Source organism: Telopea speciosissima, chromosome 2 (assembly GCF_018873765.1).
Source record: "Telopea speciosissima isolate NSW1024214 ecotype Mountain lineage chromosome 2, Tspe_v1, whole genome shotgun sequence".
Lineage (NCBI taxonomy): Eukaryota > Viridiplantae > Streptophyta > Magnoliopsida > Proteales > Proteaceae > Telopea > Telopea speciosissima.
In genome coordinates, this window is record NC_057917.1 from 76,637,610 (window position 1) to 76,925,967 (window position 288,358).

Below are 288,358 nucleotides of genomic sequence, written 5' to 3' on the forward strand. Positions count from 1 at the left end.
TACCGTGACCCCTGCCTGCTCTGATACCATGTTGGAACCGCTTCCTCTAAAAGGCCGACCTTATAGGAAAGGAAGGAAACAATATGTATATCAAACAGGAGCTTTAGCGCGGCGGACTATCCAAAGGGGGACACGGGTGGATAAATAGTTTCAACACCATCCAATTGCCGAACCCGGATCCAGAACCTGCCTCTCCACCTGGTAATGTTCCTTCTTCTGAATTACCTATTGCTCTTCGCAAAGGTGTCAGAACTTGCACTCAGCATCCCATATCTCATGTTGTTTCTTATGATTCCCTTTCCCCATCCTTTTGTGCATTTATTTCCTCTCTTTCTTCTGTTCGTATTCCTAACAATTGGCAGGAAGCTCTATCAGATGGAAAGTGGAAGGCAGCCATGATGGAAGAAATGGAAGCCTTAAAAGAAAAATAACACATGGGAGCTTGTGGTTCTTCCACCTGGGAAGAAAACCGTTGGATGTAAATGGGTGTTTGTGGTGAAACAGAAAGTGGATGACACTGTGGATAGGTATAAGGCACGACTCGTGGCCAAGGGGTTCACTCAGACATATGGCATTGATTACCAGGAAACTTTTGCACCTGTTGCAAAGTTAAATACTGTTCGTGTGTTAGTATCTTGTGCAGTCAACCTTGGATGGGATTTGCAGCAGCTAGATGTAAAAAATGCCTTTCTAAATGGAGCACTGGATGAGGAGGTGTGTATGGACATTCCACCAGGGTTCTCTTGTGACAGAAACCAAGGAAAAGTGTGTGGGCTGAAGCTTACACTTTATGGGCTGAAGCAATCACCTCGAGCATGGTTTGGCCGGTTCCACAAGGCCATGATTTCTGTGGGCTATAAGTAGAGTAATGTTGATCACACACTCTTTATAAAGAGGGCTGGTGAAAAACTCACTGTTCTTATAGTCTACGTTGATGATATAGTGGTTACTGGCAATGATGGTGATGAGATAAGACGGTTGAAGACCTTCCTTGGACAAGAATTTGAGATTAAAGATCTAGGGAAACTACGATACTTTCTTGGGATTGAAGTGGCCAGATCTTCTAAAGGCATTTTTCTCTCCCAGAGGAAGTATGTCCTAGACTTATTGGCTGAAACCAGGTTGCTAGGTTGCCATCCTTCAGATACTCCTATGGACCCTACTGTTCGCTTCAAGGAGAAAAAGGGTGAGCCTGTTGATAAAGGCCGGTACCAAAGACTTGTAGGGAAGCTGATTTATCTCTCACACACTCGTCCTGACATTGCTGTCGCCGTGAGTACTGTGAGCCAGTTATGCATGATCCCTACTCTTCTCATATGGAGGCTGTTCTTCGTATCTTGCACTATTTGAAGTCAGCTCCTGGAAAAGGAATTCTTCTGTCTATGCATGGTCATCTACGGATAGAAGCATACACTGATGCTGATTGGGCTGGTTCTGCAGATTGTAAGTCTATTTCTGGGTATCGCTCCTTTGGAGGTGGAAATCTTGTCACATGGTGTAGCAAGAAGCAAAATGTAGTTGCTCGTTCTAGTGCCGAAGCTGAGTTTCGAGCTATGGCATAAGGTATTTGTGAGTTACTCTGGCTTAAAGGTTTGCTACAAGATCTTGGTGTTCCTATTCATCTTCCTATGATGTTGTACTGCGACAAGAAGGCTGCCATCAGCATAGCACACAACCCAGTACAACATGATCGTACCAAGCATGTTGAGGTGGATAGGCATTTCATCAAAGAGAAGTTAGGAGATGGGCTGATTTGTATTCCCTTTGTGACATATGCTGATCAACTTGCTGATATCTTCACCAAGGGATTGTCCAGGAAATTGTTTCATCCCAATCTAGTCAAGTTGGGCATGATCGACATCTTTGCTCCAACTTGAGGGGGAGTGTTGAGATGGGCTACTTTACCCGATAGGGGTAACTTAGTCCTTATTGTTTTAGTTATTTTATTAGTTGTTTTATGCTTTATTTCTATTTCTGTTCTTTCCCCTCTATCCGATCTCTATTTTGGGATTCCTAGTTGTAGTAGGAATTCCTAATAGGAATAGGACTGGGGGGGGGGGGGGGGCACTCCTACTTTGATTATGATTTGAGATTAATATAAATAAGGGGCTTCATGCACTCAATTCCTAAGGCTGTTAGCAATATGTATCGGTTGTATCATATCGTATCGACCTGTATCGGCCGATACAATCCGAGACAGTCCATTTTTTAAAAAAAGACATATCGGTGCCGACCGATACCGATGCGTATCGGCCGATAAGATATGATACACCCGATATTTTAAACCTTGGCTGGCAGTACCTTTCAAACCAAGAAGAAGCAGCAAAAAAATGAGTTTGCAAACCTTGGGCTTTCCTCCTTTGCAAACCAAGGTTTAGGGCGACTCCAATGGGCCAGGTCCACCAAGCCAAGATGAGGGAGACCAAGGGCTGTTTCAGAATACAATAACAATCTGGGTTTACTGTTCACGGAACAGTAATTTCTTGGGTTACTGTTTACGGAACAGTAATCTGGGCTGTCCTTTGGTTTGAGGCTTTGAGCTTCAAATATCTGAGTCTTTATATGAAAACCTTTGTTGGTGCTTCTAGAGTCTTCATCAAGAACTTACACCATGAGATCTTCAGAGTTTTCACATGACAGCCTCTTCCTTGGAGAACCCCTTTGTAACCTAGGGTTCCAAAGTGAGGAAATGAAAGCGGAGAACTTGCAGCACGACTCAAACCAAAACTGTGGTCTCTGATACCAACTTGAAATCTAGTGGTTGCAAGAGAACAGGTGGAAAAGAGAGGAGATGAGAGTAGAAGATTGAAGGAGAAGAAGAAGAGAGGAAGGAGAAAGAGAGAAGTGGTGGTAGAAAATTGTGGGAGAGAAAGGTTCTTCTCTCCCCTATTGATTCACTTAACATAAAAGGAAATTATATCTTACCTCGCATGCTAATATATGATAGCCAAGGGAGGTAAAAGGTAAAAAAGGAAAAACATATTACAACATAATAGCCTAGTACCCAAAGTACCCTTGTTACATGAAATTACATAACTCTAACAAGAAAGGTGTTATGGCTATGGTTGAATGATTTGCTTCATGGCCTGTGATGACATTAAACCCAAAGGTTGTAATTTTATGGTGGCTGATTCCTTTTGCAATCTGTTGGGAACTCTGTGGAAAGAGAGAAATGGAATGGTTTTTTGATGACAATAAAATGCAAACTTTTGAATCTCTTCCAGTATGGGCTCATACCTCTGATTAAAATCCTCTCCAATTCCTGACATGTGCAGTGCGGTGCAGTTCGGGGTTAGGATGTCGCCACCTGGCAGACGTGACATCCAAAGGTCCGAGCTCAATTCAGCCAGTTTTCTTTTTTCCTTTCTTCTCGAGCTCGGACCGTTGGATGTCGCGTCTGCCAGATGGCAACATCCCAGCCCCGAACTGCACCACACTGCACTTTTAGGGAATTAGAGAGGAATTTTTTCCTGGACGGTACTCTAATTAAGTATTTTGGATTGACAACTTCATTGGGCAGTGATTGGTGGTCGTTGCTGAATACTGAAATCATTTTATCATCGGAGGTGAATATATCTTTGTGCAACTCATACATATATGATGATTGGTCTTTACAAAATATGCATGTCTTTGTATAGGGATGAAAGAAATACTTCTCTTTTGCTGATAAGAAGGGAGAAGGGAAAAAGTACTTTCTATTCTTTCATGATTTTTAAGTTGATTTCTTTTTGTTGAATTCTGATATATATCTTCTATTCGTTATTTGCTAATGTGATCATGTTCTTGAAGAGGTCTCTTAGTAGTTTACTTCTGTTGTAATGCATAACCAGATAATATGATTGTGAGGCCTACCTCTAAATTAAATTTGAGCTCATTGTCATAGTCATTCTGTTGGCAACTTGGCATGGCCATGGCACATGGGTTGGCACGTGTGGGCGTGCATAGTGGCTTGAGGATGGCTTGTCGTGGGGCACATAGTAGGCATGGCAATGCATGTAGGGGAAGTCACGTGCCTAGTGACGTTCTATAATACATCAGTACGACAAAATGAGGGGTTCCATGTTTCCTTCTGGAATACTATGAAAAGCATAAGAGCTATGCTGAGGAAGGGTGGTATGCCTCACCCTCCTTGGTCCCATGGCTCCTAGCATGGCATCGTAATAGGCCACAAGCAAGGCTTGGCGGGCATCATGGTTGTCACAGGCAAGGCATTTTGTGCGAGGTTGGCTTGGCTGCGCATGCACAACAAAACAAGCATTCCATGGGCGGATACCGTGGACGGGCATTCATCAGCTGAAGCGGGCTGTGGGTGTCTCCCCTATAGGTTTGGTTATTGACGAGGACCATGTATAATGGAAGACGTTTGCATGGTGTACCACTGGCAGGTGAAGGTTTGGGATCATGATGCTAGTAGCACCAACTATCTTTGCATACACCGGTGGCATATGATCTTGAGCGAGTTAGCTCTCTGGTGCCTTGTGTGATGGTGTGCCTGTCTTGGGTTGCGCTTAGGTTCGGTATGCCTAGGACGAGTCTGTGTTGGTGTCGGTTACTAGCACACACTGTGTGATAGTGATGACTGACAAGGCGAGTGTACTGTAGGATTGGTAAACCTTTGGTTGCATCGTGCCATTCGAGTAGGGTTGTTACTACACCTTGGGCATAGTCATGATGGTTGGTTTGGTGTTGCCTTGAGTTGGAGTGACACTATTGATGGGCTACAAGACAAGGCACAGTTAGGTGAGCAGTGAAGTATCAATGTGGGTTAGGTTGAGCGAGCCTCGACAAGTATTGTTCCATCAATTGTTGTGAATTCAGGTTGGGTGAATGTTAAAATGGCTTTCTCTTCTCAAGATTTTTCCGTGACAGTTGGTATCAGAGTAGGTAGTCAATGCCTGGAGCTTAATAGAAGATCTCTCTGATAGTTTGATTCAGAGCTGCATAATGCCATGATAGTTGATATCAGTTGCAAGACTGTGCTTGGTGGGTGGTATGTCATCATGGTTGGATTCATTATTGTGCTCGGTGTGTTACATCAGGAGCTTTATGATTGTATCAGTTTTGTTGTGTGCTTAATGACTGTGGCTTGAGTAGGGTATCGGACTACTAAGGTCACAGATGGCATGGAGTGGCAATCTGTGTCTACAATGGATCAATGTCTTCGACAAATGTGTGTTACTACTGTGGTTTGATGTAGAGTGTGATACTACAAGATTACAAAGGTAGGGAGTGGCAGACCTTGTCAGCTTGGTGTATGGTCGTCAACACATGTATTTGAGTCTTTAGTGCAACAGACCATGATAAAGCAACTCGGATGGCGCTAGGGCGCAAAAAAGAGACCTCTTTGAAGGCAAGGAATAATTGAGCATTATGGATGTATTGAGTGGAGGTGATACAAGTTCGGGTGAACTGCAACTCAATACATTCTATGAGCTCTGCTTAGGGCATAACAGTTTTGTCCTAGAAGTAGTTGGATCATCGGATCCATGCCAACAACTAGCCAAGAAGAGGAGTGGTTATTCATTTGTTGGCACTACGCGATCTGAACCGAAAGGGGTTGAAGTAGTTCATTTCGCATAGCTAAGAGTAGTTGGTGGGCCCTCCTACAGTGTGATGCCTCCTACGGGGATGCTTCCTACGGGAGATGCCTCAATAAGGGAAGAGCCCTCAATGAGTGAGGTGCTAGGGAGTCCTCAACTGCGAGCGTGGGAGACTTGCCGCCGATATAGTCACCAATTGCGTGTATGGTTGACTAGCATTTTAAGTCATCGAAGAAGTGAGGCACCTTAAGCCGAGTAGACAAAACTTGTGCTCTTGAATAAGGCTTAGACTGAGAAAGTTGGATCAGTTGTGGATCCGTGCCACAATTGATGGTCGTTCACTTGAGGGGCGTTTCACATCAAGATCTAAGTGAGCTCAATAGTGGATGGAGAAAGATCTCCTGAGGGGGGGGGGGGGCACAAAAGGCACAACAGAGACGCAATAAAAGACCTCAAGTGTGAGGCGTTGTGACAGACAGGTCACCGGAGATGGGCTCATAAGGCAACTAGATTTGGGATGTGAATGCAAGTAATGGTATGGGATGTCATGGGAAGCTTGTGTCTTGAAGATGGTGTGGTCAACTGAGTATGGGCATGCAACAGAAGCATGTCTCAAGTTTTAGGCACCATACGTGGGGCATTGGAGGAATAGAACTCAGGGCCCAGCTGGATTTGTGTGCGGTTGAAGTGTGGTGGTATGAGACATCATGTCAAGCTTGGGGCATAGATTTAGTGTTGGCCGGTTTCAGTATGGGTATAGAAACTTAGAGAGAATGGTGTTTTGAGTGCCACAGAAGCATGGTGGTATGGGATGTCACGTCCGATATGTGTTTCAGATACGGTGTTGTCGGTCTAGGGGTGGAAACACTAGGAAAGGTATGGCTCACATTGGCACCCAAACTGGTGTGGGAATTACATTGAAGGGGGATCTTTCCTAGATAGCAACTTCTATGTAATATGGCGCTGATGACTGCTGGAAGAGGCACTGTGGTGTGAAGCAGACTATATTCAGGCAGGTTGGTGACTTGGTGCTGCTTTGCTTGAAGCTACAGAGTTCTTGAGGGCAGTTGACAGTGTTACTTGGGTGAACCAAATTTGAAGACTGGTGGAAAAAGGCATTGTGGTGTTGGAGTTCGACTGAGGTGCTGGTTGGGCTGTTATTTAGGCAAGGTGGTGCATCTAGTTGGAAAGCAAGAGTTCTTTGTGGACTAGTTGGAAATGTTGGGGAACTGAGTCATGTCATTTAAAGGGATCATTGCTTGATGTGGGTACAGAATTGAAGGTGGAAGGTTTGGGAGCTGAGCGATGAAGTGTTGACGAGGGTGTCAACATTGTTGAGTGGGGGAGAATGTCACGACCATTCTGTTGGCATGGCCGTGGCACATGGGTTGGGACTTGGCACGTGTGGACGTGCATAGTGGCTTAAGGATGGCTTGTCATGGGGCACGAAGTAGGCATGGCAATGCATGTAGGGGAAGTCACTTGCCTAGTGACATTCTACAATACATCAGTACGACAAAATGAGGGTTCCATGTTCCTTCGTGAAAACTCCGAAAAGCAGAAGAGCTATGTTGAGGAAGGGTGGTGTGCCTCACCCCCCTTGGTCCATGGCTCATAGCATGGCATCGTAATAGGCCACAAGCAAGGCTTGATGGGCATCATGGTTGTCACAGGCAAGGCATTGTGTGCGGGGTTGGCTTGGCTGCACATGCACAACAATTCAAGCATTCCATGGGAGGATACCATGGACGGGCATTCATCAGCTGAAGCGGGCTGTGGGTGTCTCCCCTGTAGGTTTGGTTATTGACGGGGTCCATGTATAATGGAAGACGTTTGCACCGTACCACCGACAGGTAGAGTTTTGGGATTATGATGCTAATAGCACCAACTATCCGTGCATGAGATAGTGGCACATGATCTTGAGCGAGTGGGCTCTCCCGTGCCTTGTGTGTGGGTGGCCTATCTTGGGTTGCGCTTAGGTTAGGTGTTTCCTAGGATGAGTCTGTGTTGGTGTCAGTTACTAGCACACCCTATGCGACAATGACGATCGACATGGGCAAGTGTGCCATAGGCTTGGCAAATCTTCGGTTGCCTTGTACCATTTGAGTGGGGCTGTTACTACACCTTGGGCATAATCATGACGGTTGGCTTGGTATTGCCTTGAGTTGGAGTGGCATTATTGACTGGCTACACGACGAGGGACAATTAGGTGAGTAGTGAAGTATCAATGTAGGTGGAGCAAGCCTCGGCAAGCATTGTTCTGTCGATTGTTGTGAAATCAGGTTGGGTGAATCTCAAGATTGCTTGAATGGCCTTATGCTTGCCTTGGTCAAGGGCTAAGGCGCCGCACGGGGAGGCTCACTCCGCTAAAGATTTGTCCGTGACAGTATGGCCAGTCGTACTTTCTTTATTCTCTTTTTCCTTCCAATATCCCTTACCTTCGTGACTTCATTCCATTAGCCTACTTCAGCGTGGTTGCAAGTTCCAGAAGTTTACATAATGATGCACGACATCATCCATGGCAGCCACACATGTGGCATCACGTAACTGTGGGACAGGCATTTTCTCTTTGAAGGACCATTGGAAGCTTGATGATAAATGACTGATGCTAACAGAGGGTAGCAAATTCAAGCTATAGGTGAGGTGCGTAGGATTAGCTTCTCATTTAATACTGTCTTATACGAAGAATAGGTCATGGGATGTTTTTAGTAAGAGTAGTAGTAAATGCCTTCAGTGGCTGTAGGAAAGTCTTTTTTTCATTTTTTTCAAATCCTAGCCCTAGTCGGTTTAGTATTAAGGCCTATGGAAGGAATTCGGATGTGGTTTTGTTTGATTATTTCCTATCTGGAATGGATGTTGACGATAAACAAAACTTTCCCTTTTGGAAATTCTTCTCTTGCTGCTGGTTGCGTTTGCCACCATCTGCTACTGCATTTATTTTGTTGCTGTTTTTTAATTTTTGGGTTTACTTGAATTTTATTGGATTGGTTAATTTTTTATGTTCTTGAACTGAATTTATTTGCTATAAAATCTTTGACTGCTTGCATTTTGGATGATTTTCTGGAGTTATTTGTTGATCAGATCACTTTCTTGGTGGCACTTGCTCCATTCCATTATTAGATTATATCTGTATCTGATTATTATATATACCAAGAAACTTAACTTGGTTAAAAAACTCAAGGAGAACTTGCTAGCTATAGCTGAGCCCTTGTAACGATAGCGGAAACTTATTTCTCCTCAAGTCTTCTTGACTAAGCCATTGCATATCATTCCTTTCAATTTTTTTAGTATCTAGTATCCTCTTGCAGTGTTTTTAAGGCATCTACATGATGAGTAGTAATCTAGGTGTCGCTTGTGTGATGAAAATTTATAATATTTATTGGGTACATATTTCAGTATCTGACTCCGTAGATTTATCTCCAATTTACATATGGAAAATCACTAGGACAATGTAAATCACAAAATAAAGTAGTTTTTCAATGTCAAGATAGTGCAACTTAAAAACCCTAATTTAGGTCGTTATGGGCCACCAAAGGGGAAAAAAAAAACTGAAATAAAAGGTGGTGGTGATTTTGTAATTATCTAGAATATTCAGAACCCTTTAGAGGGCGGGCCTTGGCGGCTGGCGCAACGGTAAGGTTGCTCCATTGTGACCAAGTGGTCGCAGGTTCGAGCCGGGAAACAGCCTCTCTGTGAAAGCAAGGGCAAGGCTGCGTACATTATGACCCTCCAGACCCTACAGTGGTGGGAGCCTCGTGCACTTGGTACACCCTTTATTCAGAACCCTTTTGAATAAAGCAAACAGGAACAGGGACTAGTTGGTAAATAAATTTGGAATAGAGGGACTGATGCGATTACTGGTCCTAAAACCCTGATTATGAGTCACTACGGGGCATGGGCCCATCCCGAATGATAACACTCAATTAATCAAGAATAATGGCAATTTTGTAATTTCACAGCACTATGAGATCCTATTTGGTTAGCAATGGGAGCTGGGACTAAATAGTAATTAACCCAGAAAGATGGACAGATAAATCATTCATTGCATCACCATGATTTTTGTTTCATTATATTTTTTCTATTCTTGGCATCCAAACATAGCCTTGGGTTGAATGTGTGTCTGCTTTATGCATTCAAAATTTGTTGCTCAAATCATCTGTATTGAGCTTCTTGGCTGACAGAGCTCCTCAACTTGAATGAACATTTGAATTAATTTTTCATTTTTCACCAAATGCAAAAGAATAATTTTACATCGTGCCTATGGTGCTCTAATCACATCTGCAACTGCTCAAGGAAGGACTCAAATCTTGATTTTGAAAATATGATTTTATATCAAAGACTTGCTAATAAAGATTTCGGATAATGTTCTCTGTCCAGGAGCGTAGAATACTCCCTGTATGTGTGTACGTGTGTGTGTTTCCGTGTCCTCCCCCCTATGAAATGACATATCTGCCCTCTGTTGTGGGAGGAGAAGGTAGACCCAGGGAGCGTTAGCGTACGCTATGCTCCCAGATGGAGAACTCAATCCCGAAAGATTTATGGGGAACTATTAGAGCTCTTCCTAAATTTCCAAATTTATGTATTAGCGTTTGATGTTTGGATACTATGGAAAAAGCCAGGTTCAGACTATCATCAAAATAGATACACTACTTTTTCTTTCTTAATCCGTTAAGATATTCGTTGATATAATTGGTTGTGAGGGAAACCCGTGTAAGAGATGCTGGTTGACTGGGTCTAACCCTTGTGCCACAGATGGTGTTGAGTTTAAATTGTTGGTTTATGCAGAATGGCTGTGTAGAGAGTTCTCCAATGGGTGGGAGTAGTATGTTCTCATGTGCCCAGTAGCTGTGATATGGTTCGAGGATAGCTTTCCCTAGAACTGTATGTTGGATGGTTTTCAGGATAAGAGTTTAGTTCTACTAGAATCTTTAAAGTGTTTGGTCCTTTGGTTTATACATACTGCGTCAATACTAGTATGCTATTGATCATTTACACAATTTACTTTTATTATGATTCCCCACAATCTCCATTGTTTTTCATACATATTTTGTACTCCAAGTGGTTGTGGCTTTTGCACCTGACATTTTCATGCGGTTCCAAAGTGAACTTGATTTTCTCCAACATACTCTAATTCAAAAGATATCAGCCATATCTGCTTGGGCCTTCTAACTCATGCCTTGCCCAACACAGCCTGATCCATTGCCTCAAAACAATATTGTTTGAAGCACCGACAAAACCGGAGCACCCCTTGTTTCAAAGAGAGGACAGGTTATTCACATTTTTTTTTGATGGTCAGAGGTGAATCAGCCAATCTGCTTGGGCCTTCTAACTCATGCCTTACCCAACACAGCCTGATCCCTTGCCTTCCTTATTTTAGATGTTCGATCACACTCTTATGTTGGGTTCCTACCTCTGTCAGGTCATAGGTGAGCCATCTCTTTGCTAGGATTGAAATGCTAACCATTGTGTGTTTTTGCCATGAAAGCTAACCATTGTGGTTGCCTGTAAGCCATTCCTGCAAATATCATGAAGCATGTCTCTTTGTCAGCCTAACAAACCTTCAAGCTTATCTCAGGGAGCACATATCATGTAGCTATGGGAAGGTGCTGGCATTGAAATGGATCCCACTGAGTAGCAAAACGGGGGACATTTGGGACACCATTCTGTTGCTAGGTGGATTAGTTCAACCAAAGATGGATCTTTGAGAGTGCCTTCTTGTTGGGTGCAATGATTGTGGAGGCCATGAATTATTTCAAAGAAGAATTTCCCCAGACGCTGGGCAGACAGAAAAACTGATAACAGGGGAGACTTCTTTTGCGGTTCCACTCTAGATGATCATCCCATCCCAGTAATTTATCCTGGGCCTACTTTCCACGTGGCAGGAGATGGGTTCTCCTATTTGATTTGTTTTCTACCGTCATCCTCTATTATTTTTAGTCCTTTCTTTTTCTAGATAAAGCCATTGTTTCAGGCCATTGCTTCAGATATGTTAACCAATGCCTCAATTCATATATTAAGAGAAGTCTCATCTTTGGTCAGGTGGCATCCTTAGATGGGTCCCGTTTCCTCTGGGAGTATTTTGATGAAGTAAAGAGGAGAGAGAATTTGCCCGAACTAAATATCTTTTCTCCAAATCCTTCTGTTATCCAATCAGTCATTCTAAGTTGTTCCAATCCTAAATCCCATGATTTGAAACAAAGTCTCATTAATTGTTTACTTTTGTGTATTCTACCAATTATAGAGACTCCATCTGACCCAATAACTTGCTGGTGTTCTAGAATTGGTTTGATTAATCTCTTTAAATAATTAAATTCATTGTAGACTGGATTGTTCTATTCCAACCCAATCTAGAATGAATGGGAGTAACTGCTCTCTCTAATCTCTCCATTGTGTCATTCCAGTATATTGGCTTGGTCTGTTTCTAACCCAATCTAAATCTGACAAATGCGATTAAACTCTGTTCTCTTGAGGTTTGGCACTTGTGGCCCAGACCATACCTAGGTTTTTAAAATGAAATAATAATCTTTAGAGAGGCAAACATAGATGGCATACGCAGGAGTAGTCAAGTAATTTTCCATTTAAATGGCCTTGTGAGTTGTGATATATTAACTCATTCCTCAGATGTGAATGTGGGAGCTCCATTCACTTAGCAAGTAGTGGTATTCAGAGTCGTTAGATTCATACCTAGGTTTTTAAAATGAAATAATAATCTTTAGAGAGGCAAACATAGATGGCATACGCAAGAGTAGTCAAGTAATTTTCCATTTAAATGGCCTTGTGAGTTGTGATATATTAACTCATTCCTCAGATGTGAATGTGGGAGCTCCATTCACTTAGCAAGTAGTGGTATTCAGAGTCGTTAGATTTGGTGGTTGGGCTTTTTTCTTTGGTGGGGGTTAGTTACATTATTGTCATTGGTGGGCAGTGTTACTGATAACCCATTGGAGCACACGCAGTAATGGCAATATGCATCTTATCTGTTGTCAATGGCCACTTGACAATGCCTTTTACATAGCCTGTTCTGTTATGGAAGGATTAGGCCCTCCGCAGTCTACGGCCATGAGGGCTTTCATGTTGCCATTTGATGACAATTTTGACAGATACCTTTTCATGGTCTGTCCTGTTTAAGGATGGCTGGGCCCCTCATACTCGTTCAGTCTCCAGCCACTAGGAAAGATGCGGCATAAGGCATGATTGGAAAGTCCTATCTGAATTCTTGGTTGCAAGAGAAGGGCCCTCCCTAATTGTTCTTTTATTGAGGTGATGCCTGGCCTACTGAAACCCAACTCCTCTTCTGATCTCTATATGAGAACATGGTTCTCAATCAGGTTTACCTTTCAAAAATGGAATTTGCATGTGAAGGAAAAGATGCTGCCTTTTCAACTTTTTGTTTTTCTCACCTCAATTTTGTTAATATATGTTGACAAATTAAAATGGAATTTTGATGTGGGAGTGATAATAATCTCATACCACTAGGAGCTGACTTTAAGTTTTACCCTCTCCTTTCTCCTCTTCCTTTATTTCTTTGTGGATTAAACACCACGACTTTTATCCCCCTCCTGTAGTTTATTTTCTTTTGGGATTAACCTATGACTTCAAGCCTTTTTAATTGTGAGCACTCTCTTAATTGAGATTTGGCTCAAAATCCCACTAGAGAAGCTGACTTTTGTCTCTGTGAGTGAAAAGAACGACACTTTCATGTGGATTTATACTACTTTGCTGTCCCCATCGCCCTTTGTCGGCCTTTCTCCAGGGGGGGAGAATGGCCAATTGTATTGCTTCCTAGAGATGTAGTGATCTTGTAGATTATAGAGTAGACGAATAGATCAACTAAGCCAGAGTTCCCATTTTGTGTATGAAACAGTGAATACAGCCGCTCCTGAGTGTGGCAAAAGTGCACATTTCTAGTTGACTTGGTTTTAGGACATATGAATATTTTGCTGCAATCTAGCTTGGAATATTTTCTTTTGTCTTTCTTATGGATCTGCAAAGCGACTTGAATCACAGAGGGAAAAAGGCTTAGCAAACAGAGTGGACAGAGATGGCAGGATTTGGTTAGTGCTTCCACCAAACAACTCGAATGGAAACCCACCTGAGAAAACAGTAAATACTAGAACAACTCTTGAGGAACACATTGGGGTGCCAACTTGATTTGTGGTGTTTGGTGTCAACCTCAAACTAAACCTTACCTAACCTTGAGAGAGTGGGATTACCTAACCTGTCAAAGAGAGTGGAGATTACCTAACCTTTAACAGAGAGAGTAGTTTTTCCAAGTCTTTTCCTTTTAAGATACAAGTATTGATAGCGTAAATGACTTGTTAATCCATCCTTTTAGGATTTGGTTGTAGCAAACATGGACTGCTCCATTTCCAAATGTTCTAACTAATCTCTTAGAAAAAGGCCTCTATAGTCGCCATTCAATGCATTTGCTTACACTTTACCATTGGATACGCATGAATGGATCCATAATTGTGAGGTATATGGGGAGGAAATGCGATAAACTGCCCTTCCAGGGGCTGATGTTGGTACTATACTGCATCTGTGGTTAATCCAGTGTTCACACCATAAGATGCTCGATCAACCTGACAGCTAAGTCAACCGAGGAATGTGAACCTATGAAAGTTCAAATGAAATAAACCTACATGAGAATCATCATTTTTCCTTCGGATCGGTATCGGAATACCGATGCCTAAATCCATGCCGAGATGTGTCAATGTTTAAATTCTTATCCAATTATGAATGGATATAATTAGGAAAAAACAGAATTTAATTTTGGATCAAACTAGTTCGGCAAAATTTGAATTTGGGTTCCTGCTCTGCTGTGTCACTATTTTAACCCTTCATGTGGGAGAAAACATCGTATTCCTTCCTAGTTCCAGAGCCTCTGACCACATGGATCCCTTTTCCAAGTACTATAAACATTTTTACGAGTTGATTAAGTGATGAGGTAGTTTATCTCTTATTTAAGGGTTGTTTCTAGTTGAATGTGCTATTATCTCAATCATGAGTTTATCTGTTTTTAGTTTCTGCTTTCCCATTACTAACTATACCCCAAAGATCATATTTAGGGGTTAATGCATTTATGTTTATACTCATAGGTCCAAACTCATGTCATCGAATCTAAAGGCATATACAGTAGGATGAGAATTCTTAGAAGAGAGAGAAGGTTTTCTTTAAGAAGGAGAAGTTATTCGCAGAAATAACTGACTATATAAAGCTACACTTGCAGGCAATTCTAACTTGATCTAGCATATTTTCATATAGAAATGGAAAGATCACAAGGAAACTCCTAGAATACAAAATGATAGGTCTTAAAGACATCTCACAGTCTTGACAAATGATCAGCAGTTCAGTACCTCTATTAACTTGAATATAATCGATATCGAAGGAGTTGTCCGTTATCGTATGAGTTATTTCCTAAAGACCCTGGTAACCATTCAAGCTTTGGAATGCATTTCTATTGTTAATTCCACAGCCCATGTTGAACAAGGAATTTGTGTGAGGTGAATGACCATTGACCACGGGGAGAACTTAATTTGTTCTCTTGACCAAGAAATTTTTGTTGCATGACATCCTGAATTTTTGTTAACAACTTGTGTCACTTCCTTTTCTAGTTTTTCTTTCTACAAGTCAAGGCTTCATGCCTGGTTCCTAAACAATTCTGTTTTAACATGAGGGCTCTCATTGTAAAAAGGTCAATATTTCTGAGGGAATGAAGTGAACTAAGTTCATCATCTTATTTTTGATCTGATAAAACATCAAAAAATTTCTCAACTTGTTCCTCCTTGAGGCACAAAATTCTCCCTTAATAATGAAACTCCATCAATTCTAATGTTCATCATCTGATTTTTGATCTGATAAAACATCAAAATTTTTTTTTCAACTTGTTCCTCCTTGAGGCACAAAACTCTCCCTTGATAATGAAACTCCATCAAGTCCAATCATTAGTGGAGCATTATGAGACTCCATCTAGAGGTTGGAGTTACATGTTTGTTCCCTTTCTTTCATTCTTCTTTAACTTTCACATATTTTCAAAAAAGATCCAATTACAAATCCATTTAGGTTGTGTTTGGTATGCATTCTTGGAATGTATTCCAGGTCGATTTCGCATTCTCAGATGATAAAAACAACCGTTGAATTCTGATAAGTGAGTCTTTCTCATGGATAAGTGATTGATATTAGAATTGTCAATCTCCAAATTGAACTCCGAAGGTGTTAGCTATTGCAACTGGTAAGGACTTCCTTCGGAAGGTTGCGACCAGGTTTTGGGATTGAATTCATCCTGTGCAACATAAAGAAACTTAGCATATTGAAGTTGGAAAAGCAGGATGCTGACATGTTTGCATCACCTATTTGATTGCTGGAGACCATTTAACTGTGGTAGGGTGTTACTAGTGAATATTTCCAAGTATTCTGGACAAGCTGAACATGTTTTATTTAAATGCACCACCTTATTAAAGGTAGAGTTGGGAATATGAGGCATATTGAACCTTAGAATTCGGTCCAGCTGATTTCGAACCGGTTTAACTGAAATCGGTGATTTGATTCCGATTCCTATAACCATGATTGTATGTGCCACAAGTAATCTTTGGTATGTTTATAGATAAGGGTTCCCCACAATGTTAGTGTGGGGAGGAATTTAAATGTCTAAAAAATGACGGTGCAGAGAATGATGTCAACCACATGGAGCCCACATGAGTCACAACAGGAGAGAGAATTCCAATGTGAGTTCCACATCTTATTATGTGAGAGATTATTATGTGAGAGGGTGCACACTGGAATAATCATTTGTTAACACCAACTTAATTTAAGCAGCATATGACACATGCCCTCTACCAAGAAGGTTTGTTGAAGATGATATTACGTGGCGTAAATATCAAAAGCTCACTTAAACAATAAGTATTCGTTCAAATCTAAAATTATTAGATTTAACATTTTGCAGAGTAATCCATGAAAGGTCCACTTCATGTGTCAATTCAATTTAAAATGCCAATTCTATATGTTTAATTTAGATTTTTAGCATATTAAGAGGACCTTAAGCACACTAACAGACTCAAAGGTGCACATTTTGGTTGGTGCCTTTGTACACAATAAAATATGTCTAACTAAGAGATTTATTAATGAACCAAAATAATAATTTTTGATAAACTTGAAAATATCTCATTGTCATCCTTCAAAAGCAATAGGGAATAGAAATACTCCCCCGGTCCCATGGCTTCTGCACCCAAACACATGAGCATGCAAAAAAGAAGAGATAACGTAAGGAGATGGAAATGAGAAGCCATAGGACCGGGGAGTATTCCTATTTCCTATTCCCTATTGCTTGTAGAGTTGTATGTTTCACCCTTATGGAATTTATATATTATAAATATACTTTCTATCCTTTTCCTTAACCAATATTATGTCCAACCAATTATATATTTGCATTTTAGTTGGAGCTAAAATTGTGTGACATGTTGTCTTTGTCGTCATCTATTCATTTACTAAGTTTCGATACAGTCTATATTTTGTGATATCAAAATAAATATTTATTGGATACTAAACAATTGCAAAAATAAAAATATAAATTATATCAAAGACAACCTTAATTAATATTTTATATAGAACATGATGGACAACGACTGTTGTTATAAAAAAAAAAAAAATTTTAGCCATCCATGTGGTAGAAATAGCCGCCCATGAACTCTTGTGTGTGTTTTTTTTGCAAGTGAAAGGGGCTTTAATTATAATTTGAAAACTTTGAATGAGACCCACAGAAAATTTTCCATCCCTATTGGACTTATGCATCAACTGTCCTATTTAGCAGTCACACACTCACACCCCCTTCCAATGTTAGACTTGATCAATGACTATGGGGTATCTTATGATCTGTTATTATATAGGATACTTTGAAGCAATCACTGTAAAAGTACCATTCTATCTCTCATGAAATAAAAAATTATATATATATTGATGCCGCTGTGACTGGTGCTGATGCATGTACTACACAATCACCAGTTTTTTTTGCCAAAAAAAAATTGAATTTATTTGGGTTTAGGGTTCGTTTCTTTGATCCTCCCACCTTGATCAAAAGGCCTCTCTTTCGAGGAAACTCCAAAACCTAACTAAAGGGATTGTGCGGTCGGTGGAAGGAGAAGAACAAGAGACATATTGAACAGATCGTGGGACCCTCACTGAAAAAAGAAAATTCCGTGTCTATACGTGGCAGTATCTTGGTGGTTGGTGACGCTTGGAACGCGTTCTCAGGTAGGTTAGTCAGGGATTTCCATACAATAGCAGAATCTTAACGTGCACGTGGCGTTTTGTTACCGGTTTAGCCCTCAAATAACAGTTTATAGCCGTTGGGCTCTCCCGTTTTAAAATTCCATTGGCCACCTTATTGTCCCCCCCCCCTCTCTCTCTCTCTCTCTCTTCCAACACACACAACACAAATGAGATAGGATTGTGACAACCATTATAAACTGTTACATAAGGGTTGTTAAGATTTGTATAATATTAAGTCATCAATTTAAATTTGATTCACATGTTTATAATAAGCTTCTTAATAACACTCGGAAATCTTTTCTTGCATTGGGGTTCATTGATCCATACAACTTCTTCTAGATATGAAAGTATTTAATTTTTTTAATACTCTAATCAAGAAAAGGATGTGGGATTTTAAAAGGAAAGTGTTTTAAAAAATTGATTGTGCGTGTTTTACACCAAGTTACTTTAACATATTGGACGAATGAACATAAAAGAATCCAAGCAAAGCCAATTAGCCTTATCTCACCTACTTAGGGTTGAATATACACTGGAAGATTTAATTTAAAATATTTTTTTTTTGTTTCTTGTGGGGATAAGGATATGTTTCTACTAAGAAATAATTTGACCATAGATGTATGTGAAAAGGAAAAATAATAGGTAAGCATACTTTTATGGATTCATTAACATTAGGTGATAGAGTTTGAAAATCTTGACCAATTGAACCAGAAATTAACAAGTTAATTCATTGGATGAATGTAATTTTCAGGTTTGGTAATGTGTCAAAATGAGGCGAAACTAATTGTACAGAATGTTGTGTGTTTTATCCATTACTTAGACATGACACATTGTTTAATTCTTAACATCAAAATGGGCCATTCATGATCGTACCTAGTCTTTTTTTTTGGGGGGGGGGGGTAGAAGATGATCATACCTAGTCACCGTCACGGAATTAGTCGATTCGCTAGATTGATTGGTTCGAAGCAATTTTGACTCAATTCTCTCATTTTAATGTATGTCCTTTTCTATCATGGTCCTTTTCAATTTCTGATTTAGGGTTCTTCACGAACCCATAATCAATGGCTCGGATTTATCGGCTTTTTTTTTAAATGAATGAAAATTATATTCAACGAAGCAAAAGAATCTTTCCTCCAAAATAAATAAAAGGAGAAAGAACAAAAATTCAAAGAAAGAGCTCCACAACAAAACAATAGACTACTACCCTACAGCCAAATCAAGTCAAAGCAGGGACAAAATAAAATCAACCCCAAACTACCAATCACTTGAATATAAAATTGACCTTTTTTCCATTAGGATTCACTAACTTCTTATTATTTTAATATATATAAATGAATAATACAAACATCATAAACTGGGTTGATTAGAGAAGCTTCAAATTGATGCATTTGTTTGAAGATATGATCACTAGCAAATTAATTAACTCTCCCATGCCTTGTGACCAATGTGAATGGAGCTCTTCAAAGACCCATTTAGTCAAATTTTCAACTTATTTTTAACATAATCTTCCTCCCTCTTATCATATTCTACTAAATTCTAATGTTTCTTCTAGTTAATTCTTTTTACATGTCAACAAGCACACAGATTTGCAATGATAGTAGTGGTTTTGCTTCCCCAAAATCTCCTTAATACGCGTTTAATCTTTCTCTATTAAGTAATAGCTAGGATGACATAATTATGTAGATAATTAATGTTAACCCATGTCATCATGCCATGTGTTATATCCAACTATCGTTATCCACTATAGTCTACAATGAAAAATGTAGTTCATGCTATAAAGGTGCATGAGAACGTATATAAGAAAGATTCAATTAATCTATCCTTCTAATAATAATTGTCTATCATTCTATGTACATGAAAGTTGAAGTAGCAAGTGCCACGTCTCCTAATCTTTTCTTGATTAAAGATGACATCAACACTACAATATCATATAACGCGGTAAGAGTATTTCAAGAACCTATCTTAGAAATTAGGGGTAAGGGTAGGGTAAGGGGTGGGGTAGGAGACAGTGTCCCTAATTAGAAATTAGGTTTCCCTAAAAAAATCTTCATTTTTTTAATTACTTCTAGTGTCAATAATTAAGTTGGATTTCAACATGAGACAATATCTTGGTTGCAATGTAATAATGTTAGCAATCTAACCAACATGATAGAGCCCAAATATATTGTTAATGTAGAAACTGAAATCTATCAATGATGCAGTATTAAATAACCACAATACAAAGATATCCGTGGTTCGAAAAGGTGTTTATGTCCATAGTTAGACGAGAACAGTTTCACTAACGATGAAGAATAGAATTACAAGCTCTCTTCCTTATGCCTCTCTGATTACAAAGAGTTCCCTCTTAATCTTAATGCCCCCTTATCACTACCGATTTAAATGAAAAAATATCATAAAGATACAATTTTCGAAAGTACCCCCATGTAAACCCTCCTACTTAATGGCCCTTTAGAGGCAACCCACAACTTTTTTTTTGGGGGTGGGGGGGAGGGGGGACAGACGGATTACACTCTTGTAAAATAGGGTTCGGAATTAGGCCAAACAGTGAAGTAAATTTAACTCTTAATTGTGAAAATAGCCAACTGTGAAGTAAATTTACCTGTTCCAATCAACACACCATTGAAAAGTCACTTTATTTCCCTTCTCCCACCCCCTTTTACATTTAACTTCAATTTACCAATGAATATTTTGTTTTATTTACTTTACTTCACTTGTAACCAAATGGGGCCTTAACTTGCCAAATCTATGGGCTAAAATTTCTATAAAAAAAAAAGAGATTAAGAAAAGCTTAAGGATAAGTAATCGAGATTGTCACGAAATGGTTGAATATATAATTTGGCTTCTAAAAGAACAAAAAGCACCTGAGAAATCAGTTTACTAGTCATGATTCGTTGTCATATTTTGACCCAGTAAAACAAAAGATTATACCCATAAAGGAGATGGGTAGGCCAAAAAGTGATGAGAGGAGCTTATTAAAAAGTAAAAAAAAATTTAATTAGGTCACTAATGAACCTGGGAAAGAATAATTAATAAGCCAGAAATAGAACCTTATCGTGTCTAATGATGGTTAGTCTTTCATTAGAAAAGAAGACAATCCAGTGTTGAGAGAATACATTGAACTAGAGATATATGGGTTTTCCCTTAAAGAAAATTTTAAGTGGGTTTAGAAGCTTAATTAGTCAAAAAACATGAAAGGGATACTTGTCGAATTGGGGTTGAGTTGTGCCTTCTTCTTCTCAACTCACACACTCACTGAGTGAGTGACCCTCTTCTTAAAAGAGTTCAAATTACGTGCAAGTCCACGCACCATCAGTGTCACTTATAAGTCAGTCCCACTCACACTTCAGTATCACTTCAGTCTCACTCAACTTAACCGACCTGAGTGGGTCCCCGGACAAAAATCCGACAAGGACTCATTGTTGAAGTCAATTTGGCCGGAAAAAATTGCAGAAATTCCCATAGCTTTCTTTTTTCTTTTAATTAATTAAGGATGAATGTTTTTTGTGTTGCAGTGCAGGCTGCACCCATACACATGGGCCTGCCACTTAGGGGGCAGAGTGGTCATTGTGCCCACCCCCATGTGCCTGAAAACAGCCTGAGTTGTAGTACAGAGAACAGACATTGGGCTCCTTTATAGTGCGACACAATGTGTAGCGCACATCCAATGGCCCTGTGTGCTCGGGCACATAGCCCAACACCCTGCCTGTGTGTTGGGTTGCGTGCCTAAGCGTACAGGGCCATCGGATGGTGCACTACACATTGTGTTGCGCTACAAAGGACCCAAATCCAGAGAATAGCGCCCCCTTAATTAATTACTTTCTCTTATTGAATTTGATTTTATGATTTGATGTGTAGTTGCAGCTTTCCCTTCTAATTGGCTTGTTTAAATTTTGTTAGAGATTTAATCACATTTCATCATCAATAATTTAATCCCATATTGACTTATGTTAGGATTTAGAGTTTAAGCACAAGGTTGTTTAAAGCAATACATCCTGCATATCAAGTTTGGAATAAACAAATTGTTGCCTCTAATAATTATTTATAAGAAAGACTAGGGTTTTAGGTTAATTGACTTTGTCTAGTGGAATCATCACAGTCTGATTCTTTATTCAAATAAACTTATATTAGAACATTTTTTAGGATTATAGAATATATTCAATAGCGTATCCATCCAATCCTCTCTCTTTCTCTCTCTCATGTCAGTTCTTGAAGGTGAAGACCTGTTGGAGATTGAGAGTTGAGAAGAAAGACTGAAAGAGCCATACTTAAAAGGGGTCATTTTCTGTCAGAATGTCTATATAGAAAGTAAAGTTAGTTTAGTTAACATTCACTATCTAGGCCTCACTTACGAGGAAATCAAATGTGAAAAGAGAAATAATATCTCAAGTGGAGAGAGTGGAGACAAGACTTGGTTTCAACGACTATTATTAATGGTATAGGACCAGGTGGCATTTCATGACTGGTGAGATCCAAAACACATTGCCAGCTAAGCCATTGTACGTGGAACAATGAGATGAGTGCGATTTGAATGCTTTTCCCTAACTTGTGTAATATAGAGACAAGTGGGCAGCATCTGTTAGTGTATATAGCAATCATTTTGCAACTCCATGATCATTTTCTTTGTGATCATCAAGGGTTTGGTCTAGGGCCACAGAGTTCACGTGTGGAGGTGTCACCAATTAAACAAAAGTTTTTGGGTTTGGTAGGAGAGCTAGAAGATTCGGTCAATTGAAAGAAATAATGACTACAGATAGGAGAAAGGAAGAGAGAAAAGTGTTTGAAATGATAGAATGCATTCATCAATTAATGGGTCTAAATACCTCGATAATATATAAAGTGAGGGTAAAGACCAATCTTCCAAGGAAACAAAATTTCTTTTTCAATTAAAAGATGTTAGAATCAAATCCACACATATGCAATATATTTATACCAATTAAGGTGTGTCAAACAAAATCCAGTATTCTAATATGCGATCACTTTCCACTATTGAACTTAACTGACTTACTGTTTCGACAATCAATGCTTCACTAACCTGATTTTAGAAAACGAAACAGCGTAGTAATCTACTAAATAAGAGATTTCATTGATTAATTCTGATATATATTCTAGTACTAACCAGATCAAGAATCTGAAAGGAAATTTCAATACGGGGTCGATTAAGTGTATTAATAGTCTCATCTGATAGTTAGGTATGGGATTGGATTGGACATATATAGCTTGATACTTAAGGAAGAATCATATATGGGATCACTTATATAGAGAGGTATATAAGAATCCCAGTAGGTTGGAACTCTTACTTAAAAGGAACTCAGGAAGAGAAAGTAACCAATAGTGCTATTGGGGAATTACTAATTAGCTTTTCTTCCTTAGAGCATTTGGTTGAAAAGTAGAGTATCTTAAGAATTAATAACGTGCAAAACTCTTGTTTAGAATGCGTGATTCTCTTAGATATATACATACCTACAGCACTAAAATTAGTGGATTTATGGGCTTTAATATTCTAAACTCAAAGACTAATGGTTATAGACTCATTTCTAATGGTTCTTTCTTCCTTTGACAAATAATATATATATGTATCTTTGATTCAAACTTACCCAAAAAGAAATGTTTAATTGTATGCCCAACCACTTCCCATTCTTTCCCTAACCTTTGCCTTCCATGTGCCCACCCAATAGGCCAATACACAAAAATTAAAGCTTTGAAATTAATGGGGCCATCCATAGAAGCTAGCTGGCCCTTCCTTGACTTCATTTATTTGGATTTGGATTAGGTGCCTACCTCTTTGTCTTCAAGTTCAAAGCATACTCTCATCTTTTGACTAAAAGGACTAACACATCAGTACTTATCATTGTCTTTTCAACTATGGATTGATGGAAACCCTTTAGACCCGATTCATGGCTTTTCTGGCGTGCCCTTAATATCTCTGGAACCTGTACTGTAAACCCTCTTTGGTACTTCAGGGTGCATGCATGAACATTGGGAATCCCCAAAGTCACAGAGATTTAGGGTCTTCAAGACCCATTTTTCTGTTAATAATTAAGCTTGTGAATCCCCAAAGTCACAGAGATTTAGGGTCTTGAGGTTTAGGGGTTCTTGGCAGTTGGTAGTTTTTTCTGGTGAGGTTGGTCTGCTAGGGTTTCTAATTCCTTTTATTATAATTAGGTTATTATATGTATATACACATGATGGGTGTCTACCTTTACCATATACTATCCATGAAGGAAATAGAGAAAGAAATAGTTATGTGAGGAGAACCATATGATTTGTATCCCTTTTTTCTTGCATTATTCTCCAAATGAGTGTTTGATATTGACCATAAAACATGGGTTGGGGGGCATTGCCTTAAAAACCTGAAATTATAGAAGAAGACCCTTTCTTTTTAACTTATAAAAGGATTAAACTAGAGGATTTAGCCAAGTACAGAGATTAAATATTAGCATTGAGGGAGTATTTAAAAGCCTTTACATTAAATGATATTGATCCATGATCAATCTTGGGATAATAATAATATTACTTAAGGAAATGTGGACTGTGGAAGGCAATGCTTCATGCATGTGCCAACATGTGCATAAGCATGGACAAAGAGCCAACAATTGAAGAAATTAAATAAGAATAGGGCATATCCATTATCCATTTTTTTTTAAAAAATTTATCTAGTTTAATTCCTTGGTTATTCGCTTCGATGTATCGATTACTTGTTTCTCCCTTATATTTGTAACATCGAGGGAAAATACGGATTTTTTCGCATGCTTTGCGTAGAAAAATTAAACATGAATAGGGGTTACTAATAAAACCTTAAACCTACCAATAATGTTTGTTAAATGCCTTTCACATCCAAAGTATGTTAAATAGAAGTATTGCAGCAATTGGTAAGATGTAAATAAGTTTTGTATATATATCTTCTATTAATTTTCTTGATGAACTAATTAATTTCTATAGACCCAAAACCAAAAAAAAAAAAAAAAAAAATACTTAATTTCTAGGTATTTTAAAAAGTGATATTTATAACTTAAGTGCAGGTGCCTGCCTAGGTTCTTACCAAATTTGACAATTAATCAATTAATTAGTTTTAAGCATGTTTATGTCTTTAATTAGTCATCACATATATATAAAATTACTTTTCCATGTTAGAAATTTTCTTTTGATCTCTGTGCTTCATTAATTTGATAGTTAGATTAATTTTGATCATGTTTGTTTATGCTTGGATCACATATTAATCACACGCCAAGGCCGGATATCGATCTTTTTTTTTTGGATCTTTGTGCTTATCATGTGCTAACTGCTAGCAACGACGATAACCGACTTCTTGATCACTGTACAAACTATTATTAATTCCTTAAACCATGATTAGCTACTCCATGTTAGGAAGGGATTAAACAAATCAAATTTAAGTTGAAAAAAAAAATGTCTTCTTTGAGCCTTGTTAACTGTGAGCTTAGTTAACTGTAAACTCCAACCGATTTTCAATAAACCACTTGGTTTGTTTTTAAAAAAAAAATAAGAATCAAAAGCTGGCTTTGGAGCATTCATATAAAGTAATAGAGCATACATGGAGAGTTCTTTTTCTTTCAGATCCATAACCTTTTCCCATTGTAGCTAGAAGTCTTGAAGTTAATTAAAAGGCCAATTAAATTCTCAAAATTTATGCTTGAAGAAGATTCATATTTGATGGTGAACCAATTAGCTAGGGGGTAGCTTGTTTCCAATTGCCTCTCAAGTGTCATTATGTAAAGTGGTATTTTTGTCTCTATGCAATAAAGCCTTTTGGTGAACTGATGTCGTTTACACTATTAGCTGAGCTGCGAGGTCCCTTAAAGGGACAATGTAATGTCAAATCTATTAGCAAGTGGATTCACTGCAGTTGAAATATCCACACCTACTTTGAGACTCAGTCTTTTTCTTCTATAAAAATCTAAAGGTAAGGTAAGAAGAAATTAAGAAAGAAGCTAAATTAATGATTCCTATAATGAACTAACATACTATTTAGAAGGGTACATATTGTAAACATTCAAATTTTTATATTTGTATAAAAAAAAAAGAAAGGATAGAATTTTCCTTCAGTCATAATGAATGAGAATTCATTCATCGGAGGCTTTCAGATGCACACATGACAGTTGTAACCCACGAGGATGAAGGATCCTTAAAGGGTCAATGAACTATGCAAAATGGATAAAGTTTGGGCACGCCGCCAAGGTGCCTAGGTTGTGTATGTTGTCTCTCCCACTCCCTTGGAAAGGATCATCTAGACCCTCCCATGCCAGTCGCCCATTGGTCCAGGTTAGGGAGCGTGCATATCTTACGCTCATGAAAAAAATATATCAAATTTTGAAAGAGGGTTTTCTTCCATCTTTTCTATTGTAGAAATCCTAATAAGGATTCTTGGGGTTTGATCTCAATCTCCACGTCAGCTTCCGCATGGAGGAGGAGATTGTTGGAATATCCACGCATAAGACAAAAAGAATAGTCTCACATTGGATATGAAAGAAAATATAGGTGGGTTAATAGGTACTTGAACACTTTTTCCTTAACGATTAACTTTTGTGAATGAGACTCAAGTTCCTAACAAGAGAAAAAGAAAAAAATAGGCCAAATTTCTTTATGATTGACATTTCACATTTCAAAGGTACCATATCATATCGACTAAGTAAAAACAACATATATATTAGGTACTAAGAGTCATTATATGAGATAGTACATCTGTCACCGTGGGACTCATCCACTTGGTGATCTGATGTTATTAGTTTGTGTGGCTTATGCTCTCATGAGCTGTAACCATCGATAAAAAGGGCCATTAATTGTACTAAAGAATCTAAGAGCAAGTGGGATTGAACAGTACGTACTAGTAATTCTTACCCTTTTGAAACAAAGGCTTTGCAAGTTGTCTCAACTATATCCCATTCCATGATGCTTCGCAAGTTGCATGTCTTCAGCCAGCTAGCTAGCTACCACCAAGTCCCATTTCCATGCCCATTAGTTCTCAAAGCTCATAGAAACCTAATTCCCCCCCCATCACTTTCCCTTAAAAGATTTTCACGACAATGGATGCAAGTAAAATAGGTCTTAACCATTCATGGAAGCCTCTGCCCTAGGCTATCAGGTTCATATATGTGCCTGGTCATTACCAACATACAGATGCATTGTTCACAAATAATTGACCTCATTCTGTTAGGTATTCAGTCACATAGATAGCCCAAAAAGGATATAGATAATGGAAGTCATTAATTTGGGACAATCTCAATTTGTGAAATAGTAATGAAGAGTCTAATGGAATATTTACTACAAGAAAAGTGGCACATTCGCGACAAAAAAGTCCGAGCTTATAGTGGCGATATTTTTTTACCGTCGCTTCTATATAAGCCCTTTTGGCAGTAGTAATACATGACTCAACATAAAAAACCGATACATCCGATACATATCAAGTAATAGTAACCTTAATAAGCTAATGTGTTGATGACCATATTTATAAATTATGTACGAAACTTTTCGTAAAAGTAAAATAATATAATATTTTAATATAAAATAAGTAGTAAATGTGGATATTTAGTGGCGGTAATATATTACACCGCCGCTAAATGTAGCATATAACAGCAGTTTATATAGTACCACTGCTATTTAAAGCGTATTTTGATAATAAAAAAATATATATATAAAGGATATATAGGACATATGGAATACTATAGACATTTAGCGACAGTAAAATATTATCACTGCTAATTGGGAATATTTAATAACGGTAAATTATACTCTTGTTGAGTGTGAATATTTAACAACTATAGGGGTAGTATATGATTGCTTCGAAGAACATCTCGACATTCAAACGATTGCAGATGATATAACTAGTAAATATATTCCTTATCCTCATGTCAACATACTAGATCGATAGTTGCCGATCGAGAATCTGAGAGAATTTCCAATGAAGCTAGGGTTGAAAATGCACTCGTTTATTGATCCGGGGTTGGAGGCATTAACTATATGAGAAAACTTCCATTCCTATCTTTCGAGCTTTTTGGTGACACTTTGAATCCCCAAGTTGGTGAAAGGTTTAGCATAATAATGTGATGTAGTAGGAAGTATGCGGGTTAGATCAAGTTCTAGCGCTTATAAGCCTCGAATCCTCAAGATAAGAAAAACCCAATTCCATTGAAAAGGAAGACAAAACAAAGCAATTTGATTCGACACTATAAGAAGGTTGGATTACAAAAGAAAAAGGAACCTAAATTAATAAGGAACCCATGTGAGGGAGAAATAATTAATACTCTTCTTTTCCCATATTATTTAATTTTTTCCAAATTCCATTCATAGCTTCTTGTGTAATGGTTGGATCTCCAAGTCCTTTCTAGAACTGTGCTGTTATCGTTTGGCAAAACTACATACATACTTGCACCATTAATTTAATAAAAAATAAGAAACAAGAAAACAAAGTTTGACAATAATATTCAACAAAATGGATTAAAGAAAGTGGAATAAAGACGGCGCCACAAGCTTAAATTATTAATAAAATCTTGTCTTATTTTTTAAATAAATATATAATGGATCTGATCTGATACCAAGTGTATCAATAGCCACGTGTAGACATGTGGATAGATTTAAGAATGTCAGATTGGTTTTAATTTTCGATGCAATCAGACAACTGAGGTTGAAAATGGCATCTTTCTTGGATTTTCCTTGGAAATTTTTTCCAATTCCTGTGGTTTAGAGTCATCCATGACATTAGGGAGTCATAGCTCCACATAAATATAAATTATATGGTAATTAATAGTAATTTTTTTTTAAAAAAAAGAAGGATATGTTTGTTAGCTTATGATTGAGAGTTAGAAACCTCTTATATTAAATTAATCTTAGTGATCATAAAGGCTGAGAGGAAGAATCTCTACCTAAAAATAATTAAATAAATTAATAAAATAGAAAGAAAAAAAAAACACTGTTTCTTTAGAGATAAAATCTCTCTATCAAAGATTTGCTAAGAGAAATGACAATGTGAACAGATGGGCAATGCCGTTTATTAGGGTACCTAACCATCAGTTGCCTCCCTATAGGAGTTACTCATTATTCATTTGTGTTTATATTTTAAGTGTATTTTACTAGGTATCAGATCTCACTAACAAGTTGAAGTAAAATGGGAATCTATATATGTGGGATTTCAGATGTCCATGAGAGGGTATTTTGGGAAATATATTAAAATACTATAAAGGTTTATGAGTCCTAAAATGATAAGGTGAACCTTCACCACATGTGAAGGAAAATTTTCTCCAATTTTAAAATCTACTTATCACTAACTTGGATTGTGTGTTGGTGAATCAAACATCAGTTATACCCTCCCTAAATTGTAAATGGTAAACCCTTTTGTTTTACTTCATTATCTGTGATTGTTTATTTCCCTTTAGCTTCCTCTCTTATTGCCTTGAAGGTCATAATTAACCAATAATGGCTGAAAAGTGCACTTGCAGCGCTACTGTGCCATTGTGCGGCGCAGCAGGGCCATGTGTGCACAGTGGGGCCCGCTGTGCACACATGGTCGCTGCTGCGCCGCACGCTGGCACAACAACGCTGCAGTGCACAGCAAAGGATACAAATTCCACATATAACAAGTAGGCCCCACTGTGCACACATGGCCCTGCTGCATCGCACAATGGCACAACAGTGCTACAGTGCATAGCAACGGATAAAAATTCCACATATAACAAGTAGCCAATCCCATAAGAGATCAGTTAATTTTGATATTTAAATAAAATTGAAGGCTCAGATAAAGAGAAAGTGACAACCATCAAGCATCAATGAATCATTGTCAACTAGAGTGCTACATGAATTTAATTCCATTCGTCTGATTTGCTCACAGATAACTAAGATGATATTTAAGATTTGAAATGTTCTTATCAATAACACTATCCAGTTTATTTGCATGTGTTTTTTTTTAATTAGTAAGCTTAAAACCATTTGATGATTAAAAAACAAAGGCATTACATTGCAAAGTGTGTGATATTTAAAATAGCCAAATTAATATATGTGATTTTTCAGTTACATGGAAGGGCAAAAGCCAAATGGGTTCTTTTTAATTAAACCCATTAAGGTTAATATTCAAATAATCACCCCTTTTAAACTAATGCTAAGATGGATGCTTACATGCTTTGCATCTTTAAGGCTATGTAAGGGATATTTAATGGTGTGAAAAGGCATTTAAAATAGTCATCACATAGATGGAGAGAGAGAGAGAGAGAGAGAGAGAGAGAGAGAGAGAGAGAGTAATATGTGTGTATGTGGGTGGTCAAGCGTGTGGGGTACAAATGATGTGACCTAGATTTCAGGTAGAGGAGAAGGGAAGAAGGCCACGTGGTGAGTGACCTTGAAAGGAGGAAAGAACGCGGAGTAAGACAAGAGAAAAGGGACCATATACATTACTCTATACACTCTAATACTCTTAAAAATTTATTTTTGATGAAATCAAATTATATTCTTTCAAATTTAATAGGAGAACTTGGAAATTTGAACAGGACTTGGGTAGTCAATTGGAATTAATTTAATTTAATGCATTTTTCTCCAAAAACCCAAATGTTAATTTAAGCCATATGTAGTCTTCCCCCCCCCCCTATTATTAGGAGTCATAAAGTCAAAATAACCCTTATAATTTGTAAAGTAAAAATTCTCTCTCCCTCTTCCAAAATATGAGAAGAGGAATTGGAAGTTATATGAGTGTGTAAGTGTCGGGGGGAGTGGTCGTGTCACAATTCTAAGCAGCTTTGTCTCTCTCTCCAACCTTTTTAATTCTCTTATGTCAATAAGGCAGTGCCCTTTCCACAAATCCACCACGTGGTCTTCTCTTAGATGTCGAGGTCGACCTCCATCATCTCCACCCTACTCCTCTCTCCCTCCCTCTCTATATATACCTCATTCCCTCCTTCCCTCTCTCCTCAAACTCTAACCTTTTCTCTCTTTCTCTCCTTCACTTTCCACTCCTTCTCACCTCTCTACCATCTTCTGTTCTCCACTACAGCAAAATCGAATACACTCACCATCTGAAAAGCTAGAAAACCAAGATCATGGCAGCTTCTATAGCAACTTCTGCTTCTACTACATGGGCTAAACCTTCTTCTTCCTCAGTCTTTGATCAGGGTTACACTTCCGAGTCCATAAACTTCAAGTGGCCTAACAAGAAAACCCACCTCCGCTGCTCTCTACAAACTCCTTCAGTACTTCGTTTCCCAAAGCAAACACCTTCCATCTACAAACCAACAACCACCACCACTGCATCCCCAACTGTCCCCAAACCCAAGCCCAAGCCCAAACCAAAAGAAGCAGATAGAGCTAGAGGAGACAACGAAAGAAACAGAGATGGAAGAAGACAAAAAGAGTTAGATTCCTCTAACTCTAAAGCTAAGAAGCAGAAGCAACAGCAGCAATGGAATCTCCTCCAAAGGATTGCAGCCATGGCCTTAGATGCAGTGGAAGGAGTCTTGGTTTCCAGTGAGCGCCACAACCCACTTCCCAAAACAGCAGACCCAGCAGTCCAAATTGCCGGCAACTTCGCTCCTGTACCAGAACATCCAGTCCAACACCGCCTCCCCGTCTCCGGCAAAATTCCTGATCGCATTGACGGTGTTTACGTCCGAAACGGCGCAAATCCCCACTTCGAGCCCGTCGCCGGTCACCACTTCTTCGACGGTGATGGTATGATCCACGCAGTCACCTTGAGTGGCGGCGCAGCCAGTTATGCTTGCCGGTTCACCGAAACACAACGCCTCGTTCAAGAACGTGCGCTAGGCCGTCCAGTCTTCCCTAAAGCAATTGGTGAACTCCATGGTCACTCCGGCATCGCTCGCCTTCTTCTCTTCTACACTCGTGGCCTCTTTGGCCTTGTCGACCATCGCCACGGCAGTGGAGTCGCCAACGCTGGTCTCGTTTACTTCAACGATCGACTCCTCGCCATGTCCGAAGATGACTTCCCTTACCACGTGCGAATCACTCCCTCCGGCGACCTTAAAACCGTCGGCCGGTTTGATTTCAATGGTCAGCTCCGGTCCGCCATGATTGCCCACCCAAAACTAGACCCGGTTTCAGGTGAACTCTTCGCTTTGAGCTACGATGTCATTCAAAAGCCATACCTCAAGTATTTCCGCTTCTCCCCAAACGGAATCAAATCTCCCGACGTAGAAATTCCACTTGCAGAGCCTACTATGATGCATGACTTCGCCATTACTGAGAATTTCGTAGTAATTCCCGATCAACAAGTGGTGTTCAAGTTGCAGGAGATGATTGGCGGTGGTTCGCCGGTGGTTTACGATAAAAAGAAAACCGCCCGGTTTGGTATCTTGGATAAGAAGGCGGTCGACTCGTCTGGGATGAGATGGGTTGAAGTACCAGATTGCTTCTGTTTCCATCTCTGGAACGCTTGGGAAGAACCAGAAACTAATGAGGTAGTGGTGATCGGCTCATGTATGACTCCACCAGATTCCATTTTCAACGAATGCGATGAAGGGCTTAGGAGCATTCTCTCCGAAATCCGGCTCAACCTCAAGACCGGGAAATCAACTCGCCGGCCCATCATCCCCGCATCCGAGCAAATAAACCTCGAAGCTGGGATGGTGAACCGGAATCGACTGGGAAGGAAGACCCGATTCGCCTACCTCGCTATCGCTGAGCCCTGGCCTAAAGTCTCCGGTATCGCACAAGTCGATCTGTCGACCGGAGAAGTGAAGAAATTCATATATGGAGATTGTAAGTACGGTGGAGAGCCGTTTTTCGTGCCAAGAGATCCGGATTCGGAGAAAGAAGATGATGGATACATAGTAGCATTCATGCATGATGAGAAGACGTCAAAGTCAGAGGTTGTGATCATAAACGCCACGAATTTGGAGCTTGAAGCTTCAGTTAAGCTACCTTCTAGGGTACCCTACGGTTTCCATGGTACGTTTATCAATTCAAAAGATTTGCAGAAGCAAGCCTAGTCCATCATCATCGATCATCATCTGATGAGGGTTAACGATAGGTTGTGGTTGTGGTGGTAGAGGAGAGATTACCAGAGGGATGTATGCCTTACAGATACTCCCCGGAGTCTCACAGTTTTTTTTTTTTTTTTTTTTTTTTTCCAACTTTTACACAACCGTCCACTGTTAGTTAAGTTAGTTATTTAGTTAGTTAGGTTATTTTTTTCTTTTTTTTTTCTTTGTGTGGGTGGGAGAGGTTTTGAGGAACCAGCTTGTAGCTTAGGGACTGTAGTTCATATTCGAGCTCAGCTGGTTTCTGTGTATTCTTTTCACTCCTCTTCCTCCTGTGTTTGTTGCTCTTCTCTCTCTTGTTTACAGAAACAGATTCCCATGTACTATTTCACTTTTTTTTTTTTTTTTTCAGTGCTTCTGTTCTTGTAAATAGTGAAGATAAATAAAATGATCACTCTTTTCTGATATATTCCCTGAATCTCCATTACAATTTACATCAGTGTCTTTTCAGTATTCTAGTGTTTGGTTCATGGAAAAACTCTCTCTATCTCTGCTTCTTCTACTGTTTGGTCTGCAGAAGCTGCAAAATCCTTGACAATTCAGTAGCCATAATTCATAACTTCATATATAAAGTCCATACATAGAGTTAATACTCTAATTAAGATCATTATCAACTAGCAAAAGGTGGATAATGTAGGTATTTATTTATAAAAATGGCCTAATTTTCCACGTGCCATATCTCAAAGGATCAAGACCCTTTCCATTAATCAACTGGAAAATGAGCATGAAATACCATTTCTTAATATTAATTTTTTGTTTGCAATAAATACAATAATTCTTTAAACATTTTAAGTTATTTCGGTTAGCAGAAAAGGAAGGGAAAGGGGAAGAGGAAAGGGAAGGGGGGGAAGGTCGAGTCAGCAAATGCTGACAAGGAAGAGAGGGAGGAACATGAGTCTGACTCAGCAAGTGCTGAGCTGAGTCGGAGGAAGAAGAGATCATACATAGCATTTTCTTTCCCAATAAAGAAAAGGAAATGGGGAATAAGATGCATCCTTTTGTAGGCTGCCGTAAGTAGCATGTACTACCACTAAATCAAGGAGGCAAACCAGAATTGGGCTCTGGATCGGCCGGGTTCAGTCGATTCCGATCTGATTCTGATTTAGATTGGTTGAAACCGGTCGGATTCCACCCTAACTCTAGTTTTGGAATGTGTATCCGTCGATTATGATTTCGATTCTTGAAACAATGCAGCTTATTCACATTCATCCTCAAGTCCGCAAAGTATTTAAATTTCAGTTTATGTTCATTACTAATAAGGGAAGGGGAAATTTTCTATCAATCCCAGTTATTCAAAATTTCAAATTCCCTTACGAAGAACTTCTTTTCTGATTCCCTCATAACTTTTATATCTTTTCTCCCTTGATACTTTAGAATACCTAGACTATCTCTCTATTGAGCAAGTTATAATAGGTTATTAACCTATGCCACTTTGGCTGGTTCAATTGAACCAATTATTGTTCATTAGAAATATTATGAAAGATATACTACCTAATTACGGAAAATGATCACCTCAATTTACCTGTCCGTCAATTTCCTCAATTTCCTCTAATAGAGGGAGGTGGACCCCATCCGAGCAGTATGTTCGGGCAGGGGATAGGGTGGTCATTTCTGCCCCCTCCCCTATTAGATGGAATTGAGAAAATTGACAGACAGGTAAATTGAGGGGATAAAGATCCCTCAATTACGCACTATGATTACCTAATTGCATATTATTTCCTAGTTCATAATATATTTGGCCCTCTAGCTAGGAAAGTTACTACAACACTAAGTAAATGTCCTACTACCATTCACATAGCATTTTAATTGCCAAGTATGTCGAAGGTTTTTTTTTTCTTCATTTTTATTCAAATAAAGTTATACTCTCTATATGCGTACTTGGATTATCTAATTCTTACCATGAAAGGTATGTACACTCAAGAAGATAAGAATGTAGTTGTGCATGAAATGTAATGATAAGGCTAATTATGTGCGTCTCACTTTATATGAGATATTTAGTCTTCTAGTTAAGATAAGTTCCTATAATACCAAGTAAATATCCTACTACCATCCCATATTGCCTTCTAACTGTCAAATATGTCTGAGTTTTAATATTTTCATCCAAATCTAGCATTATTTAATCACAAATATATGAATGATTTGGACTTTATTACATGATCATATTAGGTAATGGTTACAAAAGTTTTCATTTAATTTTAATTCCCCTTTTATTTCTCATGCAATCATAGTTGGAAAACTACGGGCAAGTCATCCAAGTTGAGATTTAAATAAATTAAAAAAAAACCTTGAAACCTAATCAAGAGTCATGAAGACTCGCCCTGCGACTTAAAAATGATCAAATCAAGTTCGAGTTAGTCCGAGTTTTTATTGATTCGGTGTTTTTGTCCGAAACAAGTGAAACTCACCTAGTCTGATTTTTTTATTGCATCATATATTATTCATAAACTATAAATTTGATCTACAATTAAATAAAACCCTAGAATTTTGTTTGTTGTCTTTAATATTAACCATTTTTTTCTCCTCGTCTGTGAAGCAACCATAACCTTAGTCCTCATCACTTGGAGAAGAAGACGAAGGGTGATATTAAAAAAATAAGAAAAATGACTTGTTCTGATCAGATTTAAGTCATCCGACTCATCAGGTTTTGTAAAGGACGAGTCAGAGTTTTAAAAAAAAAAAAAAAAAAAAAAAAAAAGAAGTTCCTAGTTTTTCAACTATGCATGCAAATAAGTTAAATACACACTTGATTTGATTAAGGAAAATCTGATGGGATCTATAAAGGAAACATGGAAAGGTTGCTGTTATTTGTCGGTTGTTTAGGAACGAACTTTTGAATTGAAGGGCTAAAGGAGCTTATGCCGGAGAGTAGCTGCCGTCCATAGCTTTGGACCAAGTGGGAAGAACAACAAGAAGAAAAAAAAGGTGGCAAACAAGGACAGTTCACAGTTGCATGCTTGGCTCTTGTTTGGAGTCAAGAAAAAAACAGATATTCTCATAGGGAGAGAGAGAGAGAGAGAGAGAGTCCAACTTTACTGTTGTCGTAGCCTCGTAGGTAGCTAGAGGTTCTCAGAAGGGAGAAAGAGAGAGAGAGAGAGAGAGAGAGAGAGAGAGGGAGAGAGAGAGAGAGAAACAAAACACTACTTTCTTCCCACGACCCGTATATGTTTCTATGCTTAGAAGTTCAAAGACAGTCTTTAATTCCAATGGGTTCCACCATGTACCGACCACCAAAAATGTTGTTTGTTCTTTCCTTGAAGCAATCAAACCCTACGTACCTCATCCACCCATATCAGGATCCTTCATGGTAATTCACTCATCAAATGTTCAAATTCAAAGGTCATGGGCCGGGTTTCCAACCCTTAACCCATGCCCATTCTAACTTATTTGAATCTCAACTTTTCATCCTTAGGTGAGATGGCTTTTTCTACTTGTATACGTTATATGTATGGTAAGGTGGTACGCCATCCTCTGTACGTACGTTTACCTGAATGTCTATCGATCTTAGGTGCAAACACTTGTCACATTTCTTACCATATAAAGTGTGGAAAGAATTATATGAAAGCAAAAGAAACAGGTGTTGACATCTGAGATGTACGTTCATGTGAATGTACGTGTAGAGAATACGTTCAGATGAATATACGTGTGGAGGATTCATAGTACTCCAGGTCCATCTCCCTCTTGTCAAGTCTCAATCTCATCATTCAACTTATTTCTAATGGCAACCCATATGCCAAACAAAGGCCACCGACCAAAATTAGTACACACCCCACATCAAATTCATGAACTTCTCATGTGCACTTCTTTCTCTTTCTCTCTCTCTCTCTCTAATAACTTGGTAAGGAAAGTTTGGGGACATGATCGGGGCAGAAGATAGAGCGGTTTTGTCTTTTGGGATGTGAGATTATGGTCCCATTAGAAAAGATTAGGAGAAAAAATGGTAGAAGTGAAAGCAACAAAAGAAATTTGAGTTTTATCAATCAATCAAATAATAGAATGTGGAATCAGACAACCGACCATTAATTAACTTAATTTCTACAATTAAAAAGGAATAAATCAAAGTCTTCCTTCTCACTTAACTGACATTACTCACACTATCTATATCTCATTTAAATTTTAAATTAATAACTGTGTTTGCCTTCATTTATCCTTACATTACCAATCTCACTAGATTAATAAATATCGAAATTAATTAAATAATGTTGATGGCTCATGCAAAGCCGCCCAACATGGTTAGAATTTAGGACCCACAACGTTCATTCAATCTGAGCTGTCTGTATCAGTGGTTTTGGTCACGCCCAGTTCGTTATCGATCAACATCAACAAGACCTATGCTTTAATATTGTATTAAAGCATGGTTAAATGAATAGTTGATGTACAAAACGAAACCTATAACAATACTAAAAAAATAAAAAAAAATTCGTATATAAATAATCATATAATGCACATAAGAATTTACGTGATTTTTTGAAAATATTACTCATTTTTACAATGAAAAGAGAGATTTTTTCCTATGACCTCTCTTATCGACCTTCCGAAATTATCCCACTTATACAAGAGAGAGAGAGAGAGAAAGACAGAAAGAGAGAGAGAGAGAGACTTGATGGCTCAAATTGGTCACCATTCGCCAACTTTGTGGAAGAATGAGGAAGAGAGATACGTTAAGAAACCGCCGAGGAATCAAAGGTTATTCAAAGCAAGTAGAACGTGTATGCGATACTTTCCTTTTAACAAAAAAAATTGAGTCCAAAGCTAGGCCAGCCAATGAAACTCGCCTGCAATCTTGGGACTTGGGTAACAAAAACTGCTCATGTTGTCACAGCTGACGCTATTAGGAAATCGACAATACAACCCTGTTTTTTTGGTCTATCTTAAGCTTAAGGCCCATAGACCAACTTCAAACTACAAAGAAGGCTAAGATACGTAGACAGAACCTACAACTACCGGGAGAGGGGAAAGAGGGAAAGGGGTAATTTTTTAGCGGGTCACTTTGCCTTTGTTGAGAGTTTCGATTTGATATGTATTTTTATCTATTTCGGTTCAGGTTCGAATCGGATGAATTATTAGGGGTAATTTTGTATTTTCTGAGATTAGGGTTTTCTTATATAATGTTGTTATCTCTTTGAGAGACGCATGAGAGGGTTTTGTATTTTGCTTCATAGATTAGTGGATTCGTACTATAGCTCAGCCGTGAACGTAGCCTTTCTTTTTGGGGGTGAATCATGTAAATCTTGTCTTGTGTTTGTGTTTCTCTTTCTCTTTGCATTTTTCTTCTGCAAATCGTTATTCTGGATGTTGTTTTCTTAACAATGGTGCCTTTTAATGACACAAATGTGATTAGGAAAGTCGAACACTTGACCAGCTGGGGGGCATGCACTCATGGTTATAAGTATTAGTATCGGATACGGAAGATCCGTACTGGTTCTGGTTTTACACCTTACTGATCCCAATATTGTGCCAATACTATATTGATGACACTGTACGAATAAGGGGTAAATTGATCAAAAAACTTATTTTTAAAGGAGAATCAGAAACAAATTTATCCTATACGGCTAAACCTTGCCGATACCGTATCAGTTTTCTAGTTGACTGATACCATTCAAATACCGTGCACTAAAACCATGCATGCACTTCAACTGCCTAGCTTGCAACCAATCGAACTAACAACTGTTTATTATTTGTTAGATTTGAGGGTGGACGTTGAGGAGGGCACACCAACCCATAGTATGGAGTTGGACATTGACCCTGTTGACTGTTTCTAGAGCTGGATCTTGATGAAGATTCTAGTGAGAAGCAAAATAAAACAGAGTAGCAAAATTATGCAGGAGAAGAAGAAGAAGAGGGAGAAGAGATCTTAACATTTCTTCTTTGTTTTAACTTCGAGTTTCTTCTTTCTTTTTAACACAGAGGTAGACTTTTATATAAATTTTAGAACCAAGTTTCCTTCAGCAACGGTCATCCATTGATCGTGTGGTGTAGTCAAGGAAAACTTTGTCCAACATGAGCCATACACTTGAACTTTATCTTAAACATAAAAAAGATACTAAAGACAAAAAAAACAGAACACAACTTAAAAAAAAGAAAAAAAGACATTAACTTCATAATTTTTTCCCCTTAATGTAATGTTCTTAAACACCCATGAGTTGTTTAAATGAAATGGTGAAATTTCTCGTCTGGAAATACTTTGGTAAAAATGTCAGCAAGCTGCTCCTCTGCCTTGCAAAGCTCGAGTTGAATTTCATTTTTTTCAATGGCTTCTCTAAAGAAATGATGCTTGATGTCGGTTATGTGACGTGTCCGGATACGATAGACTGGGTACTTTCCCATAGCAATGGCTAATTTGTTGTTTCAATCAATTTGTTTGTGAAATTGTCAATGAAGCTGCAATGTATTCAGACTCAGCTAAAGATTGAGCATTTATTAATTGTTTCATAGATGTCTAACAAAATATGTACGCCAGAGCCAAGAGTAAATGGATACCCAGAGGTGCCCCTAATATCTTCAACACAATCTCCCCTAATCATCTCCAAAGTGGAAGTGAATTGGGTTTTGAAAAAAATCTGGACAATAAACTTGTTTAAAACATAATATCTGGCCTTGTAGCAGCGATGTCAAATAGAATATCAATCAAACTTCTGTACATGGTAGTATGAGAAAAAGATCTCTGTCCGGAAGTGTGGCCTATGCCAGCACTTCCATGAGTCTATCTCTCTCCTCCCTCCTCCCTCCTGTGTGAAAAGACACTTCTACCCCCTTGTTTTAAGGAGGAGAGAGATAGACACATGGGAGTGTTGGCGTAGCCGCACCACACTCCCAGACAGAAAATGGTTTCCCTTTACATCCTTTCCACCATTATCTTTCCTCAAATTTTCACCCATTACAAGAGGTATATACATTCTGAACTTTTTGAGGATAGCTTCAATATACTTCTTTTGAGAAATAAAAACACCATCATCATCTTGATATATTTAAGGATTGATGTTCTCTGTGCCGCAGCGCAGCCTGTGCGCCTAGACACATGGGCCTACCAGTGAGGGGATAGGATGGTCAATTCACCCACCCCCATTTGTTTGGGCGCAGCTTTCACCCTGGCACAGAGAACATTTGGCCCATATTTAAATACCAAGAAAGTGGTGTAGAAGCCCCATAACTCATTTCATATATATATTTTTTATCATATCCCTTTTAAATTCTTAAACCATGCACCTTCTCATTATTTCCCGTAAAAATCAAGTCATCAACATATAAATCAACAATAAGAATGTTAGACACACATTGAATCTTCACATAATTAAAAGGTTGGTTTATTTTTGCTTCTCCCAAATCAATGAAATAGCCATCAATTTGGTTATACCATACCCGACGAGCTTACTTCAACCCATATAAGGCACTTTCTAGGGACAACAAAAAATTCACTCAATCTCCTCAGTTTTTCTAGGAGTTGACTTTGGTGATGAGGAATTTGAACTTGATGAGGAACTTGTAGAGATCCTTTATGTAGCTGTCTATCTAGGACGGTCAATCTACATTTATCCCCAGAGCCCTGGGTCTGTGTCTTGATTGATCTCCTATGTGCAAAATCTGACGGACTAGCATGGAGATTCCCCTCAACATGTAAACATGAGGACCTTTGGATCTACCTATCTATAAAATTTCAACTTCCATCAGACTGACTATGTGGTACAAATAATTGGGTGTCCATAGGTCGTACAATTCCATCCACTTGTTCCCTATTTTTTGGTAATACATTATTTTTCTTAGATATTGAGGGTGGATCTTGGTGCAACAGTTAGGTTGCTCCATTATGACAAATTGACCACGGATTCGAATCTCTGAAAATAGTCTTTCTGCGAAGCAGGGGTAAGGCTTTGTACATTATAACCCTCTCTAAATCTCACAGTGGCAAGAACCTCATGCACTAGGTACGCCCTTTTTTATATTTCTTTACTTGGATAGACCTAATACTTGCATTTAAATAAGTGAACATTTACTTAATCAAGTTTATGATCATCTATAAGATATTGACAGGTATTAATAACCACTAAACATCAAGAATCGACCTTTATTAGCATGGACTCTTTGTGATGTCATGATTCATTTGATTTTTTATGATCAACCACAGTTTATTTCTAACACATGATCACCACAAAAAAATTGCCAAAAACGATCATTTAATTTGAATCATGTATTAAGAGGCACATTTTGTTTTTCACATCTAATTAATTCTTTCATATTCAATTTGAAAAGGTGGGCTTAGGCTTTTCCTCTTCTACCAATTTGCTTCACATGATAACAATACAGCCTTCAATGATGTGCTCAGAGAGGACAAAAATTGTCCAGTAACCATCAACCGCACAATGGTGTAAATGAAAATCGATTTCAATTTTTTTTTTTTAAATTATTTATTCCCTCCCCCTCCAAGCTCATATGGGACTCATAAGGAACTCATCACATGAAGCCCATGTGACACACAAACAAAATGATTTAAGAGTATTTGAAGAAAACCTGAGCACAACTCTTAAGAGGTGAGATCTTTAGAGAGAAAAAAATTAAAAAAAAAACCTCTGAAGGCCAAGGAAGGGGCAAGTAATAACACTAGCAAAGCTGAAAATTGAAGGTGGAAACAGAGAGGTTTGTTCAAGGTTCTTCCTTCCATGAGCATGTTCTTGCATCCCATAGTCTTTGAAAATGACCGTCGGCATTGTTAAGTGTTTAATTTGCTCGCTCCCCCGACGACATGCCTCAATGTCAGGAGCCATGGCTGCCGCCGTGGCCGCGGCGTACACACATCTTATTTTTTGAATAAGATCAATAGAATATATATATATATATAAGTCCTTTACACATTATTGTTTTGTATGAAACACATTAGGTAGGGAGCTTGAGAACATCCACAACCAAATGAGAAAGTTGAAGTCATACATCACCTGATCTGGTCTTTGAAATCTATGGACTATGACGAACTACGTGATGTATTCTTAAGCCATAAAAATATGCAAAAATAATGTTAAACAAGTTTAAGAATCCATTTCCAAAATAACAATCCTTAATTAAGACATAATTTATTTCAATTCCTCCCATTCTTATTCTTAAATACTACCTAAAAAGGCAACCCTATTTGTCATAATCACTGATACCCAACTTCTTTATACTAATAGTCATTATCTCCAAAACTTTATAGCATTCAAAGGGTCTCTCTATATTATATTATTATTATTTTCTTCATTATTAGTAACCCTTGTTATTTTATTTGCTCTTTTGGACTTGTAGCTTGGAAACTTGTTTTACAAGAGAAGAGAGTTGGGAAGTGGCCACTCAATTTCTCCACTTCCATTGGATGACTACCAATCAACTTAATTACTCTTCATTGCATTCACACTTCTATGCTTTTTTTTATGCATTAATATTCCTTATAAACCTCAGTTTCAAAGCTCCACCCTTTTGGTTAGGTGGGCATTGTCAAAACATCCATCGGTCAGAATACCCAAAAGAAATACTTGACTGTGCCCTACCCAAGGTAGGTCAAATACTAGGATATTCACTACAGTAAAAAAGAGCAAATGAGACATTTGTTGGAGATGGTAAACAAAAACCATCTCTAACGATTGTTATTAGAGGTCGTAATGCATAAATATATCCAAAAGGGAATAACTTGTTGTCACAAGTGGTGAATATAAGTTATAACATTTTTTTGATTGTCTCATTGTATTATTCTTAAAAGTTATTTAATGTAATATTTTTTTTAATGATATATTTAATATAATATTTAGTGCAGGGAAAAACAAGGTCTTCAAAAAATTGAAAATTATTTTGATATATCTACCTAACTTAAGCATTGGAGAGTCTCTGTCAGAACAAATCGGTTCTCTTGTGCTTACCCTATTTCTCTGTGCAGACTATATCATCGAAGGATCTCCCTTGACGGTTTCTTGACGCAACATGACAGAATGTACTTTCATTGAAAAATTGTACTAAATGGGTAAAAAATAAAGTTACAGTCTTGATTACAACAAGATTTTTCCTATATAACAATTGCTAATGGTTAAGGGTGCAATGTGTCACCGAAGTGGTGAACCGAGAAGGTAGTAACCTTTTATTAATTTTCCCTTGTTTTATACCCAAAAGTTATTTATTATAGTGATACAATAAAAATTTTTCTAAATGGTGAAAGATATTTAATGCGATATTTATACAAAATGATAAAATTTACCTTCATTAAAAATGCTATCTTTAAAAGACAAAAAAGTAAGATTAGTCTTCCTCTTCAAATCCTAAACCTAAAACTTCAATATGAAATTACTTGAAAGTCAATGAAATGCAATAAACAAAATGAGAAATGGGAATGCAACACAGCCTAAGGTAGATTGCTTAAACACCCTTAAATCGGAAAATTATCTCTTCCAGTTTCCTACCAGGTCCAGTTCCCCAATGCCTCTAATAAGACGGGGGGTGGATCCCACCCAGACAGAGTGTTCGGGCAGGGATAGGGTAGTCATTACGTCGCCCCTTGTTAGAGGCACTGAGGAACTGGGCCGGACTAGGAACCGGAGAGGATAAATTAAGATCCCCCCTAAACCACCCTTAGCAATATCAGATCTTTATCCCCCCAATTCCCTGTCTGGCTTAATTCCCCAGTGCTTCTAACAAGAGGGGACGTAATGACCATCCTACTCCTGCCCAGATGAGATCCACACCTAGAGGCATTGGAGATCTGGACCAAACAGGGAACTAGAGGAGATAATTTTTCTAGCAACATCTATTCATGTGCATTAGAAAATATTTTGTTTACCAGAAAAGATTTCAGAAAAGATTTAGGAAATATTTTATACAGTGTGTCACGTATCTTATTACGTCTAACATTTTTCATACGTCAGAGTCTGCTCTGTGCTCATAGACCAAAAAATAACTGTTAGCACGGCAATGTATGCTTGAAAACCCTAATGACAACTCACATTTTCAAAAGCTGAAATAAAGGTCATGTTGGGTATAGATGCTTTGCATAAGAATCACTCAATTCAAAGGCATCAGTGTTGGCACTATTCACCACCACCCACCACATATGAGACTACTGGTGGTAGATGCCCTTCCCATGTATTCCGGGATACGCCGCTCGCCCGCCCGCCTGCCCGCCTTTCTTTCAGACATTGGAACATGGAGAAATCCCAGCTGGTATTCAACTGCAAGATACACATCTGCAGGCAACAGATGAAGTAAACAATTAGAGCTGTTGAGGTGCTTTTGGCCTACCAAGATTTTAAAAACTGTTCTTTCACTGTTTTTCAGAACATAAAAGAATCTATTTCATTAAATAATTCTAACACACTCACTGACATTCAGAAAGGAAAGGAACAAATTTGCTTTTGCTATTGGGTCTCACTCAGATCAGCCAAACCTTTCCATTTTAAGATTAATATCAAGAAACCCATTCTATACCACTCTCATGCTCCCTATCCTTATTCAAATGGGGAACGAAAACCTCAATTCTCACAGGCTGAAAATTCTGTGTCTTCTCGAACCCTCTTGAAACCACACGGAAGGTATGGTCCCAGTCCCGGCAGGTGTGTGTGTGTGTGTGTCAAGATCTCGATCAATTTTGAAATTCGTTTTGTTTAGTCGAAGAAGTCCGAAAATTTAGGTCCTAACATGTAGAAATCTCCGAAGAACTTAAAACCATAAATTCTGGCTTTCTGTGGTCCATTTCTATGGGTTTTGATGACTTTGATTGAAGCAAGGTGCTAGCAGGATAAATCTTTGGGTAATATTATATTTTCCTTTACAATAATGCTTAAACAAAGTGACAAAGCCAGACTGTGCTGGGTACTAATTGAATGGACCATAAGCAAACAAAGAAAACATTGGGTGAGGGGACCGGAGGGGGGGGTGGTTGGAGTTTCCATAATTGAGCAATTTCCATAACTTACTTTTAATTCTAAAATATGAGAGAGGTTTCCACATGCCAACAGTGTTCGGGAGGGGGAGGGATCTCCCACACCCACGCCACACTAATCACAATGTGTGAAAAATGGTTTCACCAATAGGGGCCCACATGGTCAAGGAAAAAAAAATGTCAATGTAGACACACTGCCAGCCAGCTCTTTCCCAGTACGGTTGCTTCAAACGGTACTACATAGCTGCGTAAAGCCATCTCGACGAGCGGAGATGGCAGTAGCGGGTCAATGAAGGGCTCATTCTGACTGGAGCTTGAAGATGAGAAGAAAGCAAATTGAACTACTGACACCTGGCATCGTGTAGTGCAAGAAGGCGGTAATTGGCGCTCGTAAGTTGGCTGGCATGCCTTCCCCTGCAGGGACGGGAGGCTGATACTGCTTGGGTATCAATGACCTCTGTTAACAAATACACGGTCATGTATGAATACGGTCAACACTTCAGAACACTTCAACCGTTGGATAAGAATACTAGATTCTGGGGCACCTCTCCAACAGCTGAAGTGTTGATTGTCACACTCGGTTGTGTATAAACATGATCACCTAATAATAATAACTAATAATAATAACTATAGTAATAGTAATCAAAATGCAAATTTAAAGAAACTATTTTTTATTAAATCAATCCCAAACAAAAAAAAAAAAAAACAACCATTGGACCCTACTGGATTGATAATAACTTTGCTTAGCATTGAAGTAGGAGGTTTCAATTATTTGGGCTGGTTGGCAAAAGATGAGGGCAACAGCTAAGTGCCCAGGCCTGATCCAACCTGATGCGACCTGCGTTGAAAATCAAACCTAGTCCAGCAAAAGTGGCGGGTATCAAATTTGGGTTGGTGGGCTTACTACTGAACTGCTGGGCTAAATTTGGTTGGGTTGAACACCTAATGGATCTGCTGAGTTCTCATTGCAAATCGGGCTCAGGCTCGGGCTCGGGCTCGATTAACAGGTCAGGTTTGGAATTCCATCCCTATGATATGAAACGCTCATCGGCTCATGCTTCTCTATTTCAGAATTAAGGGACTTAATGGGTTCATGACAACAACGGCAAATCTTTCCTACCCACCTGAGAGATTGGAAAGAAAACCAGGCTCTATAAAGCTTCGTTTGGCCGTCGAATGCCAAAATCAGAAGAAAACAAACATTGCTCTATCAAGTGAAGTGTTCATAAGGTAACAAAGCAACCTTTCTGAGAGTACAACAAAAGTTGAGATTTTGATATTCCACTCACCATACCCAGAAAAATACAGATTTTTATAAAGGTCTACAAGATGAGAGCCATTCAACTTCCTCTAAACCTTCAACATCCCACCACCCCTCATGAACAGTAAAAGGAAAGAACACTCCAAATTGGATAGGCATGATGTTGTATTCTCTCTATATATATGGGGCCACCACGTGTCATGCTGTTGACATGGAAGTGAAAGAATATTGCAACAAACAAATGCTATACAAACATGGCAAAAGGAGATATTTGGTCCCCTAAAACATCTTGACATGGGAGTGTAGATTAAAAAACTGAGGTGTCTTTTTGAGTCCTTATCAAGAAAGATTTTGTGTCAAATGCTCATTGGTCCATCACAAGCCACATCATCATCTGTGATCCAACTCTTTATGGGCTGACCTCACTGAATGCCTCACCCACATGACTCCCAATAGTCACACATTTGATAATCATTTTCTGGTACAACACACACACACACACACACACATCTCTCTCTCAAATTTAATATGGAAAGTTTATGTTGTGGTGCATTAGGGACCCACATGATATCAGAACATGTAATAGTATACAATAACCTCACAAAAAAAAATTAAATGAAAGGTACAAGGTATATGCAGGAAAAGAATACTAAGAAGTGTAGTGATTTCACTAGTCAAAAGGAGAGGAATAACGAACAGATATTCTATAATCGAAACACTTGAAAAAAGATAAATAAAGAAACAGATTTTATATGGTCTGATTGGCAGATCAAGAAATCCAAGAAGTCAGAACAAGAGAAGATGATATAACAAGTCCTGAAGCATCTAGTGCGCCAAGCTAAGCTTGCACAATCCAATTTAGATTCAAAGACTTCCACATGGGCAGATTCGAATGCAGCCGTGGCAAAGAAAAGGTGAACCAACCCATCCAAATCATATTGTAATATTATCTAAAACAAATTGTATTCTTTTTTCACTCAGGGACAAGGATTAACATATATGAAAAAATGCCTGCGACCCAGCAAGCATGCCAGTTGTACATGAGTTAATTCCATCCGCTGTTCTTCAGTTACTACTAGAGGGTTTAGGTGAACCAACCATCCGAATAATACTGTGATCTTGTCTGCAGAAAATTTGTCTTTTCTTCTACTCAGGGACAAGAATTAACATGAATGGAATAGAAATGCCTGCTATCCAGCAAGTATGTCCAGTTGTGCATGGTAATCCATGGGTTAATCCAATTCTCCAGTTGCTGCTAGAGGGACAAGAAGCACCAAACAACTATTTGTTTCTGTGCTTAAACATAAACCAGCATACCCATGTTCCTGTAGGAAGCACTCACATGCACAAAGAGACATAGTATTAGTAGTTGTAACATGACATGTTTACTCAAGTACCAGAAGTTAATGCAGGCCCAAAACTTTTAGTGTGTCAAAAGATAGCAATCAGACAATAAGCTAATGTCTCAGCAGCAGGTGCTTCAATGCTGCGATCACAATTGAACCCTGGACCCAAAATGAATAAATAAATAACCAGCAACCTAGGAACCAATGTCACAATCATCTGCCTTCACCTGTGACATGCCTCCTGCTGCACTTGTTAGGTCTTGAGAATTAAGATAGAGCAAAGGATGCTCATAGAGTTGCTAACTTGAATGCAAGGTTATGATGCTGTGAAGGAAAAGATAATAAGGCCTACTGATAAAATTGGGTTTTCAAGCAAGGGCTATCAGATCCATGTTTCAGGGACAGGATTCCAATATTTCTCTAATGGACACTTCTTTACACATTAAGTAGTGTTCAAATTTCTCAATTTTCGGAGATTGTAAAGCTTATTCAACTAGATATCCTAGATCACGTAATCACTTGATTCCAAGATGAATAGATTAAGGTAGGAACAAACCAGTGTTTTGATACATTAGGATTGAAGAAGACATTTCCCTGGCTTATGGAATCTAAGCCTCACAAGGATGCAATTTTTTTTGTTGTCAAATAAAGAAATAACTATAGAATTTTTTTTAAAAAATGACGATGATGAATAAAAAATATTAGCAAAAACATTAAATGAAAATAAAACTAGAAAATTGCAAAAGGTTATTACCAATTCTTTTTTTAATAGAACGAATAAATGATACTACAGAAACTACATGCTAGAGGCACTTTCATAGAATTAGGCCATCAGAAATTAATGATAGCACTGAGAAAGATAGAAACAGAGGACAACTATAAGACCAGATGGTATCCAAATGAGATTTGAAAATAAATGGGGTTTGACTAGTTCTCTTGATTGGCCATGTATGAGAACAACCGAGATATTCAACGTTGTGCCAATCGTCATTGGATCAAACTTGTGAGGCACAATATGAAACTTTAGCAGAGGGGTTGAAAACAGATTTAACACACACACAAATAATAATAATAATAATAATAATAATAATAATAATAACAATAATAATAATAATAATAATAATAATAATAACAATAATAATAATAAAATTTAGGACTTTGCCACAGGAAAATTGACAACTATAGCTATTTACTTACACGATTGATGGAAAAGTTGAGAGAGGCAACGAAAGAATGACAACTGGTTTTTATCAACATATAATTCACAATGCATGTGATTAAGTAGATACATGACACAACGTTATTCTATTTATGCAGTATATGCAAGGAAATCAAGAATCTTTATAACTACAACAAAGATTTTACATCTAGAAAGGGACTCAAGTTGTACAGCTTCAAGTCAGCCTAGGAACATTACAAATGACAGTAAAAGAAAAGATTTATATTTGTGAAAACAGTGATCTATATGTCATGGAGTTGGATATTTTGTTGCTCAATTCACTAGTACACCCCTAGGTTCACTGAAAATGATGAATTACAAACTAAAGAAAAAGACCACAATGACCAAACCAGAGAACATGCATTATTACCATTATATGACCTTCCAAAATTCTCTTTTGTTGTTTGAAGTATTCCGACCACCTTACTAATTAACATTGAAGATAATTCCAGAATTTTATATGTAAAATTGTAAGTATCACACCCAAGTAAAACTCTTATTTCCAACTACTATGAGAATAGCTGAACAAGAAAATCAGTTAGGAACAAAAATCTTTTACACTCATTTAACTTCTAAAAAAGGGGAAATGCTTAGAGCAGTGGTGGCAAATGCCTGGGTACGAGTCTTGAGGGCTGCCACTTTGTGCAAAAATGCCAAAGGTAACGACCCCTTAACTTGTGAAAGGATTTATACTTAATCAGCAAAGGAAATGTAAGAATGCCACTACTACATCTAAGAAATTGATACAGAAATTGAAGATTAATACTTGAGAAGCAACCCCATCCTAACAAGGTAGGCTAGGTAATCAATACCTACATTCCCTTTACATAGTGTTTGGTTCCTTCTTCACCTGGGAAGCACAACTGCACAAGCAAGAGTGCAATAAATCTGTGTTGGATGCTTAAATCTGGTTAGTGCCAAGCACTAGGTCTATTCACCTGATTCGAACAGTAGAATCAGGGCTTAGATGTAGTATTTCACCGACTGATATTACAACACAAATAGATAAAGTCTACAGTATGAGTAGGATTTCCAAAGAAGCTACACATATGTTGGTCCAAATCAAAGAAATCGATAGCACATTGGAGATTTGATTCAATAGAAGGGTGACAACTCTACAGTAGTGGAGCTGCCTCTGGAGTACGTAGAGGGAATGAAACAACAGAGCATTTGAAGGTATCTGTGAGGCGTTGGCCTGATGATTAAGAGATCTAAGTAGAGGGTTGTGTGATGAGCATTCTTTTGTAACAAATTTCAATGAGTCAGTATTTCCTCTATCTTTAGGGAATGGACTTTGTTCTTTGTATTAAGTATTTTCTCTGTTGCATAGCCCTTTTCTGGCCTTGAAAATATAGGAGGGTCTGATATATTCTAAATTTCTAATCAATGAATTAATTGTTCTGTTGCATTGTTCTTTTTTGTCTTCGAAAATATAGAAGATTACAGAGTATACTTATCATAAAGTTATTTTCACTAACAACAAGAAGTCTCCAGTTCAGTCTGATACAATAAAGGGACCCTCATGCACAGTGCCTAGGCTGGTCACAGATCCTGTACTTAAATTTGCTGCTTTTGTTTCGCTGAATGGACTTAAGCATTCACCTGAAAACTGTACAAGTAAAACTGCTATGACTTGAAACATAAGCACCACTCTGGATCCAATAGGAAGACTACCAAAGCTGCATGTCTAAAACAAAAACCGTAATGAGTTTTTTCTTCATAACAACAAAATATGAAATGTATTAAATAAGGGTCAGTAATTGTTGGTTGTGCTTCTTACGTCCTAGGCCTATCAACTTGCTTTGGTTCAACAGCTGTTTTGTTATTCAATTAAGTCCAATTTTAGCCAAGGTCAACTACCTCATGACCTGCTTGATGCAACCTATTTTTCAAGCCTAGATGCACCATCAGTGATGAGTTCATAAGCCCATTAATTAAAATTCCCCTTAGCTTTATTATCTTAAAAGTCCAGATGCATCCCCTGTTACACCCTATCTCAATTACTTTAAATCCTCTACACCTTTGTTCTATAAATGCTTCCAAAAGACAAGAAACCTGGGGTTGGTGCTTAAATACCTTGATTTTCAAAAGGGAAATTATCAGCGCCACGATATGCCATTTTATTTTAATGCAACCACACTAAGTATGCAAATATCAACCTTAACCCAGATTCTAACAGGTTAAGTCATAGTGCTATTAAGTGGTGATGTCAGCAGGCAAAATTATCCTTAAAGACATTATACCCTTCCAATTAAAACAATGAAACCAAATCCTCCTTCCTCAATCGAACGAAGAAACCCCCTGCAACCGTATTATCACCTCTGTAACCATACAAACCGGCGACCAAAGAATCATGCATACCAGCGACCAAAGAACGCGACGTCGAACGATGAAGGTAGAGAAGACCCCGACGAAGCTCTTCCTCACTCCAGCGAGTACTGAACACGGCCCCTGCTGCACCAGTCAATTGCACCCCCCCCCCCATCACTGCCCTGCTGCACCAGTGACTTGCACACACACACCCCACTGCCCCTGCTGCACCAGTCACTTGCACCACTCATTTGCACAACCCCCCCCCCTCACTGCCCTGCTGCACCAGTGACTTGCACACACACACCCCACTGCCCCTGCTGCACCAGTAACTTGCACAACCCCCCCCCCCCCACTGCCTTGCTGCACTAGTTACTTGCACACACACACACACACACACACTGGCCTGCTGCACCACTCACTTGCACACCCCCATCACTGCCCTGTTGCACCATTGACTTGCAGACCCTCCCCCTCCCCTAACCTTTACCTGCCCCTTGCTACACTATATAGCATACACACATACACACACCCCCCCTTCCCCTTTATATATTCATAAATCACACACAGCCATATATACTTTATGTTGGGATTTTTTTATCATAATATTTGCCTATTTGTTCAATCATTGCAGGATGCATTTGTTCACAATTTATTACTATTATGATGGGAAATTGGGAATGTTTCACATAAGGTACTAAACCGAGATAGGTACGGATACATTGATATGGTGTATGACATCTACAGTACAGTCCTAAGTCAAATTCCAGATGGTAGTGGTGTGAGTTTTAAATGCAAAACTATACTACCTAGTGGGATTAATGATACAGAGGTGTGGATGATCAGTCTGTGATGCAACTGTATGACATCTACAATAAAGACAAGATAATCAGACTCTATGTCTTTAATGTTCAAGAGAGTGAGCCTGACCAAAGGAGCCAGTCTTATAAGATTAATAGATTTGAACGTGAAGTGATTGGTAGGGTCACTCATTCAAAAAGGCAAAGAAATGATTGGCAGGATTCTACTATTCTTAGACAGCAAAGTGGGACTGGGCCTAGTAGTAGTACAATGCCAAAGAAGACTGTCAGAAGGGGTGGTGCTACAGGCCTTGGTGCTTCATGTAGGGCACCTTCAAGTATTGTTGGATCTAATGATTGTGAACCTTTGGAACTGAGTGATGCAACTAATGATGATAAATGGAAACTGAGTGGTGATGAGCTTGATAAAGAAAGTGAAAGAACTGCAGATTCTTCAGATGATGGTGATAAGGAATCTGAAGAATGAGTGTGATTTTTTCTGATGAAGAGAAAGATGAAGTTGATGAGGAAGGAGATGATGGGTCGGATTATGTGCCTAATGAAAACAAAGGGGAAGATGATTTGGAGAGGGATGGTATTTCAGATTATGATTCTGATGAGTACCATTCACACTTTTCCAGAAGAAGTAGGGTTAATGATAAGGGAAAATTGGTGTTGGCTCAGTGGATGGTTTTTTAGATTGTGGACCAATTTAGAACTCACTTGAAAAATTATGCAATTCAAGAGGGTTTTGAATTTCATAGGTTAAAGAATGAGAGGACTAGAGTGACTGCTATATGTGCAAAGAATGGTTGCCCCTGGAGGATACGTGCTTCACCTTCAGCTGATGGCAAAACATTCATTGTCAAATCATATACAGCCAAACATAAATGTGGAAGAAAGTCAAAAAATGCAGCAGCTACATCCAGGTGGATAGCAAGTAAACTTGCTCCCCACCTCAAGGCAGATCCTAGAATGATAATTAAAAGCATAGAGGCAATGATGTGGGTACAGTATCAACTGAAACCAAACAAAGAACAATTGTATAGGACAAGAATGATTGTTAAAGATGAGATTGAAGGCAATCATGCACAAGCATTTGCACAGTTGCCAACATATACTGATTTGGTGGGAATTATAACCCAAACACAGTCATCAAGCTTCAATTTGTGGAAAGACAGGATATGAATGACAATTCTGTGTTTAAAAGGTTATTTGTTTGTTTTAAAGCATTTAGAAAAGAGTTTTTACAAGGGTGCAGGCCATTTATATGATTAGATGGCTGCCACCTGAAAGGAAGATATGAGGGAGTTTTTTTTGCAGCAATTTCATTGGATGGAAATAATGGTTTATTTCCTGTTGCATTTGGGGTGGTAGAGGCTGAGAGGAAGGATAGTTGGTTGTGGTTTTGGATTGTTTATACTCCGCTCTACAATGAGAGACAGATTATATACCCCACTTAATCCAAATGCATTTATTTACTAACCTTTTGTATTTCAGACATAAAGGTTAGGTGGGGATGAAAAGTAGATGAAAACTATAGCTTTGTTCCCAACATTTCCCAGAGTGTTCTCCAAAAATAACTCATGAGCCGAACATCCCTATTAGACACCATGGTCTTGGGCAAACCATGCATTCTAACAACTTCCCTGTGGAAAAGTTTGGCTACATGTGAAGCATCTGATGTTTGAAACATGGTATGAAGTGAACCATCTTAGAGAAACGGTCCACAACAACGAAGATGGAATCATGACCTCTAACTGTCCTAGGGAGTCCCAACATGAAGACCATACTCAAATCTTGATGTTTGCATTCTCTCTCAAATTGCTGCCTACTTATGTGCAAAGGCCTTTTCTTGTTGACTTGAGAAGTGTCCACCTTCCCACCTCTTGCTTTCAACTCTCTAGGTTGGGAGGGATTAAGTTTGATCTTCTTCCCTCTGTAGACAAACACAAGTATTCGATCTATCAAAATGAGTCACGTCAAGATCAAACAACCCAAGGTAGAATGTCACACCAAATAACATCAGGATACTCGAAAAAATTGTAAAGGAATTAAGCAACACTGACTAACAGGTATGGTGGTGTGATCTACCCAAGCAACCTTGTAAGGATGCAGGTGAGGCTCCGGCTTAAAACCTAAGCGAGAAACGGTAGCTTGGGAAACCACATTCATACAACTCTCACTGTCTATGATAACCTTACAATTTTTATCCCCACACTAAGTGTAAGTGTGGAAGATATTGGTTCTTCGCCAATCATCCTCCACCTTTGGTTGAGTGAACATACATCTCACAACATTCATGTGGGTTGTCATCTGTCCAATTTCTGGGCCTCTTCATTACTGGCCCCTTCTTCAGGAACATACACACATTCTTCTTCAACATGTTCCAACTCTTCTTCACTCTCATCGGTTCTACTGCAGAGATTACGGGTTGGGCATTGATAGGCATCCAGCACCATTACCACGATAGCACACAGGTTTGTTACTGCCCTTAGAACCCTCTGTACCAGGTTCTTTCCCTTTGGAATCTTTAGATGTGAAATGCGAGGGATTGCTTCCTCCAGACGTATTAGGGGAAAATGGACAGATTTAGGTACCCACTCACTATCGGTAAATTTCTTTGAAGAGAACTCGGCAGATTGGGAACCATATTTCCTAGTGAAGGGTTGCCTAATGTATTGTACTAATTCCAGGGCCAAGCGGAATGCCTGTTCAATTGAATCGATAGGATGTAGAATCATCTCCTTTCGTAGTTCAGGCTTAAGACGAGTACGAAAGCGAGAAAGAGTCACTTTGGGATCCTCATTCACATCACAATGGACCATTAATTCATCAAACTTACTCATATACTTGGCAACTGACATACTACCTTGCCAAAGAGTAATCATCTGGTCCAACATCCATTCTCTATAGGATATTGGGAGATATTTTTCTTTCAATTTTTCTTTCATTTCACCCCAATATTCTATAGGTTCATGTCCCATTCTTTGAATATGACGCTCCACACTCATCCAATACAACCTGGCTTTCCCAATAAGTTTCATTTTGGCAAATCTTAACCAACGAGCATCAGACATACTATACCACTCGAAAAAGTGGTTCATGTCTACAAGCCAATCCAAGAAGACTTTTGGATCAAGTCTTCCGTGGGAACTTCAATCTTCACTTTTTGGGTTATATCACCAGCCCCATCTTGTCATTGCATGTTAGGCATTCTATCTAGGGTTGTCAACTGGTCGGGCTAGGTTAGCCTCGGTCAAGCTTAATCGGGCTCCACCAATCTCAAGCCCTGCACCGTGACCGCCCGTTTAGCTAATCGGGCCCGGTCTGGACATGCTCCGTTGGTCTCGGACTATAATTGGGCTACTAGAATCGGGCCTTAACTAGGCTATGGCCTGTTTTACTTCTAAACGGTCTTTAAATGGGCCTTAACCGGGCTAATAGGATGATCTTCATTATTTATTCATCTTAATCAATCCATTATCCATTAATTAAAGAATAACTTAATCATCAAGGTTTCCTTCCTAGATGTTTCTTATGGTGTAAAGAAAGAGCTCCACTTAAAATAGCATATGAGGCCCAATCAGGTTTTTTTTTTTTTTAAAAAAAAGAATCAAAAGTAAAATTACCAGAACATCCTATGATGCCTTTTTCTTTTGTCTCGTTGCATAGCAATGATTCGACAATAGAATTTACGTATGGGGCAATCAACCCAAAGCTTAAAAATAATAATCAATTGCTCTAATTTGTCCAAAACATCTTTCTAGTTCTGTCCTCAACTACTCATCCAACTCCTTAATCAGTAGAAAATGTATCTAAGGGTAAAATGGGAATTTCAAGCAATCAACATCCTATGATGCCTTTTTCTTTTGTCTCGTTGCATAGCAATGATTCGACAATAGAATTTACGTATGGGGCAATCAACCCAAAGCTTAAAAATAATAATCAATTGCTCTAATTTGTCCAAAACATCTTTCTAGTTCTGTCCTCAACTACTCATCCAATCTCCTTAATCAGTAGAAAATGTATCTAAGGGTAAAATGGGAATTTCAAGCAATCTTAAATGGGTCGGGCTAGATTGGGCTGTAATCAGGCAGGCTAGTGATGCAGATTCATCATCAAATAGGGCTTGTTTCATTAGGAATAAGTGTAGGGTTGGGATATATATATGTTGGGCCTTTGTTCCCAAGGGTTTTCTATGTATTAGGCCACTTTAGTGGGCCTGAAATAGGGGTATATAGGTTGCATACGGGATTAGCCCAATACTTAGTTTTTATTTTGTGTTTTTAATTGAACCGGTTTAAATTGGTTGCATCCAATTGGTTCAATTGGTCTAATTTAAGTGAAGTGATCCTATTGGCTAAGAGATTCTTATATCCTATTGGCTACTAATAGGTTAGGGATAAGGTTAGGCCATTCCTTTTTAGTGTCTAAGTCTATTTTTGAGTCTTCTATATAAGTTTGTAAGGGAGGCCAGCATGGTACACGAATTTTGATTAATAAAAACTCAGCCTTATGCTTGCTGCCTTTGTTGCTGCCTTTGCTCCATCGTGAGTGTGCCTTGTGAGTAATATCAAGGTTGCCTTGTGAGTAATATCAAGGTGAAGGGATTGGTGGATCTCCAATCGACACCTTGCATTGTGAAGATCGGGAGGGCTGCTACTTATCTCCTTGCATCTTGTAGATCGGGAGACCCCATTGTTCATCTTCAAAGTTGCTACCATTGAAGATCTCTGCAAATCCAGTAAGTTTCAATCTGAGATTTGATTTCAAACCTTCTTCTTCTAATCTGTCCAGCCATTCCCCTTCATTAGACCTAGTCCAAACTCCCCTCCATCCATCAAACCCTAACCTCCATTAAAACCCTAAAATTCAATTCTGCCCAAAATTATAGAATTTCAAAACTCATCCAAATCCTAACCTTTTTATACCATATGGACCCCCTAGACCTGCCCATTAATACCCTATAAACCCCTTTCCCAATATCCAACCCAAACCCTAGGAATTGACCTAAATCCTAGTGCTGTCCATTCGAACCAGCAGCCCCTTTTGTTATTTGATCCTGTTGTTTGGCTCCTAGTAGGTCTCCTACCTATCTAGGACTACATTAGCTAGGTTGGGCCTCGAATCGGTCAGTCCGGTTAGGCGCCCGACGGGCTAGGACCCCACACCGGGACCGCCCGATTGTTATCGGGCGGGCTCGGTCGGGCCTGCCGGGCTGGGCCTGGAATTGACACCCATAATTCTATCAAGCATTTCCCATTCTTCTTAGTCCTCATCATAACGATGACGTGGACCTCTTGGAAGGTGGGGAAACCTATGCTGTCTGTAGGGCCCTCTATGTGCAAATTGACGTGGCTGGTCATTAGGGACTTCACTCCTCTGAGTTTCATCCCATCTTTCATTATCCTCATGCTGAATGTCATTTTCCATAGTTCTTGCAGCCCTAAGAGCTCTCACAGGCATTTCTTGGGTCTCAAATTGGTTTTGGATCTCATCCAATTGGCCATTTATCTAAGTTCATTGTTCCTAGCAAACTCCAAAAGTGTATCCTTAGTGCCTCTTTTGTTGTTAATTGATGAATCTCCATTATGTTTGAGGCTATAATTTAAGGAAAAAGTGGGAAAATTGGGACTGGTGGAAAAGGAAGAGGAAGAGGGTAGTAGCCTAAGAGAGAACAGTTAGGTAAGACAAAGGGGGTTTGGCTTCACACCAACTTGAATTCACTTCAAGGTTTGCAGGGAATCACTCATGCTGCAGAGAATGGGAGAAAATCCCATAAGTCCCAACATCATTCATTCTCTTCCATGTCAAAATACAGTCTTTTAAAACCCCAAAATGAAAAAATGAATGAAATAACCCCTAATAACTACTTCTCCAGCAATAACTCCCTAATAACTCCCTTATGACATTAGTACATAACAATTTCAACAACAAATAAAACAAACTACACATAAGTAAACAGAAACATGCATCCACACAAGTTAATAAGAGACATCTAGCCACAATGAAGTGATATATTGCTATGTATGTAGGTGTCTCCTCTGCTAGGCCCTAAATACTTGGATGATGTCCTCATCAATTACAAGACTCACTAAAGGCAAAAGCTCAAAGACAGAAAATGCAAGTGACTAAACTAATCAAGCACTCATATGATCATGCATACATAATTAAACATACACACCTTGCTTCAATCTTTTGTTACAAGATTCTTTACATAAAAGAACTCTTATATCTCACAGACCAAGACAAACAGTCAATTCCAGAAGATGAGTTTGTTATTACAAAAAAAAAAAGTAAAAGAAGAAAGCAATAGCAGACAACTAGAGAAAGCAGAAAAGTTCAGTGACTTGGTTTTTTCTAATATGGAATTATGGAACAATCTAAAATAATATAAAATAGAAAACGGGGGGAAAAGTTATAAGAAGATAAAATGATACATAATAGATTAAAACATTCATAAAAACAGTAACTAAATGGAAGTTAGTATTGAAACATATCCATTTGTATTTGTATTAAATTAAACAAGGATAATAATAGAATCAATACAAGCCACCCTCTAATGAGCACCACTGGTTGTAGAAAGAGCCACTTTCTGGTGGTTCTCTTTAATTTCATTTTCTTCAAAACAAATTTGATATAGAATATAAAGCTGGAATGAGCGAGGGGAAAAATAATATGTTGAGTATTTCATCAATATTCTTTAGGCTTTCATAAGAAAAGGAAATAAAGTTTGTCGACCAATTTGCATTGCAGGTACCCAACATTTGGGGTCTTTGTACCCAATGGACTTTGTTTCCTAGAATTGCACCCAACATATCCCAACCCATTAGTCAGCTACTCAGATATTTAACCCCAATGGCTGAAATGTCAAAACTACACATTATTAAACATGTGAAACAAACACAGTTAGCTGGTAGCCTGCCAGTAGAGCGCAGGCATCCCAGGTGGTCATGGGTTCAACTCTCCTGTCTTCACAGTGTGCCTAAAGGCTCCCTCCCCCCCCCCCCCCAAGGTTCCCCCTACTTCTCCATCACTCTCTAGTAGCTGTAGTCAAAGTCCCATGGGGCACTGGTCAATAGGTAGACAAAAAAAATGTGAAACAATGCAGAAGCCAAAAGGGACTCCATCTTCTTCTCCTTCATTCTCTAAAGCTAGTGTTTTGGAAACTGAGATTTGTAGAGACTACAACACAGCCGTTTGAATTAATCCGTATACTTTTGTGAGTTTCAAGTTTTCAAGGGGGTAACTCTTCATGCTAAAATTCAATACACGTGATCCAACATATCGTGAGTAACTGGACAGTTAAACATGTGTAAAGTGGGACAAAGCAATCTCAGACTTTAAGATGATGGTCATCAGGTAATGGATGGGTGGCCATTGAAGCACAGTCAATGCAGCTGAATTGCAATATTAGGATGGGAGCCAAGTTGGCTTCAGGTAACAGAGCCAGAAAAGCAGAGGTGAAATGTGATTCCATGAAGGCCATCAGAGTGTTCAAGGCTGAATGGGACATAGATAATACTGTTGAAGACACAGGGGCTTGCAGGGATTCTCTGTTGATATATCTACATCATAGAATATGGTAGTGAATAACTAGCTAAGCATGGAATATATATGCACAGAACTCCCATCCCAAAAAAATTTCTTATCTTGGAGTTCTGAGAGCTCATGTAACAGTGGCTGCTAATATAAACCTTCCTTCAGCATTAAAGAAGAAAATCCGACTCGGAGGCCATCTTGGTTTGCTTATTGAAATGAAAATGTCAGTCGTTTCAGTCTACCTTTTTGATGGTATTTACAATAAAACCTAAGATAGTGTTACCAGATAAAGCAATGCAACTAAAACACGAATGTTTTTGTACATAAAAATTCTGGAATTGAAGATAGAAAACTCTGCTGGTTTATGTTCGGAAGTAAGGACCACTATTTATCTCAGTTGCTGCTGCCTTCAAGGATGTATCAGAATTAGAAACACACAGTCCCATTATGCATAAGCTGCGGTCATGGAAGCCTTCTGCATTGTTTACAGCATTGCTCACACTATCAAGTTAATACGGGACAGAAAAACATACAACACATATAGAGAGAGGATTCCATTCAGTAATATAAAATCAATCATCACTGCTAGTTCTAGCAGACTCAATCATCTCAAAATAGCAGCATTCAACTAAATATCCATAAACCCCTACTTAAATTGCAGAATTGATAATAACTAATGCAATTATTAATCCAAAAAAGATGATTAGTTCTTCTATTTAGGTACATGGCTCAACTCGGAGAAAAAAACAGGGAAAAGAACAAGGATGGTAGAGAGTTGGTTTGAGAGTTTAAGTTGTAAAAAAACAGGTACATGCCTGGATGTAGCCATGTGCCGGGCACTGCAGATATTGGTGGAGAAGTGGGTAGCACCAGCTTTTGTTTACCTCTTCTTCACATCGATATCAAGTCTATTCAGTACAGACTTCACTTCACCACCACAGAAGTTGAGTCGGAAAAAACAATACTTGGAGGTGAAACACCTTCACCCAAGTGCAGGTTGAAAACAGAGGCTTGAGCTTTGTGGAATCTCTTTCTTGAGTAGCAGGATGAGGGCAGAGGTGAAATTAATGAATACACATTGTAGACTGTGGAACGGCTAGGATTGCAATTCTAAGGTTCTTTGATTTCAATTACGATATCTGGGTGTGGTTTCAAATTTTGAGAGTGTTTGGTATTAATTTCGAATCGAAATTTTGGGAAATAGCAACTAATTGAACAAGAAAGTTGTTAAGCTGAGACATTTCAACCTACTTCGCGCTGAGCATTAATGAGTACGAACTTGCAACGGTTCAAAACATGGGGAAACATGTCACTTAACTCTCTAAAAACTTATTGTCTTCTTCTCACCCAACGCACAGAGGAAAAACTTACCGTTGGAAATTTGCAGAGGTGAGGTACACCGTGGTCCTCCATCTCTCTTTTTCCTCTCCTCTCCGGCTCTCATCAATACCTCCCTCTCTATGCCCTCTCCCTAAAGAAGGCGAAGTAACCCTTCCCTTAACTTCATTAGAGCCCAAATACCGAATCACCTTCGGTCCTTCATCTCCTTCTACCGAACCCTCTTCAGTCCTCACCGATGCCCCGACCCTTGCCGTCAATTCTCGTCGCCTATTTCCTTCTTCAGATATCCAGCAAGTGCAACAGTCATGGCTCAATGCTCATCGATCCCAATCACCAGTACAGGGATTTCGGATCGGCCGATACCGATCCGGATCAACCTGTATTAGCCTTGGATCGGATTGGGGGAAAATGTACCTTTGGGGTTCGAACCCTTGATCGGCCAAAGATAGGCTCCTATTGTCCTCGTTCCATGATCACACCATTGGACCAAAACGAATCTAATTGTTCAAAAACTGCTTCTGCTATTGGCCGCCAATTTTACCTCTATCAATATGGGAAAAGTGTCATTTCATGGACCCGCCAAACTTCTTTTGTTTTTTTTTTTTTGGTAAAATCAAACTTCTTTTGATTGATCACAAAATTTTGTTTGAAACAGTTACATCTTTCTTCCATAAAATCCTAAAATTTGAGCGTCCAGTTGAAAATTTTCTTAAATTATGGATAATTGTCTTCTCATTTTTTCTAGCTCAACAATTAAATAAACATGGCTTTTGGTGTTTTATGAAAAACTTAAATTTTTTTCAACCAAATTTTTTTCCAACCAACAAACAGACAGTAAGGTACTTTGATTACCATTGCATTCTACCATAGCCTTAGATTTTTTAAATTCTAAGTTGTCGCTTAACAAACTTCATTTGAGCTGAACCTTGAGATATATGAGTAGGAGAGCTAGGAGCCTACATGTCCATAAAATTTGGGTCTCTCATTCAATATATTACATGGTAGTTTTTGTGCACCAACCAAATAAGCTTATTTGATCAGCCCAACCAAATTTATTTTGTGAAAAAGATATGACACATCTTGAGTATAATTATGATCATTAGTTATATTATGTGGAATTTGTATCCAATTATCATCAAGATACCAAAATGTATCCGAATCCTACCCAATATTCGATTATCTGATATCCGAAATATGTGTCATATTTTTATAATTATACCTAATAATATTGTAAATATATATCCAATTATTATATATAGATACCGACATATCTAATATCAATTATCTAATCAATAAATATCTAAATAGAAAAATACCAAATATAGATTTTCGACCATCCATTTACATCCTTAGTTATGCACTTTACCAAGCCAAACCATAGGTTATATGAAAGGCTACCTCAAAAAGATGCCAAATCAAATTACCAAAATAGGTATATAATGCACACGTGGTCTAAATCTTTTTAGGTGGCTTTTGTGAACTTGCTAAATATGTTCCAACCTCTTTTTACATGACATGATGCAAAATGTCAATCCCTGATTGGCTAGCACATGTCATGTTTGATATCATAAATGCATGAATTCAATAAGTGGACTATTAAGAGTCCCAAAAAATGTGATAAACCATTTTTTGGTTGAAAATTTTGCATGTGTCTAATGACTTGATATGCAAGTTACCCTATTTGACCACCATCCTGTGATGATGTTAATGACAAGCACAAGCACATGCATGTTAGGCACTAGTGCATCACCACATTCGTGAAAATGTAATTGTATTTTTTTTTTTTGGATGAATAAAAAAAATTAATAAATAAATAAAAATAAAAATACAATTACATTTTCACGAATGTGGTAGTGCACTAGTGCCTAACATGCATGTGCTTGTGCTTGTCATTAACATCATCACATGATGGTGGTCAAATAGGTGGGTCAACTTATATATATATATATATTTTTTTTTTTCTTCTCATAAAAAAAACTTATATTTTTTTCGGTTCATGTTATGTAATCAATCTTATGTCGATTAAGTGTGCAATCTTTTCAAGATTATTGGATTTGTCCTATTTTTAGAATCGATGATTTCTTTACTACTACAGTGGTTGAAAATGGATTATATCTATTAATCAGCCTAGCTGTAAGGTATGAAATTTTGAAAAAAGTGATTGAAAATTCATCCTAAATTTAAAATATTCCATGAAAAGTTCTTATTTGTGCTCCTAAAGTTTACTGTAAATACTTTGACTTTGTACTCATGTCATCCCAGCTTGAAATCTTTTAAGTATTTACAAAAATGAAAGAGAACTGATATGCCGCCGTATGTGTGATGGAATCCTCATGCCCAACCAATAGAAATATTAGAGAGAGTGAAACATGATTCCTATACAAGAGTCAGAGTACTGGGAGGAGAGAGTGTGAGAGGATGCTAGCCATCTAGATCATTTCCCTTCATTTTAAAAATAATTTTAAAAAAAATGGTCCCAAATTTTACAAGACCATAGGATTGTTTGGCTTTTACCCAATGGTTGAACCACACATGGTTTGAGTTTGAGGTATCGGTATTGGATTGCCTGTATTGGTATCGCTAGCCACCGATCCTGATATTGTATCGATATCTTATTGGTGAAATAGTATAGACCAGGGGTAAAATAGTTAAAAACTTGATTTTTTTAGAAAAACCAGGACAAACTTGTTCAATACAAGCCAATCCATATCGAACCGTATTAGTATCATATTGATTTTAAAGGTGACTAATACCTTGCACTAAAACCATGGAACCACATGAGCACACTTCTTAGTTAATGCTTGGTTTTAATAAGTTACGGTTAGATACGAGAAATTCTATACGGAGAGAGAGTTGGGGACAACATGATATAATGCAAAATAGTGCTTCAATCACAATTAGGAGAACTTATTTGCAATAATTTCGCGAATAATATAGCCGCATGAATGGCTTATATGCTAGGTTTAGCAAGTATGCCCTTTGAAATATTTTTCCTCATTAAAATATCCTACTAAAAAGGCAGGAAGGTCCTAATTGAAGGTCTCATTTGGAAAATTGAATCAGGTGAATCGGTTTCCATTTGGGAAGATAAATGAATTCCCAATCTTGAAGGTTCTAAGATACAATCTCCTAAACCTGCAAGCTGTACCCTCTCTAAGGTCTCTAACCTCAGTAACCAAAAAGAGAGAACCTGGAATGATGAGCTGTTGCGAGCCCTCTTCCACCCCATGGAGGTGCAAGCTACCAAGGCCATTCAGCTAAGTATTTTTACCAAAGATGATTTCCAATACTGGGGAGCAGTTAAAAGTGGCATTTTCTCTGTCAAGTCAACATATCATATGAGTTCAAGCAAGGTTTCAACCCCCAACTCTGCCCCTTCCTCTTCCACATCGTCCCATTGCAGCCAAGTTAATCACTCAGTTTGGAAGTGCATCTGGAACTGCAAGACTCTCCCAAAAATAAAAAACTTCCTTTGGATGGCGTGCGCTCAAGGAATAGCCTCTGGTGAAGCTCTCCAACAACGTCGCACTCCAGTAGATCCAGCTTGCCACAGGTGTGGAGCCTCTCCAGAAACAGTCGACCACATTATTTTGGGTTGCCCTTTTGCGCGAGCAGTCTGGTTCGCTAGTAATGTTTCATATGTGGTGCCCAATATTGCTGATCCAAAGCTCCATGTCTGGTTAAAGAGTTGGGATTCTCTTAAGACAAATTCCAAAACGAGGTATAGGGAGATCAGAAGCATATGTTCCTTTATTTGCTGGTAGATTTGGCTCGCAAGGAATGACATGCTATTCAAGAGGAAAAACTGGTCTCCTGTTGAAGTTGCTCAACGTGCTCAAAGTGCTTATGAAGAATACACTAAGGTCCTGAGTCTAGCCCCCTCCAATCATATTTCGGGCCCCATTCATCAAGCTCAAAAGTGGAAGCTCCTCCTGTGGGAAGCATCAAATTAAACTGCGATGCTTCTTTCCCACAATCCTCTACTCAGAAGGGTATTGGTTTTATTGCCCGAAACCATAATGGATCTTGTATCTTCGCAGTGTCGGAGCCTAAGGCTTTTGGATCAATTCTGATGGGCGAAGCCATAGCTGTGCGATCGGCCATGCTCCATGCCATCTCTGAATGCTTGGAAGACATCCAAATTGAATCGGATAGCAAGGAGTTGATTAACAGCATCACCTCTCCCTCCTCTCCAACAAAGGTGGAGATCTCCCACATTGTTCGAGATATCAGAGAGCTGATCCCTTATTTCCTCTCAAACTCTTTTCACTATGTACATAGGGAAGGCAATTTGATTGCAGATTCCCTATCCCGAAAGGCCCCATCTTTGTCGTAAATGATGGATTGGCTACACTCCACTCCCTGGCTCCAAGACTTGTGTCTAAAGGATGCCTCGACTTTGTCTTGCGACCCTTCTGAATGAAATTTCTTTTAACCAAAAAAAAATATATATATATATATCCTACTAAGAATGTCCAATGCCACAGAGAGGTGAACCCTTGTGCCAGCCTAGTGACAAAGAAAGTGGACTAACTCATAGTAAAATTTTTGTAACCAGGAAAAAAAAAATCCATAGTAAATTTGGCGACATAAGGTTGTCCCTCACCCTATCATCAAGCATTCTAGAGAAGCCCTCTAAAGTGATGTCACCCATCCTCTTTTCTTTCACTGTAGAGGGCTTCTCTAGAATGCTTGATGATAGGGTTTATCTATCAAACCCTCCAGTTATCTCATCATCTTGCTTTTGTCAATAATTTAATGTTTTTTTTTCAATGCAAATTTGAAATCTGTTACTGAGGTAAGCACATTAACAGAAGCAAGTTGTAGCTCTTCCTTGCTGCTGCTCTACTAAAACCAAAAATATCCTCTTGAACTCCTCCAGATTCATTGAGGGTAGCTCCATTTTAAATACTTGGGCCTTCCCTTATCCTCCACTAGACTATCTTCATCCCTTTGCTCCCTCCCCTCTACTCTCTCATATTTAGGCTCCAATTTTGGAAGGCAAAATTCTTATCTTATGTTGATCAATTTTAACTTGTCAAATCGGTCATGCAAGGATCTGGCTTTCTTGGTACAATCATCAAGAATATTGAATCCATCATAAGTGCCTTGCTTTGGATTCAATACTCTTGATGAAGAAGTATGGGGATAAGAAGGGTTAATGAGGTTTGTATAGCAAGAATTACGAAAGATGAAAAGGCATATAAGATTTTTGAAAGATTGTCAATGGATCAAAAGGCATATGAGTTTTTTGGGTTAAAAGTTGATATCTTAGGGAAGACTACACTTAGACCGTCTCCCCTCTCCAAAAAAATTCTTGGACTTTGAAAAAGATCCTAAAGCATAGACATCTTTTGTCTTCCTCTATTCAGTCCCACATTGATGAGGACTCTTCCACCTTCCTTTGGCTTGATAATTGGCAGCATTATGTTGTCATCGTGAATGTTTATGGGAATAGAATTGTGTATGACTGTGGAAGCACTAGTGTCTTCCATCCTTTGTGATGGAAATTGGGATCATGCATGGTCCGAATACCTCCCCCAGTTTGATTGATGCATGGAATACCTTCCAAGTGATTCCTTGGAGACCTCGTGGCTCTAGTGACATTGTCATTTGGAAGGAATCTTCAAATAAGTTCTTTTCCACCATCTTGGCTTGGAACCTTATTAGCGCTCAAACCCCTAGGGTCCCCTGATTCCCTAATGTATGGTTCAAAGATCACATCCTTAAGCGTAGCTTTATTGTTTGGTGTGCTCTAATTCATTCCCTACCCACCCATGTCCAGCTTAGCCAAAGAAACGTCTTGGTGTCCCCCCCCCCGCCTTTCCTTTGATGTCTTTACGGGAATACCCAAAAAAACCTTCTTCACCTCTTCTTTGAGTGTCCCCTCCCCATGTGGATTTGGTCATATGTTAGCAATCAATGTTGGTCTTCTCCTAAGAGTATTGGATCCTTAGACAATGACTGGAAGTGGATCCTCAACCCGTACTCCAATGGAAAATCATGCATTGACTCACTTCAAAAGTTTACTTTTGATGCCTCTGTTTATCACATATGGAAAGAGATCAATACCAGGCTTTGGACATGTAAATCTAGAATCCAAGATCAAATCTTGCACTCCATCTCTAATGTGCACTCCAAAGTCACTATCATGCTGTACCTCTCATTCGCACAAAATCATCATGTTGCAATAGCTTCGGATTTATCTTTAGATCTCCGTCCGATGCCTAGATCTTCTCTTTGATCTAGATTGTTTCTTTGCATGTTTTCCAATTTTTGTTTTATCTTCATCCACCTACTCACCCATTCTGTTCATCTTCCCTATTTAGGCTGAATGGTCTATGAGCTGATTGAATATATGACAATTCATCCAAAACATAAAATATCATCCAAACCAAGGAAGCCCTCAAATCTATTGAGCTTGCTTTACCAGTGAGTCACAATCAGATAGAAAAACAAAATTCTGAAGGCAAAAAACATCAAGTTAAAAGCACAGCTTCATCACACACACGGGTTCATATGGTCAAGTGAGGTTCATAATTCGGACTCCTTGCATTGGTCACGTTTTAATGAATAGGTTTTTCTTAGCCCACCACCACCCCCCACCACCACCACCACCACCACCACCATAAAAAACAAAAAAACAGAAAGAAAGAGATGTGGTTCATAATCTACAAATCATATTAACTCATTTATCCCAAAATTAAAGTCCCTTTCAATGATGTCCGGATCCGCCATCTTGTGCTTCCTCAGTAGCCGACATAAAAAGAGAATACCGAAGAGCGCGCGCAATTTTTCTTTTTCTTGGTAAACGCTGCGCGCAGTTGAGAGTTGAGACGAACGGCTTTGTCGACTTCATTGCAACTTGCAAGAACGTCGCCATCTTAAGTTTACAGTTTACCAACCCATATGCAGTTGTACACACACGAGATTAATGTACATTGGAACCAATAAAACACGTGATAAAAAAAATATATACCATCACGTGCATTAAAGTTGATAGAAACTATGAGTTGGGTCGGCCAGCCCAGCCGTTTAGTTGGAACTTTATGTTTTGTACTAAATTAATTGAAACTTAAATGGCTCCTAATTGGGTCAAGTGCCCCCATATGGGGATATGTTGCTCGTGATATAAAATAATTGGTAATTAATCTACTCGTAAATCTATTTCAAATTTGGGACCAGAATCGACCCCCTAAAATCTGGACTGAACCGTTTCATAAATAAATTGGACAGCTTTTGGAATCTGAATTTTAAACGAATTAATAAATTAACATGAGGGGTTGATTGTGAGACGGGTTTTCTAATTATCTTAGAACCGAAAAACTAATTAGAAACTGACTGGAATCGAGTCATTAGGATCCGTTCATATATAAGGTATGATATAAGGTATGATATAAGCATGGCTTTAAAACATGGTATTTGATCCGGTATATTGGTCGATTCGTAGTTGTATCGGCCATGCCCAATACGAATATCTATCTGATCTTGTTTCGGTGAAACGATTCTAACCGGGGGTAAATCTATCCAAAAATTAATATATATATATATATTTTTAATCAAAATCAAGGGTAAAACTGTCTGATATTGATACCACTATCATTTTCGAAAAACCGTGGTTATTAGGCTTGTCAAGAGGAAGGGCTTCACGAATTAAGGTTTGACATTTGTGACTTTTGATATATGAATTTTGGAGAGCCACTAACGTTTGGGATGCGATTTGGTGTTGGTTATTTGGAAGTTTGTACTTTTGTAATTACTAGTATTCTTAGCAAAAGATATTTCCTCTTCTAAGTAATTGATTTATATACTTAGGAATGGACAATTGAGTATTTATTTGGAAATTTTTTATTATAATCAATGTTGGTGAAAACAAAATTATAAATTTACGTTTTTTAATCCTTTTATAACATAGTTTTTGTGGGTGGGAAAAGAAATATAATACTTTTATTTTCAAGTAGGGTAAATCCTATTATTTCATACACCTACTCATAAAATGTGCAATTTTTATAAAAAGATCCACAGCCAAAGTATTCCATCATCTGTGGATCATGGAGGAAGGGAATAATTATCACTTCCAATTCACGGGCACCTCCAATTCCTTCAATTCCTCTAATAGGGGGGAGTGGACCCCACTTTGAGCAATGTTTTCGGGCAAGGGGTAGGGTGGTCATTTTTGCCCCCATATGAGGAATTGAAGGAATTGGAAAGGATAACGATTCTGGAGGAAGGTACCCTTCCCTCACAGAAATCGAAACCAATTTAAGACACATTCCAATCGACGAGAACCATTCCAATTTAAAGTTTTAAATCCTCTTTTTTTTTTTTTTTGGATAAATATATGTCTGAGTCTTGTAGTCCAAAACTCTAAGATAGAGCCACATCTAACTTTTCACATTTCTTCAACAATGAAGCCTTGGTAATTCTTGATGATTCTACCAAGAAAGTCGAAGACATCAGATCAATAAATGTAAGATCCTTGCATGGCCGACTTGACAAGTTAAAACTGACTAGCATAAGAGAAAAGTTGAGGGCAATTATGGAAAAGAATCGTACATTATAAAGGGAGGGGGAGGCATTGCTTTGGGAATTTTTGTAACACCCATGTTTGATTTGAGTAAATATGTTGAGGTAGAGATTGGTTGGGTAATTTGATAAACTCCAACAAATTTTGATTAATATTGTAATTTTCCTTAAAATAAGGGTTACATGTTTTAAATACATCCATATAGATAGATAGTAAGTTAGACAATCCCTTAATAAAATAAACAATAAGCTCTATATGGTGGTTGCCTTTAGGGGAGGGAAGTCATTGAAAATGAAAGTATATATGGTTATTTGATTGTATGGAAAATTATAATAGAAAATCGCTTAGAAAAAAGACTTGTTGACTTAGAATATCTTCTCAAATTTGAAGGAATCATTTCTACCTTGTAAGTGTAGTTTACAAAGTTAGACACGTTCATTACCAGAATCCTTTTATAGAATACTTGCTATACCTATCATGAGCTAATTAGGTTTGTGCCCAAATTTGATAAACATGTTGTTCACGTTATCACGTTCCCATGCATTAAATTATTGGTCAATTATATAAAGGGATTAATCATGTTATCTTATAACTATTCCTCAGCGGGTCAAATAATTTATAACTTTTTTTCTAAACATTTTATAGAAAAGAAAAGACTGCAACCTGGGTTGCAAACATGTTCCTACTGCCAGAATCCCCAATTGTAGGCGCAAACTTGGAATAATCTGTTTCCCCCTTAATTTGGGTTCACAAATACACTCTTAAGTTATAGTATTTTTCAAAATACCTTTCTGGATTACAAATCGATGCCTTCAATTGGGGCAGTAGGAACATAATTGCAACTCATGCAGCAATCAATTTTTGTCCATTTTAGAATACCACATGACTTATTCTACTGAGGAAAAATATTGTTCTTTGTAAGTGTATTCGAAAAATATAGAAGACAATGATCATTTTTAATAATAATATAATGATTCCTTCAATGAGTGCACAAAGTTTGTACACGTCACCTATATATATTTCATATTTCATGGTATTGCATTACTTGGTGACCAAGCAAGCAACTATGTATAAAAAAATATAATAATCTTTCCCGGTCGACCGTCTGATACACCTTTTATCATACAAAGAAGAAATCCAACTCCCATGATTCACGCCATAGAGAAAGCACCTCAAAATCCTATAAGCTTTTTCACAGTTGGAATTACTACTAAAAGGAACACACTGGCTCCTCTTACTGACTTAATACTATCTACTATTTAATGTTAAGACTTTGATTTAGTCTTATTATTCTATTATAGTCTAGTCTAGTGAAGTGAAGTTATGTTATTGGTATCTTACTTCTGGCCTACAATTTTAGACTTGAACCGGCCTAGCTTGTCAAACCGGTGAGATATGATAACGATGGCCACGTGCTCCTTTTGCTGAACCACATTTTTTCATGCCAACAGAATAGAATATCCCCTTAATATTCCCACTTAATCACTTAATTAAGATCGATAAATAAGACCTAATCCTACACACAGCTAATTAATGCTGGTAGGTATACTACACTGATAATTCTCCTATAGCAAATATTTTTCTATCTCACACTTTTGTGTTTCTTTAACATATATATATATATTTTTTCCTGAATCTTTTGATTTAATGATTTATATAATATTTATTATATTAAAATAAATCATGAATCTCCTTGACCAGGTTTGATCCATCTGATTCATCAGGTTTTGTTGACTTAGGGTGTTAATCAATTTCAATTATAATTTTTCAATTTTATTTCAATTTGATTTAAGATACAATAAAACTGTCTGCAAGAGCATTTGCTTGAATGAAAATTTGCAGTTCATTAGGGGTTGAGCGGTAATTTTGCACGGTCTTGTGTTTAGGTTAAGGAATCACGCATAAGGTTATCATTTTTTTTTTCCGTAAGTAATTTCACACAGCTCAATAAAGACACATGATTGTAAGGATTAGTATGGTTCAAGTTCATTAATCAATATGGGTTACACTATTTGATTTGGTTTGGTTCAAATCAACGAATTTTATTTAAAATCAAAATAAAATCGAATGACATTTTACTTTTCAAAATCAAAATGAACCAAACATTTTTGTTCGATTTGGTTCAATTTAAAATTGCCGATTTCATTTCTAATTTCCAAATTGACACCCTTGGAATCTAGTCATAAAACCTGATTTTTTAACAAGCCTTTGATTGATAGACTTGAGTTAAATAATTGTTCAACCATTAGATTGCCTACGTCAAACCACATTAGTTAAAACAGGAATATATGGCAAAAAAATAAATGTTGAGTACAATCATGTTTTAAACCATTTAAAACATAAATGAGATAGTAAAAAATTTGATCAAACATTACAAGAACAGAAGGAGAAAAAAAGGATTGTATAAGGTTTAAATTGTTATATTTGACAAAATATGGGACTAAAAAATCGATGCACACATAAATTGAGGAATTATTTGAGAATGATAGAAAATTAGAAATCATCAATCTATGTAGGGGTGTAAATGAATAGTCGAAATCCGTTTTTCGTATCCGTTTAGCATTATCCGAATCTGTCCGAAAGCTAAACGGATGCGGATATGGATAAGCTATAGCTATCCAAAAAACTATATTTACATGTAAACGGATAAAATATTCGATCCGTATCCGCGTCCGTATCCGTTTAGTACTATTCAAATCCATCTGAAAGCTAATCAGATGCGGATGTGGATATAGCACTATCCGAACCGAATCCAATCCGCTTACAGCCCTAAATCTGTGGTATAAAAACCGGTTCATCCGTTCTAAATACGGCTTACCTAACTATCCAACCCTAACATGGACCCGGTTCATATCTACATCCGTGAAGGGGAAAAAAAAACAAGTCGGCAAGTCGGCTCAAATGACAAGCGCCAGCTATGAAGTATGAATCCGTTATAAAACCCAATCGGAATCCACGTGTTAATGCAGTTTCGAATTTCTTAAAACGTCCAAAAGGTGGCCAATGAAATTTCACCGTCATTTGGATTAATTTTAGAAACGAAGACCTTATATAGCTTCTTAATGCACGTGGGTAACTAAAAGCGAGAGAAATAACTGACATTCCAAGAAGAAATTAAATTTAAGCACGTGTTCCACGTTTTTTTAAAGTCTTTGCCGCCTCGAAGCGCTTCTTTTCTTTTTGTCTTGTGGCGTTTCAAGTCCCCATGTGTAAGAAAGAATTTCCTACGACGCACCACTACCAACCTATATATGAAATGTCTTCAAGACTCCTTCAAGTCCTCCTCTCCCTCTGTTTATTTATATTCTTGAAAAGCCAAAAAAGTTTCTCTCAAAGGCTAAAAGAAACTTTTTTCTCTGCTAAGAACTCTTCTTCTATTACGAGAGAGATGACTCTCCCCTTCTCCGGAAGAACAAACTGCAACCTTGATCTCATGCTTCCCACCGCCGGCATGGACTCTCCTCAGACTACAATGGATTCCGGCAACAACTCTAGCAGATCAGCTGAGACCTCGCAGCAACGACTCACCATTTTCTACAACGGCCGAGTTTGTGTATGCGATGTTACCGAACTTCAGGTATGTTTGCGTCGGACTATTTACATCTGATGTGAGATTATTACTTTTACCTTCCACATAAAACCCTAAAAACTAATAATGAAATTTTCTTATTAAAACTAATGTTGTTAAATGCGATCATGCAGGCTAGATCTATCATATGGTTGGCAAGACGAGAAATGGAAGATCGGATGAACTTGGAGCCAATTTCGCCATTACAATCTCAGCTTCGAAACCCAACCAGTCTGTCAATGAAGAGATCGCTGCAACAGTTTCTCCAAAAGCGAAAGAATCGAATACAAGCTGCTGCTTCACCTTATAACAAGAAACAGAAGAATAAGGATGATATCTTCCCCTTCAATGTTATGAGTAAGAGATGAAAAATGAGGCAAGGAAAACTCTTTAATTAGAAACTTTGATGGCAGCACAGGAGATGATGATGCTATATTTAGAAATAGTGTATAGCTAGTAAGAGTCAAGTACGAACTAGGTTTTGAAATGGGGAAGATACTTCAATTCCCTAAACAATTTCACCATTGATTGATTTGTGTTTTACTTTCTTTGAATGACTTGATTAAACCCTATATTTATTGTAGAAACTGAAGCATCAATATATTTACGTGTGTGTGTCAAGTCAAGTATTGTCTTACAATGCCAAGCACCAATACTTACTTTTCCTCAGAAAACTATGAAATGTTAATTGAAAGAAATGTTGGTTGTTTGGATAGAACTATTTTGGATTTTGGCATCTGATCAATCGCCATTGTTTTAAGGCTGATTTCTTTTTTATACTTCTATTCATCGATAGTCGTCAGTTTGCTTTTTTTAAATTACAAACAAAAAAAAATAAAAAAAAAATAAAAAAAATCTGTCCTGGGGTTTTGAGAATTCTTAGGAAAAATTTTTAATTTTACTGGATCTATTTGTTTTCTGAAATAACTTTCAGCGCTTGTTTCCAGCCAGTAAAATATGATGTAAAATATTATCTTACGGTTTTAGGTATTAGTTACGGATTGGCCATATCCGCATCGGTATTAATTGGTTGACACCGATACTGATACCTGACCAATATTGGATCAATGCACAGATGGAAATTGTATGGACAAACGGTATACTTGTCAAAATACACTCAAATATTGGTATCTTTGAGGGTAAAATCATCATAAACGACGGAGACAACACCGATCCCAACCGGACTGTATCCCAACAGCTAATCAATAGGTATTAATATCAACATAGACCGATGCGATACCAATCGGATGATTTAAATCCTCATTGGTCCTTAACAATTGGCAATAAAGGCCTCCAATGGATGTACTCCACATGCAAAGAGTGGGATTGTATTTTTTATGCATAGTATCCCACTTGATCAAACCTGAACGGGAAACTCTAATCACAATCAGATCGATAACTTTTTTAAGATATTCACCATATTCGGTAAGAGGATTCTATGTTAAATCTCTCTCTTCCATTCATAGATAAACATTCTAAATCCTGATATAATGTAGGCATCAACTTTGGTAACACCAATACGCACAACTCTCTTCAAAAAAATCAAATTAACCAGTAAAGAGAGCCTTGTTTCTTAAACAAACGATTGAAGTTCATGCAAGATTTTCCAAATGATATAATTTGATGCACATACAATATGAAACTAACATTTATATTTTAGAATCATATTTTGAAAATATATAATGTGAAAACCCAATGAATATAATGCCTAATTATGTCTTTAGTTGCAAACATTTTAAGGTATAACCTTAAAACAACCAATCAGACATAAAATGATAATGCAAATCAATTTAAGCAAACTTCTCGTAGGTTCTGTTGCATTTACAAACTAGCTTCCTGATAATACTTTTCTGAGAGAGGATTCTTTGAGCAAGCAAGGTAGCCTATGCCTTTTCATAAATAAAAAATTGAGAGAAAATTCTCTGTCCGGGAGTGTGGCCTATGCCAGCACTCTCATGAGTCTATCTCTTTCCTCTCTATATGAAAAGACACGTGTGCCCCCTTGTTTTGAGGAGGAGAGAGATAGACCCATGGAAGTGCTGGCGTAGGCCACACTCTCGGACAGAGAACTACTTCCCAAAAAAATTATATTAATTTATCTTCTCAAAAGAATTTATAAAAAAATGGAAAGAGTTCTCTAAGCAAGCAAGGTAGCCTATGCTTTCTCACCAAAAAAAAAATTCTATTAACTTTTCTCTTTAAAAAAATTAATATATAAAAAAAGAAGAGAGTGTTCTGAACAAGCGGCATAGAGGAACGCATAAATGAGTTGTGATAAAGCGGTATTGTAGATTGGAAGATAGCAAGGTCATTTCATATGAGGAGGAAAGAGATAGACATGGAGGTGTTAGCGTTATCCTATCGAACCCCCTCCCCCCAACGTTGATGCTCCTACATGCTCCCAGCACAGGGGCGACGCAGCCTGGCAGCAATCCCTTGCCCAAAAAATTTAAAAAAAAAATGGGAGAAAGAACGTTATCTTGTCACGTTCGGCGTGCGGCCCCTGAACCCAGACACAGGATCGCGCGAAAGGACCATAAAGCGGAAATTCATGACAACTCATGCGGTCCTGTGTTTAGGCACAAGAACAGTGCATCGCACGTGACCAGGTGCGTTCTCTTTCCTAAAAAAAATATGTAAGTGTACGCTATCCCGCTTGCTTAGAGATTCCCTAGCTAGCTACTTGGGAATTGACAGCATTTTCATTTAATCACCCAATCACTCTGTTTTTTGGAAATCGTAAATGCTTCGGGTTTTCAGCTTTATTTAATTACCCAAAGAAACTCTTATGAGTTGTCATATTCCATGAAAGCAGTGATGGACAGCCACTTAAGACAAGAGAGAAGAAAATCCATCACTAGTGGGAATGCAACTCCTTTTAAAGGTGTAAGGAGTAAGGAGAGTAAATACACATTTTGTACTTAATTAAAGTTTAAAAAGCTCTATCACCTTATATCTATCTTAATGAGTGGAAAAGTGCTAATCGAAAGCATACTCATTGGTTTAGGATGGAAGATAACTAGCAGAGCGTTTAAGAATTAAGACAATTTGACACCTTCCCACCATCCTCCTAAGTCTCTATCTGGGTTTTCTTGCTTTTAGGTCTTCAACAACGTGTACCCTTCTCTGTACCCTTTTCTCTCTCTCTCTCTCTCTCTCTCTCTCTTTATTTAATTATTTTTCTTTTTCTTTTTCTTTGGACAGAAGGATGGAGATGTTGTGACTCTTTTTTCAACACACATGTGTAATTAGTGTACCTAATATGAATTTGGCTTAGATGAGAGTTCCAGACGTTTCATAAGACGTAAAATAGGTTAATTGGTTCTGTGCTTAAAAAAGGAAATAAGGAGAGAAGAGACATTTCTATCACACCCATAAATAAGGCCATAACCAGACCGGCTTTCAGGTTTAGGGAGGTAAATGTTAATTAATAAACTAATAATACGAAACATAATATTAATTAATGTACGTACATCATCAGTTAGGTATTTCTCTATTACATATCTGTTAATGGATTAGATGATGACATACACCTAATCTGATCTGGTTTAATTCAATTAAAATCCATAATTAGAATCCACCACCCTCATGCATGAATTACTTTCTTAATTACAAAATTAGTTTCATTCCTAATTATTAGTGGAGATCGATCTATATATGCTTCCCAACACTGGTGGGTAAATGAATTAATATGGATCCATATATGAGGTTGCCTCATCTTTGATTCGTGGTCAAGGACCCGATGAACTCATTGAATATGGATGCATGGTTATGTCATGTTCGTGGAGGACATGATCTCATCATGTGCCTAACATCAAAATTTGGCTATTTTCCTACACATAGAGTCACATACTCTATTTTTTAATAGGAGAAAAATGGGCCTTCATTTCTTAATTAAATGTAACCTAAATAAAGGAGATTCTACATTCCAGTTCAAGATTTAGTCTACTTAATCGGTAGCCTAAATAAAGGAGAAAATGGGCTTCATTTCCAAATTTGTCCTTAGAATAATATACAATGTGACATATTTTATGATTTCACTTTTTTCTAGTGATGCATGGGTAATCTTTTTTTTTTTTTTTTTTTTGATTAAAGGAAGATTCATTGAAGGATAGTATGTTTACAGTCTAAAGCTCTACAGAATGGAATTTGACCAACTATCATACACATAGGAAAACCTAGTCAAGGCATCTGAAATATCGTTCATATATTTCTACCTGAATATTCGATTACTTAACAAGATAAGTAACAACAACAACAACAACAACTTAGTCTTATCCTAACTAAATGGGGTTAGCTACATGAATCCTTTCCCACTAACCAATTCTATTCGAGGTTATACTTGAATATGCATGTCTTTCCTCACCACTTCTCCTAAGGTCATTTTAGGTCTAGCCCTGACTCTTTTAGTTTTCCATCAATCTGAATCAAATCACTCCTCCATAGTGGAGCATCTAAAGACCAATGTTAAACATGGCCATGCCACCTCAAACGATTTAAGATTGCTAGAAGCCTAGAACAACAGCTCGGCATGGTCAAAGCATAAAAATGATAGGAAGAAAGTTCTCTGAGCAAGTAGGGTACACCACACCTTTTCACATTGTTGTTTTTTAATCATTATTTCTCTCTTCTTAAAACAATCAATATAATAATGAATATAAGGAGGCACAGTGTATGCTTTAGGCTCAGAGATCCTTTCCCCATAATATCACAAAATTGAGGACTTGAGGTCATGAAAAAATTCCCTTACAAGCAGGGTGCATGTCCAAATATCGCCCTAGAATTTATCCATTGAGATACGACTATATGCCTACTGAAACCTTCACCATTACAGAGCAAGTGGAAGGGGGAAGAAAACAGGGTGAGCATTGGGCCAATATGTGGTAAATGCCTAGGTCAACCTGACCAAACCAATTGATATGGCACCCCCTACTTATATTGCTCCTCCATTGTACCTAATGTGGATTTCGTTGTAAATTCGAAGAAATTTTGTTGTTACCTAGGTTGCAGGAACTTTCCTGCCAACTAATTAAGCTCGCAGCCAGTAAAGAAATGGAATAATTCACTTCCCATTTGGGTTCACAAATATCTTCCTAAGTTTTAGTATTTTCCAAAATACCTTTCAAGACTCCATTCTTTGGTTGTAAGCCAGAATAGCAGGAAAGTTCCAGCAACTTGAGTAGCAGTGAAATTTTGACTAGGTTGTTAAAGGACTGCCGCCCAAAGGAAAATAAGGCAACCAAAGCATTAGGGAATTTAGGGTGGGTACATTAGGTTGAGCGCAGAGCCTACCCATAATCATGGGTTTCTTTTCTTGAGATCCAAACATAGAAGGGAGAGCGACAGCTCCCCTGAAACGTTTCTCTTCTCCAGTGAGATTTCTTTTTCAAATAGCATGGGAGACATTCCCCAATAGCAGAAAAAGTTCTTCAAGAGTAGCAGAGACCCCCGGTAAGAGTTTCCATCCGATAATCAATATTCGCTAGTAAGCGAGATTCCAGGTAGATCATTTTCCCAAATGGGTTAATGGGTTTATACAAGTTTGTTGAGATGAACACGGGTGATGTAGTTGTTGGTAAGATAAGCTATGTATAGTTGGTTCCGAATCTTGATGCCACCAGTGACTAAGAACAACCCTGGTTCAGAATAGAGTGAAATGGCTTCTCCTTCCAAATTGACGCCCATCACTCCCCCATTACTCAGCCTACGTGGGAGTCTCACCACTTTTCCCAACATCCACACCGTCTTCCGTAGTTTAGGATATCTCATCATTGCATCCCCGAAGCTCGTCTTTTCCTGCAGTCTCCACAACAAAAACATGAAATTTTATTACTCTAAAAATAAAATTATTAATGGACGAGAGGGATTACGCACCGAGGTTAATGCGATCCAAAAGCAGCCCTCTCCGTCGTAGCGGATGTTATCTGGGAAACCAGGCAAATTATCAATGAAGGTCTCCATGGTTCCTCGCTTCTCACCTTGGATGTGATATTTGCTACATCTTCGCCTGCTCAGTGTTAATTCAATTCGCATGACTTCCCTAGTTAATATACAAATGCCAATAAACAGTTCACTGTTGGTAATCTAACTATAATGATCTATGATCCCTACCAAGCTTCTTCTTAGTTCTTACCCATTTAAATTTTTAGGGTTCCGGCCAATATCGAGACAATTCAAACCTATTCCAATAGTCCCCGTGTTGGCCAGAATCGGTCGAAAACCTTAAAAATTAAAATCGGTAAGAAGAAGCAAAGATTTTTAAAGATATGTGATTTTTTAAAGTTATTCTTATAGAAGAAAATTCTCTATGAAGGAGTGTACCGCTCATGTCCAATGTCCAGAAGGGAGGGCGAAATGACTACCTCATCCTCATGAAAGGTGGAAATCCCACCTTCCAAGATGCCAGCATGCACAATGGCCACGCTTCCCCACAAAAAACACTGATCCTATTTTTATTAATTTAAAAAATGCGGGAGAGAAGGCTGTTTGGTCGCATGGCTCCTACGTCAGCGCACGGGCTAATGGGAAAACATGCCCAGGCATCCAACATAAGAGGTGGGGTGGTCATTTTGACATCCCTTGTGTCTGGGCATAAGGGGCACGATCGAGCAGCATTCTTTTTCCCTTAATAGATTTATAAATATTGATAAAAGAGGTAACTTCCATCGATTTTCTACTATTTTACTGCCTAAACAAAAAGGAAAAACCTCAATTAAGTAACAATTAATGAAGGGTAATTCCAGTTGAATCATTCATTGAATTGAAAGAAAGACTTACACAATTGTTTCGCAGAAGATGAGGAAATCCTGATCGGGTGAGAGGGCAACCCCATTGGCGAAGTAGAGGTGTCGCACCAGCACTCGGGTCTCATTGATGGACGGATCGTAGCTCATCAGCCTACCGTAGGGGCTACCTTCAAGGACTTCCTCATTGTGCTCTTCCATACCGTACTTATAAGATGCGTCCGTGAAGTATATCACTCCATCTCTCCCCACATCAACACCGTCAGTTAGCTTGAATTTCAATCCCTCAACCTCATCTGTTAACAGTTCCACGGCTGCTCCATCTCTACTCACTCTTAAGAGTCCCTGCCACATCAGCAGCTTCTAAATTCAATCCAACTCTTTCAAAGAAGAGACATGCTTAAAGGATATACCACTGCATCTATTGCATATAACGGCGTGTTGTGGTTGATATACATTTTCAGAATAGATTCTTGGTCTAGAATACATTCTGAAACCCAATTCTTTACTTTTTTTTTTTTTTTTTTTTGGAGGATGAGATTTAGAGCTAAATAACTAACTAGAGATGGATTAATTGTCGAAATTACAAAATAATACAGACCTTGTAAGCATCGGCGACGATGAGTTGCTTGTCGGGTCCGAAAGCCAGACCGAGCGGTCGACCACCGGTGAAAGCCCAGTTTTCGACCTCCACCTGGGTTTTCGCCGTCTCCTTCTCCTCAGCCGAGTCTGCCACGTGAAGACGCTTAATCCAACCATCGCTGCAACCAGTGTATATGTGCCCTGTCTCCGAGTCGTATGCAAGGTCTTCGGGCCCTGGTAAGAGCCCCTCCCCGACTCGCTCCGCCGATTCTAGTATTCGGCCATATCGCTTCGATGGCACAACGGGCGGTGATCGATACAATACATGCTCAGGAAGCGACGCCGGGTCAAACTCAGCTAGTCTATACAGAAGAAGTGCCACTGCCACGGGCGCTGCCACCACCAATACCAGCATCGTTGTTTTGGAGTTGGCCATGACTACTGAGGATGAATGAATAATGGGTTTGGGGGGATAAAATTGAAGGAAGAATCAAATAATTGAGATATCTGATCTTTTACTCAGCCGAGTTTATTTGAAATTCTTAATCTAACAAGGAAATTGATATCGCGAACCCAGCAGCTGCCACAGTACTACGACAACTTCCCTGTAGTCAGTCCCTAATGTCAAATGAAACTATATTTTAGGGATCGGAGGACCTTAGTTTTAGGTGGACCGGCGTAAACAGCCATGGACTTTGGTAGTTTTGTCACACGATTTAGAACAGGAGATGAGATGCAATTTACCTCTAGGAGAGAGATGGAGACAGCTGGTGGCTATTCAAAACGGCCCAAATTTTGCTGTTAACCAGTTTGCTGGAATGTTCGTGCTACCTGGTTTACGGTCAAAACGGAATCTAAAAGGATATTTTGGAAAAGGGGTTTTTTCACGTACCCACCCCTGAGATTTGACGTAATTATGAAAAAATCCTTTATTGTTTAAAAATGTTGCGTCCCCTCTGAGGTTCTTAACAGTTAACTTATTCACCCATTCAATTAGTTCAGGACTATTAGGAGGAAAATTAACCAAATTGCCCTCATCTTCCCCAAATTGTTTCCCTTATTTTTTATTCTTGAAGAATCCTAACCTGCAACTAAAACCCTCTTCACTACCTCTTCTCCTTCTTCTAAAACCTAATTGAATTGCTGCTCCACCATGGCCACCAACCATCGAGGTGACCTCAGAACACAGGTTTCAGTATGGATTCATCCTTGCAAGACCAGACAACTAAACCTAAAAAGTCTCACCGTAAGAAGTCCAAGGATTTGAACAATGGACTTTATCCAACTTCACCATTAAAATCCATGGGAATTAAGGAAGAGGACAAGGGGAATCATGGAATTTCTTGAGAAATTATTGATTTCCATGATTTTCTTTATAAAGCAGAAAAATTTTACAGTAATTTTTCAAGATTCATGTTTTCGGTTTATAGCCCACCACAACACGGAACCAGAGATGACTTCCTCAATTGATGCAATCTTATCTTGGAACTAACTACTACAAAATTTGATATAACAGCAACCTGTTATTAATGTTTTGAAAGAGATTCAAGCCTTTCTTGTCGCAAACCCTTCAGCGATTGTCACCATTTTTATCGAAGACTACATAGCCACAGGGGGATTAACTAAAGTCTACAATGCAATCTCCAGCCGTCTCCTCATTCAAGCCCAATGAGTTGCAGAGATATGGGACATTGAACAGAAACGAGGAAGCTTCAACGGTTCACATCCTGCAACACCACTACCATCCTCCAAATTATCCTTTGAATGAATAGAGGGCTCTTGTGCTTTACAAGCCAATAAACAAACCATTAATTGAAATCACTGTGAACTCGGTTTCGGCAGAGATTGGTTTTGAGAGAGGGTCCATGTTTCAGAAATAGAAGATGGATTTGGTTTTGAGATTAGATGGAGAAAATGGGTTGAGGGTTTTAATTAGATTAGGTTTCAGAAATGGAGGGAAAAAGGAAAGTTATGTGCAGGTTTGGAGAAGATGAGTTACAGGTTTTGGGAAAATGATTTGGGGAAGATGAGGGCAATTTGGTCACTTTCCCTTCTAATTTTAATATTATTAGTCCTAGACTAATGGAATGGGGGAATATGTTAACTGTTAAGAACCTCAAGAGAGCATGCAATATTTTTGAAAAATGAGAGATTTTTCCATAATTACATCAAACCTCAGGGGGGTACGTGAAAAAAAAGGGAAAAGAATTATTCAGTTTCTTTGGCTCCAAGCCTAGGTAGCAGGAACATTCCTGCAACCAAGGTAGCAGCAAAAAAAATTTCCATTGATCAAGCACATATCCATTTTGAGAATTATAAAGAAATATATTTTTTTTCGATTTTTTAAGAATCGATTATTAACTTAACCCACGCTAAAGAAAACAGACTTGTAAATATATCTTGATTGATCAAGCAGAAGAATTCTAATAAATCCAAAAATAAGAAGGGGGCTTCTTTTAAACATCTAAAAGTACATAGCACAAACTGCCAGTGGTGAGGGGCCATGGCTGAACTAGTATCAATTCACCACCACTCAGAGGTGTTGGGTAACTACTAACCATTTACTTGTAGGACACCCCTACCCAACTTGAATTTTAGTGGGTTGCTGAAACAGAGGCACTGAGCTTATCATACATTCTGGCCCTCATAGAAGTCCATAACAACACATGATTTCTCGCTACAGGTAGAAGAGAATCATCCGCTCCATCAGCCATGAAGAGAATATTATACCCACTCCATTTATAGAATTTGACATTCATTTAGAAACTAGGCAACATCACACATGTGTGTTAGGTAATCAAGATATCTATAACTCCCAGCGCAATGCATCCAATCATAAACAACTAACAGTTTTACAGCTCACAGAATAGATTATCAAGAATGTTCAATCTTTTTTTTCTTTTCTCTCAAAAACTAATTATAAAAAACTGTTCTAAACTTTAAAAAAAAAATATACCCTATTTCTGTACATCAATCAACTAGCCTGGAGAGGGACTCAAGATGGAAAAGGTAATAACCATTCTGAACAAATGACAAATTGGAAAAGGAAAAAATATATATTCATGGAGATGTCTTTAACAATAAACAAATAAACAGGATATGATGAGATGACACTCTATAGCTGGTCAATCAGCAAAAATATTTATACATGCAGAAGAGATGAGCTCTTACAATAATAACCTGGAAATACATTTCTTGGTACAACATTTGCTAGATGGACTTCTGAAGTGTGAGCCGCCTGTACACTCTTGGTACTCTAGCCTTCAACTCTGAAAAACTCTGGTATGATCATCCAATTATATCTGATATCACTTAGATTCCCGAAAAATACATCTTATGCAGACGCATCATGTAAACGGAAACAGGGGAGCCAGTTTCTGACATCTATAACAGTGGGCCACACCTCTCTGATTCAGAGGAAACTTCACCAATAATCAGCACAGGAGCAGGTTCCATTCTTGAAATGGTGGAACCGGTGCATGTCCCTCACTATGATCTCTCGCCCAGTCACAAGTGAGATGTATTTGGTTGCCTCATGGCAATCACCACAAACACGGAGGTTCTTTCGGATGTGGATGGTGGTACCTGAGTTTGTATTTATGAGTGCAAATGCAATGGCCAACTTTTCACTATGGCTGTTGAGTAACTGTTCCTTTACATCATCTTCAACATCATGTATTGAATTTGTTACAGGTACATAACCTGCAGCTTTGATATCATCTACCAGCGCTTCGAGTGCTGTATATATCCTTTTGGATTGTGGATGGTCTGTGGTGCCAGAGTAGAATGTGTGGACTTCATTTCTCAACTCAACCAAACTGCAACCAGGGGTCTTTTGAAGCCCTTTCTTCTCCATCATTGTCCTCACCTTGGCTACATTATCCCACATTGAAGCATTGGCATATATGTTAGACAAGAGCACATGGTAGCCACCTTCTTCTGGGCCTAGATCAAACAGTCTTTCTGCTGCCTTTTCTCCCAACTCAACATTTTTGTGAATCCTGCAAGCACCCAACATGGCCCCTAACACACTAATTCCTGGTTCAATAGGCATCTTTTGGATGAAGTCCCAAGCTTCATCAAGCTTGCCAGCACGTCCAAGAAGGTCCACCATAGCTCCGTAATGATCCATCACAGGCTCTATGCCATAATCACTCTTCATCATGGTGAAGTATCGACACCCATCTTCCACCAAGCCAGCATGGCTGCAAGCTGAAAGCACACATAGAAAGGTTACATCATTGGGCTTGATAACCCCCCTACACATCACCTCGAACAGTTCAACAGCAGCTTTCCCAAGTCCATGTGTTCCATATCCATCTATCATGGCATTCCAAGTCGTCACATGCCGCTCATGCATCATGTCAAAGAGTTTGCGTGCAGTGGGAATACCGCCACATTTTGCATACATATCCACCAGGGCAGTCATCACAAATACATTCCTTTCCAAGCAATATCTAATGGCAAGTCCATGGATCCACTTTGCCTGCCGTAAGATAGATAAATCTGCAAGAGCAGGAATGATGCTCACCATAGAGAATGAGTCTGGTTTTATCTTCTCCCGTTGCATCTTACAGAAGTAATTGAGAGCCTCATTTACACGTCCATTTTGTGAATAACCCGATATCATGGCATTCCATGAAACTAGAGTCTTTTCCAGCAAATTTTCAAATATTTCGGCAGCAATATCTATTCTCTTACACTTCGAATACATGGAAATCAGAGAGTTCGTGACTGAAACATCAGATCCAAGTCCAATTTTGTTCAGTAATTCATGGATGTAACTTCCCCTTTCAAGATCACCCAAATCAGCGCAGGCATGCAGGGCTGCCATAATTGTAACGTCGGTGGGTTTCAACCCTTCATCCAGCATTTTCTGCAAAACGGCCATGGCTTCCTCAGAATGTCCACTTTGGACATAGCCATCAATCATTGAATTCCATGAAACAAGAGTCCTATTACGCATCCTATCAAAAACCGATCGAGCAGTCTGCACCAATCCACATTTCGAGTACATATCCACAAGAGCAGTCGAAACATTCACCAATGACGCAAACCCAGCCCTGATTACAAAACCGTGAATTGACTTGCCAATCCTAGAAGACCCAACATCTCCACATGAAGGCAAAACGGTGACAATTGTAATGGAATCAGGTCGCTGGCCTTCCTCTTGCATTGTTACAACCAACTCCAATGCTCTCCTCGCCAAACCATTTTGAGAATACCCAGCAATAATCGCATTCCAAGCAACCAAATCTCTCTGAACCATTCTATCAAACATCTTCCTTGCTTCGTTGACTTGACGACACTTCCCATACATATTAACAACCCCCGTCATTGCGAAGACATTAGACCCAAACCCATTACAGACCAACTGAGCATGAATCTCCTTCCCCCTTTTAAGGTCTGAATTATCCCCACAAGTCTTCAACAAATAAGTAAAATTGTAAACAACATGTTGCACTTCATCGTGCTTCATTCTGCTAAAGAACGCTATAGTCTCATCAATAGACGAATGTGTAGCGTGACCCTTGAGAAGGGTGTGATATAAGGCCTCAACTTTGCCTTCAATTGGATCAAAAACGGTGGCCGCAGCCGCTAAATTACCAAACTTGGAGAACAAACTGACTAGCTTAGTTTGGAACAAGTGTTCGTTGTAGAGACCGTTTTTTATTACAAGAGGGAGGATTTGGTTTAGTTCTCTCATGTCTGAGCACATTTCAAGAAGGATAGCAGCCGGGTGACAGTAGACATGAGGAGGAATGTAAGTCCTGTGAGGTTGTAGTTGCAGCAGTCGCTCAGGTTTTAAAGATGGAAAGTTAAGGATATGAGGGGATGAGGTGACTCGTGCTTTGGAGGGGCTTAAAGTGGCAGAGAGGGGCGAGAAGGGCAACAACGTTGAACCCATTTCTCTCCCGATTTTGCTCTTTGGCTTTCTGCAAATGAAGCTGATGAGTGTTAGTTGCCATTCTAGTGTCTCAGGAAAATCTGGATTTTGTTCCACTATGGGCGAAAGCAATTGAGCGGATAAACTGGGTCACCCGCTCAGAGAACTGGACATGGGTGGACCGGTCGACCAACCAAACCTTTAGATTACTGATGTGTAGTTTCTGGGTCCCATCTCAACCATATAACCCATGGACTACAACTCTTACACTTGTAGTTTCATCCGTTTCTAGAATGTAAACCAGGGATTTGGGTTCCAACTAAAAGCTGCTACTTGGCTGCGCTTCAGAATGTTAATTGAGTCGGTTTCAGGTAATTCGATTTGGTTTCGATTCAATTCAAAGAATTAAAAATATATTAAATTAATTTTCCATGACTAACTGGTATTTTTAACCGGTTTACTGTGTCTAATCGGTTCTAATCAATTTTTATCGTTTCAAAACCGAATTAAATGGTTTTACTTGTTAAAACCTAAAACCAAGAGCAAGCCAATTATTAAACAGTTTATTAGTTTCGGTTTAAACAATTCAATTCCAGGGGTCTTTAACACATGTACTCCTTACCTGCCTGCTTATGCATTCATAGCACAAGACTGTACTACTCAAGCTGCGTTATATACTCATCGCAGGATTCATCACGACAGGAGCCTTTGCTCATGGAGCGATATTCTTTATTGGAGATTATAATTCAGAACAGAATCAGGCTAATGTATTGGCAAGAATGTCTTTCGATTTGCAATTGACACCCTTAGCTGCTCTTGCTTTGCTTGCATCATGATTTTAGGTGCATTTTGTAATTCCAGATAGTGCTGGCCCATCTACTACTGGCTATGCCTAAGAGAGTGAATCTTCATAACACTGGGTTCATTTTTAAAGGGCCAATCTGAACCCAGAGGGCATGATCACTGGTTTCGACGGTGATTTTGGGAGTTGAATAGAAGATGCATGTTCCAAGAAATCCGTTGGAAGCATAACTCAGACGATGATTATGGTTCAGGTTAATACTTAAAGATATCAGGGGAAGCACATCTACACTAATGCAGATGAAATTTAGCCTGAAACTGATACTACTGAGTTAGAAAAGAGGCAAAACCAGGTGGTGAAATTGTTAAAACATGCTCGCAGCCAACCCACCAGACCAGAGAACTCGGACTTCCAAGTTATATTTATTTATTGGGCTTCACCGAGTCGTTGAGGGTTAAAGAACAACCAACGGATGCATGTAGATGAGATATAAACAAGAAAGAAATACAATATCAAACAAATTATCCAGAAATAAAGTAACAAAACAGCTCATTTCCTCTCAGAATTAATGAGACAAGCATCTGTTCTTTCCACTACAAAAACTGATAATGGTAGGAAAACTCTTACAAAGAAATTCAAATACTGCAACTGTTGTGACATTCTTGTTTAGAGACTTCCTAATTCGCCCTTGGTGTAGCCCACTCAACTCTGAGGATCAGATTGTCATATCCATAGCCATTCAGCTTGTTGATGGCTCTCTCGGCATCCTCCTTGTTTACAAAGTTCACAAAACCAAATCCTCGGCTCACGCCTGTCTTCTGGTCAACAGCAACATACACACGGCTGACAGGACCAAACGTCCGGAAGAGCTCAAGCAAGTCAGGTTCACGTGTATCCTCTGAAAGATTGGTAACCCTAACCGAATTTTCTTCATTCCTGCGCCTATCAGGAACACTGCCTCTTTCTGCAGCACCACCTCTCATGCCTGGAGGAACGTAGGCTCCCTTGGTTGCACCAGCAGCAGGAGCTGTAGTTTCTGATGCAGGCTTGTCAACAAAACCTTCAGATGGAGGAGCAAGATCCTTGTAGGGGCACCTTGATGTCCAGTGGTCACCCTTCTTTCCACATGTACGGCATACCATGAGAACAGCACCACCTTTCCCAAGCTGTGCCAAGGGGTCTCCAGCAACTTTGGTTTCTTCTGGTTTGCTCCCTGTTGTAACATACTCAAGTTAGGGTATGGATACCACATAATAATGGAAAAGACAACAGCAACAAACAGAAACTACATATCTTAAATTCTTAATAAAACCTTCAGCAAAGGAACAAAGAGTAGTTAGTTAGGATGAAATGAGCTTTTCATTCACCAGTATACACAAGCTTTCAAATATGAACTGGCAAATCAATTCTCTTGAACAAGCTAAGCCGCCAAACCAAAGAAAATAACCAGGCCATGTTAAACTCTAAATGTATACTGTGTATGCACATTGAAAAGACAGGGTTAATAGAACAGGATTCCTATCACATGTTTAACTTGCAAAATACCCAAAGCAACAATTGATGATGGTCCAAGTTTTAACAAATTAAATAATGAGAAGAATTGCCTAGGACATGCTATAAGCCACAAAACAGGATTTAAAGCATTACTCCACCCTAATGGAAAACATGTATCCTGTATTGCGCATAGTTCAAAATTTCGGCTGATTACAGTAATTTCGATATGTCCGAGACAAAACAGACGGTGAAACAAAATCAACACTATTTCACCAAAATTTCGGTGATTTTGTTTACAGTCATTTTGGTCTTAAAGAAAATGCACTTTTTTGTCGAAATTTTGATCATTTCGTTTTGGTATTTCGGCTATTTGCCCACTGAAATGGCCAAGCGAAACTCATAGGAAAAAATACATTGTTTCGACGAAATTTCGGTATTTCGCTCATCTTGGTCTGACCGAAACGGCAAGAAACAAAAAAGAGTTTTTGAACCTTGGTCTTGCGCACTCGGCAACATTAATGTAAAATGATTCCTTAATTACTTGGTACGCATGAAATTCAGAACTCAATGAACCAATAAAAAACAGAAGAAAAAAAATACCCAATTTGGAACTGAACAGCACTCCCATCAATGGCATACCCATTTTTATAATTTCTCAGCAGGGACAATTTTAACAGAGCAAGGCACAGATGTTCTAGAATCAACTGATAATATCTTTGTTGTAAAACCAGTATCCATATTTTATTCTCAACAAACAATAGTTAAGTACTAAAAAAAGAAAGTACTTCAAAAACAGAATTATTGCAGAAATATTATCACATGTGCTTTTTTGTGTGAAAAAAAGAGAAGGCACACTCTCAGAGCATAACAATTAGGTCCTCCATATAAATCTTCATATCATATAAGAGAGAGTACTGCATCACGCTATCAGCTACAGGTATAATTCGGGTAGTGTGGGTCATGATGTCATGTTGGGACCAACTGCCCAAGTGCAGCAATAGGTTTCTAGCCTATGATATCATTTGCACATGCAGTGAACATCAAGGTGCAAGAATTAAGACACCAGCAATTGAGAAAATCAAGCAGTTACACGAGCATCCGCATATCGCAGGTCATTAAAAAAATTTGCAATTCTCACCCCACTACAACCAAAGTCGCTTCCATATTTCATAATTTGACATAAGGATTTCCTTGTAAACATTGCTTCTAACTCTTCTTTTTTCCTTTAAATTTTCTCGTCCTCCGCATCAAACCACACTGCCACACTTCAATTATTGCAATGAGTGGATTATATAAGTGAACTATAACACCACCCCTTGTTGAGGGTTGATGTCTTGAATTCTGTAGACTGCGTTATTGGGCTGCGTCCTAAGGTCCATTAAAAGCCCATTGAGGAATATTTAGGGTTTACATGGGGATAATCTGGGAATTTTGTATCTCTTTGTTTCCCTATAATTTGTTGCAATGGGGGGTTATTAGGGACTTAGGGTTACTGGGAATTCCTTGTAAATACAGAGAGGCGGGAGGAAGAGAGCATGTAACCCCTTGCCAAACCACATAAAATCCTTGCGCTGTTTGATTGTTTCTGCTTTCTGTTTATTGTGTTTTCTGGATCGTGAATAGGTCTCAATTTCTACACACCACCCCCCCCCCCCCACACACACACACACACAAAAGAAAAATTAAATGATTAATTACTACCTGTTTCAATATCAGGCTTGATTTTAGTCGAACAACTACTTCATGTTTGAGTTCCAAAATCATTATCTTCCGGTAAGGAGATTGATTATTTATGAGCCTATGCATCTAGTGCTTAGTTCTCTTCTTCTTACTTCTCATTTAATTGCTCCATTTATCTCCTGCTCTGCCAATGGTGGTCCTACCTCTTGCCCCATCCAGCCTGCAAGTTATGCCAGGTTTAGGGCAGCCAAAACCTGTACTGAAAAGAACCCATTGCTATTCCCATGCATAACACACTTTATTTTCTCGCTGAGCAAACATTGTCGACTGTCGATTGAATAAAGATTGACCACCATGATTATCCATCTACAGCACCAATTGTTTAAAGATTGAATACTATGATTATCCTTCTACAGCACCAATTGTTTTTCTCTTTCTATCACAAGCCAATTCAACAATACACACTAGAAAACCTAAATACAATTAGAAGCACCTCTGTTTCCACTGATCAAGAATCATAGGCTCCTCCGATATAATAGCCAAAGAGTCTCACATCCACATCTTGTAACTAATCCCAAACAACTCAGCAAATAAACCTTATCCAAACCAATTGGGATGATGGGATTAGCTATAGTTACATATCTCACCCAAAAAGCAGAGTCATAAAAAAGGGAGTACCCAGTGCAAAAGGGGCTTCCTCCACTAACGGGTCTGGGGAGGATCATAATGTAGGCAACCTTTCCCACGGTTTGTAGAGAGGCTGTTTCCCGACTTGAACCCGCGACCACTAAGATTACAATGGAACAACCTTACCATCGTGCCGAGGTCCGCCCCTTTGCCTTTGGATGACTGATCTCCTTCAACATACAAACTCCAGCACAACTTGAGCTAAAACAACTGCTAGTACTGTGAAGTACAGCAGATTATGGCAACTTCAACACGTGCAGAGTCGGTTCTCAATTGTGATTGTGCAGTCCATAAATCCTGCTCTTAACTCTATTGTCAAAGCAAAACATTCTCTTAAATATCTCACTGCTTATGCTTGGTTGAACAGTCACATCAGAACTCACCAAGAAACCTTCAACAACAAATTGTGTGATTCTACCACAAACATACATAAATGAGCGATGCTAAGAGGACTGTCCCTTGAAAGCAGCCCCCAAGGAATCAAATCTTTTTTCATAATCAAGACAAACTTCTAGGCAGTGCTAAGGGCTCTTTTGGTTGCCCTTGATTCCAAAACAAGGCATGGTCATTGGCATTTTCAGACAAAATAGTAAAAGATCTAAAAATGCTAGCTCGACAGTCGCCATCAGGAAAATAACCTAATCGAGAAGTTGTAAATAAAGAGCACAGAAGCCTGAATAATGAGCGAATGAGCAATCAGCAAGAAATCATAACTAACGAGCAACTATGCAAACCAATGTTATGTCAAATTTTTTTTGTTATGGGTCATTATATGAGCAAAAAACTCGTCAGCGCACTTGCTCATGCCATGTGGAACATATGAATGTGTAGATGGATCAATGTAATAGAGGACTCAACACCCATCACACTTGTCTAAATTCAGTATGAAATAAGCACTAGAAGTGGTTAACAAATTAGTTTAATTTGCAAAAAATTACACAAATGCCATTTTACTGCAACAGAATCTAGTGGAATTTCTGTAATTTTGTCAATTTGAACTCAAATTTAAGACCCTTCCCTACCTATTTTGGCCTGAAACTTGACCAATGGGATGGGTCTAGTTTCCTCTATCACATAGATTGATGAACCCAATCATTGTTGTTGATGTGGTAAGTGGCAACAGATACAACAGATCAAGAACAGACTGTTCATACAAGGACCTTGTTTTCTTAATTTGACTTCTTTGCCCATGTTTGATGCTACTGCCATCCCATGTGAGACATACATATTGAACCACCAGCCCATTTCCCTTATGGTGATCGTCAAGCTACCAGAACTCAATAAAAAAAATTATGTTAAGGAGGTGACACTCTTTCCCTTTCCTTAACTAAACTTCAACCTAAACCTCTGCAGTTAATATGATCATATACCCTTTTCTCCGAGTCTTAACTCATTTTGAATTTTTGAATTCCTCAAATGAAATAATCACATTAATACACTTTTCTTACGCTACAAAGACCCATCAATGATGCTTTCTCTAACCCTGCTATGCATCCAAGGCTTCTGCAATTGCATATCAAATTTGTACTTTCAACTAAGCTAATCAAGTGTTACCCATGTCATGTGGCATTTAATACGAGGACCCAATGTCTACTATTAATATTTCTGCCTGTGTGGGACTCTCTCACCACTAGAGGACCTCTTACGCAAATAAGCTAAATGGCACACCCAAACTACAAAGCCCACAAATCAACTCTATTCTTTCTTTAGAACAAAAAACATATATATATATATATGGGAGGGGGATAGTGGCCAGGCTGTGATGCCCTGCACCAGCATGGGGGCCACCGAGAGCGCATCCAGAGGCATCCAACAAAGGTGGGATTTTTCATTTCAAGGGGGGCGGTATGGTCATTTAGCCCTTCTTGTGTCTGGCCGCAGATGCCACGCAACCTGGAAGCCTTCTTTTTACATAGATACACAGGGCATGAGGGCATGAGGGCATGATGACTTGACTTCACTCTCACCTTCCTCCGGCTTACCACCGGCTATACATATAGGATGAGGGGAAAAAACAAAGAGACGTCGCAGAGCCCCTTGGGGAGAGAACCGTTGAGAGGGAAAGAGAGAGTCATTGGAGAGTGCCTTGGGAAGTAATGCGTAAAGAAAGAAAATCGATTGGGAGAGGTTCCTAAAAGAGAGCCGTTGAAAAAGGAGATTCATTGGGTAAGATAGAGCTTGGAGAGAGAAAGTGGTTGAGGGGGAGACATGGGTTTGTGGCATTAAATGCCACATGTCATAATGCCTGCATCATGATGTGAGCAATAAATGCAAGTGATGTCATGCTTGGAAATCTTCCTCGCTGCCTTGAAAGTAATCATCCAAAGCAATGGGATTTCATTTTCTCAAGCCAACTTTGACTACAATAGTTCCAAATGCGCAGAAGAATTTGTCAACCCATTAACTAAGTGCAAAAACAAGTGAAACCACAACTGCAACATGCCAATACACGCTATAAGGAAGCTTATGATTCCCAACACCAACATCTTGAATTTAAAGGAGACTTGGGTCATGGGATATTTAAAGGAGAGGTTTTCAAATGGGACATAAAAAAGCTCAAAAATTGGGAAGATGGGACCATATCGTATTCATAAAAATCTTGTCCCTAATGCATACCGTATTAAGCTACCCGATGGAATTGGAAGAAGCCCAATATTTAATGTCGCCAATCACTATCCTTAGGAGATTTCAACAAAACCGCACCCAATATTGGGGGTATAAACCTCCCACCAACCAATCTTCCCAAAATTTTACACGTGCTTGACTCAAGGTCCATTCCCACTAGAAATAGGACAAGAATTGCACAAAACATCTTGTCTGACAGAAGAACAAGCCCAAGTTGGAAGATACTTGGATAGTAAGCACGAATTGAAGAAGCTTGATGAGGACACTTCCAACAGTTCTCTCTTTCCCCCACGACAGTTCTCTCCCCAAGGCACTCTCCGATGTCTTTTTTTCCATCCTCCCATATATATACATATACAGTCTATCATACTCTCTCTCACATGAGTTCTTTTTTTTAATTTGTTCCCTAACTATGTGGGTCCCATGTGGATGAGACCATTTCCGCACTGCCATTAGTGCAGCGTGGGAGATTCCCCCAAATTGGTGGCATGGGGAATGTGTGTGTGTGTTTTTAAACAAGGTCAGAGTTGACTTTGGAGGCATGGGAAGTTGCAGCTCGGGCTTGTCAGTATCCTAATGCACAACAAAGGCACAAAATCCATAAAACTACTAAAATTCTTCTTGCACTCACCCAGCCTTCCCCCCCCCCCCCCAAAAAAAAGCAGGATTCTCAAATTCTACTTCTCCAACTTTAGAAGCAGGAACCAAGACAAACATGCTCCAAGTGAAGATTACAGCATCATGAGCATCAACCTTGTCTTCCTCTTCCAAAAATTCCATAACTAAATTGAGCCATGATAGAGTATCACATCTTCTTTGAGCATTGGGCTACCACCTGAAAATTTTCAGGTATTTTTTATCACTCTAGCAGCCAACCGATTCTTGACAATGCCAACTAGTTTCCTCAATTCAAACAATCTTTTTGAACCCTTCCTCGACTTCAGCTTTTCTCATGGGACAACTCAGCAGTCTATTCTTTCTTGACAAGAGCAACAATCTCCTCTGGAATACTTCTACCAACAACTCAACTACCACTGAAATTCTCATTCAACTTTTCTATTCCTTCTTTTGAAATTCAAGTTTCAAGGACATAGAATTCCTATAAACTCAGGTCAGATTCCCAAACACAAAGATATGAACCTGCGAAGGTGGCTAGGCAATATATTTTGGGCCTCCCAAGATAATCAAATAAGCAATTGACCAGGTAGTAATCAGGTCTTGCCTAGGACACCAAGAAAAATAACTAGTAAATTGAATATGAGTATTACCGAGTTACTATCATATTGTAACATATATGCAAGTGATGAAAAGAAACAATCACCAATAGAGCAAATTAAGTTTAAGATTCAAAGTTAAGAAACCAGTGAACTAAAAGTCTAAAACCCATGCGGGCTCCAAAAAAGCACTAAAGAAGGGTAATCTGGTTTTTCATAAATCTGGAAAGTCCAAAATTACTTACTTCCCAACACTCCCAAAAGAAAAATACATAAGATACATGAAGGATATTAAAGTAAACGTATCTTAGTCTTGTATAATGAGAGACACAAGATATTAATGTAATAATTTGCTAGTATTGCAAGTAAAAAAGTACCCTGTGAAACCGCTTCCTGAAATCTCAGGAGGGTCCCCTGAATCATTATATAACAGGAACTTCCTTGATATAAACAACAGAAATAATCACAATCCATGCAATTTAGGATTCCATGACTAATAAGCGCACCAACAGAAATCATCAAAAAGCGAATTTTAAAGCATAGGAAGATTAGATAGTGTTCCTCTCTACTTAAAACAACCAAATATAAATAAAACAAATTTGATAAAATAGAATCAACGAATAGCCTATAAAACAACCCAATATAAATAAAACAAATTTGATAAAATAGATTCAACGAATAGCCTACAATGATGGGTGGAAAAAAAAAATTAAGGCATAAAAAAAGAAAAGGAAAGCAAACGAACCGGGAGCCCTAGGTCTCTCAAGGAGAATCTCTTCGGTGGAAACCATGGTGAGCCTGCTACCAACCTCCTCATGCACGGCGTCACCAAACTTGGGCCAAGAGCGACGCTCGAGGGCTCGCTTACTGAGTCGGGCCTTGGCAAGTTTCCGAGTCCGAGTTGTACTGGTGATCTTAACCTTGTTGCCATCATCATTGAACTTGTACTCAATTACCTTCTTCACGCCATTCTCGTCTGGCCCAATTACCATGCGAGGTGGGAGAAGGAAATCCAGATCCTCTCCGTCTTCTTCATCGAGTTCACCCCATCGAAGCTTGTTTGATTGCGGTGGGTTATACGAAGCAGAAGCCGGCCGGTCCAATGCCATCGCCATTATAGTCCTTCAGATGCGGAATCAGGGGGGGAGATAAGATAAGAAGATTGGGGAAGAGTTCGACTCGAGAGTATTTGATCGAGCTGGTGAGACAAGAACAGAGGTTCGACGAGAGTTTGGGAATCGGACAAGCAGGCTAGGGTTAATTTAAGGGATTTTATAGATAGGACAAAGAAGTAATTTGGTAGAAACACAAAGGCCAAAGTCGGTTTCACAGGAAAGTCTAAATGCCACTCCTAGTTTAGATAAGGTTAAATACGCATGCCCCCCTAATTCAACCGTATGGTATTCGGTTCCAACTCAGTATTGAAATAAAAGAACCGAGTACGGTTCCGTGTCCAGAATAGGAACCGAATTTAGATACTATTATATTATAGTATAATACTAATGGGACTGTGTTCACTACATTGGGGTGCCGGATGCGCTCCGATACATGGGTGGTGGGCAAAATGACCAGCCTACCCCTTGAATGACTGAGGTCGCCTCATTCTGTCCCATGTGTCTGGGCACAACCTGTGTCCCGGTGCGCTCCCAAGCATAGAATATCGCCTCAATACTAATATATTAATACAATATAATACAAATATATTATAGTATATATTAGAATTTATAATACTACTAAATTATAGGATAATATTATAGTGCATATTATACGGCAAGAGAACGCTACTTGGTAACGTGGCCCCTACACCAGCACGAAGCCAATGGGAGCATGCACACAAGCATCGAAGGTGAGATTTATGCTTTTCCATGGGGGTGGGGCAGTCATTTCATAACCCTACGTTTAGGCACAGGAGCCACGCGACTAGGTAACATTTTTTCTCCTATATTATAGTATATGGACAGGGTATAGGAACTATAACCAAAACGTGTAAGAACCGAATAAGAATCGGAACCGAATCAAACATGTTTGTTTGAATATCGAACTTCATACTAATTCGGTTCTTCATTAGATTCAGGATCACACCAACACTTTATGAAACCAAACTGAATAACTGATTCCAAACCGATTTACACCCTTATATAGTTATATTCATCCCGGCTGTGTGGTATGTAGAGAAACTGCGTCCTTTTTTATTTCCTTAGATGCGTGGTGGACTTGTGTGGAAATAAGTAAATCCTAACTTTGGTCAGCCAAATATCAATGTTTTTCATGGATTTTAAACTGCAAATCAGGGTAAAATTGGTTGGAATTGGTCCCAAAAACTGTAGAATTGTCCCTTAATCTGAAAACTCAGCGATTCCGATCCGCATCGGCTGATCAATCAATCTGATACTGACTTTTTGAAATAATGATTCTATCAGCTTCAATGGCGACATCGGACTTGATTCAGGCCCAAAACTTCAAACAACCTTGCACGTGATTGAAGATCTCATGCCCTATATCACCTATAGTTAAATTCCAGAATGGAAAAGTATTGGAAAATATTCTATCAGCGAAAAAAAAGGGAAAAAGAGAATGCCAACAGGTCGTGTAGCCTCTGTTGTTTGCACCAACGCAGGGCCAGAGAGAGTGCGCAGAAAGACATTGGTTTGGATGAGATTTTCAATTTCACTATAGGCTGAATAGTCTATTGCGTGCTCCTATGTCTGAATGCAAGAACCACGCATTCTTTCCCAAAAAATATATATATTTGAAAATAGCACACCAATCTCAATTTTATTTCCTAGGCTTGTTGTGGTTGCCTTGATAATTAACCTCTGGAGTTTTGGGGCCCTTGAATTACCATGTCAAATTTGGGAAATTTATCCTCCCAGTGGGCTGTGAACTAAACTTGAGAATTTAACTCTCCACTCAACACTGGAAAGGATAAAAGGATGCCATTGCTCGTGTTTTTACAGTTGGATTCTTAATAAATATGATGCACTAGGCCGCACTTGAGAGGATGATAATCCTCAAATTTGGATCTCCTCTTGACTATATGATCCACTATTTTCAATGCGTAAAACCCGTAAAAGTTGTAACTTTGACAACTGAAGAATATCAACTATGGGTTTAGGTTTTCATGGTTGGCCATCCAGAGAATCCTGTCTTAACAGCCCAAATATTTATCACACGGTTGCTTTGTTGGTGCTCAAACTTCTTAGATGTTGTCCAATATTCATGATATTTGGCATACTAAGTTTCAACCTCCTTCTTCTTCAAGCCACGATAGAGCTTGGTTAGGTGTCCAGCGAAAGTGAAGAGCATTTCAGGTCTCCAATTTTTTTTTTTTTTGGATTAAACGAAATTTATTCAGAAGAGCGAGAAAAAGCTGAGGCATCCGAGTTACACAAGGTTCGGAGCCAAGAAGACGAGTTTTGCCAAACTGACTTACTCGCAATAGTCAGGACTTTTCGGACTAAAGTATCCGCTACATGGTTGGAGGTCTCCAACAAATAGGAAGACAGTAATATAGAAGGAAGATTTGTGGGTATTCCTTCAATGCATGTAATAGAAAACTCTCCTTTTAAAAATTGATTGAATAAAAGTTCCATAGTGGGAACTTAATTTGACTTTATTGAATATAAATGCATAAAATGGTCTACATAATGGATATGGCACCTATGTGTGTCAATCGATTGTTTCATCGGGTTTTTTTTGGTTTCTTAGCAGTTTCTATCGAGTTTTATGACCAGTTCGGATTGGAAATTGACACCCCCAATTGGAACCCAAAACTTAACACATGACTAATCCACATATCCAATAGTCAATCTAACTCAAAAAAGGCCTCCTTGTGACTCAAAAGAGGTGGACCATCAACATAAATTTATATCTTGACAAGGCAATGCTGTGGCACTAAAAAGAATGGGAGGAAAAACTTCACTTTAGGATTGGGTCTTTTTGTAGTTGTTGGAAGGTCTAACCCAAAACTTTCAGGCATTAGGTGAAGTAGCTCTTCAAGTATATGAAGGCACCAAAAAAGAAAAACGAATATTTTTTTGATGAAAAAAAAAAACGAATTTAACCAATATGAAAATATATCTTCTGTAAATCTAAATATATCAACAATCTCCCTCATGTTTAGTTTTAGCATACCTAATTTTACATGTGTTTAACCAAAAAAATAAATACATGTAAATAGATAATTTAGGAAGAACAACAAATGGACATGTACTCTAATACCATGTTGGAAGCTCAACCCAAAATCATAAGGCATTAAGTGGAGACAGCTCCTCTAGTATATGAAAGCATTAAAAATCAAACTTAACTGATGTGAAACTATACCTCTAACTCCCAACATCTCAACAATAGTACGAGCTGATCTAAACTAGACCAAGTTACTTGGGATGAAATCAAACTAAGAGTTGAGCCAAGATTCAGCGTAGCGTTGTCCAAAGCTTTATAGTTGTTGGTGGGTATTGGTAATTTCCAACCAACATAGCCTTCAGCCTAGGGTTGACATGGATGAGGACATTGAACAACTTTTTTTTTGTGCAAGTCATCTGTCATATTGAAGAGGTTTTTATGGACTCAGTTTCTCTAAACACAAGGTGAAGAGAGAATCTCTTCATCCATGGGATCTAACCCTCTTATTAATAATAAGGGATGAGAATTAATGATGGCTTTCACCTTTCCTAGAATCCAATCATACCGTCTAATCACTATAGGTGCAGTGAAGAAAAACTAAATCCTTCATTTAGTATAAACTTTTTTTTAACTTTGACCATAACCATCACTCTATATGTTGGGTCAGCTGGAACTAGAGAGAAACTACCTTCATCTTATATCAAAGACTCAATGCCAATTTTAATGAAGCCAACCTCTGTAACAACATGTTTGCCTCTGAGAATTGATTAAAATATAAATTTTAGAATCTGATTATAAGTAGATATTCTGGATTAGAGATTTCAGAATGTAAATAATTTGCAAAGCTAAATTATTTAGAATCATCCTGGATTGAAAGAAAGAATATACAGGAAGGCTAGCATAGCCACTTATAGAAGTTCCATCCATAATCATTACAAAAGCTTAAATTCTTCAGAAGTATTTCCAGACTCATTGAACCCGAAAATGAGCTCTTCCAATGACATGCAAGCTGTTTAACATGTAAAATGGAACCTAACACTTACTGGATAATACGTTGGCTCAGCATTTTATAACCTCGGTGTAGGGAAAGGACGAGGTTGGTCCCACTCGGTGACAATGTGGTCACGAGTGATCTCCTTGAGTGAACGGCATCCGCTTAATGCCATAGTAAGCTCAAACTCATCACGAAGCATTTGGAGTACCTTTCGTACACCAGCCTCACCCTCAGCAGCCAAAGAGAAAACAACTGGCCTTCCAATCTGAGATTGAGAACAGTTTGTAAGGTGAATGGCATTGCTAGGGAAAAGAATAAATACCAAGGTCCATGCCACTACATTCATGTGGAATTCAGTTACTTACAAATATGCCAGAGGCTCCAAGTGCCAATGCTTTGAAGACATCTGTCCCACGCCGGACCCCACCATCCAGGAAAACAGGAATTCGGCCTTGTGCAGCTTTGACAACCTAAAGTTATCTCCACAGATCCATTGTGTCAGAATATTATAAGAAACAATCTCAAATAAAAACAAGTTTACGTAGATGTTTCCTAGCATTGAGAGGAGGAGATGCAAATGTCTCCCAGTAATTAAACTACACCAATGTGTTTAAGAAAGAAAATGCACCTCTTCCAGAGCCATGATAGTGGCAGGGACATAATCAAGTTGGCGAGCACCATGATTGGACACAATGATACCTGCTGCTCCACTTTGTACGGCTAACCTCGCTGCACGATCAGCAGATTAGGATGGTTATCTGGGGAAAATTTGTCAAGGACTCCATGAGTGTGATCAGAATATGGAGAGCATGAGTTAAAAGTTCTGATAACTTACTATCCTCTGCAGTTATTACTCCCTTCACTAGAATTGGTAATGAAGTGATTGTTTGAAGCCACTTCACATCCTGGTGAAATCCAAGAGAGAAGTTTCAGAAGGTGACTTCAAATCAGAAAATTTATGGCCCAGATTGATTACCATGCCATATTTGGTAATACATAATAAGATCACACCACCTCATTGAAACACTTCATCCATCCATTCCCACCAAACTTACCTTCCAGCTTAGAGATCGATCAATTTGACCAGCAACGTATGAGGCAAGTCCAGAATCATTTGACTGCAGGATCCCACAAACAACTCATGTATGACACAATTACATGGAAAGAAAACTATCAATCCAGATGAAACAATCCTGAACTACTTAAAAACTCACCTCATCCATCTTGCCAAGGTCCAATCCTTCAAAGTTCTTCAATGTCAAGAATGGTGGCAAAGTGAACCTGCAGGACAACACATAAGAAGGCACCTAATTCTCGGGAATCTGTAAAGTAACTGGAGTAAAATTTTATCATGCTCATTAGTTTTAAGATCTTGAAACTCCAATCTCATAGGCTCACTTTACTTGCTCAAGTGTCTGCACAGCTCAGTCATATTTGTGCCTATCATGTTTCAGTCGTACCTGTTTTTGATATCAGCCTCTCTGCGACCAAGTCTTGGAGTATCAACAGTGAGGGCAATGGCCTTAAAGCCAGCTCTTTCAGCCCTTCTCACAAGTTGTGCAACCACATTCCTGTCTTTGTACACCTGAAATATAAGCGGAACAGTACTTGATCACAAAAGATAAGCATCCAATAGTCCAATTATCCAACCAACAAGAAAAACAGTCAAAAATAGATCATATAAAAATAAACACTGAAGCTTACATAAAGCTGGAAAAAGCGAATTCCAGGTCCTGTGGAAGCAACCTCTTCAACACTTGAAGTAGCCCACGAAGATAATGTCTGGATGACATAAAAATAAATCAAATGTGAGAGAGTCTCATACAAGTCATACAGCATAATGGAATCACCTTACAAAATGTTCAGGAATTTGCATTCACAAATAAAAAAAACAGAGAATTGAAAACTGGTAGGACAGTATCTAAGGAAAGAAGCACGGAAATATAAGAAATATAGAATATAATTTTTATGGACAACGGTTGGTGTGCAGGATTTTATTATGATACATAGACACAATATGGAACTTAGCACCACCAGTGAGGTATAAATGAACACACCACCATATTGGGGTTAATGAGTAACCACATTAAGAAGTTCAAGATTCCAGTACCATTGATGTCCTCTATTTATGGTATGCAGAAAACGTTTTTTGATTGTGTTGCATCAATACAGAGGAAACAATGTTGGTAGTCGGATCTATGGTATTGAAAGCTGCAAGTCTGTGAACTAGCTTAAATAAGATAATAAATTACAAGAATAAATAGATCAGAAGTCAAACCATGATTGTGCCAGCTGCTGATGCTGCTCTAGCTGTTGCATACTCTCCTGCATGAGAATTTAACATTTAGTTCAGTCACAGAATCGACTACTTGAATACCTCCTTCTGCTATATCAAATCAATTAGATTAAGGCTTCACAAAGTATTGAGCCACCCAACTTAAAGATCCTACAGGAAATATATATTGCACTCTCAAGGTTCAAGATTCAATGTAGCACTCAGAAAATATATCATGAGTGTCCAAAAATTCAACATAAACCAATTTTAGATTCAAATGATACATTTTTACAATTGAATTAGATTCAGAAAATACATTGATGAATCCTCTAACTCAATCAAAATTTATATTACAAGACTTTCAGCATCGCTTAAGAATTGAGTCAGGTTACATTGCATTTGAGTAGGGCTGTAAACGGATCGGATTCGGCTCGGATAGTGTTATATCCGCATTAGCATCCGATTAGCTATCGGACGGATTCGGATAGTGCTAAACGGATATGGATACGGATACGGATATTTTATCCGTTTACATGTAAATATAGCTTTTCGGATAGCTATAGCCTATCCGTATCCGCATCCGTTTAGCTTTCGGACGGATTCGGATAGTGCTAAACGGATATGGACACGGATACGGAAACGGATTTCGGCTATTCATTTACACCCCTACATTTGAGTGACTCAGTTACTTCAACAACCTGGAAGAAAAAATAACACCTTTTCACATTCTCTAAACTTTTAGAAATTCAATCACAGTGAAAATATGATCGAATATGAAAAACACCCTATTTCTTATACTAAAATAAGTTTCAAGTCAACTTAAGCAGAACATTTCTTGAACAACAACTCCTACCTAAAACCAAAACAGGCCCTCAAGATGTATCCCAATCAGGCCAAGACTCAGTTGATCGAACAGTGGATAATTCCAGACACAAACACACAAAAGTAAAATCTTACAATTATATCATATCATCCATGTAATAGGACTAGCCTTGAGCTGAACTGGATACAGGTATTCATCATGTCTCATTTCAAGCTTGACAAGAGCAATATCTTAAGGAAACAGGGGAGTACCTTCAGGATGTGCCATTTTTTGCATGGCAGTCGGAGCAATCATAATGGGCATCGATATCTTGAAGCCCAAGACAGTAGTGGTCATGTCTATCTTGCTCACATCAATAAGAATACGAGGTCGAAACCTATTTTCAATAAACAAACATGTTAAAAAAGAAGTGCATCAACTAAGGAATCATGGTTAGAAACGGCAGATACTAAGGGGGAAAAAAAAGCACATGAATCATCAAAAGAAAAATGGAACGAGAAACTGTCCTCGTCTTTTTTTCGCACAATAGAGCATGAAACAAAATGAACTTTGGGAAACAATAAACATCAAAATATCCAAAAAAATTAAGATAAAACATGACTGTAACCAATAATATCTTGGAAAACCTAAAAGAGAGAATTACAGAATCTTTGAGAAAGCAAATCTGTTCTCCCGAAGAGTCCACTGGTCCTCTGCACCTGATGCATAGTAATCGTAAATCATCTTTGGCAATTTCTCCTTTGCAATGGCCTCATACTCGGAAACATTAGTTATCTCCATCTCTACAGTTGAAAGTGTATGCTCTTCTCACAATCTAAATTCAATAGCAGAAGCACGCAATTCAGATCATATTGTACCCACAAACACAAATATAATAAATCAATAAAAACGAAAACAGGATATCATCTGATGTCAAATTTCTGCCAAAACCTACAGGTTTTTAAATAATCTAAACTCTGATGATTTACAAACACTAAATTACATTAAAATTCTGCAGATTCCCATCAGAAAAATAGGAATGCTGAATCTTGGATAGCAGTCAGATAAAATCTACTTAAGAACAATGGAATAAAGAGTCTGAAATAAATTTCTACTACAAGTCATCATCAAACTCAAAAGAAAAATAACAACCATGTAATTCAAACATCTGCTTTCACTCATAAACCAAAATAGATGAATCAGTGATATTGAGAACAAATTTTTATAAAACCCACGTGCAAGAATCAAATTCAGATAGCATCCACATGTTGAAATAGCAAAGCAAGGTCAGCAATCCATTCCTGTTTAACCCACGACTACAAAGACACAATCTACATTTGAAATCCACTCAAAGCCATGTAGTTGGAGCAGAGACAAGCTCAAGCAAATCTCAGGCCAAGTTTAGATAACATTCACATGGGAAAAAACACGAACAGATAGAGTCTGGTATCAAAAAGACCTACTAAATAAACAGCCTGGAACAGTGGAACTGAAAAACAGAAGCAGAGCAGTAGGGATGAATATACCTTGGCTTCCTTTGCCTAAGCAAGGGAGTGTACGAGAGAAGTTGTAGATAACCAGTGGAGAGCGAGAGTGAATGTCTGAACTCTGAATGAAGAGAAGAAATGGAATAAGTACAAGCAAAATGGGGTGAGGGAAATATTGAGAGATTGAGAGGAAAAAGAGAAATTGGTCAGATGAAGACAAATGGGGTAGGGATTTTTGGGTGGTATTGAGATTTTACTGTATTGTGGATCAGTTTTTCGAGGTGGGAAATCGAAACCGCATCTTGATCATGTCTATACAGTCGCTTCTCATCCACAGACGTCTTCTTATGTTCCACAGCGTTAGTTCATTATCAAACCCAGAAAATAGCAAAATGAAAATTTTTTAAAAATAGAAAAATGTCTCTTTCTCTGTCTCCATCTCTCTCTCTCTCCCTCACAGAGTCACAGACACTGCCTTCGTCCTCGCCAATCCATGCATCATCCAGAGAGAGAGAGTTCTAAATTACACCTAGACAGTCTTTTTGTTTAACCAGAATAGTCATGGAAATCATGGAGATGACGTGGCTAGTCCAGACTTCCCTTAGATGGATGATTCCCTAAGTTGGAATTTGGAAGCATTCAAGAGAAATGGTCCCATGGAGCCATCTCACGTAGGATTGCGGATCTGGCTCTCCTCCAGCCGTGTCGAGCCCAGTAAACACAGGGGTATAAGGTACTAAGGCAGGATCGGAAATGGATCCTGTCCAGCCGCCAGCCCGGTGAAACGATTGAAAAAACAGGGGTGGGATGGTCATTTTACATGTGGGTCCCACCTAGGCCCACTTGTAAAATGACTATTTTTTTTGTCATTTAGTGGGCTGGACAATCAGTTCCCGCCACGACTGGAAGAGAGGCAAATTGTAGGATTGCCATCCTCGGTTCAGAGTCTGAACCATGGTTTTAGTATAAGGTATTGACATAAATATTGGTCACCATAAACAACGATACATATCGGCAGCATCGATCTGATATGGGATAAAGTTCAATTTCTTTCCTAAAATATAGGCAGCTGTTGTTTTGGTACCGAATCAATTACCACTCTTATTTATGAGATTTTTTTCTTTTTCTTTTTTGGGTGGGGCTGGAGAAATCGCAAGAGATCTTTGACATGGCTGGAAAATTATGTTTTAAATTGCTAGAAATTTATTCGTTCCCTTCATAGACCCAATAAAAAGGAAATTATTGTTGTTTGAATATCCACAATTGAGTGTTTAAGTAGTGAATGAAACAATAGTAAATATGTTTTATGGGAAAAAGAACCCTGCATGGTCATGTGGCCCCTTTGCCTAGACACAACCCCCTCTGAAATAATCATCTCGCCGTCCTACAAAATGAAAATCCCCATGGACGATGTCCCTGTGTGTCCCTTCACATTGGCCAGCGTGTTGGTACATTGGCAATGTGACCCGACAGTGTTCTTCTTCCCATGTTTTATTTAGAGATAGAGAGCATATAAGAATTTGGGTGAGCATCCAAGCTTATTTTAAAGGGAATGTCTGAACGACAGCTTTGTGGGTGTATTTAGAACTTGACACCTTTTTTTAATTATCCATTGTCTTATTTCCAAAGGGTTTTAAGATAAGGGTATAAAAATATTTTCAAAAATACTGTAAAAGTGACATTACATTATGTTGTTATTAAAAGATGTCATTGTTATGCACATTTCGAGTATACATATGAAATGATATTATTATCCTCATTAGGGAAAAAATATTGTATATCATACTTAAAGCGCAAAAAAAAAAAAATTACAAATTTGTTGATATCATGAGAAATTTAAATAAGAAAAGGACAAGTTTCCCTCAACTACTCGGTGAATGGATTCCCATCATCTTAGGGTTGACAAAACCTTCCTAGGTTTTAATATTTTCCCAAAATACCCTACAATATGCCTACGTGTATCTGAATCCATCTCGATGAATGAATTATCATACTGTCGCTAAAGGGAAACTCAATCAAAAAGAAAATCCCTATTTTAAAATGAGCAATTTTACTCCTAGGTTGAGAAACTTAATGGGCCAAAGTGCAATTATGCTAAAAAAATTATAATCCGCAAATTCATGTTGGGAGTTGTCAACCAAACATACCTTAAATAGAATAGAAATGAAAAATAATAATAATAATAATAAACTTTGACAGAATTAATTTTTTTTAAAGGAATTAAAACGCTCTGCCAAGCACGTTGCACGCCGAGTATTTTATATCCTAACATATGGTGATATCCCCGTCAATTATCTTTAGGGTAAAGTACATGTACCCCCTAGAATGCACCCAATATTCCTCGTACCCCCTTAAACGGCTCAATATTCCACGTACCACCCCTGCTTTACACCCCAAATGCCATTTAAGTCCACACCAGGTATTAAATGCTATAAAATGACCAAACTACCCTATCTTCTATCTTTTCTAAAATTTGAAAAGACCTAATTGCCCTGACCTATTTGTTAAAATTTGAAAAGACTAAAATGCCCTCATCTTTCCCAAATCATCATCTTCTTTTACATACTCACCACCACCGCCACCGCCACCGCCATCGCCATCGCCACTGCCACCACTATTCTTATATGATCTCTGATCCTCAATAGCAATAATCTTCGCAGCACCTGTAACACAACCCATAAAGTGGCAGGAAAGAACATACAGTGGTTGTAATAATTGCAGTGGGAAAATAAGATTCTTCACCCCTCCAATAAATGAAAACCAAAAATCAATAAGGAAACCCTAAATCGGAAATGCAGACATTCAAAATATATTTAACAAATTAAGAAACTAAAATTATAGCCTCTCTCACACTCAAGCGAGCGAGAGAGAGAGAGAGCGAGAAATTTAATTAAATCAAACGCGAATCCAAAAAAAAAAAAAACATAATGGAAAAAACGAATAAAAGGTCGAAACACAAAACTAAAATCATTCCAAAACCTAAAGATCTGCATCTTTGATGTTCGAAATTCCACAAACATCCAGGTTAATTGATACAAAAGAATATAGAAGGACATACATTTCAAAATTAGAACCAGAGATTCAAGAACGCCAACTCACGGGAGACGCCGTGGACAATCCTGCCATACGCCAAAACATCTTGACAGGTGCAATTGAACTTCAGAACAGTCAGCAGGATATCCCTGAAACTCAGATTTGAAAATCCGACAAGCCAAGAAGCTCCAGAAAGCCTTCAAACGGAATCCTCTGATCTCCTAACAAAGAAGTAAAAGACAATACAGAGGACAACCCAAAGAGGAAACCCTAGAATTCCAACTCCTTGGGAGGATTCCTTCTTCTCAGTGACTCAGAAAATAAAGATCAACGGTGGGACATAAGAGATTTGGGGATGGTGGTGGTGGTGGTGGTGGTGGTATGATGTAAAAGAAGATGATGATTTGGGGAAGATGAGGCCATTTTAGTCTTTTCAAATTTTAGCAAATAGGTCAGGGCAATTAGGTCTTTTCAAATTTTAGAAAAGATAGAAGAAAGGATAGTTTGATCATTTTATAGCATTTAATACCTGGTGTGGACTCAAATGGCATTTGGGGTGTAAAGCAGGGGTGGTACGTGGAATATTGAGCTGCTTAGGGGGGTACGAGGAATATTGAGTGGGGTACGTGTACTTTACCCTTATTTTTATTGGTATATCCGTACATGACTGGGTAAGTAGACGTATGTCCATGACATTGCATCCTATACAGTATTGGTGACCGTTATAAAAAAAAGAGTGAGTTATCTGCCACGTGGCAAGTTTTTTTGGTTTTTTTGGGGCCAAGGGGGTGGGGTGAAACATGGCAAGTTAGGTGGGGTGCAAAATTTATTGACAGATATGTAACAACTTCTTTAATTAGGTGTCTAAGTTTAAACTCATCCAACAAATCTAAACTGGCCATATGATTTGATTTAAGACCATTAAGATTGTGTTTGGTATGCATTTTAAGTTGTTTTCGCATTCTCAAATGATAAAAATAGTTCAAAAGGTTGATTAAGCTTTTTTCATTATAAAAAAAAAAGGATCACCTAGCAAAATATCACATGTGACTGATTCAAGGATAACATAACTATCCAAAGGTTGGATTTGCCTGATCAACAATTTTATAGGTGCCTATTGCAATAATAAAAATCCTTTTGTTGTATTGCAGGGTGTGCGGTGCACATCCTACAACACAACAAAGATGAAATGTGCCAGTGTGACACACATCGCCATTGTTGTGCCGTAAGATGTGCATTGCACACCCTGCGGTATGGCAGAGGATCCGGACTCCTAGCACAATTGGTCGTGCCTTGGAGATCGTTCAATGGCCAAGGGTCTCGGTCTCAAAATTTGAGACCCCCTTCCTCAGAATGAGGCTTGACTTGTGCCTCACTCCACCCTAGAGGTTCTACCCTGCTTCCTCCTTTGACCCCCTCACGGGCTGCCCCCTTGGCACCCAACTAACTAATCTGACCCCTAATGGGCATTGTAGCACAATAAAGAAAGAAAAAAAAAAAAACTGTTTTTCGGATAAAAAAAATAAAAGTTTATGAATAATGTTAAAAAAAAAGACACTTCGTGACACATAAGAAAATGGTATACGGTGTCTCAAATGTATGGGTGATTGTTCTCTACTTGGGAGCGTAGGCTACGCCTAGACACATGGGACGGTCATTTCGGCCATTCAAGTGGGGGGGTCATTTTGCCCACCTCCCATGTTTCTGGACGCATCATGCGCCCCCGACTCAGAGAACATTTGGCTTAAATGCATATCTGTCTAGGACCAAGTCTCTTCATTGTCCAAATTGATTTGTGCATTAAAATGAAATCCCATCCCCATAGCATCTCTTTTTTTTTTTTTGGGTGCTGAGAAGATATCTAAATTGATAAAAAGGGAGAGGATTCTCTAGCAAGAGACATAAAGGAGTGCACTAACGATGTGCAATAGAATGGTTTCGTACATAATGGGGCATCAAAGTCATTTCATGTGAAGAGAGAGAGGTCCTAGGCTCCTAGCACTAAGAGAACCTTTGGTGTCAAATTGGGTTTGGAAATGGTTCTTCAAGTTGGTTTTGCGATCGATTATTAAATGGGATAGGATGGTTCTGGGACGGGTATCTCAACGGATCTAGAAACGAAAACCTAATAAAGAAAGGACTAGAGCCAAAAACACTAGAATTTGTTTAATATAACTAATTACTTATCTAGTGATAGTTAATACTTAATAGTTAAAATAATATAAGAATTAGGGAAAAAAGATCCCAGCACGACGGACAAACGCAACGGATTAATCTCATCCATTGATTATATATACTATGAGATCCTAACCATTCAGAATACTTACCTCATAGTCGGTAATCGAGCAGACGAATTTAAAAAAAAAAAAAAAAAAAAAAAAACACTATTGAAAAATCTATTGCGTCTCTTCTGTGTTGGTTTTGGGGAAAACCCTCTTTCCGACGAACTCCTCCTTCTCCAATTGTAAACTCCTCGTTATAGAATATCAAAGAAATCTTTACTAGTGGTGGGAAACACCCTTATTTCCGGTGATTCTTCTACCTTCTCCAACCATTTCAATGTTGATATATTAAGGTCAGAATCTTTCCTTTGTTGCTCTCTCTTTCTATCTGGCTCTCGAAATGGGGGATATTAGGCGTTCCCGTTGCACGAAGAAACAAATCTGCAACCAACGATTAGGGGAACCTACGATTGAGAGAAACAGAGAAGGGTTATTTCACTTAAAAACCCTAAAAAAAAATTAGAGATAGAGAGAGCGAGAACAACAAATGGAGGATATTGGATGTCTGCTATTGAGACCTCTCGATCTCCGTCAATGGCGGTTAGAGTCGATCAAATGGATGATATTGGGTCTATTAGGTATTCCCACCCCCAAATAAATCTGTAACCACCACCTCTGAAGAACTAGGATTTTGGGTCTTCTTGCTGTCCGAAGAAAACTTCCGCCAGGGGGGGGGGGGGAGAACTCTACAACCACCACCTCTATACAGGGATTTCAGTCTACTGATGACACCACTACACAAAGAAACTTTTTGGCGAAAGCAGAATGTCTTTCGACGAAAGCAGAACGAAGGTCGAATTTTTTTTGGGGAAGAAGAAAGTATTTTTCATAATCGGAAATAAAAGGTGGTACCGGTAATCTTAGGATAATCACTACATATACCATGAAACAGTTAAGAACTTAAGATTGCATTCATAAGAAATCAACACTAACATTAATCCGTCGTGTTTAGCATTGCGTTTAATGAAGATAAGGGTCACAGTCACTCTAAGAATTATACTGTACTTAAAAAAAAGTAAGGAATATCAATTATTTTTTAATTGTTATTACTTATTAATAAATACTAATGAGGATTGAGCTATTAAGTTCTCTTTTTTTTTTGGTAAAAAAAAAAAAAAAAAAAAAATAATAATAACAATTTGATTTGATGTTGGTGATTAGAAAGTGTTAATTTTGGATTTTTTTGAGTAATTTTTTTCTTTTTTTTTTAAGAGATTGGAGTATCTGTATTTTAAGAATTGATGCTGTTGATTTCTTTGCACACCCTATCGATAATCGGAATCAAATCCTCTCCATTATACGCACCCAGACACACATCCCGGTGCGCATCATGCCTCTCCAGCCGTTGGATAACTTAATGAACTGTAAAATCACATTAACATTATCTCTAATTGGACAACCGACAACACATTAACGAGAATGACTCCATCACCGACTCACCGCCATATCGGTGCAGTTTATAACTTGACCGTACCAATTAAAAAGTGAGAACCGTAATTTTTTATTCTTGTAATAAGTAAAGGTCTAATGTTCTCTGTACCGAGGGCGCAAGCTGCGCCCGCCCATACACATGGGGTGGAGCTAAATAACCTATGGCAGGATTGCAGGAACATGTATCTGGCGCAGGCTGAACTGTTAAGTAAAATAACCTGAAATTACGTTTCTTTCATACTCTTTCCTTGTACATACGCTTTCTTCCTGTCTTCTTCCTTTTCTTCGTCACTCAATATTCTAGGAGCAATTGTCTTACCGGGGAAAAGAGAAAAAATCTAGCGGCAATTGTCATCACAAAGTTCAGTACTTCGGTTCCGTCAATGGCAGGTAAAATGGGGAGATTGTGTAGAGAGGACGGCCTCACATATGCTTATATTCTTCTCTATATCGCCCTCTCCAGTGGTCAGATCTTCTTCAACAAGGTCAGGCAGATCTTCCTATTCATATCTAACAACAGTTGGTTCGTAATTCGATTTCAATTTCATTTACCAGATCTGTCGATGAACTCCAAGTTAACCACATCAGGTGGTCTTTCATTGCTTTTATTGTGTCGTGGTTTTACTTTCTGCAAATTCTAGTTTGGATTATTTATTTGAAGTTTTCTTCTTGAATCTCAATGGGTTAAATTTGACTTATCACGGAAGTATATGACCATGGGATTTGGAGAAAATCAGTTTTGGTTTTGCAAAATCTAGTGTTTGGTTGTGGGGATAGTCATTGTTGCAGAATCGGATTTACTCAACTCATGGGGGAGAGGAGATTTTAGTTGGTCATCTTTAGTGTTTGCATCCTGTGTGTTAAACTGAAAAAAAAATTAGAAATAGGGATTGTAAAATGATTTCAAGTTAATACAGAGACTAAATTTTGCCAAACATCTGCTGTTTGACAATATTATGAAATCTGAGACATTGGACAACTAGGATGACCAATCGCCTGTTCACTTGTTGCATCTTTATTGGATTCAGGAAAGCTGTTATCTCTGGATATTTGACTGACATTTAGTGATGCTAATAGTTGGGTTGGCTAACTTTTGTGAAGGCAATTTTGACAATAACTGTAAAATCACCCATATGACAGTCTTCTTGAAATTTAAACCCATAATGCTGCCAGCTGCCCTGCTAGTGAAAAGCTATAATTGTAGAAAATAAGAGAATGTTGCGAGATGGTCGTTCTTATATCTGTGGTGAAGGCTGTTTTCCTAGTAATTGATGTTGAGTCCAATGACATTATATGTTGATGGTGATTCTTCCAGAAATTAATGATTTAGATGAGAAAACCTATTGAGAATTAAAAGAAAATTGGAAAAAAAAAACATCATCACTTCAACAATCACTTACCTGCGAACCATGGCTGTCAAAGGCAGTGAGGTAAACAATCTGTTGTCTTTTATGTAAATTTTGACAGTACACACAGTTTCATGGACTCTATATGTGGCCTATCAAATTAGAATCAACATATCCATGCAATAGCTTTGCAGTGATATCTGCTCATCATGAAACAGTAAATACAGGATCGCAAACCATTGAAATGAGACTTCAGTTACAAAGCAAACATGTATGTTATATTACTTGGCAGAAGTCTATTCTCCTTGACCTTCATTTATTTTCTAGCATTGGGGACAGTCGATTATGGACACAACTTAGTTTCATGGAGAAAAAACGCAATTTATTTTCTAGCGTTTGCTCAACCATATGATAAACACAGGGAAGTTGCTTCAGCAATTTTTATGAGCTTTATCTTATTTTTTTATTACTCTTCAATGTTCTTTTTAAAGAGGATAGTGGATTACTTCCTAAATGATGTTCTGCTAATAATTTGAACCTTTGCAACTTCTACAAACTGAGCTGAAAGACTGTCTATTTTGCATGCATTGCATTCAGGGATAGACCTGGAGACAAACTGGTGTATTCAGTAGTGGAACAACTACTTTTAAGTTACAGTCATGATTTCCGTGGCACTTAATTTAGTAATGAATGTGATGCATTTTATGAGAAACTTTTAGATCAGGTTGTAGAAGCTACAAGAGACTTCGATAAATAAAAGAATTCACGTCATACATCATGGATTCAAAAATATGGAAGGGCAGATTAAAGCACTCAACAAATGCTTAACATGTACCTTCTTCACCACTGTTATACAAATGACATCTTAAAATGTTGTTGATGGTAAGTGCCTAAGTGGCCTCTGTCCATCATTATGCTGCTGGAAGCCTAGAACTATGTTCTAACACTTTAACTCTCAAACCTCAAACTGGAGCCCACGTATGGCTCCAAGGTAAACTCTAAGGCAAGGGCAAGGTGCCCAATGTCAGCGCCATATTTCAGTCATGTTCCCTTATTCCTATTTTATTTTCGATATGCAAGGTATGTTTCCTTCATCTTATGGGCCTGGGCATGTTGACTGGTTGCCCTTGGACATCAAGGCCGGCCTTTTCACGTAGGTGTCGTTTTGACAACTAGAGAACCTGCATATTTCCCCCTGTTGGATGAAGCGACAACCGATAATTATTTCAGTGAAAGGAGGTTACTGTCAGGACTGTAAGTAACCCAAGAGGGCGGTGAATTGGGTATGGTGGAATATGAATGACAATTTAATACTTAACCACCCAAAACAAGAGATGTTTGTAATTGTTGTAAGGTTCACAGACTACAAATAACAAAATTGAGAAAGGGGGAAAGAGACAATGATGGAAACAATGAGATTTAGAGTGATTCGGTAACCTTGCGTACATCCACTACCAGGTGATACTCACACACTTGGACTTTCCGCTATGTGATCAATTTCCAAATGGCATTGATCAAGTCTACTCACAATTGTTTTCTCGGGACCACAAAGCCAAAGTGTTTCGGCTTGCACTCAAACCTTGGTTTTTTTTGGGATTACTAATAACCCAAGTGCTTAGTTTCACATTTAGACCTGACACCAATGGAGATTCCTCAGTCTTCAACAACAATACACTTTGAAGAGTATTTGAGTATTTCCATGCAATTACAACAATGGCTCAAATAGCTGGATATACAAATGAAAGCACAAACCTCAAAAGGTAGAATATGCAAGATGAAAGGTCTATAATGATTCTCAATAAAACCTTTAAACCAGGACTAAAATGATGTACAAACGTGTGCCAAAGTCTTTGAGAGAAACTCCCTAAACCTCCCAATATATAGGAGGGACTAAAGACTTTGTCAAAAAGAGCCTCAAACGGCTACTTTTTGGCTTAACCGGTCGACCTTCACACATTTAGACTGTTAAAATCTACCTGTTTTATAACTGTTATTAGGTTGCTACAATAATTGGTCAATCATCGATCGACCTGTGCATCGACAGGTGACAGACCGGTGCCTATGTACAGATCGGCTGCATAGGCTGGTACCTGCCCACTGCTTGGTAATTTGGTCATAACTCGACTGGTGCCTATGTACAGATCGGCTGCATAGGCCGGTACCTGCCCACTGCTCGGTAATTTGGTCATAACTCGCTCTCTAGAGCTCGGATTGACCTGATTCTTTTTTTCATATGAAACTAGACTGAAAGAGCTACAATTTTCATGTTTTGAGCTAAGTCCAATTCCAATTTCCAACTGCACGACCACTTAAATTTCCCTTGAAGTCATGGGATGTGCAGAAACAGGGTGTAGGACAGAATTGTCCTCGGGTTGCGTCGACCGGTTGGGAACCAGTTGACCAGCAGGACTTTCTAGGGCAGAAATGGCCAGACTCTTTTGAATTGCATGACCTCCCATTGATGTTAGGTTAATATACCAGTCAAATATACCAACATTAGTCCAAAATGCTCCCCGACGGCATAGGCAAACTCAGCCAACTAAGGTTAAACCATTAAGTCATGTTAGGGTACTAAATGAGGATCACATTACAACTTAGGAATAAAAAGCATTACAAGTTAACACTAATTCCTAAGTCTTGATGTATGTCTTTGAAGAATGAATGCTTTAAGCTCTTGACCTAATGATGCTTTGACGATCTCCAATATTGTCTTACTGATGGAAGCTTGATCGAGTCCAATTGTGCTTCATCATCATCATGCCACAAAGGTGGACTTACTGGGGGTGCTCTTGATGTTTGCCGAGTGAGTGTCACCACATGCCACAGAAACACTTCTAGCCAATCGTGGGTGGAATCTAGGGTTGGAAGTGTGCTGGAATGGAATTGCAGAAACTTAGGGTTAGGGTTGGGTTTTTGAAAAGGGAATAATGGTGGAACCTAGGGTTTAGGATGGGAAATTAGGGCAGGGAATTGGATCGAGTTCTCCTTAGGGTGAGAGGGAAATTCATTCCAAATATGAAGGTATTTTGATGGCTGGTTTGGTCTGGGCAGAATTTGGTTTATGGGAATGATGTTCAATGATGGAGGGGATGTTAGGGTTTTGCGGTTTAGAGGATTAGAAGAAGAAAGATTAGGGTGGGGATGAATCAAACTCACTGTTGTTGCAGAATTCCCTTGGCAGCAGCTTGTTTGATTGAGAAACTTGAATAAAAATTGAATCCTTAACTAGAACTTGAAGGAGAGCTTCCAAAGAACCACTTGGGCTTCACACCGCAAGGTGTCGATTGGTTCAAACACCAATCCCACCAGCCTTGATCAAACACAAGACATTCTTCAAAGGAAGAAGACAAAGTTGCAGACCAGCTTCAAGAGTTAATTTTTTTAAGCATTCAATGAGGGAAAGATGAGCCCCACAAATGGCTTTTATTAAAGGCCTAAAGTCAAATTCCTAATCAGGCTGGGAGACTAAGAAGCCCCTAACGGACTCTATTACAAAACACAGCTTCTCTCAAATTCGTGGAGAGGTGTGGACCCAACTTATAATTAAAACAAATAGAAGAAAGGTGACTCAAGTCACTTGAATTGAACCACTGGTTCAAACCAGTTTTGATTGGTTCAATTTAAACACTAAAACATGAAAATAAACTAAGTGTAGAAGCTAATCCCGTATGCAACCTAATTACCTATACTTTAGGTCCATAAAAGTGACCTATTACATTGAAAACCCATGGGATCAAAGGCCCAACATGTATATAACCCAACCCTGGACTTATTCCTAATAAAACAAGCTTATATTGGTGAATCTGCATCACAGCCCCCTCTCCGTGTGGGTGGCTCGATTGGCTTAAGAAAATTATGCTTTCACATGCCATGTATTAGATTGAATGTTGGAAGGTTGATTGGTTAAATACTTGAGCATGGATTGTAAAAGGATATGTTGTGTTGAGTTAAAATCCACGCAGATGACGAAATTGGCAACTAGTAAATGGAAGAGTTCAAGACACTGATATAAAATGGAATTAGAAGGGCCTAAAGAGGTGACACGGCTATCATGGGAATGCTTGATTTCCAATTGTAACTAGTTATCATGCAAGATATGATATGCCATGATTGTCCTCTATCCAGCATCTGGAGTTACTCCCCCCCCCCCTTTTCTCATTTATATTTTTTATGAGTAACTTCTAGACTCTGGAGTTACTTGCTGTTCTCTGAAATTTTAGAAAATGATTGTCTCCCTTCTCTCTAGCTAGTCCTTTTTAATGCTGATTCTCCCATGGGTCTTTTGGTGAATTTATGTCTTTTTTCTTCACATGGTTAACATTTGATATTCTTGCAAATGCAGTGGGTTTTGTCATCAAAGCAAATCAATTTCCCATATCCTCTTGGATTGACACTACTCCACATGGTCTTCTCCTCTGTGTTATGTTTTATCCTCACCAAAGTTCTGAAGGTACAGATCTCTTTGACTTTGGATTTATAATAATTTATTTGTGGTACTCTGTGATCTCTATATATTTGATTTTAGGATAAGGGCTTGGTAACTGTGAAATATATTATTTATCTAAAGAAGATTAGCTGATTAGGTAATTTTGTATTATGCTGATTTTCTCCTTACAGATTATGAAGGTTGAGGATGGGATGACCGCAGAAATGTGAGTACCAATGAACTTGAGCTTAAACATCTTGTCATTTACCATGGCCTATAGGCTATAGCTTTTCTAATAATAATTACATCACAAACTCTTGTAACTGCTTTGTTAAAAAGGGTTAGTTGGGAAAAATATTATAGCTGGGTTACAGCGTCAAAATTCACATGTGTGAGTTGTAGAGTTTATTGACAAATTTCAAATTTCTATATTTGTTGCTTGGTCATTTGGAGGTGATCCTGAATCTTGATTCCAAAATCAAGTCCAGCTGATTCTAGAATACATGATTTACCTGATTTTACAATCCACTTTATTCTAACCTTGGATTCTCAAATCCAGTTTCCTCAATATGAACCAAACAAAAAATAAGGTCCAAAGTTCTCAGAATTAACTAGCAAATCTGAATCAAGCACCTTGAACTTCCATTGGAACTGGTTTTGGCCCATTGTCTGCTTCAAGACTCATTGCCAAACTCCCTTGTTGTGATGTATCCATAGATTGTGCTTTGTCTATGGTGTACATGAGCCTCCAATTAATATGACATTCTTTTACGAAAGAACAATATAAGCTATGGTAAGGGGAATTTGATACAAAATCTCGGGTGAGGGGAAACTGTTTCTCTCTTTGTGTGTGTGTGTGGGTGTGCCAACAGGTCTTTTCCTAGATATTTAGTAATCTATAATTCTATCACGACTATAGTGCCATAGTTCGAACAGCTTTCCTTTACTGCTTCGTCAATGGAAGATGCGGCTGGCTGCCGAAAGAGTCAATTGTTGTTGCTAACTTTATTCAGTAGAAATTGAGCACCATTTTCTGCATAGATGCCAATGAAAAAACTGGACCATCTTGTCAATGCATTGTTGTTTAATGTTGTTGGTAGAGGCAATAACCTCTTGCATGATATTTAGTATGATCAGTGCCGTTGAGATAGTTTTATGTGATAATGACATGCTTCTTATTTTCTCTGCCTGCTTTTAAATGAAGGTTAATCCCGAACCAGAAAATCCAGCAAGAGACTAGCACATAACAGGATCGCAGGAACAAAACCTGAATTGGGAGAAATTTATAACGTAAGATAGACAAGTTAGAATAACCCAATATTTCAGTTGAATAGTCTATTCTATTGGTGGAATAGGCCTACAAAATCTGGCAAAATTCTGATAACAGAATAGGGATCTTAAGGAAACAGATTCAGAATTTCAGAGAGAGTGAAATCAGAAGCCACTATGTGAAATTTGAAGTAAAACAAACTAGTAACTAGAGAGATACTGAAGAAGAATGCAATCTGAAAATTGTTCTAGAACAGGGGTACCGCAGGTTAGAAGAAGTAAAAATAAGTAGGAGAAGAAGAATACTAAAAGAGAAAAGATAGCACCTGATTTGCAGTAGAATTCAGAACTTGAAGAAAGCCATAGGCCAGAAAAAGATCTTTCACCCGTGTTTGCATAGCTCAACAGCTCAGTTTAATTCTGAAAAATCAATTCTATTACTCGGATCATGTCCAATTGATGGGGGTGTATACATATATGTAACCTTTTACATTTTTTAAATTGAATTGTAAAAGGACTCTTAAATTACTCTCTTATAATGAGTTACTTAACTTAATAGACTCAGAACATAACTCTAAAAAGCTATTAACCATCCTAATCTAACACAAACATTTAGCTACTAATCCTTTGTACTAACTTCACTCCCATTTTATAGGCTTATAATTAAGACTCAATACAACAAATAACTCATAAACAACTGATACAAGGCCCACAGAAACTATCCATAGCCAAAATCTGGCTTTCCTAAGCCCAATCAGGCAGTCTTGATTGCATCAGCTTTCTATTCATCAAAGCTGCTTGGTTGAAATTCAAGGCCAAATAAGTTGCATAATGGTCTCTCTCGCTCTCTCTTTAATTTTAATTTGTAATTCCCTTGAATCAAGTGATGGTGACACTGCCACAGTTTGAGATATATCTGTGATTTGACTTATTTTTTGTACTTTCTGTTTTGAAAATTAGATATTTCTAGAACCATTGGCATCCAAAAAGTTATGAATCGATATGTTTGTCTTTTGTTTAAATTCTGTTCTTTCACGTGGTGCACCTGTTTTGCAACCGAATCAACTTAACAATTTTATAACATGACTGCTTTAGTTCTGGTAATATTTCATGACTGGACCTCCGTTACTAAGATGCAACCTAATGTGGAGAGTGAGTAGAGCTCCGTTATTTAAATGCAACTTCTTGTGATATTTTGGTTAGGCATCCTGACAGAATGAAAATGTTGGTCCAGTAGTAGAAGACAAGAGATTTGGACAATTGGGCATTGGGCTCAGAGGATGCCTCTATGTTGACCATTCTTCCCTTGGTTCAAGGAAACTGTAAGGTTGAGAACAGTGGCTCCATGCACCAGATGTTGGAAAGATTTAAAGCTTCTCTCTATCAAGATGTGTCTTGTGACTTTGTGACAAAGATCTCCTGCAAAAGTCAATTAGGAATTCTTTTCGAATTTGAATGGAAGCATATGGTGGTGATGTATTGCCATAAGGTACTGCGGCGAAAGATTCCCTACGAAATGTTATTAACTTAAAATTAACCTCATGTGATTATCCATGATGCCTGGTTCTTTACTTCCAGACCCCATTTGGTGGGAAGGCAGGTAGATCTTTCATCTTTGTAGGTATTGTGAAGGCATTGTTGAAGAGAATCAAGTTTTTGGTGGGTCTTTATGCTTTCATATAGTAAAGGGATTCAAAATGCCTATAGCTAGGCATAAAAGGATCTGGATTCTGGGCATTTGCTTTTGTAGGTCTTGAAATCTTGCATTTGTTCCACTTGTCCTGACTCCAGATTTCAAGGTATGATTAGGTAGCCAACTTGTTGGCCAAGGATGTGGCGTCTTAGTTTTTTTGGTGTAATACATTCCATATTTTGAAAATATCTGTTACTTACCATGAGATTAAAGAGTATAATTTTGGCGTTTTACTATGCCTTCATTTGTTTATTTGCCCTTTGCTTCCTGTTCCCTCCTCTTCTTCCAATTTCTCCCTGTCCTTCCTATTTTGCGTGCGGTCTACAATGGTTGCAGTTCAGTTTCTTGAATTAGAAATTAATTAAAATCTCAACATGCAGGTATGCTACATCGGTCGTCCCAATTGGTGCGACATTTGCAATGACCCTGTGGCTGGGAAACACTGCATACCTGTATATTTCTGTTGCATTTGCACAAATGTTGAAAGCTATCAGTAAGTTGAATTTTCAACCACCTCCCTATATGTAGGTATAGAGATGCAGCTATGGCCCTCCAGGGGAACACAGCACTTTTAGATATTGAGACTCCGTCTTGAATTGTGTGTACATACATCGTTCCCTGCCTCATGGTTGGCCATTTGTTTTCTGTGGAAAGAGATTTTGGTCACACCATATATCCTGGGTTAAGTATGATTTACTTTTTTTGTCTTTTGCAGTGCCTGTTGCAGTCTTCATTCTTGGGGTAGCAGCCGGACTTGAAATAATGAGCTACAGAATGCTTTTTATAATGTCAGTGATCAGTTTTGGTGTCCTTGTGGCTTCATATGGAGAAATTGATATCAGCTGGGTTGGTGTGGTCTACCAAATGGGTGGTGTTATTGGTGAAGCTTTGAGGCTTATTTTCATGGAGATTCTGGTGAAAAGAAAGGGTCTCAAGATGAACCCTATAGCTGTCATGTACTATGTTAGTCCCTGCAGGCATGTATTTTATTCTCTCTCAAAATTTTAATCCATCATCAGCTTCTGAAATAATTTCTAGTGCAAGGGTGTTAGGAGTATGAAGTCATCTGATTACTGACGGATCCAGACCCTAGGAATACTGTCCAATTGTTGATTGGGATGAATCAGGGTCCATTCATTCATACCAGTTATGATACGTCTACCCTAGAGTTCCTCATTGGCAAACTTATAGCCTTACGGGACATTACTGGAATTTCAAGTATACAAAAAGTATATTTGTTGCTCTTTGGTGTTCTTCTTAGGCTTTTGTTTTCCTAGTATAAATTGGAGAGGGTTCTCTGAGGAAGTGGCATAGGGAAGTGCACCAGTGAGGTGCGACAAAACAGTATCATACATAGGAGGGCAGCTATGTCTTTTCATTTGAGGAGGAGAGAGGTAGACTTGCCCTGGTGGCTTAGAGAACCTTTTCCCTATAAAATTTGTCTGCTATTTTTAAAAAAAAATATTCTTATTTAAACTAGAATTTTTCTGTTTGGATGAATTACTTAAACTAGATTTGAGAGTGAAATACACCTTGAAACACCCGGAATTTTGTGGGCTTGGTTTGGATCCATCTAGTCTGATCTGCCCCTTGACCCACAGGACCCATGTTAGACAAAGATAATAAGTTTGGGTATGGGTATTCATGGACCTGACCCATTGACAGTTCACACCTCTTAGAAGGGTAAAGTAGGAATAAATTTACCCTACTCGACAGTTCTTATAAGTTGTACCCATGGTTACGTAAATTTATTTTTGCTTTACACTTCTTAACACTACTCGTTCAGATGCACTCCAACAACACAAAATTCCAACCAGCATAACCAAAGTTCTTTTTTCCTGCAGTGCTTTGTGCCTCTTCATTCCTTGGATATTCTTGGAGAAGCCAAAGATGGATGAAGCTGGGACTTGGACATTTCAACCAGTTGTGCTAATTCTCAACTGCCTTTGTACTTTTGCACTCAACCTGTCGGTTTTCCTTGTGATCTCACATACAAGTGCCCTAACCATTCGTGTTGCTGGAGTTGTCAAAGACTGGGTGGTTGTCTTACTGTCAGCTGTTTTGTTTGCGGATACAAAGCTGACGGTTATAAACCTGTTCGGTTATGGCATTGGTAGATAACAGTGGCAACTATCTTTTTTGATTTCCTGTTTTTGCTATAGAAGAAACCTGGTATGCTCCCCTGGAGATGGGTCTTATGCATCCTGGGATGTGTGCACATTCTACTTCAGTTGATCTGGATGTAGATTGTCCAAATCTTAGGTCAATCCTTGGGAGGTTCTGCATCCTGGGATGTGTACCATTCTTCAGGATGCTTTAGGTTTTCCTTAATTAAAGAAAGAATTGAATTTGTTATTAGTGTTCGAGGGTGATTTTTTTTTGTGTAGTTTATTTTTCTTTTTTAACATGAAAAGCTGTGTTTGCTTTTGCAGCCATTGCTGGTGTAGCTGCATACAATAATTTCAAGTTGAAGAAGGAAGTTTCAAGGGTCAACACTAACGAGTCTCAAAATGTTGAAGTAACATCGCTGGTCAACTCCTCGACTTCTCAAAGAGCAGATTCATAGACAGATGGATACTTCCGGTGAATTTTTTCTGGGTAATATAAACTCTGGTGCAACAAATTGGTATATTAATGTTTGCTCATCCTAATTGCTGTCTCTTATATAATATAGGTGCTTAACCTTCACCTTGGGCGATGCTAAAGATTCTTTACCTGATGAGGCAGTAGTGGGTTTCATCCTAGGCTTCTTCTCTCTTTTTCCCCCTCATTGGGCACCGCTTGAAGCCAAGGCTGATTAGCTAGCTAGTTGCTGTCGTTGTTATAATTTTTATTGTATTACTATGATTGTTTCACATGGTTATACAGAGGCTAGTATATTGGAGATTCATTGTTGTTAGCTGCAAGCTGAAGCAAATGAGGGGTGACGAAAGTGACATTGTAACATTTGATCCTCCTGAAAGGATATTTTTTTGAAACCTTCTGGAAGGAGTTTTTTTTTTTCTTGCTGAAAACCTACTGGAAGAGTTGGATGTTGGGTGGACTGTCAATGGGGGTAAACCATAAATTGACGATATGTTGTAAAACCATTTTTGGAATTCAATCATACTTGTTCATTTCATCAAAAGTTCTGCGAATTACTTTGATGTTGCAAAAATTTAGGCTTGATTAGGTAGGTTTACTCAGTTTGATGCCGAAATGGTTTTTTTTTTTTCATGACATAGCATTTTGTACTAGCATAAGTGACAATTTTGTTTCTGAAAAACTCTGATTTAGTTTTGGAAATCAGTAGCATGTTTGGAGATTTTCATCCTCTCAAGTGCGGTGCACTGCCCAGTGCACTTTTAAAGTGCATCGGATGGTGGCCACTGCACTTGTGAGGATAAAAATCCAATGCTCTTTAAAGGTGCACTGGGCAGTGCCAGTGCACCACACTTGAGAGGATAGAAGTGTTTAGGGAAGGGCGGGGGGAAACTCGTGACCTATTGGCTGTTTCTCTGTTTAATTGTTCATTTGTTCTTTACCCTCATGATACATTGGTGCTCTCGTGTTGATTTTGGTTTTCTTGACATTGTGCAATGTGTCAATATTATGTTTTTTTGGGCATAATAACCATCCTGGCAAACTCTGGCATCTTAAGTTTGGATTCTCCAGCACAATATGAGTGTTAAATGTGTAATGGAAATCTGTGTATTTTTATAATTTTAGGTTCGCCAGCACACCATGGGTGTACAATCTATACAAATGGGTTGGGCACAGTCGGGCAATTATATCCATCTTTTTCTTGTTTTTTTGCAATTGAGGCTGAAAGCGGTTGGGCCACCACCGACGACCAATGTCTCAAATGTTTGGATTGGTAGTAATGACGTATGTGATTAGCATTTCATCAAGGGTCATGGCCTAATGGGTTCCATTAAATGCAAATTTACTCAATAAGACTGCAGTTCATTGGTACTAATAGCTCAATTGCGTCCTGTCAGCACTAAGCAGGCCATCTGTCCAATGATTTATAACTTTAGCCCAACATATAATGGGCCAATGAAGGAACCATTGAATTTGAGGCTCTCTACCAAAAATACAAAAAAAAAAAAAAGAATCTGAAGCTCAACCAGTGAGAAAATGAACGAATGGATCGAAGGTCAGTCAAGGCTGGGCCCACAACTCCCCAACTACCACCGTCCACCACTGGCAGGCACGAGGCTACAGATTTGCAGACTAATAAATAGGGGGACTGTGGCGACTGGTTTTTCTCTCTAATCCCCATTACCCCTCACCCGGGTTTGGGAGAAAAAAATAAACCTTTCACAGGAAAACACGACGAAGTGACCAACCCGATTCGCCATTGGAAGGGCTTTCAATCCCACCTTGTTACCGCCAACTCCTCTCTCTCTCTCTCTCACGATTTACAACAAACTCGGAACAATTCGAAGCTTCGAGGCCGTCCAAACGAGAAGGAGAAAAAAGAAGTTATTTTTTTCCTTCGAAGAGTTGCAGAGAAGGAACGATGCGATCGTTGTGGTGGTGGAGAGCCTGCGATACGGCAGCGGAAGGTCGTTAATGGCCTATCAAATGACTTGGCAACCCAATCTTCTTTACAGGCGAAAGAATGGTCCACCTTTAGGGTTAAAAAATCTCGGCAACTCTTGTTATCTTAATAGCGTCCTCCAGTGCTTGACCTATACTCCTCCCCTCGCCAATTTCTGCCTCAAGAGCCAACACTCCTCTTTCTGTATTTCTCTATCTCTGTCTCCTCCACTCCTCTTTCCCTCTCTCTCTGTTCAATTTCAATCAAATTGATTTGGTTGTGAAATGAATTTTGCAGGTGATTCGACGTCGGAGGCGGACCGGAAGCGGGATTGTCCCTTCTGCATATTAGAGAAGAGGATAGTACGGTCCCTTAGCATCGACCTTCCTCTCGATGCTCCAAGCAAGATCCAAAATTGTCTCAGGATTTTTTCCGAGCACTTCCGATTTGGGAGGCAAGAGGACGCCCACGAGTTCCTCCGCTATGTTATCGATGCTTGTCACAACACCTGCCTTCGTCTTAAGAAACTTCAGCAGCAGTGTCGGAAGGGGAACGAGTCCTGCAATGGTGCTAGTGCCGGTGGTGGTGACACCATTGTTAAGGAGATCTTTGGTGGTGCCTTGCAGAGCCAGGTGAAGTGTCTCGCATGTGGTGCGGAGTCTAATAAGACCGATGATATCATGGATATCAGTCTAGACTTATTCCAGAGTAATTCCCTCAAGGAAGCCATGCAGCTGTTCTTCCAACCGGAGCTCTTGGATGGAAGCAATAAATATAAATGTGAGAAGTAAGTAGTTGAGGAATTATGTAAATTTTCGCTGTTCTTCTTGCTTGTTTAATATCCTGTCCTTGTCAAGCTCTTGACTAATTCATGCTTTGACAGGTGCAAGAAGTTGGTGGCAGCCAAAAAGCAGATGTCTATTCTTAAGGCGCCTAACATCCTTGTAATACAACTCAAGGTATAAGCCCTTTAGTTGTTGTTATTATGGGTACTGGTTTTGCTGTGCTGCTCTTTATTTTGGCTTTAATTGAGTTTGTGCATTTGGATTGCTCAGAGATTTGAGGGCATACATGGTGGAAAGATTGATCGGCCCATTGCCTTCGAGGAGGTTTTGGTGCTTTCGAGCTACATGTGTAAAGCAAGTCAGGTATCAAACTTCATTAGTGTAGCTGCTTATTCACTTTAGTTTTATTGTTTTTGGCCAACTCATAATCAGATTTTGGTAAATAAATATTTGTTATTTGACAATTTAAAACATACTTTCTAAGTACTTAAATATTATTTAATGGATGGAAATGGAAAAATTTATAGACAGTAGAATCAAACTCTTTGTTCGGGATCTACTAGTTCTTTGCCTGGATCTGCCTTCGGCGGATGAAATGTGGGAATATCGGGATTGGCGGATTTGTAGTTCATATTCCTGCGCCGTTAAGAGAGAAATTGTCCCCCAGGGATACCACTTGTGTCTTTCTTGGAAATGCTCAGTCCTTTTTTTTTTGGGCTAAAGATCGGAAAAGATTATATAAATAAGAAAAAGAGAAGTACAAAATTAAAGTCTAGGCATACCCAAACTATATAGTACAAGGAATAACATGAATTAAGGCTCTACCTATGGCATGGCCATCAGCAGAAGCCTTAATTTCACAATCGATTTTTAATTTCACCTTTGGCAATGCCATCAGCAAGGATAAAAACCAATTGATGATAAACAAATCTGAATCTGGATTTTTCTTGAAAGTCTCACAGAACTTCAGCATGAATGAAATCTTGGTATTCATTCCAAGTGTAGACACTTCTTGAATAAATGACCCCTCTTCGCTAACATGTCAGCTACTGGGTTAACATCTTTGTAACAATGAGATATTTTCCATGAGGCAGAAGATAAATAATCCTTCAAAGCTCTCCATTGCTGCAAAAAGAAGATAGGGATAGATTGCTGCTTTACACCTGAACAACCGATTCAGAGTTACATTCAATCCAGAGTTGATATAGATTCTTTTGATGTGCCAATTGAAAGCCAATAAAGAGAGCAGAAAATTCTGCATAGAGATCTGTGGCCCGAGAATGAGAGTAGCAGCCTCTTGGGATACCTTTGAAGTTTCTGAAGATACCACCAGTCCCAGCCAATCCCCGGATTTCCGAGAGCTATACCATCAATGTTAAGTTTGGTCCATCCAATCTCAGGATTTTTCCAGACCACTTCCAAAGTCCTTGGCTAAGGTGGAGGAGGAAAAGAGATGTCAAGCTTCCCTGAAATGAGTAAATCCTCCACTGATTTAATATGGCATTGCATTGATGAGGATACAAGCTTAACAGCCTTCTTAACATCCTCAACGACAACAACAGAGACTTGCTTCCTAGTCCCATCAAACCTCCCTTTATTTCGTTCCAGCATAAGTGATAAGGAATGAGAACAACTAATGCGATCCAGACCATCCTAAGATAGACAACAGAAGCCTTCTGCTTCCACCAATGGAAAAGATCCATTATCGACAGGCTGTTCAGCCATACTATGGAAAACCACTCTAAAGACGATCTCCAAACAGAACATGAAAGCTGGCACTGCAAGAAGATATTGGTTGAAGCTTTCACAGTGTTGGAAACATAAATCATATACTTGACACAGTAGGGATCATTCTTTGAACAACCAAGTCATCAGTAGGATGCCTCTTCTGTAGCCAACGCCAAGCAAATACGGATTATCTTGGCTGGAAATAATCTGCCCATGCATGAGTAGTCCAAACAACCTTAGCATCTTTAATTCTAATATCATCCCAAACTGACTTTAATTCTTATCCACTTTAGTCATTCTCCTTGGTTATCCTGGATTTGTCACTTGAGTGGTTCTCTCTGATTGAGTTGACTTTCCCATGTAAAGTTGTACTGCATGAAGGGACTTTTGTGCTTTTCTGTTTTGGTTTTTAGTAACTCTAACCATAGAATATGACCAAGATAAAACGAGAATCCCTATACAACATTTAAGGAGGTATCCCAAATTTGGTTAGTCTGTTAAAAATATGTTTCTCTTTGAAACTATTTGCTAATTTAGGGACTTGGAAAAAACAGAATTTTCAACCTAAATAGAAAGTGTGGTCCTATGATAAGAGTATTTAGTGGAAGTAAAAACTGCTTTAGAGAATATGATGCAGGAGCATAAGGAGTTTCTGAACAAGTTTTCTTTCTTTTCTCTTATTAGCTGATAAGTACTATTATTAGTTATTAAAAATTCTGAAGAAGGGGTTTGCTTTACAACGTATATCCATATAAGCTTCCTCTGATAACTCCTTAACTACTCTTAACATAACTTCTACCACAGTGGAAAAAATGTAAAATCAGTCCCCAACTAGATAATTAGAAACTAATTTCACTGTAGGATCTTTCAATCATGTCAACAATATAAAATATCACCAGGTCCAGCAATATAAAATAACAGAATCACCCAACAGTCGATGAACCAGCAAGATATTTTAACTCCCACAACCCCCAACAAGGATCAATAGTGCATTGGTTAATGTCCAGAAAATCAATAACCTAGATTTAGTAACATATCCAACTCAGATGGAGCTGAGGTTCCAATCGAAGGTATGGTGTATTTGGTTGAAGAACCCTTCAAAATCTCAGCTAAAGGTTATGGCTGGATGTTTAGATATCAGGGTGACTCAAAATTAGAAACTAAGACTCACTGCTGAAGTAATATTGAACCATTGGATGGACCTGAATTTACCATCGAAAAAAAGTCCCTTGGGGTCTATTTCACAGTCAAAATCTGGCCAGGATTAGAAGGCTCGGTCAAGAGTTACAGAACCGTGAAACTTTCTGCAGAAATCTCCAAACCAGGAAACTGCAAGGATGGAAAGTAGTCCTCAGGCCTGGTCTTCCACTGGACCTTGATGGATGAATGTTTGTCAGTCTCAGCACCAATAACTGCACCTTCGAACAACCCTGTAATTTGTAATGAAAGTTATCATAGGAAATTGGAATGGTAGCTGCCCCTGGTTATCTAGAAAGGAACTTTGTTGAGGCAAGTGGTAATTCCTCTGGAGTTGATATCCTATAGAATACAACTTAATGTGATGAATACGGAGATACAAATTGTTGCTGTAAGCCTGTGAGGTGTGGACAATCTTGTGGAGGGTATGTTCTGATTGGATCATATTTGTCAAGGTGACCCAAGGCTGTGGAGGGGCGCCTAAGCGCTTAGGCGTCAAGGCGCTCGCCTAGGTGACCAAGGTGCCCAAGTGTTATTTTTTATTTCACCTTTCTTCTGACATTATTTAGTATGCTACAACATATACCTTATATCATCAAAAATCAACATTAAGCCACATCAAGTCATCAAAAAATCAACATAGAACTAGAAGACTTCAGAACTGAACTACTATGCAAAGTGGGTGTATTTCAAATTATGAATTAAATATAATTTATGTCAGCGAGTGATATAATGAAACTGATGAAAATAGCCACATAAAGATGTGATGCCCTTTTGAGAATTACTTACAAAGATGACCACTCAAGGCCTCAAGAAAATTAGCAATTGCAGTTATAATCGAAACAGGAAAAAAAACTTATAACAGATATAACCTATAGATTTATATAGACAGAATACTATAATTTACAAAGCAATCATACATTACAGAGGCCCAAATCAAGTGCAGCAGCACAAGAAAAAGAAGCAATTCAGATTTCAGGTTACACATTCAGATTTCACGGTGTACCCATTTCAATCTGCTGCCTTGACACAACCTATTTCAGGGTAGTACACAAGCATGTTGAAGGGGTATGAACTGAATCGATTTGTCAGAATATTCTTCATCATTTAACACTTACCTTGTGTTGCAGTACAGATTTTCATTGCTATTGCCATGGTCCTGGGAGATGGTCTCCATGACTTTGTGAAGGTCCTCAGTCGAACTCTCTTTGGTTTGTTTCAAGTTTCAACAACTCTGTGTTAAAGAAGAAGACGAAGAATAAGGAGGAGGTGGAAGAACCAAAGAAGAAAAAATAAAAATAAAAACTGAGACAGACTATCAGAGAAGGGAAAAAAAGGGAGAAGAAGAAGAAGAGGAAAAAAAAAAAAAAAAATACTGAAATCAAGGTGCCGCTGGTAAAGAAGAAGAAGAAGAAGTATAGAGAACAGATTAAAAAAAATCAAACAACAGAACAGAGAAAAGAGCATCCCTGTGCACAAGGCTCCCACTACTGCCGGGTCTGGAAGGGGCAAATGTACGAAGAACAGAGAAAGAAAGAAAAAACTCGACAGAGAAGAATCAAGTTCGTAACGAAGTAGGAGAAGAAGAACAAAGAAAAAAAAATTGCAACAGAGGAGGAGGAGGAGGAGGAGAAGAAGAAGAAAATAAAACAGAGAAGAAAAGAACTTACCGGGAGAAAAGTTGAGGTTGCAGTCCGTCACTGGAGATGGAGCAGGACTTGACGGTTTAGGTTTCATCTTCTTCCCTAGGCATGAGCAGCCAGTCGAGGGTTTCTTTCGTTTGGTTTTGCTTTTAATTGATTCTGGTGATTTAGTGTAACTTGGTGTACAATAATAATGTACACAAGTCGATAGAAAGCATAATAAATGAAATAAAAATAAATATAATAATAATAATTAAATCAAAGCCTTGCAATAAGGCAACAGTTGCCTAGACCCCAAGAAATTCGCTTGGACGCCAAGGTGGCGCCTAGGCGACACCTTGACGACTATGAATTGGATGAAACATTAAACAATTTTAAATATGGTAATCACGGGGGGAAGAGGAAATTATGTTTGTGGCTTAGAAAGAGAAAACAGGCATTGTGGTAAAACACTTGAACGAGCTGCTTGATAGACTGTAGATTTGATTGTAGTGATTATAACAAGTGAAGCCAAATGAGACACTTACTATAAATCTTACATGTTTTGACACAACAGTCCCAACACTCTGTTTGCATTGAACTGTCAGAAGATCGAAAAAATTGAAAAATTAATAATTAAGTCTTTCAGTACGACATCTTCGAGTGTAATAAATAAAGAGATGATGCTAGGGTTGGACCATGACCAGTCATGTTAGAGATTATGACTGCATCCTGTGTCAGGTGCATCTTGCAGTGGCTTCAATTGCTTTTGATTTTTTATTTCCTTTTTATCAGTTTTTGCCCTCTAATTTCCACCTTGCCTTTCAGTTTATGATTTTCTTCATGAAGTAAATACGATTTTCAAGACAAGTATTTTCTGTTGTCATTATGTTTTTTTGGTTAAAGACCTTATAATCCCTGCTGTGGTAGATGCTGGTGACTACCATTTACCATTTTTCTATTCTTATCTCATTTTAAGTTGTTTATGAGGGGTTGCTCAGTCTATTCATGCTGATTGTTTCTTTGCAATGCAGGATTCATGTCCGGAGTATAACTTGTTTGGAACCATTGTGCATTCGGGTTACTCACCAGAGTCTGGTCACTATTATGCATACATCAAGGTCACTGCCATGCATTTTCTGTTAGTCTTAATACCTTTTCTTTTAGTGGGTTTGCTTATTTAAAGTTCTTAATTTCTTCATTGAAAATGGCCACTCCACTTGTGACCTGCTTCTAACTTTTAATTTTTGGTGTACAGGATGCAATTGGCAGGTGGTATTGCTGCAATGATTCTCAAGTTTCACTTTCAACTCTGCAGGAGGTTTTGTCAGAGAAGGTTTATATTCTTTTTTTCTCTCGTATTAACCAACGACCAAAGCCAACCAAATCTGCTTTTGCATCCAATGGAGTAAAGTCTCCTAATTGCAATGGTAATGATGCAACGGGAAGGCCAAAGGCAGTTCTCCCAATGAAAACAGTGCCATCAAAACCAAAAAGGATGAATTCCCCCGAGAATGGTTTATCAACCATGTCTAAGACTGGTAAGGTGCCTTCAGGCCCACGAATTGACTTGAGAAATTCCAATATGAAAAGCATATATGCAAATGGAAATGGAAATACAGTTGTTAATAAGAGCAGTTCTGTAGAAAAGCGTGTGAAACCAAAAGAATCTTTAGCTGTGGATAGAATTAAGAATGAGGTGCCATCAACAGTTGACTGGAATGGTGCTAATGAGAATAGAGGTCCTGGTAGTGAAGGCAAACAAGTGTTATCTTTACCGCATCAAAATGGTGAAATCCATATTGGTGATAGTTCAGTGAAATTGGAAGTATGTGAGAATAATGGTGCAGGAAATTCGGTAGCAATGGGAGGGTTGCCTAATAGTGACCATGCAGTAAGCAAAGACAAAGACCATCGCCTCCCTGTACTCTCAGGTTCCAAAAGAAAATCAGTGGACGAGACTTTCATTTTGCTTGCACGTGATGCTTCTTCTCTGACAAAGGTGCAGAAATTTAAAGAAGTGTAAGTCTCCCATTCTCCACCCTCCCCAATCCTTTTCCACCTCTGGTTGGTAAACATAATAAATGTTCTGATTTGCTTGCTATGGAAGTGAGTCCTTAGTACTTTTCAAGTTTTCCTTGTATGGAGTGTTTAGTGGACTGACCATACTATGAAAGTTCTTTGATTTTCTGTGATGTTTCATTTTGTATTATTTGATTAATTGAATAATCTGAGTCAATACGAACTTACCGTCAGAGTTACAGATTGATTCTTCTTTGCATTTGCAGTGTTACGTGTTTGAGAGTCACGTAGGAGTAGGAGTTCTAATGTGTGTGGAATAGTTGTTTGGGTAATATGGGGTGTAAGGTAGTTATGGTTAGAGGTTGCAAGTAAATGGGGTTATGTTAGTGTACGTGGAAGTAGTGCCATGTAAGGGTAGTGGGTGTAGTTTTTTATTATTGGAGTCGTTATTTCAATGCTTTGTAACTCTTTAAATTAGCAGCTTCTGAATGAAGTGATAAAACTTTGGAATTTCCTAAAATATCTCTAAAGAGATGAGGTAGGCTTCTTCACCCAAGCCAGCCGCCGGCTTCATCCATAAAGCCAACCCCATATTCCTATTATCTCTCTCTTCCCCTATTATTTCTCTCTATTATCTCTCTCTCATCACATCTCCCACTGCGCACGTAAAATGCACCTGATTCTTTCCTTTTATTAGAATGGTCTGGATTCTTTCTTTTCCTGTTCTCATGGAGGAGCGGCTTCCCCCATGGTGATGCAGGAGGTGTTCCATGGGCCGGGCTGAACCCGTTTGAGAACCCATATGAAGACGAACCAGGTCCAATCAAGTATTGGGTTTAGTAGGATATTTTTGTTTTATTAGTTGGGTTTATCTGAAATTGAGTCGATTAGGAGTTTGAATCATTAAACATATCCTTTTATTGCTATTGATAGCATTGTTGGAAAACCAGGTTTTCCAACTCAACTCGTCTTCTCAAAAAATTGAAGACTCGGCCTGGTCACTCCGAGTCAAAACGAGTCACGTTTTTTAATTAACATCCACAGAAGTGGGTACCTGGGTAGCTGCTTTTATCCAATGGTCCATAATGCAACGATTAGAGTCTAAGACTAGAGAGGATTTCAAGGCTGATCATGTGCCAGCTAATATTTTGCAAAACCGATGCTTGATGGTTAGTTGTCAAGTCTTCCTGCCACAAGTCCCCAACACTATTTATTTTACATTTTAAAATATTTTATTTTATTATATGAATTGAATGATAGTGTAACTGAAGCCTTTGTCTTGTCTTTTTGTCTCCTCCTTTCCCTTCGTCCTTCTTCAACCTTTCTATATTTTCTGTATTGTAAAATCTACTCCTTTGTTCAGCAGAATAGGAAGAGTGGATGCAGAGGTCGCACCTGCGGCGAACAATTAGAAGAAAGAGAGCTTGAGGGGGGCTTTGGCCTTGAACCAACTGCCGTCCATATCAGATCATCTACTCGCCATCTCGCCCTCTGCTTTACCCTCTTATTTTTCTTCCACCGATTATTGACCAACCTCCGCTTGCTATGCAACTAGTTTTTCTTCCATCTGATAAACATCCAACCCTCTCCTTTTGCAAGGGTTCTTGGTAGCAAAGTTTGGAAGCTGAAGTACAGTTATTCAAACCATGATGGTTTCTTTCCTTCTCTTTGTCAATCTTTAATCATATCTAAGCATGAACAGAAAGACCTAACTCGGTTGGTTTTTACTGACTCGGACAAAAATGCCGAGTCGATGGAAAATTGGTGTGACTCAGACAGAGTTTTAGATAGGATTTTATTTCAGTTATTGGTCTTTGTTAGGAGTCTTTATTTATTTCTTTAAATACAAGGTTGTAACCTGCAGTTTCAGATTTGATGAATTAGATATTTGAGTTGGAGTTTCACGTTTATGGAGCCAATGGAGGCTGTGGAGCCTTTCTTCCCCCCTTTTTCTGTGCGATATCGTCTCTCTCTCTTCTTCCCTTTCTATCCTTTATTCCTGTTCATTAAATACCTGTACTGTTACTCTGTTTCTGGCGGTAACAGCAGGCCTTCGTCTTGGCTGTTGTCATCTCTCACCCTCTTTATTTCTCCTTGAGGTTAGATTAAAAGGAAACCCTCTCTTGCACAAACAAACCCCTGGAGCTTCATTACCAACAGATCCTTCCTTGCTGCAATCCGAAACCGATAACCAAATCTGAACTGTGCTTACTGCTAGGGTTGGATTCAGAGTTTGGCTGCTCCTCCTGCACTTGCTGCTTTGGAAAATCAGTAGTTGCATTCAAGAACTTAGGGACTTGCGATCCTCCACCTGAAGTTTCAGATCCAACCGAGATTCCTATGGGGAGTTCTCTTCTTCACAGTGTCTGGGTTTTCCACCTCTGGGTTATGCTAGAGGTTGAAGATGACTACACCCCTCACATCCACGATTCCTTTATTTTTTTTTTTGAATTTTAATCTTTAAGTTCCAGAATTACCCCTCCTAACTCTTAATATTCTGACTTGACCCTTTTTCTCAACTTACTTCCTAGTTTACCCAGATCGTGGGTTTTGTTTTTAAGGCTTTACTTCTTAGTTCCCAAAATTACCCTTCTCTACTTCTACTATTGCCAAATATCCGTACTTTGTTTTGTTACTTCCAATCTGTCCCCATATAAAAAAATATAAAGACCTTCGCGTCGTAACCCTCAACCACTTTCCTAAGCAACCCTTGAAAATTCTGGTTAATTACAACTGTGCCACTACCTCTTAGATTTAAGCTATTTATTATTTGGATGGGCCTGGAAGCGATCCAATTCGGGTTTTTGAACCCAGGATCTACATCACACGGAGCGGTTCAAACTCTCGTAAGAGAGAGATTCATTTTGACTTGTTCCTTCTCAGTCGTGCGGTCCCACATTAGTGCGGCCTTTGATCTGAACTTCATCAGATATTGCGTGAACCCTTCATTGGGCTCCTGTTTTGTGGTCTCAAGGTCTTTTCGGGTCAATTCCTTCTCAGTATTGTACGAATATTGGTTCTTGAAGGTGTTCACCATATCGTCCTAAGTACGTGTTTGGGAGGAATCTAGGGACATAAGCCATCTTAGAGCGGGCCCAGTTAAAGACATATGGAATGCCTGGCCCATCTGTTGATCCGTGAAATTTCTGATCTTCATCTGACCAATGTAAACCTTAAGGTCTGCTTGTGGGTCATCGGTTCCATCAAACTTTTTGGACTTCCATTTGAATCCATGAGGTAGTTGGGCCTCAGGGAAGAAACATAGACCTTCAGAATCAATCATTTGATCCTCTACCCCCTTGACGTTCTTCATGGCATGTTCTAGTTTTTCTATCTTTTGTTTCAACAACCGATTAATAATGTGCATGTCCAAAGTTGACCATGCTCCAAATTTTGTATCAAGTATCAACTTTGATCCTAGTATGTTAAATCTTATAATACAGTTAAGGACTTGATAAATGGAGGATGTTCCGACTTCTCACTTCTCATGCAGTTGATGAGCAGTTGCTCTCACTGTATGGATAAATGATATCCTGAGTTTTGTTTATGAATTCATTTTCTTTCAAGTATTATTCCATTTATCTTTCCTTCATCTTTGGCTTGTTTCTTGTTCTTATTGTTTGAACTGCAGCTCATAGCTTTGTTGTTATAACTATCTTGATCTTCTGAGTTTTAATTATTCCTTTTTTTCCTGGTTATCTCAGGCTTGCTAAGGATGCTTCTTCAAGTCTGCGTTCGTGTGATTGGCATGATAAGGTTTACCATTTTATGCATGAGAGAAAGAGACAGTGTGCACGAGAACTAGGCAATTCTTCTACCAATAGCACTGAGATAAAGTAAGTTTTCTTTAACTTGGATTCAACTCTTTATTTTAGGACATTCTTTGTCTGCTCAAACTCTGTTATGAGGGAGACCACTATGACCACTATGTCAGTATGTGGATCTGGCAACTCCTTGCCAGAATTTGCCTGCATGTGTTGCAGGTGTCTGCAGTTAAGACTTAATTTTGTACACGTTATGTATTGAAATAATGTCTTCCTGCATTTTTTGATCATACAAGTCCTTGTATTTTTCTATGCTTGGAGTTAGCTTTAGATATGGGATGCAAACAGCACATATTCACATTCATGTGTCCAGTCATTGAACTTCATCCTGACCAAAATTTTATTACACACACACACTCAAGGTTAGTGGGTTTATTTCTTAAATTGATAATTTTCTTCATTTAAAGGGTTAAGCACTTATAGGAGTTGCTAAAATTGTAATTGGAGTCGAATTAAGAATTCTAGTAAGAGTCGAAAAGTAACTCGTGTAGAGACATATAGGTTGTAGACTTGTAGTTATTATCTTTTATCAGCATATTTTGAGTGGAGAGGTTTAGTTTTTGGTTATGGTTAAGGGAATGGTTCTTTTATCAGGTGTTTGATTGCCCTAGCTTTGTTTAAAGTAATCAAGCCCCTACTTTTTCTCTTTTTGTTCTGTTTAGAGCATAGTTATCAAGGCGTCGCCATGGCGTCCAGGCTCCTTGGTCGCCTTGGGTGCCATGGCGGGCGCCTTGCTGCCATGGCGCTGTCGCCTTGAATTTTGACTCTCTAAAACGCCATGGCCGCCTTCCCGCCTTGATAACTAAGGTTTAGAGTTCAGTTTTTTACATTGCCCACAGGTTTCACAAACTTACCTTCATCAGGAACAGTAAGATGTTTAGGGGTGACTGATATTAGATGCAGATCAGTTTCAAGAGTATCCGGATAGGTACTCTAAAAAGTACCAAAAGAAGAAGAAGAACTTGAAGTACTCTTGAAACACTTGACTCAGTTGTTAATTCAGTGCTGTAACTGAGTTTTAAATTTGTTTATTTGTTATCTAGTTACTTGGATAAGGGTCAGAGTTTTAATTTGTTATTGTTCTATTTTATCCTCTTTCCTTGTAATAGTTTAGATAGGATAGAGTTTTATGAAGTTAACCCCTTCTTCACTGTTGAAGTTCTGCAATCAGGTCAGATCTAATTTCCTGTTTGTTTCTTCTATCAATTCCTGCGAATTTTTTTAAGTTCTTAGATTATTCTCAGTTTATAACTGTTATTGAACCATTGTTCTACTGGGTTTTCTGTGGGCATATCCTTGCTGAACTGAGGTTTAATCAGGTTTATTTATATCAGTTTTCCTTACACTTTTATGACCTGTGCTACTTTGTTTTTGAGTGGTTTTCTGATCATTATATAAGGAGCTGCTGAGACAGATCTCGCGCCATCAGATCTGCTTCATAGTTTGATAAGGTATTTACTGTTCTAAGAGTTGCAATCAACCAGAAGTTGATTTGCATCTGTCCTCAATTTTATGAGTTACTTGAGTTCCTAGTTTTTAGGATCTTAAGTTGTTAATTCTGAAACTGAATCAACTGATGCAGGAGCGCTTTCATGGATCGTCCCGAACCTGTTTGGAAACCCAGACTAAGAACCGAGTCCAATTGGTTTTTGGATTCTAGTAGGATTATAGGAATTTATTTATTTTTATTGGAAAAAACATGTTATCTTTAATTGGGTAGGTTACGTAGGAGATTAGATTTATTTTCCAGTTTCCTTGTTAAATAGGTCTCGTTTGTTAGTTGGGTTTTCTTCTTTTAAATAGCTTGTACTAGAATGGAATTTCAGAATGGAAATTGAAGTTGAGTTTGGATTGAGTGTGTGCCTGCATGGCTTGGCAGCTTGGCTGTCATATCTTTCTCCCCTATTTTGATGTAGATTTATCACCAAACTGGGCTTCTTTTATTTGGAATAAGTCTAGGGTTAGGTAATATTCATGTTGGGCCTTTGATCCTATGTTTTTTTTTTTTTTTTTTTTTTTTTTTTTTTTTGTAGTAGGCCACTTTTGATAAATAATTGTTTGGTGCAAAGGTCCCGCTTCATCGCGCGTCACCCTTGGGATCGAAGAATTCATCGACGTGCCTTCCATTTCCGTTTCGGAAAAGGGCTCTAACAAGACCCGCATCTCGAATGAATCCTCCGTCCACGAGGACGATTTTATGGGCCTACAATATGGGTCCTAGTGTTATATACGGGATTAGTTAGTAGGTTTCTTTATATTTGGTTAGTGGTCATGTGATCACTTAAGTGATCATGTGACTTGGTTAAGCGGTCATGTGGCTATTTAATTGTTATTTAAGTTGGGTTGGATTCATACTTTCATAGTTGTCAAGGCGACACCTAGGCGCCTTGACCTCACCTTGATTTTTGGTGACGCCTTGTTTTTTAACCGCCTTGATTCGCCTAGGTGCTTTTTAACAACTATGGCTGGATTAGGACTCTATAAGTCCAACCATGTTTTGAGTCTATTTCCTTTAGTATTTCAGTGTCCTAGTCAGTTTAAGTTACCTAATAGGTTAAGGATTGGGTTAAGTTTTTCCTTTTTAGAGTAGGAGTCTATTTTTGGGTATTTTATATAAGGTTGTAAGGTGGGCAAGCATGGAACACGAATTTTGATATTAATGAAAAGCTTTTGCTGTTCTTCTTCTCCATTGAAGATTTTTGTCTTGTATTTGATCAAAGACTGGTGGGATTGGTGTTTGATCCAGTTGACATCTTGCGGTTGGAAGCTTGAGTGATTCGTTGGTGGGATTGGTGTTTGATCCAATCGACACCTTGTGGTGTGAAGCCCGGGTGGTTCTTTTGAAGCTCTCCTTCAAGTTCTAGTAAGATTCAATTTTTATTCAAGTTTCTCAATCAAACAAGCTACTGCCAAGGGAATTCTGCAACAACAGTAAGTTTGATTCGTCCCAACCCTAACCTTTCTTCTTCTAATCCTCTAAACCACCAAACCATAGGATTCCCCTTTTTGTTTTCACAATACCTAATTTCTGCCTAGCCCAAACCAACCGTCAAAACAGTCTACAAATTTGACCGATTATCCCTCATACCCTCCTAAGAAAACCATTCAAGTTTTGTTAACTTCTGTCCAGCCAAACCCTAGAAATCCATCTTTTCCTCTTTTCCTCTTTTCCAAAACCCGAAACCCTAACCCTAACTTGCTGCCCATTCAAGTTTACACACTTCCATCCATCAAAACATCTCAGGACCTTCACTGATAGATTCCTCTACCTCAACTTGACATAACCCATACATCAAACCCTAACCCTAACCCTAATTTCACCAAAAACCCTATTTTGACCTAGCCGATTCACCTGTTCATGATAGATCCTGGTTCACTGGCTCCTAGTTGGTCCTCTACCAATCTAGGACTACATTATATTTCCTCCCTTGCATGTGGTCAGTCCTTCCTCGTCCTCCTTCTCCTTCCCCTTTACCTGTGATCTTTTGCTGTTTTCCTTTCTGTTATCTGCTAGTGGTATTGTGCGGCTGAAGAAGCAAATGTCAGCACCCTGTAACCCCTCCACGATTTGAAGTGAGGTTTAAGGATATTCTTTCCCACTCTAGAGTGATCTGAATCCAGGTTTCCTGGCCGTTATTAAAACCCCTACTTTGAAATCGAGACCTATTAACAGATCTGAAATTCTCTCTCCACCAGACCCAGGTTCAGACCCACCAATCTCTCTTATTGCAGGTTTTCTTGACTTGATTTGTAGCACTGCTGGGAGGGCTAGTAGTTGCGATTCATTTCCTGAAAACCCACATCGATTGAGTACCTAAAGAGGGATATCCCATCTTGAATCACATTCCTCTTCTTTCTTTCGCTGGTTGCTGTTGAGAGGTTGAAGACAACCTCATCTTCTTCCCTCCCTATGATTTGTTCCCCTTTTAACCCATTTTTTCAATAGTGCCCTTTCCTTTATGTAGTTATTACTTTTAAGTCTTATTTTACTGATTCTTCCACGATACCCCGCCAACATCTTATGTGTTATTCCATTTACTTGTCTTTACATTATTAGCTTGACTTCCAGTAATTACAATTCTGCCACTCTCTTTAAACTTCAAATATTTACTCTTTTGCTAGTTAACTTGGATTTGAGTGTTTCCTTGTTTGAATGATTCCACAATTGAACCCAATAGGGTTTTTGTAAACCGGGTTCCGCATCAGAAACAGGACTGCTTCATAAGATCCAACCGTTGGATCAGGCTATTTTTAGTGGAGTTATTCTTAACCATAAGTCAGACTTCAACCAGCATTTCACTTCAATCTGAAATTGATGATTGCTATGTAATTAGATTCTCTTGAATCTGGTTATTCCTTCTTCACTGTGGTTCTGGAATTTTATTGAGTTTCTAACCTAGTTTTTAGGCTTATAGAAACCCATCAATATTATTATGTTATGAACAACTATATGGGATGTCACCCTAGTTCTTGCAACATTGAACTTCAGTTGCAGCCTCAGTGAGTGCTCTTCCTTAGACCTAGCATGAGTGGTTTAGGAACCATGTTGTGAATCTGAAGGCGTTTAGGTAGGGGGTTGGACACTTGTTTATTTGACATATGGGTGGATGTTATTACTGAAGGTGATATAGCCCCATTTAGGGCAAATGTAAATAGCACTATGTATATTTAGAAGCTACCTTCATGGAATGGCTAAACTTCAATTCTGTTTGTCCTTGGAGGTATATGCATCTAATCATAAGGATTAGTTCTATTAATATGAGTGGGATTTTTTCTTTTGCTTGGATGAGATTGGCAAATTTTTTGTTGGATGATTTATAGAATTAGCCAAAGCATGAGTGGACCGATAGAAGGTTTATTTTGGACAGTATCTTATATTGTAATCTGTGATCTGTCTTTGGGGTTGGTGGCCTTTGGCCTTTCTCTTGTTGCACATTGGTAGTTTTGCTCTCTTTTTTTATTAAAATCTGTACAACTCAACTCAACTTAGCCTTATCCCAACTAAATGGGGTTGGCTATATGGATCCTTTTTTCCCAATCAGCTCTATTAAAAGCCATGCTTGTTACCAGTCCTAAAATATGCATGTCTTTTCTCACCACTTCTCCTAGAGTTATTTTAGGCTCGACTCTTTTAGCTCCTTCAAATCACCCTCTCTGTACTGGCGCATTCAAATGCCTTTGTTGCACATGTCTATACCACTTCAAATGACTTTACCTCTGCTTATCATGTATTAGAGCTACTCCTAAAATAGCTCTAATTTGTTCAGTCTATTTTATCTTTTCTAGTTTTACCACTCATCCATCTCAACATCCTCAATTCAGCTCTACTAAGATTCTTTATATTTTGTTTCTACATGGCCCAACATTCTGCTCCATGCACATAAATGTTCTATAAAATTTCCCTTTGAGTTTTAAAGGAATACATCAATCGCACAACACTTCAGATGCACCCCTCTACTTCATCCATCCTATTTTAATTCTTTGTTCTACATTCTCTTCTATTTCTCCTTCTTTAATAAAATCTGTAAATACTTTTAAAAAGAAACAAATAGGGATATGGCAACCTCTGCCAAAAGTATCTTGATTTTCTCCAGGACTTCCCCTACCACTTATCAATTGAATTAAAGGCATTTCCATAACCACTTTGTACAAAAAAGAGTTGAGAATAATCAATATAAAATCCTTGTAGTGCATGATTTCACAATGGTTGTTAGAAGTTTGAGATGATTTATATTGTTGGAGCACATACTTTATTTGAGTTCATTGTATTCAAAAATCTAATAGTTGTTGGACATACTAACCTTGAGATATGGATGCGAATGGGTGAATGAAGATTTTTCCCCCATTCATCTGTAGTTACTGCTGGTGGTTGCATGATGTTATTTAACTTTAAAAAAAAAGTATCAATCCCTAAATTTGTTACTTGGGGTTGATTTTTAAACTTTTGGACGTTAATTGCTAGCTATGTTGATTACCCGACCTCCCCTTCCACCCCCCAAAACACATGCACACAAACAAAAGTAAAATAGAAGTTTTTGATTTGGCACAGGATTTTGTAAGTCCTAATGGAATAAATGTGACTTCAGTAGCAGGGTTTTAAAAATCGGGAATGGATCAGCCAAGGCTGATCCCGAAACTGGTCGACCTGGATCGGCCGATCCCATTCCAAAATCTAGGGTTAAGTCAACTTTCGGCTGTTTCTGACCAATTTCTCACCTATCCTGGCTGATTCTGATCTGATCCTGATTGGAATTGGCCTAGATCGATCCAGATCGTGATTCCGGGTTTTAAACTCTGTTCTGTAGTAATGATAGGCCAGGTAGGGAATATATTTATGTAATGCATCAGTCAATGGGAGTGAACTATAGAAAAATAAGGGGGCTAGGCAGGACCAACCATGCCACATTTCTTCTGATTTTGGTTCTTAATCTGATACTTTACAATATTTGTTGGTCACATGGATTTTTAAATCTTTAATTTACAAATTATTATATTGCGTTTTATGTGATACAGGAAGATGTTGATTGGAGATGCCAAAGCAAACTTTATCTCACAAATTCCTGAACCATTGAAGGAGCACCTGGTTGAATGCCTTAAATCATTTAGCATGGAAAAGTAGTTTCTGGATCCTTAAACCACTGAAACTGGTATGCTAGTTAGTGGCTTTGTGTTTTCAAATAGTGTACACTAGTTTTATGGTTGAGTGATTTATTTGTTTATTTTTATTGATGCAGTCTCTTGACATCTTTTGCTATTGAGGCTGGTGTATATTTTGTATCTCTGATGAATGGAAACTTATCAATGATCTAGCCATCTTCCAAGACATGGTTCCCGTAAGTATGTTTTACAGCATGTTTTGCACTAAATGTTGCAGATAGGTGGAAATTTTATGTCATCATTTGATCAAGTCTTTGGTAATTTTACTATATTTATAGGTGCATCTATGAAACTTGGGTCCAAGTGGAGAATCTGAATTAGATCCTCATCAAAAATTTTCTTCACCTTTCAGGCTGTGGAGTTTTGATCTGGCAGGGAATGAGTATAGATTTATATTCATTATGTATGATATCCTTTTTTGACCATATTGTTAACCCATCTTCCTTCTATGAATCTACAATTTTTCATCAAAATATGGCTGGATATAGCCTCCCGGAAATATATTCAGTGATTGAGTTTATCCATGAATTAGATATGGCATGTTTTCTCCGAAGTTGATGACATTTTTCCTGGTAGAAGTTGGTTTTTTTTTTGGAGATTCTAATTTTATTTATTAATGTGTAAGCATACTGACATGTGATTGCTCTCTGATTCTTATGTGTTGTTGCCTCTGGCCTCTGGGCAGCTTGTATTTCAAGCATAATGGTTTAGATTATGTGCTAGATGTCTTTGGGCTGTGTGCATACTGAGAAAACATTTACTTAACATTTGGTTGAAGTTCTAAACTTGTAATCTCCTTTACTCTTGGAATGTCCTGATCTGATATTTTTGTGTTTGTGAGAAGCCTGAACTATGGGAGTCTGTGTGATCCGTATAGCACTGCAGTTTTTCTCTTTCTAAATCTTCTCATGAAAGGTATGTTCCAGGTCTTATCTAAAGTTTTCAAACCTTGATGAAGAATGACAAGCTCCTGACCCTGGAATTCTCCTAGTACAGGTGTGGGCTGAGGCTCCAAATGGATAAGCTCAAGGGATGGCTGACCCTTGTATATATAGACTATAAGAAATGATATTATTTCTACAACTTATTAAATTAAAACAGTACAAGTAATAGTGCTTTAAAAGGTTGTGATAACCAGCAAGAAACCACAAATCTTAGATATATATGGAAAATTAAGGTGTCTGAAGTAAAGGAAGCTTTAAAGAAGATGAAAATAGGCAAAACAGTAGATCCAGATGGTATTCCGATAGAGGTGTAGAAGAGCTTAGGAAATTGGAATAACTTGGCTAAGTTGTTTAGTAAGATTATGAGCACAAGAAAAATGCCCGATGAGGAGAAGCATTGTGGTTCCGATTTATATAAAACAAAGGTGATATTCAAAGTTGTAAATTGTAATAACATAGAGGAATAAAACATATGTGGCATACTATAGAATTATGGGAGAGAGTAATAGAAACCTGCCTGATGAAAGAAACTGATATTGATGTGATTATAGGGTTCTGAAACCTTGTTTGGGTTTGCTAATGGGCCCACCCAAGTATTTGATAACTCGAATACGAGAAGTAATGACCGTTCTGTAAATATATTGAAGTTTACCAAAGAAGGTGGGAATCTAGTAATAAAACAGAATCTTAAAGGGGCACTTTGAAAGGTGTGTATGTGTTAGGATACAAATGTCATTTATATTTATTGTGTGACGAAACCTGGCCTAACAAACCAGGACTTGTAGAGAGCTTCATCCATTACTTATAAAATAATAATTAGACTCTTAGTGGGATCCTACTAAGAGTCCAAACCTAATCAAAATCTAATTATAAAGAAATAAAGAAACTATAAACAAAACAAAGTTTGACATAGCTAAGACTTAGAACACATTAGGGACACTCCCCCTATCGTGATCAACGGCCAACACTACCAACACCATCACTAAAACAACAAGTACCGCAGTACATTTCTTGACACTCCCCCTCAAGCTGGAGTATATATCAAAGGCTCCAGATTGGAAAAACAAAAACAGATTATTATTAAAAAAAAGAAAGAACCAGTCTTGAACATATATAGCAGTTGTAGACGCCAGTGAGACAAAAATCATCAGTAGCAATAGTAGACAAAAATCTTCGTGTCGAATAAATCCAAAATCCAAACAACAACAAACAAAATAAGCTGCAAAAAACGCCAACCATAATCCAAAATATCATAGCAGCAACAACATCATAAGCCCTTTTCGAAGAAGGCAAGTAGTAAGTAATAATCTTCACAAAGCAAACAAATAAAAGTGCAGCACGCAATAGCTAATGTAGAACACTTTACAGTAGGATCGATAATAGTTGCAGCAGATCATCAATAATAGAAGCAAATCAGAATTAGAAGGTGAACACCAACATAGAAAGAAAACAATAACTTGCAAACCAGCAGTGGGAATGACTCCCAATTAGGATCGAGTGGAGGGTATGAGGAGGTAGCCTTGTACCCCAAATTTCAGCCTGTTGTGATGGTTGGTTGCTGAGATATGAACTGGAGTAAAAATTAGAAGGTTAGAGCAGATCTTCCAAATCAATGGGTGTTAGGACACCAAACCAGGGATCGAGTGTAGCCTTTGTTGATCTCAATCAGTCCTCCAAAGCACTGCTGGATCTGATTTCTTGTTGCTAAGAAATTGGTGAACAAAGTTTCAGGAGAAAACCAAGGCTGGAACAGAACCGCAGGGTGTAGAAGGTCTCTCTTTGATTGATTGCAGCAGCAGCAGTCTAGGCGTAATTGGTGGTTCGATTCTGGTCTCCAACAACAGCTTGTAGCAGTCACAAGGTAGTAACAGCAAGGGAGATCAATTGAGGAATAGAAGAAGATAGGAGAAGAAGATAAAGGGGGATAAGGAGATTTGGCTCTCTCAGCCCTAGGGGTTTTGGCTCTCACCAGCTAGGCTTCTCAGCCCTTCATCCACACAATAGGACAATAACATTGCACAAAAGCAAGCTTCATTCATTCATAAAATTGTTGGTGGGGAACCTCTAAGGGCATTACATATTTATAGGCAGATATGCTTGCCTTACAAATAAGAGAAAATTAGAAACTTGCAAGAAAAGGAAACAAACTAAAAATAGAAACTTAAGGAAAAATAGAAACTTTTAAATAAAAGCTAAGCCTACTTTCTAAATCTGAAATTAGAAACCCTAAAGAGCTAATGTTGCTTAATAGACAACAACAAAATATCTAAGAGAATAATTCTAAAAATAGAAACTAAACTAAACTCCTATAACCCTTACACATAGTCAAAATTGAGTCTTCTAATAAGTCTTCACGCAATCTGGTCTTGTGCCCCACAAGATCTTCTAGTAGCATTCACATCAAGGAAAAATAAAGGGCTGTGACACTGTAATGTAGTCCTAGGTAGGGGTAATCCCACTAGGAGCCAGGGTAATGGGGGTCACACACAAGGGCTGGCCGATTAGGTTAGGGTTCAGAAATCTAGGTCAAAACTAGGGTTAGGTTGGACAATGGCAATGGGGTTTATGGGGTTTTAATGTGTAGGTCTAGGGTGCTTTTATGGTATATAAATAATAGGATTTGGGAAGGTTTTAAAATTCTGCCATTCTGGGCAGAATTGTTTTGCAGGCTTTGGGTTTTAATGGAGGTTAGGGTTTGATGGATGGATGAGGAAAGTAGTAATGATTGAGTATTGGCAATGGGGATTGATGGGGCTGGGTTTAGAGGATTAGGAGAAGAAGGGTGATTGCTGAAACTGTAAAGTACTTACTTGAACACTGATCTTCAATGGCAGCAGCTTTGAAGATGAGCAATGGGGTCTCTCGATCTACAAGATGCAAGAAGATAAGTAGCAGCCCTCCCGATCTTCACGATGCAAGGAGTCGATTGGAGATCCACCAATCCCTTCACCTTGATATTACTCACAAGGCACACTCACAATGGAGCAAAGGCAGCAACAAAGGCAGCAAGCATAAAGCTGAGTTTTTATTAATCAATTCGTGTTCCATACTTGGCCCCCTTGCAACCTTATATAAAAGACTCAAAATTAGACTCCTACACTAAAAAGGAAAGGCCTAACCCAATCCTTAACCTATTAGGCAACTTAAACTAACTAGGAAACTAAAATACTAAAAGAAATAGACTCAAAACATGGCTGAACTTATAAAGTCCTAATCCAGCCCAACTTACATCACATGGCCACTTAAGTTGTCACATGACCACTTAACCAAGTCACATGATCACTTCAATTGAACCAATTGGATGCAACCAATTTGAACCGGTTCAATTAAAAAAACATAAAAATAAACTGATTATTGGGCTAATCCCGTATGCAACCTATGTACCCTTAGTTTAGGCTCATTAAAGTGGCCTAATACATAGAAAACCCTTGGGAACAAAGGCCCAACATGTATATAACCCAACCCTAGGCCTATTTCTAAAGAAATAAGCCAATTTCTATGATGAACCTGCATCAACTCTCCCCAACTTGAAAAAATTTGTCCTCGAATTTTGCAATGATGGGGGGGGGGGGAATCAACATGTGATCAGTAGCTTTGACCATCCCCAAACAAAATTCCGATGAGGCAGGAACATTGGGGATAAAGTCTTCAATGCGTGGAGCTTTCTCTTCGAAGAACCATGGTGGCATAATAAACTCTATGTGTTCTTTCTTTGAATCAGCAACAACTGTCAATGTCACGTCCATAGAGCCTTCAGTGTTAGCAACCTTCTCATCTAATGCGTGAGACACAAGCTCCACCTCTTCAAGAACAGCATCTTGAAGGTCATTGTTTTCCTTTGGAATGCTCTCAATCAACTTTTCGTCTTCTACTGTTTCAGCTTTGTCTACTTTGTTCTCTTCAATGCATACCTCTTTAGTAGAATCTTCTACACGTTGAACTTCCATCTTTGAAGCTTCAGGCATTGTCTCTTTCTTTTCATCACAATTCACTGTGATCACTTCAGCTTTGTCTTCAACTTGTGCTCTCTCAATTTCCGTTGGCAATGTACATTTGTATTCAACTGTTGATTTAACACTGGTGATGTCAGATTTCCAACACTCTTTAACTTGCAAACGGAATCTCATTGATGGAGGCTTCAAGTTGTCTTCAGATTTGAAGGCCTTTTGGTGGTGATGTTGTCGATGGGAATTTAAGTTACCTTGTTGTAGAGCTCTGAACGTCCGTGGGAAATATTTCTTACTCAGATCTTCTTTCATCTTTGCCCATGTAACAGGTTCTCAACCACGGTAGTCAAGATAATCCGTCTAGGTTCTCCACCAATTATGTGCTGGTCCCACTAGCTTGGTGTGTGCTCGTCTCATTTTCCTATGCTCATGCAAATTATACCAATTAAAATAATCATTTAATGCAGCTAACCAATCACAAAATACCTGTGAATCTGGTCTGCCATCATAGTCTCTCAACTCATACGCCTCTGGAGGTCTATGGCGTCTCCTGTAGTTTTTGTATCCTCTGTTCCTGTCTTCACTGTGATCTCTATACCTTTCTCTGTCTTCTCTGTGTTGATCTCTACCTGGGGCTCTTTGTACTACCGAATTGACTTGATATTTGTCCTCTTCTAGGGGAATGTTGTTGTCCCTATGAGGGGTAGTCCTCTGCTCTTCCAATCGTGTCACCTTTTCATTCAACTTCTGTAGCATCTCCATTATAGCAGCCATAGGATTAGGTGGGGGGGCAGAACTAGATTGCCATGTACATCCATGGCTCTGATACCAATTAATGTAGTCCTAGGTAGGGGTAATCCCACTAGGAGCCAGGGTAATGGGGGTCACACACAAGGGCTGGCCGATTGGGTTAGGGTTCAAAAATCTTGGTCAAAACTAGGGTTAGGGTTGGACAATGGCCATGGGGCTTATGGGGTTTTAATGTGCAGGTCTAGGGTGCTTTTATGGCATATAAATAATAGTATTTGGGAAGGTTTTAAAATTTTGCAATTCTGGGCAGAATTGTTTTGCAGGCTTTGGGTTTTACTGGAGGTTAGGGTTTGATGGATGGATAAGGAAAGTAGTAATGATTGAGTATTGGCAAAGGGGATTGATGGGGCTGGGTTTAGAGGATCAGGAGAAGAAGGGTGATTGCTAAAACTGTAAAGTACTTACTTGAACATTGATCTTCAATGGCAGCAGCTTTGAAGATGAGCAATGGGGTCTCCCGATCTACAAGATGCAAGGAGATAAGTAGCAGCCCTCCCGATCTTCACGATGCAAGGAGTCGATTGGAGATCCACCAATCCCTTTACCTTGATATTATTCACAAGGCAACCTTGATATTACTCACAAGGCACACTCACAATGGAGCAAAGGCAACAACAAAAGCAGCAAGCATAAAGCTGAGTTTTTATTAATCAAATTCGTGTTCCATACTTGGCCTCCTTACAACCTTATGTAAAAGACTCAAAATTAGACTCCTACACTAAAAAGGAAAGGCATAACCCAATCCTTAACCTATTAGGCAACTTAAACTAACTAGGAAACTAAAATACTAAAAGAAATAGACTCAAAACATGGCTGGACTTATAGAGTCCTAATCCAGCCCAACTTACATCATATGGCCACTTAAGTTGTCACATGTGACAATGTGACATGACCACTTAACCAAGCCACATGATCACTTAAATTGAACCAATTGGATGCAACCAATTTGAACCGGTTCAATTAAAAAAACATAAAAATAAACTAAGTATTGGGCTAATCCCGTATGCAACTTATGTACCCCTAGTTTAGGCTCATTAAAGTGGCCTAATACATAGAAAACCCTTGGGAACAAAGGCTCAACATGTATATAACCTAACCCTAGGCCTATTTCTAAAGAAATAAGCCAATTTCTATGATGAACCTGCATCACACTGTTCACATAAACAGTGTTTTGGCCTCTTTATTTCAATCTACATCAATAGCTACATCATAAGTCCTTCTCAAGAAAGACAGATAGTAAGCTTCTCAAAGAAGACAAATAAAAGTGCAAATGTCTGCTCTTATGAGCCCCAAACGGAGGTCATAGACAAAATTGCACCATAGGTAGTTGCGAACCAGGTAAAGTGCAATATAGGTCATTGCGAATCAAGTAGTAGCATCAGGTTGCTGGAGACCATCTAGTAGCATTAGGTAGTTGGAGACCAAATAACTCAACATAAGGTTGTTGTGAACCAGATAATGTAAGATTGCTGTGAACCAGTCAACATAAGGTTGTTGTGAACCACTAATAGATTGCATTGTTGCTGAATACCACAACATTTCCTGTAAATTCTGGTAACAGTTGAACACCTAATGGGAAAGATAACAAGGTAGGGGGACAATCAGGGATTAAATTTAAAAGGCAAAGGACACTTGGAATGTAATAGGGTGATGGGTTCAAGCTGAAATAAAGTTCCAGGGTCAGGGAATGAACAATGAAAGAAAGTGTATTTCTGGAACCAAAACAAAAAGAAGGGGCATGGAAGAGTAACATTAGGGGGGTATTTTAGGTAATGAATAAAAAAACAGTTAAAATAAATTAGTTTAGAGGTTGCCTTCAACCTCACTATCAAAAACCAAGAGAATGGAAGGAGGGGCAGTAACCAAGGGAGAGGACTTGTCGAGGCAGAAGGCTCCGATGAAAGCTAACAAGAGCAGGAATAAGAGCAGCAGCTCCATCAAACGACACAATCAAACAGAGAGAGAACGAAATCCAGAGATCGCCAGGACGTGCTAACTCCTTACTTTCCCGAATAGTATCCCAGGAATTCTCCTCACCAGTAGCATGCAACTGTGAGGATTGTCCATGCCAGTCATAGTTTTTTGGTTTAGAATTTCGATTTTGGGATTGAGATTGCAGATGTGCATCTCCATGACACCAGTTCTGCTCTTCACTGCAAAATTCAGCTTCAATTTCTTGTTTGATTTTCAGGATATCCTCAGGCACATCAACAACCTTCCTCAGTTGCAACAGCTGGTCATAGGTGTATCGAACACGCTCACTAGACTCAAACTGCGAATCTCCAATCTTGAAAGACGAAGTCAGAGGGGCACCACCATGAGGACGAAGGAACTGTTCATCTGATAACCACGAAGAGGAACATCAGCACCGCCATTTCTAGAATTATTGCCGAAAGCAGAGCCGAAGCGAGGGGCAAAGATTCTGTTTCCTTGGTTTGCTCCACTACTAGGCCTTAAGCTCAACACTGTCTAATCTGCCTGCATAACTCAGTTTTTCCCCCCTTTTCTTTTCCTCGAATCTAGAGAATCTCCGCCAACAAGTTGATCAACAAAAGCGCTAACAAAAAGAATTGGCTCATACACAGAGCCGAATCGCAGAGATTAAAGAAGAGAAATTTTTGTGTTCTTGTAAGGATTAAGAAACAAAGAAGAAAAGGAGTGATTTGGGGGAGATTTTTTCCCCTCTTCTTCATCGCTCTGATACCATGTGATGAAACCTAGCCTAACAAAACAGGACCTGTAGAAGAAGAATTCTGTGCTTCCTAACGTGAGCTTTATCCATTATTTATAAATTAGTAAGTAGAGTCCAAACCTAATTACGGTCTAATTATAAAGAAATAAAGAAACAATAAACAAAACTAACTCTAACATAGCTAAAACCTAATTTAGATCATGATAGGGACGCTACCCCTACCGTTATCGACACCCAACACTACCAACACCATCACTAAAACAGAGTTGGAAAGTGTTGTACAGACTTTGATTTAATAAGAAGCACAGGGGTTTTTAGGAATAAGGGGGGTTAGTGTTGAATAAAAAAAAATCTAAAGGTTGTCTTTAACCATCGATCAGAATAGGATACCAGCGGAAGGCTGGTAGTGTGCGGCCAAGAGAGAACTCCCACATATGAGTTCCAATCGGCTCAAGATTCCGGAGTAACTTCCCAACTCCCAATCCTATTGAATCCACTCCACAACAGGTTCAATGATACCGAAGAAAGCAAGAGAAAGTTCTGAAATCAGCAGGGGCGGTACTATAGAAGTCAGTTCTGGTTGAAGACTTCAATCTCATGTTAGAAGCTGAATTGGGTAGTGAGACCCTGGGGCTTGATTGGCCTGGAAGGGCAATCTGTGCCCAGAATATCAGGTCAGCAAATAGGTCAGCAGGGAGATTAATGTAGTTCTAGATTGGTAGGAAACCAACTAGAAGCCAATAACCAGGATCTGAACTGAACTTGTAGTTCAGAGATTGATCAATTCCTTTCGGTTTGGTACGACAACGATAACAGAAAAGAAATAATAGAATAATATTTGAAGTAGGTAAAGATGTTAACGGAATAACAAAAGTGTTACGGGAAGAAACAGAAGAATAGGAAAGAATATGACCAACGAGACGGGATAAGGACGGTTCAAACCTGAGAATACCTCAAACTTGGTTTGAGAAAAGAGGAGGGAAGAAGAGGAACACCAACACATGCACGGCAGCCCAAAAATTCAATATCATTCCATTCTAAAAAATTTTCATCCGATTCTATTCAAGTCTCCATCGTATGTTCTTATATTGCATATAAATAAAAAAAACACAACTCAATATGGAAACCTACTCAACTAGGAAATAACTCAAATAAGGAAACTACCAAATAACTCCTACGTAATCTACCCACCTTAAGAAAGTATAATAAAATAAAAGATTGCTGCCATGTAATCTACCTGCTCCGTTTTGACAAAAACCGGGTTGGGTCAGTTGTGTATCGGCTTGGGTCTTCAAAGTGGGCCGTTCCAGCCCAAACATGCTAATGCAACTGCATCAAATATTTTGGATAACCTGTTTAGTTTTATGCTAGGAAGATCAAGCATGGAAGCTATTTATTTGCTTAGGAGACTAATGGAAAGATTTAGAGAATGTAAGAAGGCTCTCCATATGGTCTTTATTGACTTAAAAAAAAAAATCTTATGATAGATTTCCTGGAGAGTTAATTTGGCAAGTGCTAGAGAAGAAAAGTGTTTCAAGTAATTGTGTGGACATGGTTAAAGATATGTATAATGGTGTAGTGACTAGCGTAAGAACTGTTGGGGGGTTTGTGAATTCCCAATCACAATTGGATTACATCAAGGATAAGTTCTAAGCTGATAAGAAGTTGAGAATTGAGATGGAACTTGGGGCAGAATGTTGGGCAGTTAAGAAGTTATAGACAAACTAAGTGTAGCAGAGATGAGGATGTTGAGATGGGTGTGCGGCAAAACTAAGAAGGATAAAGTAAGGATGAATATATTAGAGCTGATTTGGGAGTTGTACCAATACATGATAAGCTCCGTGAAAGTCGCTTGAGGTAGCATGGCAATGTTCAACGGAGGCTTTGGGATGCTCTAGTATGGAAGAGTGATTTGATTCATATTGAAGGAACAAAAAAAAGCTAGGGGCCGACCTAAAAATTACCCTAGGAGAAGTAGTGAGGAAAGACGTGCATAGTTTAGGCTTTCTCAAGTATGACCTCGAATAGAGCTGATTGGAGGGCAAGGATCCATGTAGTTGACCCTATTTAGGTGGGATAATGCTGTGTTGCTGTTGATGTTGTTGTCTCCTCTTTTTAGTCTTATTATTTTTAATATTTTGCATTGCAAGGATCCATGTGTACGACCCCATTCAGTTGGGATAAGGTTGTGGTGTTGTTGTATAGATGAGCTGAATATAGACATTCAGGATCAGATCCCTTGGTGTTTGCTTTTTGCTAATGATAATGTTTTGGTGGATGAAACAAAAGCAAGGATAAATGTCAAGTTGGAATTAAGGAGATCAACCTTTGAATCAAAAGGTTTTAAGTAGAGAAAAAAAGAGTAAATGGTGTGTAACTATAGTTACACTAGGACTGAAAGTGCTGTGGTTAAAATTGATGATAGGGAATAGCGCAGAGTTAAAGTTTTAGGTTTCTAGGTTCAATTATAAATAAAGAAGGAGAAATAGATGATGATGTTGCAGAAAGAATTAAAATAGGGTGGATGAAGTAGAGCGGTGCTTCCGAAGTGTTGTGTGATAGATTTATTCCTTTAAAACTCAAAGCAAAATTTTATAGGACAGTTACATAACCAGAAATGACGTATGGAGCTGAATACTGGGCAGTAAAGAAACAACATATAAGCAAACTTAGTCTAGCTGAAATGAACAAATTAGAGCTAATTAGGAGTAGCTTCGATACATGACAACTTGTGAGAAAGTTGTTTGAGGTGGCGTGAACATGTGCAATAGAGCCTTTGAATTCTCTAGTACGGAGGGCTGGTTTGATTGAGATTGAAGAAGCTAAAAGAGCCATGATGCAGGAGCACTTTCATGGATTGGCGTGAATCTGTTTGGGAATCTAGGCGGAGATGAACCGGGTCCGATGGGGTCTTTGATCTAGTAAGATAATTAGATATTTATTTTCTTTAGAATAACATCTAATCTTCCTTTGTTAGTTGGGTTTTCTTCTTTTATATAGCTTGTATTAGGATTGTATTTTCAGATTTAGAGAAGAATGAATTGTATAATTTTGTGAGTGCCTGCTTGGCCATATTATGTGAGCTTCTTCCCCTCTCCCTCTTCCATGCGATATCTCTCTCCCTCTCTCTTCTTCCCCTGTGATTGATCTTTCTTTCTTCCTTTCTTCCTTTCTTCTTTCCCCTTCCTTCTTCCTCTGTTTCTTTTGCTTCTCATTATTGTCCTTCCCAAGCTCTGTTTCTGGAAACCAATTGCAGCCCTACATAGTTGACTCCAGGTTCTTCGATCCTTCTTCTTCCTTCCTCCAAACCAGAAGGCAAGCCTCATTCCCTAGGGCAATTCGAGTCCTTGAACCCCAAGTCCTAATACCCTTCCTGTTTGCAGAATTTGATTTGTTGTCTGGGCATCCACGTTGGCTGTTCACTTTATAATCCATGGGTCTTCAAGATTCTGAGCTTTCTCTAACGTTCCAGCTCGATCGGGTACCACATGAGATTTATTTTTCGAAGTTGAAATCTCTACACTGGTTCAGTTGTTAGCGTGTGAGGAAGAAGAAGCTAAGTCTTCTTTATTACATTTTAGGCCCTTCTTTCCCATATTACCCATAGCCCTTGATTTATAACTTTTAATTCTATTTCATCACTTTTTAATTAATAGTTAATACCTGATTTGTCCACTATTTGGTTTACTTCAATTTAAGGGCCTGGATTGTTCCATATATTACGAAAATGCCACTCCTCTTGATAACTTCAATTTATTACAGAATTACCATCATAGACTTTGAATAGAGCTGATTGGAGAAAATGGGTCCATGAAGCCGACCCCATTTAGGTGGGATAAGGCTAACTGAGTTCAGTATATAAATCATATGATTGGAGAAAATGGACCCTATTTTCATTTCTTGTTGGGTACGCAAGTAAGAGGTGAGATTTGGGGGTCTTTTGTGTTAGGGTTTAGAGAAGAGAGAGCTAGCAGCACCGATTTGTGGTTGTTCATGAGAGATCTCCATTGTAACTTTCTTCCAGGACATAGTGAAACATCTTCAGCTTCGCCCGTGGACGTAGCACATCATATTGGTGTGTGAACTACGTTAAATCTCCGCGTCATCTTGCTCTGTTTTGCTTTCTATTCGTGTTTCTTTGGTGTTTGTTTTAGCAAATATCTTCACATAGTTCATCCCAATTCGATAGTTCAACTTTCACAGCTGGCCTGAGGCCAATGCTATTTGGTATGCTAGGTTAGGTGCGTGTTTGAGCTCAAGGAATAATACTATAAGGTTGGGCTGTGTTGGCTAGTCCTGTGATCCTGTCTAACCTCATCCTGCATACCGCATTAAAGAAGTATGATATCATGGGGAGCAGACCTGAAGATTACAGATTGCATCTTTTATATGAGAAGAGCTTTACCCATGTGGATAGAGAAAAGAGTGATGTAGTTGGATTAATTTCAAACTCCTGATTTCTGGGCAGAAAGAGAATGATAATTACTCGATGGATCTGTCATGCTGTTAAGGGTATCCAATTGGGCCATCAAATACTTTTTTAGCCCATGGTTGAGTTGTATGGGCCTTGAGCTTGTTATTCTTGAGTTTATTGTAATGGGCCTATTTTTTAAGCCGAAAGGTTGGGGTTTAAGGGGTACATGGGGTTAAGTTTATGGATAAGATTGTGTGGGTCCCATGTGCTTAAGTAGTCAAGTTAGTAGTCTAGGAAGTGTCCTAGTCAGTTAAGTTTAGATATTTGAGTCAAGTAGGGACTCTCAAACAGCATCCTAGAGGTTCAGATAGTTTAGAATTCTGTTTTATTTCACTTTTCTATTCAATTTCATAAATAATATCTATAAGTGGCCTAGCCTCCCTACGATTATAATGGAATGAAATCATTTTTTTAGGTTTGAAGATTTGGGTTGACTCTCTCTCTCTCTTTGTGATCCATTTTCCTCTCTTTTTTTTCTCCCTGCGGCATCTTCTTAACAGTTTTCTTCTGTCCTCTCTCTTCTAACCTCCCTTCAATCTGCCTTGCTTCCTTTACATTCTTTCTTCAGCCTCTGTTTCTGCTGGGAGTTAAAACTGTCCAGATCAGAATTGGTGCAAGCATTAAGAAGTTCTCCTACAGCTGATTATGATAAACAGGTCAGTTCGTTAAACCTATTTTCTATTAGCAGAACTTGTGGATACAAATCTGATACCCTGCCTTATTCAGAGATCTGTTTTCTGCAGTAACCTTAGTTCCCACATTGCATTCTCTATTTCTATTGCTGTTGGGTTTACTCCTAATCTGAAACCTATCTAGACAACTCTAATTCTTCGATTACACACCTTAAAACTTGGGCCTGTCAGCAGCTTAATTAGCCTTAAATTCTGAATTGGAATTTAAGATATAGGGACTGCATTAAGCTGTTTCGAATCCCGAGTGATCTATTTCCTTTTATAAGTGTTGTTGGCCTCTGCACTCTATCCATGGTCATCTATGGTGGTTTTAGACAGTTGATTTGACGCTATAGTTTCTTTCCTACTGTAGTTCTATTTTTTCGACTCAGTGGTCCAATGAGATCTCTTCCCGTATTTAACGGTGTGTTACATGGCCTATTGAATTTGGTTGGACCGTTGAATACTACTGAGCTTGTTGATGGTTGCCAGTGCTAATTTGTTCCCATGTTACCTAGTCTCAGCTTTGTCATAGGCTCCAATATCATTGAATAATCTGTGCTGTACGTTGATCAATGCCCTCATTAATTTCCCTTGTATTGTATAATTGAAGCTAGTGTTTCTATACTATTTAACCTTCTACATTCTTTTTTCGTATTGGACAATCGAACTTTTCTGCGTTTATATTACCTCTGGAAGTACCATTAATCAATATCCATGCCTTCATGCTTTAGTGCATCCAAGTTTGTGGTATCATCATTCTGTCCACTTGAATATAATATGATTCATGTATGCCACGTTAAATGTTATGTTTTAAGATGTGAACTTCGATTATCTTTCATTTATATGTTCTGAGACAGTTTGAATCACAAGAGTCAGCGTAGGCTTATTGTTGCATGCCTGTAGCCATAAATCTTCTAATTCATTGGTGTTGATTGCTGTGGTTTTATAGAAATGTATGCTGTATGTTAAATGTGAAAGAACATATTAACTCCTTCTGTCTGTTCACAATGTGGTATACTTCAATGGCAGAAAGTAGCAGTCAGTATAGGAAATCCTCATGCTTCGTGATTCTCTTGCCAAGCACACTCTTTCACCCTGTTATCTGCCTTTTAATTCTAGAATTAACTATATTTCGTTCTTGCATTCAATGTGATTGATATATTCCTCCAAAATTCAAAAAAGAATTTTTAGGACAATTACATGATTAAGAATGATGTATGAAAATGAATGTTGGTCAATGAAGAAACCATATAAAAAAACTTAGTGGTAGCTGAAATGAGGATATTGAGGTGGATGTGTGGTAATACTAAAAAAGATAAAATAATGCTAATTTAGGAGTAGATCCGACATGTTCCAATAAGGAGCAGTGATATGATTCAGCTTAGAGGAGCTAAAGAGCAAGGGGTAGGAGAAGTGTCGAGGAAAGATTTGCATAGCGTAGGCTTAGTAAGGGGAATGCTTTTTGAATAGAGCTGATTGGAGAAAGTTCTATGTAGCTAACCACCATTTAGCTGGGATAAGAATCAATTGAGTTGATCTCGAATAGAGCTGATTGGAGGGGCAAGGATCCATGTTGCTGACCCCATGTTGTTGGGATAAGGCTGAGTAGTAGTTGTTGTAAGACTGAGTTGAGTTGAGCATTCTTTAGGAATTAGTTGAAACATGGGTTTAAAACAAAGTGGAATGGTGAAACAAAATCTGTGTAGCCGATCCCATATGGTTGGGAAAGACTTTTTTGAGTTGAAGAGTTAAATTCTGTAGGAATTTTGAGCAAATATATTCCCGAAGATTAAGGGGTTTATTCCTTATCACTGGGCAAATGCACACAAAGGAACATTGCAAGTCTGATATATTATATTGATAGAAAGGTTGCAGGGTTTCTGCTTGGCTGGATGGCATGGTTGTGACATTTTTGCTTTGTTGCATGTGGTCCCTTTTCTCATACAAAATGAAAGATAATTACGGTGAACAAGATAAAGCTGTGGATAAACATGACCAGTTAGTTATCTAAGTTGTTTTCAAAGGGCTGCCTAAATTGGCTGGTGATTTGTTCCTATTTTTGCGAGGCATGTACTATGGATATGAGCATTTAATGACTTCGTTAGGTCTTTTTTTTTTTAAATGTTAAAATTCATGATTAACTGGAAGTTTCCCTCTGTAACAGTGTATTCTGGCCGTTACAAGTACCTGTATTCAATTTCGAGAAACAAAGTATGTCCCACATCCGTGTATCCTGGCAACTAATAGGTTGGTTTGGTTCATCGTTTAAAAAACCAGAATTGAATTGGGGTTGATTCGAATTGGAATCGATGAAGCTGGATTCCAATTCCTGCTGACTTCAATTGGCCGATCCAGTAAGGTCTTCAATTGTTCAGGTTGATTATTGCTGATTTCTGAGTGATTCTGACTGATTGGAAGGCTGAATCAGTTGCCGATACAGCTGATTCACAGCTTATTTGAATCTTGGTTTGGTTTGGTTAGATTTTGGCAGCTCTGGAGCTGAGGATTCCAATCTAGAGTTTTATTTTGGATGGCCCTTTCCGGTTTGATTTTATGCTTATTCTTAATGAATATATATAACAAACTAAACTTAAGTAACTCGGGAAACTACGAAGTATTTCAACATCCTCATGTAGCCCATACATCCACACTCAACCTTTGCTCCTATATATATACATTTTGGTGAAGCACCCTCCCTCGTTGAGATATGGAACGAGTGAACCCCAGAACAGAATTGTCACTTCTTAATAGCGAAGTTTTTAAACCTAATACAACAATAGTGAATAACAAATAGAGTTTTAAAACAATTCCAATGCTTGGCTGACTGATAATGAACTTTCTCGTTGGCTGTGGGAATTTTTTTCTCTTTTGTTTGATATCTCTCAATCCCTATCTTCCCTCCGGTCTGTAAGTATTCTAAAACAACCCAGACATCTGTTACAACCACTGGACAACATAGCTAGACATGCTAGGATAACCCAAACTTCAACTGAGTGCATGGATACTCTTGTTCCTATCTTGTTTAATTAATTTCTGGTTTTTTCACCCCAAAAAAAAAATAAAAATAAAATAAAATAAAATTCCAAAGCCAAACAACATCCTTAGCCTTGGGTAGAGCTGGTTATCCTATTTGAATCTGTCCTCAAATCTACCCAATGGTTTTCAGTCTGCAAACTTGCTTTTACCCCGTGAAGACCTCTGACTTTTGCTTCGATCTCAGCTCCTCTCATTCCTTAATAAAATCTTACAAAGATAAACTTATCTTGATACAGAATTATATGTCAGTGTTGTCGAAGGAAGCAACCTGCCATTTAGAAGAACTATTATTAGTAGACTCATCCTCCAAAGAAATCAAATAGAAGAGAGATAACTACAATCAGTGATCCATCGAGAAACTTTCTGCAAGACTATTGGGATTAGGCATGACACCTTGAAACACAACTTGATTTCGATGAATCCAAATAAATATGGGGTAATTGCCAAAATACTTTTGATCTAATTTTCAGAGAGCATTGTTGTTGGGCAATGAAATACATAAATTTAGCATTGAGTCACTCGTCAATAATTTAATCCTTAAACCAAGAACCCCCTTAGCCCAAAGTCTTTTGGGAAAATCACCAGTATCATTCACAGTACAAAGTACACCAACTAGTCAACTTAGACTTACGAGGCAATTCTTCATGTACAATTCTTTACATTAAAAATTTAAACTTAGGATGGATTTTCAATTTCCGGATATGCGTTTGCTATTATATATGCATACCTATTTTTTTTTAACTAATAATTAATAATTAATAATAAACATAACAATCAATTTAGTAGATAACTATCCCGACTTAGATGTCAAACAAAACCATTCATCAGAGCAAGACCTTTTAGGCAATTGACTCTTATTTTTTAATCCAACACCCCCCCACCCCTTGGAAAAACACGAGAGATTGCGTATGCATCAAAATGTAGGAATACAAGTTAACCTTTTGAGATTGACGTATGATTTGTGATTTGTGTGATTACCAAATAAATAAATATATAGGTAAACAGGTTCCTATATGCCCATGGTAGGAATAATTTTACATGCCCACTTATAATTGGCAACAACTGTCACATGACAAATCAGATGAGGTCTAAATTTGTTGGATGATCAGATGGTAAATTATTTGGAATAGTTGCATCAGTTGTCTATGGGGGCAAATGAATGGATGGAGAGTGACCAGTATGGATTTGTAAGGACAATTTAAAACCGCTGTTTTAACATGGATCTCCAATTCAGAGTGGAAAATCAGTTGATTTACTCGACGGATTGACCGATGAAATTCGGTTTCAGATTTTTCAATTTCATAAGCCTAATTTATTATATAGACCCAATATGGCGCGGAAGGTGGTCAGAAGGCTGCAGTCTGTAGGGGTGAGATTTATCATTGTTATTTGTCCATCTATATTTTTTGGACTCTCTGATTTTCTGTATTTATATATATATATATATTCCATTACAAAATTTACATATGGACACACTGGTTAATTAGGTTGAATCGCCAAGTTACTCGGATCACCTGGCTGCCAAATTAGTCTCAATTTCCTGGGTTTGAAAGCACTGGGTCCTACAGCGTACAAGTTTAAGCTAAGTAATGTTGCTTGAATCTAATTTTTGGTAGGTTTGATCGTTTGTGATAAGAAAGGCATAATGTGGCATTACCGTTTCAATTGGTCACTGGTTTTGAGATGCTTTGTAAAACCAAGTTTCGACTCAGGCGTGTCATTTGAGTTTCAGTTTGAATTAACGTAGGTTAGCTATCTAGTGCTCCATTAGTAGTATGAGTAGGTTAAGGTTTTTTTTTATTTTTTAAACAAATTGAAAATGTTGTAATATAATTCAGATTTAAGTAGCGATCAATCGTCATTGGAGGCAACGGCAGTGGTCAATACCGTGTACAATGAGTTTGAAATATGAAATGCTACTAATTAGCTAATTTCTTCGATTTAGTTCTTAATATTGATCTTAATAATGGAGGAGGAGGAGGAGGCTTCAACAACAATGGTCTGTCTCGTGGATGCCACTCTTCTACATGTCTGCATGACTTAGAACTAAACAGACCGGTGCCAGTGTTAGCTTTAGAAACTACAAAACCCCACCTAACACGTTTCGATCAGATTTCGGTATCTTGGATCTTGTTTTAAAACTAAACTAGCCTGCGTGATCAATTAGGTATTAAACAAATAATTTACTCAAACCCGCTAGGTTTGTTTCTCCCTTAAGGTCTTTTTTTGGGGGGTTTGTTTAGGGTTCTCCCTCATTCATCTTAATTATTAAAATAAATAAATAATTAATTCCATTCTTAACATGCCTAGGGAAAATCACACTTACTATTTCTAGACATTGACCCCAAATATATTGTCTGAAGAAAAATCAGAAGTAAGGACCAGTCTTATTTCTAGTGACATAGGATGTATATTAAATTCTTTTTTAATTTTTCATATTTTTTGGAATGGACATTTCTTAAGTATTGGTTAAAATTCAAATTATATAATCATTTGAATGCTTTCATATTTGATTATTTGCTAAAGTTCTTTTTTCAATTCCACTATTCATATTCTAGGAATAGAGTATGGTATGTTTAGGATCTTATTGGGTCACAAGAATGTTTACTAAACATGTTAATCAATATGATACAAGATCTAACAACACAAGATTCATCTTAATTTTGTTATAATGGACAGTTCCCTAGCTAGTTAAGACTTTATTAAAATTCAAAGTTAATAAAGACTCATCAATGTTGAATCATTTGAATGCTTTCTTTCTCATTCATTATTTGCAAGAGTTCTTTTTCCATTATTCTTAATCTAAAATTAAATTATGGCCGGTATCTTTAGGATCTTATAAATTAGGGTAATAAGAATGTTTAATAAAAACACAATCAAATCATTCTTTTTTAATTTTTGAAGAAAAATATGCAATCAATCCTTGATAATGCCAAATATTTGTGTTCTACTTTTGCGACGAAATTTCGTCGGTGGAACCCTTTGCTCAGAGCCTTTGTTTTCTTAGAGGAAATCATTATGGAATAGTCGCAATCAATCATTATTGATATAAACATGTTGTCTTAATATTTGATTTGTTGGCTGGTTGTGCAACCATAGTCTTGTTATCCCTTTACATCAGTTTTATTTGACTGATCCGACCGGTTCAACACATTTGTCTGATTAGGACTGTAATTTATACACTCAACATAGCTTAGTATAGCTAAGATCACCATGACAAATACTTTGGACTAGTCATTATTATTAGTGAAACAAGTTAAGTATTACTCATTCTCCATTCATACCTTTTCACCCCCCGGCCGCCTTCATATTAATTTGAGTCAACTCGAACCGGTCTAACCCAACCCATTTGGTCTGATCCATGTTTATCATCTCTTGGAGGTTGATGAAATAGAATTGAGGCATTACACCTTGATTGGCAATGAAATGCAGTGAAGGTTAAGGATTCACATTGGCAATCTATTGTGAGCATGATTCTGAATCTCGGATCGGATTGACCGATTCCACTGAATTTTTTATTATTTTTTTTTAAAAAAAAGTTTAGGTTTTTTATTTTTTATTTTTTATATTATCTTTATTGATATTGATCGATCCGATCCAGATAATATCGGCCAATCCGATCTCGAGATCAAAACATCCACCAACTTTGACAGATACATGACTCGATTCATAAAAAAATGATTTTGGGAGTGTTTTGATCGATCCTGACCGATTTGTACCGATCCAATCCCGATCTGGAAAAGTTTTGGCAATGAGCGATACCAAGTCCGATACCTGGATTTTGAACCTTGATTGTGAGCCAAGGGTGTCATGCTGGTTCTATTCTATTGTGAGCCAAAGTTTTTGAAAAAAATGGACGGTGGGATAGAATGAATAAAGCCAAAGAGCGTGAACCATCAATCATGGCCTTCGATCAGTTATTTAGAGAGAGCATAGATAATAGCTATCCACAAAGAACCATAATAAGATAAAGAACCTGTCTTCTTGTCGTTGGAAGCTCTTCTTTACCACAAATTACGATCTCTTAAATATGATTTCATGGCTTTTTAATCCCACACATCACGTAAGAAAACGATATTGAACCAATGAGGAGTGGCCACAATTTAGGCTCATTGACACACGTTCCATTCCTCACAAACTACCTTTATAAAATAATCCCTAATTGTTTTAAGAAAAAAAACTGTGAACACAAAGTGAAGGTCAGATTACCAACTGCTTAGTAATGAAGTTAAACACGAAATCAATTATTTTAAGCCCAAAAGAAGGGAAAACCTATTCTTCTCTTTCATCTATAATCTCTCTCTCTCTCTAACCCTTAAAAAATTAAAATTTTTTTTGTAAAGACCCAGAGCCTCATTTTTCAGTTTTACTTGCCTGTCGTACACGTGGCATTGATCCCAGTGATCGAAGCCCTAAAATTTGATGACCTCACTTGGGTTATTATCATGGAATTGTGGGTCCCAAACAGCAAAATTATATTTGGGCAAGACAAGTGGTGTTAGCACTGTTGATTTAAAGCATAGATGAAGAATACAAGGAGAGGTGTTGTATTTGGACCCTATTATGATGGAAGATTTACTTGCTTAAGATCTGGAATGCTTCAAGACTTCTATTTTACGTTTAATCAGCAAAACCAAAAAACAGAGGGTTTCTGGAATGAAGTCTTCTCTAAGCTTGAATTTTGATTACAGCTCCAAAGACCAGATACCGTGCACTGTCACCAACACTTTAGACCAACTTGCTGGTTGAACCGACACCGAGAGCTGACGGCATACAACTAGTTTTGGCTCAAATGATCACAGTGGTTGGACCAGACTTATTTCATAAGTTCTGGTTACAAATATGGGTGTCAATTTAGAATAAAAAACTAAAACCAAAATCGATCGTTTAAAATTGAATCGATCCGAAGTAAAACAGTTCGGTTTTGGTTTCTATATTTTGTATCTTGAACATAAATCAATCCGAACCAATTGACACCCTTACAAATAGTTACATATTGAAGACTAAGGTAGAGTGACCCGGTCCAATCATAAAACTAAATTGGGAACTCAAACCAAATGAATCATAAAATCAAGGTAACCATGGTCTGGATCATTTTAATTATCATATAGTCAAGAGCAAATCAGGGGAGCTATTGGAATAGTGGGACCTAACCCCCTCACATTTGGGACACATGTCTTTAATACCTCTGAGATTAAATGGTTTGTGTAATTATAGAAGTACCCTAGCCTAGATCATCCTCAATAAGACCAACAATCCAAAATATCCCTTCTAAAGGTGTGGGCATGCCACCTTCTAATTGGTCAAACAGATCCAAGAGAGGACTCTTCTAGTAATTTTAGAATAACTAATGGGTGATTCCTTACCAACCCGTTCAATTATTTCGCCGACCTGTCCCTTTCTGTTAAACTCACTATAAAACCCCCACTCTCTTTTTCGAACCCCTCACAGACACTCACCAACTTCCATTTCCATCCCAAAAGCTCTCAAAGGCTCTCACACCACCACCACCACCATTCTCACTCAATCTTCTCCAATTTCTCAGCTAAAAATGGAGAATCCTCTGCTAAATCAAGAAAACCCAGCCACCAAAGCCAACCCTATAGAGAAACCTCTCAACTCAAATAAAGTCTCTATTTCAGCCTTTCTCTTCTTCATCTTCATCTGTTTTTCTGTGATCCATTTTGATCTCTCTCCTTCTGAACTCTTCCACAATACCAAATTCTGGTTCTTCCTTTCCAACGCTCTCATCCTTATCATCGCCGCCGATTCCGGTGCCTTCTCTTCTTCCAAACAAAAATATGATATCTATGAGGACTATTTGAGGAACAGCGGAGCAAGAAATGCTTCATCATTCGTCCCTGCTAAGACCCGACCCTTCAATTCCATTGAAACAAAGAATGTCATTTATGAGGAACCCATCAAAAATAGAAAGCCAGAAGATGTCCTCAAAGGCGATCTTGAGAAGCCGTCTGTAATTCTCCCGGAGACTGAACCACCACCACCACCTGAAAGGATTCCATTAGAAAGTTTGGAAGAAAACAGAACAGTAGAAAACAGAGAAGAGGAAACCCATGTTGAAGATTTTATTGAAACAAAGGAAATTCGGCGAAGCAAGTCGGAGGAAGCAATTTCCGTTGCCGGTAATAAGAAGAAGAGGAGTCTAAACAGGTCAATAACAGAAGGGCATGAGCCGAGGTCTGAAGAGAACGAATTCTCGGCCATGACTGATGAAGAGCTCAACAGAAGAGTTGAGGAGTTCATCAGGAAGTTTAATAGACAGATGAGGCTTCAAGAAACCAGGAGCTTGGGCTGGTTGGAGAATTAGTCTCTCAAATGAAGAAGCTCTCAGTGGAAAATAAGGGGAACCGATTTGCTATGTTTCCTCTGTAATATTCCTGTTTCTCTTTCTGTCTCCCCTTCGTGTAATTGTCTGTAAACCTACATTTGGCTGAAGAGTGTAAATAGTTTTGGCCTTTAAAATAATCGATCTATAGTTTCCTTTCTCTATATTCTCCTTGGCTTTTTTTTTTTTTTTTTTTAATCTTCTTTGATGGGCTTTATTCAGTTTTTACAAGATAATTTCATGAATTCAGTGTAAATCTAAGGAGAAATCCAATCTAATCCTGATTATTTATTTTCAAATAATATTAAACTCTATTTATAAGATCTTTTTCTCGTGCATAATTTCTTTATGGGAAGAGCGTTCTCTATGGGGGAGCGCAAGAACCACGCACACACTGGCATCTTAGGAGACAGAATTTCCGCCTTTCATGGGGGCAAGATGGTCAACATTTTTCCTTTCTTTACATATAGTCATATACCAATACTTGAATCATTCAATTATACCTTGAACTTTTAAACCTTTGATAGCAATTTTCAATTAATTTCTCTTCTCTTTTCCTTCTCCAAGAAGTAAATTATCTTGGGCTACTTTTAAACCCTTTCAATAAGAGATAAAAAAACCTATACAGTATCGCCGGGTGTGCGTTACACATCCTGCGGTACAGCAGAGGCCATGTGTGTCATGTGGCCTCTACTGTGCCGCAGGATGCACACATGGCCTCTGCTGTGCCACAGGATGTGTAACGCACACCCGGCGGCACTGCAGAGGATCCTAGTCCTTTCAATAGATGATTCCTTCATTATTAATGTTGTTTCGACCTTGCTGTTAGAGTGAAATTGAATTTTGTAAACAATGTACAATGGACAAGTGTAGCATCAAACGAAATAAAGCTCATGGTAGAAATAGCTGATGGCCTAGGAATGCCCTCTTTTATGTTATCGATCTAGATTCCTTGTCCCTTGCATGGTGTGGAGGTAGGTCACCAACTTTGTTTGAGCATCCCTAGAGACTCTCCATCTTCAATGACACATGGAATGCATACCATCACATGGCTAAATAGAGTGATTAAGAAAATTAAGAATGATTAAGGAAATAACATGAATGTCATGGCACACGAAAATACAAGTATGTTCATGAGTCATCTATTTAAATAATGTATTTCAAATTTCAATTGTTACTTTCATTCTTTTATGTGATATATTATTTTTTGGGTTTTCTTCTTCGTCACTATCCTTAGTGAAGTATAATAGTTCACTATTTGCCAGATAGATTAGTTCATGTGATAAAAGACCAGTCAAACATCTCATCGGTGCAATTTCAACTTAAAATAAGTAGAAGTGGCTAAAATTATCAAAGATGCCATTTAAATGATCAACGCTTTTCTGTTAGATGCCTTGATAAAGAGATTGTGTATTCCCAAAATTAATCTCATTTTACATCCAAAAACATCTAAAGTTTATAGCCCAAGGTAAACTGAGGTTTTTTTTTTTTTTTTTTTTCCATTTTATATTAGCAATTGTCAAATTCATAAGAAAATACATTTTTCAACTAATCCTGGAACCCCTAGTGCACTATAATTTGATTCAAGCTCTAGTAATTGATGTAAACAACATATACACCAAGTTTTAAGCACCAATGGGACTATCACATATTATTGGTAGAGTAACTGACTTCTTCATCAAGAAGATAGCAAAATCTTATTTTCCTTATTATTTATTAATGGAGTTTTCTCTTAATGGGTCCTCTTAATATATATATTTTTTGGTAATAATGGGTCCCCTAAATATAAAAACCACATATTATTGGGTTTGGTGTGAAATGTCTCCTCGACCCTTTGTTGTTGCACAAGTGAAGGGATGCCCCATCAAGTCAAGTGGTCATTTCACCTCGACAATAAGTGAACAAGGGGTCAACCAAAGCTAGTAAGGCTCTCATATTTCCTCTATAAACTTGGTTTGGTAAGCAAAATGATCTAAAAATATGGTACAGTCGTGCAGGTACGACATTTAGATTAGGAAGATCATGTATTTGTTTGACAATAAGAACTAAATGATTGATTTGAGTCTCATCAGTTTTATTAGTAATCTATTGGGAGATTTGACTTATGGTGTTTTAAATGATTGTTTCATTCTCATACATTCCTTAACAATTATACTGGTCTTCATCTTACAGAGAAAAAACCCTTTCTTTATTTTCCGTCCAAATTAAAATAAAGAGCAAATCCAGAAGACAATATAGAGAGGTAGGTAGATCTATAGGAATGAATATATGTTAAAGACGTTTAGCAATTCTTCCCCCACATAACTAGTGTGCAACCAAGGAATTCTACCAAAAAGAAGGGGAGGGAAGGGGAGAGGGAGGGAAGGATTGTTCAAACAAATTATCTAAATGAATTAATCTGGCCTGATCTAAAACCCACAAACATAGAAGTTGGAGTGGACTATTGAATTGGATTAGTTACACCGTTCATGAGGTATGGGTCTCACACCTTTGGATGATGTAACATAAGGTGAGATGGTTATCTGCAAAGGAGAGGAACGTGATACACTAGAATAGACTCCTGAATCAAATGCTTTGACTTATGATTCAGTTTTAATCATTGGTTTTACCGTCATAAGCATAGCATGCATGTTAGGATACAAATTTCCACAGTTTGTCCGAGTAATAGATTAGAAATCACTTCTTTGCCAATATCTTTATTGACAAGATTTCCTACCACTGATATGTAATGGAATTTCCCACGTCCAATCATTAAGAATGCGGGAGATGGTGGAAGTACGATTCATATATAGGGACTGCAGAGTATCAAAGAGAAGAGAGAATATGAAAAAACACGTACTACACATCAATGTAATGTAGATTATTTTCCTATCTTTACATTGCTCTTGCCTCGTTAATCTTTAGTCTTCCTTTATAAAAGTTGTAATTCATTGATACATATTGCGGAGGGATGTGCCAGCGAGTAGATTTGAAACATTTGTATCATACAAAAAGATCCCACTCTCCCAAGAGATCTCCCTTATTATCTTAGTGGACCACCTCTCTTTAGATTCCATATTGTCAACTTAGAAAGTAAGGAATTTAAAGTAGTGTACCTCATTTGTGTGAGATTGAAAGGTAAAGTTAGCAAATTGAATTTATAAAGCATGGTAAAGGTTGCGCGCCAACGCTATTCCCAGTCTGAGTTTGTCTCTCTCCCACCTCCTATGAAAATGATTCCCCTACCCTCCTCATCCCATCCTCTCCATTGGACACAACCACTAGCTCCAGGAAAACTAGCGACGTACCCAACCCTCTCCTTATAAAGAAATTGTAGTTTTTGTAGGCTCTTGGAGTCTCTCTCTCTCTTTTAATGGAAAACCTCTTGTAATCTTTGGTTGCCTAGAAAGTTAGAAAAAAAATTATAAAAAATCAACGGTGAAAGAGAATCCTTTCATTGTGAGTCATTACAGTAATGGAATATGCATCATTATGGGGGAGGGGGAGGGGGGCGGTTAGTTTTGATCTTCCTCTAGTGGGGGGAGGGTAATGATAATGGTAAGATCGATTGTGGGTGAACCCTTTTCCACTGGAGAGGTAAAACTTTCCTTTAAATTTTATAGTTAGGTTGTTGGGTGGAAAGCTATTGAGATTCTTTAAATAGTGCCTTTAGTTAAAGGGAAAAAAGATCTCCATACTCTGCCGTTATGTATGGTCTCTTTCAAAGATTTTTTTTTCTCTTCTTCCTATCATTGTAGGCCTTTATTGACAAAATCGTTCAATATGCCGCCATTGGTGTGACATTGGTGGAATCTCACACCGGTAGCGTGGGGAACCCTTGTTCTTATTTAAAATTAAATACGATGTCAATCCAAAAAAACGAAAAAAAAAAATACCACGTCGATCTCATCTTTGATTGATTTTATAGTCTCATTGAGAGCTGGTGCTTGCTATCTAAGAATTGATCCGTGGATCTCATCAGAAATGTTTGATGTTTCTTGAGGTTTCTTTGACGACTGTGAAATCACCGGATGAAATGCCAATGGCCAAAGAAATATTATTAAGATAAGAAATGTTGTCTATTATAACAAACTAAGCAAATAGAAAGCAGAAAACAGTGGTAGACAAGATATTTTGTACATAATTTTGCAACATCCTAACACTAGAAAGATCTCTAGCTAGTAATCTAAATGTGGATTCTCCTACTCAGATCTTCCTGAAGGATTCTTAATAAAGCATCATGAATTTATTCTTTTTTATTTTAATATATTGGATAACGTATAGTTCAAAATAGACGCTTAGAACCCAAAACCAAAAATAAATCTAGAAAGATTTATAATGTTTCATATGTGTATTCTTTAGCTTAATATAGTGCAAAAAGTATTACAAGGTTATAGTGAAAAGTAGATCTTTTATTTTTTTTGGGGGGGGGGCGCCCCTAGCATTTGCCCTTTCTTGCTATATCAGTTTTGGTCTTAATTTTCTTTTTAGAGATCAAGCTTTCTTTAGACTGTCATTTCATAAGAATTATATTAGAAAAACCAAAAGTGAGATTAGATGATTCTTTAAATATTTTAGGGAAAAGAGATTGTTGTTTGGGCTTCTAAAGCCTGTACGTGTGCGTTGGTCAATGGGAGTGCACGTGCAAGCATCGTCTTAGACGGAATTTTTGCCTTTCTATGGGGGTAGTGCGATACTTTTATGTTTTTTGTATTTAGGCACAAGAACCACGTGACCCATACGTGCAGATAGCATTCTTTTCTTCAAACTTTATACTCAACTTTGAGTGAGAATATATCCTTTATTTTAAAATAAACAGCAATTTTATGATGGGATTTTTCTCAAGAGAACAAGGAATTTAAATCAACATCTTATATACCATTTTATTTTGTTAGGCATGCATGGCTAGGGTTTAATTTAATCAATAGAATTGCAATTGTATTTTCCTTTGGATTTTCAACTCTGAAGATGCCAAGGTCAGCTATATAATAATATTCCATGAAGTTAATTAAGTTGTACCAAAGCCTTGATTTTGCAAATACCAATTCTAGGATGAAATTTTTGGAATATTCCTACTACAAGGCTGGCAGCCAAGGAAATGGGATCTTAAAGGGTAACTTAGAAAATACTAAAACCTAAGAAGGTAATTATGAACCTAAAGGGAAAGTGATTTATTTCATTTCCTTGACTGCTCATAGCAGCAATTTTTTTCCCCACTTCTAATGGTAGAATGGTCGAATTGGTTTGTTCCAATAAATTAACTAAAAAAAAATTGTTTGATTTGACATGAAGTGAAAAGATGTAAAAATATTAGATCAGAAACAAAATAGGGGGGACAAAAATAATTATGTAACAAACTCAATAATTTGTTAAGAGAAGTAGTTTTTGTTTGGGAGAGTGGCCTACGCCAATACTCCCATGAGTCTATCTCTCTCCTCCTCGAAACAAGGGGGCAGAGCTGTCCCCGGTTAGAGTTATCTTTTCCATATGTTAAATTTGATAATTAAAATTTGGGTACAAATCGGGCATGGTGTCTGCCCCAAGACTCATGGGGTGAAATGATAGTCACACCCTTGTGAAATACCAAAAATCCATCACCATTGATGCCCTTGCACGCCCCTTCACTGGCCCCTGCCCTTGTCTCCTTGAAATGAAAAATCATACCCCTACTAGATGCTCTGCGCACACTCTCATTGGCATTGGCCTTGGTGTTGGTGTAGGGACTACCCAATTTAGCAGTGATCCCCTCCCTAAATTGTAAACTAACTTCTTTCCCTCCTTAGTGATCAAATCAACAATCAGATTATGCATCACAAAACTGAAACATTAGATGGACATGAAAATGATTCCTTATTAGAACTATATCCTTTGAAAGTTCATTTATTTATTTATTTTTTTTTTTGGTAAAAAAAAGTTCATTTATTTATGATAACATACTTCAACCAATGAGGGAACTATTTAAAATTTTTTTTCTCAAAATTAGTAAATAAAGACAAAGACAAAGGTGTTGAAGGTTCCATCTCGCTACAATCAATTCAAATCATCAACTTTGCAAGCCAACCCTCCCCCTCTCAACCTTTAATCATGTTGCCCTGTGATACTAACACGTGTCCCCCCTACAGTCCCTTTCTCTCTCTAAAACATTTTTCATGGCTAAGAATCATCAGGAAATGGGTATCTGTCACGTAACTCAACTGCTCCTTTTGAATTTAGGGTTTTAACTATATAGATTTTTAGATTTCTCCACCACAAATCGAGTAGCTTTAGATTGTCTTTCACATACTTGTCACGTTATTCTATTGACACGTGGACGTTTGTTTCCACCGACCATGTACCATACAACTTTGTCCTGTTAGGTGCCCTAATGGCTTTGGTCACCAGCCCACATTTTCACCCGCTTGCGTACGGAAGGCACATGCTTTTTTTTCCCACATAAAAATCAAACCCCAATTGTCCCGTGAACTCTTCCCAACCCTTCAAAATTGCCCATAAAATATAGATAAATAAAAATTACCCAGAGGGTATCCAAACTATTGAGTTTTTTTTTTGGGGGGTAAAAAAAGGTCTATATAATTATAAAGTTTCATGGTACTTATTTTTTACTTTTTTAAGTATCACACATTTGTTTTTTAACTAGGTTAAATCTAACCATTATTTTTTTGAGGTAAATTTTTTTGTCATTTCACATATGTATGTATATTTAGAAAATGTGTAAGACAACGATATAATAATAAATTATTTTTAAAATCTTTTTTTTCTATTTTAATTTAAAAACCTTTAAAAAAAAAAAAAAAAAAAACAATCAAATGAAGGTGTCAAATTCTAAGTGAGGTGTCATTTAGAGGGTCACTTATATGAAATATTATATTTGGGATAACTCCTCTTTCGGAAATATTATGATTATGATTGGAGTACTCATGCAAGTGTGGAAGACTTGTATTTAAACATTAGGTGGCACGTGGAATGTATACATCTCCTTGGTATGGAGTATGGACCGTATGATTGTTTAAGAAATGGACTAAGAAAGAAAGAGAAGGTTTTACGGACATTCTGATGTGGACCCAATTAATATGTGTGCCCCGGTGCATGAAAATATCGAAAGAGTGATGTGAGGGTACGTGGTGCTATTGAGTTGATATAGTTGATGTGGACTCGTTCGAGATGCTTGTGGGCGGTGGACATCTCTTAATTGTTATGAGGAGGACCACGTACCTTTTTTAATGTCACATTTGAGACTAAGAAGTTGTTGGCTTTTCCTACAAATAGGGTTAAGGGGGTTACTACACGGAATAAACTGAAATTGCCACCACTTTGTCCTTTTTCTCAATTTTCTGTCCCTCTTCTTTAGTTTACTCTTTTTCTGTTTTTTTGATGAGAAAATGTTTCTCAGGATGAGCCCACAAACATGGGTGGGTGAAATGATCGGCCCACGTACCTCCTGAACGATCAAAATGATGCACCAGTCCCATCTCATGTGTCTGGGCGCAACTTGCTGCCCATGCGTTCCAAGACAGAGAACATTGCCCCATTTTGTATATATCTTCTTGGATTGAGTTTTCATCTATTTATCGTGGGATGGGAGAGAATGGGAGAGTAATATGGGATTATACTAAAATCTTATAGAGTTTGTGAACCCTATAAAAGTGGGTGAACCGTCCTCTATGGATGAAAGAAAACTTTCTCCTATCTTTTTTCTTTCTCAATTTCTTGTTAATTATTGCCAACTAAAGAGGTATAGAAGACATCAAAGACAACTCCTTACTCAGTTGGTCGGTAATTCTTTGCTCGGTTTGTGTGAGAGAGAGAGAGAGAGAGAGAGAGAGAGAGATTCGATAGTTAACTGCATTGGCCATCTAATACAAGAGACACATAGTGGGAATGACATGGCGATTCCAACCATTGGATAAGTGGGGAGTATTGGAAAAAAAATAAAAAAGAAAGAGTGTGGGCCCTCTACACATGTTAAATTTTAAGGTCAAACTTACAAAAAAAAAAAAACAATTTGACTATTCAACCATGTATCATATACTACATTGTTTATGAGAGGAGTAGAGAGTGAGACTAGGGTTTAAGGGTGAGCCATGTACCAGGCCAGGCCTAGCGTATGATATCAAGTGCATAACCTGGCCCAGGCTCAGAGGTCTGCTTGGAGTCTGGGCTGCTTTCTTTGTCGATTCTTCTATGGTATCAGTTGATGGTGCAACAAGTTCGGGTTGGGCCGGGCTTTATAAGACCTTAGCCAAACCTTGAGTCTCCTTAGTTGGGCCCAACCCCGACCCGTCCCTAACTCAGGACTTGAAAAATCCAACTCTGACACACCCTCAGGGTCGGGCCAGGCTGATCCTAATTGGCTTTGATCATGGGGAGGGGCCGAGAGGGAAGGGAGATGCATGGACTAGACTAGCCTCGGGAGAAAATTATCAATTTTACTTAAAATAACACTATAATAAAATATTTATATCACTTATTTTGTTCATATATAATATATTATATATTCACTCTACAAGGGAAGGTGGGGGAGAATGCGTTCAAACTAGAACTGCCCGCCACCCCGTCTTCAATGTTGATCAGCTGAGATTGAAAGAGCCCTCCATGTTGGATGAGGCAGCTGAACCTGAGGTTGGGTTGAAGATCGACAGCCGGTGTTAACCGAAGATAAAATGTGGATGACATTTAAAGTTTATAATATATATACTATATCAATGTATATTTTATAGTATAACTTAAAACAGGATCGGGCCAGGCCGGGCCAAGCTTAGCCTGATGCCTCAACCCTGACCCTGACCCTGACCCAACCCTGACTCAAGGTTAGAAATTTCCAGCCCTGACCCGCCCTCAAGGCCAACATATCTCAACCTAGCCCATGTTCGGGCTCAGGGCAGGCCAGGGTGGGATCGGGCCGACAAGGCCAAACTTGCACCCCTAACTTTTACTATATTTCTAGGAGTTATTATGTAAATGATAGGAAAAATTTTCCCCAAGTTTCTCCTTTGGGGTCTATGAAGAACACTAGGATGTTCAAAATTCATCAATTGCCCAACCTAACTCGGGTTGGCATCCCAACTCAAGGAAGGGCAGTCAGGAGGCAAGGGAGAATAACATGATCTTTATCCATCCGATTCGAGAGGGGGAGGGGGAGGGGAAACAATGACCTCTCCTTGGACTTAGACTAGCGCTCTACTGCAGCGGAAACCACCACCACTCCAAGATACCTTCCCCATGAAATTATAGGATGGAATAAGGCAATAAGCTCATAAAAATACAAAAATAGTACGCAGGTCGGAAGAAATGACGATCCTATCCTAATCTCAATTTCTATATATTGTTTTGGTTTTTTTAATCTTATTTCCTATAGTTAAAAAGGAACAGGAATATATCTGGTGTCAACTATTCAATTCCAATTGATAACGTTGTGCAAATTGTTGCTTAATTACCTTATTGTGTATGGAACAGGAATGAATACCAAATTTTCATTTGGCAGAATAAAAGCTTGTTTTGGTGTATTTTATTTGATCTCCTTACAGTAAAGAGATCATAACCGCAGATGATGGATAAAAGGAGAGGCCCAAAGTCCTCCATCTGAGATTTTTTGTAAGTGGGACTTGTAACTCAATTCACCTTCAATGGAGAAATGAATCAAAATTCATAGCACTAAGCCATTTTTTTTTTCTAGTGATTTTCAAAAACTGAAAATATGGAAAAATGATTCCTATCCAGGAGCGTAGCCTCCGCTATCGCTCCCCTCTCTTTATTTCTCTCCTTCCCATCTTTAAGATGACCTCTCTACCACTGAAATTATTCCTTTTCGAAGGCCCAGCCCCGATTAAATGCTGGCCCGACTGTTGGGCTCGATTAGTTAGTAAGCGGCCCATTTCAGGCCAAGCCCGATTATGAACCAGTAGGTAATGGTGTTCAGTTGTAGCCCAGCAAGCATCTAATGGAGACCGACCAACATGGTTCCCTCACAGAAAATAATTCTCTTCAATTCCTTGAAGTGTGGCAGTGCGGCAGTGTTAGGTGGAAATGTTGACACCTAGCAGCTGTCTCATCCAATCGTCCATATCAATGAGCTCGGACCAATTATATCAACAAGGTAAGTTCTCTTATGGCCCCTTAACATAATACCTCTCTCTCTCTCTCTCTCTCATGTTTCTGATAACTGTTTTGTTTATTGGGGTTGATGACTCTGTAGATATTCCCTTGTGCGAAAAGTTTATGGATTAAAAAAGGGAGCCAAGCAAGAGGAAACAAAGGAGTTCATATGTGTGGGGTCCTCTACTGTCGAGCTGCCTGTATTGCTGTGTGCACCCCACAAACAGCAAGACGCGACACAGCCCAACGGTTGAATGCCTCATTGGGCGATGCCCTCCATGGAGAAGAGCCCAATCCTCCCTTCCCCGTGCCAACACCCCCCCTACTTGTCCAACAACCACAGCTACTTTGTAATTCATCCATAAATCTTATTCACCAAACACAGACTGCAATGGTTTTTGTACAAAATTTTCCATAAATTGTGATGGGTCTTTTGTATTTGACCAGTCCTGATGAGCGAAATGCCCTAGTCCCTAGAAACTTTATTCTAGGCAGTTTATCTAAAAAAAAATTCTTCTAAATTATAGTCCAAAAAATATTTTAAAGAGAGAAAATTCTTCGTCTGGGAGTGAGGTCTACGCCAGCACTCGCATGAGTCTATCTCTATCCTTTTCATATGAAAAGATACCTCTACCTTTTATTTTGAGGAGGAGAGATAGACACATGGGAGTTTTGGAGTAGACCACACTCCCAAACAGAAAGCTACTTCCCAACTAAAATATATGATAGCACAAAAAAAAATGATGACACAATGATTGTTACTTGGTGTTAATGTTTTTTTTTGAAGGATAAAGTGTTAAAACTTGGATAAGACTTGGTTGAATGGGCCAAGAAGACTTAAAATCGATCAGGCCAATTCTGATTAAACCAGATTATATGCCTGGCTAATACCAGCTGTTTTCTGAATGACTCGATTCAGAGTCGATGAAGAAAGACTCCTACCCGATTTTGAATTTGAAAAACTTGCTTTTTTGGCGTAGGGCCCCTACTGGCCTGCATCAGCAGGGGGCTCAAGGGCTTCCATAGGGATGAGTCTTTTGTATTTGGTTGAGGCTGTCATTTCCTCTTGCTGGTCCCATCAATACGGGGCCAATAAGAGGGGTGAGGGGCAATGAGGGGTGAGGGGCAATGCACCAATTGAACCGGATCATGACTTTGTACAAGAACCGTTCAAGGTCTTCTAGGATCACTCACATGAAATCCACTCCTCTTGTAGGTCCCACATTAGATTTCATGTGACTAGTCCTAGAGGATCTTGGATAGGGTTTTTTTTTTCGTTTTTCCTGTATTTTTTTGGGATGGGGCCATCATTTCGTGTCTCCCTAAAAAAAAACCTAACAACCAAGAAAAACACAAACATAGGTAGATGTTCCGATATTCTCAAATGATGCCGTTCCTCGTATTGTGTTTGCCTTATGATGATCATGTATGGAATCATGAGTCAAGCCAAATAGTTGACTACATCACCATCAGAAAATGTGATGATTAATCAGATGGTCAGGTTTGTAGAATCTGATGAACATGGGTTCTACAAAAAGCGAATGGCCCATATGGAAAGAGAACACCACTCGATTAGCAGCGCTCACTGTCTCACCACCCTAATATATTGGTGTACAAAATTATCGTCGCACCCTTGATCATACCCGGGGTTCCAAAAACATGTGTGACGATCATTTTATTCGCCCTGTGTGTCAAGGAGCAGGGGCGGCGACCTAGTGGCTTTCTTTCTCCTATTTAATAATCATATAAAAGATAAAACATTCTAATATCTTGAGCACCACTCTATTGACTTACCATTGATTATTATGGGATTGTTTTTAGATCCAGTGGCCATTGCCCCCTCATTTCATAACGTTGCATACCAAGCCAGAGTCAAAGGAAATACGTTTGGTTCCAAATCAAACTTTGAAGTTAGAGGTGATGTCTAAAGGTTCTTTCTTCTTTTTGAATTGTGTATCCATCCTCCACAAACCAACCGCAAAAACCAGCTTTATTCAATTCATGGATGATGACGCAACCGATGATGAACATCAGTAGTACTTCTGATCGAAGTTTCTAGAAATAAATTAAAGAACTAATTAATTAACATAGAATGCAAGAAGAGACAATTTTGTTACTTGGGGGTTAGTTTAAGTAAGTTTCAGATCAAATTAAATCTCTATAAATACACCCCTTCAGCTACATGGTTTAACACACACAACACAAACCAGCATCATAAAAGCTTCAATTCCAACAAATTAAGCTTCTATTCTATTCTCAATTTGTGCTACGCTTGATCGATCGGATTCAGTAACAAATGGCAGACGAAGTGGTTTTCTTGAATGCATGGGCCAGCCCCTTTGGGATGAGGGTGAGAATCGCCTTGGCTGAGAAAAGTGTGGAATACCAATACAGGGAGGAGAGCCTCCAAGACAAAAGTCCTCTTCTGCTGCAGATGAACCCAATTCATAAGAAGATACCTGTCTTGATCCATAATGGAAAACCCATCTGTGAGTCTCTCCTCATTGTTCAATACATTGACGAGACATGGAAGGACGACAAAACTCCTCCATTGTTGCCTTCTGATCCTTACCAACGTGCCCAGGCCAGATTCTGGGCTGACTACATCGACAAGAAGGTACTTACTTAATTCTCTTACTCTAATTAATCTATGCTGCTTGCATCATCATCATCGATCATCTTTTCTTTCTTAGTTGAGTTTTCATTACACCTGGGAATTCGTCTGTTAGTTAGGAAATATGATCTCAAACCAATTAGAACTTTTGAGATAGAAACTTTACATGATATCTTCTTTATTTGTGTGAAATTGCAGGTTTTCAGTAGTATGAGGGGAATATTGGGGAGCCCGAAAGGAGAAGAACAAGAGAAGGCTAAGAAGGAATTCATAGAGGAATTGAAGGTCATGGAAGAAGAACTTGGAGACAAGGCTTACTTTGGAGGTGACAATTTTGGGTTCGTGGATTTAAGTTTTGTGCCCTTCTACACCTGGTTTTATGCCATGGAGACTTTAGTCAATTTCGACATAGAGGCAGAGTGCCCAAAGTTGATTGAATGGGCCAAGAGGTGCATGGAGAAGAAGGAAAGTGTGGCTAAGTCTCTTCCTGATTCACTCAAGATCTATGATTTCGCGCTTCAAATGAGAAAGAAGTTAGGTGTGGATTAGACATTTAGATGGGAGGACAGATACAGAGGAGTACTAGACTACTAGCTAGTGTGAGAATCATGGATTTCAAATAAAGTTCCTCTTTTGAATTTTTTTTTTTTTTTTTTTGGTTCTCTTTTCTTCCTGTCAAGTGTAGCGGTAATAAGGGCTAGAATAGTTGAAACTGGCCGGGGACTGGTCATTGACTCATCAGATCATGGGGGAGTCCTAATTCCCACGTATTATTGTAATCATGGTTAATAAATCATATGCTAAATTTTATCTTATGAAAGTTTTATTATAGTTTATGTTCATAACAGACAACAAATACTAAGTAATAGGGCTCATGTTCTCTGTGCCGCCACGCAAGCTGCGTCTAGACATATGGGCCTGCTACACAAAGGGACAGGGTGGTTATTGCGCCCACCCCCATGTGTCTGGTCGCAGCCTGCGCCCCTGACACAGAAAACATTCTCCCTAAGTAATAATTTTAAGTTTCACATGAATTCTTTATTATTGGACTTGATATACTTTCTCACTTGAAGAAAACATCCTTCATGGTGTTTTCACTTGTCCAAAATACCCTCCATAATAACATTTTTCAAGGAATTCTACTTTCATTAAATAGAAGGGACTCTCTCTCTCTCTCTCCCTCTCTCCAGAGATCTCTACTTGGTCACATGGTTTCCACACAAGCGTCTGAGCCAATGTGTGAGCACGCCTTGGTATCTATCCAAGGGGTAGAGGCATCATCTCATGGTGCCTTGTGAGAGGGCGTAGGAAGCACCCTCCTAGTAGAGATCTTTTTCCCTAAATTTTATTTGGGAGAAAGAACTTTACTTGGTCACATGCGGTGCACAACCTCTACTCTCACACAAGGCATCGTGAAATTTTCACCGCACCCCCATAGAAAGGCAAAAATCCATAAAAACGCAACAGTCATTGCACGCGTCCTGTGTCAAGATGCAGGGGCCACACACCATGCGACCAGTTAGCGTTCTCTTTCCTTTGTACAAAGAACTAGGGGTGCAACTGTGTGGGCAGGGTTTTTGAAAGCCTATACCCAACTAGGTATCCCTATCCCTCAAACTAAGCCTAGACTAGTTCGGTCTAGTTAGAAATCAGGCTAGGACATCCTTAGCCTAGGCCTAGCGTGTATGATCTCAAGGCCAGGCCAATTAGGCACAACTTTTGACATTTTCATGATTTTGGTTGTTAGTTTGGGTAATATTCAAACGCTAAGTACCTCAAGCATAATTTATCCTAAAATATAAATGCTTTAAGCTCTCTCCCCCTTGCCTTATTCTCAAGCATAGTTAGCAAGTTCTTGTAATAATTGTTGTATTAATTGTTGTATCCAACCGTATAAATCAATAATCTGACTTACTGTATTCTATCAGGTAGTATAGTTTTATACATGACTCTAAAGAAATACCATATTAATTTTCGTATTAGTCGCATTTTAATACATATTTATGAGTTTTAATTAAACAAAATAAAAAACTAAAACCTAAAACCTAAAAGCCCAAACGCCGGTGAGAAAACCCCCAAATCTGAAACCCGAAGACTCTCGTTCTAGCAAACCTAAAACCTAAAACCCCCCAAGCCGGTGAGCACTCTGGTTCTCTGATCAACCTCGAAAACTCTAGTTCTAGTTCATATCCATCAAATCTAGGTAATCTTCTCCAATGTGTGTGTGTGAGCACTCTGGTTCTCTGATCAACCTCGAAGACTCTAGTTCTGTGAGCACTCTGGTTCTCTGATCAACCTCGAAGACTCTAGTTCTAGTTCATATCCATCAAATCTAGGTATCTTCTCCAATGTGTGTGTGTGTGTGTGTGTGTGTGTGTGTGTGTGTGTGTGTGTGGTGTTGATAAGATTTATAGAGATCTGCAATTCTTCACAAACTAGGATTTTTTATTTTAATTAATTGTGTTAGTTATTTTCGATTCATGGTGCAGGGTAAACCCTTTCTTCTTCTTTTTTTTCTTTTTCTTCAATTGGTATTTTCTTTTGTTTCGTTGCTTGCGACCTTATTATTTTCTCGATTCTCTGCTTAGGGTTTACGTTAATTTGAAATTTGGATTCATCAAAGCTGAAATACTTGGAAGAATCACTTAATTCTATTTCTTTAGGGAGATGGATTTTTTTGGGGAGGGGGGGTGATTGAATTTGTCCTCTTTTTTCGTCTTCCCTTAATCAAACTCTATGGATAGCTATTCTCATTTTTTATTTTGGATTTGACGAGGCTATGCATCCTTTCTGCATTGTATTTTGATAAGGTTGTCGTCTTGAGGTTTATTTTAATCAGGCAAGTTTAATGAACCATTATTAAGTTAATAACTTTAATTCTTGATTGTTTGGATAAACTCTCTTCAGATTTTGTTGTTGTCACTGAGGCTAGAAAGTAGAGGGATGTTGCCAGATGACAACACATGTTTGAGTCACTTTGAAAGCAAAGAGATCGATTACTTATTATTATTATTATTTTGACTGATACATGCTTTATTTTCTATGATAGACTGTGGTTGATGGATTGATTACCTATATATCAACATTTGTTTTGATAGACATGGTTAAACTTAATTAATATTAGATGTAGAGATCCAAAAGAATGGGAAATGATTTCAAATTGGAAAATCATATTAGTTTTAAGTGTTCATGAAGGCATGAACGATTAGAATTTAGTTGCAAAAAAATTAGTTTGCTCCTTGATTTTTATTAGGATAAACCCATAAATTTGCTCTCATACTTTGACAGAGCAACTGTATTAAAACACGTATTAAACATGTACCGTATCATTGCCGTGCACACTTATTGCGCCGGATTTTTGAAAACGTACTATTATCGTATGAGTAAATTAATTGTTGTACGTATCTATTCCCATATTATTGCCATACCCAAACTTACTAATTATGTTCTCAAGTAGGGGCGTCAATAGGTCAGTTTGGGTTGTATCGGTTTTAGCGTGGGAATGGTGAATCTGAATCCAAACCAATAAGAAAAGATTTGGAATTGGTTTCAGGTTCTTATCAGTTTTGTTTATCGGTATGTCATCAGGTTAGTTTTGGTTTCAGTCCAGTTTGGGTTCAGTTTAACATGTATATGCACATATAATTTATGAAAAAATATATTTTTTTATGAGGTTCGGGCTGCTATCGGTCTGGTCTTGTTCTCAATCTGGTTTTAGATATTCGATTCGTTTCCAACCAATTTCAATTTGGTTCTATTTCAGAATACCCCAATCCAAAGCTAACCAATAAGGATCAGTTCCTTTCGGGCTAGTTCGATTTGCATTTTGACACTCCTATTAGGTATGAAAGGGTTTTCAACAATAATTTGAAATTGACATATCGATCATTATGTCATTATCAAAAGGTATCATTGTCACATATATTTTCAAGTACATATGTGAAATGCTAGTATTTTAAAAAAAAATGTTTTATACTAATAGAACAAAAAAGTACAATTACATATTATTTGACCTTAAATAGTGTCAATAAGAAAATCTCTTAAGTATTAATTTTTTTATTTGAAATAATATAACTTTAGTTAGCATGGCAATGTTAATGGCACTACTCCAATAGGTTGATCTTGCTGTAGGTTCAGTTAAATTGGTTTCTTATAGAACCAAAACCCTTTTCGTCTAGTTTGCCAATAGAACAGCCTAAGCCCGAAAACCTAATTAAATTGGTTAAATATTTGTTGGTTTGTTACTTATTTTTATTTGTGTCCTCAATGGCTCTTGGAGATCGAGTCCTCTAGTTTCCCATTAGCTTGATTTCGTTTGGGATCAGTTGCACTATATCTCGAGAAGACCTCCTAGTAGAGGCGATGGAGGAGAGAGTCTCAACATGGTAGGTTTTATTTATGATAAGAGTATCACTGGTAGAATCACTTTAGAAGTGTGATATCTAATTCATCGGGGTAATGGGCGCTGCTCTAATAGTTTCCTTATAGGAATAGATTGACATAAGGAAAGATTAACCCATGCCTTCGTGGCATGTTATGCCGTTTTTGGTAGATTCCTTACTGGAACAGGTTATGGAAGTGATTCATTGAATCCTTGACCGTTAATGGGCTATAATAATATAATACTTTAAAAACAAAAAATAAAAAATTGGGCTATAATACTTTGATGATGTGATGCCATTTTATTGGATGGTTATATTTGGGTATCACAATGAGCGATCTCGATTTTGGAATAATCAAGTATCAATAGACCGGTACGGGCTAAGGGTAAAGAGGTAAAAAATTTATTTTTTGAATAAAACAATAGGGGTAAATTGATACAATTCAAATCGATACAGGCCGATGAATATGGATGCTATTTTTTATTTATTGTCTCCCCTCTATAAGGACAATGAATATGGATGCTATTTTCTTTCTTAAAGCTAATCCATCTGGACCATGACCTCTCTATCCAAAGATCATAAAAGCTACATCCATACATGGCAATAGTTTAGGTAGGTGTACATCAACAGGTCAAATGTATTCCAATTTCTTCCTAATAATAAATCAAAAATTAAATTAAGATTTAAAATTAACCCAATCTTCAAACCAAACCAAACGGTTGACCCAACTAGAACGTATGGGTCTAATTTGTAATTTAGAAGCAGGGGAGCCACGCCACACTGGTTGATTCTGTTTTCTAATTTTAGAATTTGCTTTTTCCTCTCTCTCTCTCTCTGCTGGGTTCGTGACTTTCTATTTTGTTAATCTATTTCACCGTTATCACTCCTAGTCCTAATTTCACTCTACATTGGAGTATCTGATGCTTTCCAAATTCATGTATAAATAGGACTATAAGTGGAATAGAAGAACTCGACCCCTATAAATAAGAGCGCTTCACTTCACTCTCTATACTACAAAGACTTCTTCGATCTCACAGTTTCTATCTCTCTCTCTAATTTGACTCTTTATAATTACAGTGAAAGAAAGTATGGACAGTGAAGGGGTTCTTTGTGAACTTTTCTCGAGGTTGCCGGCCAAATCTGTTCTTCGATTCAGAGCTGTTTCTAAAACTTGTTCGAGTTTTCCTTCAGAAAATTTTTTCATAAGGAAACACTCTGAGCAAGCGCTATTCATGGACAACCCTGGATTCTTCATCCAACAAGACTTTCGGTGGGGGAAGATTGAGTTACACAGGTTACCACCACCCAAGAAGAATAAGGATGGTGAGAAAAAGAGTTTTGATGACGACAACGACTATGGTGTACCTAATACCTCCCTCCGCTTCCTATCCAACACAGCCAAGATATTGGGATCTTACAATGGCATTCTTGTATTGAAGAACACCAATGAGGAACACAATAAGGGATTGTTCCTATGTAACCCTGCAACTCAAAAGTGTTTCACCATTCCAAACCCCACAACAACAAACAGCGATAACCACTACTCTACTGTAGTACTACTGGGTATTCACATACTCTCTCATCATCATGATACCGTCGGCCGCGGCGCCACCATTGAGGAGGAATTCCCGGACAATTATCGAGTGATCATGGTAAAGCCTGAGGTAGAAGATTGGTCATCAAATAGTAGCATCTATGTGTACACCAAAGGTCAGGAGGCATGGGAGGAGATGGACAAGTTCAATACAGGTGCTAGAAATATTTTATATGATGCGCCGCCAGTGTATTGCAAAGGTGCAATTCATTTAATCTCAGATACATTTCCTTACTTGACCAAGGCCAGCCCTGATTATAAACCCTACATTGTCGCTTATCACATCCATAACAGAACATCATGGCGCCTCAAATTGCCTAAAGTAGCATTAAGAAGGTCTCCGGATCCAAGCTGTGAGATGAGGATCTTCAAATGGGGAGGTGGCAACTCATCATCATCATCATCTCTTTGCTTGATCAGGTTGAGGAAGTCAGTTTTCATGGGTTGGGTATTAGAGGATTACCATGACATGGGGTCATCATGGACATTGGTTTTGAAAGCTAGGGTTGGAGCCATGGCATTAATGGAGGAGGAACAAAACCCAGTAGAAGTTCGTGGGTTCACTGTCATAAACGGAGACTCTCTTGTGTTTGCTACTCAGAAACGGATTTATCATTATAGATTAACTCTAAGTAGTGGTGGTGGTGGGAGACCAACAAGACAGTTATTAGTTGAAGGTGCAGAAGAGATTTGTGGGCATGGGCTCGGTGAGGATGCAAGGTACCTGTGCTTGACTGGTTATGCAAATACTCTTCGACCTTGCGGGAGTGAAGAGCATCCATTAATGCCGCCACTAATTAATAAAGGAGTAGAAGAAAGGGTTGTGGATGATGAGAAATTATCTCCAACAGTATTAGTACTATTATACACAAATCCGAATCCATGGAGATTGTTCTTCTCATTTCTTCTATCACTCTTCTCTATTGTTCTCCCTTTGTTAATGTCTTGGGTCTTCGCTGAAAGACAAAGGTAGCTAGTGTGTATGAAAAAAATTGAAATGTAAATTTCTTATTGTTTGATTGGGTATTGTAGGAAGGAAGAATCATTAACTGTCAAAACAACTTCACATTTTGAATTAATAAATATGGTTTAAATATTAATATTCCAGAGTATCTTCTCTCTCTCTTTTATATGTTTAATGGGAAAAAGTTGTGCACAACCAACCCCGGCCCGGCCAAGATAAAATATGGTTTATCCTCTCAATTTCTAATCTGTGAAGTTTCAACTTAATTAAGTAAATTTAAAGTTGAAATGGGAAAGGTATCGAATTGGCTCCAAAACATTGTGTAATTGAGGTTTCGCCCTTCAAATTAAGATAATCAAATTATTAATGTGGGTTGTAATAGTTTAATTTAAAATATTCAAAAGTGGTGGAGATCGAGCGGACTTGGCTCCTGTCCAGCACTCTGCTCGGGTTGCACATGTAGCGTCGGACAGAGTGAGGCATCAAAAGACCGCCTCACCCCTACCCGAGCAAGGGTGAGGCGGTCTTTTCACGCCTCACTCTGTCTGGCGCTGCACATGCAGCCCGAACAGGGTGCTGGACAGGATCTTTTTGGAGATCGAGGTGCTAGCTCAGCTGGAATGGGCTAGTGCGGTAGTCACTTAGGCCTGGTGAGTTCTCGGGTTTGAACCTCATTTCCACATTCATCATCCACCTCTATATCTCTTTTTTTTCCCATGAAATGTGATTAAGTTTGGTACCGGTTGATGTTAGGGTTAGGGTTTAAGCACAAGGTTGCTTAAAGCATTACACCCTGAGTATCTAGTTTGGAATACCCAGACTGCTGCCTCCAGCTAGTATATATAGGGAAACTAGGGTTTAGGTCAGATGGGCTAATTACTAGATTGCCCCTCACAGCCTGGGCATTAACACAAGTAGGATTATATTAGAACATATGAAGAGATATTACATAAATACCCTTACAATCTCCTCCTATGTTCTACATATATCCATTACACATGTATAGGAACCATTGTTCAATCAGTAATTGAATCAATATAAATTGAATATCAATAATCCAATAAATCAAATAAGGAATAAGTAAACTTCAAGAAATAAAACTAGGGTTTTAGATCAAAACTAAACCCAACAATAAATCCGAAGTTCCACATGCAAGTGGCTAAACCAAAAGAAATAATCAAAAGAAAAAGTCCTTGCAATCCATATGACTTTACTCATCAAGTAAGTCATCCTCATCGAGATCCAGATTCAAACGTTCTCCTTCATCTTCGCCATTCTCTGTAATTTGTCAAATATGAATTTCATAAGATATTATGAATTCAATCATTTGCACAATAGTATCTAGTTCAACAATAAGAACTTAGTACATTTCATATATGGCTGAAGGTAAATCAAAAAACAATAAGCATCATCATCAAGTTTCTTTACAAGAACTCGATCCTATATAGTCTCTATCATAAGGACCATACCATGTTTCCATTTGGAATACTGTATTCGTCATATCAGTCATAGATTTATGTTGTATCATCAAATTTGGAATGGTACACCATACTATGAAAGACATGTCATCAAATTTGGAATGACATAAAGACTAGCACAATATCATTGAAACATGTCAGACATTTTTAATATTCCTTTGTGGAATAACAAAGTAAGGAGACTTCACATGAAAATTTGCTACACCATCAAGTTTGGCATGGTTTCACAAACCCCCATACTTAGTAACCTAACTAAGTTATCTGAAACATATAAACTGTCCCGAATGCTTACCAAGGCTAGATGAGATTCGAATAATTCAAAATAATATTGGGTTAGGTTAAGACCTGACTAAATGGTCTTTAACCCCATCTCCCCTGTAGTTTTGAATGTTCGATCTTTGTTCAATCCCTTTGTAAGGGCATCTGCCGTATTATCCTTCGATCTCACATCAATCAAAGTGATAATCCCTTGTTCTGTTCTATAATTCAGCATGGCCTGTTTCAGCCTGATGTGTCTCCTCTTACCATTAAAGAGTGAGTTATTCACAATCGTCTTTATTGCTTGATTATCACAGAATATAGATATAGAGTTTAACTTAAAACTCCTCAATGGAATATCCATGATCAAATCCTTTATCCACTCTGCTTCATCTCCCGCAAAAGCTAGAGCATAAAGTTTCGATTCCATAGATGACAGAGCAATACTAGTCTGTCTTTTGGATTTTCATGCTACAGCTGCTCCTCCTAGTGTAAATACATAACCACTGGTGGATCTGCTGTCTCCCAAATCTGAGCACCAAGATGCATCAGAATATTCTTCCAAAGTTGGAGGATGTCCAGTATAACATAAAGCATAACCTTGAGTACCCTTAAGGTATGTCATCAGCCTCGATAGGGCATCCCAATGCTCTTTTTCAGGATTACTAGTGAAACGACTCAGCATGCCTACCGTAAAGTCTGGCCTAGTGCAACTCATTGCATACATGAGACTACCAATCAGTTTAGAATAATCTAATTGATTCACGGTGTCACCTGTGTTAGGTTTCAACTGCTTGTTATAGTCATAGGGTGTCTCAATCGATTTACAATCACTGTATCCCCAACTAGAAAGTAGCTTCTCAATGTAATGAGTCTGATTAAGGGTGATCCCTTGCTCACTGAAGCTTACTCTCATTCCAAGAATGGTGTCTACCACACTAAGATCTTTTATGTCGAATTCTTTGGACAAGGTTTCTTTAATGTCACTCACTACAGAGAGATCAGAACCTAGAATCAACATGTCGTCTACATACAAGCAAATAATCGCGACCTTGTTTGACTCAGACAAAAAATAAAGGCACTTATCTGAGTTACTGGTTTAAAAACCAAGGCTCTTTACTGTCTTGTCAAACTTCTCATGCCACAATTTAGGTGCTTGTTTAAGACCATAGAGAGATTTGTTTAATTTACAAACTCTTTTTTCAGAACCTTCCATGATAAACCCTTCAGGTTGCTTCATGTAGATTTCTTCTGTTAGGTCTCCATTAAGGAAAGCCATTTTTACATCCATTTGATGCACAACATAGTGCTCAATAGATGCTATGGCAAGAAGAATCCTTATTGTTGCCAAATGGCAGACCGGGGAGTAGATGTCAAAATAATATATCCCTCTCACCTGTTTATAGCCCTTAGCTACTAACCGTGCTTTATACCTGGCTATAGACCCAGCCGGATTAAGTTTCTTCTTCAGTACCCACTTACACCCTATTGTTTTGGCCCCTCTAGGCAGATCAACAAGGTGCCAGGTCTCATTCTGCATTAAAGAGCTCATTTCCTCATCAATGGCTTCTTTCCATAACAGTGAGTCCCTAGATCTCATCGCTTCCTTATAGGTGGATGGATCAGCCTCTAAATGGTAGGTCACAAAATCCTCACCAAAATTCTTAGGTACTCGATCTCTAGTAGATATTCTTCTAGATTCTGATTCAAGGAGCATTGTGGGAGTAGTGTCAAAAACAATTGGTTCAGATTCCAAAGGTGATTCTGTAACCATTTCAGTCAGACCAAGCAAGGTCAGGCCTTTATCTCGAAGGAATTTATCCTCAAAGAATATAGCATCCCTAGATTCTATCACCACATTGGTTGATAGATCCAAAAACTGGTCTGCAGCACTGTCTTCTGCACAACCTAGATATACACAAGTGTTTGTTCTAGTTCCCACCTTAGGTCTCCTAGGGTCTTGTATCCTAACATAAGCTATACAGCCCCAAACCTTAAGAGTGTCATATCTACAGGGATGATTATGTCATAGTTCATAAGGTGTAGAAGTCAGTTTTGAATGTGGTAGTCTATTTAGAATGTGATTTGCAGTCAACACTGCTTCTCCCCAATAGCAAGAGGGCATGTCAGCTGTCAATAACATGGAGTTTAACATCTCTGTTAACGTCCTGTTCTTTCTTTCAGCTATGCCATTTGATTGAGGTGAGTAAGGAGCAGTAGTTTTAAGGATTATGCCTGCAGAGGCACAGAATTCCTTGAACTCTATCAATTTGTATTCTCCTCCCCTATCACTTCTAAATCTTTTAATTTTCAAGTTCAATTGATTTTTTACCCTATTCTTGAAAATTTTAAATTTTTCAAAAGCTTCATCTTTAGATTTTAACAGGTATAAATGACAATATCTAGAAAAATCATCTATAAATGTTATCAAATACTTCCGACCTCCTCTAGTTGTGTAGCTTTCAAAGTCATAAATGTCAGAATGTATAAGTTCAAGAAGTTGAGTGCTCCTAGAAACCGGTCTGAACGGTTTTCTAGTTATTTTAGTTTGAGCACACACTTCACATCTGTTAAATCTAATTGAAGTGTCTAATGGTAAATTATGAGTTTTAGCTAGTTTGAGCATTTTCTTATAGTTCACATGTCCTAACCTACAATGTAATATTTTGGGATCAAGTGAATTATGGTTAACCTGGTTTATTGTCTCATTAGCTAAACTCAACCTAAACATACCATTCACATTATAAGCACATCCAAAATAAAAGGAGTTAACAGACAATGTTACTCTACCACTACTAAAAGTAGGGATGTAAACGGATCGGATTCGGATCGGATACGGATCGGATGTGATCGGAGCCGGATATTCCCTGGCCGAATACGGATACCTCTAAACGGATTCGGATGAGGATCGGATTCGGATTTTCGACCATCCGTTTACATATCTGCCTTGTGTAACCCGGACCTTCCTCCCCCTAGCGGATACAATTCTCTCTCAATCCATATCTCTTAGATCATGATTCTCTTTTCATCATATTCTAGAACTTGTTTAATCTTCAAAAACCCTAAAAATCATTATTTACTTAATTTTTTATTATTAAGTATTCGGATTTTTTTTCGGACGGATTTTAATCGGAGTATTCGGATTATTTTCCGGATATCTCTAAACGAATACGGATGCCCCTAAACGAATACGGATGCGAATTCGGATTCGGATTTCGGTTATCCATTTACATCCCTAACTAAAAGTAATAGACATGCCAGCATCATGTAAAATTCCAATGGAAATTAAATTCTTTTCAAAATCAGGAAAGATTTTAACATTTTTCAAAGTTAATATTTTACCTGATGATAGAACCAGGTTCACTGTCCCTTGTTGAGCCACTTCCACGACGTTTTCATTTGCAACAGTGACAGTCTCTGCTACTTGAACAACATCAGTGAGCAGGTCCTTGTTATTGCAAACATGACAAGTCGCTCCAGAGTCTAACCACCAATCTGAAGATGTACTGGCTAACCCCTTACCCTTGCCAATCATGGCAACAAAGTTAGTAGGCTCAGTCTTGTCCACCAGCATGTGAACTTCCTTCTGTGGTGTGTCAGTGTTCCCTTTCTTAGGACCCCTACACTCAGATGCATAGTGACCCCACTTTCCACAGTTGCGGCACTTGCCCCTCTTTTTAAAATTAGTCTTTTTGGCCTCCAACTATTGGGGTTCTTTCTTAGGTGGCTTGGACTGCCTAGGATATTTCTTGGATTGTAAAACCAAATTGGCAGATGCCTGTTGTTGTTTCACCATCTCCAAGTTATTCCTGGCTCTGTTCTCATCTTCAATTCTAATGAACCGTTTGAGATCATCCAGCCCCACTTATATTTTCTTTCTGTGCATCTCAATTTTAAAGGAATGCCAGGTAGAGGGTAACTTAAAGATAATTGCGCCCACTAAGAATGCATCAACAACGGGGATGTTTTCTTGGTTCAATTTTGTTCTCAAGCTCTCAAAGTCTGTTACTTGTGAAAGTATCTCCTTATCTTCTTGAAACTTGAAGTCCATAAACTTGTCAACCAAGTGAGTTTTTGATAGGTCCTCCTCCTTTTTGAATTGGGCTTCTAAGTTTTTCCAAATCTCTTTTGCAGTCTCATATTTACTATAGGTCTTTGACAGCCTATCTGATAGGCAGTTCAATAGATAGTCTTTACAAAAGTCCTCATCACTTATCCATTGGGCTTCAGTTAGGTCCGTACAATCAGAAAATTTATTTACTAGAGTGTAAAAAATATTGAGGTAGTTCAGTCCAAACTGAGTCCTTCTTTTCCAAGAACTGAATTCAGAGCCACTAAAGCTTTCCAATTTGATCATCTCAATTGGAACAGCGTGTTTCTCCATATTAAGTGATTTGTTTATATGCCCAAGCAAAAGTTCAAATAAAAAAATAATAAATGCTCAAGGAACAGTCACACCTGAGATGGAGAACCCTGGATTTAGATGACAGAAAAAAAGATCGCGGAGTTACAGTGGTGTCGGCGCTGGTACCGTACCCGTTAGTATTGGCTGCTGGTAGATATTGGCCGAACCCAATAAGATTTGATAAATCAAATCAAAAGTATCTTCTTTTTTTTTTTTTTCAAAACACCAAACCTTTCTGTCAAATCAAATAAAGTACCAAAGACCACTTCAACTTTTCCGTAGCTTTCCACATATTTATTTATTTATTTTTTTTGTTTTAAACAAGCATTCAAATCATAAGCTAAAGCTTTATGATTACAAAAGGATAAAAAACTGCACTTGTTTTGACCGTGTGGAATCAGAAACTAAAGCTTTGAATATGGAAACAATAAAAATAAGAGAGAGAAATCTGATTTAACTCTTTTGTCCTTTATAAATTAATAAACAAAAGAGAAATCGATCGAGTAACTTCTCTGAGACGAAATCTGCTCACAGTTGCGTTCTCCAAAATCGTTTGCTGGCTCGAGTTAGATCGAAGATGATGTACGAACAGTTGGACAAAAGTCGTGAACGAGAATGACGAACGCCAAAACGATCTCTCAAAAACAAATTGTAAATTCAAAATCCAAAGTCGATCTTGATCGCAGGGAAATAAATATCCTAATGCTATAAGATTGTTAGGGTTAGGGTTTAAGCACAAGGTTGCTTAAAGCATTACACCCTGAGTATCTAGTTTGGAATACCCAGACTGTTGCCTCCAGCTAGTATATATAGGGAAACTAGGGTTTAGGTCAGATGGGCTAATTACTAGATTGCCCCTCACAGCCTGGACATTAATACAAGTAGGATTATATTAGAACATATGAAGGGATATTACATAAATACCCTTATAGTTGATACCGATCTGGATCACCTAGAGTCGATCATCAGGATCAACCAGTGATTTTTATCATTTTTTTAACCCTTGGGTCGTACCAGCGGATCAATATTGGATCGGTCAATATTTAGGATTGGCCTCAGCCGATACCAATGTGATCCCAAAATTACAAACCACGGTCCCCCCCATCTCCCTAATACAATAATGTATGTGAAATTATCGATGCACCCCTGATCATTTTCGGGGTTCGAAGAGAAAGTGCGATGATCATTATCAAGGCGCATGGGCGGCATGTCTGACGCAACGGGTGGCTTTATTTCTCCTATTTAATAATCATATAATCATATAAAAGAGAAAACACTGTAGATACCTTGAGCACCACTCTTTTGACCTACCATTGATTATTATGGGAGGGATTGTTTTTGGATCCAACGGCCATTGCCCCCCTCATATCATATCATAACGTAGAGTAAATCAAACTTTGAAGTCAGCGCTGATGTCTAAAGGTTCTTTCTTTCGTTTTTTTCTTTTTCAAATTGTGGATCCATTCTCCACAACCCAACCGCAAAAACCAGCTTTATTCAATTCATGGATGACGTAACCGATGATGAACATCAGTAGTACTTCAGATCGAAGTTTCTAGAAATCTAATTAATTAACATGGAATGCAAGAAGACACAATTTTGTTACTTGTGGCCGGGTTAATTTAAGTAAGTTTTAGATCAAATTAAATCTCTATAAATACACCCCTTCAGCTACATGGTTTAATACACAAAACACAAACCGGCTTCATAAAAGCTTCCAACAAAGCTTCTATTTTCGATTCAGTAACAATGGCAGACGAGGTGGTTCTCTTGAATGCTTGGGTCAGTCCCTTTGGGAGCAGAGTGAGAATCGCCTTGGATGAGAAAAGTGTGGAATACCAATACAGGGAAGAGAACCTCCAAGACAAAAGTCCTCTTCTCCTGCAGATGAACCCAATTCATAAGAAGATCCCTGTCTTGATCCATAATGGAAAACCCATCTGTGAATCTCTCGCCATTGTTCAATACATTGACGAGACATGGAAGGACGACAAAGCTCCTCCATTGTTGCCTTCTGATCCTTACCAACGAGCCCAGGCCAGGTTCTGGGCTGACTACATCGACAAGAAGGTACTTACTTAATTCTCTTACTCTAATTAAGCTATGCTTGCATCATCATCATCATCTTTTCTTTCTGAATTTTCATTACACCTGGGAATTCGTCTGCTACGAAATAATCTTTTATCGATCAATTCGAACTTTTGGGATAGAAATTTTACATGGTATCTTCTTTATTTGTGTGAATTAATTAAATTGCAGGTTTTCAGCAGTGTGATGGGAATATTGAGGAGCCCAAAAGGAGAAGAACAAGAGAAGGCTAAGAAGGAATTCATAGAGGCATTGAAGGTCTTGGAAGAAGAACTTGGAGACAAGCCTTACTTTGGTGGTGACAATTTTGGGTTCTTGGATTTGAGTTTTGTGGCCTTCTACTCCTGGTTTTATTCCATGGAGACTTTAGTCCATTTCGACATAGAGGCGGAGTGTCCAAAATTGATTGAATGGGGCAAGAGGTGCATGGAGAAGAAGGAAAGTGTGGCTAAGTCTCTTCCTGATTCACTCAAGATCTATGATTTCGCTCTTCAAATGAGAAAGAAGTTAGGTGTGGATTAGATATTTAGATGGGAGGACAGATACAGAGGAGTATTAGCTAGTGTGAGAATCATGGATTTCAAATAAAGTTCCTCTTTTGATTATTATTATTATTTTTTTAATCTCTTTTCTTCCAGTTATATATAGGTTGGTGGGAGTAACCAAGTAAGGCAGGGCTAGAATAGTTGAAACTTAGGGACAGTTCATTGACTTATCAGATCATGGGGAGTCCTAATTCCCACATATTATTGTAATCATGGTAAATTACTGTTAATTTCTTAATAATTCGTATGCTAAGGGGATCGGTGTAATTTTTGCAAACTATAGGTTTTTTTTTTGTAATTTTCCCTTTATAAAAGTAAATAAAAAAATCACGGTCAATATCGATCCAATCCGAATAAATCGACTGATCCGGGTGAATCAATCGATCCAATGCCAAGATACAAATCATTTTTGAATCGTAATGCCCGATATCCATCGATTTGATCCCAAGATTCAGGTGATCCAATCAAGTTGACTGATGCGGGGAACAATCCACTAATACCGTTCAGGGTCGATCCTTATTTGGATATGGTCTAAGTCAATATGGATGATCTGATCCAAACAATTTTGATCCATCCGATCCGAGATTACGAACCGCTTGGTAGTTGGGGCGAAGATATTTATGCATGGAGGATAATGAATGTGTCAGTGTGTGTTGTGTCTTCTAGAGTAGCATGTCATAATTCAAACTCCTTGTACACGGTATTGACCACTGCCGTTGCCTTCAATTACGATTGATACCAACCATAATCTTTGCCTCTTTATTTTTCAGCTGCTGGGAATGCCTCAAGTTCTTTCATTGTTTTTACCAACCCATACACAAGATGAATAACTAAGTCTTGTTAATTTTTGGGTTTTTTTCTACCTTCGTCGAATCTACATGAGTCTTGATCAAGTTTTCCAAAAATTTTACCTGACGCAAGTGATTCATCTAAGTTAAAACCTAATTTTTTAACTACACAAATCCAAAACAATAAAAGACCAATTGAAGAATTTAGATCTTCTACGATGTGTCTGCCCGTAGCAGTCTAAGTGACACACAAATAAGGCAAGGCATGATGACCGTCTTACCCCTACCCAAGCACCTTGTCCGAACGGGAGTAAGACAATCATTATACCTCGCCTTATTTGTTCGCTGTTCAGATCACTACGGACAACACACCATAGAGGATCACGATCCCCAATTGAAACGGCAATGCCACAGTATGCCTTTCGCATCACAAACAATATTCAAACCTACCAAAAATTGGATTCAAGCAAAAAAACTTGACTTCATAAACTTGTACGGTAGCTGTAGGACCCAGTGCTTCAAAAGCAGGAAACTGAGACTAATTTGGCAGTCAGCCGATCCGAGTTACTTTTGGAGATTCTATCTAATTAACCAGTGAATCAGTGAATCTATATGTAAATTTAATTATGAAAAAATATATATATAAAAAATACAGAAAATCATGAAGTCCAAAAAATATATAGATAGACAAATAACAATGATAAATCATTCCTAAAGACTGCAGCCTTGTGGCCACCTTCCGTGTCATATTGGGTCTATATATTATAGGAAAAAAGTTTTCTATTTGAGAGTGTGTGGCTTATGCCAGCATTCCCATGAGTCTATCTTTCTCCTTTTCATGTGAAAAGACATCTCTGTCCCTTTATTTTAAGGAGGAGAGAGATAGACACATGAAAGTGTTGGCGTAGGTCACACTCTCGTACAGAAAATAGCTTCCCTATAATATATTAGGGGACGGGGGCTTATGATATTGAAAAACCTCTGAAACCAAGTTGCATCGGTCAATCCGTCGAGAGTAAATTAACTAATTTTCCAATCCGGAATTGCCTGGTTACTGAGTTGGAAATCCAAGTTAAAACAGCGGTTTTCAATTGTCCTTACAAACCCATAGTGGTAAGTTTTCAAGCACACCCTCCATTCATTTGCCAACTTGATGCAACTATTTCAAACTGTAAAATAAAATCTTATAGATTCGCCAAATATATAAACCAGCACGGAGAGAAAAAAAAAAAATCTGTAATTAAGAGGGGAGGGGTAAAAATTCAATTTAAGTCACTAGTGTTTAATCCAAGACAAAAGAAAACAAAAAAAAAAAAATTCAATTTCAGCTACCGGTGTTAAACCCATGACGAAATCATCTTCGTAATTCTTCATGTTGCTTCATCTCTAACGGACTTATGGCTCTTCCACTGGCTGCGGAATGGTACCATCATATTCTCTTCCATTAACAGCTGTTGATAGGACAATTTCTTCTGCTCGCTTCCGATTGGCACCATCAATAATCGCCGGATTGTTCTTAAGCAGCAACGCACTTTCGAGTACCCTTCCAAAGCAGCCACAGAACTTCCCCTTCGTCCATCAGAACTTCCTCTTTGTCTTCTTCCTGAACTTCCTCTTGGTCCATCAAAACTTCTTCTTCGTCTTCTTCCTTATTGTTTATCTCTCTAGCTCTCGAAAACTCCATCAGAACGTTCGTTTGGTTGTCCATCTCTTCGACTTCTTTCCAAACTTTCCTAGAATAATCCAAGAAAGTAACCACACGATCCTTCAATCCACCACTCCATCGGTCTTAAGAGTCAAATCTTATAATACTTTCGGGTTATTGCAATTTCGGGTTATTGCAATAAGATCTTCCAAATCCCCCAATACTTTACTTTTTGTAAGTCGCAAACTTCTTTATTGTTTCGCAGAAGCTGTAGCAATCAGAAGAAAAATAAGTTAAAATAATAAAAAAATAAAAAAAAATTTAAACCAAAGATTGACGGGATAAGAGAAAAAGCACTAACAATGAAGTAGAGCCAGTTATATTGGGAGGCATCTCCTCAACCGTGGGCTGATCTAACTGCGCTACGTGCACCTCGTTGAAATTCCAGCTCTTTCGTTGGAGAAGCATTGTTTTGTTGCTCCTATGATAACAGCTCAGTTCTATTTAAAACCCAAATATGAAAGCATCAAAATTTTAAAATTCCCGACATCACCCAAGCCAAACAATTCCAAACACCATACCATTTCAAGAGAAGTTGCACCATATTATCGATGTGATAACCAAAGACTTCTGCCTACAGACCCACCAGTACTAGATCCAAGAAGGGAAATTTCTAGGCCCAAATCACATAACAGCAAAACTAGGTTTAGTGAATGAGGCTTATTCACCTCTTCTCTTCTGTAGCCATGGAAGTGAGAAATAAGAATACCGAGACAACTAACTACAACTATACAACAAAAATAGAACGAGAGAAAGAGAGAGGAGACCGAGACCAGAGACGGAGAGAGAGAACAGTTCTGACCTTCTGCGAAAGATGAGGATGGTCAAATATAAGTTACAAAGGGAGTTTTGTGATAACATCGACGGCTGGGGAAATGGGGATCGCCAAAATGGCTTACAATCGGATTGTCCATATTTAACCGTAAGAGGTTCACACGGATCGCTGACGTGGATTGGGAACCTCTTCTTTTTTACTTCCTTTTATACACGAATTACCAAAATTATCATTCAATTTCAAAATAAACAAATCAAAAAAAATTTGAAAAACAAAGTCGAACTTATTTCCGTAGGAAATAAGATTGTGGGGATTTGTAGACCCAGTAGTCGTATTTAGGGAAGAACAAGTCTTGCTTGGAAGTTTTCTTCATCAGATTATTTAGGGCTGAGTCATCGATCAGTTTCAAATTGGGCCAGCCTGAGCCTACCTTCCAAATGTATAATTGGCCCAACTAGCTAGTTGCTATATCCAGAAAAAGGTCTGTTCGGCTAGGTTGAAGTTTTTGCTCAATACTACAAAATCTGGTTCAACTCATCCCAGATTTTCGCTTGATTAGTGTGATGAAAACATGGCTCAGATCGAGATGTGGACCGCACCAACCTAAATGGGACCTCAGCCAAACCCACTTCAGATGGTTCTGGGCTTCCTTAAGGAGTCCATGGGCCAGAATTGGGCGTAATTTTTTTTGGTTACAAATAAATACATTCCAATAGGGAGATGGTTTGACCTAGAGAAAGGATACATTAGGGTTCAATTTGATATATTTTCTTCTCATGGTTTTCTCTCTTTCACCATTCCAAGTGACTGTTGCAACCGATTTGTCAGCAAAGGAGAGGAAATTAATATCGCCAAAACATAATTTCAATAGTTAAAATTATATATATGGGAAAAAAAAATGTATCCCAAACATAACATTTAAGAAACGCTAAACATAATATTTAGGGAATGTAAGGTATACAAAACTTACTATAACATATGTGATGTACCCCAAATATAATTTCTCTAAATATTAGGTAGCATAGATGTGATTAACCTTTAATATTTTTTTATCGAATTGCTTCAAGATTTACAAGATTTCCATTTTTAGGGGGGGAAGAGAGGGTGGGAGAGGGGGTGAATGAGTCTCGGGAGGGTATTTTGAAACATACCAAAAACCCTAGGAAGGGTTTGTAAACACTGAACACTAGGATGGTGGAGGAAAACTTAATCCATAATTTTTAAGGAAATTTACACATACCACCCCTGAGGTTTGACGAAAGGATATTTTCACCCCCCCAGTTTTGGAAAATTCTGTGTACCCCCTGAGATTTGCAAACGGTAACAAATAAGCCCATTCCGTCAATTCATGACTAGCAATGTTAAAAACATGGCGTGAAATGACAAAATTGCCCATACAAAGAAAAAAAACACCTGCAACTCATCTCCCCCAAATCGATTGGGGAAGATGAGTTGCAAGTATCCTTGTAGGCATGGTTGAGTTTTAATGTCCTTTATCATCTTCCCAAGTAAAGGACGAGTTGAGAAGAAAGAACGAAAGAAAGGAAAATATGTTAATGTTCTTTTTTGTTTTCCTATAACAAGAAGACCTCCATGCTTGCATTTTTTAAAGAATTGCAGACAGGGCAAGAATCGAGGAAGGCTTCGCAAGACTTGCACGAACACAGATGCCTCGTCCAAGGGAGGAAAAGGACGCACGACCTTCGAGAATTGCAGACCTTACAAGCCATCTTTCTCATTGGTTCCTGTTCTTCATTGTATCTGGCTTCTTCTCTTCCTTTCTCTTCCCTGTTATGCTCCGGAGAGACATCGCAAAAAGACTCTGCGTCATCTGCTTCGGCAGAAGGAAAGCAGCAAGCGTTCTCTTTCACTTGTTCCAGTGTATTATTCAGAGCCACAACCATGGCCTTGTTCTCTTTAGCGACTTTTCGCCAAGCTTGGTTCTCCATTTCTACCTTTCTCAAGCATTCTTCCAGTTCTATTGTTCTTTTGGCCGCTCTTGCAATGTCTTCATCCTTCCATTTCAGTAAGCTCAACGCCTTTGATTCCATCTTTTTTAGAAGGGTCGCCATTTGTTGCTTCCTTTGTTCATGTAAAGCTGATCTGAGTCTCTCATTCTGTGTTTTTTCCCACCAAATAAACAGAACAGAAACATCAAAATAAGATACTGTAATCAATCATATACAGAACAATCAATAAAAAAATAGATGCAATTCCTTTTTACCTGTAATAGAATAAAACGATCAATCTCCAATGCTTGCTTATCAATCTGAGCAGCTAAAGACTCTGAGAAAGCCATTGAAACAAGATTACCATTGGAAGAAGAAGAAACCACCGGACTATTTTCGAAACCCAAGGTCTGATTTCTCTGTATATTGAGATTCTGTAACTGCTGCATCTGTTCTTGCTGTTGAGGATTGAAATATAAATCATTAAACCCAACACTACCACCACAACAGGAATCCATCCATTCCTGCAATCCGAACAAAGGAAAACCCAGATTCTCCGGATACTGCTGCTCTTGAACAGCCATCATGAGAACAAAATTAGAACTAAATCACCAAAACTCACTCTCTTTTCTTCCTTTCGCTCCAGGGAAGAAAGAAACTCAAAGAGGTTGTTAGGACTAGTTGGGGGTACTGGGTATAAGGGGATATCAGTTGTTGTTGTTGTTGTAGTAAGTAGTGCAGTTGGATGGATCAGAAGGCACGCGTGATTTCCACTTCTCCAGCCAAATTCTTCTCTTTTTTTTCCTCTTTTTCCTTCTTCTTGTTCGCTTCTGTTCTGGTTTTGATATGTGTGAAGAAACCGAAAAAAACCCAAGAGGGAAAGAAAGGTGGTGGGATCCCTGTTATAAGTAACCTTCTGATTCACGATATCTTTAAATGGACGAACTCCTTGGTCATTCTGCCTTTCCCTCTATCTTAGATTTCAGTCAAGAATCGGTTGGGTTGGGTATCAAAACTTTGATGCTCAAAAGGGTTTTGATTTGGGATTTTTTTCTCAATTTGAAACCCTAAATTCTTTAAAAGTTGAAAGGGTTTTGAAACTTGCAATTCATATTTTCCAAAATCAATTGGGGAATATGAGTTGCAGGTTTTGTTTTTTTTTTTTTTTTTCTTGTAAGGGCAATTCCATCAGTTCAAGTCTAATTTTTAACCATGTTAGTCATGAACTAACATAATGGGCTTATTTGTTACCGTTTGCAAACCTCAGGGGAGTACATAGAATTTTCCAAACTTAGGGGATGAAAATATCCTTTCGTCAAACCTCAGGGATGGTATGTGTAAATTTCCCTAATTTTTATGTAATTTCAATTTTATCCCAATCATATCCCTTTTACTTAGTAGGCAACTAGGATATTCTACTCCCATGATTTCTCTTCAATCTTTCTCTACTAGGTATAGTAACACCTTTTCCAATTGGGCTTAAATTTTCCATTGAAACATTATTGACCCCTTGACTTATTGTCATAAATCATTTGAATCTAACACAAAAGTCATAAAAAGATGAGAAAAGAAAAGATCGAGGAAGGAGAAGAGTAAAAAGCAAGCCAAACGTGTCATTCCCAATAAGAATTTTACATTTATTACATAGAATAAAAGATCAAGATTAGAATAAAAGAAAATTTTCAATCGTCCAACATAGCCAAACACAACTTTGAACTAGTATCAAAGCATAAGGAACTACAAATCCCCTATAGTCTCCACTAACCTAACAACACTTATTCACTCCTTTCCTTAATCTTATTTGAATTCTCCTTTCCCCTAAACAATGGGAAATTTTTTTGAAGTGGTGTTTCATTTCTTGTCTGATTTTGGGAGCTCAAAGCAAGAGATGGGGTGTTTACGAGAAAAACCACTAGCAGTCTTGAAGTTGATCTTCCCAGAGGAAGGATCATCGATATAAATTTCAGTGATGGTGAAGGTGAGCATTAACTCCTTAGCAGTCACTCCTTTCAAGTTTTTAAGACGACGAGGTTCGATGAAGCCTGCGATTTCTGTAGCATAGAGGGTGTCACCAACTTTGGGGAATTTGTACTTCTGGGCTTTCTTCAGCTTCAACCAGAAGAAGCCATCTTCTTTGTTGACACCCACTTCCTCCATCTCCTCCACTGGTAGCAAATTGTTGGGCAACATCATCTCTTCTAAGAGCTCAGTTGATCTCTTCTTGCATAGCTCCTCGCCATGGATGATCTCTGCTTTCTCTCTGTATTTTATGATCATTTCTGAAGCCATAGTTTGCACCTTTGAAACTCTTTTCGGTCTTGTGTTGATGGAAATAAAGCATGAGATGGAGTAGAGGGAAGGTGATGAGGGGTTTATATAAGGTTCGAGAAGAGGAGACTTGGAATTAGAAAAAGATGGTTACATGTGATCCATGTAAGTAGGTGATGGAAAATCTCACCAACTAGAAGCTTTTAAGGGAGCAATTTACAAAGCAAATGTTGGTCCGCATGAGTCCTTTGAACAACTAGATACTAGGGGCCCACTGATTAGATGAGATCGCATCCGTTTGTGACCCGTGCATGTGCATTTGGAAATGCTCATTTTCCTACTACTTCCTACCCAAAAAAATACATGTTGACACGTTTATATTTGAGATTAGATTAGTATTTGCTAAACCATGTGCATTAACGTTTCTAAATATATTTACCATTAATGGCGCCTCTTTTATCCTCAATTATGTATCTATGGGATCCAGATCTCCTACGGTGCAGCTCGTCCGGTCTGTGCTGTGCAAACATAGGACCACGCGTAATGACCGCCTTACCCCTGCCTAAGGCGGTCATTGTGCACAGTCTTGTGTCTGCGCAACACAGGCAAGATGGGGCAACGCATCGTAGAAGATCTGTTTTCGTATCTAAGCCAAGCTAGGGAATCCAGATCAAAGCCAACATGATTTTTAGCTTGAGTAGCTAATGAGTTCTCTCATGCTTTCTTTGTCCAATGTCCTTTATTAATGGTAAGCTCTCTCAGGAAGTCCATCTAGATCGTATTGTAAGGAGTACTATTTGGGGATAGGTTTGCTGCCTGGTCACGTGACCTCTATACTAGCATAGGGCCCAATGAAGGGACACGTAGAGGTATCCAATAGGAGGGGCTCAGGGAGGTCATTTTGCCTCCCCTTGTGTGTAACTTTCTTTTTTTCAATTTAATTTTATGGGTGAAAGTAGTAATTGCTGCCAAATGCATTATTTAAATTAACTATGTTCCATATTATTGAAAGTGAAACACATGTAACATTTCATAAAATTTGTACAAAGAAACACAAAACCAATAAGGAGAAAATTGCTTTATTATTAGGAAGACTATGAAAATATCGCAATCCCACTTTAGTTTATTTATTATATTTGATAGAGGGGGCATTTATGATCATTCATATGGCATCTCAATCGTTCGCAACTATTTAGATGAATCGTTATCCTCTCCTGTTACAGCACGGTGCTGTAATGCATCGTGCGACGGCTGCAGAGGCCATGTGCACCATGTGGGATCCATTGTACCACATGACCTCTGCAGGCTGCAGTGTCGCACAATGCGTTACAGCACCGTGTTGTAACAAAAGAAGATAAAAATTCTTATTTAGATTACTAAAGATTCAAAATTAGTGGTTTTACGGTCGTTTTTCTCGGGTTTTCGGGTTGTGCTTTTGGTGGGCTCCTTAGCTCTAATACTTTATCAACTAACAACCTGTGGGCCTGAGGCAATAAAATCTGATCGTGGAGAAAGGGTTAACAAAATTTTCATTTTACATAATGATGAGATGTTGGAAACGTAGAAATTTTTTTTATACTTAGACGGGTCAAAGTCAGTCTTCACTTCTTGTTTTTAACGATGCAAGTAGAAGAGTTGGATCTGGAATTCCTTCTTTCACATTTCAATGGCTGGGTAACCTAAATACGGCAAAAAAATTCAAACTGAAATGACATTTAAAATAAGACTAAAAGTTTTCCTCCACCCATAGAGGAAGACGGTTCATCCACCATCCTAGGGTTTACAAATCCCTCTTAAAGTTTTAATATGTTTCCAAAATGCCTTCCAGGTATCCTTTCATGAGTTTGGATCTGCTATCGACATGGGGATGGGTGGGAACAGATCTGAACCCTCCATGGGGGTGTGGGACCCACCACCCATGGAGGGGTCAGATCTGTCCCCACCCATCCCCATGTGGGTAGTCGATCCGGATTCCCCTTTCATGTCCTCACCCACCCCAAATCAGGTTTTAACTTAGACGAGTCATCTGAGGAGTCAAAAAAAAAAAATTTTGAAATATGATTAGGATTCATGAAGACTCACCTAGGTTTAAGAAATGACAAGACCATGTCTGAGTTAGTCTGAGTTTTCATTGACTGGTTTTTACTGAGTCTTGTGAAATTCATCAAGTTTGAGGTTTTTTTTTTTTAAAAACAAAATTAGGTCAAATATTGTTCATAGACTAAGTTTGATCTATTTTGAAACAAAACCCTAAAATTTTCGTTTATTGTCTTTAATAGTAGTAGCCCCTCCCCCTTTTTCCCACCTGTAAAGTAACCATAGCCTCAATCCCCATCACTCGGGGAATGAGAAGATAGAAGATTTTTTTAAAAAAATTTTACTTGCCTTGACTCGCCCAAGTTATCAAGTTTTGAAAAGAGTGAGTGGAATTGAGAGAAACCTGGTTTTCCAACTATGATCCATATATATTATTAGGGGGAGCATTCTCTATAAAAGAGTGTGGCCCCTGCACGTGCGAGAACCAATGAGAGCATGCACGGAAGCATCATTGGGGGAGATTTCTACCCTCCATAGAGGGTGGGGCGGTCATTTCACCCCCAGTGTGTCTAGGCATGAACGGTACACTTCTCCACATGGATCTTTTCTCAATATTATTATTAAGATTTAAAAATTTTCTTAAAAATCCAAGAAGTGAGCTGTTGAGAAATCAAGGAAGATAGGCAATGCATATATTTATTAAGTTATGATATGATAGATTCTGTATATATCAATGGTGATATTTAGAGTTTATTCCAGGTGTGTGGATCTTAGATAGCTAATTTATTTGGAATGCAAATGTGTGTTTATATTTTTGTTTTAGTGTCACAGGCCATATCTTTTCTTCGTTAAACAACAAGAACTTTATGGAGCGGACCCAATTAAGACCCAACTGAAGCTTTGAATAATTTTAATTAGGTTGGGCTCAACCTGGGCAATCTCGAATCCAATGTGAGTGGACCCAAGCTGGGATTTTCTTCCTTCACCTCAGGTTGGGCTTGACCATACCTCTAGCTCACCCAAACTGATGTATCCAGACCCAGAAAAAATTCAAAAAAATTCAGAAAAATATATTTTGGAAAATATGAAAGGAAAAAAACACCCTTAAAATAATTTTTTGTGGTAGATTAAAAATCTTATGGGAAAGAGAATGATACCTGAGCGCGTGCTGTTTGCTGCTCCTACGCCCAGAAATAGGGGTAGGCAAAATAATCACCACGCCCCTAAGAAATTCCACTTTTCTATAGAGGCATGATGGTCATTTTGCCCGTCACTATGTCTGGGCGCATGGGCAGCGCACCGCACACACCCAGGTAGCGTTCTATCTCCGAAAACTTATACAGTGTACAAGAAAAAATATATGTTTGAGTACATAAAGAAAAAAGGCTTAAAAATGTACAATGCATATGGAATTCCTATATGGTATGGAAAAAGGAACCACTCAATGTCAGCATACAGATTCCTTTATACACTCCCTCATATTTAACCATGGGATCACTCAACACTCTCGCTTTTACCGTTAAATACCTACCCCATTATATGATTCATCACCCACACGGTTATCGATGGGAAACTGCATGATGGCATCATAGAAAATCTCTCCCCCATCATGTGTATATAATAAAAGGATTAAAATCCTCTATAGTGTGGGCATCTTGCAGTGCACTACAGGGCAGGCTTGAGAGCTTGACACATGGAAGAAGTTTCATCCAACGATGCGAGCTGTGAGCTCAATGCAAGGCAGTTTTTTTTTTTTTTCTTTTCTTTCTTTTCGACACCATTGGATGTCGCATCTTTTATATGTTGAGCTTGTGAGAGGTAGAGAATTTGAATTGGGATGAATCTCATCTTACCCAAGTTGTTGGGTAGCAATCATATTTATAAACTTGAATTCCAAATGTTGTTACTATTGCGATAGTTTCTGACTCGCGCAGAGGTTCACCTGGTCGGGTCGTCTTGCACAAGCAAAACCATAGAAGAGACAAAGAAGTGCCGGCCTGAGCCGGTTAGTACACTCCAATGCCTAAGTCAGAGCTTGCAACAGATAATTCTCAAACTAGAGAGTTTAAGTAAGCAAAAGTGAAGTGTCCCATACCTAAGCCTTGCATGGCTATTTATAGCTTTGAGTTGCTAAACTGTATCCAAGCTTTACCTGTTTATGGATGATAATCTCGGTTTCAGGTCATCCTTGGTGGCATGATCTTCGGTCGACAAGTGTGACCTAGGATCATGCGGGAAGTGTGATTAGGGTCATGCGGAATGTATGACCTCCACCTGACCGGAGTCTCTTACTGGGTTGAGTTAAGCGCCAACTCTAGTTAGCTAAGATTATTTCGAGGTCAATATCCGACCCAAGCAGTAGGCAATCGAGCCGGAGCTGACCTGCTCGTCCACGTGTAACATGGGGATTGGTTCTGGTCAATTATGACCTATCAGTTAAACTCTTATCTGTTACAAAAGGATAAACCCAAATAGTTACAACAACTGGTATTAGATAAGTGTTAGATAAGTGTTGACTAATTCAAATCAAATTGAATATTTGAAATGCCAGCGGATCCTTATCTTTAACGGAGGTCTCACACTCGCACTGTAGTGCATATCCACATTAGAGCACTATAGAGGAATTTTTTCCACCAATTGACACCATTAATGATTTGGATCCTCTACGGCATGGCTGCCCATCCTGCCTATGTTGCGCAAAGACCGCCTTACCCTTGCCCGAGCACCTTGCACGAGTGGGGGTAAGGCTGTCTTTGCGCGCTGCCCTCTGTCTACGCAGAAACAGGCAGGATGGGTGGCCGCACCGTAGAGGATCTGGATGAGCACATGTGCGTGTACTATGCTATTTCTGCTTGATCACAGCTCGCCTTGCTTTCGTGCAACACACTTTGTTGATGATTGCAGGCATACTTGTTGAACATTCCCTTCGTGGACCACAGACAAGATCTATGAGCAAATAAAATAGATGAATTCTTCACCATCTTCGAAGCCTACAGAAAGAGACTAAGAAAGGAAGCCGAAGATTAATGGGTTTCACACCTTGGCATATCTAGGATGGATGCCCAATTGATCTCTCAAGTGTTCGAACAATACCAGGTCGAGGGGATGCGGACTCGGTGTACCATGCTTGTTAATGAGAGAACAATGGAGTCGATCTTCCTCTCTTTACTGTTGAAGAGAGCGTGAAATACTCGTGTCGCCCTCTCTTTACTTTGCATCCAATTTCTTTTGGTTTAAAAAGTAAAATAAATTTCACATGTAAAATGTATCATTACTGGATGTGGTAAGAAATTTAAATAGTTTATAGGGATAATCATTACAAAAGTTTCCTTTTTTTTATTTGAAAATTTTCACTTCCTTTCCCTTTAAATACTTCCACTTTTCAAAATAATCAGTGCACTTACATTGGGTGGGTAGGAAGTATTCCTATATCACGGATGTGTGATTAATCCTGTGCCCCCACATTTTCTACCAAAAAGAATACGGCTGAAAAACTGATACTAAAGACATGCCAAAACCCAGCCCAGATTTAAAAGCCTGATATTTAGGCTCAACTAGCCTGAAAATACAGGATGGGCCTAGACCTTGAAAGCCCATGTAAGTGTGCCACAAGGAAGGGTGATGTGGAATCTTCTGATGATCATTGGAGGTATAAGGCTTGATTTGATATGATTTCTATTTCAAGTTTGGATTAGTTTTCATGAAATAATCAACAAATATATTTTTGTTCATGAGATTGAAATTATTTGGTTGCATCAATCTGAAATATTTCAAGAATAAGAAACTCATTTGGTAGTTCAATTTTTAAGAATAGATTTTCTATATTTCTTTGGAAGAGGGTGGTGATGGTGAGACCGTGAGACCATCTGGAGAAAAAGAACGGTGTTTTATTTTTTTTACATGAAATTACTAATTTACCCATTAAAGTAATCATGTGTTCATTAAAGAGCAAGAGTGAATGTAATTTCTATTTCGAAATTGAAAGAGTTTCTCACCTATTTTAGAATTTCAATGAATTTTGATTTCTATTTCACTGAAATAAGGTGCCAAAATCAAACCAAACAGCTTCTGAAATAGAAATCACCACAAGAAATTGAAATAAAAAAACATAATCAAATCAGGCCAGACATAGTTAAATAGGTGGATCGACCATCTAGAGGACCTCCAACATTGATTTAAATCATCGTATCGGGTACCATATCAGTCATTGGCGATACCTATACAGATTGATCATACGTATTGGGCCATATTTGTCTGATTCCAAATTAATTAGTGATCACTTTTAGGTTAAGAAAACCAGTTTCTGACTGTATCGGCCGATCTATTTCTTCTTAGCAGTAGTATCGAGTTTGGCGGATCCGTATCAGCTCAATATCCGTATTGGGTCTGGCCAATGTCAATACTTATCGGCATGTCATATGTATCACCAATACGCCTTTTTGTGTATACAGTGATGTGTACATGTGAGTTGTATACACTAACAACACCAATATGCAATCGATACGATCCCAAGATTTAATTCCATAACCCCCTAATGATTGTATTTAAGACCCCTATGGGAATGAAAGGTTCATTAGAGAAAGGTCATTGTGGTGGGGGACTCATATGGGCTCAGTGGGCTGGTTTAGTGGGCTTTAACCCACTAAACCCATTCTATCTCGACCCTAAGTAAGGGAGTTTCATTAGCAGGCCAGCCATCTCTAACCAAGTGTCACCATACTTATTTCAGAAAGAGATTAGGGAGATGGTATAATCAAAGAAAATAATAATTTATGATTTTTTAACTTTCGGATTTCAGATATCAACTTGAGCTTTGCATACTAGAAATTAAAAGATATAGATTACCCTCATCAATGTCAGTTGTATAGATTAAGATTTGTGGAAAAATGTAAGGAATTGTATATATCCATGGATGGAATTGGACTTCTAATTAATATTTGCAAAACTTACCAGTATCGATAAGCATTTGGTAATGTAATTTAAACATATTCTTTCGGAGACTCTGGATCAGACATATTAAATTCAAAATAGAGGCAACTTAGAGCCTTTTCCCACCTCTCTCTCTCCAAATGAAAGGAACCAACTTGCAAGAATTATACATGATAATAAGAAAGAAAATGATCTGTTACACACTTACACTATGATTATTATAATTCTGATAAATCAACAGTACTAGTGAATCCGGATATTCCTATTTTTTTTAAAAATAATCATTGATTACCTCGTTATTAATTTATTATACATTTAAAATTTTGTCAAAAAATGTTCCATTTTTTTTTTTTGGGGGGGTGGGTGGTAGGAGATAAAATATGATAGATTTTAAAGTAAGAATTTTCATTGTTTTTTTTTTGGCCATATATTTTATATGATAATATCAACTATATAGCCCCTATCATATGGTTTTAAGAATTATATACTGAAATGGGTCCCACGTATAATATGTGATCCATCCAAAACAACAAAGGTGCCCTCAAGGTATTATAAAGTTTATGATGGAAGATTTTACGGTGAAGTTATTCATAAAATATGCTAGAAATTTTCATGCCAACTTTAAAAACAAACAGTGATCTTTTTTTTGTAAATTTATTATCTTCTTTTTCTTTCATTTTTACTTTTGTTTTTCTAAAACAAACGGAAAAACATTACATTTCAAATCAGTTTTCGGATAAATAATTTTTTAATTTTTATCACTTATTGTATAGGTTTCACTGCCAAAAATATTTTGTATGACGTGCTTGCATTAAAAATGTATCCAACAAGGTCCATGTATTATGTGTCCTTAGAAAAACCATTAATCATGCAAAACTTTTTTTTTTTTGGTGTGAATAAAATATATTAAATCCTAAAATAGAGAGAAAAATATAAATATATTACAAAACAAAGATGCCACTAAAAGGTATTAGGCCCATGAGGGACAAATAAAGGAAAAACAATAATAAAAAAAAAGAAGCAATAACAAGTTCACACTACGATCTTCCCATGACATCACTAGGGATGCAATGTTACTTGATGCGTAAGACCGACGTTGTTGGATCTTTATCATCTCCATTTATCTACCCCTCCATTTTTTTCCATTACATCTAATAGGGGGTGGAAATGACCACCCTACCCCATGCCCGAATACACTGCTTGGTGGGGTCCACCACCCTCCCCCCCCCCATTAGATGTAATGGAGGAAATGGAGGGGCAGATAAATGGAGACGATAATTTCCCACGTTGCCACGTCCGGAAGGACCTGTTAGAAGTGGGTCCAAGGACTAACACCCAAGACCTCACATTTTATAAATTTAAAAACCAAAAAAAAAAAAAAAACAAAAGCAACCAAGACCTTGCCTTTTTAAATTGTTAAATTTGCATTTGGAGAAATTAAAGAGTTCCATACATCAACCAACCCCTTCATTAAAGCCCAGACCTACCCTCTTTGGATCACCATCTTACAGAAATCCTCTGTTTTACCCAAACAAGGACAAAATTAAGCACTTCATCAAGAAATGGCTTCTGAATTGATCAACAAATATAGAGAGAAAGCGGAGATCTTCCATGGCGAGGAGCTATGCAAGAAGAAATCAACTGAGCTGTTAGATGAGATGTTGCTTCCCAACAATTTGCCACCAGTAGATGAGATGGAAGAGTTAGGCCTCTACAGAGAAGCCCATTTCTTTTGGTTGAAACTGAAGAAAGCCCAGAAGTACAAATTCCCCAATGTTGGTGATACCCTCTACGCTACAGAGATCTCAGGCTTCATAGAGCCTCGTCTACTTAAAGACTTGAAAGGGGTGAGTGCTAAGGAATTGTTTCTCACCTTCACTGTCATTGAAATTTATATAGATGATCCTTCTTCTGGGAAGATCAACTTCAAGACTTCCAGTGGCCTTTCTCGTAAACACCCCATCTCTTGCTTTGAGCTCCCAAAACCAGAAAAGAAATGATCCAATTCGATCCCTTCAAAGTTTGCCCTTTTTCTCATTCAATCTTGTTATTGAAAAGATGAATCAAAATAAAATTAAGGAATACATCAATAAATATTATTAGCTGAAGTTCTTGTTGTCAAATGTAGGCTTCGTAGGTTTATTGGGTGGCCTTTGTGTGTTGGGTATTCAGTATTCTTCTGTTTTTGTATTCCCTCGTCTCTCCGAGCTCGTAATATATTATTTATTCATCAAAATCAAAAAAAAAAAAAAAATTTATGCAGTCCTTGTTTATGAATTATGAGCGTGAGTAAGTTGAGGTGAATTTAACTTCTTGAAAAAAAAGACGTAATCATCACATGAACTAACCCATGTACTAGCAAATGACAAATAGTGAAGTGTAACGCTTCACTACATAGTACTAGATATTGCATTCTGACGATGATTATCAGGGCCAAAGATTGAGTGGTGGAAAAGATCGTTTTACCTCTAGCCTAATTTTACACCCAAACCTTTCCAATAGAACCAAGACTCATAGGATAACCTTATTTAATTATTTTGAACTAGTACGTAAAATTTCATCCAAATCTGACGTTGTTTGAAAAGATGATCGTTTTGCCCCTAATGTTGCCTCTGTATATATCTGAAGCATCTCAATTTGAGCCAAAACTCTTTGATTTAGTCTCATATATTTATTTTAACAGCCATTTTTCATGGAATGGGTGCAGTTGATAGAATCATTTGATTTCAAGAGAGGGGAGAGCATTTACTCAATATGCAGGGGTGGAGGTTGTCATTCGAGCATAATCGAGGGAAGGGGGGGAGTAATTTACTCAAAATTCTATTACATTAAAATAAAGAACGTAAAATTTACAAGAATAAAATCATCTCAAGTAGTTTTAGGGTATGAAGTATATATTGTCCCTGCTATAGAATTGCACATCGCCATGTTTTTTTTATTTTCGGCGAGATAATTATTGTAATGAAAAAATTTTAACATACTTATTTTACTTTCAGCTTTAAACGTCCAAAAAATTTTCCAATCAAGAGCGATATGCCAAATAGACGGATCGTGATCCTCTACTACCCAGTTGCCTGATAGGACCGTGCAGCCCAGACACAATGAAGCACGCAATGACTGCCTTACCCCCACTCGAACAAGGCGTCTAGTATCAAAAATAAAAATGATACCAAAGGGAGCCTAAGAAACCCTAACCCTTTTATTTTTTAATGCTCACTCATCAATGATTAGAATCTTAAGATATTTTGTTTGTCAAACTTCGAGGCTTTAAGTCTTCCCTATCCAACCAAAAGCTTAGCCTCCTTAGTTCCCAAATCCCAACAGTGTAACAGAAGTGATTTTATGACCAATGTGTTCGTGACATAGATCACAAAAAAGGGTGAATTCCAACCAAAGATAATGGACAAGTGACAAGTAGAGGATCCAAGCTGCCACAACCCCTCTGTCCTTAACCCTAAAATTATCTAACATGTATGTTTGTTCATGTGATCTCTCAACAAGGACCACAGCCCCAAGACAGATATGGACCACTGGAGGACCAGGAGAAGGGACAGGAAAAGGGACAAAGCAACTCATCTCCAATCATTCTAAAACACATAATATGACATTGGAAAACTAAAAGTAACCTTCATTTGTAATGACTTATTTACCACAAGAATGATTCATAAATGGAACGGAATGATAGAAGACTCTACATTTATTTTAGGGTCGAGTTTTCCCATAACCATGGTCTAGGTGTAATTAATTCCTTAATCGAGGGGTTCGGAATTCGGATGGTGTGGAGAAGGTATCGTTCAATTTTGGAGGGTAGACATTTGTGGCCATTGATGGTTTTATTTTTATTAATTAAATTTCAACTCAAAATAAATAATATTGGAGTAGATTTAAATTTTCACAAATTAGAAAATCATTTCAATAAAATAAAATTTTAGTGTTATTGTGATTCTTTAAAATGTCAAATTTTATTTAAAAAAAAAAAAAAAAGAAAACCTACTTAATTTGACAAGTAATATGGTTGTGAGATCTTGTTTCACATAGATCTACTTGTATCTTTCTTAAGCTTTCCATGTGGAAAACAGTGAACGATAGGTTGATGCAGGGACTCTTCTAGTTTTTTGGTGTTCGAAACGATAAACTTGATCACTCTTTGATGTGTTGCAAACAAACATGGATAACATACCTTTTCTGGTTTTCATGTCCCTTAGAATACCATCAAAAGACGAGCAATTATGCATTCAAATAAGAAAAAGACTAATTGAGTAAAAGATTGCACAAGAGAATCTTAATTTCAAAATTATATGGAAGCACCCCTCATAAGATTCAAATTACTGTAGCATCACCCTTGAAAAATGTCTCATATACAGATATACTCCTCTATTTTTAGTGTTTTCCCATAATACCCCTCTTCCAAAGCATGAAACTGTACATTGGCATTGGAGGGACCCTCTCCCAGACTCATTATAGTTCCTTACCTGATAGGTGACCAAGTACACTTTTTTTCCATTTTTTCTTTCGGGTGAAAAGATTCCCATGGCACCAGTGTCCTAACCCTTTTTGCACGACCCACCCATTTCAAAGTAGCACTCCCCTTGAAATCCCCAAAACACCCCTTATTTATGGGTTTTCATAATTATCCCCCCCCTTTCCAACACCCGAAACTGCACATGGGCGTCAAAAGGAATCTCTCTTTTTTTTAGCATGACCCCTACACCCAGACATAGAGGGATGCAAAATAATCCCACCCGCCATTAACAATGGATATCCACCCCTATTGATGCTTCCATGCATGCTCCCATTAACACCCGCTTTGGCACAAGGACCACGGTGCTTTCAGGGAACCCTCCCCCATAAAATATATATTATCCATACTCTCCCATAAAATTCTTATTTTTTGATATATCTAATAAAGTAAACTTTCATCTCTCATTCTCCCCTTAAGTTTTTTAAATTATCCAGAGTACTCCTCAATGGCTCAGTTTCACTGTATTTTTTTTATTATTATTATTATTATTTCACTTTTAAATCTACCTCCAAAGTAGGTATCAAGATAAACTAACTACATATTACATATGATTAATACTAATTATCCCTTAAATACATATATTCCATTCCAACGTCCACATAGCCACCCTCAATCCAACAAAGTATGGATTTACTTTATTAGAGAAATCATCTTGAAACTATCTAGGTAAATATTGTTTAAATTTAAGCTACTCACAAAATTTCCTCTAAAGTGTTATTTCCTTTCTAGTTTACTTTTCCTGTATGGGTGTCAGTGTGGTTGTGAATTAGCAGTACTACAAGAGACAATATCAATCATGGGATTCCCCCCACATTTCCAGAAGATAATTCTCACACTTCCAACTACTCCCATTAACTGATGCATCAGATCTTGCCCTTTTTGCCTTTGGAACCTCTGTGAAACTGCCCAAAATATGTTTCAAGTTGTGCCTATATTCCACCACAATTTGTTCAAACACTTCAACTTCAAATATGTTCATCTTCACCTTTGGGTTCATTCTGTCTCTCACAAAAGCAAAAGCCAACTGATCTCTTGGATTAAAAGCTTCTAATTCATTGAACAGTAGGCAGGAGAAGAGGTTGCTCTCTACTCCATGTTTCCTCAGTATTAGAGCACTGTCTGGTACATCTGCAACTCAAAACAAAATGTATCACAAAGAGATGGTTAGGAAACTTTAATTTAAGAAACCAGTAACAGTGATCACATACTAGAGATCTCCTACCAGCAACCACTGGTCTCCTGATACTGGTGATTGTAGATTTGCATCACAATCTATAGTACTCAGTTACAAATATAGCACTGAGAGATCTTCTATGGCAAGTTTTGAACCATATAGGATCCTCAAAACAATCCAATACATTACATTCTTTTAATGGTTGAAAAAGGATCAATCACTGCAAACAGTCTATTCATGCTGCCTTTGTAATGCATGGAGCTACAAAATTTACAGAGAGTGAACAAATATGTCATGGCCACTCTAATGGAAGGAACTTCATGAGTTTCAGTAACTAAAAAAGGCCGTACCCAGTGCACAAGGCTCCCGCGTTTAGCAGGGTCTGGAGAGGGTCAAATGTACACAGCCTTACCCCTGTTTCCAGAGGCTGTTTCCAGGACTTGAATCCGTGACCAAACATTCAGCAAGTGAGCACTTGCCCAACACGCCATAAATTTAGATGGTTTTTGTATGTGCAGACCTGTGGTATATGGGAGCTTTTCAGGTGTCCATGGCCTTAATCCGTTCTCACAGTATGTCTCCATTTGTGTCTTCAAGGACTCCACATCAGCCCATTTCCTCCACCTTGCAGTAGCCATTGCTTCTTCCAATGTGTGAATGTAATAAGGATGCTTAGAGATAGCCATGTCTACATCCTCCAAAATGATAAGAGAATGAATCAACATTAATGGATCAACTGTTAACTGTATCTTTGCGTCCACCCAGATGCTAAATTTTGCATTCGGGAAGAGCCTGTGAACTAAGTATTTGGGTATAACTCCATTCATTGCTTGATTCTTATATGGAAGCTTACCCTTAACTCTGATTATTCTCCACACACCCATCTTATTTTCCTCTGTTTCATCTAAAAGAATATTATGAGCATGAAGGCCTCTAAGTGTTATATCATCTATAAACATAAAGAAACAAACATTTTCCAGAGTTTTAGATCCAAGCCCTTTCGGCTGACGGATTTTGTCGTGGTCGCCGAATATTGCTGAGACTACCACCACATCTTTGCAGCTCCTCATGATAAATCTATCTGAATTCAGTAGAGATAAAGAGTAAACAAGCATCTTTAGGCAAATGGTTAATGAATTCTTTACAATTCTAACTAAATTAAAACTAAAAAAAGGATTCAGTAGCTTTAAGATTTGAAGATTGCCAAACGAAACTTGTTCTTTACTAAAAGGAAGGCAAGTTTTTCAAGTTTGTTGAAATTATTGGAAATCCATCTCGTTATGATGTTGTATGTGGAAATGTTGATCTATTAGAATTTGAACAAACCTAATTATACTTGGATTGATTCAGAAAGGATGAATTAGACTAGAAAAATCCAACCAAATTCATTTTGAATTGATGTCCTAATGATGTTTAACATTGGAATGTGAAACTTACCGGAGCCATTGATAGGGAATTCATTCATGAATCCACAAGGAACCTCTGCCTTATCATCACTATGATCAAAATAAGATAACCTTTTCTGGGTACTGAAATTTCCTGCAAAACTACCACTTCTCTTTCGCTGATACCTCAGAACCAACGGAGAATACGAGGAATTCAGACAGAAATCCTGGATCTCCTTCAAGACCAACCAATAATCTGGACACAAGGAATGAAACCCATCAATAAAACATCGACACTCAATCGAAATTTATGAAGGAGAGAGGTGGTAGAGAGAAATTAATGGAACCTGAAAAGAATACAGGGGAAACGCAAGAGGATCGAAGGGTTGGGATTGCATATTTGTGTTCCCCATAGGTGTGAGGGTAGAAGAAGAGAGGAGTTTGGATGGGGTCGAATGGTGAAGATCTGAAGATGCATTTGGTTGAAGAGAGAGAGGAATAGAGAGCGAGAAACAGAACGGTGAAGAGGTAGAGAAGAGAGAAACAGAGGCGTTTGGATTGAAAGAGGAGTGGTGTGGACCAGGTAGCCTTCCCCATGAAGAGTTTGTTAATAACTGGTTCCCTCTCTTTCTCTCTCTCTCTCTCTTTCTTTCTTTCTGAAGTGCTTGTGAAAAGGACCCAAAGTGAATCATCAGAATACCCAAATTGCCACGGCTGTTGAAGCAAATTACATGAATACCATAATCCCCTATAGTGGTTGAAGCTTGACTGATCCATTCTCATCTCTCCAAGTCACCCTAAGCCACTTCATTCTTAAGTGAAGTGAAAAATTGGGATCAGGATCGTCTCCAGGGAGCCCAGTGCCCAGGGTGCTGCCAAGGGGCATTCAATGGTTGAGCTATACTGCACATGTCTCAGGGCATGCCTAGAAATGTGTGCGGCACAGCCCAACGGCTGGCAATACCCTGGGCATGCTAGGCTCCCTGGAGACGAGCAAAACTCGAAAAACTACACCTCATAGCCTTCACTAGACCTAGAGAAGTGTAATGCTTCACACCTTGACATATGGCAGTTTTTGGGTGGGTCCAAGTTTTCATTGCGATAATTTCAGAACAAAATGGATAAAGAGAATTGTTCAAATATTTTTTTTTTAAAAAAAGGCAATAAGATTTTGTGCATGGCCGTGCACCATGTACGATTATCTCCCTTCACAAGTAGAGGTTGAAAAGACAAATCCCCCATATTTGATGCATCATAATTCATAATTTCCACCCCTCTCATTTGACCATGCATGAAAACCTTCCCCTAAAATAATAAGTTGCTTAAATTTTGAAAATTGCAATTTTATATTTTTCATATTCATTTTCCTCTCTTAGCAGTTTCATATTTTTATTAAAACTTCAGATTAAGATTTTTGTGACTCTCTTTATTTTAGATTGAAATGTTATCAATAATTCAAAGAAACCGATGAGTATAAAGTCCTCTATTACATAGACCCACCCAACACGTGGTAGGTCATGAAACCTAACAATTCACTATCCCTGCCTATAAAAGTGTAGCAAGATCTAGAAGAAAATATCTAATAGCTTATTGTTGGATATGTAAGTCGTGTTTGGTATGCATTCCAGGTCAATTTTGTATTCTCAAGTTGTTTTTATCATTTGAGAACACGAAATCAACCTGAAATGCATATCAAACACAATCGTAGTGTTCCAAAGTTGCCACTATGGTGACAAAACTCAAATACAAATTTTTAAGTCGGGTCTATTTGAGGTAAATTTGAATCTTAAGATGGTTCAATGTCTATTCAGAACTATGTTTCTCAATGTCTTAAGTTTGGTTCGTTTTCATCTTATTGCCTGTTTGATCCAATCTGATCAATATCTCACAGGGGATGCTCATCCAGATTCACTAATCACTACCAGATTCACTAATCACTACCTTTGCTGAAAAGTCAGGTTTGTCCTGTTTTTATCTCAATTTAACTCAGGCTTATCCAAATTAAATGGGATCATTTACATGGATCTTTTTTCTTTAATCGGCATTATTCAAAACCAAAGGTCTCCGACACACACACACACAAAACACACATATGTTCTCAATGGGGACTGTAAGATTATCCTGGAGGCTCTCTTCTTGGACCATAAATTTCTTAGGAGGCTAGTTTTTTGTGCCAAAATTGTCCAAGAACCCAGCCCAATGGACGACTCAATATCCAAGTCCATAAGGGGTACATAACTCATGAGGCAAGCCCAATACTTTACCCCTATTTGGGGTATGATTTTACACCAAATGAATTTCTTAAGCATGAGATCTTTTTAATTGTTGCGATCAAACAATTTCAATTTCTCCATTGACAATCTATTTATTGATTTATTTTAAGAAATCAATAAAATTTTAAAGGGCAACGTGTAACCCTTGTACCAACGTGATAGCCAATGAAAATGCACAGAGACATTAGATTGGATTCAATTTTCGATTTTCGATCTTACTAGGGGTTGAATGATCTTTTCATGCACAATGGCATCGGTTTGTGTCTAGGTGTAAAAACCACGCGACCAATTAACATTCTTTTTCTCAATTTTAAAATTGAAATTATACCAAAGAGAACCTAAATTTTCCTTCACTCACACTGACGTTATGATTGCACAATGGTTTATCATTAATTGTTCATAAATGGGAGTGGATGAAGATATTCTCTCCTTACCATGGACGCAGAGAAACTAGTTCCTAGCCCCTACGTATCAAATAAGTGGTCATCATAAATTTTGGTGGCACGGAGCTGATGTATAGTCCACACAATGTTCTAAGCATGGTATTATAATCATGGTTTGAGGAATCAATATCCAACGATTCATATCGGAATCGATGTAGATCGATATCAATTTCTAGCCCATTTCGTATTGGTGGATTGATACAAGTAAGGATAAAAATATTATAAAAAAATTTGATTTTTTTTTTTAAAGAAAACGAGGTAAACCTGACTTGTACGGACCGATTCGAATTAGTATTAGGAGAGACACCAATACCAATTCCTAAAGGATCAGATCCCTTTACTGCACGGGCTGCCCCAACTGCCCTGTTGCGCAGACATAGGACCGCATGCAATGACTGCCTTACTCTGTCCGAGCACCTTGACCAGGTGGGGGTTAAGCGGTCATTACATGTAGCCCTGTGTCTACACAGCACGGTGCAATTGGGGCAAACTAAAACCCTGATTGTTTCCGTTGATACATATCAATGATCAATACGGTTTTATTTTCTGTTTTTTATAACCTTGCCCCACAATGGCCACAAGAAGGGTGAGAAACAAACCTGTTCTTTATCCCCTCCAGTTCGCTACCTGGCCTATATCGGTATAACCCCTGTGCTCCTAACAAGAAGGCATAATGACCACCCTACCCTTGCACGAAAAGTCTGCCTAGATGTAATCCACGGTTTATTAGAGATGTAATCCACGGTTTATTAGAGGCACCGGGAAACTGGACCGGACAGGAAACCGAAGGAGATAATTTTCCGTAAATATAGGGGAGGAAAATTGTATAAAGCATTAAGAGCCTCTGAGAATCAAAGGAGAAAATAGGTAGGGTTTTACAGTCCTTGTACCTGCCTGCTCGTTTATCCACTCTCTCTCATTGTGCATGCGCTCGCTGCGGTACAGAGAACAGCGGCCCTGGCCCCTCTCATTAATAGCCATTATCTCTCATTGAAGACAGTAGTTGCAGAGAAAACGATTACCACAAGTAACAGAGAAAGAAAGAAACTAAATCCATTAATAATTCCAAACATCTCTAATTGATACCACAAATCTTCTCAAAATCCCAACATTTATTTCATCTGATTTTCCCTAAAAAAAAAAAAAAAAAAGCAAAGGAAAAAAAAATTATTTCTTAAACTTAATTTAAACTGAGATTCTAATTTTAATTTATAGTTTAAGCCATGGCTGCTTCTTCTTCCTTCTTCTTCTCCTTCTCCGCTGCTTTTGTAGGCCCTTCACTTTCCTCAAGCTCGAACGCAGAAACCGGAAGCGACCGAGAAAGTCCAGCAGGAGTCATGAACGTTATCTTCCCGGAAGAAGGATCATCTATGTAGATTTCAGAAAGAGTGAGCCAAATCAAAAGCTCCTTACTCTTCACTCCGCTCAGCTTCTTAAATTTCCTGGGTTCCACAAACGCAGTGATGTCCGGCGCATAAGAGACCTTCTTGCTCACCTTGCGAAAGACGTGTTCCGTCGATTTCTTCTGCTTCAGCCACACGAATCCGGTTTGTCTGTTGTAGCCCACCTCTTCCATGTCGTTCAGCGGAAGAAGACCCTTGGGGAGATCCATCTCTATTAAGAGCTCGATTGATTTCTGCTTGCAGAGGGCATCTCCATGGTAGATCTCTGCATTCTCTCTGTGCTTCTCGATCAACTGCGACGCCATATCTCAAGAAAGCTCTGTTTTTTACCCTTTCTCTTTTGTTGGAAAAGCGGAAGAGATGGAAGAGGAGTGGAGTGAGAGAGGAGGAAAAGGAGAGGGGGATTTTGTAGATGTTTTGGGTTGATGTTAAATTACGAAATTGTCCTTAATTTTAGGATTGATTTACGGAAAAGGTTGTTGAGCTGTGGTCGGTTACGGTTACTCTCATTAATGAGATTAAATTTGTTGCGTATAGCATTTGACCGGCGACAGGTGTGGCCGTTAAACAAACCGGCACAGTCTGTATCGACTCTCGTTGTCTTGTCTTGAGCCTGTAAAGCAGTTTTAGAGGTAATTAATATTTTACCACGTGTCTTGACTGAGAGAGATCAGGTCGCATCATTCGATTGGATCGAGCTTGAGGTGTCAAATGATGTGGGTTGGTACTTGGTAGTAGGTACTTGGTTTGGTTCCGGTTTCCGTTTTTAGCATATATCGGTATGGCCAGGTTTAGACCAATTATTAATCACTCTTGGCCCAAAATCAAAATCGTGTGGGATCAGTTTGTTTCGGTCCCTAATATGACGGTCTCTTATCCGTTCGGTCTCAATGTGAATTCTATGTGACTGGCCCTGGAGGGTCATGGACAATGTCCGATCTCTTAGTTTTTACAGGGATTTTGTGTTTTGATTTGTTAAGTGATAATGAAAATCAGAACTAACACCATAGTCTAATAGGAAAGGATGTCAAAAGCTGACCTGTACTAGTATGCTTGACCGATTGCTTGAAGCTTGAAACATCATGACCCTTTAATTCAGAAAATTACAAGATTACTCAATATTGGGTTTAGGTTTACCAAATTATATATCCAATCTTTTACTTAATTAAATTATCAAAATAAAGATTATTTTAATTAAACGGTTTCAATTTTAAAATTATAATCGAACCATTTATTAAACAGTTTCATGGTTTCTATTTTAAATGGTTCAGTTTCTGTAAATGACTTTTGTTTGATTTTGGGTACGAGATTTTGACACGTTTATGTACATTTAGGAGTGTTAAATGGTTTATTCGATTAAGCGGTCTGCCTCGATTTAAACCATATAATTAAATGGCCTCAATTTTTAAACCTTATCAAACCATTTATTACGGTTTCACGGTTTCAGTTTAAAGGGTTCAGTTTGGTTTCGATTTGATTTTAACACCCTTATCTCCACCAATCTTTTTATTTTTAGATGAAAAAGTAGCAAACCATTTAATTGGGAAAATTACAAGAATACTTAATATTGGATTTGGATTTACCAAATTACTATCCAATCTTTTGTTTAATTAAATTAATCAAAATAGAGATAGGTATTACAAAACTGCCCAAAACAGTACCCCACCCTCCGACTATCCTTTTTTTTACTAGATGCAAAAATAGCAACTAATCGATGACAATATTTTTCGTTATTGAAAAAAGATTGTGTGTAACATTAAAGGGGGCAAAAAGAGTAGTTACAAATTATTTGACACATTGAGAGCGGTGTCAATAAGAAAAACTCTTTTAAATTAAAATTCTTAAAATATAGTAAATTTTCAATCAAGTAATTATTATTGAAAATAGGATAGAAAATAGGGAAAAAGATGTTCATGCAAGCAACGTGGGGATTCTCTCTCTCAACCTCTCATACAATAAATCATGAGCATTGCATTAACATTCTCTTTCCCTAGACACCATGTGGATCCCTACTGATTGAAACTATTTCCTATGTCGTGGCTGATGTGGCATGCGAGACTATCCCCCAATCAGAGGCATGGAAAACCCATATCGAAGAAAATGTTTAACTTTTCAACTTTACACCAAAATGTTGTTATTTTTTAGGGTAAAGGCTAAGCATGCCGCCAAGGTGCCAGATTGTGTCTGCCTCTCCCCCTCTCAGTGAAAAAACCCTCTGCCCTCCCTTGTTCTTCTCTTGCCATGTACGTATCGCCTGCTAGCTTACCTAGAGCGGTTGGCAAGCCTATCCGTCCCCTATATTTTATTATACTATCGATCTATTCCTCTTAAAATGTTTTCTATCTCAGACAACAATCTACACCAACTAGAGAAAGCCTAAGAGACTACTAAATAGATCAAGGGAGAAGCTTCCCCATGTTGGAGGCATGGGAAAACAATATCAATGGCATTGTAGAGAACAGTATCATCCACATGAGGCCCACATGTTTAGAGCAAGAAAAAGAAACTAATAAGAACCCCATGTGAGAGGGAAATAGTACCCTAGGGTTGTGGGAAACTTTTTCCCATAATTCAAATACTTATCATATTAGCAAAATCATCCAGATCGAATCAGTATCAACCAAACCAATCCCAATTCTTAATCGATCCAATACCAATCCATTGATACGATTCAAAACTAAAAAGGTAATAAAAACCAATTTTTATTGCAACGTCTAAGATAATTCCATCCGAGCTGCCGATTCAGGGGGATCTGAATCAGTGTCGACAAAGACCGATCCTTAACCGATACCTGATTACAAAAACCCTGTTCCGAAGATGCTGAGTTAACATATTTCATGGATATCATACAAAACCTCCGGAATGATCGGGATGTATTGGTGTTAGTTGCACCGGCCATCCCTATTCCCTCCATCTCTTTTTTGGCTGTTTTTGATTCTGAGATGCCTTGTGAGACTGATATACCTTCTTAACAAGAAATTTCTTGGAGACATATTTGATGAATTTCTCCTTCCACCTAACCGTAACATGTGCTATTATGGAGAGAAAAAATAAATAAAACTCCCATGAAAGCAATGGATGGGAATGGAAGATGGATTAGGATTATGGATGTTGTTGGGGGAAGGTCCCTCGTGTAAGCAATAAATTTGATTTGATACTGTTGGGGGGCCTATATTAACCCAAAAATAAATGTTATAGCTGGGGCAGGTGGGCTTTAGCTTTCAACCCATTAGTAGCATCAATGCTATGCCTATACTTCATCTACTCATTTGTCCTTTTTACTGATAAATCATCTACTTTGATGTCATTATTGGAATGGCTTGTCCAACTTCCAAATGTTGAGTCTATGCAAACTTAACTCATCAAGTACAATGATAAAAGGACAAAGCTTTCCTTCCTTCACCCACCGAGGATGGTTCACCCACCATCTAGGGTTTTGTTATGTTCCAAAATATCCTTGATGCTCATTTTCGTTCTCTCCCACCCCTCGGTGAATGAAACGTGGGTGGAAAGAAATTCAGCCCATAATAAAAAGAGACAAATAATACAGCAACATCTCAGTCATGTGAACAAAACTATTAGGTATGGTTGGCTAAAGTTATTTCAACAAAGTTTATAGTTGAAATAATATCTCCTTTGGAATAGAAGGGAAGGGAGATTGAGGGAATGAGAGTAGGACTGTAGGAGAGACACAGACAAACCAACACATTATCTTGTTATTTTAGGGCATTCTGTTTGAAAGGCTAGTTGTTTGATATGAATTTTGGGGGAATTCAACCTCATAAATCGACTTACAAAATGAAGAAACCCAAGACCATATCAACCCACATCAGATCACACCTTTATGTGGGATTAGCGACTTATTTTATTACTGATATGGGATATGGGAACATTAAAGATTGAACATTGACTCCTCTCTCTCTCTCTCTCTCTCTCTCTCTCTCTCTTTGTCTCTCTCAATTGTTCTCTTTATAGGTGAATATTGACTAATAATAAACCTGAGTATTTGTTATAAGCAAACACCAAAGAAACATGACTAAAAACAAAACATAGCAAAGATGACACATAGATTTAGCGTGGTTCACACACCAATGTAAGGTGCAATGTCCACAGACAAAGCTTAAGATGATTTACTATGTAATGGAAGAAGATACAATGGAGATCTCTCATGAACACCCTAACAAAAAAAAAAAAAAAAACACTTAAAAACTAACTTCTCACTTGCTTACACAACAAGACACGGAAACAGGTGGGATTATAAACGGATCGGATTCAACTCAGATAGTGCTATATTCGCATCCGCATCCGATTAGCTATCAGACGGATTCGGATAGTGCTAAACGGATACAGACAAGAATACGGATCGGATATTTTATCCGTTTACATGTAAATATAGCTTTTCAGATAGTTATAGCCTATCCGCATTCGTTTAGCTTTCAAACGGATTCGGATAGTGCTAAACGGATGCGGAAACGGATTTTGGCTATTCGTTTACACCCCTAGAAACAGGGCAATACTCCTTTAAACAGGTCAATCCATCGGGTCCCAAGCCCTTCGCTAGCATCACAGACTTCAAAAAAAAAATCCATTCAAGTTACCACAAAAAATGTCAAAGCAGGTCAATCTTTGAAACAAGCGAAAGATTCAAGACATCATAACAATATTCTAATTCTTTAGGGCATAGTCTGAACTCTGAAGTAATATTCTTCCCAATTGTTTACAGGTGAACTAACTCTCTCTCTCTCAATGGAGGGTAGGAGTGTAGGACACCCACCAAGGAGAAAAGAAAGCAGCCGGGAAGTCTCATTCTAAAGACATTGAACTAAGGAAGTCTAATATATGATTAGTCTAGAACTACATCTGTTAGGAACAAACAGCTTAGAAAGTCAACTAAACACTGAATGAAGTGTATGGGCAGTTTCTACCCTAGCTTCTTCTTCTTCTTCTTTTTCTTTTGGACAGTACACTACCAGCTAGGGTCAAGATTTGTTGACATCTGGAAAAAGGTCCAGGGGTAGTTTGGTATAATATCCCAGATTGCAAGATTCCTATACTGGAAACCCTTTGATTGGGTTTTTTTTTTTTTGGTAAACCTTTGATTGGGTTCGTTGGTGTCAAACCCAGGACTTCAAACTTGGGTTTGGGATTTGTAAAATGAGGTTGAATTCATCTTAATTTTTTAGAACAGCTTCTTCACATTCTCGAACAATAAATGTATTGACGTCTAGTTTAGCCCAAAAAAAAGGATAACACAAGACGCTTTTTCCACAAATGCCCCTCTTAACACTATTAACAGAAGTATGGACATGAAGGGGTGTTTATGTATTAACAAAATCGTATATGAAGCCTTCACGTATGGGTAACTAATCCAGGCTCAAAAGTTTCTAGTCAATGTACAATATGTCCTCTCACAAATTTTTTTATTATTTTCTCTCTCCTTCTCGATCATGTAGATGATATCATTCGCTGCACCGTCATTGCTGTGGAGTTAGAGATTCCCCCATGCGAATGGCTTGAGGAATCCTCTTCCCATGTAATGTATAGCAGTCTTTGATTCTCTATAAAGACTAGAGATTAGAAGTCCAACACAAGGAAGTACACAGGATTCAAGAGAGCTCAAAACAAAAGAAATTTGGACCAGTTTCTCTCCACCCTTGTTGAAGTGAGAATCTCTTTATCCACCCAATATGACCCTTGATTGGAATGGAGAAAGGGCATTTCAGACTATGAAGAATTGGTGGTGGGAATAAATGATGGGATCTTTATCCCCTACAATTCCCTGTCCATCCATTTCCTACAATTCCTCTCATAGAGGGCAGAAATGACCACCCTACCCCCTACCTGAACACATTGCTCAGGTGGAGTCCACCCACCCTATTGAGGGACTTGGGGAAATGGACCGGGCAGAGAACTGCAAGAGATAATTTTCCTAAATGATGACCCAGAGTCCGATCATGGTGTCAAGGAAAACTTAGGGTGTGTTTGGTATGCATTCTAGGTCAATAATGCATCTTTTTTTTTTTTTTTTTGGTTAAAGGTCAATAATGCATCTTGAGATGATAATTTTCACTATTTTGATTATCTAAGAATGCATTATTGAACAAGAATGCAAGCCAAACACGACCTTAGGCTGTGTTTGGGGGAAAGCATTCTAGGCCGATTTTGCATTCTCGGACGATAAAAACAACTTATTTTATCATCCGAGAATGCGAAATCAACTTAGAATGCATACCAAATGCTGCCATAATCTACTCTTGCAAACACCAAAGCACAAACTCAGGAACTACCTTAATGCCTAGCCTAGTCCAATTGATCTAGAACCCGACATATCTGCAGTTAGTGATCAAGTCTTAGATTCTCTGAGATGGATTAGCTTAAATAATACCATGCTGGATAAAGAGTTCCTCTTCAAAGTACTCGGGAGAGCTCAAACCCAGCTGTTAATCACACATAAGATCATTGGTTATTAAATTAGGAATTGGAATCTGGATAGAGTTCAGCTGATTCCGATTTCGATTCAGCCGGAATGGGCCAGAATCAACCTGAACCTTAGGATACCAGCATGGAATCACCACTTTGGTTAGGCCAGAATCGGGATAGGGCTCGGCTGATTCAACCGATCTGATTCTGATTCTTGAAACCCTGCGCTGTGTTAGATGCTGGCTGCATGGTCATAATAAGGTAGCTAGAAGTTCTGGTTTTTTTTTTAAGTGGGATGTTCTGGGCCCTACCCACAAGAGGCCCATTAAGCAGACATATCTAGTGATAGATGGTTTGCATATCCAGGCAAAATTGGGCTGTGAACAGGTCTGACGTTTAGATATAGAACTGTCAGGTAATTAGGGCAAGATTAGAGTCTAACTAGATGACACCTTGATCTTGAACTACTGATATCAAGTCACAGATTCTCACAATCAACTGATGTTAGCTTAGGTCAAGATTAGAGTCTAGCTAGAACAGTTGTTTCAATTTGGGCTTTGATATGGAAGCCTGGCTTTGTAGGCGTTGAGAGAATTTCTTCTGAAGGAGCTTGGCCATCAACTCAAATACTTCTTTACACACTGATCTTCAACTCCTTTAAAATAAAGGAACTTGGAGCTTTTGGTTTTGTTTTTCTATAATATATCAAAGCTAGATTAAATTCATAAGATTTCAATCTTTCAGTCATTATACCAGTGATAGAAGATTGAACCCTTCCATCAACAGGACTATAACACTACTTATCAATGCAAGTATGCAACGTTTGTGTAACCGTACCTATCTCTTCTAGTGTGCAAGTTGCAGAGTTTTAACTCCCTATTAACTCATCCAGCCCATCCAGCCCTTCCAGCTAAATCTTTCTTCACATTTCACCATGTGTTTGTAGTGCCTGAGGATAATGTTGATTGTCCACCTTAGGATAACAGCTGCTTTGCATTCTTGAGGAACAAATGTATCACGCTTCAGGTTTAGACTGTAATTAGTCTAGAAACAAATACACTCCCACAATTGCTTAATTGAGCAAAAAAAATTGAGGGATAGCGATTGAATTCAACTTATGTGATTTGCACCAATAAGGGTTGATCCCTAGATAAAGAAGCAGACCAATGGGAATTTACACATAATTTGATCAAATTTGAGGCATCTGATCATGCTTTGGTCTGCCATGCTAGTGGTATCCACACTTTGGATGACCTTGCAACCTTTCTACTCTAATTTTTACATATTCAACATGGCATTACTGTGATTTCTCATCAAATGACCCGAAAGAAAATTTTAGAACATTTATACATTCAATCTCTATCTGATAGAAAGGGAGCTGCATAGATAAGGAGTCTAGAGAAGTGGTGCCGTGTAGTCAGTAGAGCCAAAGGCTTTAGCCAAGCAAAAGTGAGGAGAAATCCCCCTCCTCTACAAGCAATACATTATGGGAATTTGGATAATGCATGATCCATTCCTCTTGCTTCAGCTCTTTTTTGCTTCTTTTCCTCTTCTTCTTTTACCTAAAAATGACAGTTCCTGTAAAAACTTCTCTTCTCTCTACTGTACCCTGACTGGTCCACTTTGCTGTTTGCTCATTACCCTCACAGGAACTACAAGATATTAATTGGCCCATTCTTCCCATCAGTGTTCTTCTTCTTCTTCTTCTTACTAGGTTAAGGTAAATATCCTTAATGAAATGCTTGAGATTCTTATGGACAACTACTACAATGTAATGCTGTATTTACAAGTTGTACACTGTAGTTCTAACATTTCCCAGAAAGATAAACATAAAAACAACCTTTCAAGAAGAAGTTTCAAATCTGATTGGAATAAGTCCTGACTAAATCTTGGGAAACTCACACTGGCTAACCAGCTATTCATGTCCTGTTTAGGAACACAAGTCATGAGTCTGTGAACTGGCCCTCTATATATTATGGCTCAAACATTGAGATTCTTATGGACTACTAATACAATGTAATGCTGTATTTACAAGCTGTACACTTTAGTTCTAGCATTTCCCAGAAAGATAAACACAAAAGCAAAGAAGAAGATTAACCAACTATTCATGTCCCGTTTAGGAACACAAGTCATGAGTCTCTCTCTATCTCTCTCTCTCTCAAACATTGACTTGTTTACCAAAACACTAGTAGTGGTATGTTGATGACCCAACATATCGGTGCTAGCCCTATTAATCAATAGATGGATTTGTTTTTAAAACCAATCAACATGTCTATATAATAGAGGCACCAACTTATGAGCAACCTTATTGTAGAGTAATAAAGAGTTGGCCAAGCAACAGAACACCTTCCCTTAGAGCAGATGCTCTGCCTTCAACTGCAAAGCACTTGCAAATGCTCAACCCAGAAGATAATATGGTTTATTTCCTAATCTCACACACACACCCAAATATAGTCTAGTGAGCTGTAGCACAAGCAGTGACCACATTACCCTAATTATATATTATCATTTTTTATATTACTGGTAAGTGATCGTTCTGTAGTAAGTCATAAAGACCAAATTATATGGTACGAAATTTCCCATCTAGAAGTAGAAACAGAACTACATTTGTTCCCCAATCTGGGTCTTTACCCTTGACACAGAATTGAAGACAGGTAATGGTGGTAGTACCAGAAAAAGAGGCAAGACTGCAAGACAACTCTATTTCCATCCATTGGACCCTGCACTAATTGCTAAGACAACCTATCCTAAACTCTTCTAGTAGCCACCCTTTTTTTTCCTCTAAATCACATTCTAGTTGAACAATTCTTGGGTTTGGTGCTGGTGGTACAATTCAATGGACTAAACAATTTGTATTTAATTATTTTCCAAAAAGCATATTCATAACACTTCTAAATACCTGGCCCCTCTTGCTAAGATGCTCCCTGACTGCCTTCTCATCTGGTATGAGGCCCTTAGCTTTAATCTGCTCCATGAATTCCCTCCCCTCTTCCATCTTCTCCGCCCTTGCAAACGCCTCAAATACAGCAGTGTAGGTTCCAGCATTGGGCAGCATTCCCTTATCCATCATCTCCACGAGGAACTTCTTGGCATCAACTAATTTTAAGTCCTGGGCAAGGCCCTTTATCAAAACGGTATAAGTATAGGCATTGGGCTTGACACCAGAGGCCAACATCCTCATATACACCTTGAGAGCTTCCTTGCTCTGCCCAGCATTGGCATAAGCCTCAACCACGGCAGTATGGGCTACCACGTCGGGCATGGCGCCTTTGTCCTTGATCTGAGCGAACAATTCCATGGCCTCGTGGGTGAGGCCGTCCTTGGACAAAGCGTCGAACATCTTGATGGCATTATTAATGAGCCCCTCGGACCTCATTTTATGGAATACCTCTTGAAGATCCTTGGGGTCTTTGGGTTCTTCAATGACGGGTTTCTTACTGAAAGGGTCGTATGGAGGGGGAAGCTTGCTCTTATCTATCGCCTGCTTCTGGGTCTTGCGCTTGGCGTCCACATCGTCGTCGTCATCGGAATCGGAGAAAGCGAAGGTTTTGGTGCTGTTGGTGTTGGCCTCGGAGCTGAATAGTCTCCACCCAGTAGTTGAATTAAGCATTAGTATTGAGCGATGGATTCTGGCTCTTATTTCAGTATTGAGTTTTAGACTTGCAGGGAGATGGTGGTGATGTTGATGACGAAGGGAAGTCAAACCAATCAACCTCGTCGTCGTTGTTGAAAACATTCGAGCCGGTGAGTGATAGGGAGAAAAACAAGCTGAGAATTTTCTGAGAAACGAACGAGAAATCGCGGCCGACGCAGCCATATCCTACGACAAACGATGGTTCCTTCGATCAAATGTTCAATTCCCTGTAAACTGCTCTGCGGCTCACCGCTAGTTAAATACTATGTATGATATCCGCCTTATATATTTACACATATACCCTTAGATACCTTTTCTAGCCATGTAATTTGATGTCTGATATAGAAAGCTGGATGGGACTGTAACTGTTGCACCCTATTTTTGCCACATGGTGTGCCAACTGGACAAATTCAAACAATGGAAAGGGTAGATCATGTCATGTGTTGGCCAATTGTCAAATTTGAAACCCTCTTCTAATCGGTTTACATTGCACATTTTCTTTGTTTTTTTTTCCATTTGTATAGTGTTGTTAAAAAAAAATAGTGCCCGCTTGATAACCTTACGGGTGTTTCTGTTCTGGTTATGTGTTGAGAAACAACAGAACAGTTTTTTCATTTTCTGTGCTGAGAAACCGTTTTTGACCCGCTTGGTAAACCTGTTCTGGAGAACTGTTATCCTTTCTTTTTCCTTTTTTTTTTAACTGAGGACTTTGTATTCTGATTCATTTCTTGAATCAATACAATGCGAGCAATGGTAATTCTAAATCGCAAATCGAAGGAGTTCAAATCTGAATTAGGCCTAAATTTCATGTGAAACCATGATTCACTTTAACCATTTTCATAAAATTGATTTACAGAATTTAATAGAAAGAGATGAAATTCGATACCCAAAAGAGAGGAAAGCAACAAAACTCCCATACCTTGAAGGTCGAGTATGAGTGGAATCGGTAGGGAAGAGCAGCATTTGGGAGGATTCTTCAATAATACCCTACAATTTTGAAAACCCTAAAATGTACAGTGATCCAACCAGGGTTTCCATACCTGTGAAGGCAAATTTCTAAGCTTCAGATGAAGACTCAGAGATTTCCTCTACCGGAAATAGGAAATGTCCACCAACAATCGACGTCGCCTGAAAGGTTCAAGCTCTCTTGAACACTATTGTTAGGGAGACCGACAAATCAAGAAAATGAGAGAGAGAGAGAGAGAGAGAGAGGGGAGGTTATCTGCATCAGGAGAGTGACGCGAGAGGCGAGGTCGAAGATGAAGTCCAATGAACTCTTAGGCAAGGTCGAAGATGAAGTCCAATGTCGCAAGAGGCGAGGTTGAAGATGAAGTCCAGTGACCTCTCACCGTAGGGGTCTCCTCCTTTGCTCCTGCTCTTCCCCTTCTCTTCCCCTTCGGTCATAAGGTGCTCTCTCAAAACGAACAAATGACAACATTTTATCGGGAACAACTTGTCAAGTTTGTGCTGAGAAACGACAGAACATGTTGGACATGTTATGTCAAAAGCCTTCCAAAGAGCATAAATTTTGATTTATATATCCACCCAAGAACATATTCTACGGAATACTATTTATCAAGCACTTTTTAGGTGTTTTTCCGTTTCTCAGAATAGAAAAACACCAGAAACTGTTTCTGGTAAGGTTATCAAGCGGGCATATAGTTTTCTTCCACCACAAATTGATTGTTCAGCCAGTATCCTAGGGTTCACAAACCCCTATAGGGTTTTAGTATATTCCTCAAAATATCCTTTTGATATTGCTTGCATGCATATGAATTCCCCCGTGGTGAATGGATTCTCATTCACCATTCACCATTCACCATGGATGGAGAGAAACTCAATCCAAAAAAAAATTCTATTTTTAGGTGAAAGTTGTTCAAAGATTTGTATCTTTTCACTATTTTTCTTTGCTTTCAACACTTTGCATGGCATATTGAACTTAAACTTAACACATGAATGGGAAAGACAAATATCTAAAAGAGTAAGAACCCGATGAACCCTATCTGTCCACCCGGCCAAAAAAGAGATTGAGTCTCATTGAGTTCTTATTTTTCAAATAAGAATTTGATCATATTATTTTTTTGTTCAATATTTGTTAAAAGGAAGAAAAAAAATGACATTACTCAACACTAAATTTGGGTTGGGAGCCATCTAACCTGCCTACAAGGTTGCAGATACAATCATGAAGAATTGCATGGGCTCACTCTTAAAATTTGAGAAAATATCTTAAATATCAAATTGATAAAGGAAATATTTTTCTCTTGACAATACTAAATACGAGATAGGAAAAATGCATCACAATTCAATTTTCAGAAGATATATCTTTTCTTTTTCTGACAAAAAGGCACTTGATATCAGAGACGTTAAAGCCTTTTATTTCATTTTCAAGACCCCTTAACAAAGGGAGGAGAAAGATCCAATTGTATATAGTTATGAATGATCTCTAATATCTAAAAGTAAAACTATCCTCCTAATTATAAAAAATGAACAAAATAAATAAATAAATCTCTCGTGTAACTTCGTGGTTCTCCATATTGCTCATTAACTCTCATTGTTGTATTAAGAATAAAAAAAGTGTATCCAATGTATGAGGCTTCTGCCATTGCAGGGTTTGGGAAGGGTCATAATATACGTAGCCTTACCCACGTTTTGTCGAGAGGTTGTTTTCAAAATCAACATTTGTATATGTCCTTCTTATTTACTATTAGATACTTAGAGTGTTGGCTCATCAAAGGGCAAAAACAATAATACTTCACTTAATGGGATAGACCACGGGTGACCACACATGTTCAACCATCAATGCCTCTCACAATCCACCCAAAAGTTTCAAACCTTCTTCTAATGTTCCGTCTTAGGTTCTTGATCATTCAATTATTAGTTCCCTTTCACTATAGACTGCTCCAAAACTAGTTGGATAGTTGCAACCATCAAACTTTTATATTTTTTGAGGTAGTCATTTCATAGGAGGAAGGAAAGAGATAGACATAGGAAGGTCCTCACGTACGCGACATAGACTGGTAGCATTTTTTCCCCCTTAGTTATTTAAGTTTAATGGATTTATAAAATTTTTTTTAATTCTTCCATTAAAAGAAGTGCCTCTAATAAGTATATCACACCTTCTCTTGGTGATTGTATGGAGAAACTTCTTCTTCTCGTGTAAACTGGAACATGTCCAAGGCTTAGGGTGCGTTTGGTAACTGTCCGAACACCGTTCTTTGCCGTTCTGCCGTTCTTTAAGAACAAAAAAACATGAAAATCTGTTTGGGTTGCCGGTTCATTTTTATGTTCTTTTAGAACGAACCGGAGAGAATCTTTGCCAAAAGAACGTTCTTTATAGACCGTCTCAGACACGGTCTGTAAAGAACGAGAACGACTAGGCAAAAGCAAAAATCGACCAAAACCCGTGAAAATCCATGAAGGTCTTGGTTTGGGGATACAACCTTGCGATCAAACGTTGGGAAGAGAAGGGGAAGAGAAGGAGCAGAGGAGGAGACCTCTACCTGCAACTCCGGCCTTCAAGGTAAGAACAACAAAACACGATCTCATATCTCTCTCGCTCTCTATCTTGCTATCTCATTCTCTCTCTCTCTCTCCCTCTCACTCTCTCTGTCTCGTTCTCTCTCTCTCTCTCTACCCAGCTGTAGACCCTCTGGTGTTAGGTCGAAGAAGTCGGATCAAAAGGTATGGATTTCATAAGAAATTGAGCAATTTTAGGGCTTTTGGATAATGTAACACTCTCTCAGTGTACTGTATTGATTTAGAAATTCTCCATGTTTAAAATTTTTAGGGTTCTTTGTTTAGTAGATAATCCGTGCCTCAATATGTTATCCGTGCTTCAAATTTTTTAGGGTTCTTTCTCTATTTCGCTATTTAACAAAACGCTTGAGGTGTTTTGTGTCCTAGATGGGTTGTGATTCTTTGTAGGTGGATGTGTAATGGAGAAAGATAACTCGATTGGGTTTTGAATATGTTGAAAAATTAAAAGTCAAAAATGATAGAGAGGCCCTAAGCCAACCATTATAAGTAAGACTAATAATGAAGAACTCTAAACAACAATAGTTAGAGGAGCAAAAGAAAGAGATCTCTTGCAAAAGATATGATGGATGCTAGATTGAAAAGATCTCTTGGCCTTGGAAACATGGTGGTTAAGGAAGGTAGAAGAAGAGTGGTATCTAATGATGATGTTGATGGCAAAAGTTTAGGAGAAACTAGAAAGGTAAAGCTTATCTTGTTAATTTCTCTTCCTACTTGTGATCATGAATTGAGGGAAAGAACAAAGTTCTCTCTTCTTTTTCTGTTTAAATCGTACCAAGGATTTTGGGTTTCCATGGTTTTGGACAATTTGCCAGGGAAAATGTGTTTGGGTTCCCTCCGTTCCTCAGGGTAATGTTTTATTAATTTGTCTGTCATATCATATGATTAAAGCTGTAATATATTTCTTGTGGTAAATCAGTCCATGGTGAAGGCAATATATATAGCAGCTATGAAATTGCAGTGTTAGATTAGGAAGGAAAATGCAAACCTGCATAGCCATACGGAAGAGAACAATGGGTCTACCTCCCAACCAAAATTTCAACTCCCTTAAGACCTGTCATTGACACAAACAGGCTATGCCCTGTTTTTATAAGACAATCTTTATTTTTTCCATTTCTAGAGGATCGGCCTGTAGTGGTACAGAAGCAATCCCCAATACCCATTTATTGGCTGCCAAATAGTGCTTCATAAGGCTGTCATGTGGGCTGTTGAGTCCCTTCCAAGTTTTGTTTGACATTGCTGTTGCAATAATAGCACGAAGTGGAGGGAAATGATGAGGAAGAAATCCATTAGACTGTGGTGGTGTGAAAGGTGCACTCACTCTATGTGGAGTGTCTGAACTCTAAAGTCTCAGGTAAATTTTAAAAGGGAAGATGGGAATCTGGAGTTTCATCTCTTTTCCTTCTCTCTTTCTAGTTATGCTGGTCTTTTTATTTTCTCCCTTTCTAGCCTCTCTACCCTAACTATATATGATAACAGATCAATCAAGGGTCTTCCCCTTTGAACAATTGCTGCCTTCAAACCTGCATAGCTTTGGGGAAGATATGGAAGATGAGATCTCTTTTTCTTCTTGTGAATGGATGTATTCATAACTTCCCTCCTGAATTTTCATTTTTTTTTTTTTTTTCAAGTTAGATGCATTCATGTTGACTCTATTGATTTTCCATTTTTTGAGATCATAATTCACCTTGAATTCCTATTTAGAAATCTTGCTTGTTAACTTTCTCATGCAAATATTCATTTCAATGCGACTCTTTTTGATTTCTGCATTAGACCTTTGCTCATTTCATTCCTCATGTGAAGATTCATGCTACTGTGACCTTTTTGGTTGTATTTCTGTTTTTAGATCTCTACTTAATGGGTCTTTAGCTCAAATGGGTAGAGCACTTGTGAACATGAGCATGTTCCAAAGGGATGGTGGTTGAATCTTATACCGTGCCGGGATATAATTAAATATCATTTCTTCTCGTGACGTGTAGATATACGCCATGTATCTATTTAATTCTCCATGATGGTCAAACCTAGCTACAAAATCGTTGACCAAATTAAAGATTCCTCAAATGGAAAGTTCTAATTAAACTAATGACTAAATTAATGCATCCTAGGAGTTCAGAAGCATCGTCAACTGGATAAATGATGAGCTTAGCATTTTGCGAAATTGGTCATGGGTCCTAAACCATGACGGGGAAAAGTAAGTTCTAGCCTCAAGACTTATTAATTATTCTTCCCTTGTAACCTCGGAAGGCAAAAGGGCCAACCGCTCGAGCTATTTCATGAGAGAAAGGAATAATTTAAGTTCGGTCCGCGAACCTTTAGGAAGTACATTGGGGACTTAAACCCATCTCATATGAACCCATCTAAGAATGGGCTTTTCCCTAATTGAGGTTGTGGGCAGGCCCATATAACCTATTGACCCAATGATGGGTTATCCCATCCACTTACCCACATAGGACTAATGGGTTGACCCATTAGGCCTCATGACCCATTTGACTAAGGGTACCCATAGACCCATTTATTATAAATGAGTCCATGAGGGGAGAGAGAGAACATCACTTCTTCTTCAACATCCTCTTCTACCCTAAATCGTGGAGGAGAGAAAGAGGAGAGAAAGAGGAGAGAAAGAAAGAGAAAGAGGAAGGAGAGAGAGGCTTGGAGGAAGGTGGAGACCCCATCTCTTGGGCCATAAATCGTGGAGCTCTCATCTTGGGGAAGGTAAGCTAGGAACCTTCTTCCTTCTTCTATTTTGGATTTTAAAAGGGGTTGGGTAATGGGAGAGATTGACCTAGATCTCTCTTGGAACCTAGGGAGTAGATGGAGCTTTAAAGCCAAGCTATGGTGGAGTTAGTTCACTCCATTATGAGCTCTAATGTGAGGAGTTCTCATTGCCATTTGAGAGATTTAATTGGACCCTAATGACTTATGAATTCTTGAACTAAAATCTGCTTTAAAAACCACTTGAAAGGGGTCTTGGAGGGGAATTTATTTTGGACCGAAGGTGGAGGGTTTACATGTGGAAGTTGAGGAGAAACCCGAAATACCTTCCAGAAGGAAGTGAAGGTAGAATCGGATTCATCTTAAAACCTTCTCTTCCCCTTGACAATTACCTTGAATCCTAAGAAAAAAACGAAAAAAAAAAAAAAAAATGGGCATGAAACCATCCCGAAAGACGAAACTATATAAGTGTTTATGGGAGACCTTTTATCTTCCTTTAGAAAAGTAACCTTATTCCACTCCTTGTATAGGTTAAAATTTCACTTTTGTGGCTTATTGCTTGTTCCAGGCAATAAAATCAAAGCATCTTTGACTTTTCAACTGGTTGCTTGTTTGAGAAAATATCTTTCAAAATAAATCTATCCCAAGTAGAATTCTAGTGCCCTTGAGAAGTTGGAGGAGAGAGAGAGAGTAAGGGTGATGACTAGGATTCCTTCAAGAATAAATAAAATACCCATTCTGTCCTTCAGAAAACGTGGAGCATGGGGTGCTTATATAGGCATCACCATTGTGTTCCTTGCTAAAAATCACCCAAAATAGACCCAAATTTCGTCCAATTTGGAGTTCGGGAGCCCAAGATATCTCAAGTTAAAGTTGGATCGTCCCGAGCCCTCCAAATGGAATCTTTTTCGTACAAGAAATATAACTTCGGTTATATGCGTCACTTTGTCTCCGACTATCAATAATTATAAATAAACCCCTGCAGACCATTTTTTTGTTATGATGCGGTGTAACGGATATCTGCGGGACTTGTTCAGCCCTCGGGATCGATGGATCGGTGGGAGGACCAGAGGCCGTGTTTGAGGAACATGGCGCGGTGTCCTTGATGATTGTGCCTCCTTGAGGATATTCGGGACTCGACCCTTTTTGATTACTTGAGGCCAAGGCCTATTAACTACATTTAAACGATTTTAAAGTCATTAGATGTCCTTAATATGTATCTCCTCCATTTATCATTTACTTAGAACATCTTTAAAACTTCAATATATGCACAAGAAACCATCATTGGAAGTAAACCTCTTTTCTCGCTCCAATTATTGTGTTAATATGGATATGTTTTATGCGTGTCAGTGATCCCTAAGTTTATAGATGAACGCGCCCAGTCAACTTGAATATGAATTATATCCCTTGTTGGGATGGGGGCGTGACAGAATCCACCAAGACCCTTTTTATTCAACTGTTCATATATAGTCAGTTATAACACTAATCCACACAAGAACCCAATATTAATGGTATTTTTGAAATTTGACATTTTTATAATTATTTTGGTTATGTTAATGAAATATTTTAATTTTATGCCAAGGTTGGTAAGAGAGTTTTACAAGTATTTTTTGGTATAATTTAGAAGGAAATGACATTATTGTAATTAATATCAAATTTGGAAGAACAGGTTTTACCAAACACCATTTTCGTTCTGAACATGTTCTTGAGATCATTACCAAACGGTCATTTTCGGTCACAGAACGCCGTTCTAGACTAGAAATGCCAAAGAACGTTTTTAGTTAAGAACGGACGTTCTTTGTTCAGACCGTTACCAAACGCAACCTTAGACAAATGGTCTTTTATAGATAGAAGTTTTTTTCTATTTTTACCCTTCTATTTTTTTTCTCTATTGTGTGCTACTCTAATTGGGTGGAATTTATAATGTATAAGTTTGCTGGGTAATACCTGTGGACGATCATTTGACACAAAATGTTACATCCTAGAAATAAATTTTGCACAAAACAACCTTTTTATTTGGTTGCGGTTAAGCTCAGCCAAGTAATCCATCCAAATTATACCATCCACGATCCATCCATAGGAGGGGGAAAGAGGATTGTTGTTTGGTTTCCACTTAGTTGGGTTAAAATCCCAAGAGGCAGGAGTCTTTTGCCCATTTCAGGATTTCCCCTTAAGAATCTATGGAGAAGGAAACATTCATAGATCTACTGTCATTATTTTTTTCTCCCTTATATGGTGAAGTCGGAAATACCCTTCCTCTCATTTTACATTTATCTTATGACCCCCTTCATTATGTGTGAAGTAAACCATCCCCTTCTCTTTTGTTACAAAGAGGTAGGTTTAAAATTTTGAATAAAACCTTTTGTGCTATTATATTGTAGTCTCATTTTATGGTAGATATAAAACAACAACAACAACAACTCAACCTTTTCCTAACTAAATGGGATTGGTTATATGGATCATTGTCTTCCAATCAGCTCTATTCGAAATCATACTTGATACATGACATAAGCTATGCATGTCTTTCCTCACCACTTCTCTTAAGATCATTTTAAGTTTGCCCCATACTCTTTTAGTATCTTTGATGTGAATCAAACATTCTTCTTCCGTACTGAAGTATCCAGAGGCCTCTGTTGAACATGACCATGGCATCTCAAACGGCATTCTCGTAACTTATCATACATAGGAGCTAGTATTACACCAAACAATTCTAATATAATCATTTATTATTTTATCCTTCCTAGTTCTACCACTCATCAACTTCAACATCCTCATTTCCTTTACACTAAGTTTATCTAAATGATGTTTCTTAACTATTCAACATTCCGCATCATACATCATAGTTGGTCTTGCGATTGTTCTATAGAATTTCTCATTAAGTTTTAAAGGAATACATTGATTACGCAATACTACCGATGCACATTTCCACTTCATCCATTCTATTTTGATTCTTTGTGAAACATCATCCTCACCAAATCCTCTACTGCCAAGCTACCCAGCAGGACCATGCTGCTTAGACACGGTGAGGTGTGCAATGACCGCCTCACCCCTGCCCGAGGGCCTTGCCCGAGCTGGGGTAAGGCGGTCATTGCATGCCTCACCATGTCTAGGCAGCATGGTCCTGCCGAGCAACTAGGCAGTAGAGGATCCAAATTGCAATATCACCTTCTTTTATGTACGATTAAATCTAGATACCTAAAATAATCACTTTGCATAATCTCCCTCTCATCAATTTTCATCACATCATTATGCATCCTAGTGTAACTAAAGTTACAAACCATATACTCTGTCTCTGTTCTACTTATCTTAAAACTTTATGGACCGAGTATTCCTCCATTCACCTAGGGGCGGGAATAGGTATTGAGAGGGTATTTTGAAACATACAAAAACCCTAGGAGGAGTTTATGAACCCTAAGATTGTGAGTGAACTATCCTATATGGGTGGATGAAAACTTCGTGCAATTTTTTAATTCAAAAGTTGATCTCCACAACTCAAACTTGATGTTAATCCATGTTTTTGTCTCATCTACCAAAATGGTATCATCATCAACAAAAAATATATTCCAAAGAACTTCATATTCATTACAGTAGTTTCATTTAAAAAATGTGCACTACTATAAATTTTGAACGTTATTATCAATAAAATGGGTAAATCTGAACAATAATATGAAACTCAAGGCACATTTTTATTTGAAAATGGGCACTTATATTACATATTTTATGTCAATAATTTTTATCTTCCATATGCATATTTTTTGTCCGTATTTTCTAACAATGCATATTTTGGTTCAACTATCATATTGAATATCAAGATATTATTTTCTTTCCACCATTTTGCATGTTCAAGATATATATATTTTTTGTAGTTATTGGTGCCACAAATTGTTTGTGACGCTTTAAAATATTGCACTATAGATTTGAGCAATTCAAACTGTATATTTTTGCTTAGAGGTGGGAGGGTGCATAGTAATGACTATAGTATTGGTACACATGCATGCACATATACATGATGAGATGTATTAAGGGTGTCAATTGGACCATTAAGAGTAATCAAGACGGTTTCGATCCCAAATGGCCAATCCTAGAACCATCCCAATTTTTAAACAGATCCAAAACTAGGATTTGTTCCCGTTTAATTATGGAACTGTTTGATTCGGATTCCTAGATGATTTTGGGCACTCAAATAAGTCCAAAATTTCTAAGTATATTACAATTAATATGTATATATTTCTTAGCATACAATCAATCAAACATCAATATTTATTTATTTATTTTTTCATAATTATGACATAACCCTTATAAGTTGTAACTATCAAGTATTAACAATGATTAAATATGCATCTTGAATGGCCCTGTTGATTCTTTATTGATCTTTTGATTCTACAACTACTCGAAACTGTCCATTATATAGAGAAAATGGTTTAGATTAACCATGTGTCAAATTTCTTGAGAGTTCAATTAAATACCCCTTTTTTTCCCATAAAATTATGATTTTGATTTTGATTTTTTTTGTTTGGCAATAAATTATGTCAAAACAAAGCAGACCGGCCCTCCCCTCTCCCACTGCTGGTTGGTTTCCTCCACAGTGGATCCGGTCCAGCAGAGGGATCCCCGGTCCCCAAAAAAAAACAAAAAAAAACTGCACCCTAAAATCCCAAACAAACGAGAAGGAAACCCTCCTCGTCTCCTGGCCTCTTTCCCTTGCAGCCGCCTGGCGTAAACCCCTAAAACCGCACCGTTTCAGTCTTTCTCCCTCTGTGTTTTTCATATGTCATTACATCCTCTGTTCCTTTTACTCAGCTTCAACTCTATCAAACGTTCTCCTCACACACATATACGAAGTTGCAGAACAGGTTTTCAATACTTCAATCCCTATAGGCTGTGGTTATGAGTTAGGAGTGAAGTTGGGATTCTTTTAGGGACTCTGTATTGGCCATGGAACAGCTCGAAGTTTATTGGGATAGTTCCATCCATTGGAAACCGTCTCCAATAGTAGCTTTAGCTACCAGCATCGATGACTCACAGGTCGCTGCAGCTCGTGAAGATGGTTCTCTCGAGATTTGGCTCGTCTCCCCTGGCTCCGTTGGGTGGCACTGTCAGCTGGTATTTTGTTCTCTTATGTTTTCATTTTCGATGGTTCTACACATACTTATTTGTTAGGTTATCCTGAGTTGTTTAGACTAATGTGAAATGCTTGGTTTAATGCGTAGAGAATCCATGGAAACCCTAACTCAAGAGTATCATCCCTCGTTTGGTGCCGTTCCGGTTCGAAAAGTATCCCTTCGGGACGGTTGCTGTCGTCAAGTATCGACGGGACAATCTCAGAGTGGGATTTTTTTAATTTGAAGCAAAAGGTACCATTTTTGTGTTCGTTGATATCACTAGTATTCTTTGGGTCACCTTTTTTTGTACTGCATTTAAGTAATTACCAAGCTATACTAGTTAAACACTTGTTTTACTACATTTCTTCTATAATTAGATACCTGAAAGGCTGAACATTTTCATCAATCAGTGGGTCTAGGTGTCAAATACTCCTCCAGGAGTATTGCCCATGAGTCACAAGACATCCTTCTTCCCACGTTACTCCTGTAAACTTGGTAATGGCAAGATGGGCCACAACCCTTGACTCATTGGATTGCATTTTCTGCTGACTACATCTTGGGAAGTTGGATGATGATTGTATCTTTTCCTCATTACATGTGACTGGTCATCCTTGGTTCCTCCCCCTGTTATTGTTAGTGATATTAAGACTTAATGTTGGGGGTAGCATATTTGTGTCTATTTCGGCTGAATTGGGATCTCAAATTCAGCGGTAGCTGAGTTGAGAGCCTTTCTTCTGGAGTAGAAGGAGAAGAGGTTCAAATTTGGTGGTAACTTACTCGAGTGCTGTACATTGGCCTCTTCTCCGTTCCTCAGTGGAGAGAGGGGGTTAGTCTCTCTTGGCCTGTAATGGCCGTGTAGTTTTCCAGTTGCGTGTTATCTGACGCTTATCAGTAAAACTGTTACTTATTAAGAAAAATAGTTCCAAACTCCAGAAGTGAAAAAGTCTCTCTCCCTCTCTCTCTCACACACACACACACACCCATACACACAGGGGGGGGGAGATTATGTAGATTAATTTATTTTATTCAAAACAAATAACCACAGAGGAAATAAATAATTAATGGATGCATATAAATAAGATTGATATTTCATGGTGTCATCATAGAGTAGTAGACTCTGCCTCATGCAAACATATATGCACATGCATGTGCACTCCAGAGGTGCTTTAGACTTCGGTATGTTTTAAATTTAGTGCTTAGGCACTCCTACACATCCAGTCCCTGTTTTGGGTCAACAGGTTATAAACATTCTCTTCTGAAACTGTCACGGATTTGTCTTCTGAATAAATGGGAAGAAGAAAAACTATTGCGGGATGCAATAGCTGATGCTTCACTGAAGAAAGGTTGTATATGATGAACAATTTTGATGAAATCATGGTAGGATATACTGACACATAGTATCTAAAATTTGCTCTTACTGATGGACAAATATCTCTTGCTAAAGATTAGCTTAGGCACATTTGGAATCAGTTTTCAATAGTGGATCTATTCTTTCCCTCTGAAATAGCTTTATATAGAAATTTTGACTTTGGTGGTGCATTCACAGTTGCATGTATTCAGCTTTTAAGATTTTTTCCATACATTTTACTGTTTGATGCTTCAAGATAAAACCTTATAACCACTTTGCTGTCAATGAATTATCGGAGCATTTGTCTTCCTTGTATCTGCAGATCGTGTTAGATACGATCGGGGTGTCGATTTGGCAAATGGCTGTAGAACTGTTTGATGATTCAATACTTTCTAGGCAACATGATTCTCATCTTGCAGTCAATGGATATGCAAATGATAAGGTTAATAGTCACAATGATCATGAAACTAGTGATAGTGAAGATGGCGATGATGAAGACGATGACTCTATTAAGCTTCATTTGCAATCAATTTCTCAAAATCAACGTTTAGCTGTTGGCTGTGATGATGGTTGTGTGCGATTGTATAATGTTTCTGATACGGATGGTATAACTTACAATAGGTCATTGCCTAGGGTTAGTGGTGAGATGTCGAAACCTTTGCCTATAATATAAATTTTTGGTGCTTTGCATGTCACGCTAAAGAGATCTTTGGTTATTATTTGACAGGGCGTGTTTTAAGTGTTGCGTGGAGTCTTGATGCAAGACAAATATTTTCTGGAAGTAGTGATGGGTATGTTGATTTTTAATATTATGAGCTCTACCTTTCCAAATATTTGGTTCCCTAGGCATGAGGAGTGCAGCATGTTGCTACTAAAAAATAGTCTTGATAAAGTTGTTTTTATGGTAAATAAAAAGTTCAAATGTATGTAGTGCCATAACCAAGTTGCATCCCTTCTGTTCTTTTGTAAATAAAGTTGGATTTTCTGAAGGCTTCATTTTACAATTTTATCTTCATTTGGGATATTGAGTGGTTGCCGAATGTTCAGATGAATATCTTGTGGGAGTTCTTAGATATCTCGAGGGACTATGTGGAGAGATGGGAATCCTTTATCTATGATGAAGTATAGTGCAATTAATTGCTCTACCTTTTTCTTGATTGGGGGATTTTTCAACCTACATTTCTTTTCTATGCTACTTTTTTTGTATAATTTTTATGTCTATAATGATATAATGAATTAATGATAGTATATAAATATACCATTACTGAATCTTCCCCCTAAAAAAAAGGTGCTTTAAATTGTTGCCTTGCCATAGTGTTTTGCCTACACTTAAGTAATGTTCATTTTGATAGGTTTATTCGGTGCTGGGATGCTGAATCAGCTCATGAGGTCTACAGGATAACAGCTGGACTTGGAGGTTTGGGTAATGGACGCGATGTTTGTATATGGTCGTTACTTGCCCTAAGGTAAAGATCATACTTTCCTTTCTCTTTTAAGGGCTTGTGGAACAGTTATATTCTTGACCAACATTTTAGGAGACAATGAGTTGTTGCTGCACCAAAATTACTAATGGTTAAAGTCTGATGGTTTCAGGTGTGGGACACTTGTTAGTGCAGATAGTTCTGGTAGTGTTCAATTTTGGGACAGCAAGCACGGTACTCTTTTCCAGGCTCATTCTTACCATAAGGGTGATGTTTATGCTTTGGCAGCATCTCCTAGCCATACAAGAGTGTTTTCTGCTGGTTCTGATGGTCAGGTACGGCGTGTGGGCAGTTTGGAGCAAAATCTATGTACCCCAATGTTCTCCAATTTGCGATGATTTGTTGGAATATCTTGGTATTGTGTTAGATTATCATCTTGATCTGAAATTATGATTCCTCGGAAACTTGTGTTTGGTTCCATTGTACAGTATTTGTTTTCTCTTATTTTCTTTTTATTTACCCTCTTCTTTAGATTTTTAGCAAAATTGCAGCTCTATACCATCCTCATATAAAAAGACCTTAGTCTTCTTCCCAGTAAATCCAGTTTCAAGAATGTGCATTAAATCTTCAAGTTTATATTGGTTTACACACATACCAGTATGTCAGCTATTCTACATCAATCTTTATATCATAGCATAGTTTTACCAGTGTGTTTTCTCAATGTGGGAACTCCTATATAAAAAAACCCAATGCTAGTCCTGTCTATGCAGGGTCCTGGAAGGGGTGAATTTGGAGAGGGTCCTAACCTTTGGCATTTTTTATGCAAAGCGGCCGCTCTTAAGACTCGAACCTGAGCATTTACCCTGGCAGCCCGAACCTTGTACCATTGATTATATGATATGTTAGTTAGCAGAACTTCATAAGTGACATGTGATATGTATCTAGCGACTAAACTTTAGCAAGGTGATTGGGTCAGTTCTGGTGTTACTGCATATGCCTGATGTGTAATGCAGTTCAAGGTTCTAGAAAGAAGTTAGAGCCAAAAAACTGCTAACAGTTCAGGATCAATGTAGGATGAATTTAACTATACTATAGGACCAGAATAGAAGAAGGGTATGGCAATTATATAACTTTCAACTATATTCAAGAACTTGAGATATATCGCAGGAGAGGAAGGTCAGATCCAAGATTCAGATCTGGAATTGCTCTAATAGGTCACAAAAACTCAGATTTGCAAGAAAGAGATTCAGTTTCAGAAATTACATAATCAGAACTAAAGCTATATATAAAGAGAGAAGAGAATAATAAGAAATCAGAGAGGAAAGTAGAGGAACTAAAAGAAGATATCAAAATATGAAGAGCAGAAAAGAATAGAAAGGAAAAATCACACCTGATAAGAGAAGATCAGAATAAGATGAAGGAAGAAATCAGATTTGGGATATACCAATCCCAGCTTCTCCAAAACTCTTAGAAAAGAAACTCATTTTTTAATCAAATAATTCTTATTTTATTGGGGTGTATTACATATAAAGACCTTTTGAAGGACTCCTAATCACTCTCATATACTGAATTAAGTAAACACAATGCAGATAAAAGTATGAAACATATAGAATTGGACTTTTTTTAGTGGAAACAAGCCTTGGGTTGGGCCTTTAGTCCAATGGGTTTTCTTTCTAATAGACTACTTTACAACAACTACAACAAACACAACCTTTTCCCAACTTAAAGGGGTCGACTACATGGATCCAAACAAAACAAAGTAGGTAAAACTGAGGTCTTATAAAAAGAAAAGAATGAAGAGATGGAAAATGAGGGATGGGAAATGAGATGAGAGATGAAAAACTGAAAATGACAAGTGAAAGATGGAAAATAAAAAGAAAGATGAAAGTAAGAGGAAAGAGGCACAGCCCAACAAGTCAAGAAAATCTCAGCTAAATGGGGTCTGCCGCATGGATCCTTGCCCTCTAATAGGTTCTATCCGAGGTCATACTTAGTACAAGGCTTAGACCATGCATGTCCTTCCTCACAACTTCTCATATGGTCAGTTCTACTAGACTACTTTAATGCGCCTAAATTATGGGTAGCAGGTAGGTATACGGGATTTACTTTATTAGGTTAGTTTGAGTTTTTTATTTTATTTTATCAAGTAATTGTTAATTCCTTGGTTGTTAAGGATAGGATAGAGTCTTGCCTGAATAAAACTTCTATTCTTACTTTGGATAGAATTCTAATTATGTGTGCCACATAGTCTAACTAGTTAAGGTATAGTTTTAGTTATTAGCAACATCTATTTCTGTTACGGATAGAGATTCCTATTTCAATTACACTATCTTTTCCTATTGTAAGCACACTTTTAGTTTCTATATATCGATGTAAGAGCATAGAGCTCCATATGATTTTGCTATTGAATAAAATTGGCTTTTGCTGTCTCTATGTTCTGTGAGATTGAGAATGCTATGTTGTGGGATGCAACAACCCTTGGTGAGCTGCTAAGGTTGGCTGATGGGATGTTAGCCTAATTCCAGGTGGGATGCTTCATTCATAATTTTTTTCTCTTCCTCCATTCTTCTAGTCTATCCACCATCGATTCAGGTTAGTAATTTCTGGTTTTCTGTTCAGTTATTGTTCATGTTCTAGTTACTAAAAATTTCTGTTTCTCGTTGTTTAGGTCTCAATCTTAAATCAAACTCCAGATTTGGACATCGGATCCCATTCAAACCATCCTATGGTTTCAAAATTTGATTTTGTTGTTGATTTCTTTGAGTCCAATGTCAAGTTGGATTCTTCATTCTGCTTGTTTTAAATATGAGATTCTATTTGTTATTTCAGATTTATAGTCACTTATTAAATCTAATATCTGATCATTATTATGCTCTTTTGTTGACTATCAAACTGAACCTTTAAAGCCCTGATTGATAACCATCTCGCTCCCAATTCCTTAATTTCAGGTGGAATTGATTTTTTTTTTTTGGATTCCATATTTTTGAGAGTAAGATCGCTGTTTGGTAAACATTTCTGGAATTGATTCCGGAATAGACTGAGAACAGAATCAGGGTTTGGTATGCAATTGATAGAATCACTCAAATTTTTACACTGATAATTATGAAAATGCCATTTTAGTAAGTCAAATTCCATTCTTCAAGTTTTTAACCTCCGTAATATTTGCAAGAATGTCATTAACCATTAGTCAATGATACTAACATATGAACTACTAAAATGTTGTCAAAGGAACCAGTACAACCATTAATTCCGATTATTTTAATTGTAGCAGTACAATGCTTTGAAGGCACCAAAAAAAAAAGGAGAGGTTAATTCACAATGGCATTGGGCTTGTATCATGTTCTCATGGTATTGGGAGTTCAGTCATCAACACAAGAAGAAAGAAAGGTGACACTAATGAAGTGCTGCATGATATCAAGCATTCCACTCATGAAATAAACTAAATAAAAATAACCATGCCGGCTCACCCACAAGGCATTGAGATGGTAGAAAGCAACTGTTGTTTTTGTCAAGCAATTTTACTTAAGAACATTCAAGGCTTTAATTCTGGGAGCAAAAATGGAGCATAAAGATAGACCAAGACACTTATATTGGCAAAGGAACTGCGGACGTGACCAATCTAAAGGCTACTTGATAATTTCGATGGACTGATCTGCCACCAACCCTCCACAAGGCTGAAAACACCCCTCTTTGCAGGCTTTTGAGACCTCAATAGGATTTACAGTGAATCACCTAGAAAAGTAGCTGGCCCCAGTGAATAATTTTCCTTCCATGTGGTAGTTTAGTTGGCAGCCTGAAATGGTTCCACAAATTAGTCATTCCATGTTTTAGCTCAGAAGCACCATCCCATGTGGCAAAATAAAGCCCCTCGTTTTGTCATTTTTTTAAATTTAAAACCAACAATTTAACAGTTGAACATACTAGTAGAGAATCAGTAAAAAAGATTGTCACGCACTACATTGGTATACATTCACTATAATCGGTTTTTTCACTATATCCTTTTCATCCTCTGTTTCAGTTCCCAAATCCTAGTCTTTTTCTTGATCCACTATATCCATGTTGGGAAGTAAAGTTGGCTTGAATTATCAACGAGTGGTTTGACACCTTCTTCCAGCAATTTCCATCAATAACATTCGAAAACTATAAACATCAGATTTATATGAATCTCCTCCAAATTTTCTATAAAATAGTTCAGGAGCCATATACCCATTGTTCTTCCTGCCACAGTTACAGAAACAATACTATCATTGGCTGTGTAGAATCTTGCAGGCTCGAAGTCTGAAACTTTTGGAGTAAGGTTCTCATCTAGAAGAATGTTGTGGGGCTTGATATCAAAATCTAAAATCCGCATATCACAACCTCGATGTAGATATTCAATCCCATGAGCAATTTCTATGCAATTTCATACAACCTGTCCCTGCTTAGAGTGTTGCTTTTAGAATATTGAGCAAATATATACTTATTCTTATGATTCATTAGGCATGGATTCATATAGAAGAGCACTGTTTCAACAGTCGAGACTTCGTTGATGAAGTCTTGCCCATTCCTTTTAGTCTGCATTTTTATGTAGTATTGGGGATTTAGATATTCTATCTTTTATTATGTTCTGCTGAGTGAGATAATCTTAGACTCCACTAGCAGACAGTTATACATTACCTATCCTTTCAAGAGTTATCAAAACCGCAGCAACTCAACCGCATACAATGGGTGCACAAATTCAGGTTTATTAAACTTTGTGACTGTGAGGGTTCTCATCAGCGGTCAGCCCCACTTCCCTATCCCCCAAATGAAGACCTACAAAGAACCTTACATCCTTAACATGTTTAACTTCCGAGGTTAGAAACTGCATCTTCCTTCATTTTCCTTTTGCTGGTCCATTATTCAAATCGCCGAAAATATTTAGTTATTTGTGTTCCACCTCCTAGAATTTGCGTAGCCAGAGTCTTACTACCATTGCTCTCAACTGCCTCAATGATGTTGTTCCCTATGACGAAAACTTCTTGCTCAACATCAATAATATCTGAACTCTTGAGGATTGCTTTCTAGTTAGGGACCACTGGACTTGATCCCAGCTGAGAAATCTGAATTAAAATACATTGTGTTTCCTTCTAAAGTTTCTCCTCTTAGAACAATTGAATGTACCTGGCATCTACCTGACCCCATGGGGATCACAAAATTGCCAAGGAGCAGTTGGTTTAATTGGCAAGGCCCTTTGAAAGTTTCGAGCTGTTGAGCTGCTACTTTTCTGTTGTCTTTCTTTATTTTCAGTCCATTGTACTTGCGTTTCTCCCCTTTTCTGTTAAGCAATTGTTGCTACAGGTTGAACCGTTGAAGGATTTGAGAGGGGAATTGTTTCTACAGGCTGAAGGAATTGAGAGGCACACTATATTTTGGGGTTTTTATATTCTTTGAAGTACTTTAAAGTAGCCTAGAGCTCAGATCTGTTCCTCGTTTGCTAAAAATGTTATACCATCCTGATATTTTCTCCCCATAACACTACTGGATTTTTATGATAATACTAGTTCTTGTGTATCCTGCAAATCATTCTTAACTGCTTTCGAACAGTATGTTTCACGAAATTATATTTTTGAATTATATTTAGCAATCCTTTGTGTGAATAAAAGATTTACTACTGGGGTTGTAATTTTTTTAGGGTTTTTATTTTTATCTTTTTTATGCATTAGATTGTTAAGTTCTGTTGCTTAACTAGTGATCATATTGTTATTGTTATTTGTAGGTTATTCTATATAAATGCTCTGGTGATACAGTTGGGTCTAGTAATGAGAATAACTTCCCTCCAGAAGTGATGAAATGGGTCTATGTTGGTTATCTAAGAGCTCATACCCATGATATCAGGGCTTTGACTGTGGCAGTACCCATTTGCCGAGAAGGTATGGCCATAAACTTTTTTTTAAAATTTTTTCCAAGTTTGTGTATGAATTTCTGTGAACTATGGTTCAAAACTTTGGTACTATATATGTATATATTTCTTGAAGGGTGTTCATTAATAAAATTTATAAATGCCAGAGCCGTTGCCTGATGAAAGAATAAAAAGGATTCGTCAGCAAGAGAAGCCTCTTGATTTCAGTTATCGAAAGTGGGCGCATTTGGGAGTCCCCATGCTTATCTCAGCTGGTGATGACACAAAGCTCCTTGCTTACTCTATTAGGGAGTTCACTAAGTTCTCACCACATGATATCTGTCCTGCACCTCAAAGAGTGCCCATTCAGCTGGCACCCAATACAGATGTTGATGGAGCTCCTTTGCTTCTTGTCCAGTGCTCGAACTGGTTGGATGTTTTGTACGTTCATGTAAATTCTGGTGCTATCCCTAATAGGGGTTCTCGGAGGCATGCAACCACTGAATTGCTTGCTCGAATAAAGAGTAAGGCATCTCGGAAGATCATTTGCAGCACAATCTCAAATACAGGGGTTCTATTTGCTTATTCCGACCATGTGAAGCCCAGCCTGTTTCAATTGAAGAGGTCTGGAGGTGGAAAGAATACTTGGGCAGTAAATAAGAGGCAACTACCTCCGGAACTACCATTTGCCCATTCAATGGTTTTCAGTCCTGACTCTTCTCGCTTAATGATATCGGGTCAAGATAGAAAGATCTATGTAAGTGTCACTCTGAATTGATGGTTTTTATTTTTCTCTTTCGGTATTGATAGAGTGGATGAACAAGATTTGTTGTTCTCTTTCTTGGGTTGGAATAACTTTTTATCTCAATGTGAAAGATGGGAAATTTTTTAAGAATAGTGTGAGAGATGGCAATCACTGTCAATAATATACTTGACTCATTGTAAAATATTGTCCACCATGCAGTGGTTTCCACTTAGGAGATCGTGGTAAACATGTTCTTATCTGGCTATGTGACTGCAGCCATCTGATTGATCATCCTTGGCCTAGGATCTGGAAGAATGCCTTATATATGTTTGTCAATAGGATACTATAGTTAAGGTTGGTAATGGATGACGGGTAACTATGAGGGTATGCCAGTTCTCGATGGTGCACATGTGCCAAAGTGTCATCCATCTTCTGTAAATGACAATAAGCAATGTTTTTAACACATACACGTATCTATTGGAACCCATTGGTAGTTCTGCCCTCCTTGCATACTAGTGTTTTAGGTGTACCAACTCTCATCTTTGCTTCACATCTTTTGTGATGGTGCAGGTTGTTGATGTGGGAACCACAGAACTGTTGCACACTTTCACACCTTGCCGTAAGGAGGTTGATGGGAATTTACCACCTCGTGATCCTCCCATAACAAGAATGTTTACTAGTTTAGATGGGCAGTGGCTAGCGGCTATCAACTGTTTTGGAGATATATATGTCTTTAATCTGGAGACTGAAAGGTGAGGATCTTCAGTTGCTTCATTTTGGCATGTATCTCTTATTTGTAGATTTTAATTCTCATGTACAATATATTTCTTGTAATGTCAGTCAATTAAATGAATGACCGAGACACAAACTAATAATTTCAGATAATAACCATAATTTAAAAAACTGGACTGCATGTTGAACCAGAAACGTGTTTGGTTGTAGTTTTCCCCCAAAAAGGGTAATCTATCCAGAGAACAAATAGCTGCTTTGGTGGTGAGTCTGGTTAACCTATTTGACTGGCTGGTTTGGTATGGGTTTTAAACACTATTACTTGAGTTCGACCTCGATTATACATCTCGTCTGGAATGGTGAACTTTTGTAGTGAGACTTGCGAGAAACATTTGTTACAAACCTATTTCTTTTTTAATTATACCATTAAGGTGGTTGAAGTTGTGGTGGTTGAATGAATGTTTTGTTGATGGACCACGATTTGCAATTTTATCTATTGGACATTCTTCATTAAAAGAAATTTCTGTGGGACCTCTTGCCGTGAGGGTAGCCTATGCTCCTGGACCATCATTCCTGCTTTTAATCATATCCAACCAAAAGAGGAGCTTAAAAATAAACATTGAAAAAAGATGAAAAACGGTATAAGGTTGGCTGGGCAGCCCACCCACTTAAGGTTGCCTGAAAATAACAATGTTCTCAGATTTTGGTGTTATTGGTTGGTTTTCCATACATTTGGACTAATGAGTTACAGTTTTGTTGGATAGGCAGCACTGGTTCATATCTCGGTTGGATGGGGCTTCTGTTACTGCTGGTGGTTTTCCTCCCACAAATAACAATGTGCTAATTGTCACCACCTCTTCAAACCACGTCTATGCATTTGATGTGGAGGCCAAACAATTAGGAGAATGGTCAAGGAAACACACATTTGTTTTGCCTAGGAGATTTCAGGAATTTCCAGGAGAAGTTATTGGGCTCTCCTTTGCGCCTGTCTCAAGTTCAACCTCGGTCATTGTGTACAGCGCCAGGTGCATTATCTTCTTTCTTGCTTTTTGGAAAAATAATTGAAGGCTTGTTTTAGTAGAATTATTTTTGATAAAATGTTATTTTCCACACTCCATAACCCCACAATCCGACCCCCTCCCCCATGAGGCAATAAAGAGTTGATGACTTGCTTATTTGGTTGCTGGCATGGTGGCTATTGCATTGAATTTGGTTTTCTGCAAGCCTTGGAACTGTGTCCTGCTATTGAAAATCCCCAAAATTTATCTTTTTACTGGGTCATGAAAGAGGGTGCATGTATGATCTGGTAATTATTGGCTATAATCAATGCTTTAAATAGAACATCAGGACAGTTCTCATGATACCTTGACTATTTGATCAGCCATCACCAGATGTGATAACTGGTTCCGTCCATCCTCCAACATTTTCCTTCTTGTCCTAGAAACCCAGCTGAAGCACCTAGTGAAGTAGTGAATGAAATATGGATAAGATAAGTTTCATTGTCAAATCAAGTGAAATCCTGGCTGGTGGAGGATATCTTCTTTACAGCATTAGATAGGAGGTGGATCTGACTCCTCTGGATGGTCCCTGGTGCCGTCTTATGGTAATTCAGTCATCAAATAGTTGAACTAAATTTCTGCATGTGCATTGTTATGTAGTATTGGGGATTTAGATATTCCATCCTTACCCCTTGAAAGTGATGAATCAGTCCTTGTCTTGGGATGATTTGAAGGCTCCTGTTGGTTGCTGCAATGCCTATCTATTTCTGGTCTGCAAGTCCCCAATCGGATGTTTTGTTCACCACACATTTGTAAAGGGGCTTTGGTTTTATTGAAAACATCAAGGATGTTATTCATATTTCCCACACAATGGTTCTAGGTTGATCAGAATTGGATGAAACTATAATATGAATCATAAGTGGGACCAAGCTTATATAGGTCAAGCCTTGGTCTCCCTACAGTAGAGGGGATACCTTAACAATGCTTTACATGGTAACTTTGATATTCCCGTCACCGCACACCCTGATTTCTCCTCTTAGTGACAAGGAGTTCTCAAAGTCAGGGTTGTCTGACGCGGGGGGGGGGTGTTTGTCCTTTGCTGGTTTAGCTTTAGCATTCCTGGTGGTTCATCCCAGCCTTACACTAGAGCACAGAGATGATGATAAGCATCCTGTTCATCCTTACGCGAGCCATATGTATTATGGACAGAGGATTGGCGTTGGAGACATTTCTGTGGAGGATCTTCTGGACCAGAATTCCTTCCTAATGCTTTCATTTGAATGTTGATTAGAATCGCTCACTCTCTGTGCTTTTCTTGAATAATGAGATTTATGATCCTTGTGGTGTTGTTGTTGCTGTATCTAGGGCGATGTGCTTGATTGACTTTGGGATGCCGGTGGATCAAGATGATGATGACAACTTGACGAATGGTTTTGTTTCACCGTTGAAGTTGTTGCCAGATTCTCACAACAAATCAATACTGAAGCGTAAGCTGAAGAAGTTTGATATAGAACTGAAACGAAGAAGTAGAAAGAATTTTGACTTTAGTGCTTTCAGAGATCCTGTTTTGTTTGTTTCACATCTGTCAGAAAATTCAGTTTTGGTCATAGAAAAGCCATGGATGGAAGTTGTGAAGACCTTTGATGCCCCTGTGCACAGACATGTTTTTGGAACTTGATTGCCCTCCTTTTGCCTACTACATAGATAGGTGTTTCCAGCAAGCAAAAAAAAGGGAGTCCCAACTGTTCAAGGATCCCTTTTTAGTTCATCTTCTTCCTCCTTTTACAAGTTTTGGCGCATGTTGTGTAAAATATTCTTTATTAGTTTTTAATCGAATATGTTCCATTAGTTCTTTTATTATTTATTTTTCGAGTATTTTTTTTTTTTTGGGTAAAAATTTTTAGGGAAATTTTCAGCGACACGCCCTCCAATGGACCGATAAATCAATGTCAGCCCACTAAGGGCCAATATATCATTTTGGACCCAAAAACTAACGGGGTTAACTGAGTTTAATGTAAATGACTAAACTACCCTCAGTTGAACAGAAGGGCAAAAATTGGAAATGGAAAATGGGGACTTTCTTTCCAACCCCATCTCATCCAACTCTGATACAACCAATCTTCCCAACCCCATCTCATCCAGCCACGATCCCAGCCTTCCCCGAACAATCCAACCATTCTTCCCAACCCCATCTCATCCAGCCACGATCCCAGCCTTCCCCGAACAATCCAACTTCCAAGGCAGCCTTCTCGACCTCCCTATCGAGTTCTTTCATGCTCTCAACAACGCTTGTGGTGCTTCCAATGGAAATAATCCAAATGCACACACGGCTGAAACGAAGCCGTTGCTGCCCTGTGCTTGCCGCTTGGCTCTACTCTGCATACTCAAGACTTGCGATCTCGTCTATTGCTATTGTTGTATAAGGCTCCAACCCTTGAGCTGTCCTAATGCATTCTCGGTGTCGAAAGAGGAGAAGCTTTTCGGTGGTGAGAATGTAATCGCCTTGAGAAGGATTGCTTGAATAGCAACAAGGGCTTCTCTATTCTCTCTAGTTGTTCCAATTCCTTGAATTCACTCTACCAGGTGAGTAAGTTTCAGATTAAAGCTCTCTTTCAATTCTCTCAAATTGATCCATGGTTAACAGAGATAACTGTGTGAAATGAGAATCTGGGGAGTGAAGAGACGAAAGTCCCCATAATGGAAATTTTCCATTTCCATTTCTTCTCCCAATTCCAAGGCCCCCATCTCCCAATTCCAGGTAAATTATCTGCTCCAATTCCATGGTTGGTATTTGGGAAAAAAAAAAACCCTAAAGCAGACAGAGGGGAAAAACGAAGCGAAAAAACCCCTAAAGCGGACACGGAGGGAAAAACCGAAGCGAGGGAGAAGGAGAGAGAATTCATGATGGTGCAATGAGGGCATCGAAGGCGCCTTGCAGATCCGGAGAAATTCTATTTCTCTTTTTTCTAAATTTCTGTTTTTTATGTGATTAGGGTTTGAATTTGGGATGAAAAATGAGATTTGTATGTAATGGATGGAAGTGATGATTCTTTCCCCAACTTCTCGACATGATAATATTAAGCTATTTTTTCTCTTCGGAGAATCCAAGCCAAGAGTCTGATCCATTCTTTCCCAACCTTTCTGTTTTTTCCAGTGAATTTTGAATCCAGAAAATTTTCTTACCTGCAACTCATATTTAGAAAGGTTGGATTGCTGAGAGCATGGTGGGGCGGGGAAGACTGGAGAGGGTGGTGGCGGGGTTCAGGGGAGCGAGAGAAGGAGGGTTGGAGGTGGTGGTGGTGGCGGCGAATAAAAAACAGCAGAAGGAGAAGAAGAAAAGAAAAAGAAATTAAAAAAAATAAAAACAAGGGCAAAATTGATACTATAAAATTACCAACATGATGACATCACTACTTAACTGCTACAAGACTATTTCCATTAGTTTTTGGGTTCAAATTGATATATTGACCCTTAGTGAAGTGGCATTAATTTAACGATCCATTGGAGGGGATGTCGCTGCAAATTTCCCAAAATTTCAAGTACTTTAGACGGCAAATTCACTAATTCAGATTGTGGCTGATTTCAGTTTTGGCTTTTCTAGGGTTGCGCAGAAAGCTTTTTCTTCTTTCTTTTTACATAACCATAACCACAACCAAAACCAAAACCAAAACCAAACACATAATTTCCCAACATACACGGTACCAGCCTTATGGTGCAGGTGTGGGAACCAACGTCTGATGTGGTTATAAACATATGTATTTCAATGTTAAAAATAAAACTAGTTCGTTCAAACTAAGACATTTATAACTTAGTTTAATAGAGTTCTAATTTAAGTCTCAAATAATGCTATGTTAGTTGTGGCGTACCTTACTTCTCTTGGTCTTGATTTATGTCTGTACATAATGTATGCAAAGGATGGTCTTAGGACATGAGGTTCACCCTTGACAAGAAACACTGATATACTTATCATCCGTCTATACGGAGTGAATAAGAGGTACATAGTGTATCCCTTTTATATATCTATAATGGAATAACTCAATTAACCAGTCTCAGAGGGATTTGGGTCATCGGTGGTGCCAACACAATGTGTAGCGCACCATCAGAAGGCCCACAGTGCTTGGACACGCAGCCTATACGGAGTGAATAAGAGGTATATGGTGTATCCCTTTTATATACCTTTAATGGAATAACTCAATTAACCAGTCTATGAGGGATTTGGGTCATCTATAATGCCAACACAATGTGTAGCGCACCATTGGACGGCCCACAGTGCTTGAGTACGTATCCCAACACATGTGGGGTGTTGGGCTGCGTGCCCAAACACTGTGAGCCGTGGGATGTGTGCTACACTCTGTGTTGCGCTACAGAGGAGTCCAACGCGTCTCAGAGCGCTGATTATAGAGTCTCTTCGGATGCATATATGGCATATATCACGTCAAGGAACATCGTCGTTGATTGATTCGTGTTAGATGCTTAAGAAGTATGAGATCAAATGGTGTAATTTTATTGTGGGCTGCCCAAATCTATATAAGGGATTGCACTAGCACAAGGGCCACCAAGTAGGGTTATCTTTCCATAAAAAAAGTCTAAGTAAGTGCAGAAGGTGAGAAAACACGTGGCCCTAAACTTATCAGACTAGTATGAGCTGATTTGGGTTTGGTTTATTTCGATTTTTTTATCGGGTTGTTATTAGTTTGATATTGGGTAGGATTGTATTGTAGGAGAAGAAAAAAAACATTTTCTTTCGGGTTGGGATCAAATTTATATCGTTTTGGGCTCAGTTTCGGTCCAATTTTGCATGTTTAATGTGGTTTTCAATCAGATCTATAATTACTCAAACCAAAACCAACCCAATAAAAAACCGGTTTGATTCGCTTTGCGCCTTTTGATCAACTAGATTTAGGGTTTGACACCCCCAGTCCACAAGATCTCCAGCTTATTCCGCACGCTATGCGATTATAAATGGATTCCTTTATATATCTATCTACCTGATCGAATAGGATAACAGCAACAGTAATCCCAGTCCGAATCCATTTAGAACTGTAGAAAATAGAAATCCCAGTTCTACTTGAAGTAAGTTAATTAATTAATGCTTCCTTATTTATAAATAAAAACCCAGAAATGGAAATTAGTAATTCTTTGACCATATAAATATAAATCCCAGTCTCAGTTAAAAAGTGGAAAGCCCCTCTTAAGCTTTTTATAGCTCCTCTGTTTCTGTTAGTGGAGTTCTTGCCCTTGGCCATATTAAAGGCAAAATAGATTATTATTTTACTTTTCCTTTAAGATTCTGTTTTTTTCTTAATTAGAAGCATATTCTGATAGAAAGTTGAAAATCAAATCAATTTGAACGAGAGAGAGTGTGAGACTCTCACAAGGACTGAAAAGGAGGCGCTAATAGGACATTAATATAAAAAGTTAAAAACATCACAAGGGATAAGCCAGGGACGAATTTTTTCTAGCTCCCCCCTGCCAAAGCTCACTCTCTCTCTTCCCTGTCTATTCTCTTGCTCCCTTGCTTACCATTAAGAGCTTGAGAGTTGACTTGGAGAAACTTGGCTGCACCAAAGAAGGTTCAAGAACATCCTCTTGTGTGCACATTGGAGGAAGAACCACTATTGGGAAGAGAGCAACGCTTGAGGCTCTTCAGGTTATCAAATCCATCCATTAATTTATGGTGATTATTTTATGATTTGTTAATCTTGGGATTCGAAAGAATCCGAATCGATCTCTTTCCGCTACGCATTCAGGTATGAGATGGTATCCTTTTTTTCTAATAAGATTATGGAAAGAGATGATTTTCTTAAAAAAAATTATTTATCCATTCCCACCAACAAATTAATGTTTCTCACGACATTGTATCGGAAGCTCATCTTTTGACTTATACGTCGTCTAGGTTGTCTTTTTCTCAAGTTTGAATATTTCAACCACCCGTGTTCCTTGTCAGCACGAGTTTCACCTATACTGATCTAACTTAATAAATTTTAGTGTTCTAACAAAAGAAAAAAGAACAAAACATTCCAATCATACAATCAATTTTATGAGGGAGCGGTGTCTAAGCTTGTTAGAGTTTAATGGATTCCGTTCAATGTACGCAATTGGATTTTTCTCACCAACTTTCCTCAAGTCTTTGTGTAATAGAATGCGATAGAAGTGATTCAGGGTGTCAATCTATTCTGTTTTGGTTATATTCAAGAAACAAAATATAGAAATTAAAACCAAATTGAACCGAGAATAAGAACATATTTTCAAAATCGAACTAATTCGATTTCAGATTTTCTTCGGTTTCAATTAGAAAAGAGAAGGAGAGAATAGTTGTTTACTCTTGCTTTTACAATATTAAAATCATTCAAGTCTCCCAGACATAATAGTTGAAAGCTATATTTTATGCATCAAATAATTTTTTATTCTTTTATTTTTTTCATAAAAAAAAAAAAAAAAAAAAACTAATTGTTTATTAGATGGAAATAAACATAACATGAATTACGGGGAAATAAACATCAAAAGTAGTTGTTTATTAGCAACCTTATTAAACTTTTCACTACTTGCCATGTGGTATATATTGTTGAACATAGGTCGGTCCATGTGAAAAAGGGCTCAGACCGGGTTCAATTTCAACCCAAACAATCACCGGGAATGGTAAAATATATAGGAGAATTAAAGTTTCATAAATTTTCATGAATGTAATTTCACCGTTTTGGATTATAATGACATTGTAATAATTTTTTTCACTTTGAACTCATTTTTGAGCTATAATCACTTTCTTTAGTTGTTTTGGGCCGAAACTTAGACTTGTGAGAATGGAAAACAAGATCAAATCACACCTAAAATGATTCACCCTGAACAGCTGCAAGCTCGGTTGGTGGGATTTTTAGCGGTAGACTATTGTTAGCACCAAGGATAATGGCTGAGAACCATAGAAAAGGAGATATTTTTTGGAAAGACTTTGCCCTGTTCATTTTTATTTTATTTTTTGGGTGGTTGAAATTTTGCCCATTCAATAAATGACTGAAAGAGACCGGTAAATGAAATGCCAAATTAATGGTCCAATTTGGCTGGGCGGCTCACAGAGAAGACCCGTATGATTTGGGCTGGAATAAATTAAAAAAAAGGAAAAAAAAAAAAAGCTAGTGAAACAAACTTCTGATTGATATATAAATGGACGATCTGGTCATGTTCCTGCAAGTTAAGTGACCCTTAGTTTACTTTGATTTTGGTAGTGAGTTAGTTAAGAAATTCATGATGGATTGCAATGGCAGCAGCATTAATAAGTCCATTAATATTCAACTTCTTCATCTGCTGCTTTTTATATTCTTACTTGCGGGATTCAGTTCATCCACTATTATTAATGGAGATTCCAGCGTGCGTTGCAAAGAGATGGAGAGGAAGGCACTTCTCAAGTTCAAAGAAGGTATCAATCAAGACCATACTGGCCGGCTCTCTTCTTGGACGACGACTGGCGAAGAAGAAGAAGAAGATTGTTGCAAATGGAGAGGGGTCGGTTGCAGTAACAGAACTGGACATGTGGTCCACCTCAACCTCCGCAACCCATCTCGATTTCCACAATCGATAACTCCTTTTGATGATAATAGTTCTACTGAAGCGTTCATAAGGTCACGCTTGAGCGGTGAGATAAACCCTTCTTTACTAAACTTGAAATATTTGAAATACATGGATTTGAGCTTGAATCATTTTCAGGGAATCCAAATCCCAGAATTCCTTGGTTCATTCAAGAAGTTAAGGTACCTCAATCTCTCCCATTCATTCTTTACCGGCACAGTTCCTCCTCAGCTTGGAAACCTATCTACCTTGCATCACCTAGATCTTTCTTCTTCGGAAAATGACTACTATTCCTTTAGTGAGAGTGAGAGTCCTTATGGGTTGTTGCGTGTAGACAACTTGGACTGGATCTCTGGTCTCTCTTCTTTGGAGTCCCTCAATATGGGGTACGTCAACCTTAGCAACGCGGCAGATCATTGGGTCCAAGCTTTTAATAAGCTTTCTTTACTTCGGGAATTAAAGTTGCCTTCTTGTGAACTCCAAAGACTTCCTTCTTCCCTTCTTCCATTAATTGTTAATTTTACATCCCTTTCGGTGCTTGATCTCTCTGGGAACAACTTTAATAATTCCTTTCTACCACATTGGTTGTTTAATATTAGCAGCCTTGAAGATCTTGATCTTAGCTCCAATCAACTCACCCTTAACTTTTCTTATTCCAACAATAATATTATTAGTAGTATTCACAGTGGAGCTGGTGGAGGAGATGCTGCATCTAGCAGGACTACAGCTGCTGGAAGAGCCCAGCAGCAGCTGGTAGGAAGTCTATGGAAGTTGCGTAGGCTAGATTTGTCATACAACTACGGTGGTGATGTGGATGTACTTGTAGATGGTTTGTCTGGAGTCAGTAACAAGAGCCTGGAGATTTTAGTTTTGAGTTCTAGTGAGCTAAGTGGGCATTTGCCTATATCAATTGGACGCTTCTTGTCCTTGAAAATTGGATCTCTCTGGGAATCAAATAAGTGGGCCCATTCCTGAAAGCTTAGGACAACCCTCAAATTTGGTCTCTTTGGATCTCATTGCTAATCAAATAATTGGACCCATTCCTGAAAACTTCGGACAACTCTCAAATTTGGTCTCTTTATATCTCTCCGATAATCAAATAAGTGGGTCCATTCCTCATGAAAGCATAGGTCAACTTTCAAAGCTTGTCTCGTTGTATATATCAGGGAATTGTTTGGAGGGTTCAATTTCAGAACATCTTTTTGCAAAACTCACAAATTTGAAAGAATTATCAATATCTTCATTTTCTAGAAACAAGAAGTTAGTTTTTGATGTGAGACAAGAATGGATTCCTCCTTTTAAACTTCATTCTTTGGGACTGTTCGATTTTCAAATGACAGATCCTAATAAGTTTCCACAATGGCTTAGAACTCAAAATCTACTTACCTCTTTAACCCTCAGGAATGTCAGTATTTCAGACACCATACCAGAATGGTGTTGGAAGTCGTTCTCCAACTTGAAGTATTTGGATCTCTCTAAAAACAGATTGCATGGTATCGTGCCAAGCGTTGTTAGACAGGAGACCAAGTGGGTGGACTTGAGCTACAATTCCTTAGGAGGTCCTCTCCCTTCTTTATGGTCTTCTGCTAATTTGTCTTACCTATCCCTTGGACACAATTTATTTTCAGGGCCAATTCCTTCCAACTTTGGTGAGACAACGCCATTGTTGTATTATTTAGATCTTTCAACTAATCATTTATCTGGAGAACTGTCGTCTATTGATTGGAAGGGTATGCAAAGTTTGATAATTCTAGATCTATCGAACAACAACTTATCTGGTAAAATTCCAAGTTCGATTGGTTTCCATCTGCCTTCCCTTGAAAGATTGATATTGAGCAACAACAGTCTTTATGGGGAGCTTCCGTCATCTCTGAAATATTGCACATCTTTGGGTAGTCTTGACCTTGGTAATAATAACTTCTCCGGAATCTTACCAACATGGATTGGAGAGAACCTGCTTCATCTGGCGATGCTAAATCTACAAGCAAACTCATTCACTGGAAAAATTCCTCAACAGCTATGTCATCTTAAATATCTTGGCATCTTGGTTCTAGCTCAAAACAAATTTTCAGGATTCATTCCAACATGTTTAGGCAATTTGAGTGGTTTTATTGATGGAGAGGCAGCAAGTTCAATGACCTATGAATATGATGAAACCATGAGTATTGTTGCAAAAGGAAGAGAACTTAAATACCATGGTGAGATTCTTAACGAGGTAATGACTTTGGACCTTTCAAGCAATAACTTATCCGGAAACATACTAACAGGGATAACAATGCTTACAGGAATGATTCTTTTGAATTTGTCGATAAATCATCTTACAGGGAAGATCCCAAGGAATATTGGGAACATGACATCATTAGAAAGCCTTGATCTCTCAAGGAACCAACTTTCTGGGGAGATTCCACAAACCATGTCATCCTTATATTTCTTGAGTCACTTGAATCTCTCCAATAACAACTTGTCAGGAAGAATACCTTCTGGGTACCAACTTCAAACGCTCAATGAATCATCCAATTACTTTGGTAACCCACAACTTTGTGGTCCACCGCTTTCAAACAAGTGCCCCGGTGATGATGATGGTGATGAAACACCCCAAATTGTTGGGGGGGTTTCTAATGGCAGCAACGATGATGAAGAAGAAGAAAAGATATGGTTCTACGGTAGCATGGCATTGGGTTTCATAGTGGGATTTTGGGGAGCTTGTGGTAGCTTAATCGTCAAGAAATCATGGAAGCGTGCGTATTTCTGTTTATTGGAAAATATTTTGGACAGAATATTTGTGATCGTTGTTGTGAATCTTTGTCACTTCCACAACCGGTTTCATTGATCGATCATGAATAAGTTGTAGATATGCTTATTGCTTCAGACAATCTTTCGATCCTTCATGGAGAGATAAGTCCGCATTCTCTCCTTTATGTTTCTTACAGCTAGTTCGGTCAATATATATCTATGCAGCGGCAAGATCGGCTGACAGGCGCTTTTCTTTTCTCTTATTTTCTTGGGATTAATGTATAATGGTTTTATGTTGGATTTAAAATAAAAATAAAAAATTAGTATTGAAGGATTTGAATAAAGAAAGCTCATGTTGCAATCTGGCTGGATTCCATTGCTGAAAATTTTTATTGTGGACCGATTTATTGGACTAGATCCGCATTCCACATTGAGCTTAAAAAGCCTATTTTGGATCCATGGTGGTATGGGCTTACTTTGTTAATCTCGTATCTAATATAGACCTTAATTTATTTCTGTTAATGGGAAAAGATCCTTCAAGTGGTGTGCTCAAAGAAACTAAATCACATTGATATTTTTATTGTTTTTTCCTTGCATTTTCTCTCTCCTTTATCCTCCCACTAAGGATATCAATCAGTAGGTTCGATTAAACTTAACCGATTTTGGTTCATAATTGGGCCAATCCGAAACCAAATCATTGAGGAAGTTTTCAGTTTTGTGTTGATCGACTTGGTTTATATAGGACTATAGTCGGGCTTGGTCTGGTTTCGGGATTACATGTATCCATAAAGGAGAATAACAAGAAAATCGCTTTTTTTTCCCTTCTTCTTCTCATGTTACTATTGGTCCAGTCTCATTTTATATCGCATTCGATCCAATTTTTCAGTTTTGGTCAGCCCGGTTTGATTCGTTTCTACCAGTTCCACAAAACCCCAATACAAAAGCAAATCTTTAAGGGTTTGGTTTGGTCAGAACTGAACCAATCATTATTTTTTTTTTAAAAATAATTAATATAATTTTTCATGGGAGGAGGCGCAGTGTACGCCATAGGCTTAGAGAGCCTTTTCCCTTTTTGACAAAATAAATTCTCAGGAAGCCCTATTTTATCATGGATCATGACTAATGGTATTAGTCATTATGAAACCCCTTTAAGACCAAAACTAAATTAGCTAGTAGTGAACACTGATTTGTTTTATAAGGTCGCAAATCATGCAAAGAAGGAGGCCCAACACTCTGGTACAAGTCCAACTTCGGGAGGGTCCACATAGGTGTCGATTAGGATTAAAAGTTGGTTTTTTTTTTGTTTTTACCCAAACTCTCATCTTTTATACTGGCAGCTCGCTTTTTGTTGTTTTTACCAATACCAATACACCCAGGAGCTGATCAGTTAAATCCCAAAACCAGATCGACCGGTTAGTAAATGGCCCATTGTTGGGCCTAGCCAGATTAATTTGTGGTCAGAATCGTCATTTAGTAGTAGCCTGATGGGTGCCTGATTGGGACCAGTAACCAATCGGTTATAGCTTGATCAATTCAACTATGACCCGAGATTATGGACCGAAAACCGACCAACCAAATATAAAACAGTGAGGTAACAGTGCAGGGCCTTTTACTGGTGCGGACCGATTAGGCCCGACTGGGCCCAACTTGTTGACATTCCTAAGATCCTAACCATTTAAAGGTAGTACCAAGCCCTAAGCAGCAGGGAAGTGCAACATGCAATACCCATAATCTGATTAGGACTAAACCAACCAAAACCGGCGGGGGAGCCTCACCCAGGCTGTCCGCTGTTGAGGTCTAACCGGCTAAAATCTAACACTTCAGCTTCGTCAAATTTAAAGTAGGACCAAGTTTTCCTAAAGACCGTGGAATCCATTAACTGCAGGGCTTAAGAAGAAAAAAATTGGCTGCAGCTCCATTTTGCTGCTGCCCCCAATTCCATGTGCTAAATTAGAATAATCCTCTTCCCTTGTGGGTTCACAAATACCCCCTTAGGTTTTAATATTTTCCAAAATACCATCTCCGTCGTTGCTTATTAGATCCTTCGTCCCCTCCAAGTAAATCCTCTATGCTCAACCGTCGTTCCTTCTCTATGTCATTTTCCAAAGCCGACTTCGGACGATACTGACTTGATGAAGTCATCTCGCTTGGTTACTCCAATTTCAGATTTGTAGTCCATATTTTTCTTATCCAAATTGAGGGTTCAAGAATGTGAGTTTGCATTTGGCGATTCTGGATACTCATTGCTCAGTACTAAATTAGGGTTTGATCATATGCAAACGAGAAACGAAGCAGCATCTAGAAGAGGCTCCTTTGGTGCTTAGGTGGGAGATGGTGAACAACTCTTCATGCTGCAACTAGACGAGCCCCACACATTTCATGTTGCTTTTAAATGAAATAAAATTACTTGAGAAACTTATAAAATGGGTACAACGGAACCCAATTAGGAATTCTCTCTCTCTCTCTTTTTTGTATTTTTATTAATTCAATCTTTCTTTGATCTGGTCCTTCTTTTGCAGGAATCATGGCTGCTAATTCCTTCAACCGTTCCATCAGTTTTGATGATAACGATAAATGGGTTGCGCCGACGGTAAGGGTGAGGGCAGAGTTGTAAGGAAAAAAGGGTTGAAGAAGGAGCAGGGGGATATTTGGGTTGAAGATGAAGAAAAAGGTAAAATAGTAATTTTAATTTGAATGTTTTAGTGTAAGTGTAAAATAGTCTTTTCCAAACTAGAACTAACACTGGACTAACGGAAAAAATCTTGCTGCTACCTGGTGTAAGGGGCTGGAAGTCAAGAAAATGGAATATAATTCACTTTCCCTTTCGATTCATAAATAACCTCTTAGGTTTTAATATTTTCTAAAATATTCTTTAACATCCCATTTCTTTTGCAAAATTTCGACCTGGCCTAACACTGTCAGTCAGAGGGGTTCGAATGTAACAGCAAGTCCAGTCAATATATATCTGTGCAGTAGTGAGACCGACTGACAGGCAGCTCTTTTTTTTTTTCATTCCTTTTCTTTTCTTGTGATTAATGTATAATGGTTTTATATTGAACTTAAAATAAAAAAAAAGGTTAGCATTAAAGGATGGGTGCGTCGGTTTGTAATTGGATTTTTTTGCCCTCCATTTAATGATAGCGGGACTCTAATCCAGTCCGGCAACCCCCACCGCACCACTTCTTTCACAACTCCACGGAGAATGGACACCCGGAGATTAAGCTCTGCAATTTCAACCTGTTTTTGGTACCCGATGCATGGCTCATGGCCATGTCCTCTTTACGGTTCCCAATCCATTTGCTTCCTTTTCTCTCACAAGTTCAATGCTTGACTCATGGCCATTTCCTCTTTATGGTTTATAATGGAATGGTAATGGTAATTATATTTTTCCTATTTCTATTGCTATATCACCCTTTTCCTTCTTATCTCTAGCACCATGGAATTCCATGAATAAGAATGCAAATCTCTCAGAAAGAAGAAGAGACGAGACAGGCCTGGAAGGCACATTCCTCGTCCGTAGAATTTTCCCCCTACAATTTCCCAGCCCAGCTCCGCTCCACCCGTATCAGAGAATTTTTGTGAGCAGTAACACCGCTTTACCCGAAAGCGTATCCTGACTCTGTTCGAGTATGGCGGAGGTGGAGAGGAGAGAGGGGAGGGAGAGGGAGGAGTTACAATTACGAAAAACACCCTTATCTCAAATGATAAAACATGGGATGTACAAATAAGTCCGGTTACAGCAATGTTTTGTAACCGGGTTTGTCCCAAACAGCTTTACCCTCAAAAGGATTTGAATAAAGAAAGCTCATGTTGCAATATGGCTGGTTTCCATTGCTGGACCGATTTTATTGAACCATTTATGTTTAGATTAGACTTTTAAAGTTTTATCTTGGACCAATTTATTGGACTAGATCCGCATTGCACGTTGAGCTAAAAAGCCTATTTTGGATCCATGGTGGTATGTTTGGGCTTACTTTGTTAAGCGCATATCTAATATGGACCTTAATTTATTTTTTTTAATGGGGAAAGATCCATCAGTCAGGTGGTGTGCTCAAAGAAACTCAATCTCACATTGATATTTCTATTGTTTTTACCTTACATTTTCTCTCTCCTTCATCCTCCCTCCCTTATTATATGCACCACATCCTTCCACTAAGGATGTCAATCAGTAGGTTCGGTTAAACTTAATCGATTTTGGTTCATAATTGGGCCAATCCGAAACCAAACTATTGAGGAAGTTTTCAGTTTGTATTGACGTACTTAGTTTATTATCAGTTTGTATAAGACTATAGTCTGGTTTGGTCTGGTTTCGAGATTACATGTATCCATAAAGGAGAGTAACAAGAAAATCCCTTTTTTTTTTTCTTCTTCTTCTTCTTCTCATGTTACTATTGGTCCAGTCTCATTTTATATCGCATTCGATCCAATTTTTCAAATTTTCAATTTTATATCGCATTTGATCCAATAATTGAAAATTTTGGAAGAAGATAATTCTTGATTGAATGATTTGAGATTACATGGGATGCCATTTATATAGCAGTGTTACAAGAGAATATTCAGAAAATATACAGCAAATATACAGCTATTATCACATGTGATAATGATGCTAATCTATTTGAATACTTTCCATTATCACATGCGATAATAGATGGAAGGAAATATTGCTGAAAAACTTCCATAGGAGTCATGCGTGGATCTCTCCTAGTAGATTACGTTTATTACTCCCCCTCAAGTTGGTGTGTGGATGTTGCGAACGCCCAACTTGGATAGGAGAAACATGAATTGGTCACGCCCCAGGGCCTTAGTAAAGATGTCCGCCAATTGCAGCTTAGATGACACATGGAAGGTCTTCAAACAACCGGACTGAATTAGTTCTCGGACCAGGTGACAATCAAGTTCAATGTGCTTGGTGCGCTCATGGAACACTGGATTTACAGCAATATGGAGGGCGGCCTGGTTGTCGCTGAATAAGCGCATGGGTGTGGGTAGCATGACACCCAGGTCCTGGAGAAGAGTGCGGAGCCAAATTAGTTCACATGTGGCAGCTGCCATGGAATGGTACTCAGCCTTAGCCAAAGATCTAGAGACAGTAACTTGTTTCTTGGATTTCCAAGAGAGAGGACTGGCACCAAGGAAAGTGATATAACCAGTTACGGACCGGCAGGTGGTGGGACATGCTGCCCAGTCTGAGTCTGAGAATGCAGCAAGGACGATGGAACTTGCTACCGAGAAAAATATTCCAGTCCCTGGGGATGATTTAATGTACCTAACCAGACGAAGAGCAGCATCCCAATGAGGTTGGCGAGGCTGATGCATGAACTAACTAAGTGTGTTCACTGCATAAGTGATATCTGGTCTGGTTATGGTTAAGTAAATCAATCGCCCAATAAGGCGTCTGTATGCCGTTGGATCAGCAATAGGAGTGCCCACATCAGTAACAAGACGATGATTTTGTTCCATTGGAAAAGTGGCTGGTTTGGCACCTAGGAGGCCTGATTCGCCCAAGATGTCCAGTGCATATTTCCGCTGATTAATAAAAATTCCATCATTTGTGCGGGCCACCTCGATACCCAAAAAATACTTTAGTGTACCCAGATCTTTAAGGTGGAAACGAGTATCCAAGAATGATATAAGCTGTTGTATGGCGGGTAGATCTGAACCAGCTATGATAATGTCATCCACATAGACCAGGACTGCCATAAATGAACCCACATCCGAACCACCCTTGACAAAAAGAGAATAGTCTACCTGTGATTGGGTGAAGCCGGCGGTTAGAAGAGCCTTAGTGAGTGTTGCAAACCAATTTCTTAACGTCTGCTTTAGGCCATAGAGAGATTTCTGAAGTTTACAAAAGCGAGTCTCCCCTTGTTTGCCAAAACCCGGAGGGAGACGCATATAGACATCCTCGTCTAGGGCGCCGTGTAGGAATGCATTATTGACATCGAGTTGGCGCAAGTGCCATCCACGAATCGCCGCCACAGCTAATAGACTCTGCACCGTGATAAGTTTTGCTACGGGGGCAAAGGTTTCATTATAGTCCAGTCCCTCCTGTTGTGTGTAACCTTTCGCCACGAGCCGAGCTTTGTAACGCTCGATAGAGCCATCAGTATGTCTCTTGACTTTATAGACCCACTTACAACCTATCACCTTTTTACCTGTAGGAAGATGCTCCAATGACCGAGTGTTATTCTGTTCAAGAGCAGAAATCTCATTATGCATGGCTTGTTGCCAGTGGGGGTATTTACTAGCCCCTTGAAAAGAGGAAGGTTCATTGTCAGAGGAAATAGTAAAAATAAAAGCAGAATGGCGATTAGTGAAACCATCATATGTGTAGGTGCAGCGGACGGAGGGTCGCTGAGCGTGCACCCGGGGGGAAGAAGGAAAATGGGAAAATAGGAGTCGCCACCTCGATTTAGGGTCTAGGACCCATGAATGATGCCCCTCCTTCACAGAAGGGACGCTAAATTAACTCCAATGACTCAATGGATGGTCTGCCCCAGATCTCTGGGTAAGTGTCAAGTTACGGGCTGGGAAGGTGTTAGGCACCCAGCAACCGCCCGGCCGACGACCGGTCTTCCTAAACCAAACTCTGTTGTGTGCTGTTGTGTTATACATATTATGCACTTAATTAAACTAATTTTTTTGAAGATTTTTTATTATCTTGATTGAAATTTATGAACCTAGTTAGGCTAATTAAGATTAATGTTTTAATCCTGATTACTATCACTAGGCTAGATGGTTATGTACATTATGCATCCTAGTTAAGCTAATTAATGGATTTTACCTAAATTAGAAAGCCTAACTCTATGGTCTAAAACATGGTTGACTGTAAAAAAGAAAACCAAGTCTAATTATATCATGGAGAAGGACAATTATATTGATAAGCAAAACAACTTATAGGCCAAAATAGCCAAAATTACGAAAATGCCATAAAAGGGCCAAAATATGTTCAAAGGCATGAAATCATATTTAAATGTTGTAAATAAGCAAAACATGATTAAATAACATTAACATCATGCATTTGGATCATCAAGAGCACATGAAATGGCAAGGAAATGTGGGGTGGTAAAAATTACCAAAATGCCCCTGTTATGGCAAACATGTAGAAAATGCATGATAATTCATGAAAATGCTGACTTATGCTTAAAACATGTTTATTAAATGTTAAAACATGCGGCAAAAGTAATAGGAGCCTTTTCGGGGTCCTAAGCAAGGTTTGGTCACAAAATGACCAAAATGCCCCTAAGGGCAAAATGGCAAAAGTGTCAAAAGACACTTAGAATCATTGTAGGCATCGAAAGTGATGTTAAACATCCTAAAATGACTGAACACACCAAATGATATTTCCAGAATGATAGCCTAGGCTCACGTTTGGTAAACTACCAAAATGCCCCTAGAGGGCGCAAATGACTTTGTATGCATATCTATCAAGCATGATGGTCGCATATGCATATGAAAACATCCTAAACCATTCTAAAACAGAAAGTCATGCATACAAACATTTTTTCCTATTTTTCCAGAATTTTTCATTATAAGTAGAAAAATGACATTTATACCCCTAAATGAGGTGGGGAATGTATAAAAACTATCAAACATGCATGTCAGTGGATAATGATTCCATAAAATCAAGCATGATGAAATATGCATTCCATAATTTTTTGTGAATTTTTGTGCATTTATATTATTTTTAATATTTTCTGAAATGCTAAAAAAGAAGGGAAAACAAAGAAAAATACAAAATCCCCATCACAGATCCGAATTGGATCAAACCAGAGCCCATTCCCACTAATCAAAACATGATCTTTAACATGGTCATAACACTTTTGTCCAAGTACCCACCCACATGTTCAGATTTTACATAATCCGAAATCCTTTACAGGGGCAAAAATATCACAAAAAAAATGATTTGGAGCTTGAGAAAATTAATGAATGTCAAACATAGTGACAAGCATCATCCCTGAAAATTTCATATTTTTATCACTCTTGAATTAATTTTAACATTTTTATAACTGAAAAACAACCTTTGTTGTAAAGAAAATCAAAACAAATACCTAGAAATAAGTAAAAAATATGGAAAAATACCCTTGAATCGTGGAAGTGCCTGGGATCAGCTTGAGTAACCTTTTTTTGACCGTAAGTATCATCGGAAACCTCCAAAAGCCGCTCCAAGTGTGGTTGCTCCGAATGGCAAGAGTGGTGAAGAAGGGGTATTTACGGGATTTTATATCAGTAATGGAGCATAACCTATGGATAAGAAAACCATGGATGGAAAGAGGGGATCAAGGAATACGTGAAGGTAATTTTTCACTAATTTTACTTCGTCCCTAACCTCTCTAAAACACCTCCTATTTATAGGAAAAAAGTGTTCGATGAAAAGTCTCAAAGCCCCCTGGTGCATTAATGGCTAGGATAAGGAGTGATGGGCTGCCTTGCGTGTGGCCAGGCTTGCTGCGCAGCTTGGGCTTGCGTGTGCCTAGGCTTGCTGTGCAGCTTGGGCTTGGGTGATGGGCCTTATGTGGCTCAGCCTAAATGGTGGGGCTTTGTCCCCTGCCGACAGTTCAGGTGGGTCGGGTCAGGCCGGGTTGATCCGATCGGGTCAATCCGGTCGGTCAATTTTTTACTTTATTTTTCTCTCTTTCTTAAAGATTCCATTTTAAAGACCCACATTCAAATATTGATATCTTCCAATCCGTGTGGCCGATTTTGACGCGCCACATATTGCCGCGAAGGTCTCAACCCGTACTTTTCATCCGTGTGACAGATATGACCGGATTTTACCTAAAAATGACACGGATATAGAAGAAAGCACATAAATGGTGTTTCACACCGATCAAGGTCCAAATGATACCAAAATTACATGAAATTTTACATGTAAGCACAATATGACCAAATAAAGTTATCCAAATGATTTCAGGTCACATCGGGTGGTTCGGGTACCAAGAACCATACCAGGGGTAAAACGGTCATTTTCACAAAAGTTACTCGATTTGGCCGAAACATTACGTGAAAACTTAATATGACCAAATGAGGTCATCCAAAGTATTTCAGACTAAAACGGGTGGTCCAGATACCGAGAACCGTGCCAGGGGCAAAACGGTCATTTTCATGAAAGGTGTTGGATTTGGGTGAAACTTCAACTGTGAACTTAAAATGGTTAAATACGGCTATGTTAAGGGTTTAGGCTCTATTTGGGACAGTTTGGTTACAAAAAGTGGGGTAGGGGTAATTTGGTAATTCTTGCCATTCAGTCACCACACGAGTTACGTCCTTAACCATCATTGCCAAGACATACTTCCAAGGTGTCAAAATGTGGTGTCTACAATATGATAAATAATTATGAAGAGGGTAAGGTGTATTACCAACCAGTGCCGAGGTGATGAGTGAGGAACTCTGAGTAACTGCACTACACACAAAATCCTTTAGGAGAACAGAGGGGGCACGGGGTCGATCTGAGCGACGTAAGGCCATTGGTGCAGCGGGTGAAGAAGGTGGTGTGGGTGGATCCGGGGATGGTGGGGCGGTTATGGGTGATGAAGGCTTAACAACATCAAACTCGGGAGGATCGACATCATCAAACTCAACAGATGAAATGGGAAGGACCGATTCTGGATTAGGAGGGGAGGGTATGTCCTGATAAGGGAAAATATCCTCATGAAAAACGACGTCCCGTGACACAAAATATTGCTTGATTTCAATGTTGTAAACCCGGTAACCCTTTTGATCATTTGGGTAACCGACAAATACACAGTGAATAGCACAGGGATCAAATTTTGAACGATCAGGGTGATGATCATGAGCATAACAAAGGCACCCGAAAACCCGCAAATGATCATAAGAGGGTGTGTTGTGTAATAAAAGCTCATGTGGTGTCTTGCCCCCCAAATTTGGTGTGGGTATCCTATTGATGAGAGAAGCGGCTGTGAGAACATAGTCTCCCCAAAAAGACAAGGGTAAGTGGGCTTGGAAGCCTAAGGCACGGGCAACCTCTAGAAGGTGCCTGTGTTTTCTTTCGGCCACCCCATTTTGTTGAGGGGTCCCAACGCAAGAGTGTTGGTGATGGACACCCTCCTTAGACAAAAAATCCTGAAATGGTCTAGAAAAGAATTCCTTTCCATTATCGGTCCGTATCTGCTTAATTGATGTGCCAAATTGGGTTTTAACAAATGCAAGGAAAGAGAGGAGAATTGAATAAGTTTCTGATTTTTGGCGCATAAGATATATCCAAACGCACCTAGAAAAATCATCAACTATAATGAGAAAATAATGGGCTCCCGTGTGGGTCGGAGTTGGATACCCGCCCCAAATATCGCAGTGAATAAGGTAAAAAATTGCAGTGCACCTAGAAGTGCTTATTGGAAATGGTGATCGCGTTTGTTTAGCAAGGTGACACACATCACAATGTCCATGTTCAGAAATTGCATTAGACAATTTATTTGATAATAAAGAAAGACGATAACGAGAGGGATGACCCATCCGAATGTGCCAAAGAGACGTGGAGAGAGCATGAGAAATATTGGGAATAGATGTTGGACTGCCTGTAATAAATTGGTATAGGCGATTACGTAGCGTTCCCGTTCCAATCAGCCTCTTCGATGGAAGGTCCTAAATGGCACAAAAAGAAGGAAAAAAAGAGATGACACATGATAAATTATTAGTAAGTTTGCTTATGGATAATAAATTAAATGAAAATGATGGCACATAGAGAACATCATGAAGTAAAATTTCAGAAGTGAGATGGTGAGTCCCACGATGGGTAACCGGCATGTGGGTACTGGTAGGTAACCGAACGGGTATGGGAGAGGCAATGGGTGTGACATTTGTAAGTAAGGACAGATCTAAAACCATGTGGTCGGATGCCCCACTATCAAGAAGCCAAAATAGAGATTTCTTACCTGAAACCGAAAAACAACTGGAAATACCTGCGACATTGGCATGCGCAGCAGTCATGTCTGTGTTCAAGAGAGGCAAGAGCTGCTAAATCTGCGACTGTGTAAGACCCGAAGCAGTAGAAGCGGGCTGATAAGATGCAAAAGGCTGAATGGGTGCAGCCGTGGCTGTCTTGGCTTGATTGGCACTAGTGGGACTAGATTTGGAACCTTGAGTCACAAATTTTTGATTGTCTTCTTCCTCTTTCATTCGTTCCATCTTCTTCCTACCCATGGCTGGTCAAGATGAACACTCAACCAATGCTTCCGGCGTTGTATAGGGAGGATCGTCCCAGTCCTCTACCTTGGATCCTTCCTCCCCGTATCAACTCCACCATTTGGACAATCCTGGTGCTCTCCTTGTCTCGACACCTCTCAGTGGTGATAACTATCCTACTTGGAGACGTGCCATGCGCATGGCCCTATTCGTGAAGAACAAAATGATGTTCATGGATGGAAGTCTTCCACGCCCTACTGCGCCTCTCTCTGCTGTCCAGACTTGGGACAGGTGCAACTTCATGGTGCTTTCATGGATTCTAAATGTTCTTACTCGAACCATGGCTGATAGTGTCATTTATGCTGAGACGGCTTCTTCCGTTTGGAAGGAGCTTGAGGACAGATTTTCACGTGGCAATGCTTCTCACATCTTTCAATTAAAACGTTCCATTGCAACGATTCAGGAAGGGACTGATTCCCTTTCATCCTATTTCACACGACTGAAGCTGTTTTGGGATGAATTATCATCCTACATTGCTGTACCGTCGTGCTCTTGCGGTGCTCAAGAAGCCCTCCACTCGGCTGGTCAACAAGAGCGAGTTTATCAATTTTTAATGGGGCTTTCAGACGTATATGCCCAACTTCGCTCTCAAATTCTTGCGATGGATCCCCTTCCCGATGTCAATAAAACTTACCATCTTCTCCTCCAAGAGGAACAACAACGATTCATCTCTGCTCCGCCTGTTCTTGACACAGCTGCAATGGCGGTTAATCGACCCAACCCTTCCAAAGGTTCTAGATCGGCGGCTGGTTTGCACAATATTGATCCAAATCGCAATCGTCCCTTTTGTGACCATTGCAAAATCCATGGTCATACTAGGGAGACTTGTTGGCCGTTACACGGCTATGCACCTGGGCACGCAAAGCACCGACGCTCTCCTTCCACTCAAGGTTCCAAATCTGGTCCCACTAGTGCCAATCAAGCCAAGACAGCCACGGCTGCACCTATTCAGCCTTCTGCATCTGATCAGCCCGCTCCTACTGCTTCGGGTCTTACAGAGTCGCAGATTCAGCAGCTCTTGTCTCTCTTGAACACAGACACGACTGCTGCCCATGCCAATGTCGCAGGTATTTCCAGTTGTTTTTGGGTTTCAGGTATGAAATCTCTATTTTGGCTTCTTGATAGTGGAGCATCCAACCACATGGTTTCAGATATGTCCTTACTTACAAATGTCACACCCATTGCCTCTCCCATACCCGTTCGATTACCTACCGGTACCCACATGCCGGTTACCCATCGTGGAACTCACCATCTCACTTCTGAAATTATACTTCGTGATGTTCTCTATGTGCCATCATTTTCATTTAATTTATTATCCATAAGCAAACTTACTAATAATTTATCATGTGTCGTCTCTTTTTTTCCTTCTTTTTGTTCCATAGGAGTCTTGCGTGGATCTCTCCTAGTAGATCACGTTTATTAATAATGAACTGAACCAATCATTATTTTTTTCATTTTTTAAAATTTAATATAATCTTTCATGTGATGAGGCGCAGTGTACGCCATAAGCTTAGAGAGCTTTTTCCCTTTTTTAAAAAATAAATTCTCAAGAAGCACTATTTTATCATGGATCATGACTAGTGGTAATATGGTATTAGTCACAATGAAACCCCATAAGACCAAAACTAAATTAGCTAGTGAACACTGATTTGTTTTATAAGATCGCCAATCATGCAAAGAAGGAGGCCCAACACTCTGGTACAAGTCTAACCAGATCGACCGGTTAGTAAATGGCAAATTGTTGGGCTTTAGCCTGAATAATTTGTGGCCAGAATCGGCATTTAGCAGTAGCCTGATGGGTGCCTGATTGGGACCAGTAACCGAGCGTTTATAGTTTAATCAACTCAACTATGACCCGAGATTATGGACCGAAAACCGACCAACCAAATATAAAACAGTGAGGTAACAGTGCAGGGCCTATAACTGGTGCGGAGCGATTAGGGCCAACTGGGCCCAACTGGTTGACATACCTAAGATCCTAACCATTTAAAGGTAGTACCAAGCCCTAAGCAGCAGGGAAGTGCAACTTGCAATACCCAAAATCTGATTAGGACTAAACCAACCGAAACCGGCGGGGGAGCCTCACCCAGGCTGTTGAGGTCTAACCGGCTAAAATCTAACACTTCAGCTTCGCCAAATTTAAAGTAGGACCAAGTTTTCCTAAAGACGTGGAATCCATTCACAGCAGGGCTTAAGAAGAAAAAAATTGGCTGCCACACCATTTTGCTGCTGCCCCCAATCCCATGCGCCAACTTGAAATAATCCCCTTCCCTTGTGGGTTCACAAATACCCCCTTAGGTTTTAATATTTTCCAAAATACCATATCCGTGGTTGCTTATTAGATCCTTCGTCCCCTCCAAGTAAATCCTCTATGGTCAACCGCCGTTCCTTCTCTATGTCATCTTCCAAAGCCGACTTTGGACGATGCGGACTTGATGAAGTCATCTTGCTCGGTTACTCCAATTTCAGAATTGTAGTCCATATTTTTCTTATCCAAATTGAGGGTTCAAGAATGTGGGTTTGCATTTGGCGATTCTGGGTGCTCATTGCTCAGTACTAAATTAGGGTTTGATCATATGCAAACGAGAAACGGAGTAGCATACGAAGGAGGTTCCTTCGATGTTTAGGTGGGAGATGGTGAACAACTGTTCATACTGCAGCTAGAGGAGCCTCACACATTTCATGTTGCTTTTAAATGAAATAAAATTACTTGAGAAACTTATAAAAAGGGTACAACGGAACCCAATTAGAAATTCTCTTTTTTCTTTTTTCTTTTTTTAATTCAATCTTTCTTTGATCCACTGGTCTTTCTCTTGCAAGAATCATGACTGCTGGTTCCTTCCAACACTTCCTTCGGTTCTAATGATAACGATAAATGGGTTGCGCCGATGGTAGGGGTGGGGGCGGAGTTGCAGGGAAATGGTTGAGGAAGGAGCATGGGGATGTTTGGATTGAAGATGAAGAAAACGGTAAAATAGCCATTTTAATTGGAATGCTTTAGTGTAAGGGTAAAATGATCTTTTTCACATTGGACTAACGGAAAAAATCTTGCTGCTACCTGCTAAAAGGGGTTGGAAGTAGGGATGTAAATGAATAGTCGAAATCCATTTCTGTATTCGTGTTCGTATCTGCTTAACACTATCTGAATCCGTCCGAAAGCTAAATGGATACGGATAGTCTACAGCTATCCGAAAAAAGCTATATTTACATGTAAATGGATAAAATATTCGATCCGTATCCGTTTAGCACTATCCGAATCCGTTCAAAAACTAATCGGATGCGGATGCGGATATAGCACTAACCGAGCCGAATCCGATCCATTTACATCCCTAATTGGAAGTCAAGGAAATGGAATATAATTCTCTTCCCCTTTGGATTCATAAATACCTTTCCTTCTAGGTTTTAATATTTTCTAAAATATTCTTTAAGATCCCATTTCTTTTTTTGCAAAATTTCTATTTGAGGTCCCAATGTAATTAAAAAAATTGAAAAAATAAATATGTAATTAAGACAAAATACAAGGGAAGGGTCAGTAATTTTATGCCCATAAATGAATGAAAGAGACCGGTAAATGAAATGCCAAATGGTCCAATTTGGCTGGCCGCACAGAGAAAACCCATAAGATTTTGGGCTGGAAAAATAAAACTAGTTTAACTTTTTCATAATGGAAATCCTAGTAATGATTTAGTGATCAAAGGCTGTCATCTCAATACAAATAGGAATTCTAAGAATCTGAATAATTGTAAATTGGAATACTAGTAGTAGTTGGAAGACTGGGACTAACTGGGTAAATGAAAATGCCAAATTAATGGTCCAATTTGGCTGGGCTCACAGAGAAGACCCGTATGATTTGGGCTGGAAAAAAAAAGCATACTAGTGAAAGACTTGGACTAAATGGGTAAATGAAAATGCCAGATGGTCCAATGTGACTGGGCGGCTCACAGAGAATTAAGACCCGTATGATTTGGGCTGGAACAAAAAACAGCATACTAGTGGAAGACTTGGACTAATTGTATTCTAAGCTTGGATTGGATTGGATTAGAACTGGGAAAAGGGGGGGAAAAATAAAAAATCTACAGCAAGTTCATGTTATGTCAAACATGACCATTATTAACGGTCTTGAGCATTTATATACTTACTATGAAATGGGTTTTAATTATGGATGGGCCACCAAGCATCACTGCTTCTATAGGGTTGCTTTTGAATTTTGTAACTAGATAGAGATAGACCCAAAAGTCCCTTTGCTCATATCATTTTCAGGCCCAAATAGTAACGTTTGGCCAATCTAGAATTCCTACGACGTCACCTTCCACTACACGAGAGAGAGAGAGAGAGAGAGCCGTGTTGGATTTGAGCTGGACCGTAGTAGAAACCACTCAACAAGGCTGTTGTTATAGATCTACTTATCCAAAAAGTGGAAAACAAAGAGCAATGAAAAGGATCCCGGGTCCAGCTATGATGGTCGATCAAACCACCAAATGCAATGGGCCACCTTGTAAGGCTGTGGAGCCCAATTTATTGGTTAGTCGGATGGAGTGACGTAAGCTACGCTGTCGTACCTCTGGCCGCTTCTGTATCTGTAGTTTTTTCAGCCCATTTAGGCTGAAATGGGCCTTGTTGACACCTTAGTAACTAAGGGTGTCAAATGGGACGTTTCCCAGTATTCGGGACGGGTCTGTACCGGTATTGGTACCAAAAGTGTCAATCCCAGTACCGTCCCATTTAGTTAGTGGGGCCAAATCTAGGTCCCGGTCCCGATTATCAATGAGACGGGACGATACCGGTTCCTAAACGGTTCTAAGCCTGATAGGAAAAGGGGGAAAGAACTTTAATGGTTTCAAATGAGATGGTTTAATTAGTAGTGTTGTGGATCTTTTCACTATTATGAAATCTAAGACATTCCTTACTTTTGAAAGTAATTTAAAATACGAAACCATGATAAATTGAATTTCATGGTTTTACTTATTCAGATCCCATATAATCTTCTCAAAACGACAACTAAGAATTAACAAGGATGAACTAAACAAGTCCAAATACAATTTTAGTGCTATCACAAACCAAATTTATAGAGATAGAACTTAAGGTCTATCAGCTAAAACCTCTATAAGAGAAAATGTCACCCAAATACATCAAACTCCAACCATAAAGCTTGAATGAAAGAACATGAAATATACCCTTTGAAAGGTACTGGTCCCATTGGGAATTCCATCCCAGAACCGTCCCGTTTCATTTATTATTCGGTACCAAAATCAAATCCAAGTACCATCCCGTTTATTAATGGGACAGTCTGGTACCAGGTTTTAGCGGGACGGTTCTGGAACGGTTCCCGATTCTGATCCCAAATTGACACCCTTACACCTTACCCATAACCGGAATAACTAAACGGAAAAAGGCAATTACTATCATTCCCCTACACTTAGCCTATATTTATTAAAACTCTCCTACCTTAAACTTCTTTTCTGATACTCCCTTAATTTTAAATTTTTACTGAACCGAAAATAAGAACATATTTTCAAATCAAACTAATTCGGTTTCAGATTTTCTTCGATTTTAAAATAGAAAAGAGGAGAAAATAGTTGTTTATTCTTGCTTTTACAATATTAAAATCAATCCATATGATAAAAAAAAAAATTTGAGTAATAAATCCATATAATAGTTTAAAGCTATATTTTATGCATAAAAAAAAAATAGTTGTTTATTATTTTTAATTCTTTATGCGGAATCACTAAATTCAAATTTAAATGCATCAAATAGTTTATATTTTTTTCATTCTTATTAAAAACGATTATTTATATTCTGTCTATTTTTTTCTTTATCTGAAGCATTAGAACATGATAGTGATTAATGTATAGAAACTGATATATATCAAAAAATTCGGTGCGCTGCAAAACTGATGGTTTTTTTATTTATATGAAACCGATATCGAACTAAATAAAATTTCAGTTTCTAATATAAAATCAATCAAGTTCAGTTCGATTTGATTTTAAAAATTAGTTTTGGTTTCAAATTGACACCCTTAGAAATAGTCGACATTAAGATGTTTCGTTTTTTTTACCGGATAAGAAGAAATCTTGGCTGATCCTTCTGGTAGACCAAGAAAACCCTACGCCCAAGTAAGACCCCACAACCCGCAAGGACTTGGAAAACTCAAGGCCCATGAGAGCTATGGGACTTTTTGAGGCTAGCCCCAAGGGGTGGAGAAGAGTCAAGCTCTCTAGACTTCTACGGGAAAATTTAATTATCACCACCTTATTAAACTTTTCACTACTTGCCATGTGGTATATATTGTTGAACCATATTAGAAAGGAAAATATTTTGCTCAATTTCTTTTGGTTGAAAATTTTCCCATTCAATAAATGAATAAAAGAGACAGGTAAATGAAATGCTAAATTGTCCAATTTGGTTGGGCGGCTCACAGAGAAGACCCGTATGATTTGGGTTGGAAAAACAAAACAACAAAAAAAAAAAAGAAAAGAAAAAAGCTAGTGAAACAACTTGGGATTGATATATAAATGGAGGGTCAGGTCATGTTCATGCAAGCTAAGTGACCCTTACTTAGTTTTCTTGATTTTGGTGGTGAGTGAGATAAGAAGTTCATAATGGATTGCAGTAGCAGCAGCATTAATATTCAACTTCGTCGTCTGCTGCTTTTTATATTCTTATTGTCGAGGTTCAGTTCATGCAATCCTATTATTAATGGAGATCCCATTCCCAACGAGCGTTGCAAAGAGGTGGAGAGGAAGGCACTTCTCAAGTTCAAAGAAGGTATCAATCAAGACCATGCTGGACGGCTCTCTTCTTGGACGACTGGCGAAGAAGAAGATTGTTGCAGATGGAGAGGGGTCGGTTGCAGTAACAGAACTGGACATGTGGTCCACCTCAACCTCCGCAACCCAATTCAACTTCCACAATATGATGATGATGACGAGGTTATGGAAGCGTTCATGAGGTCATGCTTGAGCGGTGAGATAAACCCTTCTTTGCTAAACTTGAAAGATTTGAAATACATGGATTTGAGCTCGAATAATTTTGGGTTCATTCATATCCCAAACTTCCTTGGTTCATTCCAGAAGTTGAGGTACCTCAATCTCTCCCATTCATTCTTTGCTGGCACAGTTCCTCCTCAACTTGGAAACCTATCTACCTTGCATCACCTAGATCTTTCTTCTTTAGAAAATGACTTCTATTCCTTTAGTGAGAGTGAGAATCCTTATGGGTTGTTGCGTGTAGACAACTTGGACTGGATCTCCCGTCTCTCTTCTTTGGAGTCCCTCAATATGGGAGTCGTCAACCTTAGCAACACGGCAGATCATTGGTTACAAGCTTTTAATAAGCTTTCTTTGCTTCGGGAATTAAAGTTGCCTTCTTGTGAACTCGGAAGACTTCCTTCTTCTCAGCCCCTTCCATCATCAATTGCTAATTTTACATCCCTTTCGGTGCTTGATCTATCTTGGAACAACTTTAATAATTCCTTTCTACCACATTTGTTGTTAAATATGAGCAACCTTGAAGATCTTGATCTTAGCGGAAATCAACTCATCCTTAACTTCTCTTATTCCAACATTGTTAGTAGTATTCATAGTGGAGGTGGTGGAGATGCATCTTATAGCAGGACAGCTGGAAGCGTCCTCCAGGTAGGAAGTCTATGGAAGTTGCGTAGGCTGGATCTGTCATACAACAACGGTGGTGGGGGTGATGTGGGTGCACTTGTAGATGGTTTGTCTGGATTCAGTAACAAGAGCCTGGAGATTTTAGTTTTGAGTTATACTGAGCTAAGTGGGCATTTGCCTATATCAATTGGACGCTTCTTGTCCTTGAAACAATTGGATCTCTCTGAGAATCAAATAAGTGGGCACATTCCTGATGAAAGCTTCGGACAACTCTCAAATTTGGTCTCTTTATCTCTCTCTGATAATCAAATGAGTGGGCCCATTCCTGAAAGGTTCGGACAACTCTCAAATTTGATCTCTTTGGATCTCTCTGGAAATCAAATAAGTGGGCCCATTCCTGAAAGCTTCGGACAACTCTCAAATTTGGTTTCTTTATATCTCTCCTATAATCAAATAAGTGGGCCCATTCCTGAAAGCTTCGGACAACTCTCAAATTTGGTCTCTTTATATCTCTCCTATAATCAAATAAGTGGGCCCATTCCTCATGAAAGCGTAGGACAACTTTCAGAGTTGGTCTCGTTGGATATATCGGGGAATTATTGGGAGGGTTCAATTTCAGAACATATTTTTACAAAACTAACAAATCTGAAAGAATTATTAATATCTTCATTTTCTAGAACCAACAAGTTAGTTTTTTATGTGAGACAAGAATGGGTTCCTCCATTTAAACTTCATTCTTTGGAACTGTTCGACTTTCAAATGGCAGACCCTAATAAGTTTCCACAATGGCTTAGAACTCAAAATCTACTTACCTCTTTAACCCTCAGGAATGTTAGTATTTCAGATACCATACCAGAATGGCTTTGGAAGTCATTCTCCTTGGTGCACTTGGATCTCTCTAGAAACAGACTACGTGGTACCGTGCCAAGCGTTAGAAAGGAGGTGTCGGTGGACTTGAGCTCCAATTGCTTAGAAGGTCCTCTCCCTCTATGGTCTGCTAATTTGGACTCCCTATCCCTTCGAGACAATTTATTTTCAGGGCCAATTTCTTCCAATTTTGGGCAAACAATGCCAATTTTGTCTCAGTTAGATCTTTCAAACAATCATTTATCTGGAGGATTGTCTTCTATCAATTGGAAGGGTTTGCAAAGATTGGAAATTCTTGATCTATCGAACAACAACTTATCTGGTAAAATTCCAAGTTCGATAGGTTTCCATCTGCCATCCCTTGAAAGATTGATATTCAGCAACAACAATTTTTATGGGGAGCTTCCATCGTCTCTGAGATATTGCACATCTTTGGTTAGTCTTGACCTTAGCAATAATAACTTCTCCGGAATCTTACCAACATGGATTGGAGAGAACCTACTTCATCTGGCGATGCTAAATCTGCAAGCAAACTCATTCACTGGAAAAATTCCTCAACAGCTATGTCGTCTTAAATATCTTGGCATCTTGGTTCTAGCTCAAAACCAATTTTCAGGATTCATTCCAACATGTTTTGGCAATTTGAGTGGTTTTATTGATGGAGAGAGATATGGGTATCAATAAGATATGGGTACCGTGCATATAATGAAACCATGAGTATTGTTGCAAAAGGAAGAGAACTTCCATACCATGGTTGGATTCTTTTTATGGTAATGGTTGTGGACCTTTCAAGCAATAATTTATCAGGAAACATACCAACAGGGATAACAAAGCTTTCAGGAATAGTTCTTCTGAATTTGTCGATAAATCATCTAACAGGGAAAATCCCAAGGAATATTGGGGACATGAAATCATTAGAAAGCCTTGATCTCTCAGGGAACCAACTTTCTGGGGAGATTCCACAAACCATGTCATCCTTATATTTCTTGAGTCACTTGAATCTCTCCAATAACAACTTGTCAGGGAGAATTCCTTCTGGGTACCAACTTCAAACGCTCAATGAATCATCCAATTACTTTGGTAACCCACAACTTTGTGGTCCACCGCTTTCAAACAAGTGCCCCGGGGATGAAACACCCCAAATTGGGGGGGTTTCTAATGGCAACGATGAAGAAGAAGAAAAGATATGTTTCTACAGTGGCATGGCATTGGGTTTCATCGTGGGATTTTGGGGAGTTTGTGGCAGCTTCATTGTCAAGAAATCTTGGAGGCGTGCGTATTTCTGTTTCTTGGAAAATATTCTGGACAGATTGTTTGTGATCGTTGTCGTGAATCTTCGCCGCTTCCACAGCCGGTTTCATTGATCGATCATGAATAACTTGCAGATACTTATTGCTTTATCTAAATCTTTCGATCCTTTATGGAGAGGTAAGTCCGCATTCTCTCTATTATGTTTTTTACAGCTAGTTCAGTCAATATCTGTGCAGCAGCGAGACCGGCTGACAGATGCTTGTTCTTTTCTTTTCTTCTATGTGATTGTATAATGGTTTTTTATGTTGGACTTAAAATTTTTAAAAAAAATTAGTATTGAAGGATTTGAATCTTAGAAGTAGAAGATTATTGTACTATTCAGGATTTGGATGGATCCTCTACGCCATCATGTTGCACACAACTCCCAGGTCGCCACCTCAGCATAGATGCCCATCCAATGGTTGGACATCGAGCTAAACTCAAATTGGAACTCGATGCCCAACCATTGGATGGGCATCTATGCTGAGGTGGTGACTGGGGAGTTACACGCAACATAATGGCCACAGAGGATCCGAATGCTTCTCTTTTCTTCTATGAAGGTGGGGCCTACAGTGGGGAAAACAAAATCTCTCACCCTCCCTCCACCCCACCCCCAATGAGGGCTGCTTGGTTTTTTTATTTTTATATATGGTTTTATGAAAGAAGAAAAATTCCTTACAAATGAAAGCGCTCATTGAGAGAGGGAGAGAGAGAGAACTATGACGAAAGCTCATGTTGCAATCTGGTATCCATGCTGAAAATTTTTTTATGGACCGATTTAATTGAACCATTTATGTTTAGATTATACTTTTAATTTTTATATTGGACCAACTTATTGGACTAGATCCGGCATTGCACATTGAGCTAAAAAATAAAAGGGAAACAATTTTTTGTCTGGGAGTGTGGCCTATGCCAATACTCCCATGAGTCTATCTCTCTCCTCCCCAAAACAAGGGGACAGAGGTGTCTTCTCATATGGGGAGGAGAGAGATAGACTCATAGGAGTGTTGTCGTAGGCCACACTCCGGGACAGCGAACTTTCTTCCAAAATAAAAATATCAATGTAAGTGACTTTCTTTGAGCACGCCACTTGAAGGATCTTTTTTCCGTTAACAAAAATAAATTAAGGTCCATATTAGACACGCGCTTAACAAAGTAAGCTCAATACCCATGGATTCAAAATAGGCTTTTTCGGTCAAATGTGCGAATCTAGTCCAATAACTTGGTTAAAGGTAAAACTAGGTATAATTTAGTTGGGGATTCTTGTTCCAGCATAGACGAATAAAAAATAAACGGGCATGTAGAAGAAGAAAAAATTCTTAAAATAGAACTAGTAAAGATAATAATATAAACTTTAATGAGTCACGATCATGGCATTTTGGGTTATAATTTAATGTGACCAAATTAATGTGTATTTTTATTTCTATCTTCTTTTTTTTTTTTGTCTATCCTATCCAGTTGTTGATCAAATGGGACTTTAACTAGGAAAATTATCGTCTCTATATATCTGCCCCTCTATTTCCTCCATTTCATCTAATAGGGGGATCCAAATTATAAGAGATTTCTAACCAAAAAGGAAGGGGGCAATGGAGGGGGAGGGGGAGGCTTGGGGAATGCCTTATGGCACAAATGTGAAATAGGAGAGTCGAATCCATGGTGTAAAAATCCTCTCTAGCGCACCAGTTGTTGAGGTTTTGGTGTCTTGAATTCTGATGATGGATTGTTGTGTGGAGCCTCCGTGGGTTATATGGGTATTTTGGCAAATTTCCTGTATAAGGTTTTCGCTATAAATCTATAGCGAGAGTTCTTTCCCAGTATTGAAAAATCTGAGAGAGATGTGAAGAACGAGCGACTATAACCTTATGCTCCATTGATAGTGAAACAGATCTCATCTCACTGTGGACGTAGGCAACCTTGCCGAACCACGTAAATCTTTGTGCGCATTGTGTGATTGTGTTTGCGATTTCCATTATTCTCTGCATCGTGTTAGGTTTCACACCAGTAAGTGTAGTGAGGATTGAATGGCTGGAGCTGTCTTTGGGGCATGTGTCAACGTACTAGTGAGTGCAGTGAGGATCAAACGGCTGGAACTGTCTTTGGAGCATGTGCCGGACAGCTCCAACCGTCCGATCCTCACTACACGCACTGGTGCGTTGGAGAGGATCTAGACCTCTTGGGGATGATGCACTCAACTGGCATGTCACTGACAAAGTGTATGTTTATTTCTAAGGAGTATAAATCGAGGTTCTATTTTGTTTCCCGATGGCTTAGTGTTAATTATGAAACTATAAATTATGAATTGCTACTATGTGAAATAGGACAGTGAACAAGTGCCTAGTGCACTTGGTAGCATGTGGTGTGTGAAAGTATATTGATATTAGGAGGTCTTGGGTTCAAGTTTCCTGATTTATATCTCCTCTTCCCTCATAGTACAAGATAAAGTAGGACGGACAAAAAAAAGAAAGGAGGATAAATTCTCCATTCATAGAGCCTTCTTGATGCTCTAGCAAAAGAGAGTGGTAGACTCATTTCGGTTTCAACACTCACCGACATAAATTTTGGATCCAATTTTTTTTGCAATATTAAAAAAGGATAGGGTTCCTTGAAAGTAGCATGGCCCCTATGCCAGTGTGTGGCCAATAGGAACATGCGTGGAAGCATCGCCCCCACGTTGGATGCCTAAGTGTGCTCCCATTGGCCCCCGCACTAGCCCACGTGACCAAGTAGGGTTCTCTCTTCCATAAACAATTCTAGTAAGAGCAAAAGGTGAGAAAACATGTGGCCCCAAACTTATCCGTGGAGCTGATCCTCCTAATTAGAGAGACAAGTCTACGAATGGTCAAATAGAGGGCTTCGATTTCTATTGGGCTAAAATTGATTTTGGGGTGAGAATGGGTGAATCCGAAATCAAATCAATAAGGGAAGAATAGGACATTTGAGAAGGTATGGCAGGACTAGTTGAGTCAGTTTGGTTTTTCATATTTTGTCATATTTAACTTAGTTTCGATTTATGACTATGGACCATGAGAAAGGCAAAATTGGTTTTGTTAGCAACTATATGTATGCAAGCATGAAGGGTGCGTAATTAATTTAAAACAAAAAATAGGGAGAAAGAACAGTGCCGAGCTGCGTAGCATACACTAGTGCCTTCTTGTGTATATCTCTCTCTCCTCCCTCCTATGAAATGACATATATGCCCGACCGCCCCTACTATGGGAGGAGAGGAGAGAGAGAGGAGGCGCTAGCATGCACTATGCAACCGGATATAGATTTCAATCCCATGAAAATTATACTTTCCTAATAATTACAATATAATCCACTTAAAATTCTTAGATTTGGAATATTTATTTTCTTTTTCTTTTTTTTTTTGTACGAATATTATTTTCTTTTTCAAAGTAAAGTAAAAAAAATAAAATTTAATAAATAGATTTAGAATTATTTGGAGTTAATTGCATAAACATGTTACTTAATTATTATAAAAGTTTTAATTTTAATTTTAATTTAGTTTCAGTTTCCTTCTCTTTTTATTTCCCTTACAACTAAACGGAACCATCAGGTGTGATCTCTCCATATTCTTCGATCCTTTTCGTTTTCTTCTTGTTACTTCTTTCTTTTACTAATGAAAACCTTATTTCCTTACCACTTTCCACTAGTCTTCTTTAAGATATACTGTGTCTACACTGCTTAGTTTCCATTCAAACTTGTTAGATAAGCTTCTGAATCCATTGTTTATTGATTTCTGATTCTAAATCTGATATTAGTCTCTCTTTTTTTTTTTGGTTGAATGATATTAGTCTTCCACAAGATGTTCACTCTCAGGCCCAACTGTAGGTACCTTTATCAGCTGTTGTAACTGGAGCGTTGCTGGGCGTATTGTGCGGCGCAACAGCGGCCATGTGCGCACAGTGGGGCCCGCTGTGCACACATGGTCGCTGCTACACCGCATGATGCACACAGCAGCGCTCTAGTTACAACAGTGGATAAAAATTCTAACTGTAGTCCCTTGGGAAAACTATTAGGTCCTTAATCTCCAAACCGACACCAAATAGCTGTCAGTCCGGTTTACTATCGGTCTCTTATCGGCTGTTATTGGTCCCTTATCTGTTATCATATATAAAAATTAATATAATTAATATATACTTAAATTAGCACCTTAAATTGAATTCTTATGATTTATGTACATCATATATCTAGATTTTCATAGTTATAATTAATTATAACCTAATGATCAAATATAAATAAATAGAACAATTTATTTTAATCGATTTTTTTATCCGGGTAAAAAGTAAATTAGGGTTTTCTTTCCTGTCACTACCCCTAGTGAAGTATAATGTTTTACTATTTGCCACATACAATACATGGGTTAATCCATGTGATAGAGGACCATACAAGCATCTCATTAGTACAATTTAAATTTAAAATGAATAGAAATGGCTAATAGATGTCATTTTGTATTCTATATTCATCTCCCTTTAATGGTATTTTGGTAATTTTCAGAATTTGTGTAACTTTCTTTACTTATCTTGGACTAAAGATGTGTTTGGTATTGTTTTTATCGTCCAAGAATGCGAAATCAACCTACCAAACGTAGCCTAAGATTTGGTCATTGAGATATAATGAAATCTTATATCACATTGACTAACCCATGTACAACATTATACTTCACTAGGCAATAGGCATAGTGAGGTCGGTCGATCGAGCAAGATCAAAACTGACTAATATTAAAGATGTTTTTATAAAATCGCAATCATACTAAAAAATTAAGAAATTTCGGGACAATTCGATTTTAATTTTTTCGATTGGATCTTTCTTTTGGGATATACTCTGTTTGGTTCCTTCCTAATAATATCATTTTATGTGCAACTGTACAAATTGGATTGGCTTCCTTTCACCACTGGTTACAATTTGTTCCAAGATTCGTTTAAGCAAGATAAAGTTTTCTCCACCCTCCATCTTCCACGTAGATCAATATTGGCCGCTACGCAAATTGTAAAAATCCCCTTAATATTGTTTGAAACCACAGGAATACCCTTCCTCTAATAAGAGAAAACCTAACACTTTGTGATATTTGACCCAGACTAATTCCGTAATTTACAATACATGCATGAGGACTCGTTTGGCTCTTAGCTCTTCTGCAAAACTTCCCTCCCCTGTTCTGTACATATATGTTCAGGTAAACTTGGAAATAAGCTAAAAAGGCTACATTTCCCGAAACGATCTCACCATGGCTTCTAATCTACTCAAACTCTCAGTTCTTATTGGACTCCTATCCATGAGTTTCGGAATCGTTCCTCCTTCGTGTAGCCGTATCGAGTGTCCAAGCTTTGATGTAATTCATGTCGGTAATGGTTTTGAAATCCGCCGTTATAATTCGACGATGTGGACATCAACTTCTCCGATTCAAGATATTTCCTTCGTTGAAGCGACGAGATCAGGCTTTCTACAGTAAGATTTCATTCATTTCTATTCCTAATTATGTTTTTTTTCCCCCCTTTTTATACAGTTATTGAAATTGAACTTTGAGTGGGTAATACAGAGATGATGCAAAATCTTAAGCACAACAAAATAAAACCCTAGTAAATGATAATCAAAACGCATTTTTGCTGTTGCAGGCTATTTGATTACATTCAAGGGAAGAACACTTACAAAGAGAAGATAGAGATGACTGCTCCTGTGATCACCCAAGTCTCCCCCAGTGATGGACCCTTCTGTGCATCATCATTCACGGTTAGCTTTTATCTCCCTATAGAGAATCAAGCTGACCCACCTCCAGCACAAGGACTTCATGTAC

The 288,358-nt window shown here is 38.4% G+C and overlaps 22 protein-coding genes, 3 long non-coding RNA genes and 1 other non-coding gene across 27 annotated transcripts in view; 16 read left to right on the forward strand and 10 right to left on the reverse strand.

Moving 5' to 3' along the window:
- Positions 1-30,815: 30,815 nt before the first annotated feature.
- On the forward strand, positions 30,816-35,835 carry LOC122649852 (9-cis-epoxycarotenoid dioxygenase NCED2, chloroplastic-like). 2 transcript variants are annotated; one of them, XM_043843103.1, is made up of 2 exons: positions 30,816-32,772; positions 35,820-35,835. In XM_043843103.1, exon 1 carries the CDS (start codon positions 30,836-30,838, stop codon positions 32,738-32,740), a length of 1,905 nt encoding a protein of 634 aa, XP_043699038.1. In that variant the 5' UTR covers positions 30,816-30,835; the 3' UTR covers positions 32,741-32,772; positions 35,820-35,835. The 2 variants fall into 2 exon arrangements, with proteins under 2 accessions (XP_043699038.1, XP_043699037.1); XM_043843102.1 differs by lacking the exon at positions 35,820-35,835 and adding an exon at positions 32,803-33,120 and having other exon boundaries at positions 30,816-32,768.
- Positions 35,836-59,216: 23,381 nt separating this feature from the next.
- On the forward strand, positions 59,217-59,501 carry LOC122649969. The gene is made up of 2 exons (XR_006331352.1): positions 59,217-59,357; positions 59,394-59,501. It is a non-coding gene; the product is annotated as an uncharacterized LOC122649969 (long non-coding RNA).
- A 12,876-nt stretch (positions 59,502-72,377) lies between these two features.
- On the forward strand, positions 72,378-72,984 carry LOC122649968 (protein TIFY 5A-like). The gene is made up of 2 exons (XM_043843236.1): positions 72,378-72,601; positions 72,727-72,984. The coding sequence occupies exons 1-2, from the start codon at positions 72,413-72,415 to the stop codon at positions 72,958-72,960; spliced, it is 423 nt and encodes a 140-aa protein (XP_043699171.1). The 5' UTR covers positions 72,378-72,412; the 3' UTR covers positions 72,961-72,984.
- A 5,140-nt stretch (positions 72,985-78,124) lies between these two features.
- LOC122651133 (protein STRICTOSIDINE SYNTHASE-LIKE 6-like) lies at positions 78,125-80,373 on the reverse strand. Its single transcript, XM_043844456.1, has 4 exons — positions 79,937-80,373; positions 79,370-79,680; positions 78,467-78,599; positions 78,125-78,388 (listed from the first exon to the last, which is right to left on the reverse strand). The coding sequence occupies exons 1-4, from the start codon at positions 80,351-80,353 to the stop codon at positions 78,125-78,127; spliced, it is 1,125 nt and encodes a 374-aa protein (XP_043700391.1). The 5' UTR covers positions 80,354-80,373.
- Positions 80,374-83,000: 2,627 nt separating this feature from the next.
- Positions 83,001-85,883, reverse strand: LOC122652861 (pentatricopeptide repeat-containing protein At1g11290, chloroplastic). The gene has a single exon (XM_043846742.1). The coding sequence runs from the start codon at positions 85,823-85,825 to the stop codon at positions 83,342-83,344; it is 2,484 nt and encodes an 827-aa protein (XP_043702677.1). The 5' UTR covers positions 85,826-85,883; the 3' UTR covers positions 83,001-83,341.
- A 1,214-nt stretch (positions 85,884-87,097) lies between these two features.
- On the reverse strand, positions 87,098-110,046 carry LOC122653185 (eukaryotic translation initiation factor 3 subunit G-like). Its single transcript, XM_043847128.1, has 4 exons — positions 110,040-110,046; positions 101,787-101,790; positions 95,052-95,432; positions 87,098-87,819 (listed from the first exon to the last, which is right to left on the reverse strand). Exons 3-4 carry the CDS (start codon positions 95,419-95,421, stop codon positions 87,284-87,286), a joined length of 906 nt encoding a protein of 301 aa, XP_043703063.1. The 5' UTR covers positions 95,422-95,432; positions 101,787-101,790; positions 110,040-110,046; the 3' UTR covers positions 87,098-87,283.
- On the reverse strand, positions 99,251-104,180 carry LOC122653184 ((S)-2-hydroxy-acid oxidase GLO1). The gene is made up of 12 exons (XM_043847127.1): positions 104,029-104,180; positions 103,167-103,337; positions 102,775-102,899; positions 101,704-101,750; positions 101,130-101,207; positions 100,886-101,010; positions 100,640-100,706; positions 100,481-100,543; positions 100,261-100,330; positions 100,054-100,154; positions 99,791-99,895; positions 99,251-99,690 (listed from the first exon to the last, which is right to left on the reverse strand). The coding sequence occupies exons 2-12, from the start codon at positions 103,301-103,303 to the stop codon at positions 99,499-99,501; spliced, it is 1,110 nt and encodes a 369-aa protein (XP_043703062.1). The 5' UTR covers positions 103,304-103,337; positions 104,029-104,180; the 3' UTR covers positions 99,251-99,498.
- A 960-nt stretch (positions 110,047-111,006) lies between the features above and the next one.
- LOC122650232 (probable sugar phosphate/phosphate translocator At3g14410) lies at positions 111,007-122,603 on the forward strand. Its single transcript, XM_043843580.1, has 9 exons — positions 111,007-111,049; positions 111,081-111,220; positions 116,424-116,531; positions 116,699-116,733; positions 119,850-119,962; positions 120,185-120,446; positions 121,314-121,582; positions 121,902-122,052; positions 122,144-122,603. Exons 2-8 carry the CDS (start codon positions 111,119-111,121, stop codon positions 122,033-122,035), a joined length of 1,023 nt encoding a protein of 340 aa, XP_043699515.1. The 5' UTR covers positions 111,007-111,049; positions 111,081-111,118; the 3' UTR covers positions 122,036-122,052; positions 122,144-122,603.
- Positions 122,604-123,711: 1,108 nt separating this feature from the next.
- LOC122650231 (ubiquitin carboxyl-terminal hydrolase 25-like) lies at positions 123,712-142,500 on the forward strand. Its single transcript, XM_043843579.1, has 9 exons — positions 123,712-124,198; positions 124,292-124,781; positions 124,878-124,953; positions 125,050-125,142; positions 130,361-130,447; positions 130,585-131,348; positions 135,053-135,184; positions 141,686-141,819; positions 141,907-142,500. Exons 1-8 carry the CDS (start codon positions 124,027-124,029, stop codon positions 141,789-141,791), a joined length of 1,920 nt encoding a protein of 639 aa, XP_043699514.1. The 5' UTR covers positions 123,712-124,026; the 3' UTR covers positions 141,792-141,819; positions 141,907-142,500.
- LOC122650233 lies at positions 132,788-149,984 on the reverse strand. The gene is made up of 3 exons (XR_006331398.1): positions 149,520-149,984; positions 141,148-141,152; positions 132,788-132,799 (listed from the first exon to the last, which is right to left on the reverse strand). It is a non-coding gene; the product is annotated as an uncharacterized LOC122650233 (long non-coding RNA).
- On the forward strand, positions 142,906-143,193 carry LOC122650234. Its single transcript, XR_006331399.1, has 2 exons — positions 142,906-143,067; positions 143,163-143,193. It is a non-coding gene; the product is annotated as an uncharacterized LOC122650234 (long non-coding RNA).
- A 13,973-nt stretch (positions 149,985-163,957) lies between the features above and the next one.
- On the forward strand, positions 163,958-164,734 carry LOC122651134. The gene has a single exon (XM_043844457.1). It carries the CDS (start codon positions 163,958-163,960, stop codon positions 164,732-164,734), a length of 777 nt encoding a protein of 258 aa, XP_043700392.1.
- Positions 164,735-177,118: 12,384 nt separating this feature from the next.
- LOC122650044 (probable glutathione S-transferase) lies at positions 177,119-177,996 on the forward strand. Its single transcript, XM_043843341.1, has 2 exons — positions 177,119-177,440; positions 177,636-177,996. The coding sequence occupies exons 1-2, from the start codon at positions 177,120-177,122 to the stop codon at positions 177,984-177,986; spliced, it is 672 nt and encodes a 223-aa protein (XP_043699276.1). The 5' UTR covers position 177,119; the 3' UTR covers positions 177,987-177,996.
- A 4,911-nt stretch (positions 177,997-182,907) lies between these two features.
- Positions 182,908-184,386, forward strand: LOC122651135. Its single transcript, XM_043844458.1, has one exon. The coding sequence runs from the start codon at positions 182,908-182,910 to the stop codon at positions 184,384-184,386; it is 1,479 nt and encodes a 492-aa protein (XP_043700393.1).
- A 7,881-nt stretch (positions 184,387-192,267) lies between these two features.
- Positions 192,268-193,128, forward strand: LOC122650043 (probable glutathione S-transferase). The gene is made up of 2 exons (XM_043843340.1): positions 192,268-192,588; positions 192,778-193,128. The coding sequence occupies exons 1-2, from the start codon at positions 192,268-192,270 to the stop codon at positions 193,126-193,128; spliced, it is 672 nt and encodes a 223-aa protein (XP_043699275.1).
- A 4,800-nt stretch (positions 193,129-197,928) lies between these two features.
- LOC122652541 (probable BOI-related E3 ubiquitin-protein ligase 3) lies at positions 197,929-198,960 on the reverse strand. The gene is made up of 2 exons (XM_043846314.1): positions 198,644-198,960; positions 197,929-198,536 (listed from the first exon to the last, which is right to left on the reverse strand). The coding sequence occupies exons 1-2, from the start codon at positions 198,953-198,955 to the stop codon at positions 197,994-197,996; spliced, it is 855 nt and encodes a 284-aa protein (XP_043702249.1). The 5' UTR covers positions 198,956-198,960; the 3' UTR covers positions 197,929-197,993.
- Positions 198,961-200,123: 1,163 nt separating this feature from the next.
- LOC122653218 lies at positions 200,124-200,695 on the reverse strand. Its single transcript, XM_043847168.1, has 2 exons — positions 200,193-200,695; positions 200,124-200,150 (listed from the first exon to the last, which is right to left on the reverse strand). Exon 1 carries the CDS (start codon positions 200,655-200,657, stop codon positions 200,220-200,222), a length of 438 nt encoding a protein of 145 aa, XP_043703103.1. The 5' UTR covers positions 200,658-200,695; the 3' UTR covers positions 200,124-200,150; positions 200,193-200,219.
- An 8,469-nt stretch (positions 200,696-209,164) lies between these two features.
- LOC122651136 lies at positions 209,165-209,602 on the forward strand. The gene has a single exon (XM_043844459.1). The coding sequence runs from the start codon at positions 209,165-209,167 to the stop codon at positions 209,600-209,602; it is 438 nt and encodes a 145-aa protein (XP_043700394.1).
- Positions 209,603-212,903: 3,301 nt separating this feature from the next.
- LOC122653217 (probable hexosyltransferase MUCI70) lies at positions 212,904-215,317 on the reverse strand. Its single transcript, XM_043847167.1, has 4 exons — positions 215,031-215,317; positions 214,736-214,939; positions 213,819-214,379; positions 212,904-213,252 (listed from the first exon to the last, which is right to left on the reverse strand). Exons 1-4 carry the CDS (start codon positions 215,278-215,280, stop codon positions 212,915-212,917), a joined length of 1,353 nt encoding a protein of 450 aa, XP_043703102.1. The 5' UTR covers positions 215,281-215,317; the 3' UTR covers positions 212,904-212,914.
- A 3,176-nt stretch (positions 215,318-218,493) lies between these two features.
- LOC122653004 lies at positions 218,494-246,481 on the reverse strand. Its single transcript, XM_043846910.1, has 4 exons — positions 246,471-246,481; positions 239,920-239,925; positions 227,600-227,608; positions 218,494-219,119 (listed from the first exon to the last, which is right to left on the reverse strand). The coding sequence occupies exon 4, from the start codon at positions 219,105-219,107 to the stop codon at positions 218,616-218,618; it is 492 nt and encodes a 163-aa protein (XP_043702845.1). The 5' UTR covers positions 219,108-219,119; positions 227,600-227,608; positions 239,920-239,925; positions 246,471-246,481; the 3' UTR covers positions 218,494-218,615.
- Positions 227,788-229,104, reverse strand: LOC122653002 (pentatricopeptide repeat-containing protein At4g38150-like). Its single transcript, XM_043846909.1, has one exon. It carries the CDS (start codon positions 229,037-229,039, stop codon positions 228,083-228,085), a length of 957 nt encoding a protein of 318 aa, XP_043702844.1. The 5' UTR covers positions 229,040-229,104; the 3' UTR covers positions 227,788-228,082.
- Positions 239,951-253,153, forward strand: LOC122653001 (WD repeat-containing protein PCN-like). The gene is made up of 11 exons (XM_043846908.1): positions 239,951-240,205; positions 240,313-240,456; positions 241,875-242,193; positions 242,280-242,343; positions 242,905-243,018; positions 243,146-243,308; positions 248,711-248,864; positions 249,001-249,590; positions 250,149-250,330; positions 251,072-251,332; positions 252,671-253,153. The coding sequence occupies exons 1-11, from the start codon at positions 240,038-240,040 to the stop codon at positions 252,981-252,983; spliced, it is 2,472 nt and encodes an 823-aa protein (XP_043702843.1). The 5' UTR covers positions 239,951-240,037; the 3' UTR covers positions 252,984-253,153.
- A 1,186-nt stretch (positions 253,154-254,339) lies between these two features.
- LOC122653305 lies at positions 254,340-254,431 on the forward strand. Its single transcript, XR_006331741.1, has one exon. It is a non-coding gene; the product is annotated as a small nucleolar RNA Z103 (small nucleolar RNA).
- A 5,767-nt stretch (positions 254,432-260,198) lies between these two features.
- Positions 260,199-261,695, forward strand: LOC122651137 (receptor-like protein EIX2). Its single transcript, XM_043844460.1, has one exon. The coding sequence runs from the start codon at positions 260,199-260,201 to the stop codon at positions 261,693-261,695; it is 1,497 nt and encodes a 498-aa protein (XP_043700395.1).
- Positions 261,696-279,399: 17,704 nt separating this feature from the next.
- On the forward strand, positions 279,400-281,961 carry LOC122651139 (receptor-like protein EIX2). The gene has a single exon (XM_043844461.1). The coding sequence runs from the start codon at positions 279,400-279,402 to the stop codon at positions 281,959-281,961; it is 2,562 nt and encodes an 853-aa protein (XP_043700396.1).
- Positions 281,962-287,770: 5,809 nt separating this feature from the next.
- The window catches only part of LOC122652810 (heme-binding protein 2), an 853-nt gene continuing 265 nt past the window's right edge, over positions 287,771-288,358 (forward strand). The window contains exons 1-2 of the mRNA XM_043846674.1: positions 287,771-288,012; positions 288,180-288,358. The exon at positions 288,180-288,358 is cut by the window's right edge and continues 265 nt beyond it. Of these exons, the coding sequence (XP_043702609.1) occupies positions 287,792-288,012; positions 288,180-288,358 (400 nt within the window). The 5' untranslated portion in view covers positions 287,771-287,791. The remainder of the gene's footprint in view (positions 288,013-288,179) is intronic.

Coding starts and splice junctions, on each gene's coding strand:
- LOC122650043 (XM_043843340.1), top strand. CDS start 192,268: ATGGCAGACGAGGTGGTTCTCTTGAATGCTTGGGTCAGTCCCTTTGGG. Junction 192,589..192,777: donor CTGACTACATCGACAAGAAG/GTACTTACTTAA, acceptor ATTAAATTGCAG/GTTTTCAGCAGTGTGATGGG.
- LOC122653217 (XM_043847167.1), bottom strand. CDS start 215,280: ATGGGGAAGGCTACCTGGTCCACACCACTCCTCTTTCAATCCAAACGC. Junction 214,940..215,030: donor TTCCCCTGTATTCTTTTCAG/GTTCCATTAATT, acceptor CCTTGTGTCCAG/ATTATTGGTTGGTCTTGAAG. Junction 213,253..213,818: donor AAAGCTCCCATATACCACAG/GTCTGCACATAC, acceptor TTTGAGTTGCAG/ATGTACCAGACAGTGCTCTA.
- LOC122651133 (XM_043844456.1), bottom strand. CDS start 80,353: ATGGCCAACTCCAAAACAACGATGCTGGTATTGGTGGTGGCAGCGCCC. Junction 79,681..79,936: donor TCGTCGCCGATGCTTACAAG/GTCTGTATTATT, acceptor CTGATGTGGCAG/GGACTCTTAAGAGTGAGTAG. Junction 78,600..79,369: donor ATCTTCTGCGAAACAATTGT/GTAAGTCTTTCT, acceptor AACACTGAGCAG/GCGAAGATGTAGCAAATATC.
- LOC122653002 (XM_043846909.1), bottom strand. CDS start 229,039: ATGGCTGCGTCGGCCGCGATTTCTCGTTCGTTTCTCAGAAAATTCTCA.
- LOC122651137 (XM_043844460.1), top strand. CDS start 260,199: ATGACAGATCCTAATAAGTTTCCACAATGGCTTAGAACTCAAAATCTA.
- LOC122651134 (XM_043844457.1), top strand. CDS start 163,958: ATGGAGAATCCTCTGCTAAATCAAGAAAACCCAGCCACCAAAGCCAAC.
- LOC122650044 (XM_043843341.1), top strand. CDS start 177,120: ATGGCAGACGAAGTGGTTTTCTTGAATGCATGGGCCAGCCCCTTTGGG. Junction 177,441..177,635: donor CTGACTACATCGACAAGAAG/GTACTTACTTAA, acceptor GTGAAATTGCAG/GTTTTCAGTAGTATGAGGGG.
- LOC122651135 (XM_043844458.1), top strand. CDS start 182,908: ATGGACAGTGAAGGGGTTCTTTGTGAACTTTTCTCGAGGTTGCCGGCC.
- LOC122653185 (XM_043847128.1), bottom strand. CDS start 95,421: ATGGCGATGGCATTGGACCGGCCGGCTTCTGCTTCGTATAACCCACCG. Junction 87,820..95,051: donor TGAGAGACCTAGGGCTCCCG/GTTCGTTTGCTT, acceptor ATGTTACAACAG/GGAGCAAACCAGAAGAAACC.
- LOC122651136 (XM_043844459.1), top strand. CDS start 209,165: ATGGCTTCTGAATTGATCAACAAATATAGAGAGAAAGCGGAGATCTTC.
- LOC122650231 (XM_043843579.1), top strand. CDS start 124,027: ATGGCCTATCAAATGACTTGGCAACCCAATCTTCTTTACAGGCGAAAG. Junction 124,199..124,291: donor GAGCCAACACTCCTCTTTCT/GTATTTCTCTAT, acceptor TGAATTTTGCAG/GTGATTCGACGTCGGAGGCG. Junction 135,185..141,685: donor ACCAATAGCACTGAGATAAA/GTAAGTTTTCTT, acceptor TATGTGATACAG/GAAGATGTTGATTGGAGATG.
- LOC122651139 (XM_043844461.1), top strand. CDS start 279,400: ATGGATTGCAGTAGCAGCAGCATTAATATTCAACTTCGTCGTCTGCTG.
- LOC122652541 (XM_043846314.1), bottom strand. CDS start 198,955: ATGATGGCTGTTCAAGAGCAGCAGTATCCGGAGAATCTGGGTTTTCCT. Junction 198,537..198,643: donor ATCGTTTTATTCTATTACAG/GTAAAAAGGAAT, acceptor GAAAAAACACAG/AATGAGAGACTCAGATCAGC.
- LOC122650232 (XM_043843580.1), top strand. CDS start 111,119: ATGGCAGGTAAAATGGGGAGATTGTGTAGAGAGGACGGCCTCACATAT. Junction 111,221..116,423: donor GTCAGATCTTCTTCAACAAG/GTCAGGCAGATC, acceptor TTGCAAATGCAG/TGGGTTTTGTCATCAAAGCA. Junction 116,532..116,698: donor TCCTCACCAAAGTTCTGAAG/GTACAGATCTCT, acceptor TTCTCCTTACAG/ATTATGAAGGTTGAGGATGG.
- LOC122653184 (XM_043847127.1), bottom strand. CDS start 103,303: ATGGAGATAACTAATGTTTCCGAGTATGAGGCCATTGCAAAGGAGAAA. Junction 101,208..101,703: donor CAGCAGCTGGCACAATCATG/GTTTGACTTCTG, acceptor TATGTCATCCAG/ACATTATCTTCGTGGGCTAC. Junction 100,544..100,639: donor ACCTTGGCAAGATGGATGAG/GTGAGTTTTTAA, acceptor GGGATCCTGCAG/TCAAATGATTCTGGACTTGC.
- LOC122649968 (XM_043843236.1), top strand. CDS start 72,413: ATGACTCTCCCCTTCTCCGGAAGAACAAACTGCAACCTTGATCTCATG. Junction 72,602..72,726: donor GCGATGTTACCGAACTTCAG/GTATGTTTGCGT, acceptor GCGATCATGCAG/GCTAGATCTATCATATGGTT.
- LOC122649852 (XM_043843103.1), top strand. CDS start 30,836: ATGGCAGCTTCTATAGCAACTTCTGCTTCTACTACATGGGCTAAACCT.
- LOC122653001 (XM_043846908.1), top strand. CDS start 240,038: ATGGAACAGCTCGAAGTTTATTGGGATAGTTCCATCCATTGGAAACCG. Junction 249,591..250,148: donor GTCAAGATAGAAAGATCTAT/GTAAGTGTCACT, acceptor GTGATGGTGCAG/GTTGTTGATGTGGGAACCAC. Junction 250,331..251,071: donor TTTAATCTGGAGACTGAAAG/GTGAGGATCTTC, acceptor TTTGTTGGATAG/GCAGCACTGGTTCATATCTC.
- LOC122653218 (XM_043847168.1), bottom strand. CDS start 200,657: ATGGCTTCAGAAATGATCATAAAATACAGAGAGAAAGCAGAGATCATC.
- LOC122652861 (XM_043846742.1), bottom strand. CDS start 85,825: ATGGGTTCAACGTTGTTGCCCTTCTCGCCCCTCTCTGCCACTTTAAGC.
- LOC122653004 (XM_043846910.1), bottom strand. CDS start 219,107: ATGGCGTCGCAGTTGATCGAGAAGCACAGAGAGAATGCAGAGATCTAC.